This window comes from Meriones unguiculatus, chromosome 8 (assembly GCF_030254825.1).
Source record: "Meriones unguiculatus strain TT.TT164.6M chromosome 8, Bangor_MerUng_6.1, whole genome shotgun sequence".
Taxonomy (NCBI): Eukaryota; Metazoa; Chordata; class Mammalia; order Rodentia; family Muridae; genus Meriones; species Meriones unguiculatus.
In genome coordinates this window covers 84368326-84656683 of record NC_083356.1, presented here as the reverse complement: position 1 = coordinate 84656683, position 288358 = coordinate 84368326, and the positions used below count along the sequence as shown (strand labels likewise).

Here is a 288358-nt window from a genome sequence, read left to right as displayed (position 1 = left end):
GCACTTCTATGCCAGAATTTAATGTCAGCAGTCTTCCACGCTTGTGCTTCACTCTTTCTTTCGAGACAGGGTCTCTCTTTGAGCCTGGAGTTCAGATCTTAGCTGCCCTGGCTGACCAATGAGCTAAGTAAGCCACTTGTTGATCTCTGTTTGCTGCAAGCAGGTTACATGTGTGTGTCATCATGCTTAGCCTTTACCCGGGTGCCAGAGAACTGAGCTGAGCTCTACATGCTTATGGAGCAGGCACACTGAACCAAGCCATCTCTCTTGCCCTTTTAATCACGTTTAAAACATGCATGGCATGCCTGACAAAAATATCACGATATATTCTCCCCAAACAATGTCATTTTTAACCAAGTGTGCGTTTTCTACACATATATATCTAGCTGTGATATAGCCATTTGCTTCCATTGGGAACGGCTGGGCTAAGCAGAGTTTTTTGGTTATGTAGAATGATTCTGACCCATCATATTTTAGACTTGGGGAAAATAAAAACAATGAAGATGTGAAATGGCAGGATGTCACATGCATCCTAAGAGTAATGGTTTTAACTTCTGCAAACAATTCTGTTTTCCTGTCTATTAGACAGAGGCCTCAGTAGCTTCGCTCTGGGACACCTTGCAAGCACTTTCTCTGGACAACAGCCTTGGAGGAAATAGTGTCTGACTCTGCAGCAGAGGAGAAGTTTCTTCCCATCTCAGGATGATGAAGATGATGCCACCATTGCATTAGAGCTTTGCTTGGAGGCTTTACCTGCATACACTACTGAAGTTTTGCAATTTCAAGTTGTCTCGCCTGTTCATAGAAATTCACTAGGACAAACAGTTCCTTATAACCGCATCCCTGGTGTCTTCCGGAGACTGGGGAACAAGTGAACTGAAGGTGAGCATAAGGCCCCTACACTCAGGACTTTATGGTTTTCTTCTGCTGCTCCATGTCTGAAGCCTTGACAGACATTTTAACTTGTAAACACCGCAAAACGTCAGGTTCTGATCCTTCCCATTTGCCGTCCTCGCAATCTGAGCTTTTGACCCTCACTCATTTCGTCATGTCAGTCATAGGTCAGTGATCCTTTCTCCTTCGTCTCTACTTTGGGTCACTTTGCTCTGCTCCTGTTTTATTTTCTGATGACATGTGGGTGCACAGACCCCAGGCGACATAGACACCAGCGCACAGTGTGTATCTGGGAATGACCAAAGGTTCCGAGAAGCTTCTTCTCTAACGAACCTTTCCGGTTGTGCTTATTGTTGGCAACCTGAATGCCATGTGCATGGTAGCACGGTGCTGGGTTTGAATGACACATTTACTTCTCACTGGTAGAACAGAAAACTGGTCACAGTAGTTTCATGAACTAGAGTTTTTCAGGGTTTGTTCTCCCATTCCCCTCCTTCTGGGGATTTTATTTTATTTTTTTCTCTTTCTTTTTTTTTTTTTTTCTTTTTGATGTGCAAGGCCAGTTAAGTCCTCCATGCATTTCTGGAAAACTAAAACTCCATATCTAAGCCTGTTGAACCTCTTGTCACACAAGTATTTGAAAGAATGATACTTAAGGGAAATAGAAAATGACACTTTCCCCCTCATCTTTGAAGACGAAATGATCCACCCCCTTCAATTCTACCAAGAGATTCCCAGCTCATTTTCCCTAGCAAGAGCTTTAAAGTGTAAAAAAACTCATCAAACATCTTTCCCTCTGAGACAATGTCATCTGAGTTCAAAGGATGCAACAGCCCTGCAAACTGCTGTCTTGTTCCAGCGATAAGGGCTTGGCTTTCATTTTACGTTTGATTCCAAGAAAATCAAATCTGTTTTTATGTACACTATGACTATAACTAAATCAGGAAATTAGGAGAAATAATCTATTTTTGCAGACAGCTGTGGAGGGGGCTTCTTTTTTCATCTTACATTGACTCTTCAGCTCGGTTGTATTTCACTCTCTGGCAGGCTCAAATATTCAAAATGAAAACATACTTTTGCTTCCATGTAATGAAGGAAACCACTGCAGCTCTGGGAAATAACACTGTCTCTTTTCTATAGTGAGCTCTTTAAAAAAAAAAAAAAAAACTTCCCTGGCTAAGAAATCAAGAGCAACTCTTACTTGTTTGTACATCTTTCCTCGAATCTAGTCGAAACTCCCTCACCAAAGTGAGCAGAATTTAAACACACACACTAAAGTTCCAGCACCACTGACCTACTGAATGAGGATTCTTGTGGACTCATTATTTCAAAAAGATATCCTGGGATCAGCAGTTTTTGTCGATCATATGATACCTTATTAGCTATCCTAGGCAGATTCAGCCCAGTCAAAGGTACTCTTTGGGTTTTAGGCACTGAACTGCATGCAATGAAACTAGTCAACCCTTGTAATCAAGTTCATTAATGGTCGCTGAGGCATGGAAACTGGGTGGCTTCTCTTGCTTCCTCCAGAGTAAAGGTATGAAGTGACTGTCAACAGGTTTGCATGTTAAAATACTATTTTTTGTTTGTTTTGTTTTTTTATTTTGCCACATGACAAGATCCGTGGGACTGATGGAGGAAAGACTGAATGGGGCTTAGGATTTCTGGGGTGTTAGTGTGGGGTTGCAGAATCCTTGTCCAATGGTGAGGCAGAGAACCATGGAGGAGCCTATGGAAGACACAGCTCCTCGCATCCTGGTGTGTAGTAGATGGGAAAAGGGGGACTGAGGACAGACCTTGGCTTTGCAGTCACCATGTTCAAGCCTGAAAGTAGCTCCATGGCACTTCTACAAGCCCTCAAGTTTCAGCATTTCTCAGAAACCCGAGCCTGAACTCTTTTGAAATTGAAGGCAGCCTAGATTTTGAAGTGAAATGAAACCATGAGACTAATTTTAGACCTGCAAATAAAAACATTCACTAAGTTGATGTGTTAAAAAAATAAGTTCATATTTGATCAAGGATTTTCTAGATGTTTAACTTCAAATATCTTATTTTCATATTTAGAAGCATTTGTTCTGTGAATATCTTAGTTAAATATTAGTGGCACAGCTAGAAGGAAGAAACGTGACTCTCCCCATCTCTGGCATGCCTGCCTACCTCAATAAATTATATTACAAACCCCAGTTAGGGAGAGGCAGGACCACACAGGGAGGGCAGTGTAGACAATGGAGGCTTTTCCTTCTGCTGTGACTCATTGCCCTTCCAGCCTTTCAGCCTCCTGTACAGATGTCTCTAAGGCTGTAACAAACAAATTAAAGATACAAAGGGAAAATTAGCTCTAAAGACACAACGTTTCAGAATCTATCAGAATCATCACCTAGATCTCCCGGCGTTACCATGCCATTGGACTTTATTCTGTCATAAGAAGAGCATCACCAGGAAACAGTTACAGCTGAAGAATGGAAGTCAGGCTGCTCTTTTGTGGGGTATCCAAACCTCCCACCCCCATCCTCCTTCTGGGCTCCAGCCGTTTGCTTTCAGCAAATACTTCTAGAGTATTGACTTACAGCCCACCAAATCATAGTCTATCTGAGGTTCTCTCTTTGCAGCCAGTGGTTTCCGGCCCCTGGAGACCCTCATGCTCATGGAGGTCCCCTCAGCTTCGCCACACCTCTCCCTTCTCTGCAACTCTTCTGTTCAGTGTCCAGAGCCTCCGCTGACAAAGGCTCTCTCCCCCTTGTGTGAAGCTCAGGCTGTTCCATTTTCTGCTTAATTAGCCTCCGTTTCCCACGCTCTATATTATCTCGCCCATTTCTGTATTTATTTTGCCGTTCCATTCTGCTTGTTATGTGTGTCCGCAAGCACCCTTCACCCGGTGTGTGGTGAAACAATAGTGAGTGGATCGGTCCTAGTTTTGAGTTGCTCAAATGGAATCATGATTTAGAGCTCAGTGCAAGAAGAACAGAGAACACTGAAAAAATAGAAGCTCACTTTACCTTGACGACTCTTAATGGATATCAAATCTGGACAGAATTGTGGAAAAGTTCAAGAGAAGCATGAAAGTATGTTCCTCGGTTAGTCTCTACTGTCGTATGGTTATTCTACGTCTTCTTGTACAAAGGAAAACCCAAAATAAAGTGGCTTCATCATATGCATAGGGTTCTTTTGTATGTAAAGAGAAATATAAAGCTGGGCTATGGCTAACGCTGACTCATTGAAGTCAATGACTCAGAACAGCAAAGATCTAGGTAGCTAGGAAAATTTCATCTTGGCCCTCATGGTCACAAAGTGGTTGCATGCCTCCTGCCTTCATGTATGAGTTCCTCACAGAATACCAGGCACTTGAGCAAAAATAACTATTTCAAGTATCTGATGTTGACAGTTTTGCTTTTGTCTTTGGGAACCCAAAATGTGTCACTTCAGATGGGTCCATTGACAGCCCGAAATAAAACAGATCTTGTTACATAAGAAGAGAATAATGATGAAGTCACTGGCTGGGTGTTCCCAGAATAAAAGATTAGGCAAGATTTGACCTTTCTAAGGCATTCACGAACTTACATTACTCTTAGATAACGTAATAGTTTTACTTCACAGATCACAAAATCTAGGAAGATGAAATAAAAACTGTTCTCAACGACAGACAAGTAAAAACCTATATAATTAGTGAGACTCTCACTCTGAATGCCTGGTGTATACAAATGTATGCATATAGGCGTGGAGCTATAGTGATATGTGTGCATGAACTCACACCCAGACACGCGCAGACACACACACACACACACACACACACACACACACACACACAGAAGCACGCGAGTTGTGACAGTAGAGTGAAGTCAAAGTTTGTGTGAGCTCAGGCTGTCCCAGACACTAGATAGGCCCTCGTCGTTGACAGGTGTGTGCGGCAGTCTATGCTGACAAGTCCTAGTCCCTAGAAGGGACTTCTACTTGCAGGTCCCTTCACGGGGCCACCTAACCCATCGCCGTATCCCCAGAGTTCTGTTTCAGACAGCATAGCATCCTAAGGAGTGGTAGGACACCAGCCAGCCGCGCTGGAGTGCTCCAGAACAGCGAACTGCCGGCAGGTGTCGCCACACTGCGGGCCTCCTGCGGCCCGAACCCCACCAGGCTGTCTCCTCTCATCTCTTAAACTTCACTGTGTGGCTTTCGGATTATCTGAAGCCTCCAAAACCCTCCCTCGGTGTCATTGCTGTCTTGATGCCTAGAGGAAAATCCTTCAAAGATAAGGAAGATCGGGTGCAAACATTAACGCATCAGGGGAATAGAGGAAGGATGCCCATCGGGAGGCTAAAGAAATGGCCGGGCCACGGCAAGTCTGCGACCCAGCCCTAAGGCCTGCAAATCCACCAGAACCGGCACGCTCCTGCCAGTTTTCTTTGTGATTTGGCGCCACCTCGTGGCCTCTGTGGGAGTCAGCGTAAATGCTAATGGGGACCTTTCTGGGGTTTTCACCTAACTCTAACTTCCTATTCAGAGGCAGCGACTGTCTCAGAAGCCTCGGTCACGTGGCTCTGTAGACAGTTGGCACTTAGGGCACCTAGATCAGCCATATATGGTGATGTTTGAGCGGCTCGAGCACAGGAAGTGAAGACGTAGATACTGGGCTCAAGCAGCAGCTAAACCTAGCGACAGCCTAAGTGTGGGGACAGTCCCAGCACCAAACCTAGCTGCAGATTCACTGACAGAACACAGACAACACCTGGCTCTTTCCAAGTCACTCTTGTTGCATCACACGCTCCCCAAATTAAAGGGACTTTAAGAAGAGTGGTCACAGGTCGAGCAAATGTCACCAGGATGAGAAATAAAATAGCTTTCAAGCTTTACAGGAATTAGAGGACACGGAGAGACATCTGTGTTGTCTGTCCTTCAGTGTTTCGATGTGTAATTTAACTCCTCTGTGAATCAGCGCCTTCAAATGGATTTAAAATTGTCCTCAGTTGTGTTTCATGTTTAATCCCCAGTGCTGTGATGTTTAGAGATGTGGTTTGGGCGAAAGGATGGGAGGGTTGAGTCACTGAGAATCATCTTGTGGGCTATTGGCAGGGGTAGAAAATCAACAGGGAGGACCTGGTTTAAAATGGGCTGGAGATTACCCCATCACTGGACCATGCTCCGTATTCACTGTGTCTCCTGTAATTTGTTGGAAACACCCCCTCATACCTATGCTATCCTGTGGAGACTGATCGCTTTTCTCAAATTCGCTTATTCTACATTCCAGTTTCTCTCTGTCACACTCCCCTTTGGAGCATAGCCCTGAACCCTCAGTAACACAACGGCAGAAAAAAAGTGATTTAACATTCAAGAAATGAAAGTACTTTGTGCACAAATCAGTCAGCATCAAATACAACCAGATCTATTCATGAAAGTTTACATGCCAGATGTGTTTTGCTTCTAGCATTTGCTTACTGCTTACGTCGCTTGGCTGAAACTGAATGCAAAGACAAGGAGAACTTGAAATGCACACCTTGGAGCGTGTTAGCAAGTACTCAGCTCTTGATGTAAATGTCAGAGAAAACCACAATCTGATCTGCTCTCTACTGGTGAAATAACGAATTGTTATTACGTGATGCTGAGCTCACATTTTAGCCTGTTCTTAGCAATGCTGGGGAGTGAAGCCAGAGCCTTGTGCATGCCAGGCAAGCACTGTGCTGCTGAGCCACCTCTCAGCCCAAATCTTTCACTACTTAGTGTTCTAGTAATAATCACTGGGAAAAGTAGAGACTGCATGTAACTCTCTAGTTCAGTATTAGGTCACAGTGTCATAGGCTCCTGCTAGAAATAATATATTTCAGCCGCTAACATTTCCTTTTTTTTTTTTTGCCCCCCAGCAAATTATCACACCATAAGTTTCCATTTTCCCCAATGTCGCTTCTGCTGTAATAGTGGCTTGAGGATTTAAATCCTGTGATGTTATTGTGACTTCAAAGCCTTAAAACTGCAATTGAACGAGGCAGTTCATCTGTCATTATTCAAATATGAAGCAATTATGATGAAATAGAGATAAAATCCCATTGAGGAATACTCCAATCAATTTCCCCTTTATTTAACCAGAAACATAAAACAAAGCTTAGATGAGTAAGTTTAGGTGATAAAACTGAAGAATAAGAAAGCACAAATTACAGATCTATAACTGAGGCATAGGGATGGCTTCGGGGCATGTAAATAAAATATGTCACCAATATTGAGTGCAAGTTTGTTGGCTTCATAAAAATAAAACAAAGCCCTCAACACAGAACAAAAGCCACTCCTACCTGGTCAAAATAGTTCTCAAACTTATTAACTACTTGAAGTATTTCTGTAAAGAAAAAATCTGTGTTCACACGTGTATGACAGCTGGCCAAGGGAAACTGCAAGGGACTGACTTGAATTTTCTGTCTTCTCAGTAAGGATATTAAATGTCGAGAAAGACATACGCTATGTGAAAAGTTGAACTTTTTATGCTGGCTGAGAGCTTTGCATTTCCTCTTATGCCAACTCACGCTTTAGAACTTTTTATCTGTTATCCTCGACTTCGGCTTACCCTTCTCACTCTACATTTCAATATCCGTTTGTTTAAATCAATTCAGTTGACCCGAAATGCTATCCGATGGAGCATGAAAGCCCGGGAAGTAGCTAGAAACGGTAGAGTAAGATATGACATCGCATCACGTAAGAATTCCATAAATGTGATTTTTCACGCACTACTGCTCTTCCATTCATTTTGCGCAGTTTCATCACAAACATTTCTCATGAGTCATGTTGCTTTCTTATGATGGCCAAACTCACCTAGGCCTGATGTCATGCTTTTCGTTGTGATGATTCATTATTTGTTTGTATCTCCATTTCCATGGATGACTTCATACACAGAAAGAGACTATTTGCAATTGTGACTCAGCTCTCTGGGGTTTGCTACTTTAGGTGCCTGACACGAGCAATGACTGAGTTGGCTACTGCAGGTGCACCAATGTTCTAGGAACAGCGTGCCTGTTCCACACTCTGTCTAACACCTACTCGGTGGAGACTCCATGCATGAGTGAAGATGAAAGCAGAGCACGAAATTGCAAAGGAGACACAAATTAGGGGTCCTCGGTTTCGCTATGAGCACATTTCGGCATCTCCTGCGTGCCCTGTGAGTGGAGATGAAGTCTACACTCAACCGGAAGAGTCCAGTTGCAAGTGAGGACTTAGGTGAGACATGAGAGGATGACTAGAAGGTAACCAGGGGACCACGCGTGAGAGAGCTCGTGTAAGCAGAGCATGGCTAATGTTGCAAAGCAAGAGAAAAGTCTTGCTGAGCCTTGCTGAAGGACGGATGGGAGGGAGAAGTTGACCGTAAAGTATGAGGCTTCAGGAGGGATCAGAGCAGTTGTGTACTCTGTTCCCAGTGTCCTGGGAATAAGCGTAGTTACCAAAAGGAATCCACTGAGCGTAGCTGTCTTTTGAAGGTACTGAAAGGAACTCAGAGGATAGGAGACTACCCATAAAGAAACACACAAGGTGAACTTTTACCAGTCCACACACTTCCAAGAGCACCATGTTCTCCTGGGGGGAGCCAGCTGATTGGCTCTTCTTCTTCTTCTTCTTTTTTTTTTTTTTTCAATTGAAGAAAACTTAATTTGAACAATGGGAATGGAGAAAAATGAATAACATTTCAAGGCAATGTGAGATAAACAAAATCAGTGCAATGCACTAATTGGCTGGACGTGGGTTTTGTTAATGACTGGTTATATGGATTGGAGCGTGGATAAACGGTGGGGTAGAAGTTGAGAGCACCAAGGAGGAAGCGGGAGGATCTGTTTAGGGTGGTGAAAACACTGGGCTCTGGTTTTGAAACACGTGGGGAATAAGGAAGAAGCAGAGCTCCTCCACAGATCTGTTCAGGAAGGAGGTGAGTGGCATCCCAGGTCAGTCCAAAGCCTTCCTGGGTGACAGGTGTTCAGAGAGTGAGGCATACACCTAAAAGCGGGGTGCAGTGTGCTGAAATCAACACACATTTTAATTTTCTAACATCTTTGCTACCGTATGAGGATATTAGCCTTAAATCATCTTGGAGGAGGACTGTAGGGACTTTGTTAGCGAGGCCTACTGAAAATGCACAGCAGAGAGTAAGAAATCATTTCAATAACGAGTGGCTTTCAGTACTCCATGATCAAGGGCAAGACTCCTTTTATTAGTGAAATCAGACACACTAGGCTCCAAAGTCTGGCCCGGTACTGATTTGATCTTTTTTTCTTTGACAAGCCCTTTAACTTCTTTAGTGTTACAACAACAGTAATAGATGGTGGCAATATGGCCTCTCTTGGTGGGTTATTGAAAGGCTTGAATAAATAAAGTGGGCGAAGTCCTGCTGTATTAAAGAGCTGATGCCTGGTGCTAGATGGAACTTAAAAAAAATGTGTAGCAGAACTAAGATCAATCATTGCATACATTTTAAAGGTTCTATTTTTCTGTGCCACTGGGTGTAGGTACTAAATGGTACAAACCTGTTTTCCACATGAACTTACCAGTAACTTTGTTAATGGTAATTTTAGATGTGGAATGACACTGCATGTCTCCCAGAAGCCACAAACAATGCAAACACGGGCCCTATCTTCAAACAGTCTAGCAATATAAGCCTTGCAAGAGTGAAACAGCAAATAAAAGTGAAGGCTATTTGTGGGCATGAAAAATGTTTTTGAAGGGATGGGGAAACGAAGAGTGGACCACCTCGCCATGAGGATGTGGCTGCGGCAGTTTAGACTGATCACCGCTCTCCTGTTTGCCTGGAGCACTTAGGGGATAAGATTCTTTCTTTATTAAGCCATTGCTCATACAGAAGAGGTTAAGAGCCAGCCATGTGGCGCTGTAGAACGCCTTCGAATTTCAGCTCCATCCGTAGCTGCAGCACAGCCCTGGACAGAGATCACTTATGCTTCGGAACCCTGGCTGTGAAGTGAGATTTCTATTACCTGTCACACAGCGTTGGGTCGTGGTGTAAAGGATGACATCCCTTACACAGTCTCTGACCTACGACGAAACTCGATGGAGAGTAGCTGGCATGCTAAATAAAAATAACCCTCTTCTGCACACAATTTTTATAAACGTAGAGTTAAGGGTTCATGACAGAGTCGTGGGTTGGATAATATTTTGTGGTTAAAAAATATCTGATAGTGTTGTTTCCAGAGAATTAAAAAAAATATGATGAAACCTCAGAAAATGGTCCAAATGACACTGCTTTTTAAGTGAGGAGGTTCTGTTGTATCCTATGTACAGACTTAGGCTACTGCCGACTCTTGAAGATCCAAAAAGCTGAAAGGCAACCAGCATCTTGGGAATGAAACCAAGGAACTGTGTTTGAAGTCACAATTATCTTTTCATGTGTGACTTTCCTTTTTAACTGTTTGAAATTGTTAGATATGTGTCAAAATGCCGTGAGAATATGGGTGTGGTAGCTCACATATACAATCTCAGAATGGAGGCGGTTGATACAGGAGAAATCTGGGTTCAAGTTCGGAATGGGCTACCTAGTGAGACCATGATTCCAAAAAAAATGTTTAAGAGAATTAAAATCATATTATTAGCATACTAATATTCTTGTCTAGTAAACTGTGTGTGCTTATTGTTTTAAATATCTGATGTGTCTTCAGTACACTAGCATGTTAGGTCAGGGCCCCTTTATCTCAGAATGTACAGTTACATTGTCGCCTGAACATGAGATCGGAACCAAAATTTTAGTTTACATTAGAATTACAGCATTTGTTGATGCTGTTATAGTTCACATTTTAAATCAGTGCACTTTATAATAATTATGTAAGCACCCCAGAAAAATCTTTGTGGCAGTATAAATATTTAATAAGTTAATATGGGTTTTTAAAATTTATACATATATTTTTTAAATATTTAAAGGAGGTTTCTAAATATCTCCAAATACTTACAAACTACCCCCTACTTCAAAAGGTTCTTGTTTTGAGGAAACAACACTAGGTATACTGATCAAATTTTATTTTTAAACTTTTTCAAAAGAAAAGATCATAAATTGGACAATTTGAGTCTCTTACATAATATGCACGTATATAGGTCTATATAAATATCTACACACACACACACACACACACACACACACACACACGTTCATTCTCCATCCCTTAAAACTACAAACAGAAAGAGAGCTTCTGGCTAAAGGTCACTGGGTGCCACACTGTCACTAAACTGAGTGGGCTGACAACTGGCTTCCCAGAAGAGGTCTTAACACCATTAGAAGTTTATCTGCAAACTGCTGGGACAGTTTATCAGGAATGCTAATTTCTTCCCAGAAGGAGGTGGTGATTTAATAGCTCTGTCTTGGGCCAGGTTAAGGGCAATTTGCCTCTTTTCCACATCTTTAATTATTAAAATGTCCAGACTTACACATGAAGTTGTATGCATTATTTCTAACTTTAAAGGTTACTAAGGAACTAGTTTTTTGTCTTTATAAAATAAAAAGGCACTTCACATTAGGCTTTTAGATACCCCAAATCTTCTACTCACCCGCAAAGACCTCAAAAGAATTCTGACTCTGAATGAGCACTTTACAAAGATTTCTGTGGATGTGTTTTACATATTGAATGTCTGTGTTTACATGTATATGATGACTCTGTTATAATATTTCTATACAATGTGATAACATTGCATAAAAGACAGGCTCATGGGTACCATGTTCATCAGGCTAAAGTCAGGCCATCAGAAACCCCCGGGGAAGGGCAATTAGCAAGACGAGGTAATTGCCTCCCTTTCCAGGTGATTGGGTCTGAGATCTCACAAGACCTGTGTATAAATCAAGACATGTTGGGAAAGGAAACAGCATTCTATTCTCCCTTCATTGCTTTGTAAAGCCTTCATCTTATTTCCCTGGTCCCAGTCTTTTGCCTTTGACATTAATGGCTGCCTTCTTCTCCTTCACAACCAAAGCAACAACTCCTCCAAACGTGTAGTGCTGACGTTAGGGTTCTGAAGGCTGCCGGTAATTTTTTTTTAACCTGTCTTGTAGTCATGCCCACTTCCCTAAGAGTTTACTATAGAGAAGAAGTAGGCATCACCACACAAGAGACCTCAGGAGCTCTTTGTGGACCTGGCTTGCAAACTGCTATCCCTGCCTTAAAAATTATTTAGCAGCTGTCTGCACACAGATCTTTCTATCTGTTGAACTCCAGAGCAAATGTGGATGAAATGCGGAAGTTTGCCTCCCAAACAAAAACCTACCCTTGGTGAGTTATCAGGAATAGGAGATAGAATAGGAGATAGAAATGAAGTGTTTCATATGAAAATCAATCCAATATTCTGCAAGGAAGGTATGTAAAAGTAAGGGATAAGAAAGGGACCTTCCTCTGTCCACTAAGAGTCTTGTTTAGATTAACTTGTGTTCTTCAGTCTTCATGGCCTGTGCTGCTAGGAGTCTTAGCTAGTGTCTCCCTCATGCCCTCTCAGAGGCCTATTCCGATTTAGGTCTGTAACTTGTCACAGAGATGTCTCCACCCACCATTTCTCTTCTTTGCAGGCCTTCTGCCCCACCCCCACCTTGCCCCTACTCTCCCCAGGTCTGATCTCCACCCTTATTTCTCTCTACACTCCCTCTTCTACAAGACTTCTAGTGGACAAAGGAAATCACCAACCCATCCACAAAAACCTTAATCCAAAACTTACCCTACCTACAAGACCTGCATGGACAAAGATAGAACAGAACAGAGCAGAGATTGAGGGAATGTCCAACCAATGACAGGCCCAACCAGAAGACCCACCCTATGGAAGAAAGCCAGCCCCTATCACTATTCACGATACTCTGATGTGCTTGCGGACAGGAGCCAACCAGAGTTGTCCTCTTAGAGGCTCCACCCAGCGACAGCTTGAAACAGATTCTGAGACTCACAGCCAAACATTTGTCAAAGTTTAGGGAGTCTACTGGAAAGGAGTAGGGAAGGATAAATGGACTTATCGATGACAAAAGCTCCACAAGAATACAACCAGAGATAATCAACCAGGGTCCAGGGCCTATGGAACCTGAAGCACCAACCAAGGACAAGTCATGGTCTAGACCTAGGTCCTTGACTTATAAGTAGCCAATGGGCATCTTTAGGCTTCATGTGGGCCCACTAGGGAGGGGAGTGGGGGATATCTCTGACATGGACTATGTTGCCTGCTTTTTGATCACTTTCCCCTCATGTGGCCCTACCAGGCCACAGGGAAACAAGACAAACTCAATCCTCATGTGAATAAATGAGCTGGAGTGCCTGGGTAGGGGCTCCCTAGTTCTGAGGAATAGGGGCAGGGGATGTGGAAGGGAGGGTGGGATCAATCCGGAGGGGAGGAGGGAGGGGCCTATGACCAAGATGTAAATTAAATTAATTAATAGAAATATGGAAAAGAAAGAAAGGAAGGAAAAAAGGAAGGAAGGAAAAAAGGAAAGAAGGAAAAAAGAAGGAAGGAAGAAAGGAAGGAAGGAAAGAAGGAAAGAAAGAAAGAAAAAAGAAAGGAAGAAAGGAAGAAAGAAAAAAAAAGGGCCTTCCAGTAGGTGACACACAGGTAATACAATGAACCTCAAAGCGGCTCATACTTTAATTGTATAAGGTCCAAATATGCTGCTTTATTAGGTAAGGGAGACTTCACAGGAGTCACTTGGAAGACTTGATAAGTCTTGGGCTGGATTATCTAACATAATTATAGAAGGCCGACCTAATTATATAAGTCCTTAAAAGCTGAGAACTTTCCCAGCTTTAACCGGAGTCTTTGGAGCAATGGTCATCCAAATACAATGTTGTTGATGCCAAAGACTGTAAAGTTGCCAGGAGAAAGGAATTTGGATAGGCTTTGGAACCTGGAAAAATCCGGAAAGGCAGTTCTTTCCAGAAATGAACGCAGACATCTTTGCCTCCTGATAGTGCACCCAAGAGACGAGTTGAGATTCACTCTACAGAGCTGTGAGGTAAGTGTGTGCTCTTTTATGCCAATCAGCTTGTAGTGATTTGTCATAACAGCAGTAGTAAACCAATACTCCAAACTGGGAAGAGGTTGAGAAAATGTAAGGTTGATGGAGTAGGTGGTGAGCCATTAGCAGAAGTAGGTAACAGCCAGGAGGAAGAAGAAAGTCTGTAGGGAAGGGGCAGATGGAAGCTCTTGGGAAAGCTCTGCCCCAGAGGGTGAGGAATACAGTGGCTGCTAGAATACAGTAATTGGTAGCATTTTTCTCCCATCTGTGCTATTCCTTATGATGATTTTAAGATTCTCCCACATTTCTGTTTCAGGCAAGGTACTAAGATATATTCCAAATGCCCATTGTTGCCATTGGTACAGCAGGCCCGTTAACCTAAGCTGTTCAATAATGAGCATGTGAAAAACATGGTTTCAGGCTAAGAGGAACAAATGGTCCTAGGCCATTAAAGAGATGGCTAATGTGTGTCATTTTCATGTATGTGTGCCAGTGCATATGTATGCATGTACCTATAGAGTTCAGAGGTCAGTGTTGAGTGTCTTTGTTTTTATCCACCTGATGCGTTGAGACATTTTTTTTTCACTATATCCCTGAAGCACACTGTTTCAGGTTGGCTAAAGAGCTCCAGGAATCCACCTGCTTATACTTTCCCAGAGCTGGGATTACAGGCACATGCTACGACCCTTAGCTTTTTATTTGGTGCTGGTGAAACCAAACCCAACCAGTTTTTCATTCTTCTGCACCAAGTACTTTACTGACTGAGCATTTCCCAGCCTGAGATGACTGTTTAAAAGCAGTTATTCCCAACTGGTACAGGAAATACTGGGGTAGAGATAACTTAAATTATTTCATTATTAACTATGTGATATTTAAATTATAACAGTTTTAGTATATAGTCATATTCCAGTGGTTGTTGGCGACTTACTCCTGTGGGACTCTTGCGTAGGGCTTGGTTACGAGAGGAGGATTTTACATTTTAATGTTAGCTAAATGTATTAGTTCTTTTTGTGGTGTAGATTGAAGATTTATGTAGAAAAGTTACTATGACCTCCACTTTCTCGTCTAAACATCATTTTTAAAAGTTACTGACCTACCCCCTGGAGGAGGGAGGGGACTATGATTGGGATATATTAAATGACTTAATTAATTACTTTTTAATAGTGACTAGCAGGTAAAAAGGAAAAAAAACTAAATTAAAAGTGTAAAAAACAATCTATCTTTTGTATTCTCTGGGATGTAAAACTTTCGGCTTGGCTGAGATGGAGTGCCAAGTCTGTCTCCCATTTCCTGTGGTTTGGGGAGGTGAACTTTGGCTAGTGCCACAAATCTCAAATGGCAGTATGCCTGTGTTATCACTTTGTTATCTTCAAGGTTAACATGTTTATCTGGTTTGGGCCATTTCTTCTCCTTGCTGGGATTGATGCTGGCCTGTGACTTGCAAGTGGCGAGCTTCTTATTTGCTGTTTGAGCACCAGTGGCTCATTCCTTCTCTCAGTGCTCAATCTCTGGTGTCTTAGACGAGTGTTTAGTGCTCTCCGGGGGTCTGCCCTATTTTCTGACAGAATAGAAGCGGGTTTTATGAAGACACTCAGGCAGCTAAATAAGATAATGACTGCAGGAATTGCCTGCAATTTTGTCATTTCTATTGAGAGTGATGGCAGAGCAACTGAGAACTGTGGGATGTCACAAAAGCATAGTTTGGAGAGGGATAGAAAACTGTCAGTAAGAATGCGAAGGGACCTGAGCTAGACTGTCCCTTAACTTCAGTCTCCAGAAGAGACGGGGCAGGAATTTCCTGGTCCCAGTGAACCAAGCACAATGGACATCTTCAGTGGTGGAAATCTTGAATATCAGCACTACTTCGCCCGCCTATTTTAAAAATGGGTTCAGCGCAGGCAGCTCTCTTACTTTATTGTAAAAGAGGTGAGATTCTCCTGCTCAGTGAGAACCAACAACCTTTGGCCACTTTGAATGCACCTCACATTGTCAGAAGCAGGACAAAGTCAGTGATGAGACTTTTATCAATTACATTTCCAACCTTAATTTTTCCATTCTTACTATAGTCCTTAGGCATCAGATTGAGTTTTGTATTAAGTATTGAGCATTCATATGCATTATGTATGTTTCTATAAATGTGTAGTCTATTTATGGGCTCTCCCCTTAACTTTATTTGGGTGTTTATGTCTACTTCCTGACTTATTAGGATTGAATGTACTTTATTACTTTTAGGAATCCTCTTCCCTTTTGATTATATATTCTTAAAACAAAATAGTTAAATATTAGGTAAGTTAAGACTTACTGTTTTTTGAGATAGGGAAACGTGGGATACTATTTCTCACTTAATCTCTGATTCCTTGGCAAATTATTCTAATCCTGGTAGTACAAACCAACAGAAAAGACCTTTGAGACTTGTCCAATACTACATACTTACAAGATTATTGTATGTGATTAATAAAATCTAACATTAACAAAGCTAACATTTTAAAAATACAATTTTAGAGGCATGGTGGGAGGGGTTAGTCTCCCAAAGTATGGTTTTTCCTCAACACTCTAAGGGCTTCTCTTCTTACACAGGCTCTACTCGATTAGTCATGGGCATAGCACAGCCTTTATGGAACTGGGTGGTGATGGGCAGTGCTTCCAGGATTCACAAGATCCAGTCCTGACCTTGTAAAAGCTTCTGTTTCTTGAAAGCTATATACTGAGTATTTGTCATAAGAGATTTATTCACAATAATTTCGTGATAAAGGATAACTAGGACATAGCAGGACAGAGGTGCTAACATGTATGCACATGTTACAAATAGATATCTCTCCAGCACCATGCCTGCCTGTTTGCCCCCATGTTTCCTGCAGGGAGGATAATGGACTAAACCTCTGAAACTGTAAGCCAGCCCTAATAAAATGTATTTTTTTAAAGAGTTAACTTGGTCATGATGTCTCTTGACAACAATGGAAATCTTAAGACACTGCCCATCACACAAATTAGAAAATTAAAGCAATGAAAAGCTTAAGGAAGTTATAGGGTTGGTGGAGATTTTTTTCCCCAGTCTATAGGCTGTCATTTTGTTCTGATGACAGTGTCCTTTGCTTTACAGAAGCTTTTCAGTTTCATGAGGTCCTATTTATTGATTGTTGATCTCAGAGCCTTTGCTGTTGGTGTTCTGCTCAGGAAGTTGTCTCCTGTGCCAATGAGTTCTAGGCTCTTCCCCACTTTTTCTTCTAACAGGTTTAGTATGTCTACCTTTATGATGAGGTCTTTGATTCACTTGGACATTACTTTTGTGTGGGGTAATAAATATGGATCTATTTGCATTTTTCTACATGTAGACATCCAGTTAGACCAGCACCATTTGTTGAAGCTGCTGTCTATTTTTCCATTGTATGGTTTTGGCTTCTTTTTCAAAAATCAGGTGTCCATAGGTGTGTGGGTTTATTTTGATTCAACTCCATCGATGCACTAGTCTGTTTCTATTCCAGTACCATGGCATTTGTATTACTGTTGATAGAGGGATAATATACAGAATATATAAAGAACACAAGAAATAAAAGTCAGCAATGAAAAATAAGGAAATCATGAAATTTGCAGGTAAATGGTGGGACCTGGAAAGGATCATCCTGAGTGAGTTGTCCCAGAAGCAAAAAGACACACACGGTATATACTCACTCATATAAACATACAACATAGAATAAACCCACTAAAATCTGTACATCTAAACATACTAAGCAAAAGAGAGGATCCTAACTAAAGTGTTCAATCCCCATCCTGAAAGGCAAAGAGGATCGACATCAGAAGAAGAAGAAAACAGGAAACAACCTAGGAACCTGCCGCAGAGGGACTCTGAAAGCCTCTGCCCTGCATACTGTCAAAGCAGATGCTGAGCCTGATGGCCAACTGACAGGCAGAGTGAATGGAATTTTATGTAAGAAGTGGGAAATAGTAAGAGCTGGAGAGGACAGGAACTCCACAAGGAGAGCAACAGAACAAGAAAATTTGAACACAGGGAACTTCCCAGAGACTCATACTCCAACCAAGGACTCTTCATGGAGATAACCTAGAACCCTGACAATGCAGCCATTTCTGATGAGAACTGATAGACTAAGATCAGAAAGAAGGAGAGGAGGACCTCCCCTATCAGTGGACTTGGGGAGGGGCATGCATGCAGAAAGGGGGGGGGTGGGAGGGGAGGAGGGAGGGGCTTATGGGGGGATACAAAATGAATAAAGTGTATATATATATATATATATATATATATATATATATAAAGAAATAAAACACCCCCCAAAAAACCCAAATAATCCAATTTGAAAATGGGATACAGAACTAAACAGAGAATTATTAACAGAGGAATATAGAATAGCAGTGAAACACTTAAGGAAAAACTCAAGTCGTTTGTAATCTGGGAAATGCAAATAAAAATGACACTGAGATTCCATCTTTTACCCATCAGAATGGCTAAGATCAAAAATTCAAGTGACAACACGTGCTGGAGAGGATATAGAGAAAGGGAAACACTCCTCCATTGCTGGTGGGAGTGCAAACTTGTACAACCACTTTGGAAATCAATCTAGTGCTTTCTCATAAAATTGGGAATAGTGCTACAGATATACCACTTTTGGCTATATATCTGGAATATGCTTAACCTTACAACAAGGACATTTGTTCAACCATGTTCATAGGAGCTCTATATGTAATATTCAGAATGGAAACAACCAAAGAATGGATACTGAAATTGTGGTACATTTAAAGAATGGAATATTACTCAGCTATACAAAACAAGGAAATCATGAAATTTGCAAGTGGATGGAACTAGAAAAAGTGGAGTGAGGTAACCCAAAAACAGAAAGACACACATGGTGTATACTCAGTTGTAAGTGGATATTATCCATATAACATAGAATAAATGTAGTAAAATGTACAGATCTAAAGAAGCTGAACAACAAGGAGGACCCTAGGGAAGATGCTTAAATCTCATTCAGCAGGGCAAACAGTATCCTCTTCTATCAGAAGTGGTAGAAGACAAGGAACAGGATGGGAGCATACCACAGGTGTCCTCTGAGAAACTCCACCCAGCGGGGGATCAAAGCAGATGTAGAGACTCACAGCCAAACTTTGGGCAGAACATAGGGATTATTGTGGAAGAAGCAGGAGATAGGATGACCTGGAGGGGACAGAAGCCCGACAAGGAGGCCAACAGACCCTGCATAGGGGGCCTGCAGAGACTGGTGCATCAACCAAGGACCATGCATGGACAGGCCTTAGACCCCGGCTCAGATGTAGCCCAAAAGCAGCTCAGTCTTCATGTGGGTTCCCTACAAATAGGAACAGAGGCACCAGTCTCTGACATGAACCCCATTGCTTCCTATTTGATCACCTCCCTGTGGCAGGGTGACCTTACTAGGCCACAGAGAAAGAGGATCCAGATAGTCCTGATGAGACCTGATAGGCTAGGGTCGGCTAGTAGGGGAAGAAGGCTTCCCCAATCAGTGGACTAGGGGAGGGAAATGGGGGGAGGGAGAGGAAGGGAGGTAGGAGGAGATGAGAGAGGGGAATGCAATCAGGATACAAAGTGAAAAAATTGTAAACAAACAAACAAACAAAAAGATTATGAAAGTTACCCTGAATCAGAGAGCTGTTAAGCCTTGGGAAAGGAGTTCTAATTCAGGGTCTTTTCTACTTTAGTATAACATGTTACTGCTATTTTCAGCTCAGAACCACCTACTAAATCTATCTACTGGTTGGGCTGGAAATAAGGCTCAGCCATCAGATGGTCTCTGTTTTGAAGCTTCATTCATATGGAAACCACTTGAAAGTTCTCGTTAGTACTCTCTTAAGTTCTGTTCTTGCATATGTATATGGCAAAACATATGGTCACAAATATTGTAAAATGATGAAGTTTCATTCTTTAGAAAATGTAGATGACATTTTAATAATGTACCCAAATATGGTACCCAAAATATGGCAGAGCAAGCAGTGTGGTGAGTTGAAATTTTCCCATGAAACTTCTGTCTTCAATAATTATATCTTCACTGATGTACACATAAAATATTGACATCTAGTGTTAACTTTTTATTTTGAGACAGAGTTTGTCTGTGTAGACCTGGCTGTCCTGGGCTCGCTTTGTAGACCAGGCTGGCTTTAACTCATAGAAATCTGCCTGCCTCTGCCTCTCTTAGTGCTATGATTACAGGCATGCTACTGCATCTGGCCGTGCTAATTTTTTAAATTATAATTTAGAGGGCTTTCTAACATCTTAAAACAATATTGAGGAAGTGTTAAAATATCAGAGTATAAATAGTTATGTGCTCTTATAAAATTAAATTGTTCCACATAGCAAAGAAAAGAATATTCTTAAATATTAAAAGTAGAAGAATGATTTGGGTACACAATTGAATATTACCAAATGACTACATTATTTATAGTCCCTTAATAAACTAAGCTTTCAATTCAGGGGCTAGCATCCTTTTTGACGAAAGAGCAGAAGGTGTATTATTTAGGCATTGTGGGTAATGAAGTATGTCATACTGTAGGACTCTGGTGTAACAGTATAGAAGCTGCCATAGGCAGTACAGGGATGGATGACCCTGGCTGAATTCCAATGAATAATAAATAACTGAATTATGGAAGGTTCTTAGAGTTTTCTGAGTAATCATTTGAACATGTGAAAAACATTATTGGGCTGGGATTATGACTCAGTAGTCAGCTTAGCACATGAGAAGCCCCTAGTTCAATGCCTGGACTAAGTAAAATACTCTTAAGCTGGAAGCTAAGCATGAACCGTAGTATATCTCAGGGTTCACAGTTTGCTGACCCCATTGTAGTGAATTTTGGTTAAACAGTCAGTACATAGCTAAGTAGAGGAGAACTTCTCTGCCCTCTGGTTAAGAATATGTTAAATTTAAAATATTCAAAGATCAGATATTTTTGGTTGATGATTATTTCTGCCCTTTCTGGTATTACTCTCAAGGATTCAGTTTGTTAGCTGGATCAGCTAGAAAAACTGATTTTATGTCTTTTAAAACCATACCAAATACGTCTTGGTATTTGACAGAGTGTAGTAGCTGACTAAGGAAGATCATTCAAAAGGTTAAAAGTTGAAGCTACACATTTCTTTAACATAAAGCTTTGAGGTTACAGAATGCCATTTCTGCCATGTTCCATTGATCAAAGTAGGCTAAGGGTTCAGAAACCCTCTGCATGGAAAGGAACTATGCAGAGAGCCCTAATCACCTGCAAACATGATTCATGAGGGAATAGAGTTGTAGTCTGGTTCTTTCAAAAATTTATTACCTGTGCTCTAAAATTGTGGCTCAGAAAAAGATGATAATGAAAGTAGAGAAAATGGGAATCCATCAGTTTATCATGGGCAAATTTTTTAATTATTTATTTATTTATTATTTATTACAATTTATTGACTTTGTATCCCCTTGTAACCTCCTCCATCATCTCCTCCCTCGTCTCCTACCAGTCCCACCCTTCCTCCCCCCTTTTTCCCTATTCCCCACCCTCCCCCTTCTTCCCCTATTTCCTTTCCCTAGTCCATTGATAGGGGAGATCCTCTTCCCCTACCATCTGACCCTAGCCTATCAGGTTTCATCAAGGCTGGCTGCATTGTCTTATTCTGTGGCTTCACCCTTGGATCACCTTACTAGAGAGAGGTGATCAAAGAGCATCAGAGAGAGTCTCTGCTCCCCTTACACAGGGAACCCACTTGGAAACTGAGCTACTTATAGGCTACATCTGAGCAGGGGGTCTAGGTTCTCTCCTATCAAAAGCAATCTACAGATTCAATGTAATTCCCATCAAAATACCAACACAATTCTTTACAGAACTTGAAAGAGCAATTCTCAATTTTATATGGGAAAACAAAAAACCCAGAATTGATAAATGTATTATATACATCCTTATATAATAACAAAGTTTCTGGAGGTATCTCTACCACTGATCTCAAGCTGTACTATAGAGCAACAGCAATAAAAACAGTATAGAAAAAGATGGGTGGATCAATGGAATCAAATAGAAGACCCAGAATTAAACCCACACACCTACAGATACTTGATTTTTGACAAAGAAATTTTAATAGACCAAATGAAGTTATGTCCATGTGTTTAGAGCAAGAACAGACAAAAAAATGCATTATGAATGCATCCATAGATTTAGGCTTTGAAGGAAGTTAAAGAACACTGGGATAATTTGAAAATATTAGTAGTGAATATTTTTAAGTACAGTGGCTGCATTTAACACATAGGGTGTGAAAATATTTATTGAGAGCCTTAAACCAACCTAACCTTTTCTCTTGAAACTCATAATGATAGAACTTTAGATGAGATTACTGACGAGACTCAGGCAAATGCATATGCTGACCTCTCACCTAAAATATAGAGGTGGCCAACATGAAGCAAGCTACCGGTAGTTTTGTTCATGAATCATTCTGTTCTTGTATTGCTAGCTGTCCAATTTTCAGGACACTCGAACAGTGAGATCACGGTCCTGTCATTACTCACATCTGTCTAGTTGTGATCACTTTCAGACTCAAAAAATATCACAGTAAATGGTGGCCACTGGCAAATGTTTAGGTACCAGTAATCTAAATAGGCTTCCTCAGTGATTATTGGTTGATTATTTCTGAACAATAATGCGCCAGCGGAAAATGAAATAATAATAAATGAGGCGATATTTTACAAGCAAATAATAATGTTTAACAGGAGAATATGTCAACTTTATTTTGCTATTCGGATAAGGCATTTTGATGTTCTACCTAAAGTTTTAATAGTTAAAGAATCTTTAGTTAAAGAATCACCAGAGCAATGAATCGGTGCCTGCTCTGTAGTGTTTACCAGTTTCCACAGGTAAGTGCTTCTATTCTGTCTTTCAAGAGCTTGGTTATAGCATTCACTGGAATGCTTACCTAGCATATACAAGATTCTGGGTTCAGCTCAGCACCAATTAGACGTAATTATAGATTCAAAAATCACCAAAAAACATAAAGAGAGATTAGGTGGTGTCCCCTTAATGCTATTTAGTCCAATAACATATAGTACAATAACAAAATTATAATTGACATTGGTATACTAAGTTGGCTTTTTCATACCCCAACAGTTTATAATGTTCTTGTTTTATGCCTTTGTGTAATCCTGTGCAGTTATTTGTTTAATATCATATAAAGATCAAAATAGGGTATATAAATCTTACCACAGGGTTACTTCACATTATCTTTTCCAACTATTTCTCCCTTAATCCCTAATTTTTAGCCACTGGTAATCACATAGCTGCTACACAGACTTTAAAATACAGTTCTTAAAATGTTATAACTTTGAGCTGCACGACACAGCACCTTATAATATAAGTATTCTCCTTACTGAAATTCCTCTGAGTTCTAAGTGGCTAAAAGTATTAAAAGTCTGTTCCATTATATGTGGAGGTAGGATTTTATGATGTGGATGTAGCAGATTTTAGTTACCCATCCCCCAAACTACATTCTGTTGCCCTTAATTTGTGCATAGTATAAACGGGGCTGCTAAGTGCATTTGTAAATATTTTTGCATTGACATGGGTTTTCGTTTCTTTGGCATAAATCCCCAAGAGGACAGTTGGTAACTGCAGATAAAAACATATTTTGATTTCAGAGAAAGTTCCCAAAGTACCTGGCAGATTTTTCTGGTCATTTTCTACTGTAGCCACCAGTGTGTTAGTGATACACTTCTCTGCATCATCACAAACAGTTGATGTAATTATTATTTTTAGAAACATGCATTCCCTCTACCAGCACCTCCCACATCCACTCCTCTTCCCTACAAACCCAATATTGTGTCCTTTTTTTTGTTTTGTTTTGTTTCGTTTCTTTATTCACCCACCAAACCTAATACATGCTTTCCAAATACTCTTGGCCTTTCAGTGGATCACAGTCAACTCACTTAGACAAGACCCTTAAAGAAACGTGACACTCCCTGTCCCAGAAGTTAACAATTGCAAAAAGCTCATTAGCAAGGAATAGGATTTCATATTTTCTTCCCCTCTCCATGCTGGAGTTTGTTCTGGTTTGAGCATCCATGGGGCTTGGACATGTTGTCATAGCTGCCGAGAATTCATAGGAGTAGCTGCCAACTTGTGTTCAGAAGAAGCCATTTTACTTGTATTCATTCTCCATCTCTGGCTCTTATAATCTCCCATCCTGCTTCCAAAATGATCCTTGAGCCCCAGGAGGAGGGACATGAGAGAGATGTCGCATTTATGGCTGAGCATTCCACAGGCTCTTATTCTCTGCACCTAGGCCTGTTGTGGGTCTCTGTGTCAATCACCATCTGTTTCAAATAGAAGCTTCCTTGATGAGGGTTGTGCTACAACTACTGATGGGACTGAAATTCAAAGGCAGTCTACAGCACTACATGGATGAGTCTGGACCTCGTCTGTATGAGCGATGGCTTACTAAAGAGGAAAACTTACACCCTAAGTGCCACAGGCCAACAGGAGAGCAGCGATCAGGGTAAACTGCCACATCCATGTCCCCATGGAGAGGAGGTCCACTATTCATTTCCCCATCCCTTTATAAACAGCCTTGCCAGGCCACAGAGGAAGATGAGGCAGCCAGCCCTGATGAGACCTGATAGGGTAGGGTCAGATGGAAGGGGAGGAGGACCTCCCCTATCAGTGGACTAGGGAAGGGACATAGGGGGAGAAGAGGGAGGGTGGGTGGGACTAGGAGGAGACGAGGGGGGGTTACAGCAGGGATAAAAAGTGAATGAACTGTAATAAAAAGTAAAATAAAAAACATTCCCTATACCCACAAATAGCCTTTTATTTTTAATTCATGTTTCACCCTTGTAGGACTTATATTACCAGACTATTTGAAGGTAGGGCATTTGTTCATATTGTTTGTGGGCTCTGGAAGACATCCAATGACACTCCATACATGAGATTTGCATTATGAAAATAAGGGAGGCCCGGCATGGTGGTGCACACCTTTGATCCCAGCACTAGGGGAGGCAGAGGCAGGCAGAGCTCTGTGAGTTCGAGGCCAGCGTGGTATACAAAGCAAGATTAAGATAGCCAAGGCTACAAAGAGAAACCCTGTCTTAACGTCCCCCAACCCCTCCCCCCAAAGGTGCAGAAATTTTCACTGGCCTGGCAAGATATGACCACTTAGTGCAGTAGGAGTGTGAACACGGGACTAACTCTCTGATTATTGTAGCTCATGGATGTCCAGCTGGAGAAGGCTGATGATTTCTTTTCTCTCCTGGTAGCACGCATAGCAACTTCTAGCACTACGAAAGCTAGTGAGAAGGGATGAAACCGTCAGGTCGGTTCTATTTTGATGCCTCCTCCTACGGCTCAAGCACATGGTGTCTTCTGTGATAGGATCTCATCCCCTAGTTCTGGAGGGGTAACCTGCAGTGTTGACAACAGCCTGAAATTCTTGGGGGAACCTCAGTAGCCAACAATTCCAAGTGAGACAACACACTGGTGACTCTCAGCTTGGTTTTTGTTAGCATGTGGGTTTTAGTAGGAGCAGTGTCATGCTTCTATAGTTTAACTCCATTTTAAATCTTATAATGTGTGCCTGTCTGTGATATCAGAAGGTCTTTAGTGGTATTTAACTCCTCCTATAGTCCCTCTTTACCCTTCCCCTCACTCTCTTCCCACATTAAACTTTTCCTGAACTATTATCCCTCTTTAAACCTCTATACCACTCCATTCTGTCTTTTCTCCTTTGAAAGATCCTACCCATGGCCCCTTACACGTTTTTGACCTCTATGGGTATTTCAAATGAATATATGTATCTGAAGATTCAAAGCTAACATCCCCAAATTAGAGGAAATTGTGATATTTGTCTTCCATTTTTTAGAAATGATACTGTTTCAAGCTTCATCCATTTGCCTGCTAATTTTATAACTATGTTTTTCCTAAGAGTTGAATAGTATTTCCTGTGTAATGTACATCATTTCCTTATAAATAGTTGATAGACGGTTTTTATTTTCTGGATATTGTGAACAAACCAGCAATGAACAAGGGCAAGCAGGTATCTGTGTAGTAAGATATAAAGACTTTTAGGTATATGCACAAAAGTGGTGTAGATTGATCATGGGGTAGATCTACATTTAATTTTTGTGAGGAATCTCCACAATGATTTCCATAGTGGATGTATAAGTTTGCACTTCCACTAGCCATGAATAACTGTTCTCATTTCTTAACTGGATTAGAAGGATTAGAAGGATTAGGAGTTGTAGCCTTGTGGATTAGGTCTAGCCTTGTTGGAGGAACTTTGTTATTGGAGGTGTGGTCTTTGAGGTTTCCAAAGCCCATTCCCAGGCCCAGACTCTCTTTCTTCTCTCTCTCTTTCTGTCTGCCTATGGTTAAGGTTGTGGCTTCAATACTTCCTTAGCTCCATGCCTGCCATGACTGCTACCATGCTCCCTGCCATGATGATAATGGACTAAGCCTTTGAAACTTTAAATAAGTTCCCAATTAAATGCTTTTTCTTAGAGAGAGAGAATATTATTTAGTTTCATGCCTTATTTGTTCACTGATGTCAGATTTTGGAGTTCTTTGCATATTGTAGATATTAACTATGTGTCAAATATGAAGCTGAAAAAGTTTTCCCCCCATACTGTAGGCTGCCTTTTCACTAAAATAATAATGATCTTTGCTTTGCTGAAGTGTTTGGCTTCTTCAAATCCTAGCTGTAAATTGTTGGTCTCAATAATTACGGTATCTTTTCCTGTGCTTTCAAGGGCACCCCCTGCTTTCTAGACTAGCTGGTCTTATGTTGAGCTCCCTCACCCATTTGGAATTGAGTTTTGCATAAGGTGAGGGATAAATGTAGTTTCTTTTCTTTCTTTTCTTTTTTTTATTTTCTATCTGGTTTGGTCAACACCATTTGTTGAAGATGTTGTCTTTTCTCTAATGTGTATTCTTGGTCTCTGCCAAAATCAGGTGGATGTACAAGTGTAGGATTATATGTGGATTTTCGGTTCTTTTTTATTGATCAATTTGTGCTTTCATGCCCATGTCACACTGTATTTATTACCACAACATAAGTATAAGTTGAAATCTGGGATAATAATAGCTTCAGACCATGTTTTTTGTTGTTCAAGGTCATTTTACCTACCCTGGATTGGTTTTGTTTCCATATAAAATTTAAGATTATTTTTTCCAATTCCTGTAAAGAATTGTGTTGGAATTTCAATGAGGATTACATTGTCTCTGTGTATTGCTTTTGGTAGGATGGCCAACTTCACAATATTAATCCAGCCTGCCCATGAGCATAAGTCCCTCCATATTCTGGAATCTCCTCCATTTTTTAAAAATATCTTAAAATTTCTATGGTGTAAGTCTTTTACTTGCTTGTCTAAATTTATTCCAAGGTATTTTTGAAGCTATTTTTTCATAGCATTATTTTTCTGATTTCTTTCTTGGTGCATTTGTCATTTGATTGTAAGAAGAGTACTGATTTTTATGTGTTAATTTTGTATCCTGCTATCTTTACAGTTACTATATTTATTAACTGTAGGTATTTTCTGGTGGCATCTTCAGTCTTTTATGTAAAGAGTCATGTCATCTGGAATAGGGGTACAATGATTCCATTTATATTTGTATTCCTTTATCTCCTTTACCGGTCTCATTGCTTTAGCTAAGACTTCAAGGACTGTGTTGAGCATGTATGAAGAGAGTGTACATCCTTCTCTTCTTGGTTTTAGAGTAAATGCTTTGAGTCTTTCTCTGCTTGTGGTGATGTTTGATGTGGGTTTGTTGTATATCACACTTATTATCTTGAGAGAGGCTCCCTATATCCCTATTGTCTTCAGGACTATTATCATAAAGGGATTTGGGAGATTGTCAAAGGCATTTTCTGCATATAATGAATGATCAGATGGTTTTTACCCTTGCATAAAGTATGAAAGAGGTAAACTATGTTTATTGCTTTATTATTATTGTTTATTATTTAAACTATGTTTCATACTATAAAGTATGAAAGAGGTAAACTATGTTTATTGATTTATTTATGTTCTTTGGGCTGAAGCTAATTTTATCACAGTATATACTTTTTTTTTTTACATAGTTTTTCATTCATTTTTCAAGTATACTTAGAAGTTTTGCTACTATGTTCATCAAGATACTGGCCTATAGTTTTCTTTCCTTTTGGGAGGACAAGATCATTGTCTGGTTTTATTATTAAGGTAATAGTGACTTCATAAAAAGAATTTGAAAGTTTGAGAGAATTTTGTGCTAAATCCATATGACAAAGCTTATTTTAGTTGAGATATTCTGTCTAGGTTTTAGAGATAAGGTTTCTCTGTGTATCTCTGGCTGTTCTAGAACTTGTTCTATAGACTAGGCTGGCATCAAATTCAGTCAGAAGAACAGAGATGCCTGCTGTACCAAAGGCCAAACAAGTTCTCAGAAGTGAAGTCACCAGTGTGGTCAGAGATACTCTAGTAATTGAGAGGTCAAGCAGGCCACCAGAAATCCAGGCCACCAAGCCAAGAAAACCAACAAGGAAATGAAAACCAAGAAACAAAACACCCATCCAACAAAGCTTGGAAATCAGCAACTAGAACTATAATCATCCAAAACTTAGATACCTAAATGTCAGTGTAAGAACACAATCAACAATAGATAGACAAATATGGCAGCACTAGAGCCAAGCTATCCTATAACAATAAGACCTGGATGTTCCAATGCCACTGAAGCAGAAGAAAATGAGCTTAAACCCAATTTTATAAGTATGATAGAAGTCCTTAGAAAAGAAATTTAAAACTCTCTTAAGTAAATCAAGGAAAAGACAAACAAAAAAATTGGAGGAAATTAATACATCTCTTAAAGAATGCCAAGAAAGGAACAAACAGGTTAAGGAAACTCTTCAGACATGAAATTGGAAATAGAAGCATAAAGAAAACACAAATTGAGAAAATTCTGGAAATCGAAAATCTAAATAAGTAAAAAGAAATCGAAGATGCAAGCATCACTAACAGAAAAAGAGAAAGAAGGAAGAATCTCAGAGGTTGACGATATGATAGAAGAAATAGATTCACTGGTCAATGAAAATGTTAAATCTAAAAAGGTACTGACACAAAACATCCAGAAAATCTGGGACAGTATGAAAGAGCAAAAGTAAGAATACTAGTAATAGAAGATGGAGAAGATTCCCAGCTTAAAGTCCCAGAAAACATTTTCAACAGAACACACACACACACACACACAAATCCCTAATCTAAAAAAGAAATACTTATAAACATACAAGAAACTTATAGAACAGCAAATTGATTGGAGTGGAAGAAGTTCCCCCACTACTTATAATAATCAAAACACCAAATGTATAGAACCACTTATAATAATAAAAACACTAAATGTGTAGAACAAAGAAAAAATATTAAGGGCTGCAAAGAAAAAAGGCAAATAACATATAAATGCAGACCTATTAGAATGATACCTGACTTCTCAACAAAGACTCTAAAATCTAGAAGGGCTTGCTTGGACAGATGATGTCTTGCAGACTCTAAAAGATCACATAACCAGCCCAGACTATTATATCCAGCAAAATGTTCAATCACGATAGATAGAGGAAACAAGATATACCATGACAAAACCAAATTTTTGGTTTTGGTTAAGGCTGTATACAATATAGCCCTACAGAATATATTAGAATGAATATGTTCTATATATATTCAGAATATATTCAGCCTTACAGAATATATTAGAATGAATAATCCAACTTAAGGAAGTTCCTATACCCACAAAAACCTAGGAAATAAGTAATTTCACTACATCAAAATCGAAAGAAGGAAATACACACACACACATCACCACCACAACCATCATCATTATCATCATCACCACCACCACAACTAACACTACCACAATCACCACCACGACAAACACCTACAACAAAATAACATTAGAAATTATTAACAATTATTAATCATAGGAAAAATTAACAATTATAAATTTACAAAAATTAACAATCATAGGAAATTGAAAAGATCTCATATGAGCAACTTTACAGCACACCTTAAAACTTTAGAACAAAAAGATGCAAACACATCCAAGAGGAGTAGATGGCAGGAAATAATCAAACTGAGGACTGAAATCAATAAAATAGAAACAAAGAGAACAATAAAAAAAATCAATGAAACAGAGTTGTTTCTTTGAGGAAATCAACAAGATAGACAAACCATTATCCAAACTAACTAAAAGGTAGAGAGAGAACATCCAAATTAACAAAATCAGAAATGAAAAGGGGTACATAATTACAGACACTGAGGAAATCTGAAGAATCATTAGGTCATACTTCAACAACCTGTACTCCACAAAATTGAAAAATCTAGAAGAAATCAGCAATTTTCTCAATAAAAACACTTACCAAATTTAAATCAAAATCAGATAAACAATTTAAATAGACCTATAAGCTGTAATAAAATAAAAGAGATTTTAAAAATTCTCTCAACTAAAAATATCCCAGGGCCAGATGGTTGTAGCACAGAATTCTACCAGACTTTTGAAGAGATCATACCAATACTTCTCAAATTACTCCATAAAATAGAAACAGAAGGAACATTGCCAAATTCATCTTATGGGGCTACAGTCACATTTACACCCAAACCATACAAAGATTTACTAAATTACTCAACAAAATACTTGCAAGCATAATCCAAGAACACACAAAAACCATCATCCATCATGATTAAGTAGGCTGCATCCCAGAGATGCAGGGATGGTTCAAAACACAAAAATCTGTCAATGTAATCTACCCTATAAACAAACTGAAAAGAAACATAATCATGAATGAAACCAAACGTTAACCAAAGAGAAAAAAAAAGTCAGTGAAATGATTACTAATGAGTCTTCTATGCTCATAGATTGGTGCTTTGCCCAATTATCAGAGAGGCTTCACCCAGCAACTGATGGAAACAGATGCAGAAACTTGCAGGCAACTGTTAGGAGGATCTTGAGGAATCCTCAAGAAAGAGTGGGGGTGGGGGGAAGAAAACAGAGGGGTCAAGGACACCATAAGGAAACCCACAGAATCAACCAAGATGAGCCCATAGGAGCTCATAGAGACTAAACCACCAGCCAGGGAGCCTGCATAGGACTAGCCTTAGCACTCCACACATACATCTCTATACAGATATATAATGAAGTGATGCAAGCTGGACAAAGAGAAATAGAGAATGTATAATTTAAGGAGAAAAGGAGCACCAGGAAGTGTAACGGAGCTAAATTCAATGCTCAAGAAGATAAAAAGTTTAAAGATAAAAGTTTAAAGTTTAAAGCCTGATGCTAAAATAAAATAAAGGGGGTGGTAACCCCAGGGAAAGACCTCATCCAGCTAAGTTTACAACTTGTGAAGAGAAATTAAAGAACAGATTAAGCAACAGAAAGCTCAGGCAAATGTAATTTACAGAGGCGCCAAAGTTCTGGCCACCATCAAGCACTTGGCAGCTTCATCACTTGATTCAGGTTTTCATGTCAAGGATACAAGAAAGGAACTTAGGAAAGCTGCTGAGGCCAGGTCTGTGTCAGGGATGTCCTAAGCATGAAGGCACAGAGAGGCCAGTGTGTGAACCTGTGAAGTACAAGCCTAAATTGTGTTGGAGGCACCAAGATGTCAGAGATGCCAGAGTCAGCCCAAGAGAGAGAAGTGTTGCAGTAAACAATGCTCAAAGCAGTTGGGTATCTGAAGAGCACTTGGCATCAAAAAACGGAGATGAAGATTTTAGAGTTTGCCCAGCTGCTTTTCAGTCTTGCTTTGATTCCATGTTTCCTCACTGTGCTCCATTTCCTGCCTTTTGGAATGGTAATCTGTATTCTGGATTAGTGAATATTGGAAGTATGTGATATGCTTTTGGAGTTTGATTTTATAAGTGTTACAGTTAAGAGATTTCTGTGAGTCTCAGAGGAAAGTGAGCTTTGAAACAGTCTTGAGGGTGTGATAGACTATTGAGACTTTTGAAGTTGAAAGATACGAATTTTGCATTAAGATGAGTCTATAACCATTTAGGGACCAGCAAGTGAGATGTGGTGGTTTGAATAAGACTGCCCCCCCCCCCCCGCTTTCCGCACACATACGTTTGAATGCTTACTCACCAGGGAGTGGCACTATTTGAGAAGGATTAGGAGCTGTGGCTTTGCTGAAGGAAGTATGTCACCACAGGTGGGCTTTGAAGTTTCAAAAGTCCATGATAGGCCCATCTCTATTTTCCTCCTCCTGCTGCCTGGAAATCAAGATGTAGGCTCTCAGCCACTGCTCGACCACCTGCCTGCGTGCTACCATGTTCCCCACCATGATGATAATGGATTAAGCCTCTGAAAATGTAAATAATCTCCTATTGTAAATGTCTGTGTGTGTGTGTGTGTGTGTGTGTGTGTCTGTGTGTGTTTTATAAGAGTTGCCTTGGTCATGGAGACTCTTCACAGCAATAGAACACCAACTAAGATAGTCTGGATACAAAAATACACATGGCTTTTGTGCCATCCATAGTTTCAGATATCTGCTGAGGATTGTGAATGAGACGAGATGGACTAACTGGCTATTGTGGATACAGCAATGGAATTGTAATACGTTGACAAAACAAGGCTATGTTTTATATTTTTAACCTTGAAGTTAATTTGTGAAGCTCTAACTTGACGTGACAGATAAAATCTTCAGAATAATTTATAATAATGTATTGTTTTCGTTTTTAGTATTTTCAACATCAGATGTGCTATAAATTGTTTGACTGAATGGCTTCAGGTTTTAGACATCTCACTGATAAGTAATTAAACTGAATATAGATTTGTGAGCTGATGAAGGCAGGTGATCAACCCTCGCAGCATTCCTTCTGCACTGATATATTTTTTTACCCCGGTTACCTTGTCCCTCAGTGTTGCATGCAGTCAGCAGGAGGTCTTGAAGCATAGAATTGGCCCGTGTGTGGAGGAGCAGGTGTCTGTTTATACGGCACCATTCTTCTCAGCTCACTCAGCCTGGGCTGCAGTATGTTGTCTAGCTTCTCCACAAATCTTCCTTGTGCGTTTACAATAATAAAAATTCATTTTTTTTGCCCACATGTTTAAAATGTTTTGAAGCTGCCATTCTCTAACAGCCTTAGTTTGGTTACACACAAACTGTCTGAATGCCATCAGAACTTCTGAAGTTGCAGCTTTTTCCCTAATTACGAGCCATACATTATTGTCTATATCATCTGTTGAATAAACAGCTTTTGTGCCTGCCAAAAGAATATCTGGAGGTGTTCTTATTTACATTGTATTTTGAAAATACAAACAAAAACACAAACATGGCTCACTGTATGTTATATTAATAAAACTACCATCATCAAAACATTGCCTGATTTTTCCCTTGTTTAGCATCATTTTTTTAAATAGAGTTCATATCTGAAAAAAATACTATACCCAACACCTAGTGAAGAAAAATAAACATTCGATATCAGTTTTGTCTTAATGAAGGATTAGAGATGTGTTAAAACATATTAAAAATTTAGGCTTTTGTTGATATCAAACTGAAATCAGAGCATACCTGCTACCACATACAGATGCAGTGTTAACTTTCATCCAAAGAAACGTTAACGTGGGTGTTAAAGGGCCTCTGACAACTCATTATTAACTTGACACCTGTTGTTTGGGCTTATAGCTTTCACAGATGAGATTTCTGTTTTCACAAAGACATTTAAAATTCATTTCATAGGTGCTCCATACTGTTTGTAACAATGCACACTAATTTTTCCATAATTAGGAAGAATTAACAAATTATTTAAATATTAGATAATAAAATTATATTTATATATTATATATACTATTATATATATATTATATAGTTCAATTAATATTAAATTATATTTAAAGCAACTATATTCCAATATTGATTATTTATAAACTTTCAGCCTCTATGATGAAAGTCTAAATATAATGACCCGTGGTGTCATATTACTTCTTGTTTTCCTTTCATTTTTTTAATTAATTAATTTATTTATCACAGTTTATTCACTTTGTATCCCTGCTGTATTTCCTTTCATTTTTATATCTAAGCAGCTTATGTAGCTACTTAGCAGCTGCATGTAATTAATAACATTAAAATATTATAATCTATTTACAATAACAAAATATTAATAAACAAGTTTTAAATAGTTTCTTATATTAACTCAATCTTTAGACTAACCCTACGAAGCTGTACTGTTTGTACTGTTATTCAATTTTCCAAGCAGGGAAATGAATGCAATAACTATTAAAACCAAGAAGTATAAGTACGAAGTGGTAGGTACACCATTTGAATGCTGTGTTTTGGGCTCAGGATCCATTTGCTTAATCTTTAAGGAGTATTTCTTTATACTCTTTCATTCTGTCAAAATCTGTGTGTTAGGCCTAGCAGGGGCCTAATTTCCAGAAAGACAGATGAAGGGAACTCAGGAGATCAGATAGATGCAATTGCAAGAGGTTTATTCAAGCCATCGCACCCCCAAACCAGCGAGGAACAGCACCAGGAGACAGAAGCCTGGGGTTTTTAAAGGAAAAAACACGGGAAAGGCAGGAGTTGCAAGCTTGGCAATATTGGATTGGGCAGGGTAGTTGACTTTTAAAATGATTGGTCTATTTTAGGCGCCAAGTCCGTCAGCCCTGTCCTTCCCCCGCCCCCCCCCCCCCGTTGCCAGGCAACGTTATCTCCTACTGCAGATCTGGACACTCCTCTGCAGTGGGGTGGAGACCTTTGGCATTCCTTTGCAACAGGTTGGGTCTTGTCTCAATTCATCCACTCCTTTCATCCTGCTTTCTGCAAGAGTACTGGGAGAACTTAATTTAATATGGGGCATAAAATTTATAAAGAAACCTGTAAAGTTAACTTGTTCCTTTCATGTGTTTTGTCTGTTTTTAATCAGATCTATATTGCTCCTTCGGTTCGTTTTGCAAAGCAAGATAAATTCCACTGGGTAGCTTTACTGGCTACTTATTTTATGTCAACTTAACACAAGCTAAAGTCATCAGAGAGCAGAGAGCCTCGGTATAGAAAATGCCTCCACAAGATCCAACTGTAAGCAAGCCAGTAGGGCATTTTCTTAATTAGTGTTGGATGGGCAAGGGCCCAGTTTGTTACTAATGGTGCCAACCTTGGGCTGGTGGGTTGTGTGAGAAAGCAGGATGAGCAAGCCATGAAGAGCAAGCCAGGAAACAGCACTCTTCCATTTTCTCTGCATCAGCTCCTGCTTCCGGTTTCTGGCCTGCTTGAGCTCTTTCCTTGATGATGAACATGAATTGGTCAGTGTTTCACCACAGCAATAGTCACCCTAATAAAGACAGTTTCCCAGGCAGGCCAGAACTTGCAATCCTCCTGCTTCTGCCTCTAATGTTCATCTGTTACGGGTATGTTTCACTACATCTTACTTTCATATTTTAAACATATTTTATTCAATATTAATAGGTACAAGTAATACGTTTGGATCAAACCCACCACCACTTCCTCCATCCAGTTTCTCTCCCATCCCACCTGCACTTCTTCTCCCGGCTTCACTAGCAGTCCTTCATTTTATTTGAAACCTGTTGAGTTCAGTTAGTGCTGCCTGTATGTGACTGTGAAGTACCATCTATTAGAGCAATGATATTCTTCCAGAACCATGAAGAAAGATGACTCTGTCTCCGTCTCTGTCGCCCCCTTAGTAGCACTCAGTTACTAACAGCTCCTTAGCTGCAAGTGGGACTTCATGTTGCCATTTTGGCTGCACTGATCTTGTATAAGTCTTGTGTGTGTAGTCCCCACCATTGAGTTTATGTGTGCATGCAGATGTGCTGTCATGTCCAGAATATACTGTTTCCCAGGAGATACCTACTGCCTCTGGCTCTTCCGGTCTTTCTGCCTCTTCTATGAATTGAATAATAATGATCCTTCTCTATGTTTTACTTATTTATTTTAGATTTATCTTATTATCTTATATTATTATGTGTTTGAGTTTTTGCCTTCATGTATATCCATCACATGCATACCTCGTGCTTTCAGAGGTCAGAAAGAAGTCATCTTATGTTTGGAACTGGATTTACACATGATCATAAGCCACCATATTGATGGTGGGAACTGAACTCAGGTCCTCAAGAAGAGCAACAAGTGCTCTTAACCACCAATAAAACTCTCTGGTCCCCACTCTCATATTTTAAAATAATATAAATTCTTCCTATTTCATATAAAGACTTTTGAACTATTATTGGTTTTCTGCTCATGGAAACTGTGCCTTCAGCTATTATGGATAACCCTTCTCATGAAGTGCATATGTGCAATCATACATATACATGTGTTCTCCCGCATCATCCAAACACAGACTGTGATTTTTATTACATCCATATTCATGGCTTTTATGTTTGTGGCAAAACGGACACATATAAATGAAAGAATAGAGAAGGTCTAAAAATTTGCTGAGAACTTAGCATTCTCAAATAGTAACTGGGCACAGTTCACACTGTATTGCTTATTCTTGATGTTTCCTTAATCTATAGTCTATATCTCTTTGTTTTACAGATGATAGTTGTCCTCTGTCTTAGTTTTCTCATTATTGTTTATATTCATTTATTTGTATCTTCAAGTTAGTTTTGACAGAACTTAAAATTCTTCTCACAGTAGCCAAATACGGCAGGCATTGAGGATCTCATGGTTTTGTGGTAGATGAATGGGAGGTTGGGTAAGGGAATTGGGAAGCAACAAATACAGAATCTACACCCAGAGTCTTCTGATCACCTGCTTCCAGCTGGACTGAATCCTCTCTAGAACTTATGAACAACTGTTATCATTGGATTTGTCTTCATGCTACATTTGGTATTTGGTATTTGCCTACAAAGGTTTAGTTTTGAAGTAGCTCTCTGAGAAGTACAAAACAGAGCTGAAACTTTCTGAGATCTTGTTCATCTGTGTCTTAGGCACTTTCACAGTCACTGATAGCTTTGCTCATCATAGGAATGCTTTCACAATTATTTTTGTGTATTTGCGTGTGCATACATGTTTGTCTGGTGGCATACTTGTGGAAGTCAGTTCTTTTCTTTCACTCTGTGGATCCTGGAATTTGAACTCTGATCCTCAGTTTGGGCAGCAAGGGCCATTTCCCACTGCGTTATCTCTTTGGCTCTCATCATTGAATTTTAACTTGAAAATAATTTCTTATTATGGACTTCTTATACTGATCCTTTAATCAAATTGTGTTTTCATTTTTTTTGAGAGATTTTTCTCAACTTTGTATTCCAAAATTTTCTTGTTATTTTAAAAACCATTTCTTATTACAGTCTTAATTTCCAAGCATTCCCCCCCCCACGTTTTCTCTGTGCATATTAATTTAAGATTTTTTTGTTTTTCTGTGCTTCCTCTTGACTGTTTTCATTAAATTGTTTATTTTCAGCTTGTTCCTTGGACCCAGTCCTGCATTTTAAATATTTCAACTAATGATCTGTTGATACTTTATGTCCATTTGTTTTTAAAAGTAGAACTCAGAGAAACAGAGGCAGTTATTTATATAGGGCTATATTTCAATGGAACTGGGTAGTTTTCCCAGAGAAAAGTGTATATTCGCTTCTCGGGGGTGTAAAATGGTGGATGTGAACCTGAACATACATCAAGTCTCAGGATCCAAGTGGGAAACTTGGTGGGAACTTTCATCATTTAGAGTGAAAAATTTTTATTGAATCCCCATTTTTCAGCCAAAACCACTTCTCTCTTGGGGACACTTGTGTCCCTGAACCCAAAAACTACCCAAGTTCCTTTTCTCTGGGCAGCATTCTCCTGTCACTTCAAGTGTTTTGGCTGCACCAACTGGAGAAAGGGATCTGGGCTGTGTCTGCTAATTCCAGCTTTTCCACCATCTGTCTCTCATTGTGCCTGCAGTCTGGCCTTCTGAAATGACAGGCTACATTCAGAATAACTCAGACCTAAACTTGTCAATGGTTCTTTGACTTGAATCAGGTTTCTATGTGTTGATTTCCACCCTAGGCAATTACATTGTTTCAACCTTCTTCAGTGTTGATTTCATATTTTTCAGCATTCAGTATGATCTCCAACCTCCTTTCCCGTCCTCACCATTTGGAGGGACTTTCTGTGTTTGTTTCTGCTTTATTTACTCACTATGATTTTCCTATGAGTTAGATGACCAATATGTCTTATTACTTGGAGAGATAGATTATTATTATCCAAAAATATTTCTCTCTCTTTAAGTGATTATATAAATTACCAACTTCACCGGAGAAATTATTTTAAAACATTATTTTTCCTATTGCCTTATTTCATTTTTACTTCGACAGAGGTGAGCTTATGTGTTAAATATGTAGTGACACAGATTTCACATATTAAAGTACACAAACATGCCTGCATAAATCACACTGAACATTCCACATTTGGCTGGACAGAAAGCCACTCAAAAGTCAAATTTCTTAATTTTTAAGTACTTTTGCTTCAACCATACTGAGTATTATTGGGACAAAGAAATGTAGGAACGACAACAAATATACACAAAACTACACACAATACATTTATATGAAAGAAGCTAACATAGTCTTCAATATAACCAACTCATGGTTATAAAATTGCAATATTATTTAGCATTCAGTGAAAAATGAGACATTTGGAGTGATTTACCAGTTTCAAGCAGTCTGGATCTGTTGTTGTCACCTAAAAAAAGACTGTCTGTGATTCTCTCTCTCTCTCTCTCTCTCTCTCTCTCTCTCTCTCTCTGTCTCTCTCTCTCTCTGTTCTTTTTATTCCCTCTTAATTGCCATTTTTCCCCAGACCAGCTGTAGCATCTATGTCCTGACTTTGATCCAACTACTTACTTTAGCCCACAGAAAATGTGTCCCATAGACACATGCATCACTACAATGCCTCAAATCTTGACAAGATGGCTGTTTAACATGATGGAATGCAGGGAGACCAGCATGGAGGTATGCCCTTACACATGGGGAGAGAGAATGTAAGACCGCTTCATAACAAATACTGGCATAAGAATACATTTCTTTTCACCTAAAAGTATATGTAAATATGATACTGAAATTTCAGTTGAGGCCAAGGAAGGAGTGAAATGTCAGGTCATTTGCCTTTTCTCAGAGTCTTGCATTAAAACAGTCTCAGTTTAAAAATTATTTCATGTTAAGATCTTATTGTGATTATATTTTTATGCATGTGGGATTGAGTTGGTAAATGCCCATGAGCACAGGTGCCCACTAAGTCCAGACACATTGAATTCCCTGGAGCTGGATATAGAGCCCTTCATGAGCCTTCTGACATGGGTGCTGGAAACTGAACTCAGGTCCTTTGCAAACACAATGCACCCTCCGAAGTGCTGAGCCATCCTTTCAGCTCTCATTTTTCCTAATGTAATTGAGTCACCTCAACTTTCATTGCAGGTGGATCTCTAAAGGAGGGTATTTGTAAGGAGCAATATTTCAATAAGCAGCACATTAAATGCCCGTGGCTGTAGAAACTTTGCATCGTAACTGAATGACTATAAAATTTAACTCGTCCATTTGGAAAGCTGCAAGTTATTTCTGAAGTTGATCTTTTAAATGTTGAATACTTCTGAAATAGTCTGAAGCAGATTCGATACAAGGTGTTGCTATCAGCTGTGCTTCTGAGACAACCCCTTTGCCTACTGAGGCAGGGTGATGTGGGCTTCTGTGGTTCAGCTTCTGGCTAACTGTTCTTGATAACTGCGGTGTGTCAACACAGGTTATTATTCTTTGTGTTTAAAAACCCATCCTGAGAAATGCTGGTGACTGCTCTGGTTTCCCAAAAACCCAGTGTAATTGCCAGCCAGCTAATACAGGATTTCTATTGGCTTGATTCTGTGTCTGAGTGGCCTTCTCTGGTGGATACCTCACAACAGTGGATAATGTCTAAGACTGACCAAGGTAAATGAGCCTGTAGGACCCACTGCATAGTATTATCAACTGAAGGAAATATGCAAGGTAAGAGTGAGAAACTGTATCTCCTCATAGTCTCTAAGGACAGACACATTTACCCTCACACAGAGAATTATTCAGTTTTGTTGTCCATGCAGTTTGGTAAACTTGAAAGGAATATTTTAACATGTTGTTAGTAACTCTGAGAAATTGGCAGAAGCAAAGTAGATGAAAAAGATTTGAGCAATCCTTAAGAACAGAATTCAGGAAGCTCCCTTGCTCCCCTCAGTCATTCCCCATAGGGACTTCCAGAACCCACCACTACTGTCCTCATACCGATTTCCAGCTGCCAAGGAGGCCCAGCAAGTGTCTGTCCTTGCCTCTCTTAGCACTTTTTCTTCAGGACCCTAATGGCCCCCACACTACTCTCCTGTGACTCTACAGGTACCACAGGGACTCTGTGAGTGCCTTTGTTCCTTTCCTCTAGTGACAGAAAAAAAAATACCCACACCACTTGTTTGGCTCTTCTTGACTGCTGCAGGATTGGTGACCACCTCTCATTGGTTCTTTCCACTCAGAATTCCCAAAAGTCCTCCCTGCTACTCTCATGTGACTTCCAGACGCTGCATAAAGCGTTGGGAGTTTCATCACTACTGTTCCTCTTGGCCCTAGTTTCCAACCTCCCAGGATCCTTTAGCTATTGCTCCTAGGCCAGTAGGATTGTACAAAACCACTGTGTGAGCTAAAATCTCCTATCAAAGATATGTATAACCTAAGTGCCGACACCCAGGTCCAATTACAAAGCCACAAGCAGTAAAAAATCAGGACAATTAGTCCCTTGTCAAGAATCACTTATGCCACTGCATTTGCCCCCAAAGAGAACAACAGAGATAAAATGTAAAACATTGAATTCAAAAGCGCAATGATAAACACATTGAAAGAGTTCAAAGAATTCAGAGATTGTGTGATGTAAATAAAAGTTTCAATGAAACCACAGGAGGGAGGTATACTCTGATGAAATCTAAGAAAAAACAAACTGACTGAAATACACAGGCCAATCCAGGATATGAAAATAGAATTTAATAAAAAAATTGTTGAAAATATCCAAGCTGAAATGAAAAAAAGTTATAAAAGTCTACATGAAAAGCCTCACCAACAGAATGTATTGTGTATACAACAGATTATTAGGGCTTGAAGATAGAGCACAGGAATTAGAACATGCAATTAAAAAAAACAATAAACTAAGAAAAAAACATATAGAATACACATGATCTTTAGAACACCTTGAAAATATGAAATCTATTAGTTATCAGAAAAAATGAAGGTCTCAGATAAAAGGCATAAAAATATTTTCAGTAGAGTCATAAAAGAAAATTTTCTGTATCTAGGCAAAGAGATGCCCACCCAGTTTCAAGAGGCGGAGAGAATACCAAACTGGCAGAAACAGGGAAAGACTTCCCTGAGCCACATTACAGTTAACGTACAAATTGTGCAGAACAAATAAATGGTATGGTGTTAAAAGCTATAAGACAAGCTCCAAGTCACACATAAGGACATGCACCTAAGAATCCCAGATGGTTCCACAGTGGAAATATTAAATGCCAGAAGAGGTTGGAACAATATGACTCAAGTTTAGGACTAACACCAATGACAACCCAGACTACTCTACCCAGCAGAACTACTCATCAAGATTGAAGTATTATGAAAGAAAAACTTTCCATGCTAAAAGTAGGCTGAAGAAATTTATGAGCACAGAACCAGCTAGCAGTACAGGGAAAAATAAGTAATGCTGGAATAGTGGTTATTCAAATAGAACCGAGAAAACAAATACCAGGAAATCAACAAAATGACAGAAATTAATACACAGCTTTCAAAAACCACCTTGAGTATTAATGATCTCAACAGCCAATTAGAATACAAAGACTAATAAATTGTATTTAATTAGAAAAAAAAAAGAGGCAATATAGTTTTGTCTATAAGAAACACACTTAAATCCAAAGATAGGCATGACTTAGTGAAAAGATAGGAAAAAAAATTCCAAGCAAATAAAAGCAGAAAACATGGGACCATTACTAATCTAATATCAGACAAATTATAGACTTTGAGCCAAAACTAATTTGAAGAGATAAAGACAGTCACTTCATTCTGATCGAGGGAACAACACAGTAAGAAGCCATTATAATTCTAAACATTTGCACATCAAACTCTCTCCTTTGCCTCTCCTTTGCTGGCAGTCCATGGTTGTATATGAAAGCAAGCTGAGCAAGCCATGGAAAACAAGCCAATAAATCTCCTCCAAGACCTCTGCATCAGCTTCTGCCTCCAGGTTCCTGCCCTGCTCCTGTCCTGACTTTTTTTTTTGGTAATGGAATACAATACGGATTTTTTTTTTTTTTCCAGTGAAAACTGCTAGCTCAGAGAGGCAGAGAAAGCACCCAGCTGACCTTCTTTCTCCCCTCAGGTCTGGATGGAAAAAAACCCAAAAGGCTCACTAGCTCAGCTGACAGTCCAGGAGCAAAATGTCCCAAAACCCAAGGCCAAAGGCTTGCTAGCTCAAAGCCAGGGAGCTGAGTATCTGAAGCCTAAGTTAAAGCCAGAACTTGTGCTAAAAAAAATTCTTTTCTCCACAGTCTTAACTACCCCTCAACTCAGAGTCCCTCCTACTCTTTAATCCCTGTCAGCTGGTCTCTTGCTCCACCTCTTGACCTCTGGTTAATTTACTAAATCCTGTGTATAAAAATCTCTTGTATTAAAGGTGTGTGCAGGTCTGGGGGAATCACACCATAATCACCAGTTTACAGTAAACAAAGTTCTTGGATTAAAGGCGTGTGATAGGGCTCAACCACACAAAGCAAGAAACAGGGTTTTACATTTCACAATTTTGGGGGTCACAATGGGATCAAATACCCTGAAACATTTTACATTTGTTATTCAGTTTCCATTATTATTACTATTGTCATTGTTACATACATACATACATATATATGTAGTATATGAAGGGGATGCACAAATCCATTGGCCGACATGGTGGCATATGCCTCAAATCCCAGCACTGGTAGGAAGAAGCAGGTAGATCCCTGCTAGGTCTACTGAATCCCAAGCTACCTAGAGCTACACATGAGACCCTTTCTTTAAAAGATGCACTATATTTCCTATACTATAAGAATGGTAACCTGTTTTTTCAGATAAGGAAATGTCCTTTAATTCACCACTTCTTTTTCTAAACTTTTTTTTTTTTAATACTAGGGTCAGATGGAAGGAGAGGAGGACTTCCCCTATCAGTGGACTGGGGGAGGGGCATGGGAGGAGAAGAGGGCTAGAGGGTGGAATTGGGAGGGGACAAGGGAGGGGGCTATAGCTAGGATACAAAGTGAATAAACTGTAATTAATAATAAATAAGTAAATTTTAAAAAATTAAATTTCATTTCTTTATGAGTGGTCTGTCTGCATGTACACCTACATGCCAGAAGAGGGCATCAGATCCCAGTGTAGATGGTTGTGAGTCACCATGTGGTTACTGGGAATTGAACTCAGGACCTCTGGAAGAGCAGACAGTGCTCTTAATCATTGAGCTATCTCTCCAGCCCCCTTTGTCTAAACTTTGTCATGGTCAAAAACATAAAGGTAGTTCCTGTGGTGGTGGAGGGCAGGACACACCCTTAGCCCCAGCATACTGGAGGCAGAGGCAGGTAGGTGGATCTTTTGAGTGCAAGGCCAGCCTGCTCTACAGAGCAAGTCCCAGGCTAGCCAGGGCTACACAAAGAAACCCTGTCTCAAAAACAAACAAACAAAAACCCAATATTTTATTACATTATATAGTTTATATATATGTATACAATACAGAATTTAAACTAAATAAACACTTTCCTCGCAGAGTTGCTTTGGTCGTGGTGTGTCATCAGAGCAATCGTAACCCTAACTAGGACATGATTAAGACACTGACCCAGCAGAAATGAAACAGCTAGAGTTGTGAGCAGTCTCCATACAGGATAGCTGGTAAGGAGAACTGAGATGGTATTCCAGAGGGCCCAGGGTCAACCACAAAGCATTAACAGATCAAGAATGTCCAAGCAGATTTGAAAATAAAATCCAAACTATGCTTGAAAAGTTGTAATCCGGGGGCTTCCATTGTGAAGAGCACTGGACTGTATTCCATAGGACCTGAGTTTGAGTTCCTTTACCCACTTGGTAATCACAACCAGTAGTAACTCCAGACCCAGGGCCTAGGACAGCGCACAAATGTCCTAGACATTTACAGGGAAAAATCTCAAACACATTTTTTTTTAAAGTTGTAATAAAAAAATGTTATTACAAACTCAAGCAGAAAACAAGGGAATTGTTTTAGTGAGAAAAACTGAGTATGCAATAACTTCACAGAGTTTCAAAAAAAAAAATGGAGAAAAATAATGTTGGACGAATGATACCAGAGGCACAGGGTAGTCATCCAAGACCTAAAAGAGTCATTCCCAGATCTTAGCTATACCATCAGTAAAACCAAAATCTCATACAAATGTTGCCTGGATTTTAGGAATAAAATTACAGATTATTACAGTAATAAAAAAAAAAGAAAGAAAGAAAGTAAGTTGTGGCTGGATGTTAAGACAGTGAGTTAAGAGTGTCTATTTCTTAAGAGAAAATATTGTCAATATAGAATTGTATAGCAAAGAAAACCATTTCTTATAGGGTTGTGGAAAAAAAAAAACATTATTTTTTTTTTCTGGAGTCTAATAGAAAATTCCTACTGAATAAAATCAAATGAACCTTATATGCAATCCCTTGGTGAAATTTAAATTAGAAGTGTGAGCAGACAGCCCTGTGTGTGCTTCTGCTGATGAGAAGCAGTCCAAGAATGTGTACCAAATGACCAGTGTGGAAGCCAAGGCTCAGGACACAGGTGGAAGGTGAAAGGGCAATGGCTGATTTAACATTGTGTCAAGCACATGCATTCAAATCTGCAGGGTTAAAGGGGTGTAGCAGGGCATCCAGCCGAGGCAATGGATGTGCAGGGCCAATGAGGCCAGTCTGACCTGTACAGTGAGACCCTATGACCAAATCCAAGTGCTGGCTACAGCTCAGTGCTGAAGGACCAATAGGGACAAAGCCCTCAAAGCAAAATCCAGCACCAGAGTGGAGGAGCTAGAGTCAATTAACGACTTCTGTATAAAGGAAAGGATAAAACAGATTGGACACACATGTATATGCATAGTGGATTAATAATCACTTGTTTCATTGCTGTGATCGAATACCCAAAAAGAAGCAACAGAAGGAAGGATCTGGGGAGTAGCTATTACCAGGAGGTTTCTTCCTCGGAGCCCCACGTCCCCGTGGTCTTACATCTGTCAGTTAAGCCTCATATCCAAAAGTCTCTATGACCTTCCACGTCCTGAAAACCATGTATTCAAATCTCTTAACCCTTAATCATTAAAATACATTTTAATCCAAACAAGAGAAACAAGAAAAACAAATAAATCTCCCAAATTAGAAATGGAGCTTCTTTGCAGATAATGTTGCAGATATGGAAGATCCCACTGCTAAGTAAGCATTGAAGAGGTAGGTTTTTTAAATAAAAATTTGAAGTTTACCTATCAATTGGACATCTGTGCAGTGTCAGCTGTCAGAGAAACATTTACGAAAGGGATCGTATGATGCAACTGTGCATTAGAGGAGTTCAAAAGTGTGCTGATCTCTAATTGTGCAGTGACCTAATACAGAAAATAAAACTTTTCAAAAAACATTAAGGAAGTAAATAAATGGACAGAAATGTTAAGTTCTTGAGCAAGAAAGATCAGCACTGAAATGAGTTAAGTCTTCCAAAACAGAACTAAAATTTAATTGCCATTTAATTGAAATCCCAGCAGGAGTTTTTATGGAGCTCAACACACTTATTCTAAATTTATTTAGATATATTCTAAATTTATAAGTAAAATTAAGGAGGCCTATGACACCCAAGGCAAACTTTAGGGAAAAAAAATTAGAGATTTCATCTAGCAGATGTCAAGTCCTACTATGTTGTAGTGATTAAGACAGTGTGGAATTGATGAAAGAAAACAGAGATTAGCCAGATAGGAACACAAAAGATAACCTACATTCCTATCTTTCTCTTTCCAAATATTTCACACACACACACATACACACACACAAACACACACACACACACAGACACACACACACGTATGCACGCATGCACACACATGCATACCTACATACAGAAAGAACTGGAATTAAAAAAGAAAAAAAATTATTGTTTATATAAAGATATCTATGGGAAAAATACAACAAAATTACCACTTGAAAACACTCAGAAAAATATTCTTGATTGTATTAAAACTTAAAAGTGATTTATCAATTGTCTTTAAATGTTCATAAAATCTTACCAAAATAGAATACTGTATAGCAATGATAAGTAAAACATATAAGGAAATTTAAAAAGAAAACAAAAGATTTTGTTCAAAAGTAGTTGAGTAGATTCAGTGCTATTAATTTAAACAAAGTTATAATACAGTAAAATCAACACAGTTTCATAGGTAAAAAAGACCGTAAAACTCTTGAAAACAGGAAAATTATTTACAACAGTGATATCAGGAGAGAGGGAAGAGAATAGGATTGTAATATACTATTTCATTGTGGGCTATTAGCATATGGTAAATATCTACCATGGTTTCTGCTTTAATTTAATAAAATGTTAGTATGATTACAATGAAATAATTTTAATATAATCTTACAAGCATCTTCATAAGCATCCTGCCCAACCAGGTAGGTTATGAAAGGAAGCACACACCAAGACCAAGTTCTCAGCACAAAGAGGATTTATTGCCCTCCACCCCCCACCCCCCCAAGAGAAACAAAGGACAGGGAATATGAGACAAAGATGGGAGATGCAGAATGAGAGAGAAGGGAAAAGGAACAAGGGAGAGGGGGAAAAGGGATATTTGTCCCAGAGGGACAAAGTACTTCCTCTGGATAGAGAGGCAACAGATGTGGCCCATAGGAAAATGGGGATCTGTAAAGGGAAAGAGGAAGACCCCACATTGGCTTGCTTTCATTGGGCATGTAAATTCAGGTAGTCAAAATTGGCTTTTTATTGCTGGACTTCAATACTCTTGCTGGTAGGCCCCACGTAGAGGAAGTGGCTGGATAGGGAATAAACCTTGATGGCTAGCCTTAGGGATGTAATCCAACAGTTTAGCAAGGCAGAAGGCTTGAGGGGAGGGTAAGGTCCGCCAGAGCCATGCTTGCTATGTTCTTGTCTGCTAGAGCCCTACAGGTTAAGTTTTCCAATTCGTAGTGCCGTCTATTTATCATCTATTCTACATAGTGTCACCTGTCAACTTGAGGAGCCCAGATTTATCTGAGAGCGTTTCATTTGGAATTTTACCTCTAGCAGATTGGCCTGTGGGCATGTCTGTAGGTGTTGGCTGGATTGCTAGTTGATGTCTGAGAACCAGGCACTGTGGGTCACCTCATGCCTGGGTAGATTGGGTTCTCTACCAGAGAGGTGGCTGAACAGAAGCCTGGGCCTGCCAGAAAGCAGAGTGCCTGCATGGTTTCAGCTTAAAATTCCTGTCCCGCTGGAGTTCCTGCCCTGATTATTTAAACCACCCCCTTCCTAAGTCATTTTTGGTCATGACATTTGTCTTAAGTAGGTTTCATTTGCTCTGATAAAAAACACTGTGACCAAAAGCAACCTGGAAAGGAAATGGTTTATTTCGTTGTATAGCCTGTGGCCCATCATCCGAAGAAGTCAGGACAGAAACCTGGAGGCAGAGACTGAAATACAAGCCATGGAGGAACGATGTTTACTGGCTTTTTTTTTTTTTTTTCCTCATAGCTTTCTCAGACAGCTTCATAGCACCCAGGCCCACCTGTCAAGGAGCATGAGCCCCAGAGAGATGGGCCCTTCCACTTCAAGTACAGGTCAGTCTGGTGGAGACATTTTTCTCAGTTGAGGTTCTCTCTTCCCAAATGACTCTAGCCTGTGTTGAGCTGACAAAACACTAGCCAGCACAATGTTTATCCCAACAACACAGAGCCAGCTAAGGCATCATCAAAAGAAGCCACTGTTTGTGAGACCCCCAAAGACTATCAGAAATGGATTCCACTGTAAATTCATGAGGGTTTATTGATTGTGTACGTCTTTGAACAAGGGACCCAAGTCTCCCTGACAAAGCAGTAGATAACTGGGACCAGGGTTTTTAAAGGGGAAGAAGTGGTGAGCAGGGTTTTTTTTTAAATAATTTTTATTGTTTAATATTAATTACAGGTTATTTACTTTGTATCCCAGCTATAGTCCCCTCCCTCATTCCCTCCCAATCCCACCCTCCCTCCTTCACCTCTTCCCTGCGCCTCTCTAAGTCCACTGATAGGGGAGGTCCTCCTCCCTTTTTATCTGACCCTAGTTTATCAGGGTTCTTCAGAACTAGCTGCAGTGTCCTCCTCTGTGGCCTAGCAAGGATTTTCCTCCCAGAGGTGGGGTGGTCAAAGAACCAGCCACTGAGTTCATGTCAGAGACAGTCCCTGTTCCCCTTACTAGAGTACCCACTTGGATGCTGAGCTGCCATGGGCTACGTCCGAGCAGGGGTTCTACGTTAGATCCATGCATGGTCCTTGGTTGGAGAATCAGTCTCAGAAAAGATCCCTGTGCCCAGATATATTTGGTCCTTGTAGAGCTCCCATCCTCTCCAGGTCTTACTAACTCCCCCTTCTTTCATAAAATTTTCAGGCAAATGGTGGGATCTAGAAAAGACATTCCTGAGTGAGGTATCCCAGAAGCAGAAAGACACACATGGTATATACTCACTTATATGTGGGTATTAGACCCATAAGATAGGATAAACATACTAAAATCTGTACACCTGAAGAAGCTAAACAAGAAGGAGGTCCCGAGGTAAGATGATCAATCCTCACTTAGAAAGGCAAATAGAATGGACATTGGAAGAAGGAGAAAACAAGTAACAGGACAGGAGCCTACCACAGAGGGCCTCTGAAAGACTCTACCTAGCAGTGTATCAGAGCAGATGCTGAGACTCATAACCAAACGTTGGGCAGTGAAAAGGGGTTTCCATGCCTTGACATTATAGGATTGGGTAAAAGTCATAGGGGTATGGTGACCCTTAGCTGAAGCTTAACTACAATGGCTATTCTTCTAAACTACACTGGAATGTTGGGGATAAATTTCCCACCTGATTCTGATTGGTTGTTGCAGGGGAATTATCTCTATTTTCTACCAAGTGTTTAGTCTGTGATATTTCCTGGAAGTTGTTGCTAGGAGAGCTAACTGCCACTTGTACATTCTGTGATATTTCCTGGTACTAAGTTCATCCCCCTGATCACAGATGTGCACAAGATGGCTTCTCAAAATGGAGTCACCCAAGCTCACTTAAGCTTTTCACTACCATTTGTAGTTAAGCACTTGTTTTATTTTTTTTCCATGAGTAATGGCTGAGTACCATGGTCCTATGGTCCTTGAAAATTGGGAATTGTTCCTGTTTTGTTGACCACTGTGAGACTCAAAAACAAGCTCATATAGGAATCAATGTTTGTATGTGGTTCAAGTTCCTGAGAGCCATTCCATCAATGAAGGTAAGTTAAAACAGTGGAGAGCTTTAACCAAGATATGCATGGAACACCTGGACTTGAACTGCTAGGTAAACAATAGTGTGGTATGTGTTGTTAGCTTTTGCCTCAGTTTCCCATCTTGTTAGTTGTTGCACCAAAAGTAGCTGTCTGAGCTCCTGTATTTCATTCAGGTTTATGAAATTAGTATCACCAATCATGTTGTAATCAATATATCTTGTCCTTCATACATACAATTTTAAAATACTTTGCCAATAGTAGTGGCATCAAAAAGTGATGGCTGGGGAATGGCTTGGTGGATGAAGTGGTTGCTCCACAAACATAAGGACTGTGTTCAGATCCCAGCGCCCACGTAAAATCTATGTGTAGCCCTGTACATCTGTGACCTGACACTCCTGGGAGAGGCCAGAGACAGAGAAACTCTGAAGATTCACTGGTCAGCCACACTAGCAGAAGGAGTGAGCTCCAGGTTTGGTGAGCGATCCTAAATCAAAATATGAGGCAGAAGGGCTGGAACAATGTTTTAGAGGGTAAGAGCCCCGGCTACTCTTCAATAGGACCTGGGTTTGAGTCTCAACACTCACGTAGTGTCTCACAACTGACTGTAACTCCAGTCCTAGGTGATCTGATGCCATCTTCTAGCTTCTGTAGACGCAATGTGCACATGCAGGCAAAACAGCCATACACATAAAAATAAATAAAAAAATAAAAATTTACAATTTGAGGTGGACAGGGATTGAGGAAGAACCCCAGTGTTGACCTCTGGCTTCACATGAGCATTTAGGCCCAAGTACCCTCCTTACCTTTTATGCATGTGCACTTACATAGGTACACACACACATACACACACACACACACACAACACATGCATGCACACACACAAATGCAAGATTGTAATAGCATAGGGAGTATGTTTTCTTTTTCTAGAATTGGATGAAGCATCACAATATCAAACATATTTCAGATGGTTCAGTTACAAGTATTAAGAGTAAAACTCTTTAATACACCAAAATTAATTTAATACTTCCAACATTTATACAAGACGTCCACATACATTATAATGTTTTCAGTTCAGTCACCAATTAAGCAGAAAACCTTTCAGTGACCGTGGAATGTGACAGCTGATAAAGACAGTGACTTAGAGGTTGGAGTCATATAAAGTATGACTCCACAGTCCCCAAGACACTACATTCCCCAGCAACACACAAATGAAAACATGTATCAAGTTTTAGCTAAGTTCTATAATTATTACCAGTTCTAAGCAATTAATTTCTAGGTACTTTTTAATGACTAAAATTCAGTAGTAGTGAAAACCACAACACCTGTCAGCTTACTTGAGTTTATTCTAGAAAATGTGGCTAGTTTCTGTAGAGTCAAGAATGGAAGTGAGCACTCTGATGAACTTATAAACATCATGGAAAGAATTATAGAGAGGAACGGGGGCCACGCGGATGCCATCTGGTTCTCGCTTGTCACACTAGAGAGAGGAAAAAAATAAAACAACCATCTTAGTGATGTTCACACTTGGAAATTCTTTCATGAGAAAATTCCATAGATCATGACTTCCCCAAAACTTAATACATGAGCAACTTTTTGTTATTGTAAAATGCTATGTCTCTGTTAACCTAACTTCCCTCATGATAATGACACTGGCAGTGGGTTCCCACATGAATGCCCAAATTGTGTTTCTGAAGTCACTGGGAGCTATCTTTGAGAGGTGGATCCTATAATCAGCTTTCCCGAGGGTAAGCTCCAGGGTGGATGGAACCATGAGCCTCACTGAGATTTTAGGAGCTTTAGAAACCACCATTTCTCTAATCCCTGACCGACCATAAAGATGGGAGTTGTCTATATGTTCTAGGGACCGCTGATGGGTTTGAAAGTAGCATCTCATAACTTTGCCCGGCCTACTCATCACCACTGTTAGCATTAAGAAATGTCCATTACAGATATTAGTAAATGTAGTTTGAATATGGTATTTTTTAAAATTCCTGTAATGACTCTTAGAAGTGTTACTAAACTCAAAATATAGATGAGGAGTCTCAAGCCAAAGGATCATGGATTTTCTGAGAGCACAAGCATTGGGAGGGGCTCAGTTTGGCTAATAGTGTGATACTATAGCATGAGCGCTTGAGCAAGGTAACCTGTCTAAAGCTGTGAGTGCTAATGACTGGAATGCAGCCCAATTCATGTACCTCTTTCCCTACAGGTCCGTTCTCCAAAAATCACCGTGAAGGCTACATAAGCTTATCAAAATGATGTGCAATAAAAAGTAAGCTGAGTAAACTAAGACTCGTCCCAGCCTGGAAGCCAAAGAGAAGCTGTTCTGCAAAGCAAGACATAAGATTAGCATATACATACAACGACTCCTCTTTTTTCTAGTTCCTTAAAAATGCTTTTCTTGGAAATGGAAAAGGTCAGTGTTAGTTGGCAGCCACGCTCTTCGGCCCTGGGCGGGGTGATTATGTTCACAACTGGCCCCCTGTTTTCTTTACTGCGGTACTGCTTGAGCATGTATTCCAGATACCCTGTCAGCAGAATGGATTTTCTCCTCAGTGCTGGCACAGTTGCTTGCTGAAAGACCTGAGAACAACAATCAGATTAGCAGTGGCTACTAACTTACAGAGAAGCAAACTAAAATGTAAATGATACAGAAAAACGGAAATTCCTACTTTGGATGTATTAAGAAACATCAATCTTTAGAAAATCTTTTTTTTTTTCTAGTGAAATTATTATTTTTTTTTCAATGCTTTACCATTAAAGAGAGAAGGTAGTTTTCATGGTAGAAAAATAGATGTGGATGTCATTTAAACAATATTTGCCCGAGAAGAAAATCATCTTGTTTAGGAATATTCAACTGTCTTCTGTAAAATGGTCCACAGAAGGTTCAAAGCAAGACAGATGCATGTGTAAATATGGTTGCTGGTATTGTCCACAATGTCTTGCTGAACACTACATTTTTCTCAACTCAGTAGTTCTTTCCTTTACCTTCCTTCCTTCCTTCCTTCATTCCTTCCTTCCTTCCTTCCTTCCTTTCTTTTTCTTTCTTTCTCTTTCTCTCTCTCTTTCTTTCTTTCCCCCCCTTTCTTTCTTAATAATGTTTTTCTGTACCTGGCTGTCCTGGAACTCACTATGTAGACCAGGCTGATCTGAAACTCAGAGATCCACCTGCCTCTGCCTCCCAAGTGATGCTATTAAAGGTATGGGCCACCTGGCTTGTATTTTCTTAAGTTAAATTATAGAGCTGTTTTTTTCCCCCCAGGAAGTTAATATGTTGCATAAATAATTATTGTTGCTGATTCCACTTCGCCTTTCCTTGAAAAACTCTAGCAAAATATTTCCATTTGCTGCCTGAGGGACAGATCACAATGAGTGACAAGGGTCTACAGTATTCTGTAATGTTAAGGGACAGAACAGACATGATGTTCTGTCTTGTTTAAAAATGTATCCTCCATATAAGAACTGCCAGAAGTGTTAACAGCATGATGTATATAGCATGCCATTTAATGTCCTTTGCTATAACATAAGCCAAAATATCAAGACAAATATGGGTGATGTCATTTAGTGGTATCTGGCTTTTATCAAGACATGAAACAGTATGTGTGAGAAGGCATTTTAATAAGATTTGAAAGAATAAGCAAAGATTTCTCTGTATGTTCAGTGTGTAAGCTATGGATTTGCTGAAAGTTAGGACTGTCTGATCAGTTAAGGTCCAGCTGAAGGCACAGGCTAGTATCTGTTCTGGAACTTCAATGCGTAGAGCTGTGAAATTCCTGAAGGTAAGTTCTGTTTGAGACAAGTGAATGCATCTGTTTCAGACAGAGGCAGCTGCAGGCAGAGGCAGCTGCAGGGAGACAGCTGCAAGCAAAGGCAGGTGCAGGTGTCTTTGCTGAGGTCTGAGTGCCAACACCACCAGCTTCAGGATGTTGGGTTCAAGCTACTGGGAGTTTCATTTCCTGTGCAAAACAAGATGCTGGTGCAGTGGAGTGCATGGGAAGCCAGTCAGGCGTTCGATTAGCACATTCCCTGAAGCGCAGGAGCAGCCTGGCAAGGCGCGGCTTGCAAGGTTTGAAACAAAGACTGTGAGATTCATTAGCACAAGTTTCTCTCTGGAGATTATCATTTCCTAAAAATATTTTTTTTTAAATAAATTATTCTATACAAATTTCTGGTTCAGAAAATGGCCCCCAAATACGCCCCACAGGCTAATGTGTGAAATACACAGTTGCCCCTTTCCATCTGCAAGTACCTGAGTTCATTAAAGATAACCGCATCGGACTTTCGTGTGATGTTGACACATCCTCTCCCACGCTGTAATACGTGAGGATCCTACTTAGTGGTACCCAGCACAGCAAAACTGCTGTGTAGCTACTTGTAAACACTGTATCATCTGGGAAAAATAGGTCTGTATGAGGAGAATGCTTTCCCCTGGGCTTAGCGTCCATAAAGGAAAACCCCAGGCACGTGGAGGGCAAGGTGTCCACTTTTAATCATTCATTCGTGTCTGCAGGTGATGAAGCTACTGGAGATTTTTAGTTACCATTTACAGTGTCCTTAAAAGGATGAGACAGTTGCTTTTTCCAATTTCCTTTATAGCTAAAATGTCATATGTCAGTGTCTTCACTGTCAACCACTTTTGTTTTTTATATTACAAAATGGTTTCACTTTCAGAGGAAAACAAATAAATGTAAGATTATTTTCCACATCACAGCCACAGCAACTGTGGCTACTCTAGTCCTTTTGGACACAGTTTCTGTAGAACTATGATGAGCTACCTGACAGGAAGCAACCGTGAGGAAGGAAGGGTTTACACCTGCTGACAGTTTAAGAAGGGTTCTGCCTCTAGTCGCACCGTGCCCACATTCAGGAACAGGGCAGACAGGAAATGAGCATGCAACAGGAAGTTCCAAGGTCTGCCCTTAGGGCCAGCTTCCTCCAGCAGAAGTCCACTTTCTTTCTAAGACTGGTTCACCCGCTGGGGACCACACACTCGAATACCGGGGACCACATTCAAACTGCCTGGCCTGAACCTCTCTAAAGTGTCCTCACAGAGCAGAGAGGTTTTCTGAAGTCCCGCATGAAGCTATTAAGAGAGCTGGATGGGCTCAGTGCCCGAAAAGAGTTAAGGAAGAGTTAGTAAGAGTCAGAAGGGAACTCTATCAAGTGCCTATTTTCCCTGTTGCTTGTTTTTTTTTTTTAAATCAAAAATATGTATTTTTTTTATTATAGAAAGTTGAAAACCACAATTTCAAAATTCTATAGCTTTTCTTGGCAGGTTTCTTTACTTGCTTTATTTTGTTGTTATTGTATGAAATAATCACAAGACTAGGAAGGTTAGCTCCTCAAGCTTGCGGGGTTAGACCCGCAAGGTAGAAAGGTTAGACCCTCAGGATGGGAAGGCTATACACTCTTAAGCAGGAAAAGCATATAGAGTGTAGTTTTAAATTTTTCTCTTCAATTCATTTTTCTTTCCTTTTTATTTCTTCTTTTCTCTTTCTTTTCTTCTTCTTTTCTCTCTCCCCAGAGTCTTACTATGTATCCCTGGCTGTCCTGGAACTCACATATATCCACCTGTCTCTGCCTCTGCCTCCGGACTGCTGGGATATAGTATGTGAGCCACCATGCCTACCTGGGTTCTCTTAAATTTTTAAACTTAGGTCTGTATGCTTTGTGAAGAAACACCTTGTATTTGTCCTTGATGCTGTCTTGATCTTCATCACCATGCAATCAACCCGAACACTTAGCATGTATTTTTTGAAGAGTTTATACCATTACAAATTTACACACTGAGCAGGTGTGGAAAACGCATCCTTTTTGCTACGTAAAAATATGAGAACACATTAAATAGAAAGTACATAAAAATTCTACCTTAGCAATCAAAACACCAAGAAAATTTCTGGAATTCCCTGCTCCAGACAGCTTCAAAACACAAAGGAGCAAATGTAGTCACGAGCGAGCACTTTTGTTCCTTTGAGGGCATCCTTAATGTCTCATGGGGAGTGGAGTGCTGGCCCCTTCCCAGCATTATTCTCCTCCTCAGCCACAGTGTAATTTAAATGGCTGTAGGAATGACTTCAGTCCAGCAGTGTGAATGAAGTGACCGTTCAAAACTGACGACAGGAACTACTTGAATAGCAGCAGTTGAGGAAATGTGGTTCTAAACACACATATGGATACATTTTTCAATGTGTTGGCTGGGGGCATACATGCCATGGAGCACATGTGGAGGGCAGAAGACCCTGCTCTCTCCACCCTTGTTTACATGGGTTATCTGGCTTGTGCAGCTAGCACTTTACGTGCTGACCCATCTCTCCGGCCCTGTCCTGTTGAAGGAATCCTCCAGTTGTTTTTCGAGTATATTGAGTAGTTTTTAAAGGAAAATGGACAAGGCAGCAGGTCAAGTCATTTATTTCTTTCATTTAAATATCGGCCAAGTTTTAGTTCCCTTCCCCACTCTCTTCTTATTTCTTTGGTCCTTTATCTTTTCTTTCTTCCAGCTTGCCTTCGCCATCACCTTTCTCGCCTCACTACTCAGCTTTTCTCACTCTGCACCCACTTTCTAACATTCCTCTTCAGATTTCCTTCCCTGTGACATTCTCCTTCCACATCTCCACAGCATGGCTTTGCCCCAGTAATAAACGAACAAATCGTATAAACAAATAAAACCAAGGGGTTGAACTTGCGAAAGCTTATTGACAGGGCTCAGAAATACATGGAAATGAGGATAACAGAGAGTGGGAATGGGTAGTGTGTGTTGTTTTGTTGTTTTAAATCTTTGCAATTTAAAATGGGGAGGAAAAAAATTTCAAAACTACTTTAGCCAGGACAAAGATTGAGTAGTGTGTTCAACTGTAATGATCAAAGAAGAGGCTGTCAGTTGGGGAAGAGCATAAAATGAGTTGGAGGAAAGGACTAGGAAGAAAGGAAAGGAACATTATTTAAATAAAATATATATATACATACAACTAAAAAGTAAACAAAAAAAATGATTTGGCCAGAACAAAACCTTGATAATGAATGGCTGCAACAGGACTCAAGAAGCTGCTGAGAATTTGTGCCCTGCTTCAGGTGGCCTCTAAGGTTCTTTTGGTAAATTTAACTCCAGGTATTAAAGGGAAATGTGAGTCAGACCTCAAAGTCTTAGTGGGAAGTTGATGTAGGTGTCTCTAAGCTGTCATGGTAGGAGACTAGTAGTAGCCTGAAAGAGACTCTGCCTCCCTTCTGTGCAAATAGTTTGCTAAATGAGAGGAGCTGGCTGTGCCCCCACAGGCTGGAATCACCCCACTCCAAAGGTATAGGCAACTGAGTTGGAGGTCCTCTATCTTGAGAAAAAGAAACATCTGCATGTATACATGTGGGAGGTCAGAAGAAATGAACTGAATGCTAACGCGACCTAGCTCCCAAGGGTGTGTCTTAGCTGCTTTCATGCATAGCTCTTCTTCCTTTTTTATTTTTTATTTTTTTTTATTTTTGCCATAAAGTTTCTATAACTCTCAGGTTTTTCTAAAGGATATATTTTTAAAATTTTTATTAATTACCCTTTATTCACTTTGTATCCCCCCTGTAGCTCCCTCCCTTCTTCCCTCCCTAATCCTCCCTCCCTCCCCCTTCTCCACACATGCCCCTCCCCAAGTCCACTGATAGGGGAGGTCCTCCTTTCCTTCTAATTCTAGTCTATTAAGCCTCATCAGACCTGGAGAGGACAGGAGCTCCACAAGGAGAGCAACAGAACCAAAATATCTGGGCACAGGGGTCTTTTCTGAGACTGATACTCCAACCAAGGACCACTCACGGAGATAACCTAGAACCCCTGCACAGATGTAGCCCATGGCAGTTCAGTGTCCAAGTGGGTTCCATAGTAATGGGAACAGGGACTGTCTCTGACATGAACTGATTGGCCTGATCTTTGACCACCTTCCCCTGAGGGAGGAGAAGCCTTACCAGGCCACAGAGGAAGACAATGCACCCACTCCTGATTAGCTCTTCTTTTAAAAGCCTGCAAACTGATTTGACACTTGCTGTTTTTAAAATCATTACACACAGCATTTCTCATGGATACTAGTTATTAAATATTTTTGACAGTTACTAAATATCATTAGATAAAGTACTGAACAGACTTTTTCTCCCAAAAGAAAAACCTTTAAAAAGTTTTACACTAGATGAAAAATAATCTCACTTGCTCTATTTTTTTTAAATCAAAACAGTCCAAAAAGGTGAAAGTAGCGCATGCTCCATCTAGTGGCCAAACTGGGTAGGTGCTTTCTAAACTAGGATGGAATGGGAAAGGCAGTTATCACTATGTAGAGGTGAAGGTGTACAAAACCAGGCGCTTGTTAATGCCACCCAGTGGCCAGAATGATAAACTGCTCTATTTTGAGTTTAGAAGACATAATTTCTTTCTAATCATTCCATTCAAACTCAAATCCTGCACAACAGGATTTCCTAAAATATCAGGATTAGATGACTTTAGAAGGCATTGAGGAAATGAATTCAAATCTTAGTTGACATCTGTTTAAGGTGGTATGATTTTTTTAAAGTATGTTTTAGTCAAATTTACCCAATTAACATATGTATTGGTGTTAAATATGTAACTTTGGAGGTGTATTTTTATTTCATGCGTGTGGCATTTTGTCTGTAAGCATGCTTATGCACCACAAATGTGTCTGGTGCCCGCAGAGGCCAAAAGAGGGTATTGGATTCTCTAAGAGCTACAGACAACCGTGAGCTGCCATGTGGGTGCTGGAAAGCAAACCTAGATCCTCTGGAAGAGCAACCTCTATGCTTAAACCCTCTCTACCCCCTAACTATATAAATTCAATCACTTGATAAGTAAAATTAATATGTAACATATTTACTTGAATGAAATTAGAATACCACTAAATGATATTAAAGACATAACAGTTTGGGTTTCTAGGCATGTTCATATATCTATGTCTTTTTTTGTGTACATGCACATCTATAAGCCTAACTGGTTTTATAAATCTTAATACTGAGTGAAATTCAATTTAGACAAATGTGTGGATTGCTTTAAAAGAAAGCACTGATTAGAGATTATACTTGGATTCAGTGACATAGTCACCCCAATAAGAACAATATCTATCCTGTTGAATAAGGCCACCTTACTTCATGTATGGTTACTCTAATCTTTCACAGTTACCTTACAAACTTAGTCTCCTGTTACCTTTTGACAAGGCACTTTGGTAGTTTCTTGACTTGTAGAACCTGAGGTAACAGGGGCCTAGAAGTCACAATAATGCCTGGCAAGTCTTTCTCAATAAATACCAGCTACTTGAGTGAATGAAGTTAGAATGAAGTGTTATATGCCTATGTGGTTTATCAAAAGATGAACATTGACTCAGTCAAGTCCATACACATCTCAGTAGAACAGCAACAAACATGTCTTTCCCACATGAGGTCCAGGTAGCAAATGAAACAAAAGCAGGGTCACAGTCGTACTCATTGTCCCAATAGAAAATACTGCCCCTTTTCCATTGCTTACTCTAATTTAGGATCTTTCTGATTAGCAGGAAGCCCTTAGGGCTTGTGACAACTAGGAGATGCAAGCAGAACAGGATGTGGGAAGGCAAAAGCCCAGGTCTCTTACCTCTAAACTAGCATGCAAGGAACAGACCAACAGAATGGGAGGGTTGGAAATTCGGAATCCATTGGCTCCTGGGATTAATTGCAGTTCTGAAAAATTAATATGATGTTATTATTTAGAACATACTTTAAAAGAGGCTTTTAACTATTTTTAAAATAGTCAATAGTGAAAGAGTAAGACTTAAAGCCATTTTCCAGGCAGTTGTGGTGGTGCACACTTTTACTCCTAGCAGAGGCAGGCAGATCTTTGTGAGTTCTCATCTAGCCTAGTCTACCAATCCGGAACAGCCAAGGCTACAATGAGAAACCCCCTGTCTCAAAAAAATAAAACCATTTTCCCCTGGGTGGTATTTCTGAACTATTTTGGATAGAGGGGAAAATGCTGGCATGTTTCTCCTCTACGGTCAAGTCCCATGACGAAATCTCAACCTTCTCAGCTGATGTGACATGAGAACTCTTACACAGAAGATAAAAATGGTCTAAACCACACACTCTGTCTTTCTGGTTCCAAGCCAGTGTTTCAGTTTTACAGTGTGCTTTTAAAACTATTGTGAGTGTTTTGTCATCAGAGAGAATACGAAGCTGTGAAGACCTGTGATCCAGTGTCACCTGAAAGGAGAAAGACAAACAAAATGACCCATAGAGGTGGTTTCTTGCTCTAAGAATTGTATTAGGTCACATGGCTTTCTTAGGAAAAAAAGAGGCCATAAAAGATCTGCCTATGTATGGCAAGTTAGAAACTAAAGGCATAGCAGGTCGTCCCCTAACCTGATCACATACATTGAACTGAAGAATGTTAAACCTAGTAACATTAGGGTGACTAGAAATTAACTTAAAACTGAGACGATTGTGTTCAATGTCATGGGTCTTGAAAGTTATCAAGCCTTGGGCTAGTTGAAATAAGACCGATGGACAATGTTCAGTCTATTACATGGCCTTAAGTAGTTTTGTTTTAAGTAAAAGCTTATTGGGACAATGGTCTTAGTGACTTCTGCGTGCCTTGATGTGGGCTGCTTTATTGGCACAAATACAGAGCTGAGCAGAACAGCTTAAAATAGGTTCTGTCTCCTGTGTCACAGCAAGAGGGCCAGTTCTCTTCTTGGTATAATCAAATCTGTCATGACTGATAAGAAACCTTTCCTCAGTTAATTGAAGTGAGTGCCATCACCATTAACAGGTTAGCAGGCTGGATACATTACAGGCTTCTGATCTGGCTGGGATCATTCGTCTGAACCCTTGCTATCTGGCTGTTGCCAATTTAAAGACATATAAACAGTTCCTAAGTTACGCATGCATTCTACAACACTGAGTTTATGCTTAACCGGCAAATGCTCATGATGTCTCCTGTGTCCTGGAAGGCTGGAAGACAATCACAGGAAAAACGTGACCCTAGTGCATGACAGAGCTTCCTTACTACCATTGATGTACCTGCTTATAGGGATTCTTTTTCTCTGGTATGTGGCAAATACCCCAGCGAGGAGATATTTGGAACAAGAACAAACGTGAACATTTGTTAAAAGTGCTATAGTACGCCACCGGGTTTGTAGTTTTGGATTTAACTTACTCCTAAACCAAACGCTGAAGTCAACATTATTCACATCAAATATGTGGGACAGAACAAACAGTGTCTGGCACTAGCACAGAACCATTCAGCAGCAAAGTGGGATTGACACATGTTTCTCTGGCTCCGGCCTCAATCACCAAATTGTCCCCTGCCTTCACTGCTTGTGCTTTGGCCATTCCTACTTGGGAATCTGACCAAGCCACATGAGCCGCAGGCTAGATTTCATTTCCTTTAATCTCTCTTCAAAGGGATAAAATGCAAAATCATGCTAAATCTATAAACACTTAGCCTTACGTACTGAAATGTCATTTCTTATTTTGGAAAGCACAGTGACATTTTCAAAGTGCATTCTCCATGGGGCATGTCTATTGCATGTAATACAAAGGCAGTTGAAAATTAGAACAAAGTCAAAACGAAATCGCATATAATGAAGTGGAATGTACTTACTGTTGTCCATCTTAAATCTTGTACTGAGTTCATGGCCAAACCATCCCACTAACCTAAAATATAAGATAACAACAGGCATAAAATGTGGTGTGAGTTACCAAATCCTTAAGTATATAAATGCTACATAATAGAATAAAAAACTGTCATGGAGCAGGAACAGCTGGGAAAAGACGAGACGGCGAGGAATATGGGGCGCATGGTTGGGAAGTAGCCAGGATATATAGATGGGTTAGAACAGATCAATATCTGCCCAGCTGTGGTGCCCTAAAGCTCCTTAATAAATGTTCTAAAAAAAGAAACTACCAAAAATAAGGGAAATCAATTTCTCACATTCTTTGTTTCATTTTAGTACAATTAAATATAGTTACGATTAATATTTTCTTATTCAGTGATTTTTTTTTTAATCTTCAACTGATTTAGAAGAGCATCAATGGGGGTTTTGCTTTGAAATGACTAACTGAAGCTTAAAGGTCAGAGTCAACTGTCCCATGATATTTTACAATAGAACCCTAGAGACATGGCCTAGCAAGATTCAACAGAGTACCTAGAGTGTTTGAATAATTTCCTAAGGAAATATATTCCTCACATTTGAACTTAGTTTGCATTGAACTGTATTTTAATGGGCAAGACTGAAAATATAGATTATATATGAAAAAATTATGTTTGTCTCTATTAGAAGGAAGATAAAATAATGAAGAGTAAACCATCAGTCAATCAATCAATCAAACAAACCTTGAAAAAAATAGTGTTCCCAACCATGAGTTCTCTATTTTCAATAATTTTAAAATATTTTCTTTTAAAAATTAGCAAAATAAGAAAATACAAAGTAATCTACACCAGGTTTATAAACACTTAAAATAGTGTGTTAAAAAGGTAGACCAAATTACAGAGAAAATGACAAATAGGGAGAGAAATGATCTTGCTAATTTTGAGGGATTTTATTATGAGTGGTTTTGTTTGTTTGTTTTTCAAAGACAGAATAATGAAATGTTCCAGGAGCTATGCTTCCCTCAACAGGGCACAAATCTGACCAAAGAGGAAATGCAAATGTGCCTCCCCACCCCATTCAGCAAACAACACATCTTAATTTCACAAAGAAAAATTTCATCATATGAAAGAAGGGGGAGTTAGTAAGACTTGGAGAGGACAGGAGCTCCATAAGGACCAAATATATCTGGGCACAGGGGTCTTTTCTGAAACTGACTCTCCAGTCAAGGACCATGTAAGGATAGAACCTAGGACCCCTGCTCAGAAGTAGCCCATGGCAGCTCAGCATACAACTGGGTACCCTAGTAAGGGGAACTGGGACTGTCTCTGACATGAACTCAATGGCTGGCTCTTTGATTTTCTCCCCCACCCCCGAGGGAGGAGCAGCCTTGCTAGGCCACAGAGGAGGACATTGCAGCTGGTACCGATGATACCTGATAAACTAGGGTCAGATGGAAGAAGAGGAAGACTTCCCTACCAGTGGACTTAAAGAGGGGTAGGGAGGAGATGAGGGAGGGAGGGAGGGGTAGGGAGGAGATGAGGGAGAGGGTTACGGCTGGGATACAAAGTAAATAACCTGTGATTAAGATAAAAAGATAAAAATTATAAAAAAGAAAAATTTCAAATAACAAGAATTAAACCACATTTAAAGTACTGAATTGACAACGTGATATAAAAATTAGGATGCCTACTTTTGTCAAGCATTCAAAGAAAGGCAACATTTTCCCTTTGTTAAGTGATGTGGATTACCAGCACTTAAACCTTTCTAAAGAACACTATGACAAAATGAGTGGAAGTTATCGGAAGCAACAACATGAAGAGTCTTCATTAAACTCCCAAGAAAAGTAGCAACCCTGTGCACATATGAATATCACAAGCCACAAGGAGCTGCCAAAAAAGTAGCATAAAGTATACAGCAACTGAATAAATAAGTGAAAAGAAACTTTGTAACTAATATTCAATAATGATATGAAGATACCAAGGGAAAACATAGGAAAATGACAGATACAGTACTGTTTTTTTAAATTTAATTTAATTTAAATATTTGTTTATTACAATTTATTCACTTTGTAAACCAGCTGCAGTCCCCTCCCTTGTCTTCTCCCAGTCCCAAATGCCCTCCCTCTTCTTCCCCTATGCCCTTTCCCTAATCGATAGCAGAGGACCTCCTCCCCTTCTATCTGACCCTAGCTTATCAGGTTCCATCAAGGATGGCTGCATCATCTTCCCCTTTGGCCTGGCAAGGCTGTTCCCCTGAGGTGGAGGTGATCAAAGAGCCAGCCAGTGAGTTCATGTGAGACACAGCTCCTGTACCCCTTATTAGGGAACCTACTTGGAAACTGAGTAGCCAATGGGCTTCTTTTGAACAGGGGGTACAGTGCTGTTTTAGAAGCAAAAAATAACTACCATTGAGAACAGTGACCAGCCCCATGCTCAGAGGAGATGCTGGGACTTCCGTAGCTTCCTTCCAGTCAGTCATACAGAGAGCTTCTGGACTGTAGCTTTCATTAGTCAACATGAGTATTGGGGTGGCCATTTTGGTGACAGTACTGTTTTGAGTTATCTCTGCTTCTGTAAGAAACCCCTTTATACCCACATTCTTCTTAATAATCCCAACAAAGACTCTGTTTTACAAAGTTGACTTTGGTGCAAATGTAACTTTGTTCTATTGTGTTTCCTTTTTGAGGTGAATAGATGTGTGTGTGTGTGTGTGTGTGTGTGTGTGTGTGTGTGTGGTATCTTCCAAGGAAAAGTGTCACATACAAAAGAGTACAGGGACTCTGACGAAAGAAGGGGGAGATGAAACCCCTTGAGGGCTGTGCCACCATTAAGATGTATTTACAAAAGACAAAAAAAGGGGGAATTATGTCTTCCTCGTTCATCCAGAGCTCAATTAAATAATTTACTTTTTATTTTGAATTTTTTTTAACTCTGGACAAACATGGCAACTCTGCAGCTGAACGTTTTTGGCAACCTAGACCTAAAACCTCCATGGTTAAATGGATGGACCCCTTAAATAATACACGGCATGGACCTGACCCCATTTTAATTTGGGGACGAGGATATGTTTGTGTTTTTTCCTCAGGTTGAAGATGCTGTTCGATGGCTGCCAGAGAGACTGGTGGAACAAGTGGATTACATGTAGGTACAAGATCATTCCCCGAGTGACGATGTTGCTGATCCTGTTGCAGTGAAGGCTGAATTACACCTTTAGGCCTTAGTGCCCAGTCCCCCTCTTGTTCTCCCTGTACATGCTACCAAAGCTTTGTTTGGCTGGTTTAGTACTATTCATCTTTGTAATTGCCAGACATGTCTGCTTAGCTCCATAGCACCAAGCTAAATTTAATGACACCACACACAAAGTCCTTTTGGCCATTGAACAGCTGCATGCAGGAACTCCCTCGCCCCTGGCAGGGGCTTGGCTTGCCCAGCTCAAACATCAGCTTTCACCTCTCCTTTCCTGTGCGATGGCTGGTTAGTCCATGACGAGTGATCAATAAACGCTCACCTAAGACAAGGAAGTCCCTTTATAAGCAGGATTCTCCCGTGTAGGGTTGGGTATTTATTTGGAATCACTCTACCCAAGACAGGCACATTCAAAAGGGAGGAATTGTGGCAGCCTTTTTGGAGTTAATGGCAATTTGGAATGCGCATCTGAGCAGTGGAATTTGACCTCTAAATCTAAAGTCCAGTCTCTCATAGACTGACCCTGGCAATTCTTCAGCAGAGGGCTTTGACCCTGAGAACTAGAAGGTAAATTTCTTGTTGCCATAGTAACCAGACAGCAGACTGTATAACCTTGAGTGAGCTCTCCTAGGTTTTGACCAAGTAAAGCTCCTGTGTGAGAAACTGCTTGTACTTTTCTGCCTACTTAAGTCTTAACCTGACGTCCATTAAACTGACACCTCAATCAGCATTTAGACTTGGTGTTCTTCTTTGTGTCGCCTTGCTCTTTCTCTCTCTCCTAACCCTCTCTCAGATAGTATTCAGGTATCACTGCTGGCCAGTGACAGGAGGAGATACAAGGAGAGCAACAGAACCAAAATATCTGAGCAGAGGGGTCTTTACAGATACTCCAACCAAGGGTCATGCATGGAGATAACCTAGAACCGCTGCACAGATGTATCCATGGCAGCTCAGTCTCCTAGTGGGTTCCCTATTAATGGGAACAGGGGCTGTCTCTGACATGAACTCAGTGGCTGGCTCTTTGATCATCTCCTCCTGAGGGGGGAGTGGCCTTACCAGGCCACAGAGGAAGACAATGCAGCCAGTACTAATGAGATCTGATAGGCTAGGGTCAGATGGAAGGGGAGGGACCTCCTCTATCAATGGACTGGGAGAGGGGTATGGGAGAAGGGGGGGAGGGTGGAATTGGGAGGGAACTATGGAAAGGGCTACAGCTGGGATACAAAGTGAATAAACTGTAATTAATATAAAAAATAAAGTAAAAAATATATTTCACAATGTTTTCAGAAAAAAGATAAATGAATATGTAGAATTGAATTTGAAAAGAAAACGGGACACATAAAAGAACTAATGAAGGAATTGGAAGGAATGTGAGGAAGGCAGGATATGTTAGAGAAGAGAGGGGGAAAAAACAAAACAAAACAGGGAAGAACCATGGCAAACATGCAAGAGAAGAAAGGTAATTATTAGCCCCCAAAGAAGAAAATATTATCATCACTGTGAGTTTCTAAGAAGGAAAAAAATAAAGAACATTTGAACATTTTTGAAAATTGAATTATATCAAAAGAACTTTACTGAATAAAGATTGACTTGAATCTTTATATTGGAAAAAAAAAAATGTAACAGCGTCTGAGAGTCACTACCCACAGCACCTAACTTGCACATTAGAAGATTAGGTAATAAGGAGTTCAGAAAGGAAAGGAAGTCAGAGCAGAGGTGAAGGGTGGTGAGGCAGAAAGAAAAACATGCAAAATCCGTCAGTATTCAATGAAAGAAAACAACAGAATTGTAAAAAGAAAATTTTAAATAAAATCCTGATTCAGAAGAAGATTTTGCTTAAAAACATTGAACAGAAAAGCAAAGTATGCTAAAATGTTCCTTTTAAAGTGCTCAAACCAGAAGATACAACATTAAACAACACTGAATAAAGCCCAAACACATTTCTCAAAGCAACAAATGCCAACAGGTCCAGTGAGGTTATAATGAAGCAGAGATTACTTAAAGTATTTTAAAACCTAAATGAAATGAGCTCTTTTCTAAAAGGATGTGCTTCATTCCACTTAATTCTAGAAAGGGAAAAAGTATAAAACAAAGGACTTTATTGAACTAGAAAACAAGATAAAAACCTAAAGCCATAAAAGAAAATCCCATCTCATTACTGTTTCAGAGTAGATAGATCTCAAAATTAATTATTCCTGTATATCAAAAATTATTCACCCAAACAAAGCATTTGAAAAAAAAAGTATATTTTGTTAGAGCAATACAATATTAATGTAAACTTAACTTAGAATGACAAATATAAAACCAAACCAATCTTGAGTATACTAATACACAATCATAAAAAAATACATGTGAGACCAAACAAGAAAAATATACCTCGCAGGCTAGCTTTGCTGTTTGCAGCTAAGAATATATTCCTGTTTGGCCTTTATTTGACCGATCTGTACCAGGTGTGCTTGATCACATGTGGGTGGGAGGTCTGAGGGCTGGAAATATGTCAGGATAAATATTTGCCCTGATTGGACCTCTTGAAAAATGCAGTGAATTGTAGGTTTTGCCTTTTTCCTTCAAAAGGTGACGTGGGCCATTTTCCGGGAACCAAGTATTCCAGAAACTGGCCAGTATTTAATTAAAGCTTGCTTCAAATTTGGCTTTAACTTGTGGTAGTAGTCTTATTCTCGACCAGTGGGATCACCATATAAACTTTGCAGAGTTGCATCAAAGTTTCCAACATAAGCTGCAAGAGTTTACAGATGAAAGAATTAGTGGGAAGAGATGAATTATTATTATTTTCAAGTTATGTGATTTTATACTTGATAAGAACAAATTGATAAGTTAATATAATAGTGTGGTATGTAATTATTACAAAAATAAATTTTAAATACAAACTTGTATTATTACACAAATACATAACTAAGAAACATTTAAGGCCTACATTCCAAAACAATTACAAAACAACATTATTAGCAATCAATATGAAAAAAAGAACCAAATTATCCTCAACTTGATGTATAAGTTTAATGAGTCGCATAAAAATGCAAGCAGTCTTGTTTTTATTTGTGAGACAGGAAACTGACTCAAATGTCACATGGAAAACAAATAACACTAAAAAAATTCTCTTTGCAGAAAAAAATATGGTGAAAGGGAATATTTCTGAAAGATTTTGCTATCTGTGAAAGTTCCAATCAAAACAATATGCACTGTGTCAACAAGTGAATAAATACATAATTCATTGTGCAATAAAACCAGGACAAATCTTGAGATCGTTTCTGCAGAACAATCAACTTAAAAAGAAAGCTTGATTAAGTAACACTGTAAACAATAATTTTCAGTTTATATCACACAGGATTAGCTAATTTTCTAACAAAAAAAATACTTATTGCATATGTGTAGGTATTTTGTCTGCGCATATGTCTGTGCTCCACATGTATATAGAGCCTCCGGAGACCAGAAGAGGGCATGAGGTTCCCTGTAGCTGGAGTTTCAGACAGTCGTTAGCCACCATGTGGTTGATGGGAATTAAACCCAGGTCCTTTAGCAGAGCAACAAGTGTTCTTAACCCCTGAGCAATCTCTATAGCCTTTGCCTAATCTTAATATGTACCTAGACACATATGAACCATAGGGGAAGAAGGAAATAAGGACATTCATAGCAACATGATAGAAATGGTTAGTCAGATAAAACATTCGCAGAAAGATACGCATGAATAGGTCTAGTTTCAAATGCATTTAGAATGAAATGTTGATTAGCAGAGTTTGGAGAAGGCAAAGGAAGAGGCAGGGGAAAGATGATCAACTTGTAATAAGTTGAAATTAGAGAGGACTGAGAAATTCTGGTGTGACACTGCACCGTAGGTTGGTCATGCATTACAACTGAGCATGAATTATCTCAAAAAGATAGAAAGGGCGTATAAATTGCTTTTCCACAAAAATGATGTGTTTGAGACAGGTACAGCTAAACAGTTTAAAATGTACACATTCATCAAATCATTGTATAGTTTTAATATTGATAGTTGTTGTGCTTTGATGTATCAGTTGTTTAATTAAGTTACATTTAGCCTGACTTTTCTAAAATGTCATAACACAGGAGGTAGAGACACCTAAAGTCAGAGGCAGCCTCATATACCTAGTGAGTTTCAGGTCACCTGTGCTATAGGTGAAGGTCTTGTCTTAGAAAAAAAAAGCTTAAAAAAGAAAAAAGACAGAGATCAGAGAGAGAAAGAGAGGGAGAGAGAGAGAGAAAGAGAAAGAGAGAAAAATAAAACAAAACAGAAAAGCCAAAGTGTATAGAAATGTCAGTATTATTTAAAAAGTTGTCTTAAGTGTCAAAACACCAGCTTTCCATTTAGTGGTGACAATACTAATTATAGTTACAAGGACACATCATAACTCACCTCTCAGACAAAAAATAAATCAATCAAAAGAAAGTTTGATTATGCCCTCTACCAGTATAAATGTGACAAAAAAGGATAATCCCTACATATCATTGCATGAGTTGTATTTGATGTATACCAGTGGAAAGCAAAGAAATAATAGTTACAAAGTTATAAATACTTATACTATTGACTTGGCAAATTCACATCAGAGAGTTATTTTTTTTTTTTCTGGAAAAATACAGTGTGAAGAAAATTATAAGTATAGCCACAAGATCTTTTCAGTAATTGTTCAAGAGTGAAAGAAACACTTCTTTAATTGGGAGGCTGGTTTTGCAAAAAAATCTACATAATAAACTATGTGCAGCTAGTAAGCTAAAAGTAAATGGCAGAGAACTGGGTCTGCTAATAACGAGCGACTATAAGTTACACACAATGAAAAAAGAAAGATGAAGATGCCGCACAGTTTATATTTTGCTCATATTGAATAATTGTTCATTTGCTTTCATTTTCGCTCCAGCTAGATTAGACATTTGTGAGCCCAGAGGCTTGACTATGTTTGTAGGTCCAGATGATGTGTGACGGGTGAAGTGTCATGAATGGTCAATACACAAAGCTCAGATAGGACAACTGAACTACCTTTGGCTGGGAAGAGATTTGTCCTGGTGCTGGTCTGCAGAAAGATGGGTATATTTTAGGAGAAGAGGAAGAAAAGACTATCAGAGAGAAGCAGAGAAGCATGAACGAGGCACAGCTTCCTTGTTGTAGGACTCATAGCTGTGCCCATCGTTTGAAATATAATGAAATCAGCAAGCAAAGAAGAGGCATTTATGGAAATTTACTCAATATTTTTAAAGTTCGCTTTTATTTTAACTTTAAAATTCTGGAATGCTAGTAAATTTAGGTATGCCCTGGTTACTCGCATGCCTCACTGGGTGCCTGTGCCCGTTGATGCCCCTCACGCTATGACTCTCTTCAGACAGTAAAGGGATCTTGGAACTACAGCCACCATTGTTACTACCATCTCATTGGCGGCTGTTGGAGCTACCACCGGGGCATTAGCCATGAGTCATACTGGGCAGACTGCTCAGACCCTGAATAATCATTTAGCCAATGTAGCTCATGCCTTAGTTGTACATAAAGGAATTAATGCTCAACTAAAAGGAAGCTTGATGGTGTTCAATCAGAGGATTGACCTCGTGCAGGAGCAAATTGATACCCTATGGCAAATCGCTCAACTTGGCTGTCAATGAAAATATGCTGGACTTTGAGTCACTAGCATATAACATGAGAATTTTTCCTGTGCTGCAAATCTGTCTAAACAATTGTCGAGCTATATTTTAGGTAATTGGACTGGAGAATTCGATACTATGATGGAGCAGCTGAGAGTGGCCATTGTCACAGTAAATTCTACCAGAGTGGACGCAGGACTAGCCACAGGATTATCACCATGGATTGCTGCAGCCATGAATCATCTGAAGGAATGGGTGGGCATGGGAGCGTTAGCAGGCCTTCTGGTGTTGGTCTCCTTGGTTTGCCTGTGGTATATATGCAAGATTAGAGTCTCACAACAGTGTGATGCAGCCATGATCATTCAGGCCTTTACAGCCATTGAAGCAGGACATTCTCCCCAAGCATGGTTGGATACCATAAAAAGCTAAAATGTTACACTCAGGATGCGAGGCTAAGCACTGCACTCAGGGTCAGCCACTTTCGACCCAGAGAAGAGCATGTCTGATTGCATGCGGGTTGATACCCCAGGTCCCGCCTCTGAGAAAAAGGTATCGGACGGGTCTGATGCTCTTTGGGTGGATGACACCTAAATGAACATCGGTACAAAGTCCCAATTTATTTCTAATATCAGAGATCAGACCTCTACTCTTGCCTGATGCGTCTAAAACAAAAAGGGGGAACTGTAGAGAGCTGCGGGATGCTGTGCCTTAAAGATGGAGCTGGTTTCCGCCTTCCACCTTCCCGGTGAGTGCTCTCTGTCACGAACAATTCCACATTTGGCTAAGGCTGAGGATCTGGCTTGCTTCCATGTATGTGGACCTATCTGCATTGCCCATGTGGCACACCTGGGTTGGCTACCCAGAGGCTATTTAAGCTGTGGGCTGGCTTTCCCCAGGGTCAGATGATTGTTCAAGGTTCCTGAATAAACTGCATTGAAAAAAAAATTCTTTATTTAAACTGGAACTCAAAAGAAGGTATACTTATCAAAAGATTTATTATTTTTATTACATTTATTTATTTATTTATTATGGTGTGTGTGTGTGTGTGGACATGTATGCCACAGCATTCTTAGGAAGAAAACTTGAAGGATTCATTTTCTTTTTTTCTACCATGTGGGTCCCAGGGATTGAACTCAGCCCATTAAGTTTTGTACCAAGCACCTTTATCCATTATTGAGTCATTGCACTAGCCTTTAGAATACTTATTTTTTTCACATACTTAGAATAAAAGTCAGAACCTTAAGTGTACTGCGGAAATTATAGACATTTCATGTCACTATCTGAATGACACCAAGGGGTAAAATGAAAGAAGAAACACAATGAAATTATATATATAAGATGATCAAGTCAGTCCTAATGAATACATGGTTACTTAGCTTGAAAACAGTTAAGCTGACCTAAAATAGACACAGCACAGTTAAAAGGTACAACATAATCAGAGACATTTCTGTTAATGATTTATAAAATCCATGCCCACACAAAAGGAAAAAGAAAAAAGTATACATCTCATTCTAATTCAAAGAATCAATAACTCTATAAACACTTACAAGATAGATAAGAATTTATTACTTAATCTACATGATGGCCAGGTAAACCTGAGCCCCACAGAAAATATTTTATAAAAGTATTTCAGTAGAAGGTTGTTTTGAAATTTTTATTTGAGAATTGATTATTTTAGATTAATAGATTAAAACAGGATGGACACTGGAAGAAGGAGAAAACAGGAAACAGGACAGGAGCCTACCACAGAGAGCCTCTGAAAGAATCTACCCAGCAGTGTATCAAAGCAGATGCTGAGACTCATAACCAAACTTTGGGCAGAGTGAAGGGAATCTTATGAAAGAAGGAGGAGGTAGTAAGAGCTGGAGAGGACAGGAGCACCACAAGGACCAAATATATCTGGGCACAGGGGCTTGTCAGAGACTGATTCTCCAACCAAGGACCATGCATGGATATAACCTAGGACCCCTGCTCAGATGTAACCCATGGCAGCTCAGTCTCCAAGTGGGTGCCCTAGTAATGGGAACAGGGACTGTCTCTGACATGAACTCAGTGGCTGGCTCTTTGTCCACATCCCCCTGAGGGGGGAGCAGCCTTGCCAGGCCATAGAGGAAGACAGTACAGCCAGTCCTGATGAGATCTGATAAGCTAGGGTCAGATGGAAGGGGAGGAGGACCTCCCCTATCAGGGAACTTGGAGAGGGGTTTTGCAGGAGATGAGGGAAGAAGGGTGGAATTGGGAGGGAATATGGGAGGGGGCTACAGCTGGGATACAAAATGAATAAAGTGTAATTAATATAAAAAAGAAAAGAAAAAATATAGAAGAGATAAAATTTATTAAGCATGAATAAAATAGGTAAGTATTAGGCAAAAGCATGAACTTGGGGTTGTTTTTACTTTTTTACAGCTTAAAATGCAGAAAATAATGATTTATTAAGTAGAATTATTTCTTTACAGCTATATATCAAGATGGTATATAAGCCCTTATGCACACAATGATACCAGATTTACCTCTTGGCATTTTCTTGAAAAGACTGACTCTGAAACATAGTGGTGAAAAATACAGAAACATATTTCTTCATTTCATTTTTAGTGGGATTGAAATAAAGCTTGGGAGCAATACTTCAATCTTTTCTTATTTAGCAAGCTTTCTTTCATTTTTTTTTGTATTCACTGAACTGGGATACTTTTCATCTCTGTGTATGGGATGATATTAAAAATTCAAGAGTATAAGTTATGACGGTTTCAGTTTATGCTTAACAGGCATGTAAAAGATCTACTGTTTGACATAGTATCACAGGAGGAAATGATAACTTGTCATGAGTATGTACAATGACATGTTCATAACAGAAAAATGAGCAAAACAGAAGGCTATACCAAGGGGGACATGTGTTCTTCCTTATAGATAAACCCAGAGCTGATTCTACACCATCATCAGAAGAAAATTATAGTACTACACACGAGAACCTTTGGGATACATCGAACACCGAACTAAGATGAAAGGCTATAGCTGTAAGTGCTCACATAAAAAAAAAATCAGAGAAAGCTAATACATAATGGAGTGATGCATTTCAAAACTATAGGAAAACAAGACAAATCTTGTGAACTTGGTTTCTTAAAAAACTTGTTTCCTTCCCAGGTGTAGTGGATAGGAGTGGGTTTACTTCAGATTATTCATTACAACTGGTTATTGTTATTTGCTTATATGCCTCTATGGAAAAACAAGTTTTTGCCCCATTCAACCTGGCCACCAAATGTGACATGCTTTTGCTATTGTGAACTTTATTTTGTGAGTTTTTCCTCTCTCTTTTTTTATTACTATTAACATTTACTTTTTATAACTTATTCACTTTACATTTCCATTGTGGTCCCCTTCCTTTTCTCCTCCCAGTCACACCTTCCCACTCCAGTCCTCAGAAAGGGGGATTTCTCCTCTCCTGCCATATGACCCTGGCCTATCAAGTCTCATGAGGAATGCCTGCATCCTCTTCCTTTGTGGCCTGGCCTGCCCTGGCCACCCTGCCAGGGGGAAGTGATCAAAGAGCAGGCAACAGAGTCCATGTCAAAGATAGCCCCTGCTCCTCTTACTAGAAGACCCATATAGAGACTGAGCTGCCTATTGGCTATTGGCTGTATCTGAGCAGCTGGCCTAGGTCCTCTCCATGCATGGTCCTTGGTTGGTACATCAGACTCCACAGGCTCCCCTGGGCTTAGATTTGTGGGCTTTGTTGGTCTCCTCGTAGGGCTCCTGTTCCCTCTGGGTTCTTCTATTCCCCACTCTTCCATAAGATTCCCTGGGCTCTGCCCAAAGTTTGGCTGTAAGTCTTAGCATCTGCTTCAATCCCTTGTTGGGCAGAGTCTTTAAGAGGACATTTGTGGTAGGTAGGCTCCTGTCCTGTCTCCTCAGCTGTTAAAGGCTAGGCTCACAACCAAAAATATGTAACTCTTTTTAACCCTCATGGTATATTGTCTGAGGCTCTGAATAAAGTTAGTTATTGCATGAGATGTTAGTCTACCTCATTTACTGGCTACATTTTTTTTCAGGTCCCACCCCATCTAGAGCAGCAAGCAGTATAAGACCACTAAAATTAAAGCCAGAAGACTATAACATCCAGAAGAATATAACTGTATGGATATGTTTAAGTTGTTTAAACATCCCCGTAACAAACAATGAAACTGAAGCAATAGTTAAAAATCTATTAACAAAGAAAAATATAAGAGGGAGTTTATTCAAGATGAATTCAACCTACTGGTACTTCTAATACTTTTTAAAGTGTTCCACAAAATAGAGAGAGGCCAGCACCAATCCCATTCTACAAAGTCAACATTACTTCAATAGCAAAACTTGATATAGACACAAACGAAGAAGGAAACTCTAGAAGAATATCCTTGATTAATATAGGTGTATACATTCTTTACAAAAGTACTTGTAAACTTTATTCAAGATCACATTAATAAGCAGACATCACGATTAAGCTGGTTTAATCCCAGGGGTGCAAAGTTAGTTCAAGGCATGCAAATCAGAAAATATACCTCATAAATAGACTGAAGGGTAGAAATTACAGTACATCCAGAGAAGGTATTTGAAGAAGCAAAGCATGCCTTTTTAAAAATATTTATGCATTTTCATTTAGTGCACAAGTGTCTGCTTGTGCTAATAGATGTAAGGGCACCATGTGCTTTTGCAATGATCTTCTGGATGTCAAAAAAGGGCACTATATTCCCTGGAACTGAACTTACAGGTGATTGTGAGCTGACATTTGGGTTCTGGGACCCAAACCCAGGTCCTCTGTAAGTACAGTAAAGACTCTATTTTAATATATTTATTTATTACAAATACCATTTCTGTCTGCATGTAAACCTGCACACCAGAAGAAGGTACCAGATATCATTATAGATCATTGTGAGCCACCATGTGGTTGCTGGGAACTGAACTCAGCACCTCTGGAAGAGCAGCCAGTGCTCTTAACCTCCGAGCCATCTCTCCAGCCTCCAGTAAGCACTCTTATGCACAGAGACATCTCTTCATTCCGCCACATTTCTTTATGATTAAATTACTCCCCAGACTAGGAATAAAACCTCAACATAATAAAGGCTGAATACAACAAAACTATGAATAATGCTATACTAAATTGGAAAAAAAAAATCCAAGAGCATCTGTTGTGAAATCTGCGATGCAGAGAGGATGCACACTCTCTACACTCTTATTCATCACACTGCTCAATCCTAGCCAGAGCAATAAAAGAGAAATGTATGGGAGACACAAAGTTTGTAAGGAAAAAGTTGAACTATCTCTACTTGCAAATAATGTGATTATACATTAAAAGACCCATAAACCCACCAGAACACTTTCAGATTTCGTAAACACATTCAGACATGTACAGAATATAAAATGAGCATACAAAATTTATAGCTTCTAAAGATGTCAATCATGATCCTGCTGATAGGGAAGTTAGTAAAAAGATCTCATTTAAAACAGCTTTGAATGCACCTGGGAAGAGAGATAACCTGCACAAGGAAAGCTTTAAGACAATGAAAAAGAAATTGAAGAAGTTAGTAGATGGTGCTATAATTAGTATTATAAAATGGCCACATTAGCAAAAGTAATCTATAAATTCAATGGTACCTTCATCAAAATTACAATTCAAATTTTCACAGAACTAGTAAACATCCTAATATTCCTTTGAAAATGCAAAGAGTATGGATAACTGAAACAATCTTAAGTAGCAAGAACATAGCCAGGTGCATCACATTATCTGACTTCAGACTATACTCTACACCCATAGTGACAAGGACAGCATAGTGCTGGCACAAAAATAGACATGTAGGCCAATTTAATAAAATAGATGGTTTATAAAAAATCCCACACATCTACGGGCACCTACAGTTCAACAAAGAAATAAAACACATACTAGAAAAATGGTAACTCATTCAATAAATGGTGTTGGCAAAACTGGATATCCACCTGCAGAAGAGTGAACTAGGCGTATGGATCTCAGGCTGTACAAAATTCAATTCAAAGTGATCAAAGCCTTAAATTTAATACCCCAAACAGTGAAACTCCTGAGAGAAGGTAGAGAAAAAACGTTCTAGGATTGAGTTATAGACAAAAACTTTCTGAATGAATCCCAATGGCATAGCAATCCCCAATAATTTACAATAGGATCATATCAAATTAAAAATATTTTGTACATTAGAGTAAACTATCAACCAACTGGGCAGGCTTCAGAATGTGAGAAAATCTTTGCCAGTTATACTTCAGAAAAGAGTTTACTATCTAGAATATATTTTTAACTTGAAAAATGTAATGACCTTGAAAAATGTGATGAAATCTGCCAATAAATAAGTAGGCCAGTGATCCAGATAGATTTCAAAAGAAAAAAAATTCCAAAAGACCAACTAATATCCTGAACTATCTAAGAGATGCAAATTAAGACTACTTTGAAATTCCATTTTACTAAATTCAAAGTGGCTATCGCCTGGACAGCTAATGGCAACACATACTACTGAGACTGTAGAGAAGAGGAACCTTATTTACTATTGGTAGAGGGGTAAACTTATGCAGCCAGAGAAAATCAGTCTGGAATGATTTCAAACAACTATAAATACAACTATTATATACTATAGCAATACCATTACTGGGCATTTTACCAAAGGACTCTATACCTTACTATGTAGGTATTTGGAAACACATAGCTATTTGCTCTTCTACCTTACAATAGGAAAAATATCAAATAATCTCATTTGTCCATTTAAAGATGAACAAAAAATGAAAATATCGTACATATACATAATGGGGTACTATAAGCTATAAAGGAAAATGAAATTATAAAATGCTCAGGACAATGCATAGAACTGACAATATTAGAAAAGGTGAGGTAACCCAGGTTCTGAAAGATGAATACTGAATGTTTTACTCACATGCACACCATGCCTTCTAATGTTGGTGTGTGTGTGTGTGTATGTTTATATGAAAGTGAATGGGGTAAGAATGGGGATAATGAGAGGAGAAACGGGGACCGACAGGGAAAAGTTTGTGTGCTGATTAGTTTTGAGTCAACTTGAGACAAGCTAGAGTCGTGGAAACAGTTGAGAAAATGGACTCCACCGGTTCCCTGTGAGCAGGCCAGGAACTAACACTCCTCCATGCTTTCTTCTCCATTTCCTGCCTCTAGGTTGTTGCCCTGAGTTCCTGCTCTGATTTCCCTTCATAACAGACTGTGATTGGGACATGTAAATGAAAATACACCTTTTTTCCTTCCAAGTTGTTTTCGGTCATCATGTTTAATCACAGCGACAGAAAATGAACCCCCAAAGACTGAATTCAGGCCAAGGAGTAATTCTGTGACAGACCTGGTCATGTTTTTGGGGAGGTGTCTTAGGGTTTCTAGTGCTGTAATGAAACATCAGGAACAAAGAGCAAGTTTGAGGCTTATGCTTCTATATTACTGGTCATCATCAAATGAAGTTGAGGCAGGAACTCAAAGAGGTCAGGAATCTGGAGGCAGGAGCTGATGCACAGGATATGGAAGAGGGCTGCTTCCTGGCTTGCTCCTCATGGCTTGCTCAGCCTGCATTCTTACAGAACAGAGGACACCAGCTCAGGGATGGCACCATCCAGTATGGGCTAAACCTTTCCCCATCAAAAACTAACCAAAAAATGCCTTACAGATTTGCTTTTAACCTGATATTATGGAGGCATTTTCTTACTTGAGGTTCCCTCCTCTCAGATGACTTCGGTTTGTGTCAAGTTGACAAAACTATCAAGCACTGGAGGATTGTGAAAGGACTTTGGAAATTTGGGGTAGAAAACAATTCAGTGTAAAAACTCGGTGAGTTATGAGAACTTCTGAGAGCTAAGTAGAAGGAGGCCTCACTTGTGAAGCTTCTGAGGTAAGCAAGCACGCTTCCACAGCCCTTCATGTGATGTTTTGAATTAAGAGTGTGTGGTTCTGTTCATATGGAGCTGAAGAATCAGTTCTGATTATCAGGAGATGAATGCCACTGAAGTGAAATCTTTGCTGGGCAACTGATACTGGTTGGCTAGATCTGAGAAATTAGTGTTGATTGAGAACACACAAGCATCCTTGCCAGACTTCCTATTTGTTCATATCCTCTTTAGTCAGTTATTCTACTTCAAAAAGGCTAGAGCTAGCTGTGCGTAGCAGGATAAGCCTATAATTCCAACATTGAGAGGTCAGGGCAGGAGTGACCCGGGGTGCAAAACTAGCTTCAGCTACAAAGCATAAAATTTGAGGTCAAACATGACACTCTCTCAGAAAATAAAAAAATAAAATAAAAATTAAAAAAAGAGGCAGATGTTGAGATCTGAACTTGTATAAGTGAGCAGTTTCACTCATATGTTCTACCTTGAAGCTTTTACAAATGGATGCAGAGATATTTAAAGGTATTTAAAAACGAAGCAAAAATATAATTATTTAAAAGATATTCAAATTTGAAATATATCACACAGAACCCAGTGAAGCCCACCAATTAGAATTAGTTAAAATCGGGTCACTAAATAAACATAGTGGAGAGAAGGCTGAAAATAAACAGATGCAAAGCCAGTGAAGTCAAATCATCTTATATTAGTAATTAATTAACAACACAACATACAAACAATTCCTTAAAACTGACTTGAGGAATCATAATTAATACGTAATCTCACAATATTTTGAGCGGTCAGTCAAATTTTTTTCCCATGAAAAATTATAGACTAAACAGGGACTGTTTTTCTCTAAAGGACAGGGTTAAAGGAGATGAGGGAAATTAAAGCGGTTGGAAGAAAGTCAGCAAATTTTTGAACATCATAAATTAAAAAAAAAAAGAGCAGAAAATAAAAGTAAATCAACAGAAGCATGACTACTACTTTTAAGAGTGTTTCTAAGGCACAACTGTGTTCAGTAATAGAAAATTCTAAGAGTGTTCAAATGTGAACGCAGCAATGACAAAAGTGAGTCAAAACTCCTGGATTTCTTTTAACTGTGCATAGGCACACACAGGTTAGCAGAGGGCATGAGAGTGAGTTTATTGTTGTTTGCTGGATGCTTGGCTTGAGACCAGACACTGAAATCCAAACTGTGGCCCTCACAATGGTACAAAGAGCACTCTCAACTGCTATGCCATTATTTCATCCCTATTGTTGATCTCCTTAGGCAGACTGTAATGCTAGAATCCTCAGAATAAAAACTTAACAAATTAATACAAATATCTAACTTACTAAATTGAAATCCTTCACACCCATTACCTTGCCATCACCCCAAACCTCATTGAACCCAGGCAGAGCAGTTGCTCTTGGAACAAAGTCCAAAATATGATAAATTCAGATCCCAAAAAGTTTAAAGAACACACATCTTGAAAAATTACATTCATAATGATTTTTAACTTCTTTAACCATAACTTCTTACTTTTTTCCTCCTCAAAATCTAAAGCGAGGTACAATTATCTTACTGCTTTCATGGCAGTAAGATGTATTGATTTGAACAACAGTGTGATAGTATTGGAAAAACAAAACAAGAGCAACAAACTGAAACTACGAAGTGATGCACCATGTTTATTCTTAAAAAGAAATCAAATTTGTAAAAGCAGTAGGAGATATGTTAGAATGTCTCTCAGTCTAGAATTTTCTGTAGCTGTATGCAAACACACACACACACACACACACACACAAATCAAGTGTCATGGAGTCAAAAGTTTCACAAAGGTTATTTTGTTTGTCTAATACTCAGAAAAAAATTGACTGAAAAAATTTTTGTGTGTTCTTACTTTTGTAGAAAATATTTGGCAGCTTGACCTAATAACTACAAAGAGATTGTGGCATTACTGTCAGGCTAATTACAACAGCCAAAAGATACATAACTGAGATGCCTATTTGTGGATGAACGGACCAAGAGGCGTTGGTATGCATACACAATGGAATGGCCTCAGCTACATAAAAAGACAATGCTGTCATTGGTGATAACACTGGAGGATGCTACACAAAATAGAAACTCAAAGACTATGTGTCTTCCCTTCATATGTGTTGAAGAAGATGACTCATAGAGGTGAGGAGGCTAGGCTAAAGATCACTAGAGGCAGAAAAGCCACCCAGTGCAGGGGGATGGGAAGAAAGGTTTCAGTGCTCTGCAACACAGTATGTAACAATAATTGGCAAAATGTGTTGGTTATAGCAAAAAAAGGCAAGAGAGTCCTCTTGAATGACCATTGTAGTTACCAATGTCAGCAAAAGCCTTTATCCAGGTCCATTGTCTAGCCTAAGTCTGTTTCTGCGCTGGCATGATGTTCAAACTTTTTCTTAAAGGATGCAGCCAAGAGTAGGCCAATAATCTCAGACACTTTGATGGCAAGAAGAACAGGTAGATATCTTCCGGGAATTTGGTTTTTGTATGTTTGATTAGGCACCCCAGGTTAATAATGGGGACCCACTGCTCATCTTCAGTTTTTTCATGACAAGCTCCCCAGCCCTGACCCAGGACTGTGGTTCTGAAGATCACTGCAGAAGTCTGGACCAGGCTATTGCAGCTTCTTAAACTGTGGTCCCAGGTCTTTCAGGTCCTTTGCTCACCAGAGCCACTTGTCACCTGTTATTTGTTCTTTCTTTCTTTCTTTCTTTCTTTCTTTCTTTCTTTCTTTCTTTCTTTCTTTCTTTCTTTCTTTCTTTCTCTCTCTCTCTCTTTCTTTCTCTCTTTCCCTCTCTCTTTCTTTCTTTCTTTCTTTCTTTCTTTCTTTCTTTCTTTCTTTTCTTTTTCTTTTTTGAGGAAAACTGTTTTTATTCTTTAACCATTTATGAAAGCTTCCATCTGCCTGGGAGCATAGACTCAGAAATCTGGCACCTTTTTTGACCTCCTCTGCTAGCCTCCTCTTTGAATTATGACCATCTGCAGGCTGGTTACTGGGACAGCTTCTTAGGAGGACTTCCAAAGTCCACCCCTTAACTTCTTTCATCCTATCCGCAAGAGTCTACTTTGTTGATCATTTTAACACACAGTATTTTCTGTCAAAATTGGCAATTGATCCAAATCCTTAGAACAATGGGCTGAGAAATCTAGTCATCTTTACCTATCTAATTGCTTCAATTTGTTTTCAACTCATCCAATCTATTCAGACCATCTTTGCATTTCCACAATACCCAAGTTCTTGCTTCTACCTTGTAGCCTTAGGTAAAGTATTTCCTCTGCTTGCAAATCAGAAAAACTTCATCCACACTTGCATTCCTTTAGCTCTTTAGCCCTCCAGATGGGTTTTTATGAAGGCCTTTTCAAAACTGTATACACTGAAGTTCTCGTGAAATGTGTGTCCATAAACCTCTTCTTTTATACTTTTAACAACTCCTGTAAGATTTAGTGATTTCTAACATGCACGTAATTTCTCTATATTATGTGCATAGTCCATCCTTTAGCAGAAGCACAAGCTTGATGGAGATAAGCAAGATTGCTTCTTTGTCAGTACATTCCAAATACCTTAAATTTTACTTTGTATATAAAGTATTTATATATTTTTAAAAATTCCTTTAATGCAGACAATATTTATTTAAAATTGTAAGTTAACATTCTTTCGTGATGTTCAGTGAACATAACTTCTGTGCATGAACAACTACAGATAGTTTGAGTTAGATAGTTTAATTGCTCTAAGATTTATTCATCTATCATCAGCCATAGTGTTTCTTGCAGGTTCCCCTGTCAGTCTTTTATAGACAATCCAATTCGGATGAACAAATGCAAATAACCTCAGTATGAAAATCCTAGAACTCTGGGTTCTGGCATGTGAAGTTTCTTGGGTAACATTTGTGCATGCTCTGCTAAGTACATAAGTCATGTGGTCACGTTCTTTGGCCACACTGCCACTGCAAGGACATTGCATTGAGAACGCAAGAAGTAGAGCAAGAAGGGACATGGCGGTAAATGACATTCTTTTGGTTAGACTTCAAGCAGACAATGCATCTAAGCATTAACAGGAGTTCAGACACAGAGGGAGATCACAGAGGGATAAGGGCAGGCAACGGTGGAGAGAGCAAAGCAAGGAATACAAAATAACGAAACACAAATTAAACAACCAGAGAAAGAGCAAGGAATGTCTAAATCCAGCCGCTGGTTAATCAGCATATTGGCAAAAAAAAGTGAAAGCGTGGTTGTGTGACAAAAGCAGAAAGTCTGAAGACAAAGGCTTCCCTGTGAAGATGCAAATATGTTGTTTAAGCCTACAAATTTTAGTTCCTATTCTGGCACTAGCAGCCAGTCCCTAAGCAGTCTTGCTATCAGGCTTAATATGACATGGCATCGAGGTCTTCAAATTCTATCTTTTGAAATTATTTGCCTCCTCACCATTGTTGTGTTCAGTTCTATGTCAGCTGTCTAACACTTCTCTGCAAAGCAGTCTGTGGTGTTATTGCTGAGCTCAACTCATCTACTTCCTCTCATTTGCCCCTCCATGTGGGAATATGGGTGGTTTGCTTGGGTTTGTCACGTATTCAATTTACCTCTGCAAGTCTAATTATGTAAGAGACTTATTCAAATGTGTTTAGTGAGCTGGCAATATGGCAAACACATCCATACAAACAGCTCCTAAGTTTTAGTTAATGAAAATTATTGTTTAACAAGTTGCATCAGGACTGAACCTGTCTTCTACCCCTGTGGCCTGTCAAGGCAGTCCTGCGAGGGGGAAGTGATCTACAAGCTAGCAAGTGAGTCTATGTCCAATGAGGTCCCTACTTCCCTTACTAGAGTACCCACTTGAAGCCTAAGCTGCCCATCTTCTACATCTTTGTAGGGGGCCTAGGTCCAGTTCATGCATGATCCTTGGTTGATGCTTCAGTCTCAGCAAAGTCCTCTGGGGTCTGGTTAGTTGGCTCTGTTGTTTTTCTTGTGGAGCTCCTGTCACTTCTGGGTCCTTTTCTCTTTCCTCCCACTATTCCACAAGACTCCCTAAGTATTGACCATTGCTTGGCAGTGAGTCTCAGCATCTGTTTTGAAGTGCTGCCGGGTAGAGCCTCTCAGAGGACAACTTTTCCCTAGCAGGACTAACTTGAAAGACCACAGGGGAACAGGATATGCTCAGTCTTGATGCATCTTGATGCGCTGTGGTGGATGGGAAAGGGAGCGCCCCATTTCGAGAAAAAGGGGATGGGGGAAGGGAGGAAAAGAGGGTGGGACTGGGAGGGGAGGAGAGAAAGGGCTTCAAGGATGTAAAGTTTACTTTACATCCTTGTTACTGTCTACTGGAGTTTTAGAGTATTACGTTATTTTTATAAGAACTGAATCACTATTTTGGAATAAAACATTTGCAAAAAGTCTTTGAATTTTTTCTGAATATATTTTTGAAGTATTTCATTATCTTGAAGTATTGCTTTGTAATCCATTGAAATAATACTGATGTTCTGAGTACGAGAACAGGAAAAAGACGTCTCAGCCTGGGACTTTAAAAAGTATTCAAATTTTGGGCATCAGTGTTAAACCAAACTCATGAAGGATTTATGTAGATAGCTTTCACAGATACATTTGATCTTTTTTAGAAGCATATGGAAATGCATATTTAATTTGTCAGCATTTTGCAAATCACACCCCTCCAGAATAATTTGCAGAGTATAAATGCCTCCATATGCTAAACTCGGGTTTGTCTATTATGGTAGGAATAAAGGAAGAAAGAGTCATACATTAATTTTTTCCTGAGCACTCTGAATTATGAAGGGGAGACTATTAGCACAATGTCCCTTACTCAAATAGTTCATAAGGAAGAAGTTTTGATTTACAATCAATTTTTCAATTACATTGGAAGGACTATGATGAAATCTTAGGAACACAAATCCCTTATTACTCTTATTTAAAGTGTGTCATGTGGTTGCTTTCTGCCTAAATTGTTGTGGTAAGTCTTTTGAGACACCAACCACAGCTGACTGAACCAGAACATGATATGCAAACCAAACCATCTCTACGTAAGGCCATAAGAGTGGCAGGTAAATGCATAGTTTCCACCCAAGCAAATTCCTTCTTCTGACTAAACACAAACAGACAACGAGAAACTAGATAGAGCCTGTAGCTCAGCCATTTGTTTCCAGAGCTATATTCAGAGGGTTCTGAACATACCAGGATGTCCGGGGCCCATGAGTGAGTGATGAGACAATTTCCCAAGCTGCCCACACACCAGGTGTGTGTATCCTCACAGCAGACTTCCACCCCAGCTCTTTTGGCAATCCTAAAGAGCTGGAGAATATATGCAAATTCTAGATAAGGCTGTATCAAATTTTAGGAAAAATTCCCTGCAGATTTCAAAGGTCACTTTCTGTACAGAACTTGAAATAATTAACACCAGAGCTGAAGATCTTTGACAAGTTTTACTTTTTAAGTCTGAAAGGATCATTGACCTATGCACTTTCTGAGACCCTTGACTGCAGTTTTAGATGATAAAATAAAAAATGAGGTTTCAAAGGACTTCATCATTCCCAAATTAATGATTATGTCATCATTATCAGTTAAGACTGATATGCTAGCAAGAAGGCCCTTAAGGATCTTATATTGTAGATAATTACTATTTGGCTTCCTGTAACAGCTGGTATTATTTATTTCCTTAGTAGAAAGAAAACAAGATGATTAACCAAATTTATTTTTAATTGTGATCACACCTCAGCACAAATAAGTTATTTTTATGGTAACACCTTAAATTTACCATATGGGAAAGTTATTTGAAAATCTCACACAATAAACACTGATGGGGCTAGGAGAAGATTTAGTGGATAAAGTACTTGCTGAACAAGAATAATGAGCTAAGTTCAGATCCCTAATAGATATATAAGAGTCTGATGTGTTAGTATGTGGAAAACAATGGCTGATACTGGAAACCTAGCAACTACTCAGCGCTAATGAAATCATGGTCAGAGAATCTACAACCACTAATTTACTAAACTCGCATAAACTCTGACAGCAACCTTTTTGTCCACAGTTCAGTGTAGTCTTGATCCCTCATCAAGAAAACTTCTCTTTGCAACAGATGGAGACAACTACAGAAAACCACAGCCGATAAAACTGAAGCCAGCTCCAATGGAAACATCTATACAGAATTATCCTTTTTCCTAAAGCTCTTGGAATTGTGCCTCCTAATAATATCAGGAGCTATGGCTATAAAAATCTCATGACTATGGTTGCCCAAACAATGAGCTGAGCAAAGACAAGAACAATGAACATGTCAAACTGAATGAGAAAAAGCTCGTAAGGCCTCAATAAAAATAACTATAGGTACTGACTAAACTGATCATGGGAGAGGTGGTCCTCCCCAAACTTACATACTAATTGGTTGAACAGTGCTAAACATTCAGCATTAAAAACATGTACACAAGTAACATTATAAGGACTGAATGGGTTATATTTATGAATATGTACATGGAATATATGTATACATACATATATATATATATATATATATATATCAATAACAATTAGTGAATAAAGAGGCCATTTTGAAGGAAATTGGGAAGGGGTATATGGAAAGGTTTTGAGGGAGGAAAGGGAAAGGAAAATGGTGTGATTATATTATTATCTCAATAATATTAATAACCACCACCACAACAACAAAGCTAAGAAAGCTCAAATGATGGACAACTGTGCAACCATTAAAAATAAGGAAGACCTTAGGGAAGATGCTCAATCCTCATTCAGAAGGACAAATGCAATAGACATTGGAAGCAGGAGGAGACAGGGACCAGGACAGGAGTCTACCACAATTGGCCTCTGAAAGACTCTACTTGAAAGAGTCTTTCGAAGTAGAGGCTGAGACTCATAGCCAAACTGTGCAGAGTGAAGTAATCTTATGAAAGAAGGAGAAAATAGAAAGATCTGGAGGGGACAGGAGCTCCAAAAGGAGACCAACAGAACCATAAAAACTGTGCCCTGGGGACCATGAAGAGAATGATACCCCGACCAAGGGCAATGTGTGGAGAGGACCTAAAACCCCAGCTCAGATGTAGCCCATTGACCTGTCTTCACGTGGGTTTCTCTAGTAAGGGGAGCAGGGGCTTTCTCTGGCATGAACTCAGTGACAAGCTCTCTGACCACCTCCCCCTCGGGGGTGCAGCCTTGCCAGGCCACAGAGGAAGACAATGCAACCAGTCCTGATTAGACTTGACAGGCTAGGGTCAAACAGAAGGGGAGGAGGGTCTCACCTATCAGAGGACTAGGGGAGGAGCCTAGAGGAAGAAGAGGGAGGGAGGGAGGGAGAAGAGGGAGCCTAGATGGGAGGAGACAGGTACATCCCAGGGGAACCACTAGCCAACCATTCTAGTCAAACCAGGGAGCTCTAGGTTGAATAAAAGTCTCTCCACAACATGATGATACTGCTGTATCACTGAAGATACTACTTATGTCACTGAACATGGAGAACTCAGGTTTGTGCACAACTAGAAGCTTCGTACCTACTGACTATTATTCATGGTGTTGGAATGTGCTCTGTTTTCCAACAGAGGAGAAAATCAATAGTATCACCCAGCTATAAGTCCTATGGCATACAACAGTAATTTATCTAGAAGATATACGATATATTAGTGTCCTAGTGGCACAAATGTTAAGGGAGTAATCAATCACTTATGGTTGTATGTAAGGCCTCCTCCATGAGATATAATCCATGCCTGTCACTGGTAAAACAGTCAAGAACCTGCAATTAGATAGGTCATGACCCCTAATGTTAAACCTACTATTATTGTGATAAAGGAACATAGTAAAATAAAAATGATTCCTAATGACATATTACTGTACCTATAGATCAGAGTATCACTCAACCCTCATCAGAGAAGCTTCTTCTTACAGTAGATGGCAATTGATTCAAAGGCTCACAAATGGACAATGTACAACAAGTGAGTGTCTTGGAACATTAAGTCCTAGTTGGGATGTCATTATGGAAGCCCTCCCCTGGAAGATGGAGGATCTATGTAGAAGAAGTTGAAATACTGTAAAACTCAGAGGTGGCAGACAACACCAAGGGAACAGTGTTTTCCAGACACGATAGAACTGATGTAGTTATGAACTTACAACTTAAGGTCTAAGCATGAGTACAGATGTAACTAACTTGCTCAGTGTGGATTCAGAACTGAAAGCTTAAAATAATCCTGATTTTACTAGTGCTCATAATTTCAGGGATATTGTAGAATAGAGATAAAGGGCAATCTGGTGATATTTAGGCAGGTTTAAAATGTTAAGCCAATAACATTTCCATGAAAGTATCAGTGAAGGAAATGAAAAGAAAAGGATCTCTTGAAATAACCTTAAGAAATGCCATTTAAGCAATTCTTTCGTCTCTTTATACCTCCTTATCAATGGAATTTGTGGAGTGAATCTCTCTTATAGACAACAATTTCAGATTTCAAAGTGAAAGAATAAAGGCAATCACTTAGCTAATACTGCATTCCATTTGACAGATAAATTGCACCTGTAAGTTCTTCCTCCTCTGGTCTGAGCTTAAGGAAGCAGCTTCCAGTTAGTCACACGTTTTCACTTCTATGACAACTTCAACCGCTAACTGCAAGTTGCCTTGGGACGCAGATTCTAACTTGCTGTTGTCTGCCGTTTAAATCCATTATACGGTTATTTAAGTGGTGTCTCCCCAAATGAATTGTAACGTTTTCAAAATATCCATCAGAAGTAATTTTTATTGTCTCGAGGTTTCTTTACAGTAGTACACACCCGAATTGCTGGCATTTGGGAAGTTGAGGCGAAGGGTCACAAGTTCAGCGCCAGCCTAGACTATAGAGGAAGAACATTTTATATTTAAAAAGAGGTTTTTGCAGCACTCTAAAAATTCAATAAAATCCCCACAAAAAATTACAGCACAATTCTTTACAAATCTTAAAAGGACAATTTTCAGCTTCATATGAAAACACAAAAAAACCTAGGATAGCAAACAACAACAACAAAATTTTGAATAATAAAAGAACTATAGGGGGTATCAAAACCCCTGATTTCAAATTGTACTACAGAGCTATAGCAATAAAAGCACCATTGGACTGGCACAAAAACAGACACATCAATCAATGGAATGGAATCGAAGACTCAGACATGCACATGCTTGATTTTTGATAAAGAAGCCAGAAATACAAACTGGAAAAAAAAAAAAAGACAGCATCTTCCACAACTGGTGCTGGTTGAACTAGATGCAGAAGAATCCAAATAGATACATACTTATCACCCTGCACAAAACTCAATTCCAAATGGCTCAAAGACCTCAACTTAAATCCATATGCCCTGAAGCCAACGGAAGAGAACGTGACTAGAAACCAATAGAAAGAGAATGTTTCAGGGAATATCCTTGACCTCATGGCACAGGAGATGACTTTCTGAACAGAATTCTCACTATTAGCATAGTCACTAAGGTCAATAATTAGTAAATGAGACCTTAACAAAACTGAAACATTTCTATCCACCAAAGGACACTGTCATTTGGATAAAAAAGGCAGCCTGCAGAATGAGAAAAGATTTTTTTCATCAAGTACACATTTGATAGTGGGCTAATTTCTAAAATATATAAAGAACTCAAAAACCTTTGTATCAAAACCCAAACAACCGAATTAAAAATGGGGTAGAGACCTAAGTAGAGAACTCTTTTTTTTGGAATCAATTTTATTTTATTTTTTTTATTATTATTAGTTACATTTTATTAACTGTATCCCAGCTGTATCCAGCTCCCTTATTCCCTCCCAATCCTACCCTCCCTCCCTCCCTCAGCTCTTCCCTGCCCCTTTCCAAGTTACTCAAAAGAGGGGTTTCATGGGAGCCTTCTAAATAACCCATGCTGTTGACAAAACTATAGGCTCTTCACAAACTGAAGATGACACTTACACAACTCATTGAATATAGAAAAATGCATCTGGTGATTACATAGGGTCTTTACCTCTACATGCTAGAGTCTTTGGTGTCATAAGGTACTCTGTGCACCATCAAAACAGAAACATAAATACCAAGCCAGCCACAAACCCCTTGATCTATAATGGTGCACTACCTTCAAGATATGCTAATGCCATGGTAGCTGGCATAAAGCTTGTAGGAATAACCAACCAATACCTGCTTTGACTTACGGCCCACTTCATAAGATGTAACCCATACCCTATGCTGCTTGGGTTACCGAGAACCCGAGCCCAGGGACCTAAAAGGAAACCAAATAATATTGTTCTTTAAAAAAAATAAAGCAATAAAATTACTCTTAATGATATTCTACTGTACTCATAGATCAATGCCTTGTTCAGCCAAGCTTATCCCAGCAGCAGATGGGAACAAATACAGAGACCCACAGCCAGACACTATGCAGAGAGAACAAGAGACCTTGAAACACTCAGCCCTAAATGGGACAGGTCCATCAAATCCTTCCGTCAACTTTCCTGAATCCTTCCTGAAGAGAAGGCAGAAAGAGTGAAAGGGCAGAGGTGACAGAGGACACCAAGGAAACCTCTAAGTCGTCAATATTAATGCATATCTGCATTCACAGAGACTGAGGCAGCATGCACAACGCCTGCATGGGTCTGCAACAGATGGGGTCCTAGAACTGAAGAGAGCAGTGAAGGCATGCCCCATTCCTAGCCCATAAGCAACCTCCAGTTGATAACCACTTGCAAATGAAAATGTGGTTCCCTCCAAGGGAGTCTTGCCAAGAAACGAACTACTCTTTAGGATAAGGTGCAGGTCCATGAGTAGACAGCCAGCAGAAAGTGAACTCAGAAGCATCTTTGAAAGTTCCCTGTCTCATGATGTCATGTCAGAATTTTTCCTTTAAAATCATCTCACTTTATTTTATTTTTATATGTATTTTCTTCTCTTTTTACAGGACAGTTTCTTTGTGTATATATTATAGCTTTGAGTTTAGTGTTTTTATGGGATTCCTGTGAGTGGAAGCAAGTAGGTCTCTGTTTCTTGTGGCTTCTCTTGGGCTCTTTTCCTTTTATGTGTGTGTGTGTGTGTGTTTGTTTGTTTGTTTGATTTTTTTACTATTTCAATGTGTTAACATTTGTTTTATCTTATTATATTTTACTTTATTATAATTTGTTTTAGTGTTTTAGCATCCCTTAGAAACCTATCTGTTTCCTAATGAGAGACAGAAAAGGGTTGAATTTAGATCATGGCAGGGGGCAGGGGTGGAATGAACAGGAACTGGGAGAAGCAGAGTGAGGGTAAACTGAATTGAGAATATATTGTACAAGAAAAATCTATTTTTAATAACAAGAAAAGAGCATTTTTTGCATAAAAACATTTGCAAGTTCTATTTATACATCATTTTGACCCATTCAGGATTATCCCATTTACATGACAAAGCATGGAGAACTCAGCTGAACACACAGTCGGAAGAAGACATACAGTGAACTTTGCCATATTTAATTACTGAGCTGGAAATACAAACGTATATTTACACATATTTATACTTCTACAACACACATATGTATGTAAAGACATGCCAGAATTCTTCATCATTTGAAGACAAACTGTGAGATGTCTTCTGAAATACAATTTAAAGGTAGTGGAGAAAATAGGTTATTGAAGCATTACCTTAAAATATTAAGTCAAAAGACTGGAACCACAGCTGCTCCTGCAGGGCACTGACATTCGGGTCCCAGTACCCACATGGCAGGTCACAACCATCTATAACTCCAGCCCCAGGTGACCTGACACTGTCTTCTAGCCTGTGCAAGTACCAGGCACCCCTATTCCGCACAAACAAGCACTCATACACATGAAGCAAAAATAAATAAGCAAAAAATCCTATGAAGTTGAAAATAATAAACTACTTAAATTTGGAACGTGGTAAATTTGAAGTTAAAATGATAACATTTAAAAGGATTATTTTGTTTTTAACTTTTTTACACCAATATTGGTGTTTTTCCCACATGTCTGTCTCTGCACCCCATGTGTGCCTGGTGACCTCAGAGGTCAGAATAGGGTGGGGGAATCACCTAGGATTGGAGTTACAGACAAACACGAACCACTGTGTGTATGCTGGGATCGAATCTGGGTCCTCTAAAACAGTAGCCAGTGTTCTCTGGCGGCAAAGTCATTTCTCCAGCTACATAATATGATTTTTTCTTCTATTTAAATTTTATTTTTTTATATTAGTTACAGTTTATTTACTTTGAATCCCAGCTCCAGCCCCTCCCTCATTTCATCCCAAGCCCACCTTCCCTCCCTCATCTCCTCCCTGTCCCTGTCTAAGTCCATTGATAGGGGAGGTCCTCCTCCCCTTCCATCTGTCCCTAGCTTATCAGGCATCATCAGGACCTGCTGCAATGTCCTCCTCTGTGGCCTAGTTGGCTGCTCCTCCCGTGGGTGGTGGGAAGGCCAAAGAGCTAGCCACTGAGTGCATGTCAGAGACAGCCCCTGTACCCATTACTAGGTTACCCACTTGAATATTGAGTTACCATGGGCTATGTCTGATCAAGGGTTCTAGGTTATATCCATTCATGGTCCTTGGCTGGAGAATCAGTCTCAGACAAGCCCCTGTGCCCAGATATATTTGGTTCTTGTGGAGCTCCTATCCTCTCCAGGTCTTACTAACTCCCTCTTCTTTCATAAGATTCCCTGCAATCTGCCCAAAGTTTGGCCATGAGTCTCAGCATTTGCCTTAATACACTGTTAGGTAGAGTCTTTCAGAGGCCCTCTATGGTAGGCTCCTGTCCTGCTTCTTTTCTCCTGCTTCAAATGTCCTTCCCCTTTGTCTTTCTAAGAAAGGATTGATCATCTTACCCCAGGTCCTCTTTCTTGTTTAGCATCTTTAGGTGTACAGATTTTAGTTGTTTATCCTATGTTATAGGTCTAGTATCCACTTATAAGTGAGTATACACCGTGTGTGTCTTTCTGCTTGTGGGTTACCTCACTCAGGATGATCTTTTCTAGGTCCCACCATTTCCTGCAAATTTCATGATTTTCTCATTTTTAATTGCTGAGTAGTATTCCATTGTGTAAAAAATACCACAATTTCTGTATCCATTCCTCCTTTGAGAGATATATGGGCTGGTTCCAGATTCTGGCTATTATGAATGAAGTGGCTATGAACATAGTTGAACAAATGTCCTTGTGTACTTGGGCATATTTTGGATACATGTCTAGGAGTGGGATAGCTAAGTCCATTGATAGGGGAGGTCCTCCTCCCCTTCCATCTGTCCCTAGCTTATCAGGCATCATCAGGACCTGCTGAGGAAGCGCTATTCCTAGTTGTCTGAGAAAGCGCCAAATGGATTTCCAAAGTGGTTGTACAAGTTTACTCTCCACCAGCAATGAATGAGGGTTCCCCTTTCTCCACAACCTCTCCAGCATGTGTTGTCACTTGAGTTTTTGATCTTAGCCATTTTGAAGGGTATAAGGTGAAATCTCAGGGTCATTTTGATTTGCATCTCCCTGATGGCTAAGGACATTGAACATGTCTTTAAGTGTTTCTCTACCATTTGATATTCCTCTACAGAGAATTCTCTGTTTAGCTCTGTACCCATTTTTAATTGGATTACTTGATTTGTTGCTTCTTAACTTTTTTAGCAATTCCCATTAAAATACCAATGCAATTCTTTGCAGACCTTGAAAAAAATTTCTCAACTTTATAGGACAAACAAAAAACCCAGAATTTCCAAAATGATCCTGTACAACAACAAATCATCTAGAGGTATCTCCATCCCTGATCTCAAGCTATACAACAGAACAATAGTAATAAAACTACAAGTTATTGGCATAGAAACAGAATGGTGGATCAATGGAACCAAATAGAAGACCAGAAATAAACCCACACACCTATGGATACTTGATTTTTGACAGAGAAGCCAAAACCATTCAACGGAAAAAAGACAGCTTCTTCAACAAATGGTGCTAGTCCAACTTGATGTCTACATGCAGAAAAATGAAAATAGATCCCATATTTATCACCCTGCACAAAACTAAAGTCCAAGTGGATTAAAGACCTCAACATAAAACCAGACACATTAGATTGGTTAGAAGAAAAAGTGGGGAAGAGCCTAGAACTCACTGGCATAGGAGACAGCTTCCATGGGCTCTAAGAGCAACAATCAATAAATGGGATCTCATGAAACTGTAAAGCTTCTGTAAAGCAAAAGACTGTCATCAAAACAAAACAACAGCCTACACACTGGGAAAGGATCTTCACCAACCCTATATCTGACAGAAGACTAATATCCAGAATATATAAAGAACTAAAGAAGATAATTCGATTTTTTAAAGAACAAACAATAAGTCCACTGTTTATTTTGGGTCTGTATTTTGAGGCAATGTTATGGTAGCAAAATATAATCCACTTCATATAAGGTTTAACTTTTGCCAAATGATCTTGGAGATGTTTTTAAGAATTTACTTTTCTCTAAAATTCTTAATATTTCAGCTATTTGACTTTAAATTCTTATCATATTTCTTCAACTGTCTATTCTAACAGCACTAACTATGGCATGTTCTTGCCCATGATTCAACAGTTTTTCAACTTTACTTCTATCTTGATCTCTCTGGAAAGACCTTACTTTATAATGAATGTTCATTATGTTTCTGCTATATCAACTCTTTTTTATAATATGAGACTATACAAAGTAACTGATGAAATTGGATGCAATTTAGTTGCAGAAGGATGTTCATGTAAGAAATAATTTTATAAGTAGATGGTTGATCCATATACATTTTTCTTGTAGGAAAATCATTGTTTTCTTTCATCACTCTGCATTTTGATAGAGCCTGGATAAGGTTTAGATAATGTGGAACTCTGACAATTTGCCATTTGATGAAAATAGTGAGTAGCAATTGAACTTTCTTTTCTTCCACAAATATGTGATTAAAAACATCACCATAGTTGAGCTAGCTTGAGACAAGCACCTTTCTCCACAACCCATACTCTTTGTTCTAGGAGGATTTATACAAGGAGGCATGATGCAGAGAGACAGAAGGGATCACCAAGAAACTAAAAGAAAGTTTACATTTTAGATATGGCTTGGGCATGTCTTTACATGTATGTGAATACAGAAAATATCAAATAGGTGCTCCCCAGGAAAATGTGCATAAGCTGATCTCCCCAACTATCTATTGTTTGTCTAGGTGAAACATGGTATAAGATTATAATTTTAAGTCTTTTGGCAGGATATTTTGATGCGTGTTCTTATTCTTTGTTGGAGTTCCCTGAGAATTATTTTATGTGCTTAGTAAGTGCCAAAACAAGAATAATAGCCTGTGTTTCTGAGATCTAAAATTTGTTTTAAGCACTCACTAAAGTTAGGCAGGATCTTTTTAACTTGCAAACTACCTGTGACAATAAAAAAGCACAAAAGACTTTAATAAGGTTTTTAAAAATATCACCTCTATTTTAAACTTCAAGCACATGACTCTGATTATGAAAATGCGTTGGCATGAGTTAAAATTAAAGAACTTTCATCAAAATTATCAGTAAGTATCATTCTTGTCCACTTAAATTGCTCACAAACTATCCCAAGGGAAATAACCATTTCAGGAGATCAAACATAATGGGGGCATTTGAAGGCCTGCTAAACCTGTGTGCAAATGGATAAAAACAACATTGAGTAACATGTCTCACTGAATAGGGTTACGATTGTGATCAGAAATCATCCTTCTGTACATCCAATTCACTGCAATTTTCAAAGCAGAATGGCCATTTTTATAATAGCATGTTGGGGGTGAATATTAAATTACAGCCTATGGAGTCTTGCAGAAAAAAAAATCCCAGCTATCATTGAAATTCCTAAATCAAAATGGCAACCATTATACTGGACCACATGCAATATGAAGTGTGACATTTATAAAATGAACACAAAGTCAAGGTCATTTGAGTATTGGTGTTTGCCACACTCTTGCAATTGTTAAGGCTTTGCAATTAAACTTAATTATTTCATATTAGTTTATGTTTACTTAGAAAGACATATAAACATATATATATATATATATCTTATATGAAGTTACACTTGAAGTAACAGTGCTTCCACTTGAGAACCAGCCACAGGAAACCTCCCTTCCAAGTTTTCGGTCAGGGGAGTCCAGGAGAATTTCCAAACAATCTAGGCTACTGCTGTTGTCCTCAGTTGCTGCCCAGAACCTGAAGGTGAAGACCCATTGCTGAAGAAACTACTTGTGACACAGTACTTGAAGGACTGGAGCTGGGATGGACTTAACCCCCACCTGAGAACTGCCGCTCACAGTATCTAAAGCTGCTATGTCGGTTACCAAGATAGAAGTAACCAATAGTCCTACCCATCTGTAAAGCCTAAGAGCCACAACAATAACCAGAATGGCAAAATACCCTAACAGGTACAATATTGACACTTGCATTTTGGGGACAACCACCACTCGTCTCATTAGATTTAAAGCTTGCTTAGAAGGAGGGAAATCATACTTTAAACCTAGCCAACTGCGGGCAGCTAGTCAAGTTATGAATCTGGAAGGATGATATGCTACTGCCACCTTCCTAAACCGATGTAATTCCTAACTGCATTCTGGACACTTACTCTCCTTTAGCTTTGGATAAGGGTAAATCTTCATCTCTCATGGAAGAAGCTTCTCTTTGTAGTAAATGGAGATCATTATAGAAAGTCACAAGTGATCAAAATGTCAAGAACAACTGATATGGGGAGCAAAACCCCAATTCGATACATCACTAATGGAGCAAGATGTGCACAATGACAACCCAAATGTGGATGGTGGAGATTATCTCACAAGGTCCCATGTCTAGATAACTAATGGCTGCTGGAGGGAGAGAGAGAGAGAGAGAGAGAGAGAGAGAGAGAGAGAGAGAGAGAGAGAGAGAGAGAATCAGTCCTCTTGGGATAAGCCTTCTGATAAGTTATCTAGTCCTGAGTGAGTGGTCAGCCTTAAACACACATATGTATGAGCAACACTAAATAGACTCAGAAGGTTATATTTACATACATACATATGTGTATATATGTAGCAATAATAATGAAAGAAGAGGTTGTGAGCTTGGAAGAAAATAGGGAGACATGAGAAGAGTTAGAGGATTACAGGAAGGGGTGGCAGTGATGTAAATACAATACTTACGTTTGAAATTTAGAGAGAATTTAAATTGGAATATATCCCCACATTTTCAGGCAGTTATTAACTTTGTAGAGAAGCAGTTCATCTTAAGTATCTGTTGGGTGTCCGATATAAAATTTATTCCTCTCTAGCCTTAATATATCATATTTTTAAAGCGTGGCACTGCAAGGAGAAAGGCTGATGATGAACTAGAAGGTGAGATTGCTTGAGTCTGGATCTTTGCACAGTGGATTGCCTCTGCCCTCTAATATTCTCATTCTCCTCATGCACAAAAGGAACTCAGAAACCTCTTGTGTGATTAGCTATACATAATGTCCAACAAGCACCTTCTAACAAAAAGGAAGTAAAATTCTTGCTATAGCTATAACGCACCTGTTATTAATGGTAACATTACACAAAAAACTTTCTAGAATGCACTTTATTTCCTATGATTCACTCCACACCAGATGGCCCACCTATTTCTGAGAGACTGTTCTTCCCACATCTATGAGGAACATCTAAAATTTCTGTAAGCATACACCTGACATTACCCATACCTTTACTCCCACCCACATTCTGTTCTTATCTTTTTGAAAGCCTTGATTATCAGACTGCTGCAATGTACACTATTATAAAAAAAGATACATACATACATACATACATATGAAAGCATTTGTTAAAAGGTGAACAATGCCTTATTTATTGGAAATAACAAGTTTAACCACTAGATGTCATCCTTTTCAAGCAGCAAAGCCAACTTTGCCAAGTGTATCATGTTAACCTTTAGATCCATCCTTGCCTTTGAATTAAGGCTGCTCATATGGTTTCAGCTACAATAATGAATAAGTTAACAACAACAGCAACAACAATAAAATAAAACTTAACGCTGCAGTCATATAAAAGTGGGAAAGGATTAGGCACTAGAAGTTGTATTAACACAGTTAAATAATTGAAACCTCAGACCAAACAACTGAAATATAACTATTAGTTGACAATAGGATTAGCATGGATACTTTGAAATTCAAGTTATATGTGCTTTCTGCATAATAATTATTATTCACAAAAAGCATCCTTCCCTTTCAACGTAACTTCACTGAGCATCACTACTGTTTATTTCCACCTAATTCAGTGCCGTATATTGGCATTTTCAGTCTTTGCTCTTCCTCTAACATTGTCTCAGCGATGCTCTTTGATTTGCATATGTACACAGAAGGAAAACATACCACAGAACTACAGAACACAACGTGAAGCCTCAGCAGAGCAAAAGCTTCCCATCACAGACAAGATGCTCTTGTGCACGCCTGCAATGTCTTCTGCCTATAGAGCACTGAGTCCTTAACACAAATTAACACATGCTCCTGGGTTTGGAAGAGGGAATTAAGCCTAGAAACAGAAAGCCGTGGAGTTAGTTGTCCTGATATCACATTGAAAGAAGCTTTAAGAGTACGAAGAAATGAACAACAAACCAAAAAGCAAAATCCAGTCTTCTGTAATGCAGCTTTGCTGGTTAAGCCTGATTTAAGCCCATCCATATGCCAAGCTGACTAGCTAATTTCAGTACATCAAAACATAATCTTTCAAAAGCATGAAACCACAGCTTATACAAACACAAAGTAAGCATCAAAAGAGGGACTCCCTTTCCAGCATGGCCGACACATCTGTAATGAGTGAGGCACTCAGGAGGCTGAGGCAGAGTCCTCTGATTCCCAGAGGAGGCTACACAGTCTGCCTCAAAAATCTAGAGAAGAGGGAGGGAGGGTAGGTTCAGGAGGAGGTGAGGGAGGGGCCATAGCCGGGATGTAAATTGAATAAATTGTATAAATGATAAAACAATAAAAAAAGAAAATATAAATAAATCAAAACAAAAAAGCAAAGAAGGAAGGAGGAAGGGAAGAAGAGGAGGGAGGGAGAAACGGGAGGAGAGAAAGGGAGGAAAGAGTAAAGAGTTGGTGACAAGGCCAGTGGGAGAATTTAGGAAATGGAAATTCAGTCAACTCCTCAAAGGGCCACTGAAACTGGCTGATGACAGCTGAGGCTGATTAGATATCCTAGAAGGTCAGAAAGCATAAACTTTGGGTCATCTTTAGTGCTTGGGGAAGAATAGGTTTGATTGGGTCAAATGCTCCACGTTCACTGGGTGTCAAAGTATACACCCAAACGGTGAGGATAAAGGAATCTTCTAATGACGTTTTTAGAAGTGTCACCCGGCCTTATCCTTTCTAAAGTTTTGTATATATTTATGTACACTTATACAAGTAGATGACATGTAATAAAATTAAGTGGCAACATTTAGTGCCTCAGGATACAACAAATTATTTTCTCCTCAGAAAACTTGTCTGTGTAATAGAGGCAGACATGATTTCCTTTAGGGGAAGTGCATTGAAAGTGCAGGAATAGCCTTGAAGTTGCGCATCAGGAAGAGAGCTTGGTTTCGGGATTCCACAGAACAGAGCACAGCGGAGCACAGTCACGCCTGCCTCCTCCTCATGCATTGCAAAAGGAGTCAAGTGCAGCGCAGCTCTGCTGGGAGGCCAGAGCTTAACTCCTAGCATGGCCTAAAGCATCTATAAATTACTTCTTCTCTGTCCATCTGTAACCAGTTTGCCTTTCAGTTTGATATCACACATCAGATCTTTCTTATCCCAATTTGTATAACAGAGAATAAGAGATGGCTGACATGGTTACTCATCACACAAAAGTTAAAAAAAAACCAAAAAACAAAAAAACTTGTATATCATCTATGTAGAAAGCAACTAAGCTAGATGAAATGGTAGTAACATCTATTATGTGTATGCCTGTGTTTGTTGTATGTACATGTGTGCTGTATGTATGTGTGTGCGCCTATGGTGGGTGCTTGCATGTTTCTATGTATGGTTATAAGGGCATATGCCTTGGTATGCACTTGGGGAGGTCAGAGGATAACCTCGGAGATCTGTCTTCATTGTGCTGCATTGTGGTTCACTGTGACCTATGGCAGGCAGGCAAGCTGGCCTCTGAACCCCTGAAAATGCTCTTCTTTGTGCCTGTCACTATACCACAGGGAAGCTCATATTACAGTGTGTGTGCGACCACGTGTGGAGTTTTACAGATTCTGGGAGTACAAATGTTGGTCTTCCAAGTTTGGGAAAGTTCTGTATTCACTGAGCCATCTCCCTAGTCTGCAAGCATGAGGTGCTCAAATCCCGAACACCTATGTAAAAAGCTGGGGGTCATAGTGCACACCTGCAAACCTAGACTTGAAAGTGAGAAACAAGAGGATTCTGGGAACTTGCTCAGCATCCAGCCTTATCAGTGAGCTCTGGGTTCACTGAGAGAAACCGTGTCTCAAAATATAAGGTGGAGGGGAACAGAGGAAGAAACCCAAAATTAATATCTGGCCTTCATGTTTAGGTATACATACACATCCATATACCCCTATATACATATTCACACATTTCAAGACACACACACACACACACATAACAGGATGACTTAAAGTATGTACAGTATTTTTTCTTTCTCTGTTTCTCTCTTTGTTTTTCCAAGACATGGTTCCCCTGTGGAGGCCTTGGCTGTCCTACACTAGCTTTGTACACCAGGCTGGCCTCAAACTCACAGAGATCTACCTGCCTCTGAGTCCTTGAGCGCTGGAATTACAGTATTGTGCCGCCAGCCCGGCTGGAGTATTCTCTTAGTATGTACTTTATAGTCTTCTCTGAAGATTTGGGATATAGAGAACAATTTAATGTGCTGACAGTAATATATTCAAGGAAAAATACATGCCTGACTAAATAGCTGTCCAAAGAAAAAGCACTTTTTAATTTTAGAAGCTTGAAATCTTGAAGAGACTTCAGACATGATTAAGTAACACCCAGAAAATGATCTTAAATTTCTAGGATTAATATGCAGAGAATTGCAGAAATGGGAGGTGATCCAAAGTCTACTAATTCACCTGTAATTTCTTTCAAGGTTAAATCGTTGAGCCAGTGGCTAAGGGATGCAGAAAACTAACCAACAATAACTGTATAATGTACTGGCATTCCTCATGCGCCCATTGAACACATTCTAGAATAAACACAATTAAGATGCAGAATCTTTTTTTTTTTAAATCTCTATACCAGATTAAAAAAAAGAGGCACACAGTAAGTTACCCCATCAAATAAAAATAAACAGATATGTTGGTGTATTGCATTTGTATTTACATTTATTCTAAAGCATGAAGAGAATTGTCTAGAGCAGCCAAGTGTTGCTCTTGCATGGTCAGCCCATTGTTCAATGTTCAGTTTTATCTGGTTCTGTGGATAATAAAGTCTTACAGGATAGACAATCTTCCTTACAAGCTGTCCCATGACTCTGATAGCTTTAAAGGTACCACTTGAATAACAATGCACCTAGGCTTCTAGTAGGCTATCTGGCAGTCTTTCATTTATATTGACAAAGAATAAGAAATTTTCTAAAGTGTAACGTTTTCAATAAGTTTTTCCTTATTTCCAAGTTAGAATCAAAGAAAAAGAAAAGACAGTTCTGATATCCAAATGAAGGTGTAACGAATCCCCAGGCCAGAAACGGAGTGGAAGGACAAAGGGAAAAAAGGAGGAAAAAGGCCTCTTCTCACCCTCATGAAGGCCGAGGGTAGGAACATGGTGCTTCCCACGCCCAGTCTTCCCATGCTTAAATAAATGAAAACAAACAACCTCAAAACAGGGCCCTAAACAGTAAGCAGGGCAGCTATGGCTTTACATAGCCTTGTGCCAGGCCTTGGCCCTCTCCCACCCAGACCCTTGACACACCTCCATCATTCTGAAAGAGACTCTACCTCCAAGGGGTCTTTGCCAGTAGGCCTGGGGAATTTAATCTTAAATCTTATTTTGTTCATATCCCTCCTTCAATGAATGTTCCTGCCTTCCTCTCCCCTACACAGCCAGATTTCCTATGGAGGGATGTGAAATGATCAGTGTCACAACAGGGAGGAGGGTGGTGGGGTAGGGTGGCAAAGGAGTCTGGCCCTGCAGAGCCTTTCTACCTCATCTGTCCTTTTAGCATACCTGAGACAACATCACTGGCATAGAAAAAGGGGAAGGTGATGACGACAAGCTAAATCTGTAGCTGGGATTGCTGAGACACTGCTCCGGGCTGTACAGAGACTTTGTTTCACACTCTGTCTCGAGAGGATTTTTGGTGGAATTGAGCTGTCCACTGGCATCTTGTAATGGCTTCTCTAGCTGCTACTTCCCCAAGGCTAGCTTCTCCTTTGTCATTCATACAGGTTTCTTCCTTCCTTTCTTCTTCCCCTCCTTGTATATGTATATGGGCATGTGTGTGCATATGTGTATGCATGTGTTTGGGCTGACCATTTGGGTTGGCCAGTTGATGCATTCACCCCTTCCCATGGTTTAATAGCACACACTATTAAAAGCCGGACTCCCAACATCTTTCGTAGACAGGATAAAACATAGTGCTGAAGCTAAGTGTGTAGAGCTTGTGTGTTTCAAAATCAATCCCAACTGCTTCCGAATTTGAAACATAAAAAGGGCTCTTTAGGTTGATAATGTGTGTGGCTCAGCCCAACTTCTCCCCGGGTGATTTACTGATATCCACGCTCAATCTCCTCTTCTCACTGTACCTTATGGGCTTGCTCTTGGGCAGGACAGGTGGTTCTGTCTCTGTGGTCTACTTGGGTTGCTTGTGCTACTTGTCCCTGAAGGGCCAAAAGCTAGGGTGACCTAGAGTAGCGGCATTGCCACCACCTGCTTTCTTAGGTTTCTTGTGGTAAAGGTCAAGGTATCTGAGAACACTTGCTATCTTTGGAAATCCTCTCTCTATCAGTGGACTTAGAGAGGGGCAGGGAGGAGATGAGAGAGGGCGGGATTGGGAGGGAATAAAGGAGGGGGCTATAGCTGGGATACAAAGTAAATAAACTGCACTGAATATAAAAAAATTAATTAAAAAAAGGAAATCCCAACCTAGCCTTGATGTTTTTCTTCCTTCTTGTTTTTCCATTGTTTGTTTGTTTTTTCTCCTCAGCTTGAGCTCAGATACTGAGCCCTGGCCCCAGAGGAGAAGGAGCTCTCACTCTACCATTCTTACTCTGAGATGATTTGGCCACCTCAGTGGTTAAAGCAGTAGAAACTCGTAAAGGTCCTGTTCCAGTGGCTGATCTGGCACCATGGCAGCAGGGAACACAAACACAAACCACAACATTGTCGTTTGGGTCAGCGTATGTGGATTGTACTTACAGCAATTGGAAAGTATAAACAGCACTTTTAAAAATACAAATTTCAAAAGGGCTTTTGCATTAAACCATTGTCTCTCCATGTTGTAATAACTCATTTTATATTGAAGATTTTTTTTATTAAACTTCTCATTCAGCCAGTTAAACTCTTTGGAAAGCAATTATTTCTGAAAGCATACAACTGTTAATGGGAGTGGTAAAAATAATTATAATCTAATCTAGATCTTGTTTATGAGCAATTTTAAGAATGTCTGACATCCTTGGGATGCACACCAATTTATTCATAATGGAATAAAAGCTTGGAGACATTACTCACGCAGGCTTGATCGTATGAGCATGTTTCTCATGGACGAAGGCACCAGCCAGACCCCCGGCTCCCGAATTTAAATACTGGAAAAGAAATGAAATTGTATGGGTTTACTTGAATACATGAAGGAAATAGAAACACTTGTTTCATTTTTAAGCCCAGAACTTTTGACCGATTCAAAATGTGTGATTATTTAAGATTTTGTAGAAAAACAAAATATCGGGGCTTACTGTTAAAAGAAAAGCAAACAAAAAATATTACTAAGTTGAAAATATGTGACTATATTATTTTATTCAAATTATTGAAGTAGGAGAGGAGGGCAGAGCGGGGTTCTGGAGAGCCTTGTACATGTTAAAAACCTTGCTCTCTCATCCTCAACTGACTGGAGCATCAGCAAAAGGCTGGCATCTAAAAGTAACCCATGATTCATTAAAATGCCAGCATATACCTCTTGGGGAAGACATAGATACTCAAAACACGTGCATGCGATGCATGAAGTTGTATATAGAACTACCTTTAATAGACAGGATGTGCATAGAATGCTGGAAACAAAACAAAACAAATAATCCCAAAACTTCAGTCCCTGGGGCAGAGCACTGTTTGAACTACTAAGCTCTTTTTGTTCTTGTACCCTTCCTATCTATAAAAAATAACCTTTTTCTAACACTCAGTTTTGTTTCTGCTGCTTTTTATGTATCTGCGTCTTCATGTACCATGTCCTTCCTCCAGGACATGAGAATCTGAAAACCTCCACAGGTGTTCATGGAATGCCCAGTATCACTTGCAGGTAATAGTTAAGGTTTAACAGATTTCAAAGCCTTTGCTCAAATGCTCTGTGTCAAATACTCGCTGTCTAAGAAGTCCATTTATATATGTAGACGTATTATAACTTAGTTTTCATATACACAAAAACTAAAGGCATTAATCAGTATGCATTAAGCTCTAAGTGTGCAACCTGTTCTCTATACTTAATATGTTTTTATATTAGCCTAAGGTTTAATAAATTTTCTATAGTTGTAGGAATAATAGAAATAAATAATTTTTAATGTTACTCTTTCATCTGATGTCACTATTTCCTAATCAGAAAACACAGGATTGGCAGAATTAGGATGTAAGTTGTGGACCAAGCTTTTTATTTAGACTGAAACCAATGTGAAATAAAAGGACGTATTGCTTAGTTGCTTAGTTTCTACCTTGTAGGAACACCAGCAGGCAAAGTCAACACCCCAGTCATGTAGGTGGAGTTCAACATTTCCGACTGCATGTGCTAGATCAAAGCCAACAAAGCAGCCCTAGAGAAGAACATATAAAGCTTCAATTTGTTTAGTGATTGGGAACAGTAAGGACAAGTATCTCAAGCATTTTGCAATATGTTGAACAGTAACAGTTCCCTCTGTTGCCCCACCTCACAGCCCTGGATGCATGACTTCCACAAACCTTTAGGCAGCCCTCTAGACCAAAGCCATCTTCAAGATTTCCTTCTTCACTATGTTGACATTTACACTTTTCATGCAAAAATGGGGACAGGGATGACACGTCAGGTCCAGTAGGAGAAACAAAACACTTCCAAAATGGACTGCCTTTATTGCACTCAATACAGAGTTTTTGTGTGGGAGATGCAAAGGGGTTGTTTAAATTCTATTTGTTAAAAGTATTAGCAGGGTAATAGGAGGTTCCCAGCCCCAACAGACTCAGAGGTTTTCCAGAACACCCAGGCTGCAGATCCAATGACACTTTTCCTGCCATGCAGCACCATAATAGAACCTACCAGAAACAGAGAGGGATCTGAGATCTTCACCTTTCAACTCTGTGCGTCTGTGCTCACAATCAACCTATAAGCATTCTTTTTATTATGCACCCCCCATATTTTCCTTACATGCATGCACATATCTGTCATGATTGTCTTGCTTTTGTTTTTTCTGGTGCTCAGCTGCTCTTAGGCTGTTGTTTATTTTGATCCGTCCAGAATACTCTAAGTCATTTCAGTCTAGTCTATTCTAGTCTAGTCTTCTATTCTGTCACATTTCATATACCCTCCATTTCTCCCCTTATGTCTATTTTTCCTGTTCTCATTCTTTTGCCCCTATTTTAACATATTAATTATACACTCCCATCAGCATAATAATCTCTAAATTCTGTAGATCCTAACTGTATCTCAACAGTCCTTTCCTAGCAACTTTACCTACCTTAACTTCTTTTCTTCAAAATTGATCTAATACTTAATGCTTTTTACTTACTTACTTCACTTCTTTCCCTCTTTTAACCATTTTATCTAAAATCTAAGTATACTTCATGCTGTACTTGGTTGTTTATCTTCCAATAGACATTGAGGAATTACCACTATGTAATTTTTATGTTTATCTTCCAATAGACATTGTGGTATTACCACTATGTAATTTTCATACTGTCAAAATTACATAGTGGTAATACCAAAGAAGTCTGTCTGTTTATTTCCCCAGTTAATGTCCTACTGAGGGAACCATAGAGTTTATGCCAGATATTTGGAGCTCCAAATATGAAGAATTATTTTCTGAACTACACATTCTACACTTCTTTATGCAAATTCTGCCTGAACAGTACAAACCCTCCAACCAAGAGAATATAGTTGATAAAAAAATAAACCAAGTAAAGAAGTAATGCCAAATACATAATTCCCAAATGCACTAATGACAGAAACACAAAAAATCAAGACAACATGATTCTTTCAAAGGTTATTACTCATGTAGCAATGACATCTAGTAAGAATGAGTTAGATGAGAGCTTAGACAAAGTACTCAACATAATGATTATAAACACGTTCAAAGACACAAATAGCCAAACAAAATAATGAAGTGATAGATGGTATGAAAGAAGACTTCAACAAAAAGTAAGAAATACTGAAGAAAAACCAGTATGAAATACTGGATATAAAAATCATAGTAAGTAAAATAAAAAAGTAACTAAAGTAAGATTAAAAAGTGGTAAATAAAATAAAATTTTAACAATGTTTCAGCATTAGATTTGGCCAAGGAGAGGACAGATAGCTGAGTGTGAAGACAAGGGGAAGAGACTAGAAGTATCCAAGAAGGATCACAGTAAAACAGTAATAGTTAGCATCCCAAGATGTATGAGCCCCCGAAAAGACCAAAGTTACAAGTTGTAGGCATAGGAGTAGAAGAAGAAACCTATTCTAGAAGTACAGAAAACTTTTTCCTTAAGGTTATGATAGAAAAATTTCCAGTGTTAAGAAAAGAGACGCCAATCCAGACAGACAATCCATTTAAGGCAGAACAGAACTTCCTTTCATCATATTTTCATTAAAACATTTTATAAATAGGACAAAGAAAGTATACTGAAAGCAGCAAGAGAGAAACGTCAAGTCATACATACATATAAAGGCTCATCAGAATAACAGTAGATTACTCAACTAGAAATTTAAAACTTATAAGTGGATATTAGACATAATATAGGATAATCATACTAAAATCTGTATATCTAAAGAAGCTAAGTAAGAAGGAGGACCCTGGGTAAGATGATAAACCCTCATTCAGAAAGGCAAATGGAATAGACATCGGAAGAAGGTGAAAAATAAGGAACAAGACAGGAGCCTACCACAGAGGGCCTCTGAAAGACTCTATCCAGCAGGGTATCAAAGCAGATGCTGAGACTCATAGCCAAACTTTTGGCAGAGTACAGGGAATCTTATGAAAGAAGGGGGCAATAGAAAGACCTGGAAGAGTCTGGAGTTCCACAAGGAGAACAACAGAACCAAAAAATCTGGGCCTAGGGGTCTTTTTCTGAGACTGAGACTCCAACCAAGGAGCATTCATGGAGATAACCTGGACCCCCTGCACAGAGGGGGCCCAAGGCAGCTCAGTCTCCAAATGGGCTCCCTAATAAGGGGAGCAGGGGCTGTCTGTGACATGAACTCTGTGGCTGGCTCTTTGATCACTTTCTTCTGAGGGGGAGCAGCCTGACCAGGCAACAGAGGAATATTATGAAAGACAGTCCTGATGAGACCTGATAGGCTAGGGTCAGAAGGAAGGGAAGGAAGACCTCTACTATCAGTGGACTGGGGAAGGGACATAGGAGGAGATGAGGGAGGGAGGGCAGGTGGTATTGGGAGGGGATGATGGTGGGGCTACAGCTGGGATACAAAGTGAATAAATTGTAATAAATAAAAAATTATTTAAAAATACCTAGAAGTTTTTGGAATGATGTACTTTAAATTCTGAAAGATAACAATTGCCTATCTAGGGTACTCAATACAGCAAAGGTAATGGTGATCATAATTTAAGAAAAAAGTAAGAACTTTTGTGAGTGAATAAATTTATGGCCACTAAGCTAGCTCTACAGAGAATACTTAAAAAAAATCCTACAGACTAAAAAGAAACATAAATACCTCCATGAGGTTACAGAAAGGAATAAGCCATGAGAGAATGATACTAAGCAACAGAAGAAAAAAAAAAAAAACACTACAAAATCAGCACAATGGCTGGAATCAACACACAACTTTCAATAATCTTGACTATTAATGGTCTAAATTCCACAGTCTGAAGACACAGTCCAATAGATTGGATTAAAAATCATGTATCACTACGATGGAGCAGCTGAGAGTGGCCATTGTCACAGTAAATTCTACCAGAGTGGATGCAGGACTAGCCACAGGATTATCATCATGGATTGCTGCAGCCATGAATCATCTGAAGGAATGGGCGGGCATGGGAGCGTTAGCAGGCCTTCTGGTGTTGGTCTGCTTGGTTTGCCTGTGGTATATATGCAAGATTAGAGTCTCACAACAGTGTGATGCAGCCATGATCATTCAGGCCTTTACAGCCATTGAAGCAGGACATTCTCCCCAAGCATGGTTGCCTACCATAAAAAGCTAAAATGTTACGCTCAGGATGCGAGGCTAAGCACTGCACTCAGGTTCAGCCGCTTTGGACCCAGAGAAGAGCATGTCTGGTTGCATGCGGGTTGATGCCCCAGGTCCCGCCTCTGAGAAAAAGGTATCGGATGGGTCTGATGCTCTTTGGGTGGATGACACCTAAATGAACATCGGTACAAAGTCCCAATTTATTTCTAATATCAGAGATCAGACCTCTACTCTTGCCTGATGCGTCTAAAACAAAAAGGGGGAACTGTAGAGAGCTGTGGAATGCTATGCCTTAAAGATGGAGCTGGTTTCCGCCTTCCACCTTCCTGATGGTGAGTGCTCTCTGTCACGAACAACTCCACATTTGGCTAAGGCTGAGGATCTGGCTTGCTTCCATGTATGTGGACCTATCTGCATTGCCCACGTGGCACGCTGGGGTTGGCTACCCAGAGGCTATTTAAGCTGTGGGCTGGCTTTCCCCAGGGTCCGAGGATTGTTCAAGGTTCCTGAATAAACTGCATTGAAAAAAAAAAAAATCACGTATCATATATTTGTTGACTCCAAAAACAAAAATAACAACAACAAAAAGCCCCACACCGTCTCACCAAAGTACTGTCTTAGAATGAAAGAATGGAAAATGGTATTCCAAGCAAATGGGCCTAAAACCAAGAAGATAGTGTTGCTATGCTGTCTGGTAAAATATAATTTATACCAAACTACTGAGAAATATAAAAGCAACAACTTCATACTTATCAATGGAACAATCAGTTGAGAGGACATTACTGCTTTAAACATATATGGCCAGATATAGTCAATTTCATAAAATAAGTACTACCAGAGACAGTGTCACAGATTAAATCTAGCACAATAGTAGAGGTAACTTCAATACCCTACTCTCGTGACCTACGCTTAAAGGTCATTCCCCGCAAAAAATTAACTAAATAATAAATTCACGAGGGAATATCTGAATTAAATGAAAGCATAGATAATGGATATCTATAGGACATTCAGTCCAAAAGCTGCATAATATGTATCATATATTAGGGTACAAATCAAGTATAATAAATACAAGAAATTTTAAATAATTCCTTGTATTTCACCTGACTACAATGCAATAAGACTACAACAGCAAGAAAAACTCCAGAAGCCACAAAAGCATATATAGAGATCAGATATTATACTTTTTAACACTAAGTCCTTGAATAAATCAAGAAAAAATGAAATTATTACTAGAATTAAATAAAAATGAGAACACAATATATCAAAACTGATGGAGGTGAAGTTTGTAGCTCTATACGCCTACACTAGGAAATCAATTGTTTTTTGTTTTGTTTTGTTTTATTTTTAATCTTTTTTTCTTTTTTTTTGAATTTTATTTTTTTCTTATCAGTTACATTTTATTAACTCTGTATCCCAGCCGTGTCCCGATCCCTCATTCCCTCCCAGTCCCTCCCAGTCCCTCCCTCCCTCTTTTATCTCCTCTTTCATCAGTGCCCCTTTCCAAGTCCACTGATGGGGGAGACCTCCTCCCCATTCATCTGATCCTGTTTTAAAAGGAGAAAGAACATGAAGTTGGGTTGGCAGGTGGGGGAAATCTGGAAATGTCTATGGGAGAAAAATGTGATTAAATATATTTTAAAATTTAAAAAAAAGCAAATTAAAAAGTAAATAAAATGAAGTAAATGAAAGGTTAAGAAATAAGGGGGGAAAAAGGAAGGAAGAAAGAAAAAAAAAGGAAGGATGGAAGAATAAGAAGAGATATCAGAGAGGTCTCATACGAATAAATTAATGCTGCAGTTAAAGTTCTGGGAAAAGGAGAACAGCTCAAACCCCAATTAGCAGAGGAAGAGACGTCATTAAGACCAGGGCAGAGGTTTGAAAATGAAAAACAAAATAAATAACACAAAGAATCAATAAAGTGAAGAGGTAGCTCGTAGAGAGATAAACAAGATTTATGGGGACTCAGCCAAACTAACCAAACAGAAGAAAGAAAAGATCCAAATCAAGAAAATCAACAATGAAAGGAGAGCCATTACAGCAGGTACTAATGAAATTCAAAACTCATCTGATCTTATCTTGACATATATTCTAGTGAGTTGGAAAATCTAAAAGAAATTGCTAAATTTCTAGATGGAAACAAATTTCCACAGTTAAAACAAGATGAGATAAAATTTGAAATAGATGAATAATATGCTGTAAGATCAATCAAACAAACAACAAAACAGAAAAGTAAAACAAAAACAAACAAAAAACTTCAAACAAAGAAAAACATCACACCAGAAACATCAAATGTTCTCCAGCAAAGAAATGTTAAGGCTCCAGAGGTCCCGAGTTCAATTCCCAGCAACCACATGAGGGACCTTCAGGCCTTCTGACACCCTCCTCTGGGCCCCAATTTGCTGCAGAAATGTTAAGGCAAGTTTGTTGTAGAAAATAAAAATAAGTGTTGGACTATATAATGTTTATTATTAGCCCTAAGATCATCATGGTGACATTATCTAACCCACTATCACAAATAGTATGATACAGACACCTATTAGATTTTATAATTGCCTTATTTACTTTGGGCCGGGCAGATATTTCACCTACGCTGTCTCAATAACCTCACCATCCATGTCCCAGCCCCCATCTTATGCCATCCTCCTTAATCATCCTCATCTGAACTCTCTGCATCCGTAATCTTATAATTACTTGCTTGTACTCTTCATCTGGGCCTTTCCACGTCATTATTGGAGTCCTTTCTCCAGGCCCACACGATTCCTTCTCCACACTAACCCACCGTGGAGTCCTCTTTCTGCTCTCATCCCACCAGTCTCTTTCCCATGAGTCTCCTGTCCTCAAAAGCCCAGGAACCATAGCCACGCCTACCCCATTCTTCCCTGCCCATGTGTAGGCCGTTTAATCAGCCAATCAGGGTTTACACAAGACTAGGTATACCCAGGCACTAACCAGATCTTGATGGCCACTAATACACATCAGATCAACCTCCGACACAGGTATCTCCATTTTTTCCAAAGTTCAATTAACAAAAACATCAAAAATAAAATGAGGAAGAATACCAAATAAGAGTTTCTCTCCAAATATTTCCTCTTTCTTTTAATCTGTTTCCCATTTTCTCCTGAAAGTTACAAGCTTCTCTCTGCTGGCTAGGGACCTGTGGTTTGGGTGAACTCTGCATGACTTTTGACAGTAGCTCCCTCTGTAGCTCTCACACTGCCAGTGTCTTCCACTGTACCTAAGACTTGTCCTGGACCTTTACATTACATGTAATCTGTGGAGACTCAAGATACTTGGTTATCAGCTCTTCTGATTTCCAACTGAGCCAATAAATTTCCTTCAATCCCAAGGAAAAAAAAATGTGTTTTTCTGGACTTCCCTCTCAATTGGTTATGTATCATAGAGTATGTGATAGACAGGCCACAGTTAAGACACAGAAACAGATATTGGGGGGGAAAGAGCCCAATCCTAGAAAATTGACAAAGGATCTTAAAAAAAAAAAAAAAAGAAACAAACCAAATGTCTGTAACTGAATGTTCTAGAAACAAACTAAATTACTAACCTTGAACCAAATGCTTCAAAAACAATATACAAATAGAATCCAAACAGAATAGAATTTCAACTATCAACTCAAAACAAACTAATTGATCATAATACCAATGCAAGGAAAGGCCAACCTACAGAAAGAGCTCACCAACATCCACCCAGTGAGGCAATGAGAGATCCATGCTAGTACCTTACAGACATGCATGGTACTCCTGCTGTGAGGTGGGCTGTCCTTGGGCCTTGTGTTGTGTGCCCAGAACTGCTGCTACAGAAACATTGTTTTTGCCTCATAAGAATAAAAGATATTTTATGCCAGATCCAAATATGCATGCCATACCCAAGAACACAGATTTAGTATACCCCAAATATACCATGTCTAGAGTGGCAGCCATTTCATGAACTGTTTGTAGTAACAGAACAAAAGAAAGTCATAAATCACGTTACTTTCTCAAGTACTTTCCAGGTTCTTATAGCAAAATGGTATGGGCTCCAGTTGCTATCTAATAGCATTCTAAGTCCATGGGGTGGTGGAAGCAATTATTTTTGTTAGCATGTTCCCAAGTTACTCCACCTGTTAGTCACAAGGATGGCAAGTCATGCACAGAGGTGAACACGAATGGCTATTACAGAGACTACAGAGAGCCTAAGATAATTGTGCCCCAGATCTACCACATCCACGCACTCCACAATCTCAGACATCCTAATTAGTCATTAATCTATTCGGCTTTGTAGAATTCTTAACACAGGTGTGGCTTTTATTCTCGGAAATTCAAAACAAAATTTATTTTAGCATATTACAATATGGCTACGTCTATTATTACACAAAAGAACACCTTATCGGTAATCTGTTGCTGATTTTGTCGTTTTCTTCTAAGGCAGAGAGATGACGTTGTCCCAAATCGAGAGATCTATATTTCATATAAGCAATAAGTTTTTTTATGGTAATACACCTTTTGAGAATGACTGGGGAACAATACCAGCAATGCACACCAAGAAAACTTGAAGGTCATCAGAATCGGGGATTGCATACTCACGATTAGGTTTATTATATATGCACACTTTATTATATATGCACAGAGATACACATGTGACTGAAATCCGTGCGAAAAAACAAACAAATCAGAAATCCTGAAATTGAAGTCATGTCTCTACTCTACACTGCTAATTTTGGGAACAATTTTTTTAACGAAAGAGTTTTTCAAACTCATCTTTTCATACATTTTTGAGAGCTCAACTTTCTTAGAAAACTCAAAGAACAGAAAAAGTCTGTTCTTTATTTCATTATAAATTATTCATAAAGTATGGACTATGAAGAAGGTACCAAGTTCACCTACTGGATCCTGTTATTAATGCCCTGTGGTCACAGCTGTGGCATCATATCAGAAACCACTCCAGGCTTGCACAGTGCATTTTATTGAACGTACAATTTTTTTTGTATGAAAGGCAGAAGACATAAATTATTAAAGTAGGGACTGGAGCAAGACACAAGCTTGAATGAGATGGCCACGGTGTGATTTTACAGAAGTGTCGCTAGATGGCAGCATATTAAAACAAAGCATAAAACCGAGCCATCTCCCACTTAGCCTTGTCGTGGCTGTTTCTATTTTACAAATAGAAGTACATGCCTTGAGTGTCAAAGATGAGAAGAAGAAGAAGAGGAGGAGGAGGAAGAGGGGGAGGAGGAGGAGGAGGGGGAGGGGTAGGGGGAGGGGGAGGGGGAGGGGGAGGGGGAGGGGGAGGGGGAGGGGGAGGGGGAGGGGGAGGGGGAGGGGGAGGGGGAGGGGGAGGGGGAGGGGGAGGGGGAGGAAGAAGAAAAAGAAGAAGAAGAAGGAAGAAGATCTCAAAGTTTGCTTACTTTATACAATTTTAAAAATTCACAAATTTTTAACACAATTTTACTCAAATTTACCACAGATGGTTATTGCATAAGCATTTTGACATAACTGCATGAAATATAGTAGTGTTCAGCTAATACAATACCTGACTTTCTAGCTGTCCTTGAGTAAGTCTAGCCACGTATTTCTCAAACAGTGCGAATTCTTCCAGTCCACCTATTTTCAGTGAACTTTCGAAACCACAGATTTGAACAACACCCTGTGTTCCCTCTGAAAAACTACAGTTAATGTTAGGAAGCGCAGTGTAGTCCTTCCTGCTGTGACTCTTGAGCCTTAAGCTGATCTTTTCCAGTTGTCCTGTCTCAGAGGCCCTTTTGCTCCATTCCTTTAGCTCATACTTTCTTCTCCTCCTCATTTTGCTCCTGCTATGATCTTAGAGGTTCTCAAAGTTTAAGAGTTGTAAGTTTCACCCTGAGATTCATATGTCACTGATACTTGGAGGTGGTGTCTTTGAGTTAATACTAACTCGAGTCACAGTGTGCCACCAGGTGGCATTACTGAGTACGAATAAGGAAAGCAAAGGACCCCACAGTTTTGTCCTTGCTCTGCTTCCCAAGTGGGGTCCTCTGCCAGGATACGACAACTGCAGAAAGGCGGTTCCAAAGAACCCCAGAATTTGCTTTTGCACTTCTCAAACTTTAGAACCATGAGTTAAGTAAAACAACATTCCTTTAATAAATTATCCAACCTATACTACAGGAAACAGAGGGCCTGGATAGTTCAGATTATGTTCACAACATAACTTCTAAGGACAGGCTCTCTTCCCAATATTTTCTCCATATTTGTATATTCTTTCCAATGTTAGTATTTTATACACTGATACAATACATAAAAATACTGTTAAATAGCTAAGCAAAAGAATAAACAAATAAAACCATACAATAGATAGATAGATAGATAGATGCCAATAGATAGTGTCTCATCTGATGTCAGATTTTTTTTATTTCATTGTTCTTATTCACACTCATAAATTTAACATTGCAATTCAGCTAAATATGAGACCCAAAAACTGTTTTTCTAGATGCGGTAGTTTTATTATATGCTATTTTATCTGAGGACATCTTTTAAAATGGAGTAATTTAGGTAAAAATAGCAGTCCAAAATGTTCTAAATTACTGTAAAGTAAATAAGAAATACTACATGAGTATTTTCATTTTTAAAAACCTTCTTTAACAGAGCACTAAAATTTTTTCTGATCATTGGAGTTGAATGCAGCACAGGGTTAATGTTTACATCTCCAGGAGGAGGGAAACCACTGTCTCTCCAGAAGTTACTAAATGAAATATAGATAACTGAACGGGGCTTAAGAATACGCTAAGGTTTGGTAATTTTGGAATTTCTACAATATGCTGACTTTTTACTATTCCTTGGTTTTCTACTTTACTCAAGAAAGCCCTATGAATTATGCAGAACATGATAGAAGACAGGTGTTTACCTCAATACTTGGGGCTAGTATTCACCAGGTGTGTGCTGTATGCTCATAAGGATTGTCAAAATCACAAATGAGGTGGGATTCCAACTTTGAGAGGTGGCCTTCTGATCCCTGTGGTCACACATAAGGGTGACTCTATCCACTGCTAAAACCCACCTCTGAATGTTCACTGGCTGCTGGCCCAGACTCCATTGAAGAGGGAAGTCTAGCTCCATTGCCACGAAGACTGTATTAGGCGTGTTCTAAGTGTCCTTAGTTAGGCTAATTGTGGGCTTGACTTCTTATGAGACAGCTTCCAGAACAATAAAGTCTTTGAGAATTCTGAGCACATTCTTAGCTTGCCTCAAAAAATCCAGATAATACTGTACACTTAATTAGTACAATATTCTTGTAAGAAGAAAAATGTGTGATGGAAAAATTTGTTTTAAGATGTGTAAGAAAGTTTCTGTGTATATGCCTATGTGTGTCTGTAAACATACTGCTTAACTTTATAAAGAAATATAGACATATGGCATATTAGCAATAACAGGTTGGCAAGGTAACTCTGATGTCAGGTTTTTTATGAGGTTCACAATTAAAGATCTGCTGAATTGCTAGAGAGATAGGAATGGAGTAGAGGATGGAAGCCCCTATGTTTCTTGTCATAGTATTAGAACATTTAATTCCAAAATTCACTTCCTTGTTAAGAGTTACAGTCATTCACAGATATCAATTTAAAAACAAATCAAGACCTGGCTGGGTGTGGTTTAATCCAGGTGCTCAGGACACTCTGTACACTGGAAGCCAGCCTGTACCCATTGAGTTTCTGGTCAGCCAGTATTACATAGTGAAAATCTGTCTCAAAAATGAATAGATAGATACAGATAAATGATAGACAGACATACAGATAAAATAAAAGCAAGCAAGTAGTTCTATCAGAGGGGCTCCTGTTGCCCCCCCATCCTTTTCTAGTGTCTTGGCCTGGAAAATCACGGTCTTTCCTTTCATCCATACCAACTTTACCAAGCCTGTCATACATCTTCACTCTTTTTTGTTTTCATTTTCTTTCAGCTCTCTGGTTATGAGCACAAATTTGTACCAGTTTCTATGTTAAGCCTGTTTTTTCTTACCAAAGGTCAGTAATTCTGTGGGTCATAATTCTTCCCAAACAGGACCTAGGGTAATCTACTCTATTGTAACAGAGGGTGTAAGGCCTTCAGCTACAGTAACAGCTCAATGGGAACCGGAGCTTTTCAGCATTTCAGAAGTGAAAATGAGTATAAGGGATGTGACATAGTGTTTCTCATGCAACTACAGAAACACTTTTTATAAGTCAAGTTGCATTGCAAAATAACTCACGTGCAAGTTCTCTGTACACAGATCTTTGCTAGTCAAGGTTGTATTAGACCTTAGGCTCTTGTAAGTAATACAGAAGATGAAAACTACAAATAATGTGCATTATAGGAAATAAATCCCCAAATCTTTTATCCCAGAAGAGAGCTGCCTGATGATGAATTCTAAATGCTCACATTGAAGGTCAGTAGCAAACTGAAACAGAATGAAGGAAGCTGGGATTATATCCCAAATAGTTACTCTGAGATTGAAGCCTGATGATTTAAAAAGAAATATTTTAATACGTAAGTGCATAGTTACTGGATAACACTCACTCTACCCACTAAATTGATTCCACAGTTCCCTTTGTCCCAGATGTATCGATTGATGGCACTTAAGCAATGTATTTGCAGAGGAGACAACAGTTCCTGATAAAGTGAACATTGCTCTGTGACTTGCCTGTCCCAGAGAGCTTAATTTTAAAGATAAATCCAGTAAGAAATGTTTTGAATTTGAGAGAGAAAGACGGTTGGTCATGAAAAAGGAATATACAAAACTCAAAGAACTTATTGTAGTAGAAACAAATGCATCTGCCAGTGTGACGACACATGATTACAATGCCAGCGCTTGATGGAGTGAAATGGTATGGGTGGAATCATGGTGAGAAGGAGGTGGGCACCAGTCCACCAAGTGTTTGCTATTTGCTGAAATCCCTAGAAAACCAAAGTCTTGGTTGATTTCCTGAGATGCATTTGTTCTTTTCCTTGTCAGTACTCAATAGCCAAATGCTTCTTTGTCTCTACACCCTGTGTAAATGAGTTTTTCAAGGAGAGTAGAGTTTCCCCAATTGACCAAGTTTCTGAAGAGTGCTGTGTACCCCAGATCCAAGAGAAGTGTCGGGAGACTTCCTGCTGCAAATTTGTCCAGGGGTCTATAGTTCTCATCCAGTCCTGTAAAGGCTTGCCCCTCCCCCCCCCTTTTTAAGGTACTCTTTCAGGCACAACATAAAGCACTAAAGAAATGCAGGTAACAGGATGTAGAGGCCATCATCCAGAGCTGTTGCTAGTGAAGTGGCTACAAGACAGACCCACCAGGAGGGGTGGAGGAACCAGAGGAACCATGCTCTAAGGCCTTTCTACATGAGTCAGAGATTGTGTTTCTGAGGTTCTGAGAAGTAATTTCTGAATGCTGGCATTGATCAGATCCTTAACTGGAATAATCTCTATTTCCTATCTTTGACAGCGGGGAATAACCACAACTCAAGGAAAGAGATGGTAAGAAATGATAATTACTTATTGTTACCTTGCCTTTCATAAATGCTGAAACGTTTTTGCCAGGGCAGGATTAATTTCAATGACTAAAAAGAGATAGCCCAGTGGAAAGAGATGGTCCATGCCAGACACTGAAAACATAGCTTTGGTAATCTCTGTAAGTAGACTCCAACACCAGTCTTCATTATGTGCTTCAGTGGGCAGGGCAAGTGGCTTTGCAGAATCAATTCTCTCATCTGAGCCACGAGGAAAGGTCACTAATGTGTTTTCTGGGAAATCTGAAGCACTGTACGAGGCAGCAAGCACCTGAACCGTAGCATGCTACCGGAAGTAGCTGCTGTTACCCTATTCCCACTTACAGGATGCATAATTTCCCACAGATAGTCATCTTTTCAGTCTTATTGTTAAACAGCAAATGCTGAGTCTGGACTATCTCAGTGATAGAGCTTTTAGGAGGCATGAGCCCCTGGATTCAGTTCCCAGCATACTATGAACCTGGCAAATCTGGATATGAAAATGAATGGAAAGAGAAAATGGGCACCTTTCTAGAGATAGTTAATGAAATTTACTGTGTCTATTTTGAAGGAATAAAGCAAATAAATGCTGCTTGGAGAGTATGACTAACAGACTGGGGAGACTGGAAAAACAGATTAGTTCAGAGGATCTGAGGCATGCCATAATATTCTGGTGGAAACTTCTGTCTCACAGTTTTTATCACTTATGCTTTCTAATTAATGATCTCCCCAGCATTCTTCAGTGCTGGGCATAGAATCTTAGAACATGTGCATTCAAGACTAGAACTTTACCACTAGCTGCATTTCTGTTGAGCTCCCTTTAAAATTTAATCTCATAATTACATAACCAGGAAAGTAGACTCAGTAGCACCATCTTCTTGCACAATCTTAGGCCTGTCTGACAAAGGTACTAAAAAAATAAAAAATAAAAAAAAACAGCTTGATTGATTTCTTTCAGATATCTTAAGTGAGAAAATCACTGAAGGTAATTTTCATGCTTAATTTAGTTCATTTAATTTTTAATGACCTCATGGAGTGCCCATTTTTGAAAAGGATCACAAAATTAACAAAAGCATCCAGATTTTTAGGGTAACTAGCTAGAATAAGCAGTTCTCCAGGAAATGATTATATTCAAATTCTATTATTTTGGCAATACTGTGATCCATTACCTTTCCTGATCATTACTTTTACATTCTAATTCACAGACATACCACATATTCTAAAATAAATCATTCTGTGCAAAGCGCAGTCTGCAGCCTGTGAGGTTTGGGGAGTCAGTCGTTGATACTCTACTGATGTAAGCTCCTAAGCTTGGGAGTTAAAAATGGGTATAGAAATAAGTGCAAGGCAGATCAAAAGGAAACCGGTGATATGCTTCCCATCCTGCTCTGGAAACACAGAGAAGATAACATCATCCTGACAGAGGTGTAAAACTTTTCTTGATGATGGGCAAGAATTTCATATGCAGGATCCCTAAGGCAACAGTTCTTAACCTTTAATACAGTTCCTTATGTTGTGGTGACCCCAACCAAAAAGTGGTTTTCATTGCTACTTCATGACTGTATTTTTGCTACTGTTACGAATTGTAATGTAAATATCTGTGTTTTACGATGGTCTTAGGCGACCTCTGTGAGAGTGTTGTTCAATTGTCAAAGGGGTCAAGACCAACAGATTAAGAACATCTGCCTTAAAGTTAGGCAAGTAACATAAGAGCTGGGCTGGGGAGAAATATTTCACTTTCCCCTTGAATGCCCTAGAGTAAGCATGAATAGAAACATCAGCGGTGACTCGGCTTCAGCACCAAGGACAGCACAGAACCAAGGCTTGATAGTGGGGAGCTCTAAGGCACAGATGATGATGCCTTGTAATTGTTAGTATGTAATTAACATTCTAAAATGCATGTTTACTAATAGAATGAAGGCAACAAGGAAAATCTCTGGAGCAGGCTTTTCCCTGTTGAGCAGGTAGGGGAATGAAAACAAAGGACATTCACCTATAAAGATTCTGTCACAAGCCCAGTAAGGAGGCACATTCATGTAATCCCAGCACTCAGCGAGGCAGAAGCAGAAGGATCTCTGTGAGTTTCAGGTCAGCCTGGTTTACAAAACAAGTCCAGGACAGCCAGGGCTACACAGAGAAACCCTGACTCAATAAACAAAAACAAAACAACAAACATTCTGTTACAGGCAGAAAAAAAAAAAAACTTTAAAATTTTCCTTTACACAGTAATGGCAACTCTATCTGTACACAACCCCAGCTTGATGTAAAATCAAGAAACATTCTCTCAGAAGATAATTTTGGATGATTTCTGTTCCAATCTTTAGTTATAAAATCCCAAAACCAACTTTTCTTATTCTGTTTTTTAAAATTATACACTACATATGATGATATTGTATTAAAATCTATACATTAACCCTTTAAGAGACTTCTCTTAAGTTTGTTCTACCTTAGCCAAATTTTTAAGCTACCCATGGTGATGCATGCTTGCATTCCCAGGACTCCTGAAGAGGCTGGAGGGCAACAGGCTTGAGGTCAGATAGCTGCATATCAAGACGCTGTCAGGTCCTGAAGAAATGGTTCAGTTCTTAAGGGCACTTGCTGCTCTTGGAGAGAACATGAGTTCCATTTCCAGCACCCAAAGGGGAATGGGGGCCAAACGTCTGGAATTCCAGTTCCAGAAGATCCAAAGCCTGCCACTGACCTGTGTGTGTGCTAAGCACACATGTGGTATACAAGTTTACATGCAGAAAAAAAGCTTGCACACATAAAATTAAAAAGTGGGTTCCATATTCATAGGAACAGGGACTGTCTCTGACACGAACTGATTGGCCTGCTCTTTGATTACCTCCCCGTGAAGGGAGAGCAGCCTTACCAGGCCACAGAGGAAGACATTGCAGCCACTCCTAATGAGATTTAATTGACTAGGATCAGAAGGAAGGAAAAGAAGACCTTCCTTATCAATGGACTTGGGGAGGGGCATGCATGGAGAAGAGGGAGGAAGAGAGGGGTTGGGGGGAAGGAGGGAGGGAACTGGAGGGGGGATACACAGTAAATAAAATGTAATTAAAAATAAATAAAAAATGCAGAAGAAAAATATTAAATCTAAAAAAAACACACAGGAAACCAAAAGATAAAAGAGATTTGTTATAGATAAGTTAATGTTTTCTTTTCTTGGTCACCACCTCCCTTTAGGTAAACTATATGTGGATAAATTGAACTATCCGTAACTCAACTAACTTTGAAGGTAACAATACTAAACTTGTCTATATTAACAACTCACCTGAAAGAAAAAAAAATTGGAAAGAGAAAATGTCATGTGTGACTTCTGAATTCCCCAGTCTTTAGTAGTGAATAATTTAGAATGGATGTATACATGAGTATGTACAGTTTAGGTTGGATTAAATTTTTTTTGTCATAAAAAAGACAAGTCTTTTCTTGATTAGTAAAGAGGTAAGAAAAATGGAACATTCGAGGAACAACTGAGCCTTTGACAACTAATTATATAATTTGCATCATCTGAAAAGAAAACAAAAGCAAAAAATAAAAACAAAAAATCCTCTCTAACATCTCCCTTAGGTGGTTCTGGAATTAGCAGGTAAATGAGGTTTGATATCAGAAAATTAGCTTTCCCTCGTGCCTTTGATAAGAATGGCTGCGATATCACAAATCCTGATTGACAACTAGGAGGCTTGCTTTTCCCAGATCTATAATCCTAAAACAACATCTGGAGTCTAGAATACTCTTCCGCTGGGAATTAATTATTTTTATCTTATATAGTCTACTTAATCAAGTCTTAAATAAAACACCTGATAAAGATTGCTTAGAAATAGCTCTATAATTTTAGATCCCTGGGCACTGATCCTTCCCAATTTATTTTGACTTAGTAATTTCTGGATCTCAAATGGAAGGAGGATTTAAGAATATGGATAATTTTCTGAGTGTAGCACACCAATCTTCTACCATTCCAAAGACCAGAGTTTATTGGACACTCAGTTTAAATCTTACTTTTCTCCTTATTAAAAAAGACCGGTTCTTCTAGCAATCATTTCATATGCATCTGCAGCACTTTTTATTATCTTAAGCATGCATGTAAATGTCTACACGTGTGTATACACACATACACACATTTTCAATTTGCTTTTCCTTGGATTCCCTTGTTAGATTCAAGTATAGACTATACTTCAGGAATTCAATGTAAAAACAATCTCTAATGACTATTTAAAACCCATTTTTATTATAACAAAGGAAATAAAGATAAGAATGGTTTCTCAACAGATCAAAAATGCTCTAAAGTGCATTGCAATGATAGTCTTTATATTTTTGCAAAGATAATGATGTACTATTTTTGCCCACTTTCATTTCATTCCGGTCCATTTTCTCCCTTGCAGGTAAGATTTCAAAATTCAAAATAAGGCTGCCTTCTTAAACACCTAAAGACTTGCAATGGCTTCCATGGGTCTTCATCAAGTTTGCATGCCCTGAAAAGGTTGCCTCTGACTCTGCATCCCTCACAGACTGTCTTACTCTTTCTTTTCTGAAGTTCTAATATTAAATTATACTGAAATGTTGCTTTCTTGCAATCCTATTAATACTTTAAACTTCTGAGAATAGTTTTTAATATATATCCAGCCCTGACAGAAAAGGCCTTAGCTAGGTAATATCTACTCATCTTGCCAGAACTGGCTTAATCTCATCTTCTCCAAGGTTATCCTGCCAAAATACACTGTATTAGATGTTTCTTATTTGGGTTTTATTATTACAAAGCCCTATTAAAATATTTACTGATGAGTGAAAGACATAAATACATTCCACTTTACCATAGAGAGTACCATGACAAAAATTATTTTTATGTGCTAATGATAAGATCCTCTCAAGTGAACTAAAACTTTCAGTTTCTAGTAAAGATGGATTAATAATAAAATCATAATGTTAGATATTTGTGTAACAGGTTAATCTTTTACAGAGGAATTCTATAATTCAATGCATCATCAGGCAGGTGGGCATATGTTGGCTTGAGGCAGTACAATCATTAATGTAAGGCCAGACTGGGATACAAAAAATATTCACACACATCCTGCCAAACACACACACACACACACACACACACACACACACACACACATATTTAACTCAACATCAGTGAAAAATATAAGAACCTTACTTGCCTTGGATTTGCTACATAACCAACAACTACAACCTGAACTAATACATAGGTGTAATTTCAAATTATGTGCCCTTCCATCTGCTTACTCAAGATGAATGCATATATGTTTACACATGTGTTATGATAAACATTTGCTGAAAACAGAAAACAAAGGTGTAATGCATCCTTATTCAATGAATATCCATCATCAATCTGGTAAGCTAACCAAGATAAAAATATTGCTTTATAAACAACTGTATTTGTTATTTTGATCAGTTGAGGTTAGTAGGAATCAGTGACTAATCCTTTCTACAACTCTGATAAAGATTTGTTAAAAGCATCAAATTTCCCCCCTCGTGTGATGCTTTTTGTGCTCTTCAATGAAAGAGAGAGCTTAAGTCCTTAGTTTGGACAGACACATTCAGATTAACAGACACAAACACAAACACAGACATAGGGACAAGATCACAAGACTGCCTTCAGACAGGCACAGATTCATACTCATACGGTGTGGAAGACACCAGGAAAGCAAATTGAGAATTCAAATCTGGGATCTCTCCTTGGTTAAATGACAAAAGGAGAAATGCTTGAATTGTTTTTCCTTAATGTGACACCAATGCATTATTGGAAGCTTGGCTTATTATTAATGCATTCAAACTGACAGAAAGTCTTGATGCTCCACATAAGCATTATTGGTGTTATACTATCACAGTTCTTGGGAGTTGACTCTGAGCATTAGAGCCAAGGCTTCTGTTGAAAGCCTAGTCAATTATTTATTTGTGTCCTCACGGGAGGTAAAACTTTTAAAAGAAAATTTTGGATTTATTGTGAAGATAAAAGAATAGTTCTGGTGACTGTTCTGGATGCTGCTTTGGTATCACCGACTTTTTACTAATTGATTTTACCAATTAAATGGGTTTTTTTTGGGGGGGGTCTGCATTTTTCCTTATCACTCAGTATTCAGAATTAAATGTGTGTGTGAGACAGCAGAAGAGAAAGATGATAGATGAGATAGATAGATAGATAGATAGATAGATAGATAGATAGATAGATAGAAAATGAGAGAGAGAGAGAGAGAGATACAGTAAGAGGTCTGGTGTTCTACTCTATCACCTCCACCTTATTTTTAAGAGACAGTGTTGCTCTCTGAATCTGGGCTTGTCATTTTTTTTTCTTCCGGCTAGAATGGATGGACAGCAAGCCCCAGAAATCCTTCTGTCTCTTCCTCCTACAGTGACTGGGTGATAGGAGCACCTGTGGCTACGCCCAGCTTTTTATATTGGTACTGCTCCTTGAACTCTGATTCTCAGCTTACTCGGCTCCTGTTACCCCGGTCCCCTTTGGCCTTCATGCCCTCCTTCCCATGTCTCTTTCTCTGTATAGGTTTGAAGAAGTAGGGTCTTCTTTTTTTGCCCACAATGGCCCAAAGTTTCTGGACTTAAATGATTCTTCTGCTTCAGCTTCTCAAATAGTAGCTAGCACTACAGGTATGTACTACTGTGCATGGCTGAGAATTAATTCAACTTTATAAACCCTGATTGGACTATAATTGCTATAAATGTTTATTCATAATTGAAAGGGATTATGGTTGGGCCTGACTCTGAATTCACACAAAAATAAAAACTCTTCCATAATAAAGAGGTTGTTTTCAGAACTCTTTTCTTTTAATACACCATCTGCGTTTTAGTTTTAGTAGGGTACAAGAAATCAAATAACAATGCAGCCAGTCCTGATGAGACCTGAAAGGCTAGAGTCAGATGGAGGGGGAGGAAGACCTCCCCTATCACTGGACTTAGAGAAGGGCTTGGAAAGAGATGAGGGAGGGACGGTGGGATTGGGAAGGAATAAGGGAGGGGGCTACAGCTGGGATAAAAAGTGAATAAATTGCAATTAATTAAAAAATAAAATTAAAAAATACTAATTATAGACACACATGATGTAAAAATTCCTAATTATGCCATTATTTGAGAATTTAATGTTTTGTTTTTATGTTTTAAGCCGGTAAAGGACAGTTGAGATGTGATGTTTAGAAGAGTCATTCAGCAATTATATGTCGAAATTGTTAAAAGCTTATCCCTTTCGAAGCCAAGGAAAGTAAAAGTATGATGTATTTAATCTGAAAAAAAAAAAAGAAAGAAATCAAATATATGAGCACCCACACATGTATTCTACTGTAATGGGTAAAAGAGATGAGAGAATAAAGCAACTCATTTGTTCATCTACCTCTTCAGTGGGTAATGATTTGGCATTCACTCTCTGCCAGGAACCGTGTGTTACATGGCGTAAGCATGAGCAGACTGCACTGAAATTTGTGAGAATCAAGTTATTAAATAGTACATTAAATTGTCATTTAACTCTTGAAGCTTTAGCCTAGTCTCTTCCACGCTTAACAAGCTGCCCATGTTATCCTGCTTTCATGTACATTCTTATGTAGAAATACTCACTTACCAGTTAAAAATCCTCTTTCCTGAACTGTCATGTGCTACATCTAGGTTATCTCCATGCATAGTCCTTGGTTGGAGTATGAGTCTCTGGGAAGTTCGTTCAAATTTTCTCGTTCTGTTGCTCTCCTTGTGTGGTTCCTGTCCTCTCCAGCTCTTACTATTTCCCAGTGTCCAAGTGGGTTACATACTAATGGGAAGAGGGACTGCCTCTGACATAATCTGATTGGTCTGCTCTTTGATCACCTCCCCCTGAGGGGGGAGCAGCCTTACCAGGCCACAGAAGAAGACAATGCAGCCACTCCTGATGTGATCTGATAGACTAAGATCAGAAGGAAGGAAAAGAGGACCTCCCCTATCAGTGGACTTGGGGAGGGACATGCATGAAGAAGAGGGAGGGAGGTTGAGATCGGGAGGGGAGAAGGGAGGGGTTTATGGGGAGATACAAAGTGAATAAAGTGTAATTAATAATAATAATAATAATAATAATAATAATAATAATAATAAAGTCAATTTGAGACATAAAAAAAATCCTCTTTCCTCATTTATCTGAAAGTCTCATTTGTCCACTATTTCTTTTTCTAATGAAGATGTATGTGGCAATCTACATTTACTCTTTTGCATGTTTAATATTTATAAACATTGGTTGAGAATGTACCATATGCTAAGGATTAAACATTTTTAAGATTTCATTTGTGAAATACTAAAGCTTATGAGGTAAACATTCCTATCACCTTAATTTGCTGAGTAGAAAGTATGTTACACGAATAAGTGAATTCCATCAGTTAAATTATGCTAAAATACAATTTTTATAATTTGAAACTATATAACATACTCTAACACTATATGATATATTTTATCAGTTACTTATCATTACATTAACAAACATATAATTAATACACTATGGTACAATATGTAAGCATATGATTAATAAACCATTTATTTTTATATTTAATATTGAGAGCATTGTACAGTGGTAAGTGTAAGTGCACATACCATGGCACACATGTAGCGGTCAGAAAGCGAACATTTATGTGAGTCCTGGGAATCAAGTTCAGGTCCTTGGTCTTGCTCAAGCTGCTTTTGCCCTCTTGCCAGTCTTCATTTCTAAACTTGTTAGTGCACGTTCTCTACATCTCAAAAGCAATGTCCTACCTCTTGAGCATGTGAGGCCCCAAGTCTAGGGCAGCAAAGCTAATGTCCCTTCCCAGACACAGCTCAACTTCATTTCCCAGAAAATACACAGACTTTTAGTCAGTATCCTACGTGTGGAAGTGATCTCTCCACTTGAAGGTAAAGCAGTTGAGAAATTGTTGTGCTGTTTACACCTTTGAGTCCACTCCTTTGGCTGGACACACCAAAGCCTTAGGATATGAAATTCAACACGTTCAATCCTGAATCATGGGACCCTAATCTCTGCTTGGACAGAAGATAAAATACTGGGTATTGTGCAGGAGTTTGTGATTCTGGTTTTAATGAATAAGAGCTGGTCTGCCTAATTAACATATGAAGAGTTGTGCATACAAAATAATTCTCAGTGAACTTTTACCCATTAAGTTTTGTTCACGTGATTGCTTGTCAGTCTGGTTTTGAGAGGGCTGCCTCCCTAGCCACTTGTGCTAACCTGCAACTTTCAATTCTCCTGCCTCAGCCTCCACAATCCTGGAATTAAATGCATGTACTACATATTTCTTCTCATAATCTAAACTAATAAACTATAATTTGTGAGAACATGTATTTCTCTTATAAGTTTCTTATGAACTGTTGTCAGTGCTTGTGAAATGCGATGAAGGAAGGAGGAAAGAAGGAAGGAAAGAAAGGGGTTAATGGATCAGAAACAAAGGCAAGGATTAGAAAGCATTGGGTCATCTCCAGATGAAACTAGGAAATACTATGAGTGATTAATTTTACACCCACTCGGTGGCACTTTCTTCATAGTCTTTACTATAGGGCTGTAAAAGCAAACCCTTTACCCACACCCGTTTTGGCTGTCCCTTCAGAGGTACTGAGTCAGGAATAGGAGAATCTGCCGGGCCTTTCTAAAAATGATTTAGCACATCACAGAAAGTGGACACGTGAGACAGATAAACCTATCCTACCGTCCATTCCCGCTTCTTGGTGCCTTGAGTAGACGGGGATTTGGAACAACCATGTTGTGACTGCGATGTGGAAAGTCAGAGAACTCCATGTCTGTCATTCAGACATGCTTCTTCATCCAGCTCAGCAGCCTCAGGCCACTACTGGTCTACGGTTAGCAAAAGAAAGTGTTGTGTTTGGGCTTGTTCTTCATTGGTCTTCTGTTCATCATACCTGCAAACTTTTACATTTGGTCAAGGAATACTTAAGAAATGGCAGACAGTGAGAGAGTAGAATGTAGAAGTGTTTAGTTAAAATTTTAGTATGACCGGAAGGCTCAGCATGGCGTCACATGACTAAAGTTCAGTACTCAGGAGGAAGAGGTGTGAATCCTTGGGCTTCTCAAGCACCAGGAAGGAAGGAAGGAAGGAAGGAAGGAAGGAAGGAAGGAAGGAAGGAAGGAAGGAAGGAAGGAAGGAAGGAAGGAAAAAAGAATGAAAGAAAAAACTTTGATTAATACAGAAATCTAGAGCTGAACCCGAAGTCTTGCAGGATGGTGAAGCACAAGGTGATCTTGAGATACACACTGGATGTTAAAGTGTTGTGGACAGATTAGCATTACCTATTGATTTTTCATTGTGGCACCAGCCAGAGCTTTCAATTGGCAGCAACGGCTGAGTTGAGCCACAGTGTTAGAATCGCTGGAAATGGTAGAGGTTAAGGGGATCCATCTGTGTGTTGTTAGTACAGAAAATACGTGTTAGTAGAAACAGGCAGCAGACTAAGAAAATCAGAGATTATCATGGAAATTAGAGTTTCAGAAAGATAGGTTGTTCAGTAATATGAAGTCATGTGTTGTTAGTACAGAAAATACGTGTTAGTAGAAACAGGCAGCAGACTAAGAAAATCAGAGATTATCATGGAAATTAGAGTTTCAGAAAGATAGGTTGTTCAGTAATATGAAGTCATGTGTTGTTAGTACAGAAAATACGTGTTAGTAGAAACAGGCAGCAGACTAAGAAAATCAGAGATTATCATGGAAATTAGAGTTTCAGAAAGATAGGTTGTTCAGTAATATGAAGTCATGTAGCTCCAAGAACAGATGAAAATATACCTTCAAAATGATGTCTTCTGAGACTTCATGGCCTTCCCTGTGATATCTTATTTACTCTGTATCATTTTCCTCAACCTTGCCACCCAATTCTCGGCCCTTCCCCTTGCTAAGAAAAGCACTTCTGCATCTTCCACTCATCAGACAAATCAAAGTTGTGATAACAGCTGTTCTTCTATGAATTTGATTTCCTCCTTGATATCAATGGAAAAGTTAATATTCTACTTTTTTTTCACAATTAATTTTACACCACCTACAACCCAATCAGACAACTGTTTACTAACATTAGTAAATCGGGGGAAAACTTTAGAAAGCCTTTTCACAAAAGAAGATACCCAAGGACTACAATATGTTTGTGAAAGATTATGAACTCTTCAGGACTTGGGGCACTGAATAACTGATACTAAAATTGGCAAGAGCACTTGTTGGGGCTCAGGGCAACAGATGCTCTCATGCATACTTCTCAGAGTGTACAACAAATTTATATAAGTCTGCAGAAAGTGGGTAGTGGTAATTATGACCCAGGAAGCCTATGCCTAAGAAACAGACTTACCAACAACATGATGGAGGCTTACCCTACGTAATTCATTATAACAGCCAAAGTAGCATGCATAGTAACAGACATCAAAGAGAGGGAAAAAGCCAAATATCTACTCTGACACAAATGAAAAAAAAAAAGTGCTGTATTTCATGTCTGTTCATGTTTTCCTAAAATGGAAATGTGAACAAGCAAGACCTCTGCTAAATATTGAATGGGTGAATTAGTCTTAAAATACGGCGATAAGCCACGCACAAGATGTCTATCTATTCGCGCACTTGGTACTTCTGTCAAGTGCCAAATTGGACAAAGTGGCTTATGTTGGTAAAGGTAGGAGAAGTTTGGAATGGAAGTTCTATTCTCCAAGTAAGTGTATCTTTGAAATTCATAAGCTGTTAAGTAGTATTAGCCGTGAGAGCATTAAGAATGGAGGCAATAGGTGGCAATTGAGGTGCAAATGTCTCTCCCGTATATATGGAATTAGTGTGCATATTTGTGTGTAGGTGTGTATATCTACACACTGTAGGATCAATTTGTTTACTGTTTCTTTTATACATACAACTGCAGGACTCATCAACTAGAGGACTCATCTCTGATAATGAATATTTCTCCTGCTCTCAGCAGTTTTTAGTTGTCTGTAGCCCTTTGTCTATAGTAGGGCCCCCTTGGGAGTTCTTCCAGTTCAGCACAGCTCTTCAAAAGAAGGCAAGTGATGATATGGTGACTCGCCCGAGGTGATACACACAACTCTTACACCCAAGGCTCAGGGAACACTGTGTATGAAAGGGCACATGATTGTAAGAGCCAGAGGACCAGGAAATCTGCTGCGAGAAAGTGTCTCCTAGAAATGACAGGAAGGTACATCCATAATACCTCAGCAATATAGCCATATTGCTAACAAGACATGGAGAATTACGCACCATATTTAAATTAATTACTAGATACATCATAACCCATTAAGCCAGTTGTTTATGATTTGTGGTGTTGTTGGCATATGTGCAATTTTTTTAAAATACATTTTCAATTTTGTGTATCCACCCACTTCCCTACCACGTGACTTTGAAAGTTTTACCTCAGGATTTTGAAGTCTTTACTTCATAATCTACACATTGATACTTGTTGCTCTGTGCATGGTCCCTTCCAGCTGCTCTCATGCCTAATTTCTGGAAAGTTCTCTCTCTTTTGCCTCACTTATTCAGCCCTAATAGTGATAGTTTTAAGTCCCCCTCCGCCTTAGAACTGTCAATTTCCTTCTTGATTGACACCTTTAATTTTCTCCCTGTCTCTTTTTTCAGCTTTATATTCACAGGTCACCCAGGAGAGTTATGTAAGTCTAATTTTAAATTAGCTTAATTTTTCAACTCCATTTGAGAATGAGAGTAATTGTACAGCAAGAGGGTAAACATTTGTTAAAATAAATTTGATAATGGGTAAATCTAAGTCAACCATATCCCCAGTTCATTCCCAGGGCATCATTCCATTTTGATTGAAACTGCTCATTTTTCCATTCATTTGTTTGACTGAACGTGCCATGAGAATTTGACTCTATAGACATGTTAAATGAATGACAGACGGTGGCACATTTAGAGACTGCTTTCACCAACTTAATCCCTTAACAAGAATTAAATATAATAGCTTGCGAGCACATTTATTTTTCAAGATTTTAAAAATTTTTATTTATATTTTGAGTGTTTTTAAGTATTTTGCTTGCATATATGTATATGTATTCTGTTTATACCTGGTGCCTCAGAGGCTAAAAGAGGGCATTGCATCTCTGCAACAGGAGTTACAGATGGCTGTTAGCGGCCATGTGGATGCTGGGAACCAAGCTTGGGTCCTCTGCAGTATCAGTAAGTGCTCTTAAATGAGAAGCAATCTCTTTATATAAACCTTATTTTAATTTTTAATGGTAAATAAAGTCCATTCCTGAGACATTTCCCATAATTTCATATTCACTGAGTAGAGTAGAGGCAGGGAGGTTCGCTGCTTAACAGCAGAAGGTGGGGCAGCCATGTCATTCTTTACTCTGAGTGCATGAGGGAGATGCTGTTATTATGAACTAGCGCTTTTGAAACTGAAGCTCAGGGAAGCCAAGTCACTTGCTGGGGACACACACTCACCCAGCCAGTGTGTGAACCCCAACTGTATGATGACAAGCTCATGATCATTCTTCTCCATCCTTTGTCTCATTCCTGTGAAGGTTAATGGGACATGCTTGCATAGTGAGGGAACATGGTTGCTGATTACTTGCACAACATTTTAAAACACAAGTTTTATTGGCCTCCCTTTATTTTGGTGCTTAAGATTTAATATCTAAATTAAGAAGACATTATCTTTATATCTTTCGGAATGCACCACTTTCACAGTTATCCATCAAACCAGCTGGAAGTCCTGGTTCGGAAATTCCTAGAGACCACTGAAGACGGTGTTAAATTTCTTTTCATTAGTTCCATTCATTAGCTTCAATAACTGCATATATTAGCTGGATCTCACATATATAGTAATCCTATAACTTATTAATGCTTAGAATAAAATTCAATTGTCACCCTTTTTAATACAAGGCTTGATTGCATAATCAAACAGAACTGCTACTTAGGATTTTAAATACAACGTACAACTATTGAATTTTTCTCCCAATTGATTTTTTTCTTATAGGCCAAAATCATTTTTTTAAAAAAAAATTTAAAGTACTTGCTCATATACAAAGAGACATGATATTCAGATAAAATTATTTAATTTTGAGTTAATAATATATGGGGAGACAAACATTCCTGCTCTAGGCAGTATTATAAAGTTAGAAGATAGAAATAAAATAAGTCTCTTGGGATGGCTTAGTTGATAAAGGTACTTTCTGCTCAGCCTGATGACCTGAGTTTCAATCCCCAGGACCCATATGGTAAGAGAGCTCCCCGAGCTGTCCTGTCTCCTGCACAAGCACCACAGCACACGTCTGCACACACACACACACACACACACACACACACACACATACTAAGAAAGGGAGCAGAGGAAGCCCAGGTGAGTTAAGTTCCAGGTGGATGTGTTTGATTGGCATAGTTGTAGCCATGTCAAGGACTCCATGCCCTCTGACCCATGGAGAAAATGGCAAAGCCTTCTGCCTAAGGTCAGGCTCAAAGGGAAATTGCAAAGCTCTCACCTCTACTCTGTGTACATATATTGACAGCTCCTGCAGAAATGTCCACCCTAGTTTTCTTCCCCACCACAGTCAATCCCAGATACTCACAGCCTTATGTCGGCAACCCTACGCAGCCCGCTTCTACAGAGATTAGCTAAGCCTGTCTCCTCAATCCAGCTTTTCACGGTAAACCCTGTCTCCTTTATCTGCATATAACCACCCACTGTCTTCCTTAATTTAGCTGTATGCAATAGCCCCCCCCCCCCCATGTTCAACTTCAAATATTAAACATGCTGAGTTGGGCGAGGGAATTCTGTTTCTCCAGACAAGAAACCAGACCACCCAGTCCCAGCTTTTCTGTCTCTGTGTCTGCATTTTCTTCATTACCTTGTTCCACAACCAGGTCTGCCCGTGAAGCTGAAGCTGTGCTGCATGGAGCAACATACAAATTTTCTTTTAAAATGTAATTTTTTTGTAATTTAAAAAAAAAATAAGTCAAATGGGAAGAACTAATTTTACTGATAACTCTCCATGAGCTACTAGAGTCTATATTTCCTACCTAGAAGTACCTAGCTTTAAGGGAGAGTTGGTTTACATTTAGAATGACAATGTACTGACTGAAGTGGGATTTTTAAAAGTCCTTGCATGTCCTGAAGACCCTCAATATCTTATAGCCCTTCTGCTGTCTGAGAGCTGTATCATATGTGAAAAACTTGCTTATTCTGGACTCTAGAAACCCACACAAAGATGGCATTATTAGGAATGAGGTTGCTTGAACTACACCAATCATAATAATAGTAATAATAATAATGCTTTAAAATTTAAGACTTGTCCAGGTGGTGGTAGCACACACCTTTAATTCTGGCGCATGGGAGGCAGAGGTGGGAGGATCTTTAAGATCAAGGCCAGCCTGGTCTACAGAGTGAGTTCTAGAACAGCCAGGGCTACACAGAGAAACCCTGTCTTCAAACAAAGAAACAAACAAAACTATGTTTTAGACTTTCTGAAGAAAAAAAAATTCCCAGCTCACATCAAGTAATGAAGGTGGAGTACTGTTGGGCAGAGTGCTGCCTGGGAAGGTGGTAAGTGGGGGAAGAGTGTTCTACCTTAGCTTGGCCAGCTTTTGTAATGGCAGGCATGTCGAAGAGCTGTCCAGTGTAAAAATGCACTCCACTGAACAGGATCACGGCAATGGAGTCTCCTTCCTCCTCAATTACTTCAAGTATGTCCTCCATCCTTAAGGTCTCTTCCCCCTAAGTCAAATTCAGGGAAAGTTACACAGTAACAAATGTGTCACTCCATTTCCACAAGAATCTTTCCTACATAAGGCAATGAGAGGTAATTGTGCTTCTCCATGCCAATGATCTTCCAAAATCTGGCAAAAGAGTAGCATGGGGATGCCTTCTGTTACTAAGAAATAAAAAATAAAATGGTAACATGGTTTCACTTAGCTGCCAGTCTGCACAGTCATACTTGGGCCCTTCTAATTCAGTTTTCAATTAACTTCACTATTTACAAACCTGTTAATAGTTTTCCCATGATCTTTATCCAAGAAAAAAAAAAATCAAGAAGTCCATGCAATACTCGACAGCAAAGATGTAGATGCATGTTGGACTTACCAAGTTATCCAATGAAAAATCACACTTCTTTTGCCCAAGTGATGTTTCAATTAGTTTAAAATTTAATCTTTTCCACAATAATGTGAAGATAAAGACAAACGTGAAGAAAGCAGACCAAACTAAAAAATCAGGAACAAAGTCTAACCTCCTCACCTCAACTAATGATTTATAATTGTCAATGAAGTGAGATACGGTCTTGGAATGGTAATGAGCTGTAAGGGATCCTTCAAACAGGAAGTGTCTGCTTAAGGAGAGCAGGTCTAACGTACATACCACTTCCCACACGTCTTCTCTTGTAAATACGACACAAATTGGGAGCCCAGACATGCAATTTCCTTAAAGTTAAGGAACGCTCCTTAAAATAATCCTATGCAATCCTTCTGTTTAAGTTTTGAAATTTCTTTCTATTAGACAAGTTTCATGTAAGAGGACTTGTATGGATGAGTAGGGCTATGTGTGTCTGTGTGTGTGCAGTGCCTATCAAAAAAGTGCTATTTACCAAATGGGAAACACATTGATATAGAAATCTGTTTCATTGGAAATATACTTTTTACACACATAAAAAAAGAACTTAGTAATTATAAGAAAAATTCTACTTAGGGAAATGGCAACTTAAACCTCTGTTAAAATTCTAATACAGTTTGACAACTACAATTTAAAAATCGGATTAATAAGTGTATTACAGAAACTAACACATAATTTATCTAAAGAATCACCATGAATCAAATAAGAAATAAAGGTTTATTTTATTTTATTTATTTATTTTATGATAAATATCTTTTATGTTGACTTGAAGCTTTCCAGTAATGCAAAAGACTATCTAGAGTGGACCCAAAGAATAAAATGCTGGTCATCTATAACAGTGAATCTTGGGAACTAACCACTTATATAGCACATATGAAAATAGATACCTCTTACAGATGTGAGAATCTTTTATCATTAATCCTTCATGTTGATTACAAAACACATTGGGATCCCAGACTCTCCAACTTATTGGCTTTAAATACAACAAAATATTTGAGACTTTACAAAAGAACATGAAAGACAGTCTCTATACAATTCCCTATTGATCACTAGTCTTTGAATTTAATGGGACCCATCAGCAACTACATTTGAATTAAAAGTGTTATACTCAATTTGTAATCTTCTTTTCACCTGCTCGACCACTATAGAAACCATTGCTATAAAAAGAAAAGTATCTTGCCAAATATCAAGCTTTTGAAAATAAAAATAAACATACTTCCTATTTATTCTCTATCTAAACAAAAGAATCTAACAATAACAAATGCACTGGTCTCTTATGCTTTCTTGAAAGTTACATCAAACCATGAAGATAAATTTTTGAAAAATGGAGAGAAATAAATGGATATTAAGTAGAAGTATAACGAACATTTGTTTTCTCAGATACCTACCTCTCTTGGCTCTATCATCCGCATACTTTTCTCAACATCAAGCCCATGAAATTGAATCTGTGACTCAATGGCATACTGAAAAAGAAAATGTATTCATTAGCTTAAGCCCAAAGCATAGCAGTGCATTAAAGAATCCCCTCTGAAAATAAATTAAAAAGTAACAATAAAGCCATCACGTTATAGTAAACCACACGTCAAAGGTAGAGTGAATCACTACTTCAGAGAGTTCCTTCTTAATGGGACTGAGCAGGAACTGGGGCACTTACTGAAGTACGGCACGTTAAAGGCAATCGAAAGTGCAGAGTAGCTTTGAGAACTCAGGGAAGCTTTGCAGTAAAACCCAAGCAGTGTGAGGCACGGCTGGGCCTTGTAAAATAACCAAAGAGAGGAGTCTGAAGTGCTGGGCTTGAGTTAGAATACAAAGCCAGATCAGCACAGGAGGAACCAGGAAGCAACGAGGACCACACTTAAAGCTCCATGGAGAAAATAAGATACACATTAGATTCAATAAGTAAGAGGATCCGGAACTGTCATCAAGATAGCAAGATTTTAATCTTTTTTTTTTTTAAGAAAAATAACCATTTGTTGGCCTAATAGAATTACATGCTTTAAAATTACAGTATGTGTGTGGGCTGGAGAGATGGCTCTGTGGTTAACAGCACTGTCTGCTCTTTGAAAGGACCTAGGTTCAATTTCCAGTGCCCACATGGCAGCTCACAACTGTCTGTAAGTCCAGTTCCGTGGATTCTGACACTTTCATACCAATGCATAGAAAATAAAGATACTTTAAAAATTACAATATGTGGCATAGAATAATAAAAAAGATATGTGTCAAGTTTCTTTAAAATGAAACGAGAAGGTTTTTACCTGTGTATGGATCAGGAAGAATCATTATCTGAGAGAAACACACACATAAATATCCTCCAATCTTCGCTGTGCTAAGGAGTTTATGTGTGTGTACATTTTCCTATGTGTGTTCTCACAAAGACATAGAAGCCATTGGTCAATGTCTAGGGTCCTTCCTGATCATTCTATGCCTCATTTTTGAGACAGAGCCTCTCACTGGCACTGGGACTTACTGCCAAAAGAGACAGGCTGTCCAGTAAGCCATAAGCATCCGCTTGTCCCTCTGTCTCCCATGCTGGGACTCCAGGTCCACAAAGCAACACTCAGCTTTCTTTGTGGGTGGCAGATATTACAACTTAGGTCCTTATGACTGTTCGTCAAGCTCTTTCCTAGCTTAGCCATCTCCCTGCATTGGCATTTTGTAATCTTTAGTATTTCCTCATAAAAAGCAATCAATAAGTATTGCTGGCATACTACGACAAAGAGGTGCAGATACAAGTTCATATGAGAATTTAATGTTGCTAAAGGGTTAAACAGTGGAGTTTGTATTGATTTGATTTCATAAAATAATACAGCAACAGGAATTAATAAAACATTTCTAACCACACTTGATTTAGGCAGCGATTTGCTCGGTATCTTTAAAAAGACTAATAAATCAATGTCCCCATTCAGTCCTTTTCTCCCTGAACACATGTTTTGCTTGAACAAAAGAAATAAATCTACTATGAAGAAAAAAATACTTAAATCAAAAGCACTTGACAGATCTTTCTTAGTCAGTTTACTTGGAAATGACTAGCAAATAAACCTTCAAGTCAGGGAAATGATATGTCCCTCTAGGAAGAGTAGAAAGAACATAAATATAATTTGAAGAAATCCTTACATGATCAGAAGGGAAGGCCTTGGCTTCTAGAAGAATTTTGTGCCGCTTTGGTGTAGGCTTAAAGAATGATAACTACAACGAAACAGAGTTATTGAGCAGCATTAATGCAGAATTTACTCATTTGCTCCTTTATGCCACACTTTCACTTTATAAGCGCTAACATTTTAAAGACGTTAATTAATTAAACATGCGAGATAACTGACAGGGGTACCTTTTCAATTAGCCTAGTTTCCAGTGAATTATGAAGAGGGTGAAGATATTGGCTCATTACATTTATCAATGGAAAACAAACTCAGAGGAAAATGTGAAGCAGATAAAAACAAATTCTAAAGCTTTACCTAAATGTTAATTGAAAATTTATCTTCTCAAGCATTTAAAGGTAATTTCTCTAGAGTGAGAGTGAAATAGCTTGTTCTATGCATGTCTTATTTACATATCTTACATTGCCAACTTGGTTCCCTTTATCACTTTTCCCTCATCTTGTAGTTTGCTTTATGGCATTTTGGTTTAGGTCCAGCTAAATGTGCATAAAACCCCTTGAGAGGCACCAGCCAGAAGTATGCTACTGGTTCACTGGCCGCTTCATTTCTCCATGCAGCCCCTGGACAATACACTTCGCACCTCTTCCAATACAGATGACAACACCTGTCAACAGGATGCTCATCATTGGCCAGGGTGCTAAATTAATTTTCTCATATTACCTTATTGGGTCCTGCACATCTATGAGGAAGACACTGCAGTCCTCACTGTTACAAAGGGTAATTCCAATTCTCAGAGACACTGAAAGGTTTGATCAACATTAAAGAGACAATAAGTAACTTAGTTGGGAGTCACAACTGAGGATGTTTGAGCTTTTAGACATGATTCAAAACATAACTCTTGTATGTTTTCATTAGACTATAATATTTACTTTGTCTTTTTTCCCCCTCTGTGCATGACTAAACTTCAAAGGTACTTTATCTGTGGTGTTTTACCATGCAGCTCTTTTGTCTTAATAACTATGATCAACCACATCTTTATAAGACTGAAATATATTTGACAGGGTTGAGTTCTGCTACCAAGGGTACATTTTAGCTTAATGACAGAAACAACCAACTTTTTTTGTCAACATAAGGAAAATGTCCTTTCTGAGAGGTTCAGTGCTCGCTTGTAAGTGTTCTTGCTGAGCAATTTTCTATATCAAGTACCATTACTGTTTTCTTTCTGCTCTGTTATAATAACTCATTACTCTAAAGGTCTTTGTAAGAGGCAACTCTTCCATGTTTAAGAAGGACCATGAGATAATGGTCTAGCATTCTTGGCAAAAATAAATAATCTCACATGCCATCTTGGAATAAATAACCTACCAGAGGTTTATGAATTTAAGGTAGAAACACAGCAGACTATCAAATGAGAGAACTCAAAGCACAATGGGAAAAGAACCTTACCAGTAGAAGATGTAAATTTACAGTCAAAGCATTCATTAGAACTATTTCTTTCTCGTGGGCTCCTGTAAAATAATCATTAGAAAAAATACATCATACTTGAGGTTCTCTAGTTGGTTTGGAATGTAGTTGAAAAATAAGGCTGGGACTTTACTCAATCGTATCATTGTTATTAGAAATAAGGGCATACTGAGGTGTCATTATGAAAATGGAGGTTTCCCCACCTGATCCATTCATCAAATTATACCTGGACTTATGTACATGTAGACAGAGATAAAAATTGTATTCCTCTTCTGTTGTTATAAATAAGAAAGCCAAAATAATAATAATTTTCTATGACCTGAAATCTCAGGGGAATTTATCCTATTATCAGTTTGCAAAGTCACTAAAAAGTGCTTTTTTGTGTGTGTATCTTGAAAATGAACTTAAAATGATATTAAGATTAATCAGATCTTTAAAGCTAGTTGTTCCCAATATCAAACTAAAGTTCACTGTTAGTAAGAGAAGTCAGCGCTGCCAAACATATTTCGCTGTTCCCACAGTGAGATTGGCCATAGTGGTCAAGACAAAAGAGCTTCAAGGCAAAATATCACAGCTTAAACACCTTTATGATATACTCATTCACAGGGAGAAAGCAACAATATAAATGTGTACTGTCTGATATAAACATACTCAAAATTCACCATGGAACCTGATCCCCAAGGTTTGAGAACTGGAAGTAGATGGGAGACAGGGCCTACCCTTGGGACTTGACAACTCAGAGAGCTATCACACCTACTGTGATTCAAGTTTCCAGATGTTAAAAAACCAAACAAACAAACAAAGAAACAGAGACAGAAAAACAAAATTGGAACTATTTTAGGGGAATAATTTCCTCACCAAAGATGAGGAAAATATCGATCGGAAAGTTCATAATGTTACTAGAGAAAAAATGGTGGTTAGTACTCCATTGTTTACTTAAAGGCACACCTGTGATGGAGTTCAATTTAGAAGCGCAGAATCAATGGAGTAATAAGTTTAATGAACTCCAGTTTCTTTGGAGTGAGGTAGTTGGGAATGAGTGTTTAACTGATGGTTTCGTATATTCACACAGCAATTCTCCTGTACTTGAACAATTGGTGAAGAAGTGGTGGATGTTAGAAGACAACCCTGGTCATTTTGGGGGTCTGAAGTCAGGGTTCCAGGTAAACAAACTCCTTCTACATCTCTGCACATAAAGATGGCCACGATAAGCTTATATCACATATAGTGTCATATGCCTTCTCTCCCACAAAAGAACCCTTTGAACTATGGTATTAAAATGAATGTTATCAACTTTATCCTAGCTGTTTCTTTATACTGCGGCATTTTTGCTTTGCTGTTCCTTCTGAAGTAAAACTCTATCCTATGGCATCTGTCTTGATCAAGTGATTGAGTCTCTGTTATTTGCAAGTATTTATTGTGAAAACCACTCATTAAAAAATTTTAATGCAGAATGTAGAACAGAAAAAAAAGGAAGAAAAGAATATGGTAAGACAGCAGAATTAATGGGGGAAACATTTAAAAACAAAAAAAAATGTAAGAAAATTAAGTAGTTGTTAGATGAAAACAAAGAAATGGAAGAAATTAGTGGCAAGCTTTTATAGAGAAACTCAGACATTTATTTTTGCTTAAGCATTACATATTGTTTAAAACTACTGCTTTCTGTGAAATATTGGTCTGTCACATGATACACTATTCATTTTAGGGGACCTAAAATGTGATGGTAAAGTAATAGTAATGGTCTGAGTTACTCTCGTGGCATTTCTCCCTCCCTTCCTTTGCATTCTTGAAACAATTATTTGTCAGTAGTCTCTCACTGGTTTGGGTGATTATTAATGCCCAGCTCATTATCCCAACTTTGACCACTTCATATGAAATTCACCAGAGCACTTTACCAAATGCCATCCTAACCTACTGCTTAGCCCAGTCCAAAGACAGGATTCACCTATTTAACATTGTACACCCAGGTATATGCAAAAGCAATGCTAGTATTAAAGTCTTAAAACACTAAGATAAATGTTTACTGTTATTATAACTAGAGGCACTTAAGAGTAAATTATTCTTAACATCAGAGCAATACCAACTGAACTAGTCTATTTTCAAAAGAAAGCTTTCCTAATTGACCTCATGGGTTCAAGTTGTACCTCTGGAAAAAAAAAAGCACTGTTCTACAATATTTCAATATTGTCTAAGAGATTAGATTGTTCAAGTTAAATGAAACTCTTTCAAGTTGCCTCTCCTTGTTCCCTTTCTGGTCCTAAGAGCCTTCTTTGAATTAATGAAGAAACATCATGACCTAAAATTATTCAGAGCACAGCTTTTTTAAAGCTTCCTGAATGCTCAAGACTTGGAAGGCTCTTCCCCTTGAGCTGACCACTTGTGATTTTTTGTTTGTTTGTTTTGATAAATGTCAAAGTTGGAGTTGCTTCATCTGAAGTGGATGTTCCCTGCTTGTTTATCTTTGCAACTAAATGCAAGCACTGCCTTTTTGTGTTGAAGCCTGGCGAGGTAACATTTGGGGAGACTTTACTCTGCATCAATACTTTAACATTATAGAAATCTTTAAATGGCCACACCTGGAAACCTAAAGCTAGCGGAACCCTTACAGACTCAGGAGGGTCAGGAGGTGCACCGACACTTTGAAATCTGCAACTTGTATTATTTCACACAGCCCTTTTAGCAACCAGATGAGAAATCTACTGTGGGTTTTCTTCATTATATCAATTTGAAAACTGATATGAAAATAGAACTAGCCCAAAGTCTCACAGATAAGAATGATTTTTGTTCAGAATTACATTTGGAAGCACTGCTTTATAACAGTCCCCATAAATCAAATATGGGAGACCCAGGTTCATAAACAATTTCCTTCTTTGTCGCTCTAATCCCAATATAATTTCAAGGTTTTTGCAAGCTGAGAAGCACAAGTCCCCAAGCTCCTTCCCGTCTGGTAGGAGAGCCCGCCTGGACTGTCATATCATCTTCTTTCTACTTTATTAAGCAGGTGCAAATGCTATTGTGCATTTGATGTCAGCACTGTAATTAGGCAAAGTCCCAAGGAACTTTTTCAGTCGCAAATTTCTATGGTCTGTAGAGAGGACCAGTACATGGAGGAGGCTCTGGGGCAGTTGAGGCAGATCACCTGGGGATCATTGCTCCTCTGATGGTCAACCATAACTTTCAGAAAGCAAATATGTTCATATTGCATTGTTATAAGCTTAAACCCGTGCATCTAGCCCGTGGTGATTTTTATGTATCCAAGGGAAGTAGACTTAATAATAATCCTAATAATATTCTCTAGCACATCTATTTCTAGCATCTTGATAATATGACATTAATTATAAGGGAAAGTTACTCCATGTGCTATGTGTTGTAGAATTGTTGGCGCTATGTAAAATGTTTTATTCATAGTTTTTCTTCATATTCAAAATTGACATTTTTTTATGTCTGAATAAATATGGCTATTCACTGTCTCTTTCTCTTCCTATTGTCTCTAGGGCCATCAATGTATATGCATAACTGTCATTGCCCTAGTTTTATTTCTTTATGAAGAATTTTATACTAAGCTAAATACTATGACATTAAGTAACTCAATGATCCAACAATGGCCAGAATAAGACATGTCTGTCTGCTTATGATATATGTAGGTAACTTAACAAGTAATGAAAAGTAATTTGACTTTTTCTATACTTCACTGTTATTTTAATTATTTCATGATATTTAAACCATATCGTCTTCTGGAGACAGTTTAAGTTTCTTATGATACAATATAAGGAAGAATAACAAAAGTTTCAATTGAGCCGGAAGCATAGCATGATGATAGAGCATTTGTCTACTGCATACAAGGCCTTGGCTTCCATCTGAGAATATATATGCACAGACATGCACACACACACACTTACACAAGAGAGAGAGAGAGAGAACAATACAGTAAAATATATAGAGAAGAAACATCTTTGAAGTTAACAATTTTTATTATATTAAATTTGCATATATTTTCTCCCCCAGAACCTCTTTGTAGGAAAGATAAAAGGAAGTCCTGTATTTTGTTTGTTTGTTTGTTTGGTTTTTACAAACACAATGAACAAAACTTAAGTTAAAAACTATCGATTTGGGTAAAACTCCTACATTACATTTCCAATAAGCCAGACCTGAAATCGCATTCATGTTTCAAGTCATCCAGATGAAACCAATCTCTTATCTAAGCTTAGCAATTCAGATCTGAGAGATAGCCAGATTTCTAAACAGGTCACATTTTAATAACATTTTCTAGGCCTTAATTCTTTCACAGAGCAAGTAACCCACAGGAACTTGATATAACCAATTTCTTTTTCTGTCCTATGGAAGGAAACTAACTTTGAAATGAATTGAAATGAATAGTCTGTCTCACCTTTCTGTCTTGGTGTTTATTGTTATTGTTGTTCTTTTCTGTGGATAAAACCAAACTCCTCTACTTAATGTATGGAAATACTTTGCTGCTGTGTTAGAAATTTCTTTTGTTTGTTTCCAATGCTAGTTCCTGGACAGGCCTTGATCCTGCTAGACAAACACTCTTGTCGTTAAGTTTCCGAGTCCCTAGAGAAACTTCCTCGGAAATCAAACATTTCATTTCTGAGCAAGCACCTTCAAACTAAAGAAGTTGTAAAGGGAAGTTTGTTTAGACACAGTGAGAAAATTCATAAGTCTCAGAAATTCCCTAAAATTTACCAGATACACGAAGCTTTCTTTTCCCCAAAATTAATAGGCAGTAGGATTACTAAGGGCATACTTTCCAACCTGTTGAGCTACCTTTAAATTGTGCAAATAGCCCCAAGGTTTCAGCTTTAGTGAGTCATTGCCTCTGTTATGGTGGGTTATCAGTAATACAACTGCCTTTGTGTCACCCACATTCCTGTAAGTTATCCCAATAAACTAATTAGGTCATCAAATTGGACTTTGGTGAAATTATCACTTTTGTCTTTTGTACGTTCCTTTATGAGGGTGAGTAGACATTAGTTAGTGTCATATAACATTTGCTTTAGGAAAGTATTTACCAATTCTAAAGTGAAAATAAAACCAATCAAGACTTATAATTCTAATTTTGTGCTTTTACACATAATCAAAAAAAGTTAAAAAAAAGAGCTATTCCTACTAATGTAAGCACTGAATTGATTTTTTTAGGTTTATATTAAGAAATAAGTATTTCTCTTTTAGAAGTAGTTTAGGGTATAGTATTAATTTAAATCATAAAAGTTAATTTTTAAGAATATTGCTTATAATTCACTTTTGTACAAATCAGAAGTTTATATTGTGTAGACAGTGAAATAAACTAGGAATATTTCACTGGTCAAACAGAGTCACAGCACAAAACCAAGTATTTAAATTGATACTCATTTTTTTAATATACGATTTGAGGCTTTGAGAAATTATGTTTTGTTGAATTTTATGTATAGAAAATAGAATTTTGACAATTCAAGAATAATTACCTTTTATATGCCTTTTTACATTGGGATGTGAAACAGTTCTAATTTAATTAATACAAAATGCAACTAAAAAAAGTGCAAAGAAGGAAGAAATGTCTCATATATTTGGCTCTTTACTCCAAGGTTTTGGTACAGAGACCCAAAACTCATTGATCTCCCTAACGACAGCAAGGTCTTCTGTCATCCCTAATAAGGTGTGAGTTAAGTGAACTAAAAAAAGAGGTCATGTGACTAGATGGTCCGTATGTGTCATCTTACTCACGACTTCCTGTTTTGGCATAAACTGGACATTGAGTCCCAGAGAACCCAGATCCATGGGTTGTGAGCTGGAGAGCAGACCTGACACTGAGGACATAAGCGTGACAAGGCCCCATTGCACTGCTCCCACGTGTCCCCGAGCTGTCTTGCTGCTGTGCTGGGTTTTGTCCTTTAAAGTAAGCTGGTTAGAATACAGAAAGTGTGCTGTATGCTCTGGGACCTGCTGTCTTGTTATCACAACCAGTTGTAGAAATCCCAATATATGGACAGACCTACGGCAGGTGTCACAAGTTGGGGCAGCAGATGGGGATTGAACTCTTAACCTATGGGATGTGAACTAACTGGGAAGCTAGTGTCAGAATTTACTCAAATGATTGTTAACACAGTCTCGGTGTCAGAACTGGTTTCCATTGTGCGAAAGGCATCAAAACATGCATTACAGGGCACTGTACAGTATTTGCAAACTAGATATATTTTCCCAAAGCCGAAGTCAATTAACATAGATTCTTCAAATTTAAAAATATTCAGCCCCCCCTTTTTTTTTCTTTTCTAAACATACTGAATATCTACAGTCTTTTTTATTCTCCTTACTAACAACAGTGGAAGGTGACTGCTATGAAATTTTTGCTATCTTTATGTGACATGCATGTATTTATTGAGCAACAAAATACTTGTACATTTAATGAGCTGCAATAGCCCTATAAACTTTTAAATAGTCAAAGTAAAAGTATGCAGAGTTTATTAGCTTTATAAATAAATCTCACTAAATAATATCATATTACGTCTTTCCTGGCCTGTATATAAACATCCTAACTCCCCTTTTGAGAATGATAAATGCTAAACGCAAATTAACAGGTGTAGAATGAAGTTGTTACCTGACAAAAAAAATTCCAATACACACACTCCAGCTAAGGAAACATATATTCTCATTTTGAATTGATGTAAACATGTGTTCTTAAGTTTCCCTTTGTCGTCTGCTTGAAATGTAAACAACTACAAATAGTATTCAAAACCTGAAACTTCATAGATGCTCTATGAAACAGCTATTCAGTCCACCACCACCTATAATGCAGAGTGTTTTCATGTGTTTTTCCTCTTTTATCATGCACAGGGTATTCCTGTCAGCTGGATCAAGGGTGCTGGTTCCAGAGAGCCTCCCAGGATAGCAGGTCATGCTGTGCTTTTAGCCTTCCTGAGTTTGGGTGCTCTTTGGCATCCTGGACCATTGCATTCCAGATCCCAGAATCCAGGTTGCACACATACCCTACAGCTTCCTGTGAAGGCTCCTAATGCACATCCCACTCTGTGAGCCTTTCCTTGTGCTGCCCGAAAAGCAACACTTCAGATTTCTGAGCCTTTTCACAGCAGCTATACTTTTGGTCCGTGGAAACACATTTGCTTTACTGTTTCTTTCATCTTTCTTTGTCATAGGAGGTGGTATTTTCAGTGTATACCAGATATTCAGATTCCATAATACAGCCACGTTTAACCCATAGAAATCTGCACATTAGGAACAAAACTGAAAAGTAGTTAGTTTTTGCTTGCAAGTTTTTGATTCATAGTTTAATGTTTGTAATAGACAGCGTAGTAATTCAGTCAGTGTAAAACGTGATCCTTAAGCAGGTGATATGGCTTAGAGTAAGGTGCTCCTGCTGAGTTGCTGGGTGAAGGAATGGTCCCCTGTCTGAGCTGTTAGGTTCAGAGCACAGAAAAGGCACACAGTCTCCAGGTGAGATCTGGTTACCGTCAAGAGTGTGTTTACATTTATATGTTAGGAATCAAGTATGTCTTCTCAAGATCATGTGCTGAGGCCCTCATCCCCAGGGTTAGTTAAGGATAACTGGGGTCACAGCTGTGAGGTCTTAATCCCACTGGGAGAAAAAGTGAAATTGGCTTGTGCAAGCCAGGAAGAGAGCCTGGTGGGCATGCAGATAGATCATTATTGGCTGTTGGCATCAGAGAGAAAACACACGTCTTTTAAAAGTCGTCCGGTTTGGGGCACTTTGTTACGGCAGCCTAGCCTGGGCTGACTGGCATGCGTGCCATTCCTCTTTCTTGGTCTGTTTCCCTCTGTTTTCCAAACCTCTAGTCTTGTCTGGCAGTTTGATGTAGGGGGAGCCTGACAGCCACCTACAGGAGTTTATAGGAGTTGGCCATTTGGATACTGTGTACAGTCTTTCACTCTCTCTCTTTTATTCCTATCTTCATGCATACTCCCCATGTGATTGATTTGGTAATTTCCAAACCTTTAAAAGATGATTACCAGGGTAATGCAAGGGCTGCCATTTGTTTGTTTTTTTCATTAGAAGGTTAAAATTTGGTTTGTTGTGTATTTGTTTGTTTTTATTTATACAAAAGCAATTAGCAATTCTCCTCCTGCTAACAAACTCCCCAAATGGCATGGACATCATTTCTTTAGCTTTTCTATTTTTCCCATTGAGAGTTTACACAGTTTTTTCTAATTCCTTAAGGAATTTCTAAATGAGAATTCCGATAAAATGCATTTCCAAGCGTATGTCCGGTACTCGGTCAACTGAAAACTTCGTTTCTGTGGTAGCATGAGTCACAGTAACAAGTTTTGGGCTCCCCTGTGTTTTAGAGGCTGTGTGCATAGTAATTTCTGTTGTGCAGTCAGGATGAATCAGGGATTCTTTTCTGTTTTCATTCATTCCTCACTACAGTCTTTGGATTTTCAGCAAAGGATCAGTAATTATTTTTGAATAAACAATCCACTCCTTTCACTGTAATGGGTTGCCATAAGTCTTCCTGCATTTGAGTCTTGCTCCTCTACTCTAATTCTTCTTGTTGTCTGTGTTGATTAAATCTTCTGGTTATTTGCCCAGAATCAAATGAGAAAAAATAAGATAGTTTTATACTTTGTGATAAGGGAGTGAGATTTAAAAAACCATTTGAAAACTCAGAATGTCCTAAAGCACAGAAAATATTTTCAGATAGCATACAAAAATTGTAAAAGTATAATATACTTTAAATTAAATTTTAGAAAATGTTGAATATTTAAGCCAATGAAACAGATAGTTGATTCATTATCTAAAAGATCAAGAATTTCACCAATAGGTGAAATAGGATCCAAAATTTAATTTAGGAAACTTATTATATGCCACAAAATAGCACTAGTAATATTACAGTTAAAGTTTAAGGGATGGGTGGATGGCTCAGTGATTGAGGGCCCATATTTCTCTCACAAAGAGTTGTGCGTAGCTCACAACTTCCGGGAACTTCAGTTCCAGGAGATTCAAAGGCCTGTTCTAGCCTCTGCAGACACCTCCATTCATTTACACACACACACACACACACACACACACACACACACACACACACAGAGAGAGAGAGAGAGAGAGAGAGAGAGAGAGAGAGAGAGAGAGAGGGACAGAGAAAGAGACAGAGAGAGGGAGGAAGACTGAGTTCCTCTCTATTGCTTTGATGAAGCATGATATCATGGCCACTATTAAAAGAAAGCATTGAGTTGGGGGTCTTGCTTACAGTCTAGAAGGTGCATGATCATCATGATAGGATAATGGTGGCAGGCAGGCAGGCATGGTGTGGAACAGTAGCTGAAAGTCTACAGGCAAGAGTCAGAGAGAGAGATGGACCCTGGAATGTGCTTTGTGAACCTCAAAATCCACCCCCAGTGAGACACCAACTCCAACAAAACCAAACCTACTCTAACAGGCCACACCTCCTAATCCTTGTTAAACAGTCCACTAGCTGGGAAACAAACATTCAAATATATGAGTTTATGCAGACCATTCTAATTCTAACACACACACAAACTTAAAATAATAAACCTTTGTTCATATTTTTGAGTCAGACAAGTTTAGGATAGGGTCTCACTCTGCAGCCTCATTTGCCATGAACTCAGGAGCCCCACACCTCACCCTTGGTCTTACACACAGCTCCGCCTCAATTTAAATAGCTCACCAAGATTTAAATTGAAATGATTCTTTCAGTGCTTTACACACCAACCATATTGATAAAAATTAATGTTTATCATGCTATAGCATTACAGTATTCATTTATATTTCTTAAAATTATTTGATTATAAATTAAGGAAATGTGCTTTTCCTCATAAAAGGTGATAAGTAGGGTTTAAAAGTCTATAGGGGCTGAACATGCCTATAATCCCAGGACTCAAGAAACCAAGGCAGGACATCTGACATAGTCTGAGCGACAGAGAAAGACTGTGTTAAAAACACACAGATACCTAGCATGCCTGAGTACAACTTAGTGGAGAATACTTGCACATCTTGAGCGAAAAACTAGGGTTCATCCCTAGTACCACAAAGTAGAGAATTAAGTATACAAACAAATAATTGAGAGAGCTGAGAAGAACAGATTATCTTTGTACTATATATACTGATAATATATTCCCCATAAAAACCTTTGGATAACAACATTAAAGGTGTGTGTGTGTGTGTGCGTGTACTGGTTACTATATATATGTATGTATATATATATGTAGTATATATTTGTGTGTATATATATATAATTACTAATATATAATTAGTCAACAATATCTCTCACTTACTTTTTAACTAAACTACATCTTCACACTTGTTCTGAAAAAAGAATTCACTGTCTTTTGTACTTACCTACAATGTCCTTCATAAGGCCTACAACGCTCTCATCCCCTATAATCCAAGGCCGTTTCCCTACGTCGTGACCATAGCCTCCCCTGAAATTGAAAAGGGACATGAACATCTCTTAGTTGTGTGGTTCTGATGGTGGGGTGTGTATGTGTATGTATGTATGTATGTGATTTTGTTTTCAAATGTTATCAAGTAAAATACTTGTGTATGTGTTTACTGTTTCAGTCTAGAGGTTAAGATGCCTTCCATGGTTCAGTGTCTCAGAACATGTGTTCATAAGTTGGTGGCCCTGTTTCAGGAGGTAATAGGTCCTTTAAAAGGTGGAGCGTAGCTGAAGGAAGTGGGTAACTCAGGGTAAACCTGAGGTTCATAGGGCAGTGCCATGCCCTACTTTGCTTCCTAATCTACTAGGATAGGAGGAAACAGCTTCATGTTCCTGTCACGGGAGCAGAGAGCGGCAATCACTTTCACACTCTTCCTACCATGATAGACCATATCCTCAAACCATTACTCAAGATGAATCTTTGCTTCTTTAAGTTGACTCTTCTTAGGCAGTTGGTCACAGTGACGAGACAAGTAACCAGTATGCCTACCTTTGTACTGTTCGTGCAATAATACTAATGCATAACATTTTAAAATCAAGAAGTGATACCTGGATACCGTATGCTTAAGAGTCATCCTTCCTTTATTGCTTACCTTTTTAAAAATATTGTGGAGGTGAGATTATCCATGTGCTATTTTATTTTTTAAAACATTTTCCTGTCTAAGCTATGATATTTCTCTTTGTTTTGAAATTTTAGACTATTGGGGCACTCTACTTACATACTTGTAGCCTACAGTAGTGTCTTTACCTAAATAAATATACTGTATTGTTTGGGGGTCAAAAATTATCAATGAAATAAAAATATATAAATAATTATACTTATGATAGTATTTTACGCAAATAAAATGTAGAAACAATCATAATCAACAGTACATTTTTACTTATTTTCTAGCAATTGGATTATCATATCCCAGTTCAGTTTTATTTTTGCAGTAAATTTTCTAGCAGGATGGGGAGGTTGCAGAATAATAGAAAAGGGTACTTCAGTATCATGAAATTTCCATCAGATGAGGAAGAATAATCCACCTGAGAAAGCCAAGGAAACGGAATCAAACAAGGTGTGTGGAGGAGCTTGAAGTCTGCTGCTGTAGGCTCATGTCTTCCATAACTCTAAAATGGATTGGTCTTAGTCTGATACACTGTAGAGTAGGAAATAAGGCTTGTGCACATGCGTTTAATCTAAGGGAAGTCAAGGTTTATGTGCACCCATTGAAATTCTCATCTTCCTGTGTTGAGCTGAGATGCCTACACATTTGATGCCATGCTACCAAAAACACATTTCGAATGTTTCACAGTTGTATTTTATTTATAGTGTGAGTCAACTTCAGGTCTCTACTGAATGGAAACCACCTCTTTTAGGAGCTTACAGGAAGTTACTTTTTCACATCGGTAAAAGTAAATACATGAGTGATATGTTCTTTAAAGGATTAGCAGAAAAGTAAATGAGAGCATATAAAAGAGATGGACGCACAGTACTCCCTTGCTGACTCATCTCTCCTAATGTAAATCTAGTGCTAAAGCGCCTTTATCAACATGTGGTACATAACAAGAATTTTTCAGCTAATTTTCCATTACCACATAAGCTGAGATGAAGGAGGAGGACTTTATGTGAATAAACATAGGCTGCTAAGAACCAGGAGGAAGAAAAGGGCAATTCAATTGCTGGTTATTATTATTCATATTGTTATTGCATAGCCTGCAGCCTGCCTCTCTAGACTCCCAATATAAATGTTAAAGACAAAAATCATTATCATTAAATGGTAGTTAAAGGCAGATACTTGGATCCTTTTTTATTTTAATCACATAGAGCTCCCTGGCCTTTGCTGATAGCACAATATATCTTATTACATCTAGGTAGTAAAATTCTATGTTCTGCCTCAGAGAATTTATATCTCAGAATATTATGCCACCTACTTCTCACTCTGGTAGACACCATGGTAATAATCTTTAGGGATATGTTTCTCCCTGCAAGGTTTTTGGCATCTCCCTCTCTTTAAAATATTACACAGGGAGGCTACTTCCTCATTTTGTCAGCCCGCTAGCCTGGGGTAGTGAAATGTATTTAGAGCATTTTACCCAAATAAACCCAAAGTAAAGTGACCTGTCATTAGGAAGAATTGATGTAGATTAAAGTGCAGTTATAAAGATATGTGTTAGAGTTAAGAAAGATGCTAGATTGGTTTCATTCAAGGTTGCTTAAAATAAGCCTAGCATGGCTGCCATCCTTTACAAATGTTGGAAAATAACTATGAAGGGTTAATCCATTACCAGAACATTAATCATTGCCAGGAGTGGTGTGTTTTGTGAGGTGCCTATGAGCAATATTTGCTCATGAAATTAGATTTCAGGATATAACATCTAATTAGGAAGTTAATAGAAGCTTGGATTCTCTTTCAAATAGGACAGTATTTTACCCATCCTACAAAATGAGAAGTGGCCCTATTTTAGAAAGCTTTCCCAGTAAGTAAATCAATAAATTTTCGCAGCTTTTCTTAATGAAGCACAATTTTATCTGTGACCTAATTGATAACTAGCTAACAATGACTCTGAAATATGTATTTTTAACATTCATGTGCCCCCTTTTATTTAAAAGAAGAAATTCATAGTTAAATAAAAAATATTTAAGTGGTCTTCAGGTGAAAACCTTTCTGGTCTGCTTCATCATCACGCTGTCCACAATCACATTGCCATTTAAATCATTCCCTGTCTGCCAGGTGGAATGTTCCTGAAGAACAACACTGATCTAGCAGACTTGAGCATGCAGATGACTTAAACACCATGGTTCTAGGCTCTGTCTTTGGGGATATATGACTTTGTAATATATGCTATGTTTCTCAGTGTACAATATGCTCTTAGAATTGATGTTTTTTGCCTTCTCACTGAAGTTTACTGTTATGAGGTATTAATTCATGTTACTTTCTTTTAAATAATACAGGCCATTAGTAAATATTTAATATAAAACATTCCCTTAAATCTTATAAGCTGATAGCTTATCCTTTCTCACATATTATTTCTTATTATTGGAGGATATATTGTACAATATTCTTATATTGTAGGATAGTTATTTTCTTGAGACAAGATCTTGCTCTTTATCCGAGAGTGTTCTCAAACACACAATTCTCCTGTGTCAACCTCTTGAGTGCTGGGATAATCGGTTCATGATACCGTGTTCATGGTTATAGCAAAATTTCATTGATAATTATATAACAAATAAGTCTTTGTTATGCTCAACTTTCCTATTTCAAAATATTACAACTGTACAAATAATTTCATTTGGCAGAACACATATATTTAAAACATAATTTAAGTTGTTCAGATTAACCTTAGAAATCTCATGACTGAAAATCAAATTGCAAAATAACAATAATAAGTATTTTAAAACAAACAGGGGGTAAAAGCTCTTAGTAAACTTTGGGGAGAGTATAATTTTTTTTCTTAAATAAATAGAAATTGTATACTTTGTACAACTATAGTCTGATATTTTTCTTCAGAAGTAGTAAGTTAAGAAGTGTGTCATCAATGTTACTGTAATAAGAGCAGCAGCATTACCTCAAGACCCAGCTATACCACTCCTGGGCATATATCTAAAAGATGTTCAACCATACAACAAGAGCATTTGCTCAACTATGTTCGTAGCTGCTTTATTTGTAATACCCAGAATCTGGAAACAACCTACATGTCTCTCAACTGAGGAATGGATGCACAAATTGTGGTACATTTACACAATGGAATACTACTCTGCTATTAAAAACAAGGTAATCATGAAATTTTCAGGCAAATGGGTGGAAATAGAAAAGATCATCCTGAATGAGCTATCCCAGAAGCAGAAAGACATGCATGATATAAGTGGATATTAGCCACATAATATAGGATAAACACACATGAATCTACAGACCTAAAGAAGCTAAGCAATAAGAAGCACCCTAGGGAAGATGCTTAATCCTCATTTAGAAGGGAAAACCAGATAGCCACCGGAAGCAGTAGAAGAGAGAGAACAGAATGGGAGCCTACCATAGATGTCTCTAAAAGACTCCACCCAGCAGGTGATAGAAGCAGATGCAGAAACTCACAGCCAAACTTTGCACAGAGAGCAGGGAGTCTTACGGAAGGAGGGGAAGGAGGGGAAGGCAAAAGGACCCAGAGAAGACAGCAACCACACAAGGAGAACAACAAAGCTAAAAAAAAAAAAAAGCAATTCTCAGGGAGCACTGCAGAGACTGATGCATCAGCCAGCCAAAGACCATTCATAGAGAGGACCTAGACCTCCTGCTCAGATGTAGCCCATAGACAGCTAGGTCTCCATGTGGATTCCCTAATAAGGAGAGAAGAGACCAGTCTCTGACATGAACTAGGTTGCCTGCTCTTTGATCACTTCCCCTTGGTGGGGCAAGTTAGCCAGCCCCCAGAGGAAGAGGATCCAGATAAACCTGGTGGAACTTGATAGGCTAGGGTCAGACAGTAAGGGAGGAGGACCTCCCCTGTCAGTGGACTAGAGAAGGGGCATAAGGGAGGAAAAGGGAGGGAGGGTGGGAAAGGGAGGAGACAAGGAAGAGAGCTACAACTGGGATACAAAGTGAATAAATTGTAAAAATTAGCTATTAAAAAAAGAAGTACAGCATTTAATATAGTGGTTCTCAACCTTCCTAGTGCTGCAGCCAATACAGTTCATCATGTTGTGGTGACCTCCTACCTTAATTTTTTTTTTTTTTGCTACTTCATAACTGAAATCTGCTACTGTTGTGAATCATAATGGAAATATCTGTATTTTCTAATTGTTTTAGGCGACCCCTGTGAAAGGGTCATGAGACTCTTGAAGGGGTCGTGATTCACAGGTTGAGATCCACTGATTTAAACAGTGACTTGAGTCATGTGGATAGAGGCTTGAATAGGATTAAAAAAAAAAAAAGGTGTGATTAAGGCACAAGTACCATCCATCACCAGTGACGCGGTATGAAGCAGAATTTGGAAAGCAGAGAGCAGCCTTTAGGAGGTACCAAGTCTTCACATGCCTCAATTTTGCAGAATTGTGAGAAAATTCATTTCTCTTCCTTATAAAGTTTTCAGTCTCTGTTGTTTCATTATTTTAGAATTTTTATAAAGCCCAGCGCTAAAACATAGCTGTAAGTGTTTTGATCTTAATTTTTCTTTAGTATTAGTAATCAAGCATGGTGTTCATAGAGTATAAGATCAGTTACAGTCAAGAGGAGGTTAAGCTGTAGATAGATAGGCAGGATGCCTGCAGTGGAGTACAACAAAAAGAATAAGAAATTTCTTTCTTTGACATCCATAGCCCTTAGTGGCGTCTCACTTTGTCAAAGTATACTGATACTCTTAATGCTATTGTTAAGATTGTGTGTTTTAATATTGTCTTTACCAATGAGACAATAAACTGTAATTCATGTTAGACTATTCAGTAAATTTGAAGCTTTTATAGCAAAAGAAACTGTCAGCCATCAGAACAGACAGCATAACAAATGGGCAAAGATATTTACCAGTTTGTATTTTTGTCCTTGGTTTTGTTCTAGCTAAAAGTCAGAAAATCAAAGGAATTCTGGTTCCTGGTCTGGTTTCCCCTTAACCTCTCTTTCCTTAAATGAGCACCACTGCCTGGAAGCTGTTAGGAAGAGTAGGCTGAAACTGAGGGATTGATTCACTGAGCAGGGCATGCTCGCTCTCCTGCTCTCCTGCTACCTCATCCCGCCTTCTACTGTAAATCCTCTAAAAGCTCCCAGAGTAGTGGCTGGATGGTGAATTTATGCCTGCTGTGTAGGTTCTTGATTCTTCTGTTGGTAAACTCCTTACAATCAAACATGTATCTAAAAGTCACCCACTGGGCTCTGTGACTTCCACTTTTTAAATTTTTGAGCTACTGACTCAGCACACGTTTTGTGTGACCATGAGTTTCTGGCACTCTAACTTTTGAGTCAAAGTCTACCTGAGATGAGTGAGAAAGCTTCCACAGAATTCAAAGGTGCCCATTTCTCGAGGTCTCAGTACTATTTACGGACATATTCTAAAGGACTAAAGGCTATTCCATAGCATGTATAAAGAGAGTTGGATATCCATGTTGAATTCTGTGCCATAGAAAAGGAATTATGCTAGATTTCTTTCAAGAGGTATTGAAAATATGGTACATGCATACCATAAGAGTTTACTCTGCTTTTAAGAAAAGGAAATTTATGTTAAAATGGATGGGTCTAGAAATCATTATGTAACAGGAAACAACCCAGACTCAGAAAGAGATATTTCATGTTCTGTATTATGAGACCGTATATGAACATGGGTATGGATGTAGGTCAGGAAACTAGAAAAGGAACTGTATAGCGGATAACAGATGTTTGGAGGATGGGACTAGAGTAGCAGAGTACATAAGATAATGAGAGGTGAGAGGGAACTACTGAAAATGAAATGCTATAAGCGGGGAGTAGGAGGCCCAAGAAGAGGGAGGATGATCAACAAAAATAAATTTTGTATTAAAATACCACAGCGAAATTGGTCATTTTTATATTGTTATTTTTTAAAGGAAAAAAAAAAAAGCCCTATAGCTTGTAACTTTCCTTGACTAAGAATCTTCTATAGATCAAATGAGAGTGGTGTAGACCTGGCTTGTTTCAGCCTTGGAGCAAAAGTGCGCCCGAAGAGAATGATATCGCATCTGCAAGATACCACAACGCTGGGAAGTCAAAATCTAGACGCAAACAGCACAGGAGGAGATTAGTACAGAGATGAAATTGATAGTCAGAAATGGAACTGAAAGAACGGACAGCCCACCACAGCACCACCACTGTTTAAGTTTTCACTTAGAAAACATGCGTACACAGAGCAACTTTTCAAAGAGAAACGGTCTACACTTGACGTGAGGGCTCCTTAAGGTAAGGCGGCCCCAGACTCAAACCCAGAGGGAGAAAGTCGGTTTTCTTGTTTCTTCCCTGTACGTTTCCAGCCCAGGACACTGCTCTCTAACCTCAGCACGGTTGTGAGGCTCCCACGGAGACTCTGTGTTTCTCCCATGAGCCACTCAAGTTATTCTTCACACCCTGCTCTTTGGCCAGCCGCTCCATTAAGGAAACGTTTTCTGTCTGTTTGTACAACCTGCTTTCTCTCAATAATCTCTCTGCTCTCAAAAAGTTCACAGGCCCTCTCGTTATTTGTAGCTAAGTTGATAAGAAAGAGAGAGAGAGAGAAAAAAAAACTTCTTTCCAACAAAGTCTCATACAGAAAAGGCTAAGAGTGGGGTTTCAAATTACATATTTTGGGAGCAAAAAATAAATAAAAACTGTTTTTGGATCAGTGCTGTGCAGGCAAGGGAGGACGGAACAGAAGTGTATCTGTGCATCTGAAACCCTGCTGCTCTTTAGGAGCAGGCAGGGCCACAAGGTTCACTAGGTCCCCAGGGCTGAGGGAAGGCGGAAGTAAAACATTCAAAGTAAGAATGGGTGGATCTCTTTTGCCTAGAAAAGGCCTTTAATTCCATTTTCATTGCCTTCAGCCTTAAAGCATGCTCCTCTGTGAGTCATTTATCTAATGAGCACTAGGAAGATTTAACTAAGTCTCTGGCTTTGTCTCCGTTCACAAAGCAGAATATGAAAGTGAAATGCAACAATAGACGATGCTCTGAGATACAGGCACTTTACTGAAACCTAATTTTAACATTCCAACAATCATCAACCAGGCCTTCAGCGGTTTGAGGTATGATGTGGAATGAATGGAGCAGCAGGGCAGTATCTTTTAAATACTTAGAGCATGAAAATGCAAAGCCTGGCTGCCTGAGTATTCAAGGGGGGAAAGACACTTTCAAAAGTGCAAACTCATCCACTTTAACTCTGCTTTCAAACATTAAGGACCCAAAATGAATATCAACCATTTTTATTAACTGTGACCTTCATTTATTAAATACTAAACCCTTCTACTCCAAAATGCTTTCAAATGCGATGATGTGTATTTTGAAGCTTACACATAAAAGTCATGAAGATGAAATTATAACATGCTTAATAAATTATATAAGCTTTCATCGTTCTTGCATTAATTTTGCAAGCTCTCATTCTTAACCGTGGAAATTAAGAACTTTGCAGTGTTACCTGAGAGTCATGGTAGCAGTCCTCACACAGGCAGTATGAACCAAACTGCTCCAAGTGTGACGAAGCACAGAGAAGGAGGAAAGGTCATGAAACATGAGATTTTACGAGCAACAAATGGCCTGCTCCAGAATTCGTATTTAATGTGGCTTCATCTCTCTGAAATGTAGTCCCCTGACCTGCAGGTGAGACTCATTTCCATAATATGTTTTTTAAATAATCAGAGAAAACATTTTAAAAATATGTTGGGCTTTTAAAAATACTTTAAGTGTTTACAGTTCAGAAATGAGACAAAAATTAAATATTTAGCAAATATATCTCATTTCAGTTTTATAAGTAATAACTGTGGAAAGAGAAAAGATACATAAAACCAGATTATTTTCCTAACAACAAGAAAGTAATGAAAATAGATATTTCTAAGCTGTCTACTCAAGGGGAAATTGTAGAGGGTTAAAAATGAGCATCTGAATTCAATTAGACAGAAGTAATAACTTCTAGTGTTTTATAAAACTGATAGGATCATAATTCAGAGTAAGCTATTATGTTTGTTATAAAAACTAAACGAAAAGACCTTGAAAGGTTCAAAAAGTAATGATAACTAGATGGGAGCCTCAATTACCTTGAGCGGATCGGTACATATCATAAATGTACATCAAAATATCACCCTGATATACTCATCAATACGTACAACTGTTGTGTGCTAATGAAAACGTGACATCTGGGTAAGATATGACAGAGAAGGATAGTTTACAGGAGCTGAGGGCTCAGGAAGGGTGGGAAGGAGACGTGTTAGCCATTAGATGACTACATGGAAACACAGGGCACAGGAGGGAAAAGGGTGCTCATACAAGAAGTCCTATGTAGCAAGCCTGGAAATAGATGTCTTTTCACTGTCCACTCAGGAGGAAACCGGAGGAGGTGAAAACTGCTAACATCAGATGATACACCTCACTCAGGACACACGTAACCATGGGTGTCACCCAGCCTTTTGTTTTCTAACAAGCCTGGATTCCATGCTTTGGATGGAATTGCTTGCTTAGTCATGAGTTAATCACAAAACACTGAAAGCTGTAAATTAATTTCTTTTGGTGATCGTTAACCATGTGAAAGTAAATGGCTACACTGATTTAGATGTGGAAAAGAGGATTAAATGTTTATTAAATATATTGTTTTACTCTACCTCTATCACAAACTTGCCATTTAGCCTTATTCTGATCCTAAATTATTCCATCAAAATCTTATAGTATTAATAATTATGGTCAATAAGGTTTTCCTCAGTGCTAAAATACTAAAGGTGTAACTTGCCCAAATCAGACACCTTTTATAATTTTCAAAATTCTCCTGTCAGATGTAGAATTATACCTTTTCTCATGGTACTTACATTTTGGCCCACTTATCAAGCTCTTCCTCCAGGTATGTTTTAACCATTTTTGGTTGAAGGCCAAGGGAATTTCCCAAGAAATAGATGGCATTGTCATCCTTGTTCACTAAAGATAAATCAACTGAAACACAAGAAAATACACACAAAAATGTGCTTATTAAATTAATTAACATTCTTCCACATGACATTGAGTTAATCCAGCACAATTAACATAATTAACTAGAGGAAGGATAATAAATAACTTGCAGATATTCCCACAGAAGCATCAGGCTATGAACAGTAATTAACCTTTTGTATTTTACATTAAAACATAACTTAAACCCACAGAGATGACATGGAGATCTCTCACAGTTTTTGTGCTACAGGAAGGAATATAAATTAGCAGCCACTTCGAATCATAAATATCCAGAGGCTATAGGAAACCTTAAAACAGTTTTTTTTTTTTAAATAGAATATATGATAGCCTATTCAATTGTGTTAGATTACCAGAATTTAGACAAAGTACACTCTGAATTAATTTCGGTGTCCTGGAAACGTTTAGAAGTTAAACATCATAACACTTTTGGAGTTACATGCCTTATGTGTTTTTATATACACATGTGTAGTACAAACACTATAAAGATTGCTGTCTACATCTTTTCCTCCTTCAGATAGTTCCGAACATTGCTGTGTTCTCCATCTTAGGTCTTAGCCTTGACTACATCAGATAAAAAGTTCTTAAAGATGCTGCTAAGTATTAGAGACTGCTTAGAGACAACCCAAACACCTTACTCATTGTGATCAGCTACTGCACCTCCTTGTAGCATCTCTCAAACCTGACACAACAAAACAGGTGTTAATGCCACTAGACATTCAAGCTGAAAGCTGTTGTCAGTGGGTGAGTGGGGCAATTTGGAACTCTGGATGGAACACAAAGATTGTTGGCTGCGTTTAACGGATTTATTATGAGAATTTTGAACCCAAAGCAGAAAGAATGGAGATGTTGGAAAAGCCCAGAGTTCTTCCAGAGCAGAGCATACAAAATTAGAGCCACAGGAAGTGTTAAGGACATCAGCATCATTAAAAAGAAGGCCATACAATGGACTGGAGTAACCTGAAGGTTCAGAAAAAAGCACATTGGCCAGAGGAGTGAGCACATAAACACATATGGAAGTCCTTCTCTTGAGAGAACACTGCTCAGGGTGGATAGCCCTTAGACAGTGTTTTCCCAGAACCAGCTTTGAGGCTACTCTGAAGTAACTGTAGCCATTGTTTAAATGAGGTGGGGGTGGGGCTCAAAGGGAAGCTACTGCTGGAGCTGGGGCTGGTTTTGATATCACCCATGAGATGTTATTTTGCAGGCATGTAAAATGCAAGAATTGCAGAGTTATGTAGGCTTCCATCAAACTTTAAGGGAAAACCTAGGAGGCCAGGCAATGCCTATGAGAGAGCTGGGATCTCTGTGGGAAATCTTTGACAAGGATTTGAAGCTACAGGCACAATGGAGACCCCAGGAAGTTAGAGATTCTGGAAGAGTAGAGCGTTTGCTAAGAAAAGCTATTTTTTTTTTTGGATCCAGCTGAGACAAAAGTCAAGTAGAGTCCCGCTTGCAGGTCATGTCCAGAGGAACAAGGCCACCCATGATCTGAGTTTCACATTACTGAAACTATTTGTCCTAAACACTGCCTGGGGAAGAGGTGAAGAGGGGAGTCTAACTGCAGCCCAGGTTGATCTCTAAAGTCCAGTTCTTCTGCTTCAACTTCCACAGTGCTGGAATTATAGGTGTGCATAACCATGTCTCCCAACAACTATGGTTTTTACTGCTTTCCCTGCTGAGTTTTGGTTGTTGGTCAGTCCCTCCTCTCTACTCTTTATTTCCCTTTCAGAATGGAATATTCACTCTACACTGTTCTATCTTGGAGGAAGACAGCTTCCTTTTTTTTTTTTTTTTTCATTTTACAGGAGTTTGCTGCTGAGAATTTGCCTTTAGTTTCAGGAGACTTTAGATTTGAACTTTAGAGCAATGTTGCAACAGTGGAGAATTTAAAGACTCCTAGAGGGAGACTAAATGGATCTTGCCTTATAAGATGGACATGTGCCTTGGGGACTAGGGGTAAGACTTTAAGGTTGGTGTAGCAAATGTCCCTGGGCTCATGTGTTGAAGCCTTTGACCCCTGCTAGTGGCGCTATGTTTTGGAGGTTACACCTTGTTCCAATTCTCCCTGTCTCTTTGTCTGTGTCCCAGCATCATTAGGTCAGCACCTCTATTTCTTCATGCCCTTTTGTCATGATGTTCTACCCCATCATGGTCCAAGCAAGATCAACTGGTTGATCATGAACTGAACCCATTAATATGTGGCCCTAAAATGAATATTCACTTCTTGGAGTTACTTTTCTCAAACATTTTGTCACTGTGAAGAAAACTTTAAGTTGTACGGCTTCAGGCATTAAGAAGACACCTACCTCCCCTGCGTGTGTTTGGGGACTGGGTAGGAGACTGACAGGAGAAAGGGTCTACTGTCACTGAAGCCTATGACCCGTGGCATAGAATCCTAGACAAGAATAAAGAGGAAAGAAGAGTTTCTTATAGAATCAAGCAGTTGAGAGCACTCTGAGAGGCCTCTCAAAGCTTATAGACCCACAGGAAGAGGGGAAGAAAATTGCAAACAAGGGTGCCAAATTTGCTATTAAATCTTGAGCTAGTGAATTTGATCCTGCCTTAAAAATGAAATTATATTCATTTCTATGATTTGACCATAAGTAGGATATTAACGACTTTTGAATAGTACAAAATAAAATAATCCTTTTTCTCAAATTGAACTTCCTTCCTTCCTTCCTTCCTTCCTTCCTTCCTTCCTTCCTTCCTTCCTTCCTTCCTTCCTTGTTTTTGTCCTGAGAATTGAATCCAAAGCCTTATACAAACTAGTCAGGCACTGTACTACCAAGCAGCACTTCCAACATGAACTTCTATTCCTTAACTCTAATTCACTTGATAGTCACATTATACAGAAAAATCATAAATGAGTTTCATTTTATTTTATCACATTACTGCCCTTTAAACACATTTCATCAGTGAGTCATTTTTTCACCTACGTCATATTTCCTGCAGGTTTCACCCTAATAGTATTAACAGTGTCCCTCCATTTGCTCTCACTGTCTCTTATCTCTCTTCCTCTTCTTTATATTTCCAGAAAGATTTATTTGCTTTGGGAAAGAGAGCATAAAGTCAGCAATTTGAGGAGAGTTGAGACATGAGTTGAGGAAGAAATGTATCGATGTTCACACATAACTTACTATGCAAAACCTCTCAAGAATTCATTGTGAGAAACAGCATCTGTGATAGCTGTGAAGGATGTGGCATCAAAGATTATCAACAAAATACTTTTATGGGTGTTCAAAATACTTTTATGGGTGTTCAGAGGATCTTCAAACATCACCACAACAGAATTCATCAAGTGCATTACTGTTCATGGTCATATGGACCAAAGATAATCTTTCTTTTCCTTCTTGTTCTAATCCTTGCTACAGCACAGCTACTCTTTCTGTATTAAATGAGAAGAAAGGCAAGTAGGTTAAACATAACATTTCTAAATTGCTTTGGAATCAGGATATTTATGTGTTCCTTGGTGTCTAGAGGTTATTCTGCATTCATGCAAGCCAGATCCTCTTGGTTAGAACATTAGCTGCTGGGCCTCAAGTCAGCCATGGCTCATTTTTTCTTATCCTCGAGACTGTAGTGCCAATTGTTACTGACATCACCTCAATCAATACTAATAATTATCTTCTCTTACATTATAGTTGGACTCTACATTTAGAACTTTCTAAAACACATTTATACTTTTCATATTCCCTGTGCTTCTTAGGAACAATCCTTGAGAATATAAGTGTGGGTATATATATATTTCCAAGTCCTTAGTGCCACCTCCCCAGTCTTTCTCACAACTTGATATCTTGTGAGTATATTAGAAAACTTGTTTAATGTTTCATATCCATGTACTAAAGAAAGAATTTCCCATGCACACAAACACACACTTTAAACACCCATGTGCACCTTTTTTTGAGGTAGATTTATTTTCTTCCAAATATAAAATTATTATCAATGCATATCAGTTGTTAATGTTCTTTAGAATGTTTTTATCTCATGACAATTTCTTTTATTTCAATACATGTTTAGTTTGATGCTCTGCAAAAACCAGTTATTGTAGAAATAATAGCATTGACATACTTCTTTTCTTGGAATTAAGGGTTTCCAATTACTTTAAGTGTTTCTCTGCCATTCGATATTCCTCTATTGAGAACTCTGTGTTTAGCTCTGTACCCCATTTTTAAATTTGATTACTTGATTTGTTACAGTTTAACTTCTTGAGTTCTTTATATATCCTGGATATTAGCCCTCTGTCAGATATAGGGTTATTGAAGATCCTTTCCCAATCTGTAGGCTGTCATTTTGTTTTGATGACAGTGAACTTTGCTTTACAGAAACTTTTTAGTTTCATGAGGTCCCATTTATTGATTTTTGCTTTAGAGCCTGTGCTGTTGGTTCAGGAAGCTGTCTCCTGTGTCAGTGAGGTCAAGCCTCTCCCCCACTTTTTCTTCTAATCTGTTTAGTGTGTCTGATTTTATGGTTTATGTTGAGGTCTTTGATCCACTTCAACTTTAATTTTGTGCAGGGTGATAAGTATGGATCTATTTGCATTTTTCTACATGTAGATATCCAGTTAAACCAGAACCACTTGAAGATGCTATCTTTTTCCCATTGTATGGTTTAGGCATCTTTGTCAAAGATCAGGTGTCCATAAGTGTGTGGCTTCACTTCAGGGTCTTCTATTTGATTCCACTGATCCACCAGCCTGTTTCTATGCCAGTGCCATGCAGTTTTTAGTACTGTTGCTCTATAGTGCAGCTTGAGATCAGGGATGAGATCCCTTCAGAAGATCTCTTTTTTGTAGAGGATTGTTTTAGTGTTTCTGGGTTTCTTGTTATTTCATATAAAGCTCAGAATTTTTCTTTCAAGGTCCTGCACAGAGGTAGCCCATGGTAGCTCAGTCTCCAAATGGGCTCCCTAATAAGGGGAGCAGGAGCTTTCTCTGACATCAACTCAGTTGCTGGCTCTTTGATCACCTCCCCGTGAAGTGGGGCCACAAAGGAAGACTATGAAAGACAGTCCTGATGAGACTTGATAGGCTAGGATCAGATGGAAGGGGAGGAGGTCCTCCACTATCCGTGAAATGGGGAAGGGGAATAGGAGGAGATCAGGGAGGGATGGTAGGACGTAGGGTGGGATTGGGAGGAAACAAGGGTGGGGCTACAGCTGGGATACAAACTGAATAAATTGTAATAAATAAAAAATTATATTAAAAAGAAAACAAATAAAAATGAGTTTCCAATTATGTTGCAGAGTTTTTGCCATTTCTATTTTTTTTGTTGTTGTTGTTGTTGTTTAGTTTGACCCTCACTTGAATGGGCCACTATAAACTACTTTTAAAGTGAACTATGACTTTATGATGAGGTTACTGATTCTTTAGACATCTTTTGCAATTCTCTTTAAAGTTTTTCCTTCTAGTCCATCAGAAGACTCTTTTCTTTGAAATGGCCTCACTCTTACTAAAAGGAGGAAGAAGTGAAGGAGATACCTCAGTCTTTTCCTTTTAGTTCAAACTGTTGAGATCTGCTTTGATGAAACATTAAATGGCTCCCTGATCTGGACCCCGGATGAACTGTGACCAGATTTGACCATTTGCTCCTTTTTTTCATTGTCAACCTCAAGTAGATAGGCTCCCAAGCAGTAGTCTTGTTCTAGACAAAATGAGACACTGCTTTTCATGAACCAGGCTTTGTTGATCATTTCATCTCTGATACAGTGATTTTTGTTTGTTTTTTTATCAGCATGGAAGCAACTACAGAGAACACATAAAAAATAAATATAGCCATGAGCTTAGAGAGGCTGCTCAAAAGGATAAAAGTGTCATTGAGTTTCTTCCTAGGTCACTCTAAAATTCTTGTATGTTCTTAATTTCTTTTTCTGCCAAGCATCTACAATATGTTTCAGCTGGAACACTTATATTAGTGTTATATGCCCTCTGGATTTGTTTCTAATTTAACAATTCCGAGTTTATCCAAGGGACAGTTCTTGTGTTAGAATGTCTCACAAATGAGGAGACTAAACGCTCAGTTTATTCTCTCAAGGTAATGGAGGCTAAAGGCCCAATATGAGATTATTATCTGGGTTAATTCCTTTAGCAGGCTATGAGGAAGGATCTCTTCTAAATCTCTATCCTAGTCTATCTATGGCTATCTCCCTGTGGAGTCTTCATTGTATCTCTGTAAATCTGTCTCCTGTTCCCTCTTTTCATTAAAAATACCATGTCTTTGTAGATTAGGGACAATTAATGATTAATGTTTAAAGTAATATTTATTCCACATGAGTTTTCATCTTTACATGCATTTGGAGGTCAGAGAACAACTTTCAGGGATCACCTTCTCTTTCTCCGATGTAGTATCCAGGGACTGACCTCAGTTCATCAGACTTCACACCCTCAGTCATCACATTGATCATCAGCGTGTATGCTCAGAGGACATCTTTCAACCCACAGTACTCTCTTCAAAGGTTGAATTCACTCAGAACTTAAGAACTTGCTGAAACTCTTAAGAACTTCAAGTATCTCTACATAATTTCATTAAGCTAAATTTAGGACACAAGTATGAATTTATCCTAGATGTCTCCTTACATGGTTATGGCTTTAGTTTGGTTATTTGGAGCATGAGGCTCTTTAAATTCATTTTATTACATCTGATTAACACACCAATTAATAAAAAAAATTACCAATCACTTTAGTTCTTATTTACTCCATCATTAGCTGGATATAATTTATTGTAGCACAAAATGACAACAACTTGTTTGAAAGATATTATTTGGCTTTATTTATAATCTTAGCAGCAAGCAATGTTTCATTCTATAACAGAATTTGTGTTCGAATGACCAAGCCCTAGATTTGCCTTTCAGAAAAAAAACTGAGAATTTAATACCAACCTGAGGCTATGAATGAGGTTCTAGATAAAAAAAAAAATAAAAATAAAAAGAACTAAAAAAAATTAATAACCAAAACAATAAAGTTGATTTCATAGGTACAGAAAGGTTGAAGGAAGGAGAAACAGAAGAACTAGGTGACTCATAATTCAAAATTACTCTCATGTAGACTGGGCAAAATAATAAAAACTAATGGCTTTTTAAAAACACGTCTTAAAGTTATTTTTAAAGGATTAAACATTACAGGCTGTAGAGGATTAAGGTAAATTTTTTTTTAAATTTTTTTTCACAGTGATTGAAGATGCCTGTTGGCACATTTGACTCTTATCTCTTGGTTTTCATAGAAGGTCAGATCTACAGCTTGGTTTCATTTTGTGGATACCAAATTCCATCAAACTTAAGTGCGGATGGGTGTAAATGAAATTTAGTCTAGGTCCAAGATAGGACCTCGTTTAAAAGAATGATCCTTATAACTATTAACAGTTCCAGATTTGGTCAAGTAAGCAGAGAAACTAAACAGAGAAAGACCAATACTACATGCTCTTTCCTATAGATGCTGAAAAAAAAATCAACTTGAGTGTCTAATAGTGATTACTAAAGGCTGAGAAACTTGAGAACAGAAAGAGTAAACACTGGTCTCTCACTGCACAGTGGAGACAACATGAGTGGTAATTGTTCAGCCTTTTATGGAGAATCAGGAAGAAGGAGCTTGATGGTTCCAAACATAAAGCTCGGACAAGGAAATATACCCATTCATCACCTTGACAGGATCAACTCATGCTGTATGCGCATATTAAAAATAAAATAGCTGGGCTTGGTGGCACACACCTGTAATCCCAGACCTCTGGGAGGCAGAGGCAAGTGGATCTCTGTGAGTTCAAGGTCAGTCAGTACAGGACAGCCAAGGCTACACAGAGAAACCCTGTCTTGAAAAACCAATAAAAAATAAGTAATAAATAAACAAAAATTCGGTGTCATAATGGCCGTGAAGTTGTATTTTATGTTTGACTTAAATTCAGAAAAACAAATTGTAGCTTGTTGCTGATGTGGCTTCTAATTCCTCCATCAGAGGAGAAAATTACAACAGAAACAAAACTAAGCTCAGCTGCACAGTACAGAAACAAAAGGCAGCCTCACTCTGGCCTTGGTGCATCTCTGTCGGCTCCTTCCCTTGTGAGTCAATTATCATATTCAGAAACTTCTCTCCACAAAGGACCACTAGACCCTCGCAGCAGCCACTACCCCCTTCAGCTGACATCTCACATCTGCAGCTCGGTCCTCTCACCTCTGGTGGCAAAGCCTGTTTCCAGACCTTCTGCCGAGGTTACCCAATCCGACAGGTGGATTTCCCAAAGCTGTCTGGAGTGATTTAAGTTCTGCTAGCTGTTCCTGGGTTGATTAACTCAAAGAAAACATACCCCTTTAGTAGTCACAGGCATACTAATGAAGCCATTTTAAGTTGTAATTATTTTAAGGTCTGAAAAGTAGAGTTTAATGTCTACTCTGTGTATGAATTTTCTGTTACACTGCTTTCCACACACACAAATGCACTTATTATATGTTTAAGCCCTTCACTGAGTAACATAATTTTCTCACACATGCTCTTAATTGAAAATACATTACATACCAGTTACAGGTATGTCGTGATTGAAAGAGATAAACTACTGCTTATTTTTAAATCATGTAGGTATATTTATATACTTATATATAATTATTTCTATATACTTATATAGTTGCAGCTGTTGAAAGTGATTATGACTCATTCATGAAATGATTACTCTAAAAATGCTGCCAATGATAAGCAAATCTTCATGTGCTTCCTTAGGTTTACTTTCTAGCCCATCACTTAAAAAACTGGAAAAAATAGCAGTGTCTGGGCTAGAATCAAAGATTCAGATTAACTTGCTCCCACAGAGTACGTCTCCATTAAGCATTTTTTTTCCATTAAGCATTTCTTAAAAATTCATCTAACAAATTTTTCAGGCTTACTTTAGGAAGTCTTTCCCTCAACCCAATTCACAAAAATCACCAAGTGAAACAGACAAACAAACAAAACACAGAGATTCCTTGGAATTAATGGAAGTACCAAGATCATAGAGGGTACTTTACCTTTTAATTAACACAACATGCAGTCACAGGGATGTAAGAATTGAGGAGCCCTATTTAAAATTATTGATATTCAATAATAAAATTCTTGTGAACAAATGCAAACTGTTCGGCATATTATGGTAAGTCAAGTGGGTCATGTTAGGATCCAGGTGAAAGGTTCTGCCCGACTCTCAAAGCTAGAGACTGCATTCTCAGTACAATTCTAATTCCTCACAAAAGATGCACACACTGAAGCAATACTATTTTCACGTTGAGAATCCAGCAGAAGTTCAATGGAGAAAATATGCCTTAGCTTTATTATTATTACTCTTATTTTAATTTACATTTACTTTTTTTTCATATGTGTTTCTCTGTGTCTGCCATGTATGTGCAGAGAGATAGTGAGCATCTGCCCACAGGGCCCAGAAGAGGGCATCAGATCCTCTGGTGATGGAGTTAAAGGGGGTGATGAGCTGCCTGATGTGGGTGCTGGGAACCAAACTCAGGTCCTCTGGATGATCATCAAGTGCTCTCAACTTCTGAGCCATCTGTCCAGCTGATTATTATCATCATTATTATTATTAACATCCTTCTTCGGTTTATGAAAGGAACTCGGAAGTGACCATGCAGTTTTGCATAAAGTCCAAAGATTTATACACGAGTATAGAATATTTTTAAAACAAAATGATTCTGAAATGAATTCGTATGTCAGTGACTGAGTTCACCAGGAGCCTGGTGTGAACTTTGGACATCTGAACACAGGCCTTATTGTGATTTATATATCAGCATTCAGTGTGACTAATGGCAGTTGTGCTCATTCAGTTTCAGAAAAGTGACATCTTTTAATTTCTCCCTATGCAACTGGTGTTTGCTATTAGAATGAAAGATTAACATTCTTTAATTGTTTTCAAGCATGTGTTCTTTTTAAAAAATATTGTCTAGGTTTTTTTTTGTTTTTTAATTTTTATCCATGAACAAGAAAACACCACTTTGTGCTTTGGAGATGTCAAAGTACTGAATGACACAAAAAAGCGAAGCTGTCAAAGCGGAGGTCCTGACTTAGGGAGCATTGCAGGCCTCAAAGCTGCTTTGACAACCTTGTCTTGGGACAGATTGCTGTGATCACTGTAAGAGAATTTTATGGTAATGTTTTTGCCTGAAGGCATGGTTGGGGGGCGGGTGAAAGAAAATGAAATACCTCAGTGAGACTTTACTCCCAGAAAACACATTGTTTGATTTGAAAGAATTCATATGTGACATGTCCACTCCCATATGGGGATGTGAAGACTTTAACACCAGTAATGAACAGCATATGACAGGTGAGTTTTGGTTGTTATGACAGAGCTGCTCAATTTGAAATTCTAGGCTAGAATTTCTTCTTTCTCTTCTTTCTTTCTTTCTTTCTTTCTTTCTTTCTTTCTTTCTTTCTTTCTTCCTTTCTTCCTTCCTTCCTTCCTTCCTTCCTCCCATCCTTCCACCCCTCCTTCCTTCCTTCCCTCCTTCCTTCCTTCCCTCCTTCCTGCCTTCCCTCTGAGACAACTCCCTATGTAGACTATGCTGGCCTTGAGTTCAAAGAGCCAGTCTCTCTCTCCCAAGTGCTGGGGTTTTAAAGGTGGGTGCCACTATACCTGGATCTAAGCTAGAATTTCAATTTTCAATGTACTATTGTACATACTGTAAGCTACAGTATATGCCCTAGGCTACAGTGACAAGTTTTTCATGGCAGAGCCTGACATAAAGTTCCAAGGTAATGTTAAATCGTATTATAAGGCCAGGCCACTGGGTGACCACCAGGACAATCTTAAGCCTTGTCTTTGTTTCCCTTTCTTATCTAACAAGCGCTGAGATTGCTATGAGCACATGAGGGTGGATTTTAGATCATTGCCCTCAGTTCTGCACAGTGTTACCTGGTTGTTAATAGTTATTCCTGTATTGAACACATTTTTCTTCTCATAGCCTTCTGCTTTCCTGCTGCTGACATGAGGCTCACTAAGTGCCTTCCATCAGTGCTGAGCAGTATCCTCAGAGGCTTATGGAAGGGAGGTACAAACAGGGTGCTGCACTCAGTTCTATTCTGGCCTGGTTTTGAAGTATCCCATGAGCCCCAGTTGCATCTTCCTGTGGTACAATCTTTCTACCTCCTGTTGCTCCCACAGAGGGGAAGACTCCAGAAGCCTGTGTGGTAGACAAAGGCTACTTGACCCCTCTGCCTTGCCTCCCCCAGGTGTTTGTGGACACCAGAGGACAAGGGAGTGGACAGCAAGACCACCATACAAAGTGAAACTAGAGACATTCCTTATTCAGAGAATCCCGAAACAGCATTTTACTCTTCTTAGTAATAGAGTCGGGCATGGGAGACTCCAGCATACAAAGTTTTAACACTAATATCTCATATGGCTATGTCCTGTTCCTGTGCCCATCTGCCTGTGCCCTCAGGGACTATAGGGACAAGAACTTTTCTATTGAACTTGTTGCTATTTGCTAACTCCCACAATTGTGTAATAAGCTACAAACACACACACACACACACACACACACACACACACACACACACACACCACAGCCCTTCCCTGCTTCAACCCTCATTCTCTTTTCCAGGAGTAGTCAGTCATGTGGCCCAGTCTGTTGAGAATCTTGTCACAGAGTTTTGTCTTATCACTGGGACACTTTAGTTTTTAGTTTAAGAGAACTGAAAAACAATGCTTTGTTTTTATTTCCAGTTTCGTCTAAATTGAGAATTTCTTTGCATGTTTAAAGACAAGGACAGAGAAAAAGTGTAGGGGACAAGCATAGGGAAGAGAAAGGAAATAAATAGGATATTCTGTTCTTCAGAGATACATAACACCTTTGCAAGTTAATGGACATAAAATGGTTGCCCGTTGTGTTCCAATCACTAGGTGGAAACACAGAGGGGCCAACTTTGCTTGTTCCCTTCATGTTTTGAGTATATGGAGCCCCTAATTACCAGGAAGAGCCAGGCATGTAATCTGAGTTCGTTGGGTATAAACTGCCTGACTGTAAAATTGTTCCAGTCTTAATAATTGTGATACTGAGGCAACCGGCTTGTTATTACAGTTGGCAACATTGAACCATATTTCAGCAGTGTGGAATAAGCTGGGATTTATGCTTGTGTCTGTAAATCTGAGATCACAGTCCTCTTAGGAATGAGGTCAAAACTTCAATTGAAGATGAAGATGCCTTAGAAGCAAAGCAATTGGTTGGGAGGGGGAAGCTTCCTTTGCTTTCATTATCTAGTACATACAATTCTGCAGGTCACACTTGCTAAGGAGCTGTTCTGTTCCTGGTCAGGAACATTTTGAAAGATGAGAGTGCTAACATATTCTGCCTTATAGTGCTTGAAGATAAGGCTTATTCTTTTTTATTCAGTTCAGGTACTGTGGATATTTACTTTTCTTTGAGCTTTGGAACCCTTGCTTGCAATTTGTACTTAGGTAGCCATCAGACACAACTTGACATGCTGGAGGACTTCCACTGTGACACTGGGATCTGTGGTGGTGTGTCTATCAGACCTCTGATGAGCCTGGAGAGGTGACAGCAGAGATGCAAGTTGGCTCCACTTAACAGGCTTAAGTGTTTTTACTTTCAAACTCATTTTCAACTTAGGATATTTTCAATTTGTTATTAGCTTATATAACCACTTGTTTAAGGGTCATCTGTAGATTAAGCTAGAGTCAAAACTAGAAATACAACTGAACTGTAAAGGAGTTTCAACTTTTCTTGCCATTCTTAGGGAATTTCCAGAACTGAAAACCCCAAATCATAGGTTTGGGGGTCTGTCAGAACTTTAAGATAACCCTTTTTCTTGTCAGAGCAGATTTCCCCTAAAGACTGTGAAGAAGGGGGCTGGAGAGGTGGCTCAGTGGTTAAGAGCATTGGCTGCTCTTCCAGAGGACCCAGCTTCCATTTCCAGCGCCCATGTGGCACCTCACAACTGTCTGTAAGTTTAGTTCCAGGAAAGGCAAAACACCAATGCATTAAAACAACAACAAAAACAAAAATACAACTGTGAAGAAGAAGGTATGAGATTTTGCAATTGTTGGTGCATTTTTTTGTCTATGCCATCTATTCATTTTTCCTATAGTACGTGTTAATCCAGCCTCAGGTTTCTGGGCCACAGTTCTGAGAAGGAAAGCAACATAGACACTTGCTAACTTTGTTCCCACTTTTCTTGCCACTGGTAACAGCAGGAGAACACATGACAAAATGAAGTCTCAGTTTTCTAGCACAGGTACATAAAGATGAGTACTGGGCTACGTACAGAAAAAGAGTTCCTTGCTGTAGCCTTGCATGCTCATCAAAACCAAAACTGAAGCAAAAATGATCCTCTCTCAGTAGCAAGCAGTTCCAGAAGATCAGAGAGAGTCACACATGAGCCTCTGAATTCATGCTGTGCATGAAGATCTGGCGCTAATCTGTAAAATGGAACTAACTGAGTACATATATCTAAGTCCACAGATTTACTCATATTGTAAACATCCATTAACCTGGCTTATATACTTTCCTGATTGGAAGCTGTGCTCATGTCTAGCTTACTGTTGTTTGGAATGAAATGGGTGCATTTCTTTGTGTCTTGCTGGGTGGCTGAATACTAACATTACAGAAAACATCTTATTAAGTACAGTTCAATATTATTAGATTTCTTGATGTTATCCCGTGGGAACACTGGCTTTCTTTATTTTTTAAATTGCTTCTTAGCCTTTAATTATTATTGTTACGTATGTATATGTAAGTTTTACAATGTCACCTGCTGAGTCCCTGTAGTGTTGCTTACATGTATATGTGTTAAGGGCTGCCCACTTGGAATTGGATAACCTAAGAGAAAAATGATCAGGACATCTAGTGGATAATAGTGTCTTCACCGTAAGATGGGGAAGTATACCCATGAAACTTAAAAAAAAATACAGTCACCTAAACAATACTTGAAAAATGACACCACTTGAATGGGGTAAATCTTACATGGCTTCACCTCTACATAAATTGCTACATGTAACTCATGGCTACTAAGAGAGGGTGGTTTTATTTCTATTTCATTTCATTATGTTTTGTTTTTATAAGGATGCAAGGCTGTGCCCACCTAGAGCCCTTGGGACTTGATCTTGAAGGAGGTAGATTAAGAAAATTATTGTTCACCACCAGGCTTATTGATATAATCGTGTATAATTTTTGAGTCTGTTAGTTCTCTATGTGGTCTGGAAATTGTGGGGTGGAAGACTCCCAAATAAAGGATGTGTTCTGAGGGTTTAAAAAGGATTTCCTCATACTCTTGAAAATCAGTTCTCCTTAGGAAAAACAGATATACAACTATGATCGTTTGAATGAGAACCCACATGAGCTCATACATTGAAAGCTGATCCAAAATTTGTGGAACTGTTTGAAAAGGATTAGGATGCTTGGTTTTGTTAAAGGAAGTGTGCCACTGGGGTAGGCTTTGGGTTTTTAAATTCTCATATGATTCTTACTGTTCCTTTTTGGTTTGTGGTTGTACATCAACATGCTAGCTCTCAGCTGTTTCTTTGGACTTCTATCTTGGACTCTAACCCTCTAAAACCATAAACCAAACTAAATGATTTCTTTTATAAGCTGCCTTAGCTATGATGCTTTATCACAGTAATAGAAAGGAAACTAGGACAGTTGAAGGAGAATATAGACCTTGTCCCCACACTTGGGAGAAACCCTGGACGCTTTTTTTTTTTCATAAAATGAAAGTATTTTATCGTAATACCATATAATAGAAACCATATTTTCATCTACATAACCTTACAGGAAATGAGTAAAAAAAAAAAGAGTGGTACAAATGATTCAAATATTCATTTTGACATAAGGAAAGATACTTTTGACGGAGTTTTCAAATATAAATTTGTTACTGAATAGAATTAGCATTTCTTTTACTCTTCTGCATTGAACCACACATAACTTCAGTATATTCACTCAAATTAGATCTGAAAAAAGCTTACAACCTTTCCATTCATTTCCTGCCTTTGCTGCTACATCTGCCTCATTCCATCACCTCACTAAATCCTCTTATTTTCCATATTTCCAGGAAATCTTGTGGGTAATGTCTGTGTCCTCTTGAAAGAATACAGACAATCCCAATTCCCCAAATTCCATTCTGTCCTTTTGAAATGTGAACCCTGGACTCTTGATAAACACATTTTTATGTTCAGTTCTTTGCCACAGTGAACAGTAAGGCATGGGCTGCATTCTCAGAAGGATTTTAAAATTAGATGTGGCCGTGAAAATTCTTCAGTAAACAGCCATCTGAATTGTTGAACTTGACAAATATGCCCATCTCTTGAGGGTTGAGAAGGACTGTTTTAGAAGTTCATATTATCTTGGGGTTGAGGGTTCCATGAGCTGAAAATATGAGGAAAAAAAACAAAGCTACTATAGTTTTTCCTTAGCTGAAAACACTTCCCTTTCTTTTTCACATTCTCCCCAGTTTCTTTTTCTTAAAGTGCATCCATAATCAAAGACATTTGTGGTTTTGTTTTCCTCCCTGTGATCACTGCTTTTCTTCTTTTCATGGGAAAGATTCTTGGGAAATGGCTGCAAACTTCAGTTTCCAATCTTTCAATTACATCTTCAAAAATATACATTCTGATGGCTTGATTAAAGTTAAGCCTATTAAATAACGCTTTCCTAACTGCTGGAATAGGAGGCTGGACTCAGTCTCTGTAATAGCAGAAGCTGGGAAGCACTCTAATGTCTTTGAATGCCTTCCTACACACATTATGTGTTCCCTGATTTCCCGCTTTCATTAACAGTTTGCTTTTCATGCTCATGCAACAGTTTCATTTCCAGAAATTTTGTTCCAGTGGCATGAATAGTTCCTAATGTTCAAGCCTAAATTTTCAAATGTTACCTAAATGTTGATAACTCTCAAATGTGCATTTTCACTGTAAACCCAGCTGTTGGCTGTTCCCTAATTCCACTCCCATTTTCCTTTATAGTAGTAGAATTGTTAGCTCAGCACATGACTGTTAAGAATGAAAACATGAGGCTGGAAAGACGGTGTGGAAATTGAGAGCGTTTACTGTTTATGCAGAGAACCTTGATGCTCAGCACCCGCATCAGGCAGCTCACAGCAGCCTGGAATCCCAGCTCCAGAGGATCTGATGCTCTCTACTCTGCAAAGGCACTTGTGTGGATGTAGCGTTCCTAAACTAAAGCAGCCTCACATATACACTTAAGTAAATCTTCTTTTTTTTTTAAATAAAGAAAAAGACATTTTATCAGTACTCTTTATATTCCAGTTAGGTGGGGGACATGTTAGGTAAAGTCTGAACCCCTCCTCAAAGAAGAGGACATACCCTGCTCTGTGTTCTGTTTGTCCTTATTTGCTTTCTACCACTGTGAATCCTAGCTGTCACCTTTCTGAACTTCAAATCAGTGCACACATAGCAGAGCAGCAAGAGTTTAGTTTTCTTATTTATTTAGTAATTAGTTGCCTAAAACAAGCTAATTACGTGAATTACGTGTCACTGGTATTTAATATATACTATAAAGCCAGGCTGGTGCAGTGTCTGCTAACATTAAATCTACTGTTTAATAAGTAGTTCACCTTTTTTTTTTATGCTCAGCCCCTTTCCTCACCACCTTCTTCTTCTTCTTCTTCTTCTTCTTCTTCTTCTTCTTCTTCTTCTTCTTCTTCTTCTTCTTCTTCTTCTTCTTCTTCTTCTTCTTCTTTTTGCTTCTTTGGTCTTATTGCCCCTTACTCACATTCACTATATAATACTCATTTATACTTTCTCCTTTCTTCTCATCCTCCTCTCCTTCTTCCTTCCCCATCCTTCATTAATTTCCTCCACCCTCCCTCTTTCCTCCTTCCTCCCTTCCTTTCTTCCTTTGTTCCTTCCTTCCTTCTTTTTGTCCTTCCTTCCATTTTTGGCTATCCCCTGCAGAACAAAGTCAAGCATTAAGAATATCACCAGCTTAGTATAAACACTCTCATCAATTCCATAACAGTATTTCAGAAAATGTTTATTAAGCTTATTTGCTTTGAACAATTACACTGGAAATCTATACTAAACATACATTTAATAATTAAAAAATAAAACTAAAAATCTGTAGGTTGTATATTTTTTCTTGAAGAACTTTAAATTTTAATTTTTATGTTAGCATGTAAGGTAATAGATTTCGTTGTAGCATTTCCACACTTAGATGCCAGTATCCTTTTTCTCATGGCTTTCTGCTTTGCTCTCCTCCTTGCTGTCTGCTTCCCTATGACTGGTTTTCTTCTTTCCCACACATAGTTCTCCTTCTGCTTTCTTGTATTCCATTACCTATTTTCTCTCCCTTATAAGCTCCCCCTCTCCTTTCTAGCTTTATGACCCTCCCCCCAATTCTGAATGCACAAAGAAGAGAAAGCATGTGATATTTGTGCTCAAATATTTAATTACTTTGCTTATTAGCACAATGAGCTAATCTCTTTCCTAGAAATGTGGCTTTTTTCATCTTTCTTTATGGTTGCATAACATTACATCCCATGTAGCATATTTCTCTATCCGTTCTTTTGTTGCTAGACATGAGATGCGGGTTCAGTTTCCTGGCCATTATAAATAGCATAGCAAACAAACACACAAAAATATTTAGAGATGCAAGCATTTCTGTGACATGCTGACTTAGAGTCCTTCAGATAGTTAAGAAAGAGTTAAGCAGAGCAGCATGGTAGCATGGTAATTCTGACTTTGATTTTGAACACCCTCCACACTCATTTTGACAGTTGCTGCATCTGCTTACATTCTTATAAGTGGGGAATGAGAGTTCCTCTTTACCTGCATCCTTGCCAGTATTTGTTGTTATTTGATTTTTCCCTTTTTCTTTCTTTCTTTCTTTCTTTCTTTCTTTCTTTCTTTCTTTCTTTCTTTCTTTTTTCTTTCTTTCTTTCTTTCTCTTTCTTTCTTTCTTTCCTTCTTCTGCTTTTGCTTTTTGTTTTTATATTATCATTCTGACTGGGGTGAGATGGAATCGCAAGGAACTTTTTATTTTCAATTCATAATGGCTAAGGATGTTGAACATCTTTCAAGTATCTGGTCCTTTGCATTTCTTCTTTTGAAAAATGTCTGTTCAGCTCATTAACCCAGAATACATCTATCATATTTTATATATTTAATATACTAGGCATTTTCATAATGTATGTATATAAAATATATACTTACATCTAATAAAAATACCTATTTAACAAAGGCAACCTGCTGAGTAAATGTAAGTGTTGTCATTCTTTACAGATTTGGAAAATACCATAAAAACCACGTGGAACACAAGACTCCAAACAGCAAAAGCAACTCTTACAAACTCTTATAAAGAGCAATACTGGAGGTATTCCAGAACCCAATCCCAAATTATATTACAGTACCACAGTAACAAAAACAGCATGGTACAGGAACATAAATAGGCAAGCAGACTATGCAGAAAGGAAGACCCAGGGAAAAAAAATCTACTACTTAATTTTTTGACAAGGGGTGTCATATATGTGGATGTATTTGATATATATATATATACATATATATATACCAAATATATATATGTATATATACATAAAAAACACATGTAGGTCATGATTCAAGAGGAGATATGGGGGTATAGGAAGAGTTGGAATGAGGAGAGGGGTGGAAATGGTATAAAAACAGAGGATTAAAATAGGAAACCCTCAATAAAAATACCAAAAAACAAAATTAAGAAAAGGCAGACTTTATCAAACTAGGCTGAACGAAATAGGATTTCTGTGTGCATTTCTATGTTTGTAGTCTTTAAAGCAGAAGACTTATCCCCCAACCTGCAGAGTAACCTATTCAAAATGTGTTGTAAAAGACTACCAACTTGAAAACTGTTAGAAGGAAAGCACAGGCAAAATGCTTCAAGGCAAGAACACAGTCTAGGAGTTGAAAAAAGAAAAAGGGAAAACCTTTGGCAGCTACATCTCAGTTGGGTATTAATGTCTAGGGTATATAAAGGATTGAAAAAACTAAGTGTGCTGTAAATCATTACTTATTTCCCCCAGTTATTCTAAAAAAAAAGTAAATCAAATGAAGAAAATGATGAAATTCTTTTTGAATGGGTGAATCCTTAGAGAAAAACACATATAGAAAGAATACGAGAATGGAGATTATTTTTACCTTCTCCAATATACTACCGGATTTCATCTAGAATAAGTGATAAATGGTCTAACCCCAAGGCTGTGATTAAATAATTCTGGGATTAGAATTTCTAAAAACGTCACTGTCTAACCCTCAGTCTGCTGATGAGGAAATCATGCTTTGTCTTGATGATCTAAAATTGTTTACCACCTGAAACTATTTATTAAAACAAATTTAAATTCTTTATTGAATCAATTTATTGTGCCTCTTTCTATTCTCTTTAAAAATCAGCAATGACTTGACCAAGCAAGTCTACTGGACAAAAAAAAAAAAAAAAAAAAAAAAGTCAAAGCAGATACTATTTGTACAGTCGGGACAATAGTATAATAGTATAAACTCTTAAATGATTATATATGTAATGCTGTTTTTAAAAGAAACCTTTATTTAAAAAATAAATGGTTTTCAGAATTATATGTATGACTTCTCTGTGTGGGTAAGTGCACAGAAATGCAGGTTCCATAGAGGCCAGAGGTGTTGAATTCTCCTAGAACTAGGATTATAGGCAGCTGTGAATTATCTGATATGGGTGCTGGGAATTGAACTCTGATCTTCTAGAAGAGCAGTATGTGCTCCTATTCACTCCAGTCCCAGAAACTTCTACTTGCAACACATAGGAAAGCAATATATTACAATGCACACAATAAAATTTAACGTCTCATCTATTTTTAAGTGTACAATTCTGAGGCAAGCATATTCATCCTATGATACCTGATTCGCACTTCTCTTTCATCTTTCCAAAATGATGTCTGGTGCTAAATATGATGGTCTCACATGACTTGCTCCCATAGGTGTCACGTTTCACAGGGGTGCTTATATAATGTAAGCCAAATGAGAGTATGTGACCCAACCTTGTCCTGAAATGATGTTCTTGAAGATTCTTTGATTCCAAGTGTTTGAAATTGTATCCACTTTGTTAAATTTGAAGGAAAAATCAAGGAAGTTAGACTGTACAAATCAAGCAAGGCAGTTTTCATGATTTCTTCCAGTCACACTTGTAGCCTTTTTACTGATGTAAAACAATGGAGCTCAACATAAGATGCCTCACAGTTTCTGTTCCTGTGCTACCTATGTTTAAAAACAGGATTTCCCCCCCCCCAAACATAAATATTCAGGTCCCTTTGTTATATCAGAGATGCAGTGTGGGTTTCTTGCAGCCCTTACACTTGCTGCCTTTGCTTAGAGCATGCGAAGATAGCTATTCACAGAATCAGCCTCCTAAGACTCACAGCCTCAAACGCATTAGCTCCCAGACAAGCACCATGCTATCATCAATGAGATGCTACAAAATAAGAGATGTTCTAATATCGCTTTGAAAAGAACCGCTTTGTGCTTTAAGTGCCGAGAACAAGCAAACGCCTCTGCCTATACTTTTCAATCAGCGGCCTCATTGTTCAGAGGAGTAGACGACAGCATAAGCACCCTGTCAGCATTATTTTCAGAGAAGGATAAAAAAAAAAACATAAAGCACATGAGGCTCAGGTAGGTGGATAAGTTGATAGAGTAGCACCAAGGGCCTGCTGTTTCCTCAGAAACAATTTTAACAGCTCTATTATGTAGTGGAACAATGATTCTCAAAGATTTATGACAGTCACATGCTTTAGCAGAAATAAATTAATTGCTAAATTGATTTATAAAGCCCCTTCCCGGTATGCTTACTTGAAGGCAGATCCCGCATTTTGGGAATATGAAAACAGTCCCTAAAATGCCTCAGTTTGTCTTCCTCATCCAAGCGGAGAGCAACCCTCTCATCTGTTGGGTGACATTTGAGCTCAGCTGCGATGCGCCTGACAGCATCAGCCGGCAGCTCGAGAGGCGAGGGCTCCATCATAAACTGTTACCTAAGAAGGAAGTAAAAGGGTGAAATGATGTAGCCATCATCATTTTTCTGCAGAATATTAGCTTTTTGTGGAGTGCATCATGATTTTAAACCGAGATTCCCACTTTTGCAATTCCACAAGCAATAGAATTACAGCCAGGAGTGGTGGTGCTCAGCTGCAATCCCAGAACCGGAAGGCTGAGGTCGGAGAACTGCTGAGAAACAGGCATCAGCTTAGGCTACATAGTGAGTGTCTCACCAGGATGATCTACATACTGAAACTCAATGCCAGGAGATAGGGCACCACGAGCAAAGGCCCTTGCTGCCAAGCCTGAAAACCTAAGTTCCATCCCTGAGACCCACACGGTGGAAGGAATAATGTAATTACTCGCCTTAAACGTCATCCTGAGATTTTGTCATATATAAAAAGAAGAAAATGGTAGTAACTTGGAGATGTTTGAAAATATTATGCTCGCTGTGGTGGCACAATAGGGATGCAGAGGCAAGCCTCTGTGAGTTTGAGGTCAACCTGGGTTACTTAGAGATTATCAGGCCAGCCAGGGAAACATAGAGATGCCTCATGTAAATAAACAAAATCAGTAAGTGCAAGGCTGATGAAGAGTTTTTGTTCTTAGTGTTGCTGTTTTTTGAGTGTGTGTGTTTGTGCTGTATGTATGTATGTATGTATGCATGTATGTCATTTGTTTCTGTGTGTATGTGCATGTGTGTGTGTGGGGGGGGACTCCAAATCTGTGTGTGTGCAGTCAGAGACTAAAGGTGTTGGCTTTATGCTCATACCCAGTTACATTCCTGACACAGGTGATCATACTGAAACTGGCGTTCACCAATAGCCTAGGGTGGCTTGCTGGTGAGCTCCAGGGATCTGTTAGTCTTCCCCTCCTACAGGGTTACAAATGCATGTCACCGCACCGATAGCCTTCTGTGGGTGCTGGAGATCTGAAATCCGGTCCTCATGCTTTTATGGCAAATACTTTCCTGACTGAAGCATATCTCTTACCTTCCTCATTCCATTACTTTTTAATGCTATACCAGGACTTATTTATTTTTACTTTGTGTATATGATTGTTTGCCGTCATGTATGTATATGCATCACATGTGTCCAGTGTCCACGGAGGTCAGAGAAGGGCATCAGATCCCTGGAACTAAAGTTACAGTTAGCCACATTGGTGCTGGGATCCCAAAGCCAGGTTCTGTGAGAAAAACAAAACAAAACAAAAAAAAAAACAAGTACTTGAAATCTCTGTATCATGTCTCCAGCCCTCATTCCATGCTTATCTGAAAAAACTGACCACAAATTTATCTTCATCCAATTCTATCTAGTTTGCTGGGTTGTGACAAGGAAGATACTTTTTCTTTTAAATGCAGGCACCTAATTATCCATGTAAACATTTTAAAATGATGGATGACTTAAACCTTAACAAGAGTCTTTAGCATATGTGCAAATGATATTGATAGAAAGACAAGTTCTCGATGAATATCATCTTTCCCTTCCTGTGATACCTGAGCAATTCAGCCTCCTGATCCTTCTTGACCACCTCTGGGCGAGAATGACCTCCTGGTGTTTCTTGAAATCACATTCCACTCCATTTCATAATCATCTGGAACTCTGTAGAGTTTCAGGAATGTGGCTTAACCTTTTTGGAGGACGACCGGAGGTTTATTATTTATTTAAATTTTAAATTTTACTTCATTAGTCAATGTAGTATGTGTATAACGTGTATGGAGGCATCTACATACCACTACACATGCATGGACGTCAGAGGGAAACTGCTAGTAATCAGTTCTCTCTTTGCACTATGGGTCTGGGTATGAATTTGGGTAACCAGGCTGTGCAGCAAGCAATGCTACCAGCTGAGCCAGCTCACGCGTGTAATCATATTTTTAACTTCATTCATCTGTCGGTTTACTCACTTACATTTCCCCTACACTTGGAGTTTTGGAAATGGAGTAGGAATGGTTTTAAAGACAGCCAACTGCTCCTTAGACTTACTTGATTTACACACGTGGTAGTTCTGTTGTCTTCAACTACGTGTTCCCCCACTTAGCCCCTTAAGACAGACATATACTCGTCAGTCTCCCTTCATGTGGCTCCTGGTGCTGGTGGAAGGGCAGGGCCTAAGGTTATCAGTTTCAGTTCTTGCACAGCTTACATTTCGTGGGGGAAAATGGAGAGTGAATGCTGTAGTACATATTGTAGATCATTTTAAGAGCTGAGGGGACAGAATAATGGAACGCAGCTGCGGTCCTTGTGGTCAGCCTCAGTGGGGCCACTTGCATTTGTCTCAATGAAGATCCAGATTTTGAAGGAAGTTGATAGTAACTGAAAGTTCCAGGGCAGGAGATGACCTTGGGCCTAGTCAACCAATACCCTGGAGTGTTGAGGGGGAAAGAGATTAAGTAGACAGGGGCAGATGTTAGTTATGGAGGACTTCTGTGACTGAGACGCTTTGTGATGCTTGAATAGAAAAGGTGCTTATTCAGCACAACACTGGAGAGTTTTGAGCAAAGAAATGACATTACATAAATTTGTATAAAATGAAAATCACTATGTACTGTGAAGAATTATAAGACTTTAACAGAGAGCTAGAGAGATGGCTAAGCAAGGGAAAGAATTGCTACATAAGTCTTTCAGCCATGAGTTTGTGTTGGTATAATGTTTTTTTGAAATGTATATACCTTACCCTTGTTCACTCAAATGCTGATTTCTCCCCCCTGCCCCCCACTCTCTGGTTTCAATCCAGATATTGCATTGAGATACTTGTTCTAAATGTCCTGTATCAGCTTTGTGTAAACAGGCCAAAATAAAGCAACTAGCTACAGTGTTGTGCAATGGGAGGAGCCAGAGGGCAGGAAATGAGTGGAAGGAGAAGGGGCAAGAGAGAGCTGGGAGAGCAGAGCTGGAGGAGAGATCTTGGAACTACGTGGAGAGATGGAATGGACCTAAGATATCACTAAAAGCAAGTATAATGTGGGAAATCTAAATGTAGGGAAACTATGAGGGCTTGGAGGTTTAGGATGGAGTAACTATTGCTGAGCATTGTGTTCTAGGTTAACTAAATAAACCCAGTCTCTGTGTGGTGATTTGGTTATACAGCTGTTTAGGACTAACAGCAGAATTACCAGAAGATATATCAAGAGTAAATATCAATAGTCACCTACAACAAATTTGGTTTTCAGAACCCTAGAATAAAGCAAGGTATGAAAAGAAAAGCTAGGTGTGTAGAGCCTCTTGAGGACAACTCTGTCAGTCTCCTGTCTGCAAGGTTAGCAGAGTATAGTTCATCGTGTCAGGGGTTGGCACTCTCCCATAAGGTAGGTCTTTGGTTGAGCCAGGCATTGGTTGGGCATTTCCTCAGTCTCTGCTTTATCTGCTCTATCTTTATCCCTGCATATCTTGTAGGCAAGGTCAATTTTGGGTTGAAGATTTTTTTTGTGGGTGGGTTGTTGTTCCACTCCCTCTACTAGGAGGCTAGCCTAGTCAGAAGGTGTTCTCATGTTCTCTTCTAGTAGCCTGTACTACTAGAAGTCACTGCTTGAATCTGCCAGACAATATGCTCAGTCCTGATGCAACTTGATGAGGAGCTGGGTTCGATGGGAAAGGGCGCTCCCCTTTCCTGAGTAAGAGGTAAGGAAGGAAGAGAAGGGAGGGAGAGTTATAATGGGAGGGGAGAAGGGATGGGACTACAGCCAGGATGTAAAGTGAATAAAAATAAATTACATATATATATAAAATATATAATTTAATAATATACTAATAATTTATATATATGTGTGTGTGTATATATATATATATATATATGATAGGTGTGATGACACACATCTGTAATCCCACAGGTTTACAGTAAGATGGGAGGTGGAAGCCGGAGGACTACCCATAATTTCCTGAGGCAACTAGCCTAGAGTGTTAGCATGACAGAAACAAGAAAGCCCTTGACTCAACAACGTGAAAGGAGAGAAACAACTCTAAAAAGTTTTTCTTTATATGTGCCTGCACTGATGTACATAAGTCACACACACACACACACACACACACACACACTTCCTAATACTAGCAACAAAAGAAATGTTTTAAATGTTAAAGACTTAAGAGAAGAACGTGAGTCCATGATACATTCGATGACAACAGTTTCTCCTCAGCATGTGAATTCAGAGTTCTGTATAGCAAATATTCTATTTCATAAGTACTGGACTTATAAGGAGTTGATGTTACAGTGGTCACTGCCATCCGAGTCTGCGTGACATTTATTTTCACCACACAGTAAGCTGAATCTAGAATGGGTGGTACTCAAACCTGTCATGGGAGAAGCTTTAAAACTGCACTTTATCTTCTTCCTCCTCTCTTCAATCCCAACAGGAACACAGTGTTACAGGACAGACGAGATGATGATGCTTTCAGTGTCTATTCATACTGTTGCCCCGTGTCTCTCTCACAAGACTATCTATCTCTGGGAATTTTCTCAGTCTATATTCTGTCCCTGAAACATGCTGCTTTTATCCCAATATGTTCAGATCTTGGGAACTCCTCAACGTTCTAAATCAAATGCTACATTTTTGTTTAAGTCTGTCATGTTGTCTCTGCTAAAGTAGTCTTTCTTCCTCTAAGCATCAGAAACCCTTATAAGCATACATTTTGTAATAATGGATATCTTCTGTCTGGTACAATGTTTACTTAGGTACATGTGTGGCTGAAAAAATGATAGAACATGCTTGCTGTGCCTGCAACTCGATTTTAAATTTGCTCCTACTGGAGTAAGCTCTGGTGAAGGAAACTTGAATGGAGATGACTTTGTCTCTCCCTTGACCTGACCAGTTGCCTGGGCACATTTGCTTAGACCTTGCCTGAACACTTTGCCATGCATTGCTGTATGTGAGTGATTTGCTGCAACTCTGTTGAGGCAGTGGGCCTAGCATGTAGCTGAGCACACCACCAAATTCTCTCAGGATTTTTAACTGTGCTAGGCACTAATTCATTCAGGAAGAAAAAGGATCACAGATTTCAAAGGAATCAGAAAGAAGCTATGAAATACCGGGGCTCGAGAGCATATGGTCACAACAGACTCGTTTTTACTTTTGCACTAAATCAGAAGTATTGGTCATTAAAGCATGGAGAGTGTGCAGTGATTTCAAGAGCAAATCAGGTCAGTGAGCTGAACAATTGTTGGGTCTGGATATAGAAGAGTCCTAACAAATACAGGCTGGTCCTGTGTTAAGAGTCAAAGAACCCTGCCATGCAGAGAGCTCTGTGCAAAACTCTGATAACCTGTTGATGGCTGTCCCTAAATGTCCTGGGGTGTTCTTTGATCTTGCTGTGAGGCACGTCCTTATCACAGACCTGTTGCAGTGAGTTCTTGACGGCTCTGTTAAAGTCTATTCTATGGGCACTACACCATGTTTAATTTCTCGTGGCAGTTACCACATTGCTAAGGGGCATTGTTTTTCCAGGTTTTTCCTTAAAACAAAATGACAGCTGAATAGGGGAAGCCAAACAGCTCAGTGAATTGTGTGACATGAGCAATAACCTGCTCCGAGGAAAACGTGCCCCCTCTCTTTCTGGTCGTAGCCAGAGCAATTAGAGAAACACTTTTAGTGAAACCGAAAGTCAAGAGTTTGCCTTACATTTGGGATTTCAGTTGTCGAGCTGGCACTTTTACATTCCTTTGGGGACAAGTAAATTCTGGGAGAGATTACTTCAAGTCTGAGATTAGTTCACTGTCATATTCCAAGCAGCAGTCCATCATCCTCACAGGGAGCATTTGTTAGCTGCTGTGGCCACATTTTCACATTGCTATCACTCCTTCAATCTGTGACAGACTGGTGCAACACCCGCTAATGAAACAGGAAGTGTTTGCTCAAGCTTGTAATCTCAGCGGTAGGGAGGCTGCGTCAAGAGGATTGCCTTGATTTCAACATCGCCGTATGTCATACAGTGAGTTCCAGGCCAGCTTGTACTACTACGTCATAAGACCCTGTCTTAAACAACAGCAGCAGCAAAAACAACCTAAAAACAGTCTTCCTGGACACTCACACATTTTTTGTTGTAAAACAAATCAATATGAGAAAACAATGGGCAATAGTTTATGTGAGCAAACGTAGAGACCTTCTAAATGTGAAAAGAATGGTAGTTATTCAACTGCCAATTCAAGAAATGTTTAATCGGGCATCTACTATGACATATAGCGCTGAAAAAGTACAGTAATGCTTCTGACCTCATCACAAAGCACATGAGCAATATACAAAGCAAACCATGTTGGGCATGGCGGTATACATCTGTTATCACAGTAATCTTACTGGGGAAGAGATCGTGAAAGATCATGAGTTCAGGGAGAGCCTTGACTACATAGTCAGACCCTGTTCCAAAACAGACAAGAAAAGTGTTAGTATGTTGTATCAACATCCACTTAGTTCTAGCAATAATACTGAGGAGTTAGAGTTACTTACCTTGGAGGCTAACGACAGTCCAACAGATTCAGAAGTGGGCTCTGACAACAATGCAGCGCTTATTGTCAAGTATGTCTGACAGCTTAGGGCAAATGAGGCCTCTCCTCTGAAGACTTGCAGTCAGACCCACAAAGAAAACCCCAGCTAGGACGGAAAAATCCCCTTGCTAAGAGCAGCTTCCCACTTCCTTGTGTCCTGTTGCCTGAGTTTTAAAATCAACGACTTCAGTTTATTTCTCTTTTTCCCTATTTTCTATTTTCAGTTCCATATAAAATCTACATAGCAGCGTGGTCTATATGTGAATTTATTTCCTTTTAAAAAGTACTTGGAGACTGAGCATCAGGATGCAGCCTGGACTCCTCTGGAGCCCATGACTCTCCTACTGCCCGAACGCTGGGGTTACAGGCACATGCCTTTATGCCTTTATTTCAAAATCTAATCCCTTCAGGCAAAACTGCAGCTGTTTCCACTTCTGGGCTTATTATTTCTGAGGTGGGAAGACATACTGGACAGGGGTGTCTTCTCTGAAATAGTGTCTGCCTCTGGGTTACTCCTCTGTGCAAAGCTCCAACAGGCTGCAATGCTCATTCAAGGCCTTTGCCCCAAGAAAGAGCATTGATTAGCTTCTCCTAATTGCTGCTTTATTCTGTACTCATACCACCAGCTAACACAATTAGTGCTTCAAAACATCATTTTATGCCTTGTTTAGGCTTATCATTTGCAAGTAAATTGACATGATTTGTTTGAAAGTGAAGACATTAACTCCTAGTTTATAATGACTGTCAAATTTTGTATTTCATGTATTTAGCATGGCTTAATCTTACAAAGGTAGGCAAACATGTCATGTGCTGGCATGAAAGTCATGTGAACACTTTGCTCATTATTGTATAAACTAAAGTTCAGTTTAACCTTTTCTAGGATACTGTGGTTATTAGCATAGGTCACACTTATAGGTCACATACCAGCTTTAAATAGCAATATGTTTTGATTGAAATTGATTTTGTCCTCTGTTAAACACTTGAAATTTTGAAAATTATATCTTCATGGTTTTATTTATGTAGCTAAATTTTCACAGTTGAAAGCTTGTACTTAGTAAAAAAATCACAGATTTAAGATCTCCTGAGCCTGCTGGCCTAAGGTTAACCAGTTAAATAAATGACCCAATGCTCAATAGTTAATCTTTCACAGCAAAGCGTCATTCCCAAGTGAGGAAATTGGATACCAAGTTCAAAGTTTAGTAGCTGGTAAAGATACATTCATAAAAAGTCATACTTCACTGGCAAAGTAAAAAGCTTATGTACACGTGCAGAAAGCAGGCTCCTGTAGCACTGTCATTGAGAATTATGTGACATCACAGTACAACCAGCTGAGCCAGAGCTGAGCAGTAGAAGATCCTTGAGTTTGTTCCAACATGCCTTAAAGGAGTGAACGCAGGAAACAAAAAACTCTTTACCAAACACACAGAAAAAAGAAAATGACTTTCTGACTTTCTATTCTTACGCAAATTCTCCAGAAAATAAAAGGGGAAGAAACTCCCCTCCAGAACTAACACTTTCACTTCTCTAAACGTTGTACATTCAACTAACAGCAGCGCAGGACAGAAGCCATAAAGCTTACTTAAACGTGGCTTTTCTTCACCTAGTTTTGTCTGACCGTTCAAGACTGGAATAGGTTCAGGGCTAACCTGAGGCGACACGAACCTCACCTGACCTGGAGATGAACTGCAGTATGTTGTCTCACTGTGCTTTTTAACATTTTTTTCTTTATTGTGCGTGGGCTTAAGGGAGACCATACCAGTTTTGTTTAGGAAGATAAATTACACAAAAAAGAAGAAACCAGGAAAAGAAAGCTCCCAAAGACTGTGCCATATCAGCAGAGCGAAGTTCCATTTGGAAAAGAACAAGAGAAGTCAATGTACGTGTGTGCAGAGAAGCAAGTCATGGCCTCTGCTTACCTGCTCAAATCCTGACAGGGCTCTCAGCTTGCCGTACCTTCTCAGAGGATGCTAGCCTGATAGTTCCCCGTCCCAAGCCAGAGAGACTCTAAGAACCTCTCAGACTCCACCCCGTGTGGGGAATTTGCATGTCGATTTTAGTTCCTCCCACCCTGTTTCATCAGGTTGCAAATTTCTAGCCACTGACAAGAACTCAGCACAAGGCTGCCTCTTGCCCCTCCCCCACCCCAGGCTGCCAAACATCTGGCTCTGTTGAAGAAGCAGTGACAGCTTCTTCAAATTCTTCCATGTGGATTCTAGACACCTGCAGAGACTTCCTTGACCTCTACAGAACTGTGCTGTGGCTGCTGTGTCAGAGAACTGAACTCCAAGATCCTCATTTATTTTCACCTTGTACTCTGAACTATTCTAAACCCCAGAGAAATGCTCTCTTTGAACTCTGGACACATTTCTCTTGGATTTCCAGCCAGTGAACCACTGCTCAATTTGATTGCAGGGCTTTTGACTTATAATGGATACAGCTTTTATTCAAACGTTTAAAATAAACTGGGTATGAAAGTACTCAAGCACCCTACCCTAAATACCCTAAATCTTGCAGAAAAAGAAAAAAGAATAATAATATAGGCTATTAATTCCTCAAAATACTTTATTGCCTAATAAATGGAATTTTAAATTTTTCAAGGTCATAAATCTTGATAGTAAGACAACCATAGAAAGAAGAGACTTGGAAATCTTAGTGAAAAGAATCTGGGAAACTTCATTAATGCAAATTATTTCTTTGAGCTGTTCTCTTTAAGCTGTATCTGGCCTAGATTACCTCTCCCTGCCTTACCTGAGCTTCAGTCTTTTGAGAAACACCTACTAGGCATAAAAACTAAGAGCCAACACTCTCTCTTGGGCCCTCTTTGTTACTTAGCTTTGAGTCTGTGGATTGTAGTATGGTTATCCTGTACTATTGGTCTAATATCTGCTTATAAGTGAGTATATACCATGTGCATCTTTCTGGGTCTGGGTTATCTCACTCTGGGTGATCTTTTCTAGTTCCATCCATTTGTCTGCAAATTTCATGATTTCTTTGTTTTTAATAGCTGAGTAGTATTCCATTGTGTAAATGTAAATTTTCTGTATCTAGTCTTTTGCTGAGAGACATCTAGGTTGTTTCTAGTTTCTGGCTATTACAAATAAAGCTGCTATGTCACTCAGAATGGAAAATAGAATAGGCAGCAGAAGTGGATGAAGAGAGGGAACTGGGCAGGGGATGGAATGGGAAGGGAAGCAAATGTGGGGATCAAATGTGGGGAGAACTGAGATGGGAGGTGAGACGGTTGGGAACAAGAAAGGAAACTGAGGGGAGACATCTATTTGCCAAGCTGGAGGCCTGTGACAAGGTAGATTCCTGGGAGGATATAGGTATGACTCTGTCTGAGACTCCTTAACAGGGTGAAGACTGAAGTGACCTCCTCCTAGCCAGTCAGGACTAGTGGAAGGAGGGGACAACAACCCATCAACAAAACTTGTCATCTAGAAATTACTCTGTCTACTAGAAGTGCAGGGGTAAAGAGGGAACAAAGATTGACGAAATGTCCAACCAATGATTGACCCAACCTGAGACCCACCCCATGGTAGAGAGCCAACCCCTGACACTCTCAGTGATACTCTGTTCTGCTTGCAACAGAAGCCTAACTTGACTCTTATCTGGGAGGAGCCAGTCAGCAGCAGATAGAGACAGATGCTGGGACTTGCAGCCAAGCATGGGGCAGAGCTCCACCCCTCCCCCGGGGTTCTGTGGAAGTGTTGGGGGAAAGATGAAAGGACTTGAGGAAACAGAAACCTCACAAGAAGATCAACCCAGAGACAATTAATCCAGTCCCATAGGGGCTTTCAGAGACTGAGACATCAATTAAGGACCTTGCATGGTCTGGACATAGGCCCCTTCCACATACGTGGCTGACGGGCTGCTTGGTCTTCTTATGGGTTGCCTGTCAAATGGAGAGGGAGGGGGGTGTTCTAACATGGGTTCTATTGCCTGCTTTTGGATCACTTCTCCCTGGCAGGGCTGCCTTAGCTGGCTGGTGGGGATGAGGATATATGCCCAGTCCTGATGTGACTTGATATGCTAGGGAGGGTTGATATGGTGGGGGTGGGGGAACTCCTCTTTTCTCCAGGAAAGGGAGATGGGAAGGAGAAAGGAAGGGAAGGAGAGATGGGAAGAGAGGAGGGAGGGACACCTTTGGGGTGTCAAGTAAATAAATGGAAATAAAAACAAACAAAAACCCCAAAAACCCAAAAAACCCAAGAGCCAAGGTTTTCAGAATGGTGACACCAGAGTCTGACTGGCTTCCTGCTCGTTTACTCCTTTACCTTGCAGAGGCCCAGAGACATTGTCCTCTGCAAGGACTTCTTCAGTCTATTCCATGTGTCTTCCCTGTAATCCTGGACAGTTCACTGAACTGTGGCTCAGTCTCAGGCTCCTATCTACCTGAGGAGCAGAAAACACATCTTCCTTACAAGATTATTGAGACAGAAAAACAATACAAGGAAAAAGCCATTGTACCATGACACATAAATCCATTTGACACATTTTTTTCTTTCCTCAAATTACCCAGACAAAGTATACTGTCCCCCAGTCTGTAAAAGAGGGTGATAAAGGACATGAAGTTACTTCAAGAAAATTTACTGAGTGTTGTTAAACCCGTGAAATAAAGAAACCTCACTTGATTCAATAGGAATTATAAAAATTTGAGTCTACTCAAGAAATCTAAAAGCTTGTAGTATATTTGTTTATTTTCTAGCATCTAGTGTCTTGTGCTGTTAGAATTTTGGAAGATTTGTTCTATTATGCAAGAGAGAAAGCATACTCCCTTGTTGGCCAGGTAAGGAGAAAGAGATAAAAACAGATAGGTCAAAGTAGCTGTCATGTACTTTGGTAAATCTTTGAGTAATAACAGCAGTGTATGTGGACGGAGATGCTGAGCCCAGCTCCATTCATCACTCCTAATGTTCTTTCACATCCAGACCATAGTTTCTTGTATTTTGTCCTTTCACTGTACCTAACTGGTCATATTTAATAATTTAAATTATTTCCCAATTCCCTTAAATGATCAGTATTAGGAATTCTCATTGTATTTAATTTTTTAAAGTCTCTTTATGATATACACAAGCTACTTTGATATGGACAGTTATTGCAGGAAAAATATGTTGCCCTGACAGGTAGCTTTGGTTTTCCATTCCACAACACAGAATCAGAAAGGTTTAGCCTCTTTGCCACAGCAAAATAATGGAGCTATAGCTAATATGCCTCATGGTAATCTTGTGACATCTAGGTGGGCCCTAAACAAGTCATAGCTCCGGTTATATCTTGTTTTCCTTAATAATATCAGGCAGACAGAGAGAAAGACAGCAGGAAGTAGGGCAGTACAGCAAAACCTTTCCCCAGTGTTATATTTCTGCCTGTAAGGCTGCACATCATAAAGGCCCCATAACCTTTCCAAACCGTGTGACCAATTAGAAACTAAGTGTTCAAATAAAGGAGCCTATGTGGGACATTTTTCATTCAAACCATGGGGGTTGGTGATCTTTAATATTTGCACCCTATGATGTAGACTAGTGTCTATGTAAAGTTGAAGACAAGAGACTGGGCCTATGCAATAACAAAGCGGCACTGACATTCAACACAGCCTGACCCAATAGAGGGAAAGAGCAGTCACTGATGACAGTCTTCATGATGAAATAACATTGTGAGTGCTGAAATTCATACATAAGGAGAGGTTGTGCATTATACCTCTCTATTCATACACCTTGGTGACCATGAGCCCGAAAAGAGACGTTGAAAATGGGAAATTCAGTGAGCTGGGTCTCCTCCATGAAATTCCGTTTTATCTGTAGTAGCTAACACACTTACAGCACATGGCTTTTTGGTTCCATGACTTTGGCTCTTAGAGAATTTAATTTCTATGGTGTAACTGGGCCATGAAAAGGCAGCAAAGGCAAAGATTTCACTCTTGATGAGCACCAATTCAGAATAGCTTTTTAAAATCTGTCTTTGTGTTGGTCTGTTTCTTTTCTTCCTGTTTTTGGAATTTTGAGACAATGTCTTGTTATAGTGTCCCAGCTGGGCCCAAAACTGTAATCATCCTGCCTCAGACTTCTGGACGCTGGAGTTATAAGCGTATGCTGCTACACCCACTACAAAGCATGAGTTTTTTAGTGGTGAAGACACAGGAGAAACAGCTCTCAAATATCAGAATTTCACAGAATTGGGTCTTCATTTGCTTTTGCTGCTAGAGGCAGGCATCAAGTTTTCACTCATATTTAGCAACCTTATTGATCATACAATTCTCTGTGTCAAAGCACTGTTTTTTTAAATGATTCTTTGTATGGATGTCATTTTGATGCATATAATTTCCTTTTGTCGTCTCTGGTGCTGAGACTTAAATCTGTGGCCTTGCATGTGTTAGGAAAGCACCTGACCAGTGAGCCTAGGCTCCATCTCTCATTTTCTCTGGCACTTGAGTCCTTCTTCATAACCTATTTACTATTCTCTTTGATTCAATATCATGTACTTGGAGTATGTACTTCACACTTCCATTGCAATGTTCTTGGTCAGAGGAAGAGCTCAAAATGCAGGTCTGCCTCCAGGCATCCCTAGCTAGCCTAGCAGCCATAGGAAGAGACTTTTGGGTCTTGATTCTTGCTGTGTCATACAAACAGAGCAGTCTAGCTCCTTTAATGTCCTGTTTTCATAGGGTTTTCTTCTAAAGTGGCCATTTACATACTCTATGCTTCATTTCTTTCAAAATGTGTTTTATTTTCTAGTTTATCTAACAAATTATTTGTGGTTCGTCCCCTTACCTGAGACCTCTAATTATCCCTGCTTGAAAGAATGGACCTTTGAATTCATTGCTCTGAGATACAATTGGTTGATGTTTTCCTTATACTAATAAGTAGCTAGGCACGGTGCTCCAGATATTTAATTAATAAATGAACATGAATGCAGAACAAAAATATCGCCAGGAAATGTATTCAGCAGGATTTGTTTCTAATTTCTCACCTGTAATTCTTGGCAAAGTTCACAGAATCAGCATCAGAATCTACTTTATGGCAAATGTGAAGCTTTTACTGTGCTGTGAGCCTTACACTGCTGGCTGGGCATGTCACAGATAGTCACAGAAGAAAACAATCTATTTGTTTCATGCTTGTTGTATAACTTAGCTACGTCCCTTTAGGCCTGTGGTAAGGTAGAGCACCATGGTGGAACACATGGCAAAAGAATGAGTATTAGATGCATGGTGATTTAAGAGCGGGGAAAAAAAAGACAGAGCCGGCATCCTGATAGATACTAATGCACATGCTCCAAACGACCTATTCCTTCAAATTATGTCCCATGTGAAGGAGTTTCCACCTTTTCCTGGTAACACCAAATGACACACTGGCCTGGGACAGAGTTAAGATCTAGACCACACACTTACTTTGACCACGGGTTTTGCATTTATTTCTATTCCATTTCCACTCTCTCTTTTTTTTTTAATTTTCTTTAAACAATGTCCTAGTATAATTTCAAGTGTCTGTAATTTCTCTAACAATCTCTGTGATCCATATATTAACTTTTCTTAAACCCAAAATGGAGTTATGTATAAGGAGAAATGGGAGCTTTGTACAGTCATATTTGAATAAGATGAAGTTCTTGACATGACAGGCAGGCACTTAGGTTTTGACCTGTGCTGAGCTCTGGGTCCCATTTTCTGTCCCTTTTCCCTGTGGGTGAGATGAATTCCATTAGCTTCTCTTCCAGAATTTGACTCTCAAACTCTCTGTCAAGGCTCTGCCTTTCCTAACGTGTGGGTGACTTCCCCGTCTGTGCTATTCTTTTCTCTCTTTACTCTTCTGAAAAAAATAAAAATAAATAAATAAATAAAATAAATAAGACCACTTCAATCTCAGTTTTAACTCCGAGGTCTTCCCTTGTACTATAGTCAGAGGTGTCTTTTTCCTCTTTTATAATGCTCTTCACAATGTTTTATTTAACTGTCTTCTTTTGTTTGGAGAGAGGTTAGATATCCAGGAGCCATGAAAGGATTTATCTTCCCAGTATGGCCCAATCCTTTTTGTTATTGTTAAAGTAGAAAATCAATAAGGTTCAAGATTAGCACCAGGTGACCCAGTTTTTTCTGTTGTGAGAGATGAGTTAGCTAACTCGGATCACTGTGTATAAAGCAAATTGCTGCTGTATTTACTCCATGGCCAAAGTGACTGCAGTTTCTTAGGCTAATACTTGATCTATGTAACTTCTTCTCCAGTCTTATGTCGTCTTTCAATATTCAAAGGGGAGTTGGAGCTAACTTTTTTCTTTTTCTATTTTTTATGTGTATGGTATGCATGCATGCCTAGAAGTAAGCGAATGGGCAAGTGTGAGGTATGTGGACGCTTGTGAACACGTGGAAGCTCAATTCATAGTTTGAATCTTCCTAGATCCTGCTTTCCTCTCATTGTTTGAGGTACGATCTGTCAATCAAACGTAGGGCTCTCCGATAAGGAGTGGTAGGCTGCCTAGCTAGGTAGCTCAAAGGGTCCTCTGCAAACCTTTCTGGACTGGAATTATGAGCAGGTCACCACACATACACAGCATTTAAATGGAGTCTGGGATCTTGGGCACTCTTGCTTGCACAGAAAATGTTTAAATGCTGAGCCATCTGCCCAGTCGCAGAAGGGAGTTTAGAGATTGCTCCTCAGCTTATTTAGTTTCCAAGAAACTCCTGTTGAGACAGGCTTCAATGCTTTGCCAAGGATCACCTCACCTGCCTTGGGAGAGTGTCTTCACTCACAGCAATTATCAGTGACTTCTCCAAACGCTCCCTTCCTCCATCTGTCTTCATGCTGTTCAGCAAATCTTACAGTTTGTGTTCACAATTAGGGCTGTGGCTTGTTTTTATTTATTTAATACTACATTTGGAAGAGCTGGGCAGGTACTCCACCAGTTGACATCTCCAGAACTGTTGACAGTATTTAGAGACAGGACCTTGCACAGATTGTCCAGGCCAGACTGGAACTTGCTGCTTTCCCACCACCTTGGCCTCCTGAGCAGCTGTCCTCCGGGCTATTGCAATAAAGGGGATTTCCTTATGTGTTTTAAAAGAAGTTTCTGTGGTTTAAAGAGACGACCAATGTAAGATGTTTGATGTAACCCTATAACCAAAAGTTCCTATGAATCACTCACAGAACCTTTTCCTGGCCATACTGCAATGATTTTCTAGACAAATCCCAGCTGCTTTTTCTGCTGACATGCTCTATACCTGCTCTTAGTGTTTCCTTCACCATGCAAAGCTCAGGTCAATCTTTATTCTAATCCTGCTCTACCTCTTCTCTTATGATTTATGTCTATGCTCTTCTCTTGGATGAGCTACCAATGTGGGATATAGCTTCAGTTTTTGGAGCACTTTTTGTGTTATTCTTCACAGCACAGTCTCTCTCTCTCTCTCTCTCTCTCTCTCTCTCTCTCTCTCTCTCTCTATATATATATATATATATATATATAAATTGTATCCATGATGGTTTCTACTCTTTGAATGTACCCAAATTTTCTACCTTAAAACTTAATCTTCAAGATGATAATGCATTGAATTAGGTCCCTTAGAACAAGAATAGGCCTCAGGGACTTTGTGTCAGGACTCAGATGTATGTTCACATGAAGGGAGTTTCCGAGAGCAGCCTCTTCTTCCACTCTGATCTGTGATGTTGCAACAGTCTCCTCTTCCCTTCCAGACATTGTAGTCATGCAAGGGTAAGCTCTTACATACACTGAAGAAATTGGCACCTCAGCAGCCTCAACACCATATCTGTGAGAAAAAAAGACTCCTGGATTTGATTAGGTATTCTCTGTGGCAGACTGGATTGGACTATCTGATATATATGGGCTGAATAGGTTCTGTATATTTGAAAGAAAAAAGAAGCCATGGATTTAAAAAAAAAAGCAAGAGGCAGGGTATATCAGCATGGTTGGAGGGAGAAAAAAAGAAGAAGCTGAAATAAATGTATTTTAACTTAAAAAAATTTTTTAATGCCCTCAAATGTGTGATCAGCTTTGAGGTAGGCAATGGTAGAAGCTGGACTGTACAGGGATATTTGAGAAAGACAGAAACTTTGTGGAAATCCTCACTCTTCTTGAATATTGAATGAGAGATTGTAGTCACAATATTGAAAAAAAATAGACACAAGGAAAGCAGTTCTAAGATCTTAGATACAAATAAAAAGTACAGTACTGGAAACTGGCCAAGCAGCCATTTTTATTATTACATGACAAAAACAAACAAACAAAAAACTTGGCCAAATTGTGTCTGTGTTCTAGAGCTGAAGAGGGATGTATGAGCAATGAAATTTGAGTTTTTGGCAGAAGAAATGTCTAAGAAATTTTAAGTGTTCTCTCTGGCTTCCCTTGGCTGCTTACTGGAATCTGTGAGAGAAGAAAAATGACTTAAGGATGGAATTTATAGTAGAAAGGGATGCGGAACCCAAAGATTTAGAAATTGTTCAGGCTCATCAGGTGATAAATAATGAAGAGGAGTGTTCATGTGGGAGGAACAAAGGTATCAAGTGAGAATTTGACAAAGAAATTAGTATAGCCATAGGGAAGGCAGAAGCTGTTTATCAAGACAGTGGAAGAATGACTTCCAAAGCATATGCTATGCTGAAGACCACTGCTTCGTAGGACCTTGAGTACAGAACGGTTTAGGGAAGTTGTGAGGATGTAGGTTTGTTACCTAGCTCAACCTTTGACACACGATATTTGAATGTAGTGCTAATTGGTTGTCATAGTTATGACCTACGCTGTTTCTAGAACAACCCCTTTGGAACACGGAAACCGTAATCGCGGTCCATGTCCAAGAGAAGTTCACTCAGTATTTATGAAAAAGGCATGGGCTCTCGGAACAATCTACTTCCACCTGACTTTAAAGGACGCTCCTAGAAGTTTTAGGAACTAGACGCAGAACTGCCACACAGGTAGGCCATTGCTGAGAGTCCCCGCAACTGCAGCGAATAATGAAGCCAAGGGAGCAGGTTCCGTACCTGCAGGGCCACTGTTTGCCGTGCCGCACTGGGAAAGCTGTAGCAGTTCAACCTCAAAGAAGAGGAATTCTGTGGAGGCTGTGCTTTCACAGAAGAAAAAATAGAGTCGGTTTCCATTTAGTTCATTAGCAATACACTATCTGCGCTCGTGCATACACAGGAGGCATAAACTCAGATTATACTTAAGCCCTACGTCTTAGTTTTGTAATTAATTGGTTGACTTTAATTAGTATACAAAGTATTGGTTCTCATTATAACCTTCTCAAATAAAATGTGTTCTAGTTGACTATCCCTTCCCTCTCATCTGCCGCAGCCCTCTTCTAGTCCTCCTTCCGCTTTCAGGTCACGTGGTGGTTTGAAGGAGACACATCCCCCAATAGGGTGGCACATTTGAACTGTTGCTCTCAGATTCTCGGTGTGACTGTGGAGGAGGTGCAGCCTTGCTAGAGGCTGGGATAGGATTTGGGAGATTTTTAACTTTGTTCTACTCCAGTTTACTTTCTCAGCCTTGTGTTTGCAGTTGAATATGTAATTTTTAAGCGGGGCTCCTGTTGCCATGTCCCCTATTCCAATTATGGGATTCCCCCTCTTGAATGCTAAGCACAAACCCTTTTATTCATGAGTTGATTTGGGCCATGGTGCTATATCACAGAAACAAAACGTATCTAATACAGGTCGGATATATGTTATTTGACCTCTGCTATCTCTCTTTTACCCCACTGTGGTCTTCTTTTTACCTTCAGATCACACACACACACACACACACACACACACACACACAGATGTACCTTAAAAGTTAGTATCTTTATAAAAGAGAAAATACATGATTTTTATCTTTCTTAGCCTCACTTAACATTAAGGAACATCCAGATTTTCCTTTTACTGCAAATTTCATAACTTTTCTTTTCCCTTACAGGAAAATTCCATTGTGTATATGTACCCGCATTTTTATCAACCGTTTAATTCTCAACAGACATCTAGACTAGTTCCATGTCCATGCTACTGTGCACTGAGTATCAGCAACATGGATGTAAAAGTGTCTCTGCAGTGGAGCAGTGAGCCATTGGGGTCTATATGCAGGAATGGTATAGCTGGGTTAGGTGGCAATTCTATTTTCAAGTTTTGGGAAAACCTCCATAGGGATTTCCATACCGGCTGAGCTAGATTACACTCCCAGCAGCCATGGATAAAGTTCACGTCCCACATCTTTATCCACATTTATTGTCATCCGTCTTTTCGAGGATCGCTATTTTGACTGTGATGACGTGAAGTCTCAAAATAGTTTTAATTTATATTTCCATAATGGCTTGGATTGAAAACTTTTAAAACCGCTTGATGATAATTTGACTTTCTTCCTTATTTTTTCTTCATATTATTATTATTATTATTTTACAATTTATTCACTTTGTAGCCCTCTCCCTCATGTCCTTCCGGTCCCACCCTTCTTCCCTCTACCTCCTCTATCCCTCTACCCTAGTTCACTGATTGGGGAAGTCCTCCTCCCCTACTGTCTGACCCTGGCCTATCAGGTCTCATCAGGACTACTTGGATCCTCTTCCTTTGTGGACTGTTAGGTCGCCCCACCAGGGAGAAGTGATCAAGGAGCAGGCAGCTGAGTTCCTGTCATAGACTGTCTGTTCTCTCCTTCCTAGGGAACCCACATGGAGACAGAGCTGTCTATGTACTATCTGAGCAGGGGTCTAGGTCCTCACTATGCTTGGTCTTTGGTTGGTGCATCAGTCTCTGCAGTCCTCCCTGGGCCCAGCTTTATTTTGGCTTTGTTGGTCTCATTGCAGATCCCTTGTCCCTGCCCGGTTCCTCTATATCCCCCGTCTTCCACGAGACTCCCTGTGCTCTGTGCAAAGTTTGGCTGTGAGTCTCTGCATCTGCATTGATCTGCTGGGTGGAGTCTTTTAGAAGACATCTGTAGTAGGCTCCCGTCCTGTTCCCTCTCTTCTACCACTTCCGGCATCTATCCTGTTTGCCCTTCTGAATGAGAATTAAACATCTTCCCTAGGATCCTCCTTGTTGTTTAGCTTCTTTAGGTCTGTAGATTTTAGTATGTTTATCCTATCATATAGGTCCAGTATCCACTTATAAGTGAGTATACACCATGCATGTCTTTCTGTTTCGGGGTTAACTCATTCAGGATAATCTTTTCTAGTTCCATCCATTTACCAGAAAATTTTAGGATTTCTTTGTTTTTAAAAGCTGAAACATATTCCATTGTATAAATGTACGAAAATTTCTCTATCTATTCTAGGTTGATTCCAGATTCTGGCTATTACGAATAAAGCTGTTATGAACAAAGTTGCATAAATACCCTTTTTGTATGGTTGAGCATCTTTTGGATATATGCTCAGGGATGGTATGGCTGGATCTTGAGGAAACACTATTCCTAATTTTCTGAGAAAAGCACCAAAGTGATTCCCAAAGTGATTGTACAAGTTTACATTCCCACCAGTAATGATGGAGGGTTCCCCTTTCTCTACATTCTCTCCAGCATGTGTTGTCACTTGTGTTTTTCATCTTGGCCTTTCAAGTTTCATACAGTTACACCTATTTTGATCCACCAGTACCTCCCTCAGACTCCTTCTAGGTCCACCTACCCTGTTTCCTCTCCAACTTTGTATCTTCTTTTTTCACTGTCACAGTTCGTTTAGTGCTGCATATATGTTTGTGGTTATGTGCCCACTGAGAAGAGTGTGAGAAATCTATCCATGGCACTCCTTTAAAGAAGAGTTACCAAAACTCAGCAGCTGCAAATGCAAATGGCTCCTCTGCCATGGGTAGGGCCTTAGGGAGTCTTCCTGGTCTGTGGAAGAATTGTGGCTGGATTGATCTTGTGCAGGTAACCACAGCTGCTGTGATTTTAAGTATTTAATAGCCATCATGTCCCAAAGTCAGCATGTCATGAAGGTCTCTTCCCTACAGACTGCCTCTTCCATTCCTTCTTTCCCCTCTTCTGAAGTTTCTTGAGCATTCTCTGGTGGGAGGTTGACACAGGTGGTCCATGTACAACCAAACCCTCATTGTTATTTATACTTGGCATTTTGATGAGTCTGAGTCTCTGTTTTTATCCACTGCGAAAGAAGCTTCCCAAATCCAAGTCGAGAGCTGCACAAATCTATAGCTAGACACATAAATATGTCAAGAGTGTAGCTTGACAGCATGGTCATTTAACAAAACAGCAGTTGGCTTCTCACGATGTTATCTTCAGAGTCATGGGTTTTATGCCAGGGTTATGTAACAGGCATGAAAGCCTCATATTCAATCAGAAAGTGGTTGGTTATCTCCATAAGCACCATGCCGTGATTTCATCAGTAGGTATATCTTACCATCAAACTACTATTATTTCATTTGGAGTCCACTGCTGGGTATCACCATCAATATTTTTCTCCTCCAGCAGAAAGTGGCATGTTTTGGCAGTACGCAAGCTAGTGAGCAGACAAGAAGTTCCTGGACAGTTTAAGGTTGATTCCTCTGTCTTGCACCCAAAATGAATGGTATCTTCAGCAATGGGATGTCACCATCTAGTTGCCAACCAAGAGCAGTGACAACAGCCTGTTTCATTTTGGGTGTCCCTGTGGACTTCATGGCCAGTAACATATAAGAGGTATTTCATGCATGTCACTAAAATCTTCATTCAACTACCTATTGTCTTCTTGGAGTCCAAACATGGAGGGTATTTCCGATCAAATTCCCTTAAAATTACACACACACACATAATGTAAGTATTATGTATGTATGTATGAATTTATGTACATATTCTACACACTGCTGGACTTCAAAAAAGCTTCTTCATATATCGTAAGCTTGGCTAACCTCAATCTAACCTTTTCCCATTCTCCCAATCTCCACATTCCACTTAAAGCTTTAATTCTTGAAAATCTTTGCCGGATATACATCTAATATAAAATTAATCTTTAGCACTTACCAAAAACTAAAACTAAAAAGAAAAAGTTCACGAAAACAAACACCCCAACTAAAAATCAGCTATGAAACAAACAAAATAACAACAAAGAACAGTTTTCAAAGCATGAAACACAAAAGCTGGTAAACATTTTAAAAAGTATACAATATCCTTAATTATGACTGAAAGGCAGATTAAATGACCTTTGAGATTTCATCTTACCCGAAGCAAAATGACCAAGATCAGAAATACAACCAACAACAAATGATGGTGTGGGTGTGGGAAAAAACAGACTCCTCATTCCTTTTAGTGGCATGATAAACTAGTTCAAACACAGTGGAAATCAGTCTGGAGGTTTCTAAAGAAAGAGAGAGAGAGAGAGAGAGACTGTGTCCTAGCAATATCACTCCTACATATACACCCAAAGGTTTTGTATCCTACTGCAAGGATGCTTGTACATCGATGGTCATAATGGTTCAATTCAAAATAGCTGAGAACTACAGTCAATCAGGAGATCAATCAAAAGCTGAATGTATTTTTAAAAGAACACAATACATGGAAAGCATGGAATATTACTCATTTGTAAAGAAAAATAAAATAACAAAACTTGCATGTAAATGAATGGAATTGCAAAAATTTGTACTGAGTGAGGCACAGTGGCACAGAAACACAAGTGCTGCCTGCTCTCTTTCATATGTACATCCAAGCTTAAAATCTCTTGTTTTGTATGTTCAACCTGGAGTACTTGTGGAAGCCATAGAAGTAGAAATGAGCCACTGGGAGCAGAGGTGTCTTAAGGGAGAATGGATAATAAAATAGAGATAAAATGGAAGAGATAGAGAAAACACTCTGGGTGGGAATATTAGAGTGCATAGAAGGGTAGGAGATAGAAAATGGAATATTGGCAGACAGTGTAACAGCTGGGGGTTGGTCTAGTGCTATGCACTCAGTGGTTAGATACTGGCCCCCAAGATCTGGCTACAGCCCAGACTAGCACATTCTCAGGTGCTCCAAGTGATGTTATGTAAACTTAGCTTGTCAATATTCTCTCACTGGTTAAATAAAGTTGCTGACAGCCTATAGCTGGGCAGAAGAGATGTTGGCAGAGCTTAGGTTCTCAGGCTTGGGGTCTCAGATGGGAACCATGAGACAGGAGAGAGAAACAGGAGAGGAGGCCTAGAAGAAGTCACCACAGCAGTATGGACCATGAACACATTGCCATGGTAGTTGGTCTGATGGAACAGAGGCATCCCAGGCAGGAACAATTATAGCAAGTCATTTGGGATGTATAGCTGAAAAATAGCAAAACAGCTTTAGAGGGCTGATACCTCCTCAGTTATGGTGCTATAAAGCTTATTCAAATCTAAAATGTCTCTTTCTTTTGTTTAGGAACTAAAAGATATTTATAAGAACTGGGGGTGTATTGAAACCCCTGAAAAATAATAATAATAATATGTAACAGGTAACCAAATTGAAGGGTGAATGAAAGAAACACAATGGAAACTTATACTCTTCAACTCAAGAAAAAATTCAATTATAGAGAATAATAGAGCACATCCACTGAGAAAAGTTTCATTAGCCCATTTGTTGATTGGTATCTCTTTTATTAAGTTTTATTATATTACGTGTGTGGCGAGGGGAGTTGCTTACTTATCTATTTGACTGTGTGCCATGTCTTATTCTCTAGCTAAGACTTTTGAGCACTATACTGAATAATGGTGGTGAAAATTGACACCCTTATCTCATTCTAGATTCTAGAGAAAATGTTTTTCTCATGCTAATATTTAAAGTTTGCCTTTGTGGGCTTCAGTCTTACTAGGGACTTTTTGTTGTTGTTGTTTGTTTGTTTTGTTTGTTGTTTCACACACCCTCCCTTGGCTGTGTCTGATTATTAGAGTATGAGTGTTTAGGCTAAGCTTGGAAGCACTTAATCTGTTCGAGTTTACAGGATTCCAGTTAGGGTGAGTTTGCTTTGGGATAGCTTACACCTTGGGTTTTATCCATATCTGATTTAGATGATGCAGAAGACAAATTTTAAAATGGAAGTGGAACAGAACAGATGGTGAGACCCACAGCCAAATGTTAGGCAGACCTAGGGGAGTCTTGTGGAGGGGTATGGGAAAGGATATAAGATCCTGGAGGGGACAAGAACTCCTCAAGAAGACCAACAGCATCAACTCACCAAGGCCCTTTGGGGCTTACAAAGACTGAAGCACTAAACAAAGAGCATGCATGGACTGGACCTAGGCTTATGACATACATGTTGCTGATGGGAAGCTTGGTCTTCCTGTGGATACCCTAGCAACAACGGGAGTGTTGGTTGTACCTGACATAGAATTAGTTGCCTGCTTTTGGATCACTTTTCCTAGCTGGTCTTTCTTGCTTGGCCTTAATAGAAGAGAATGTACTAAGTCCTGATGTGACTTGGTGAGCTGGGGTACGTTTGTAAAGGGGGGGGGCTTTCCTTTTCTGTGGTGAAGGGGAGGGGAAAGGATGAAGAGTGTGGGAGGGAGGGTGAGACAGGGAAGAGAGAAGGTAGGGGAGCCAAAATATTTGATGCTAGAAAAAATGAAAACTTTTGGAATTACTTGGATAGAGTGAATGTAGTTTATATGTGAGAAGAAAAATGGGCATTGTGAGGATCAAGGGCAGAATTGAGTTGTTTGAATCCTGGTACATTCTTGCATTCATGCATTGAAACTTTATCTAAAAGATAATGGTATCAGGAGGTGGCATGTTTAGGAGGTGAGTCAGTCATGGATGATACCCTTATGTATGAGCTTAGAGAGCCTTCCAACCTTTTTTCATTATGTGAGTACATTTGTGTGATGGCAGTCCACATAGGTTTAATCCTTTGTCTCCAATTCCCTTCTGTCACCATTCACCTTCCTCTTCAGGGGATGAGAAAACAAGGCATCGTCTATGTGCAGAATCTTCTGGTATCTGTCATAACTTTGGTCTTTGATAACTCATATGTGGGAAACTAATTTTTATTATTTATATATAATAAACTTCATTTTGTCATATCACCCTGAAACGACTAGGACAATCATGGCCCCTTCTAGATTATTTTTCACCTGTGCAGGAGATTTTATCTCTCTATTTCCTTTTAAGTAGAAAGTAATCAAATGGTTTGTGGTTTGGGTTACATTTTTAAGTTTAAAAATTAAAATTAAAATTTGAGTTATCTTTGTTCATAAGGGCTCATTATTAATTTATTATGTTTATTTGAATACATTAGGCTGTACACCCAACCTGGGGCACATGTAAGACCTCTACATGCCAGCCACCTGCCTGCACACAGGCTCCATCTACTGGACCTCACCCCTATGTGCACCCCTATATTGGTCCCTAGGGAGCTCCAGGTGAGAACCCCCCAGCCACATGTCCCAGCCTGTCCTGTCCTTCCAGCAAACCTAGCAGCAGAGAACTGCACTCTGTCCCCTGCACACCCTATTCCAACCAAGAACACATTCTATTCCCAGAGGCCATAGCAGCCACCCAGGACAAATAGTACTAGCCCACTCCCAGCACCCACCTCCTGTGAAAGCACAGCAACACTGAGTTATGCCCTTCCCCCCTTATCCATTCTTTCTCCTGGCTCACAGTCACATCTGTATTCCCAAAGGTCAAGGACTATTAGGATCACCAAGCCTGCCAATACCAGAGACAAACAGATGGCTAAAGGCCAGCATAAAAACACAAATAACAATGACTGTCCTTGCTCTGCTTACTAGGGAACCCACCTGGAAACTGAACTGTCCATGCCATACATCTGAGTAGGGGGTCTAGGTTTTTTCTATGCATGGTCTTTGGTTACCTGCTCTTTGATCACCTCTCCCTAGTGAAGTGGCCTTACTAGGCCACAGAGAAAGAAGATCCAGGCAGTCCTGATGAGACTTGATAGGCTAGGGTCAGATAGTAGAGGAGAAGGACCTCAGACCTCTCCTATCAGTGGACTAAGGGAGGGACATTGGGGAGGAGAAAGGAAGGAGGGTGGGACCAGTAAGAGATGAGGGAGGGGGCTACAAAATGAATATATTGTTAATAATAATAATGAAAAACAATTTAAAGAACACAAATAACAAGAGACTGGGCAATATGACAATACCAGGACCCAACTGTTAAACTACAACAAGCCCAGGATATCCTAACATAGCTCAAGAACAAGAAAACAGCCTTAAATATAGTCTCATGAAGATGATAGAGGCCTTTAGAAAAGAAATGAATAAATCCATTGAAGAAATACTGGAACACACTATTAAACAGGTGAAGGAAAAGAATAAAACTGTCCAAGATCTAAAAATCAAAGTAGAAGCAATAAAGAATACACATTCTGAAGGAATCCTGGAAATGCAAAACCTATGGAGGAGAACAGGGACAACAGATGCAAGCACCACCAACAGAATCTAAGACATGAAAGAGAGAATCTTGATAGGGGGCAAGATGGCGGCACCGGGAGGACTCTCATTCTGACCAGCAGCACAGCAGGATCGGCACAGTGACCAGCAGTCAGAACTCGTGGCCATAAAACACAGAAGATTGTGTTTCCCAGGTGAGAGGATACCCCACGGTGGGGGATTCAATCAGCTTTTAACTCACCATGCTAAACCTTGGAAGAGATCCCCTTTCCGCCAGATGCTTGACCGCCAGCCCCAGCCCAGAGCCACATGTGAGTGTCTCTGGTCACGGTCCCAGACTGAACTGTGTGCACCACACTATCAGAGACTGGATTTTTCAGTTGAGAGATAACCCAATGGTGCAGGAAATGATTGGGACAGACCTTAGGTCACCCAGACATCCCCTGGAAAAGACTCGGGTTCCGAGGGTGCCCCAGGAGCCAGCCTGGAACCAGAGCAGGGGACCCAGGTGCCTGCACAAAGCCCTGCCTGCGCGCCTGATTAGCTGCCTCAGATAGAACTGTGGGCCGCAGGGCACCAAAGACTGAGTTTCACTGTCAGGTGCAAACCCACAGGGAGGGAAATGGCTGGTCTGATCTCAGAGCACTCAGCTGACACTCCCACCCCGAAAAGGTCTCGGAAAAATTACCCAGCTTAGGCAGACGCCCAGGCTCCCAAAGGCCAGAAAGGCAGACACAGGCAGTTTCTGCACGCCAGCTAGCTGGCTGAGACTGAACGGTGCGCCCCAGGGCATAAAAGAGATTGGGAGTCCCTGTCACCAGAGAATCCACAAGGAAGGAAGGAAACTGTACTGACTTAAAAAACCCAATCCTTCCCTGGAAAAAGTCTCACAGACCTGCAGGGCCGAGCCGCCATCACTCAGCTGTGCTCCAGACACAGGCACAAACAGTTGCTGCGTACCAGATGTCCAACTGTGTCACAGCAGCTGATCATTAAATTTACAGCAAGAAATTCAGAAATAGGGCAGCTGTCTTCAGGACTTCCCTGGGTGAGAGGAGAACCCTCTCGACTAACAAAGACCACAGTTACCACTCAGGTCTCTATCCCTGAGGTGAGCAGCAGCAACTCCTGAAAAAATGCCAGCCATCCAGGGACTATACACAAAAAGCTGAGAAGAATTCCTTCAGGAAAAACCAGCTTTCTGCAAAGGGGTTTCTCCACACCACAGGATCCCCAGGAACCACCAGAAAATAACCCCAAACACCTAAGATAGCACAATGGGTAGAGGCCAGCATAAAAGCTCAAGCAACAAAAGACAGAGCAATATGTCATCTCCAGAACCCAGTTACCCAGGGGCAAGTAATCCTGGACACCCCAGCATAACTGAAATGCAAGAAGATGACCTAACAACTATGCTCATGAAGATGATAACAGAGGAAACAAATAAGATACGTAAAGACATAGAGGAAGATAAACTCAAACAGAATATTGCCATCCGTAAAGAAATAGAGGAAGTTGCAGCCAAACAGTTTATGGCCTTTAGAAAGAAAATGCTTAAAGCACTGAATGAAATAAAAGAAACAGAGTTGAAGGAACTGAAAGAAAAACAGGAAAGTACAATCAGACAGGTGAAGGAAGTAAACAAAACAACTCAAGACCTGAAGATAGAACTGGAAAAATTAAAGAAAACACAAATGGAAGAAATAATGGAGAGGAAGAATCTAGGGAAGAAAACAGGAACTACAGAGGTAAGCATAACCAACAGAATACAAGAGATGGAAGAAAGAATCTCAGGTGTAGAAGATACAATGGAAGAAATTGATGTATCTGTCAAAGAAAATGTTAAATCCAAAAAATTCCTGACACAGGCCATCCAAGAAATCCAAGACAATATGAAAAAAACAAAACCTAAGAATAATAGGTATAGAGGAAAAAGAAGACTCCCTTCTCCAAGGCCCAGAAAATATTTTCAACAAAATCATTGAAGAAAATTTCCCCAAGTTAAAGGAGAGGCCAATAAGAATACAAGAGGCCTACAGAACACCCAACAAATTTGACCAGAAAAGAAAATCCTCCTGCCACATAATAATCAAAACAGTAAGTATACAGAACAAAGAAAAAATACTAAAAGCTGCAAGGGAAAAAGGCCAAGTAACATATAATGGCAAACCCATTAGAATCACACCTGACTTTTCAACAGAGACTATGAAAGCCAGAAGGGCCTGGAAGGATATCATGCAGACCCTAAGAGAACACAGATGTCAGCCCAGGCTACTATACCCTGCAAAGCTCTCAGTCCTCATAGATGGAGGAAACAAGATATTCAATGACAAAAACAAATTTCAACAATACCTACACACACATCCAGCATTACAGAAGACACTGGAAGGGAAAATACAACCCAAAAAATTAGCTTCTTTCAAGAAAACACAGGAAATAATTAACCTTACTACAGTAAAACAAGAAGCAACCAAGCACACAACCTTATGACCACAGCCAACATCAAAATCAAGGGATATTACAGCCACTCGTCATTAATCTCTCTCAACACAAATGGACTCAACTCTCCAATAAAAAGACACAGTTTAACAGAATGGATACGTAAACAAAACCCAGCAATCTGTTGTATACAAGAAACACACCTAAGACACAAAGATAGACATTACCTGAGGGTAAAGAGTTGGAAGACGACTTTCCAAGCAAATGGACGCAAGAAGCAAGCAGGAGTAACCAATCTAATATCTGATAAAATAGACTTCAACCAAAATTAATAAAAAGAGATGGGGAAAGACACTTCATACTCGTCAAAGGAAAATTCCACCAGGAAGACATCACAATCCTGAACATATATGCCCCAAACACAAGAGCACCCACATTTGTTAAAGAAACATTGATAAAGCTTAAACCACATATACATCCCCACACATTAATAGTGGAAGACTTCAACACCCCACTCTCAACAAAGGAAAGGTCAACAAAACAGAAATTAAACAAAGAAACAATGTCTCTAACAGAGGTCATGAATCAAATGGACCTAACAGACATTTACAGAACTTTACACCCAAACACAAAAGAATTTACCTTCTTCTCAGCACCTCATGGAACCTTCTCCGAAATAGACCATATAGTTGGTCACAAAGCAAGCCTCAACATATACAAGAAGATTGAAATAATCCCTTGTATCTTGTCTGATCACCATGGAATAAAGCTGGACCTCAACGATAACAGAAATAGCAAAAAGGCTACACACACTTGGAAACTGAACAACTTGTTACTAAATGACAGCTGGGTCAGGGAAGAAATAAAGAAAGAAATTAAAGTCTTCCTAGAAATCAATGAAAATGAAGACACAACATACCCAAACTTGTGGGACACAATGAAAGCAGTGCTAAGAGGAAAGTTCATAGCACTAAGTGCCTTCAAGAAGAAATTGGAGACAGCTCATTCAAGCAACTTAATGGCTCACTTAAAAACCCTAGAAAAAGAGGAAGCAGACACACCAAGAAGGAGTAGACGGCTGGAAATAATCAAACTCAGGGCTGAAATCAATCAATTAGAAACAAATAAAACAATTCAAAGAATGAATGAAACCAAGAGCTGGTTCTTTGAGAAAATCAACAAGATCGACAAACTCTTAGCCAAACTAACTAAAAGGCAGAGAGACACCACCCAAATCAACAAAATCAGAAATGAAAAGGGGGACATAACTACAGACACTGAGGAAATCCAAGCAATCATTAGGACTTACTTCAAAAGTCTATATGCCACAAAATTTGAAAATCTAAATGAAATGGACAATTCTTTTGATCGATTTGACTTACCAAAGCTGAATCAGGACCAGGTAAATCAAGTAAATAGTCCTATATCCCCCAAAGAAATAGAAGCGGTCATCAAAAGTCTCCCATCTTAAAAAAGCCAAGGATCAGATGGCTTCAGCACAGAATTCTACCAGACCTCCAAAGAAAAGCTAACACCAATTCTCTTCAAACTATTCCACAAAATAGAAACAGAAGGAACATTACCAAACTTATTCTATGAAACCACAGTCACCTTGGTACCTAAACCTCACAAAGACTCAGCAAAGAAAGATAATTTCTGGCCAATCTCCCTTATGAACACAATAGCCACAAATGATGCAAAAATACTTAACAAAATACTTGCAAACTGAATCCAAGAACACATCAAAGATATCATCCACTATGACCAAGTAGGCTTCATCCCAGGTATGCAGGGGTGGTTCAATATATGGAAATCCGTCAATATGATCCACCATATTAACATACTGAAAGAAAAAAACCACATGATAATCTCCCTAGATGCTGAAAAAGCATTTGACAAAATCCAACATCCATTCATGTTTAAAGTATTGGAGAGATCAGGGATACAAGGCACATATCTAAACATACTAAAGGCGATATACAGCAAGCCTATAGCCAACATCAAACTGAATGGAGAGAAACTTTAAAGCAATCCCACTGAAATCAGGGACAAGACAAGGCTGCCCACTCTCTCCATATCTCTGCAACATAGTGCTGGAAGTCCTTGCTAGAGCAATAAGACAGTTGAGCGAGATCAAGGGGATACAGATTGGAAAGGAAGAAGTCAAAGTATCACTATTTGCAGATGATATGATAGTATACATGAGTGACCCCAAAAACTCTACCAGGGAACTTCTACAGCTGATAAACACCTTCAGCAAAGTGGCCAGATACAAAATTAACTCAAAAAAAAAAAATCAGTATCTCTCCTGTATACAGAAGACAAAAGGACTGAGAAAGAAATTAGAGAAACAACACCCTTCACAATAGCCACAAATGACATAAAGTACCTTGGTGTAACCCTAACCAAGCAAGTCAAGTCAAAGACTTGTATGAAAAAAATTTCAAGTCTCTGAAGAAAGAATTAGAAGAGGATAACAGAAGATGGAAAGATCTCCCATGCTCATGGCTTGGCAGGATTAACATAGTAAAAATGGCCATCTTACCAAAAGCAATCTACAGATTTAATGTGATTCCCATCAAATTGCCAGCACAATTCTTTATAGACCTGGAAAGAAAAATTCTCAACTTCGTATGGAATAACAAGAAACCCAGAATTGCTAAAACAATCCTCTACACTAAATGATCTTCTGGAGGTATCTCCATCCCTGATCTAAAGCTATACTATAGAACAACAGTTATAAAAACTGCATGGTACTGGCATAGAAACAGAATGGTGGATCAATGGAACCAAACAGAAGATGTAGCAATAAACCCACACACTTATGGACACCTGATTTTTGACAAAGATGCCAAAACCATACAATGGAAAAAAGATAGCATCTTCAACAAATGTTGCTGGTCTAACTGGATGTCTACATGTAGAAAAATGAAAATAGATCCATACTTATCACCCTGCACAAAACTGAAGTCCAAGTGGATCAAAGACCTCACATAAAACCATACACATTAAATCGGATAGAAGAAAAAGTGGGGAATACCCTAGAACTCATTGGTACAGGAGAGAACTTCCTGAACAGAACACCAACAGCACAGGCTCTAAGAGCAACAATCAATAAATGGGACCTCATGAAACTGAAATCTTCTGTAAAGCAAAGGACACTGTCATCAAAACAAAGCGACTGCCTACAGATTGGGAAAGAATCTTCACCAACCCTTTATCTGACAGAGGACTCATATCCAATATATATAAAGAACTAAAGAAGCTGAAAAGCAGCAAACCAAGTAATCCACTTAAAAAATGGGGAACAGAGCTAAACAGAGAACTCTCTGTAGAGGAATATCGAATGGCAGAGAAGCATTTAAATTAATGCTCAATCTCATTAGCCATTAGGGAAATGCAAATAAAAACAATCCTGAGATTTCACCTTACACCCATCAGAATGGCCAAGATCAAAAACTCAAGTGTGAACACATGCTGGAGAGGTTGTGGAGAAAGGAGAACCCTTCTCCACTGCTGGTGGGAATGTAAACTTGTACACCCACTCTGGAAATCGATCTGGTGCTTTCTCAGACAACTAGGAATAGTGCTTCCTCAAGATTCAGCCATACCACGCCTAGGCATATATCCAAAAGAGGCTCAAGTACACAAAAAGGACATTTGCTCAACCATGTTTGTAGTAGGTTTATTTGTAATAGCCAGAAGCTAGAAACAGCCCAGATGCCCCTCAACTGAAGAATCAATGCAGAACTTGTGGTACATCTATACAATGGAATATTACTCAGCAATAAAAAATAAGGAAATTATGAAATTTGCAGGTAAATGGTGGGATCTGGAAAGGATCATCCTGAGTGAGTTGTCCCAGAAGCAAAAAGACACACATGGTATATACTCACTCATATAAACATTCAACATATGATAAACCCACTAAAATGGGTACATCCAAACAAACTAATCAAAAGAGAGGACCCTAACTAAAACGCTCAATCCCCATCCTGAAAGGCAAAGAAGATGGACATCAGAAGAAGAAGAAAACAGGAAACAACCTAGGAACCTTCTACAGAGGGCCTCTGAAAGCCAGAAGAAGAAAACAGGAAACAATCTAGGAACCTGCCACAGAGAGCCTCTGAAAGCCTCTGCCCTGCAGACTATCAAAGCAGATGCTGAGCCTGATGGCCAACTGTTGGGCAGAGTGAATGGAATTTTATGTAAGAAGTGGTAAATAGCAAGAGCTGGAGAGGACAGGAACTCCACAAGGAGAGCAACAGAACAAGAAAATTTGAACACAGGGAACTTCGCCGAGACTCATACTCCCACCAAGGACTATTAATGGAGATAACCTAGAACCCCTGCACAGATGTAGCCCATGGCAGTTCAGTGTCCAAGTGGGTTACATAGTAATGGGAAGAGGGACTGCCTCTGATATAATCTGATTGGCCTGCTCTTTGATCACCTCCCCCTGAGGGGGGAGCAGCCTTACCAGGCCACAGAAGATGACAATGCAGCCACTTCTGATGAGAACTGATAGTCTAAGATCAGAAAGAAGGAGAGGAAGATCTCCCCTATCAGTGGACTTGGGGAGGGGAATGCATGCAGAAAGGGGAGGGAGGGTGGGATGGGGAGGGGAGGAGGGAGGGGCTTATGGGGGGATACAAAATGAATAAAGTGTAATTAATAATAATAATAATAAAGAAATTTAAAAAAAAGAAGTATAAAAAAAGAGAGAGAATCTCAGCCATGGAGGATATAATAGAAGATATTGATATATAAGTCAAAAAATGTTAAATCAAAAAATATCTGACACAAAACATCCAGGAATTCTGAGATACTCTGAAAAGGCCTTATCTACAAATAATAGGAATAGACGAAGGTGAAGAGTCCCCGCTCTAAGGACCAGAAAATATTTTCCACAAAATCTTAGAAGAAACTTTTGCCAGTCTAATAAAGAGATGCTTACAAACATGCAAGCAGCATACAGAACACTAAATAGATTGAACCAGAATAGCTACTCCAGCTTGCTTCTTGGGTCCATTTGCACATAATAACCAAAACATCAAATCTACAGAGCAAAGAAAGAAATCAAAAGTTGCAAAGGAAAAAGGCAGAGTAACACTTAAAGGCAGCCCTGTAAGAATTAACCTGACTTCTCAACAGAGACTCTAAAAGCCAGGAGGGCCAGGGCATATGTCTTACAAACCTTAAGTGACCACAGATATCAGCCCAAACTCTCAACAAAACTCTCCATCACCATAGATGGAAAAAGAAGATATTCCAAGATAAAACCAAATTTAAACAATACTTATCCATAAATCTACCTCTACAGAAAATTCCATGCAAGAAAATACATGCAAGAAAACACAAAAAATAAATAATCAACACCAGCCAAAAGAAAAGAAGGAAAACTCTCTCTCTCTCTCTCTCTCTCTCTCTCTCTCTCTCACACACACACACACAGACATGAACACCATCAACATCAAAATAACAGGGCTTAAAAATCTTTGGTCATAAATATATCTGGGCATAGGGGTTTTTTGGGAGATTGTATCTCCAACCAAGGACCATGTATGGATATAACCTAGAATCCCTGCTCGGTTGTAGTCCATGGTTGCTCAGTATCCAAGAGTGTTCTCTAGTAAGGGAAACAGGGACTATTTCTGACATGAACTCAATGGCTGGCTTGTTGACCTCCCCCCACCCGAGGGAGGAGCAGCCCTGCTAGGCCACAGAGGAGGACTTTGCAGCCAGGCCTGAAGATACCTGATAAGCTAGGGTAAGATGAAAGGGGAGGAGGTCCTCCCCTATCAGTGGACTTGGAAAGGGGTAGGGAGAAGATAAGGGAGGGAGGGTGGAATTGGGAGGGAATGAGGGAGTGGGATCCAGCTTGGATACAAAGTTAATAAACTGTAACTAATATTAAAAAATAAAAAAAATTAAGTAAAAAATCTTTAGTCATTAATATCTCTCAACATCAATGGTCTCAATTCACCAAAGAAAAGACACAGACTAACAGAATGGCTGGTAAACAGGATCATCACTCTACTGCATGCAAGAAAAGACACCTCAGCGACAAAGGTAAATATTACTTTGTAGTAAAGGGCCAGAAAAAGGTTTTTCAAGCAAATGGACCCAAGATGTAAGCTGGAGTAGCTATTCAAATATCTAATAAAAAAGAGTTTCAACCAAAATTAAACAGGAGAGATGGGGAAGGACACTTCATACTCACTAATTGACAGGTCATTGAGACAGAAACTAAACAGAGAGAGAGTGAAACTAACTGACATTATGAGTCAATTGGACCTAACAGATACCTACAGAATATCTCAAACACAAAATAATATACCTCTTCTCAGCACCTCAGAAACTTTCTCCAGAATTGACCACAAATTCAGACACCAAGAAAGCCTCAACAGATACGAAAAATATTGAAATAACACCTTGTTTTCTATCAGACCATCACGGATTAAAGCTAGACTTTAACAACAGAAACAACAGAAGGCCTACAAACTCATGGAAGCTGAACAACTCTCTACTCAATGACCACTGGGTCAGGAAGTAAATAAAGAAATTAGATTCTCTAGAATTTAATGAAAATTATAGTAAAACATGCCCAAACCTATAGGACACAATGAAAGCAGTGCTAAGAGGAAAGTTCATAGCACTATGTGCTTCATAAAGAAATTAGAGCTATATTATACTAGCAATTTAAAAGCACGCCTGAACGCTCTAGAACAAAAAGGAGCAAACACACCCAAGAGGAGTAGATGGAATGAAATAATTAAACTCAGGGCTGAAATCAATAAATAGAACAAAGAGAACAACTCAAAGAATCAACAATACAAAAAAACCAAGTGCTGAATCTTTGAGAAAATCAACAAGGTAGACAAACTCTAAGCCAAACTAACTAAAAGGCAGAGAGAGAGAGAGAGAGAGAGAGAGAGAGAGAGAGAGAGAGAATCCAAATTAACAAAATCATAAATAGAAAAGGGAAGTACAGTCACTGAGGAAATAAAAAAAGTCATTAGATCTTACTTCAAAAACTATGTCACAAAATTGGAAATGTAAACAAAATGGATGATTTTATTGATAGACACCGCTTACAATATTAAATCAAGATCAGGTAAACAATGTAAATAGATCAACAACCCCTAGCAAAATAGAAGTAGTCAATAAGGCCTCACAACAACAAAGAAACAAAGCCCAGGACCAGAAGGTTTCAGTGCAGAATTCCTTCAGGCTTCCAAAGAACGAATAGCAATATTCCTGAAACTATTCCAGAAAGTAGAAACAGAAGAAATATTGTCAGACTCATTTTATGAGGCCACTGTGATCCTGATACCTAAAACACTCAGAAAACAACAAAGAAAGAGAGTGTCAGACAAACTCCCTCATGAACATTGATGAAAAAAAAAAAAACACTCTCAAACTGAATCTAGGAACACATCAAAAATATCATCCACCATGATCAAATAGGCTTCATGCTAGGGATGCAGAGATGATTGAACATATGAAAATCCATCAACAAAATCTACCAAGCAAACAAATTGAAAGAAAGAAAAAGCACATGATCACCTCATTAGATGCTGACAAAATCCAACACCCTTTCATGTTTAATGTTTTGGAGAGATCAAGGAAACAAGGTGCATATGTAAGTAAGTATAATAAAGGCAATACACAGCAAGACAATAACCAACATTAAGTTAAATGGAGAGAAAATTAAAGCAATTCCACTGAAATCAGGGGCAAGGGTGCCCACTTTCTCCATATCTTTTCAATATAGTACTTGAATTTCTAGCTAGAGCAATAAGACAACTAAAGGAGATCAAGGAGGATACAAATTAGAAAGGTAGAAGTCAAAGTTTCCTATTTGTATATCATATGATAGTATACATAAGCAACCCCCAAAATTCTACCAGAGGACTCCTACCATGGATAAACACCTTCAGCAAAGTAGCTGGATACAAAACTAACTAAAAATAAAAATACTAGTACCCTCCTTTATACCAGTGATAAACAGGCTGAGAAAAATACTGAGGGAAACATCACCTTTCACAGTAGTCACAAATAATATCAAATATCTTGGTGTAATTCTTACCAAGCAAGGGAAAGACCTCTATGAAAAGAGTTTCAAGTCTTTGAATAAAGAAATTGAATAAGATTTTAGAAGATGGAAAGATATCCCATGCTGATGGATCAGTAGGATTAACATTGTAAAAGTTGCTATCTTTCCAAAAGCTACTTACAGATTCAATGAAATTCCCATCAAAATTCCAACACAATCCTTTACAGACCTTGAAAGAAAACTATCAACTTCATATGGAAAACTAAAAGACCCAGGATAGTTAAAACAGTTCTGTATAATAAAGGAACTTCAGGAAATACCACCATCCCTGATTTCAAGTTGTACTACAGAGCAATAGTGATAAAAACTGCATGGTATTGGCATAGAAACAGACAATTTGGTTAATGGAATTGAATTAAAGACCCAGAAATAAACCCATACACTTATGGACACTTGATTTTTGACAAAAAAGCCAAAACTATACACTGGGAAAAAAGTATCTTCAACAAATGGTGCTGGTTTAACTTGATATTTGCATGTGGAAAAACACAAATAGATCTATATTTATTATCCTGCACAAAACGCAAGTCCAAATGGATCAAAGACCTCAGTATGAAACCAGACACACAAAATCTATTAGAAAAGAAAGTAGGGAAAAGCCTGGAATTCATTGGCACAGGAGACAACTTTCTGAACAGAAGACCAACAGCTCAGGCTCCAAAATCAACAATTAATAAATGGGACCTCATGAAATTGAAAAGCTTCTCTAAGTCAAAGGACACTGTCAATAGAACAAAATGACAGCCTATAGATTGGGAAAATATCTTCACCAACCCTACATCAGAAAGAGGGCTAACATCCAAAATATATAAATAACTTAAGAAATTAAACACTAACAAACCAAATAATTCAATAAAAATGTGATACAGTGTTAAACATCAAATTCTGAACAGAAGAATCTGTGATGGCTGAGAAGCTCATAAAGAAATGTTCAAAGTTTTTAATCATCAGGGAAATGCAAATTAAAAAGACTCTGGGATTCCATCTTAAACTCACCAAGTGGCTAAGATGAAAAATTCAGGTGACAGCACATGCTGGTGAAGATTTGGAGAAAAGGGGAACACTCCTTCATTGCTGGTGGGAGTGCAAACTTGTACAATAACTTTGTAAATTAATCTGGCGCTATCTCAGAAAATTAGTAATAGTTCTACCTCAAGATGCAGCTATACCACTCCTGGGCATATACTTAAAGATGCTCCCCCATACTGCAAGGGCATTTGCTCAACTATGTTCAAAGCAGCTTTTTTCATAATAACCAGAAATGGGAAATAACCTAGATGTTTCTAAACTGAAGAATGGATAAAGAAAATGTGGCACATTTACACAATGGAATAATATCCAGCTATTCAAACAAGGAAATCATGAAATTTGCAGGCAAATGGATGGGACTTGAAAAGTTCATCCTGAGTGAGGTAAACCTGACCCAGAAAAACACATATGACATGTACTCACTTATAAGTGGATATTAGCCATATAGTACAGGATAACCATGCTACAATCCCCAGACTCAAAGAAGTTAAGCAACAATGAGGGCCCAACGGAGGTTGCTTGAATCTCACTCCCAAAGGGGACTAGAATGGATGGCAGAAGTGGATATAGAGATAACTGAGCAGGAGATGGTGCGGGAAGGAATACATGGGTGGGAATAGAATGTGTGGAGAGCATGACGGCTGGGGTTGGAGTTGGTGAGAGGTCTGGGAGAGAGAAGAGAAACCGAGGTAGTGAGTCTTGAGTCTGGAAACCTGCCACAGGGTAGGCTTCAGGGAAGATATGTGGGTGGCTCCAGCTGAGGCTCCTAGCAGAGGGCGACATGGGGACTGAACTGGCCACGTTCTAGCCAGGAAGGATTCCTAGTGGAGGGAGGTGAACACCAACCCACTCATAATACCTTCCACCCAACTTTTACCCTGCCTAAAAGAAGTACAGGGATAAAAACGGAGCAGAGATTGAGGGAATGTCCAACCAATGACCGACCCAACCTGAGACCCACCCCATGGCAGAGAGCTAACCCCTGACCCTCTTAATGATACTCTGCTATGCTTGTAGACAGGAGCCTAGTATAGCTGTCCTCTGACTGGCTCCAACTAACAGCAGGCTGAAACAGATGCTGAGACTCAAAGCCAAACACGGAGTGGAGCTAGGTGAGTATTGCAGAAGTGTGGAGAGAGGATATACGGACATTGAGGGGCAAGAACTCCAGAAGAATGCTAACAGAGAGAACTAACCTAGGACCATGGGGGCTTACCGAGACTGAAACACCAACCAAAGAGCATGCATGGTCTAGTCCTAGGCCCCATACCCATGTGTGGCCGATGGGCAGCTTGATCTTCAAGCTCGCCCCCTAGCAAGGAGAGCAGGGGTTGTTTCAGAAGTGGACTCTGTTGTCTGCTTTTGGATTGCTTCCCCCTAGAGGGGCTGCCTCTCTTGGACTCGGTAAGAGCTTGTCAAGCATACAAGCAGGCAAGCAAGCAAGCAAACAGATGGAAAGTACCGCAGAACCAAGAGGCTGTGTATCTGTGTATTATCTTGACTTGGAATGGAAAGTGAAAATGGATCCCCACAAAAGAAGTGTCAATAAATCAATTAGATAAAACATAAGAACATCATGACATATAAAATAATTAATCATTTTTAAAAGCTGATTTTAAAGTTTTTTTTATTAACCAAGGATTCAGATAAGTAAGTCTTAAAACAGACAATTATGTAAAAATATAATCATTGGTCTCAAAAGTTTATTTGATTTTAAAATTTCAGTATAATTTTTCATAAAAACATGTCAGAGATAATCTTATTTTGATTAATTTTTTTAATTCTATTTTTTTATTTTAATTTTTTATATTAATTACAGGTTTTTTTTGTATCCTAGCTGTAGCTCCCTCCCTTAATCCCTCCCAATCCCACTCTCTTTCCCTCTTCTCCTCCCATGCCCCTCTCTAAGTCCACTGATAGGGGAGGTCCTCCTCCCCTTCCATCAGACCTTAGCCTATCAGGTCTCATGAGGACTGGCTGCATTGTCCTCCTCTGTGGCCTGGTGAGCCTGCTCCCCCATCACGGGGGGTGGTGGTGGTCAAAGAGCCCGCCACTGAGTTCATGTCTGGGACAGCCTTTGTTCCCCTTACTAGAGGACCCACTTGAACACTGAGCTGCCATGGGCTACATCTGAACAGGGGTTCTAGGTTATCTCCATGCATGGTCCTTGGTTGGAGTATCAGTCTCAGAAAAGACCCCTGTGTCCAGATATTTTGGTTTTGTTGTTCTCCTTGTGGAGTTCCTGTCCTTTTTAAGTCCCACTATCTCCCCGTTCTTTTATAGGATTCTCTGCATTCTGCCCAAAGTTTGGTTGAGAGTCTCAGCGTCTGCTTTGATACACTGCTGGATAGAGTTTTTCAGAGGCCTTCTGTGGTAGGCTCCTGTCCTGTTTCCTGTTTCTCCTTCTTCCAATGTCCATCCATTTGTCTTTCTGAATGAGGATTGATCATCTTACCCAGGGCCCTCCTTCTTGCTTTCTTTAGGTATACAGATTTTAGTATGTTTATCCTATATTATAGGTCTACTATCCACTTGAGTGAGTATATACCATGTGTGTCTTTCTGCTTCTGGGATACCTCACTCAGGATGATCTTTCATTTTTATGATTTTTTATTAATTACACTTTATTCATTTTGTATCCCCCCATAAGCCCTTCCCTCCTCCCCTGCCAATTCCACTCTCCCTCCCCTTTCTGCATGCATGCCCCTCCCCAAGTCCACTGATAGGGGAGGTTCTCCTCTAAAACAAAGAAAAATTCCCTCAAGAAAACACTGTCTTGAGGAGACCATCAGATTTATAAAAATTCCAATGAAGGTTTTATTCAGGCTGCAGAATCACTGTGAGGAATACGCTTTATTTCTACTTTCATTTTATCATTATATATACAGCCTGTGCTTTCAGAACCAAAGTTGTCCCTATTACAAGCAATCATGGCACTGGGGAAACATGCACACTTACTCACAGAAAACCAGTTCTTCCTGTCACAGGCTCACACAAAAGATTGTGCTTGTATTTTTCAGCTAAAGCTGAAAAAAAGCTTATTCTTTTTCACTCTGCCTTTATCTATTTTTTGCTACCTCTTTATCTATTTTTGCTCTGTAACTTGATTATGGTGTAATTATAGCTCAGAGCAATGAAGGAAAGACTTTTACTCTGTTTGTGAGACTTGAGCCTATTGACATATGGTTTATAAAACAGTGGGCTATTTTAACGTGACTTTCTTAATAACCCCAAACCATATGAGCATACATGTAATACTCATCTGATTAGATCAAAGGGTTAGCTCCATTTGGAAAGCCCCAATTATGCACAGCTCCTAAGTACCTAATACCTACTAAGCTACTTGATTAATGAATTGAAATTATTGATTAATGTTGTGAGTGTCCAGAGTGAATCTTAAAGCTTCCAAAAGAAGAACTCTGTATTTACCTTTGATCTATTAGAACTCTAGAGTACATGATTAGAATTGAGTCATTCATAGTATTTGAATTACATTGCTACAGAATTGCCAAGAGGCAATGATTATTCTCTTTGAGGAAGTGAGAATGTTCCAGAAAAGAGGAGGTGATATACTTTATACTATTCTCTTCTTAACATCTGTATGCACTCACACCATGTTTTATTCTGTGCCCAGAAGTTACCTGTCACTCTTTCAACAGCGTATGCAGACACTAATTTTAAGGAATGAAATGTGGGAAAGCATTAATATTAGATTAACTTGGAGAGACAAATGAACATAAAATGCTTTCCAGGACTCCTTGCTTGTACAAAATTTGAATCCATATCTTGAGAATGGATACTGTAGTGGACAGTTAGCATAAAGTAAGCAATTTGTTTTAATACTCAAGTCTTAGGAACTTCTGAAATACCCTCAATGACTACAAAATTTATTTAATAACTGAAGGCAAAACTTATACAAACCCCATTTTCCACATTTTTCTTTATTGTCTAACATCTATAGTAGACTTTTAAGAAAAGCATTTGCTTCATGAATTTATGAATGATTCTATTCACTTTTATGACATCTGTAGGACTTTCTCTTTTCTTGCTTTTCTTCAGAAAGGGAATCACATACAAAGTAGGCCTTGTGTTTTGTAGTATCTGCTTCAAATTATTTTAAAGTGCTGGGTGATAAATCATATAGTAGGTACAAGAATGATCAATATGAAAGTGTCCTTGTTTTAAAAATATAGTTACATAGATTCAGTAGGTACCATCGTAGATCCCTCCATCACCAGCAGTTCAGTTGAGCAGTGCAGAAATTCAGGTCAACTCTAAAAGAGGGTCTCTATCTCACACAGAGGAGAGCATCAGATTAATGGTGAGTTAAAAGCTTTTCATTTCCCAGAAGTATCCCCTCATATATAATTTCAGCTTAAACTCTTTTTTATTTTTTTATTTGTTTTTTTAATTTAAAATTTATTTATATATTTATTTAGTACAATTTATTCACTTTGTATCCCCATTGTAGCCCCCTTTCTCGTTGCCTCCCAGTCCCACCCATCCAACTGCAGATATCTAATCTGAGACTTTGATCTGAGAGGAAATAGACATAACAATCCATTTAAATCAAGGTCCATGAATGGAGAGGAACTAGACCCCCTGCTCAGATGAAGGCCATAGGCTGCTCAGTTCCAAGCGTGTTTCCTAGTAAGGGGATCAGGGTTTCTCTCTGACATGAACTCAGTGGCTGAATCTTTGATGACCTCTTCCTGAGGGGTACAGCCTTGCCAGTCCACAGAGGAAGAAAATGCAATCAGTTCTGATGAGACCTGATAGGCAGGGGTCAAATAGAAGGAGTGGAGGACCTCACCTATTAGTGGACTAGGGGAGGGGCATAGGAGGAGAAGAGGGAGGGAGGGAGGGATTGGGAGGAGACAAGGGAGGGGACCACAGTCAGGATACAAATTGAATAAATTGTAATAAATGATAATAATTTTAAAAAGGAAAAAATATATACTTAGTATGTACTGACTATTCTCTAAGACAGCCATATCAACTGTCCTGATAAACTGGCTGTAACTAAATATGTACACGAATTTAGAAAAAAATTGCCTTTTCATTTTCCCTCTTTTTATTTCGTCAGGACACAGTCACCAGGTTGTGGGATAGTGGCCGTCACAGTCTGTATATTGAGTCCCATTATTTAATCCCACCTGAAAATGTATCATAGATGTACCCAAAGAAGTGCCTCATTAATACCCTAGGAAATTCTGCAACTTGACAACCAAAACTCACCACGACCACCACAGACATATATACTAAGAATAGAAACAACTGACATACCCATTAATTTATGAATGGAAGAATAAGACGTAATATATATGTATTATAAATATGTTAGGATATTGCACATCAATATAAAACAGTGAAGTAATGGTACACGCTACAGCATGTATGAAGCGTCAGTCCTTATGGTGAGTGAAAGAAGCCAGTCATAAAAGGCCATGTGTTGCATAGTCTCACTTGTATTTATTGTCCAGAATGGGACATTCCATATACTTAGATCAACTTATTAGAGAAAGGTTTATTTTCTCTAATGCACACACACACACACACACACACACACACACATACACACACACACACTAGTGCATGGCCTATCAGCACTGTGGCTTTTGAGCATGAAGCGTAAAGCATAAGACAGTGCTTACCAAAGTGAAGAGGAAAAAGAAGGAACTGGAGCTCCTTTGAGGACAAGACTTAACCTGTTCTTAGTAGACCTCACCTGTCCTTTCACATCCCAGTAGCACCATGGAGTGGGGAGCAAGCCTTGACACATAGGCTCTTGGGTTGTGAAGACATTTAGGATACAAGATATATGGCCAGTGGGATGGCTGTGCGGTTAAGACTACTTACTGCTTCTGCAGAGGAAAGAGATTCGGTTCCTAGCATCCACATGACAGCTCACAACCAGTTCAGGAGATCTGATATCCTTCAGTTCAGTTCAGTTCAGTTCAGCAACTCCAGTTCAGGAGATCTGATATCCTTCGGTTTTCACACACATGATATAGATAAGCACCTCCCCCCCATATACACTTTGAAAATCCAAAATCCAAACACTATTTCTCTCTCCACACACATATATTAATATGTGTGTATATATGAACATAACATTAAAGTTTGTGACTGTTTACATATATTATGAAATTATGAATATATACACATAAATATACACAAAACATAATTCTATATTAACTACAGCAGACATGCTGAAAAAATAGCACATGGAAGTATTACCCAATGTGCCAGGCTTGGATTTCTTTTGTTGAGAAATCACTCATTTAAATGCTCATGTACAGACATCTAAGCTATGTTCATGTTGCCTAGTTCAAGGACAGTCTCTTGAACATGCTGTAAGTATGGTATCCCCACTTCAGGGACTGTGATAACTGTAGAGAGTGCTACAGAAAACTCATCACCACTACTAGTCCACAACCTAAGCTATTCACGCATTAGACTTATAGTCTTTATAGACTAAAGACTTACCAGGTAACTTTTTCTAATATTTAAAACTCAGTACTTAAGATATTTTTGTCTTGGTAACTCACCTTGTTCACTTCCAAATTTTCATTTTTTCCCTGTATTCAAAGTACATTTAAATGCAACTATAGATAAAGTAATAATAAGCCTGCACAAAATGTCATAAAGAACAAAACTGTGTAGAGATAGAGAGAAATCCTTGTTTTCGTTTATGTAAATCTGCTTTTTTAAAAGCCAGATTTGTTACAAACACTGTAATATTTTATAAAATTCTCATTACTGGCAGAAAATGAGTTTTACAACACAAGAAAATGAAACACAAATGTATAACCCCTTCGCATCCATATTCAAATATAATATTTTTTTCCTAAAAGAAAACAATTTCCATTTAAAATGTATAAGCATTGGCTACACATGCAGAGATGCAGCAGCACCTGCTTTGCACCCTGAAGAGAGGCATTGCAATTTTTTTTTCTAATCTGTCCTCCTAGCTATTATCTTGTGCTTGCATGAAAACTATGTTACCAAAGTTATTTTAAAAATTAAATGATCATAATATAGCTCAAGCACATGTTAGATCTCAAACTCAGTATCATAAGTATGTCTCTCTACCTCTGAAAGACGTTTATAATTTTAAAGCACAGACAAAAAGTACTTTCAGGAGATGGAGAGAAGTCTTTTTTCAGTTTTAAGGTGTTTTTTTTTTTTCTTTTTTCCTCAGAGGGCAATTCTGTAGCATTAAGACCCCCACTGCACACAGATAACAGCAGACTATCATCAAGAAACACCATTTTAAACGCACTTAAATTTTAAACATCTCTTGCTCTTTGCCTCCTGAACTGTTTTCCTACTTTCTACACCACAGGACTATCTGTGAATCCCACTGCAAGACTGATGGTTTTCTATGTCAGGCTGTCTTAAAGAACTTCTCTGAAAGAAAATACCACCATGACTCATTTGCCTGTTTTGATGGACTTCCCCTACCTTTTAAAACACCATCCATATTTTCTTGTTTCATTTTAAATCACACTCAGAAGTCCTAAGAAAGGGAACCTTTCCTAGCCATTTAGTCAAAATATTCCACATAACATTTATATTTTACTCTTCTAATGCCAGTATTTCTTTTTAAATCTTAATTGTTTAAGGCATATCAGAAGTTAGAATATTGGAATAACTATTTGAAAATATTGGTACTGTGGGAAAAGATGATATCTGTGCATCAGAAGCTGGGCAAGGTCTGCCCAGCTCTTGCTCTGAAGCTTAGTGGGGCCCCAGTGTAAGCCTGTGCTTCTACTGAGCAATGGCTACATTGTCACTGCATTCTGTCACGTTGATCATCATCCTCATTTGATTCTCTGTGTCAATGTCCCAATGTTTGTGATGGCCCTCTCTCCATCTTTATAGTGCTCCATGCTGTGAGTTGATTGTATCTAGAAGCTTACGAAACTCTTTAGACACAAACATTTGTAAAGAGATCTACAGAATTCAGAAATTAAGGGCATAAGCAGTTTCATCAGCTTACAAGGAAATCTTTACCCTAGTCTCTAAGGTTGAGGTAATTAAAACATTTTAAATTTTTTCACTTCTGTTATATTATTTCTTTTTTAGAATAACTCTATTCAATTCTGGCTAAGAGAAATGAAAAATGTATAAGCTCAGAAAGTACTGGTAACAGGAATGGTTTACACACAGAGCGCAGATAATTTTAAGGGGCAAAACTGAAAGTTTAAGTTGATTAAATGAAATAACGAGGAACTATGAAGGCACATCTGATGATTCATTATACCCACAAGGAAATGGGGATGATTCCATCAGATCACTGGATGAATTCTGGCCAGCAGTAAGGGGAAGTAGTGAGGAGAAGAACTGAAGATGTAACAAAAACTTACAGAGTTGCTGCAATTCGTTTTGCATCACAAGCCACAGCAGCTGTTTCTGGGACCTTGTTACAAATATTTGGTTTAACCAGTCCTTGCATAGTCTTAATTTTATACTGCACTTGAAAAATGTTTTCAAGATTTTATTCTGTGCAAAGTTTGTTCTCAGTGGGCACTGGCCTTTAGTGTTTCATAATTTACTGTGAAGAGAGAAAGGCATGGAAGCCACAATGTCATGCCTTTTCCCTTTATGTGATGTCAGTGTTACTGTACAGACCTGTCAGTGTGACACGGATGTAAAGACAAGGTTTAGTATTCAATAATTACAGTGAAGCTCACAGTTATAGAATCATCACCTACTTATTTACATAAATGTACTGGTTAGAGTGAGTAACTCTTTAATAGTGAAATAGTTCCTTCTTTCTTGTCTCTCACAGGTACACACACACACACACACACACACACACACACACACACAGATGCCACATTCTCATGTTCCTTCTGCTTTTTCTGTCCCCCTCCCTTTCCCTGGATAGCTTCTTCCTTCCTGTCAGCCCATCTGTATCCTGAGTACTCCTCAGAAGTCACTGGTCAGTTGACACTCCCTTGTCAATACTGAGACTTCTTCTTCTTTTTTTTCTTTTATTTTTCTTTATTAATTACACTTTACTCATTTTGTATCCCCTCCTGTTGTTCCCTCCCTCCTCCTCTTCCAATCCCTCCCTTCCTCCACCCTCTGCATGCATGCCCCTCCACAAGTCCACTGATAGGGGAAGACTTCTTTTCCTTCCTTCTGATCCTAGTCAATTAGGTCTCATCAGGAGTGGTTGCCTTGTCCTCTTCTGTGGCCTGGTAATGCTGCTTCCCCCTCAGGGGGAGGTAATTAAAGAGCAAGCCAATCAGTTCATGTCAGAGACAGTCCCTGTTCCTATCACAATGGAACCCACTTGGATACTGAACTGCCATGGGCTACATCTGTGCAGGGGTCTTAGGTTATCTCCATGCATAGTCCTTGGTTGGAATAGCAGTCTCAGGAAAGACCCCTGTGCTCAGATTTTTTGGTTCTGTTGCTCTCCTTGTGGAGTTCCTGTCCTCTGCAGATCTGTTTCCCACTTTTTTCCTAAGATTCCCTGCACTCTGCCCAAAGGTTGCCCCTAAGTCTCAGTATCTACATTGATAGTCTGCAGGACATAGCTTTTCAGAGGTCCTCTGTGTCAGGCTCCTGACTTGTTCCCTCTTTTCTCCTTCTTCTGATGACCAGCCTCTTTGCCTTTCTGGATAGGAATTGAGCATTTTAGCAAGAGTCCTCCCTTTTGATTAGTTTCTTTAGGTGTACAGATTTTAGTAAGTTTATCCTATATTATATGTTTATATGAGTGAGTATATACCGTGTACATCCCTCTGCTTCTGGGATAGCTCACTCAGGATGATCTTTTCCAGATCCCACCATTTACCTGCAAATTTCATGATTTCCTTGTTTTTTATTGCTGAGTAATATTCCATTGTGTAGATATACCACAATTTGTGCATCCATTCCTCCACTGAGGGGCATCTGGGCTGTTTCCAGCTTCTGGCTATTACAAATAAGGCTGCTACAAACATGGTGGAGCAAATATCCTTAGTGTGTACTTGAGAATCTTTTGGATATATGCCTAGGAAGGGTATAGCTGGATCTTGAGGAAGCGCTATTCCTACTTGTCTGAGAAAGCTCCAGATTGCTTTCCAGAGTGGTTGTACAAGTTTACATTCCCACCAGCAGTGGAAGATGGTTCCTCTTTCTTCACAACCTCTCCAGCATGTGTTGTCACTTGAGTTTTTGATCTTAGCCATTCTGATGGGTGTAAGGTGAAATCTTAGGGTTGTTTTGATTTGCATTTCCCTGATGGCTAATGAGGTTCAGCATTTCTTTATGTGTTTCTCTGCCATTCAATATTCCTCTACATAGAGTTCTCTGTTTAGCTCTGTTCCACATTTTTTAATTGGATTACTTGATTTTTTTGCTGTTTAACTTCTTTAGTTCTTTATATATACTGGATATTAGCCCTCTGTCAGATATAGGGTTGGTAAAGATCTTCTCCCAATCTGTAGACTGTCATTTTGTTCTGAGGACAGTATCCTTGCTTTACAGAAGCTTTTCAGTTTCATGAGGTCCCATTTATTGATTGTTGCTCTTAGAGCCTGTGCTGTTGGTGTTCTGTTTAGGAAGTTGTCTCCTGTGCCAATGAGTTCAAGAGTATTCCCCACTTTTTTTTTCTAAGCGGTTTAGTGTGTCTGGTTTTATATTGAGGTCTTTGATCCACTTGGACTTTAGATTTGTACAGGGTGATAAGTATGGATCTATTTGCATTTTTCTACATGTAGACTTCTAGTTAGACCAGCAATATTTGTTGAAGATGCTGTCTTTTTTCCATTGAATGGATTTGGCATCTTTCTCAAAAATCAGGTGTCCATAAGTGTGTGGATTTATTTCAGGGTCTTCTATTTGATTCCATTGATCCACCAGTCTGTTTCTATGCCAGTACCATGCAGTTTTTAGTATTGTTGTTCTATAGTACAGCTTGAGATCAGGGATGGAGATACCCCCTGAAGATCTTTTAGTGTAAAGAATTGTTTTAGCAATTCTGGGTTTCTTGTTCCATATGAAAGTGAGAATTTTTCTTTCAAGCTCTGTAAAGAAATGTATTGGTAATTTGATGGGAATTGCATTGAATCTGCAGTTTGCTTTTGGTAAGATGGCCATTTTTACTATGTTAATCCTGCCAAGCCATGAGCATGGGAGATTTTTCCATCATCTGATATCTTCTTCTAATTCTTTCTTCAGAGACTTGAAATTTTTTTCATACAAGTCTTTGACTTGCTTGGTTAGGTTCACACCAAGGTACTTTATGTCCTTTGTGGCTATTGTGAAGGGTATTGTTTCCCTAATTTCTTTCTCAGCCCTTTTGTCCTTTGTATACAGGAAGGCTACTGATTTTTTTTTTTTTTGTTAATTTTGTATCCAGCCACTTTGCTGAAGGTGTTAATCAGCTGTAGGAGTTCCTTGGTAGAGTTTTTGGGGTCACTCAGGTATACTATCATATCATCTGCAATTAGTGATAATTTGACTTCTTCCTTTCCAATTTGTATCCCCTTGATCTCCTTCAATTGTCTTATTGCTTTAGCTAGGACTTCAAGACCAATGTTGAAAAGATATGGAGAGAGTGGACAGCCTTGCCTTGTCCCTGATTTCAGTGGGAATGATTTAAGTTTCTCTCTATTGCGTTTGATGTTGGCTATAGGCTTGCTGTATATTGCCTTTACTATGTTCAGGTATGTGCCTTGTATCCCTGATCTCTCCAATACTTTAAACATGAATGGATGTTGGATTTTGTCAAATGCCTTTTCAGCATCTAAGGAGATGATCATGTGGTTTTTCTCCTTCAGTTTGTCTATGTGGTGGATCACATTGACGGATTTCCATATATTGAACCACCCCTGCATGCCTGGGATGAAGCCTACTTGGTCATAGTGGATGATGTCTTTGATGTATTCTTGGATTCGGTTTGCAAGTATTTTGTTGAGTATTTTTGCATCAATGTTCATGAGGGAGATTGGCCTAAAATTGTCTTTTTTTGTTGGGTCTTGGTGAGGTTTAGGTACCAAGGTGACTGTGGCTTCATAGAATGAGTTTGGTAGTGTTCCTTCTGTTTCTATCTTGTCAATAGTTTGAAGAGAATTGGTGTTAGCTCTTCTTTGATGGTTTGGTAAAATTCGGCACTGAAACCATCTGGCCCTGGGCTTTTTTTGCATGGTAGAATTTTAATGACAGCTTCTATTTCCTTAGGGGATATAGGACTATTTAATTGGTTTACCTGGTCTTGATTCAGCTTTGGTATGTAGAATCGGTCAAGAAAATTGTCCATTTCATTTAGATTTTCAAATTTTGTGGCATATAGATTTTGGAAGTAAGACCTAATTATTGTTTGGATTTCTTCAGTGTCTGTGGTTATATCCACCTTTTCGTTTCGGATTTTGTTGATTTGGATAGTTTCTCTCTGCCTTTTAGTTAGTTTGGCTAAGGGTTTGTCTATCTTGTTGATTTTCTCAAAGAACCAGCTCTTGGTTTCATTGATTCTTTGAATTGTTTTGTTTCTAATTTATTGATTTCAGCCCTGAGTTTGATTATTTCCAGCCATCTATTCCTCTTTGGTGTGTGTGCTTCTTCTTTTTTTTTTTTTCTAGGGTTCTTAAGTGAGCCATTAAGTTGCTTGCATGAGATGTTTCGAATTTCTTTTTGAAGGTACTTAGTGCTATGAACTTTCCTCTTAGCACTACTTTCATTGTGTTCCATAAGTTTGGGTATGTTGTGTCTTCATTTTCATTGAATTCTAGGAAGTCTTTAATTTCTTTCTTTATTTCTTCTCTGACCCAGCTGTCATTTAGAAGCAAGTTGTTCAGTTTCTAAGTGTGTGTAGGCCTTTTGCTATTTTTGTCATTGAGGTCCAGTTTTATTCCATGGTGATCAGATAGGATACAAGGGATTATTTCAATCTTCTTGTATTTGTTTAGGCTTGCTTAGTGACCAATTATATGGTCTATTTTAGAGAAGGTTCCATGAGGTGCTGAGAAGAAGGTAAATTCTTTTGAGTTTGGGTGAAAGGTTCTGTAGATGTCTGTGAGGTCCATTTGATTCATGACCTCTGTCAGAGTTATTGTTTCTTTGTTTAATTTCTGTTTTGTTGACCTGTCCTTTGTTGAGAGTGGGGTGTTGAAATCTCCCACTATTAATGTGTGGGGGTCTATGTGTGGTTTAAGTTTTATTAAAGCTTCTTTTACAAATGTGGGTGCCCTTGCATTTGGGGCATAGATGTTTAGGATTGTGATATCTTCCTGGTGGATTTTTCCCTTGATGGGTATGAAGTTTCCTTCTCTATCTCTTTTGATTGATTTTGGTTGAAAATTTACTTTATCAGATATTAGAATGGCTACTCCTGCTTGCTTCTTGGGTCCATTTCCTTGGAAAACCTTCTTCCAGCCCTTTACTCTCAGGTAATGTCTATCTTTGTGATTTAAGTGTGTTTCTTGTATGCAACAGATTGTTGGGTCTTGTTTATGCATCCATTTTGTTAGTTTGTGTCTTTTTATTGGAGAATTGAGTCCATTGATGTTGAGGGAGATTAATGACCAGTGACTGTTAGATCCTTTCATATTGATGTTGGCCATGGTAGTGTGTTTGTGTGTTTGGCTACTTTTGTTTTGCTGTAGTGAGGTTATTTATTTCCTATGATTTCTTGAAAGTAGTTAGTTTTCTTGGGTTGTATTTTTCCTTCTAGTATCTTCTGTAACACTGGATTTGTGTGTAGGTATTGTTGAAATTTATTTTTGTCTTTGAATATCTTGTTTTTTCCGTCTATGAGGACTGAGAATTTTGCTGGGTACAGTAGCCGAGGCTGACATCTGTGTTCTCTTAGGGTCTGCATGATATCCGTCCAGGCCCTTCTGGCTTTCATAGTCTCTGTTGAAAAGTCAGGTGTGATTCTGATGGGTTTGCCATTATAAGTTACTTGGCTTTTTCCCTTGTAGCTTTTAGTATTTTTTCTTTGTTCTGTACACTTACTGTTTTGATTATTATGTGACAGGAGGATTTTCTTTTCTGGTCTAATTTATTAGGTGTTCTGTAGGCCTCTTGTATTTTTATAGGCTTCCCCTTTAAGTTGGGGAAATTTTCTTCAATGATTTTGTTGAAAATATTTTCTGGGCCTTGGAGGAGGGAATCTTCTTTTTCCTCTCTTCCTATTATTCTTAGGTTTTGTCTTTTTATGTTGTCTTGGATTTCTTGGATGGTTTGTGTCATGAATTTTTTAGATTTATTATTTTCTTTGATGGATACATTTGATTTCTTCCATTGTATCTTCCACACCTGAGATTCTTTCTTCCATGTCTTGTAGTCTGTTGGTTATGCTTACCTCTGTAGTTCCTGTTTTATTTACTAGGTTCTCCCTCTCCATGATTTCCTCTGTTTGTGTTTTCTTTAATTCTTCCAATTTTGTCTTCAGATCTTGAACTGTTTTGTTGATTTCCTTCACCTGTCTGACTGTATTTTCCTGTTTTTCCTTCTATTCCTTCAGTTGTTTGTTTGAACGTTCCTCTGTTTCTTTTTATTTCTTTCAGTGACACAGACTGTTTGGCTGCATTTTCCTGTATTTCTTTACAGATGATCATAATCTGTTTTATTATATCTTCCCCTAATTCTTTATGCATTTTATTTGCTTCTTCCATTAACCTCTTCATTAGCATGGATGTAAGGTCATCTTCTTGAATTTCACTTATGTTAGGGTGTCCAGGGCTACTTGCCCCTGGATAACTAGGTTCTGAGGATGCCATGTTGTTTTGCCTTTGTTGGTTGTGCTTTTTTGCTGGCCTCTACCCATCTCTCTGTCTTAGGTGTTGTCTGTTAATTTTTGGTGCCCGCGGAGTCCTGGGAGAGGGAGAATCCACTTGGCGGGGTTCTGAAGTTGTCCTCTGCTTTTTGGGTATGTTCAACTGAATAGTGGTGCTTCTCAGGAATTGTCACAGTTCACTTCAGGTGTATGGACCTGTATGGTAACTGTGGTATTCAGGAAGGCTCTCCTTTTATCAGGAGAGGTCCTGGTGATGGCTGTCCTGCTGCTGAGTTTCTTGCTCTGAATTTAGTGAGCAGCAGCCGTTGCTCTTAAGGTGTAATTTTTGGGTGCAGCCCTCTTGAAGGATCAGGGATTCCCACAGTTTTGTCAGTCTAGCTAGGGATAACTGGTTGATCCTTGGCACAGTATCTGAGGGCTGCTGAAATGGCTCTCTGGCTTTTGTAGGTCTGAGGATGCAGCTGTGTGCCCCAGTGCCTTAGCGGTACTCAGTAATGGTGGATGAGCAAAAAACTCCTGCCTGCAGTACAAGGCTAGAGCCTAGAGTCTGCGTGAATCCAGAAAGTCTTTTGGTGCTGCATGTCCTGAGCGTTAGACCTGATGATCCCCCCCGCTGTTGGGTTTCCTTCTGACAGGGACACCCAGTCTTTGCTTTGGGGACTGCCGTTCTGTCTGGGATGGCAAGTAGAACCCGCAGGCACAGACATGCATGGCTCTGCCTTTCTGGCCTTTGGGAACCTGGGCGTCTGCCTAAACAGGGTAATTTTTCCTGAGACCTTTTCGGGGTGGTGGTATCAGCTGAGTGCTCTGAGATCAGACCAGCCATTTTCCTCCCTGTGGGTTTGCACCCAACAGAGAAACTCAGTCTCTGGTGCCCTGGGGCCCACAGTTCTATCTGTGGCAGCGAATCAGGTGTGCAGGCAGGGCTCTGTGCTGGTGCCTGGGTCCCCGGCTCTGGCTCTGGGCTGGCTCCTGGGGTGTCCACGGAACCCGAGTCTTTTCCAGGGAATGTCTGGGTGACCTAAGGTCAGTCCCAATCGTTTCCTGCACCGTGGGGTTATCTCTCGACTGGAAATTCTAGTCTGTGATGTTGTGGGCCCACATTTCAGTCTGGGACAGTGATCAGAGCACACTGGCGTGTGGCTCTAGGCTGGTGACCAAGCGCCTGGCAGAACCCAGATCTCTTCTGCGGTTTAGCCTGGTGAGTTAAAGCTGATTGAATCCCCCACTGTGGGGTATCCTCTCACCTGGGAAACACAATCACTTATGTTTTATGGCTGCGAGTTCTGACTGCTGGTCACTGTGCTGATCCTGCTGTGCTACTGGTCAGAATGAGAGTCATCCCGGCGCCACCATCTTCCCCAGAGTCCCTGAGACTTCTTCTAATAGCCTTTTGTTATCTGTCAATCCTATCAAGTACAGTCATGCAGGTGCACACAGGACGTAGATAACCAAGCTTGTGATGATTTGTCTATCATTCTACAGACGGAATCATAAAAGCAGAGTCCATGCATGTATGTCATATGCGTGATCTCTGTTCTCTAGGGTTGGTTGGACACTGCTCCTATCAGAATCCTGTCACTAGTAGAGCACGAAAGAAGGAGCAATGGGAAAAATCACCATACTGGGTATTGAGCTCACAGATTAAAAAAAAAAATTCAATTTAAAATGCTTTTTATTTCGTTGAAAACTTCTCTGGAATTTTCATCATACACTGAAGTGTGGTATTTACAATGCTATTTTTTTCTAACATTAACAGTTTATGAGCAAGGTTAAATATAATGTCAATCGTGAACAAAGAAGTGTGACAGTACAGTCTTCTTCACCTGAATACCAGTGATTACTTACAGTTGCCTCTCAGGTTATTGAAGAAAATGAGAGAAGTGACATTAATTTCAGATATTTACTTGTTCTGTACACCTCGACAGCTTGAAGTATCTTGCTGAGATGCATGGCATGACATAACACCCTAAAAGTGGTAGAGTCTAAAGGCTCTGAACACGGCTCACTGGGAATGTATTAAGATCTCTCGAATGTTTCACAATTTAAGGTACACACATGCTCATGTGTGCACACACACATACACATACTCTTTCTCTCTCTTTCTCTCTCTCACATACCCTCATACAGAGAGATACAGAAAGACAGGACGACGGAGAGGAGTCTCATTCTGTGGCATTTATATGTATGCTGGCCTGGACATTTCTATCCTTCTACCTCAGCCTCCAGAAACATTGAGTCATTGAGAAGAAAAATGTCTCTTCTAATAGCTATTTTCAGTATCCCAGAGCTTGTCAATGAAACCAACGAAGGATAGTGTAACAGAAATGAGAAACATGCAATTTAGTTACTATACTATATCTACAAGAGCTCACAGAAGAGAAAAATCAAGCAAGTGGTGAAACAAAAGATCTTTACAAACTTTGTTTCTTTTCTTCCTTTTTAATTTTTGTGGTACTGGCATGGAATAAAGTCCTATGAATCCATACACACAAATATGCATATATACACATGAATATATATACATACACATGGATATGAAAGATCATGTTTATTTCAGAAATATTTGTTTACATAAACTCATATTGATGTCAACTTTTTGTTTCAATGATGTGTTCTTGTCAGAGAGAGAAGCAGATAAATACATTTGTTAAGGAAAATTTATGACCTACTTTTAGCTTATTAAGAGAAGAACAGAAAATATTTTTGAAGACTTGTTAAATTTCAATCACCTTCAGCTCAAAAAAGTCTTTACTCCAATGTGACATATTTTGAGGTGACATGTTGTGACTACTTTGAACTATGTACTGTAATAGGTAAAAGACTGAATCTTAATTTTCTTTTTAAAAAGAATATTTATGATTTTTGAATTATTGAAAGTGGAGATGTGACTTATGATGGAGGGGATGATCAGGCTCAAAGTATTTAAGAAAATGGTATAGCAGAACTCACCCATGGTTGACCAGTGTGGTGCGTTGTAGTAGACAGAAAGGCAAATGCTGATTCAATATCTTCATTTTGTATAAGGAAATTACCTCAGTTTAGTATCTCTTTAAGCCCAACTTTCTTAATCTATTAAGTACAGCTAACAAGCCAAAATTGTAAGTACTAAAGTTCTGCATAATGCATAAAGATTTTAGTATTATTTCCTCTGCTAAAATAATTTTGTCCTGTATCTAATTTCTTTTTTTTAGACTGTTTTTTTTTATTTTAACTTCTTTTTTCTTCACAATTTATTCATTATATATCCTGATTGGAGCCTTCTCCCTCAACTCCCCCAGGTCCACCCTCCCTCCCTCCCTCTTCCCCTCATCCCCTTCCCCTAGTCCACTGAAAGGGGGAGTTCTCCACTATTGCCATCTGCCCATAGCTTATATCGAATGGCAGAGAAACACTTAAAGAAATGCCCAACATCCTTAGTCATCAGGGACATGCAAATCAAACAACTCTGAGATGAGAGTGGCTAAGATAAAAAACTCAAGTGACAACACATGGTGGAGAGGATATGGAGAAAAGGAAACCCTCCTCCATTGCTGGTAGGAGTGCAAACATGTACAAACACTTTGGAAAACAATCTGGTATTTTCTTAAAAAACTGGGAATAGACATACCTCAAGATCCAGCTATACCACTCCTGGGCATATACCCAAAATATTCCCCACCATTTAAAAAGGACATTTGCTCAACCATGTTCATAGCAGCTTTATTTGTAATAGCCAGAAGCTGGAAACAACCCAGATGTCCCTCAATGGAGGCATGGATACAGAAATTGTGGTACATATATACAATGGAATACTACTCAGCTATTAAAAACAAGGAAATTATGAAATTTGCAGGCAAAAGGATGAAACTAGAAGAGATCACCCTGTATCTTTCCTGAAAAATAATGTAGACATTTGAGATTCCCAGGCCTGTGACCCATTCACTGAATTCTACTAATATTGGCAAGTTGTGCTGAATATCTGCTTTTGGAGTTACAGTAATATGAATAATCAAACATAAACACAGAATTCAAAGTAATAAATCTGTCTCTTCCTAGTTTCGTAGTCACTGACAAATGACAATATTCAGTAGGTAACCTTTTCAAAATATTATGACATGTCTACTTCCCTCACAAAGCTGCTGGGCAAGCCAGGAAATATTACATGTGGGTGGTCTTTTCTACTAAAGGATACACTACATGAGTTCAGGAGACGGACATGCTCACGCATCTTCACACACCCATATGGTGCTTTCTCCGATATCTCATGTATCTCTCTCTAATATCTTCTGCAAATTCCAGTAGTTGAAATACCCAGCATAGTTAGAAAAATATGTATTTGGAAAAGATCCACTTTCTATGTCAATATTTTCAAAGTTATTTTTAACTAACAGAACATTTGTAAATGTTCCTGGAACTCGATGTGGCATTTTGACGTGTTTCTAATATAGAATATTTACATTAGACCAAGTCACAAAATTGTCAACTGACGTTCGCATTTTGAGTGTGTATGTTAAAAATATTTAAAAACTATTCTTTGTGCAAGTTTGAAATGTATAGCATATACTCCTACTTATTTTAATCACTTTCTACGAATCATACCACTACGAAAGACTTGTATGATCTGATCAACACGTACCTTTCCCCACCCACCCTTCTATTCTGATGTCCCATAGGTATTTCACTCTCTGCTTCCCTTAGATCAGCTTTTTAGATTCCTGTATAAATGAAATCATGTGGAATTTTTATTCATGTGCCTGATGATTTCTCATAGTGTATTATCTTTCCTATTCATCCATGTTATTGAAAATAATAGGATTTTTATTCTACAACCCCACCAGAATATTAGTCAACTGTAGACACATTGAATATCAATATTTTTTATTGTTGGTTTCACTGAGTTAAAAAGAAGTACACTTCTACATTTTAATGATATAAAAAAATGGCCTTGAGACAAGATAATGCTGTTTCAATGTCATGAGATTTTATATTCCTGATTACAGGTTGATGGACACTATCAGACTTTTCTTTTTATTTTTTTCGTTATAAAGAAGGGAAAATCTGCTAAAGTAATGCTCCCTGTGTCTGTTTCAACAGGGTCATGATAAAATGGAGCTACTTTTGGCATCCACTAGCTTTCTGGTACCTTCCTGTTCCCAGCCCAGCATCCTACATTCTGCCATATTTTTATCACACTTTCAGAGAGAGGAAATAGATGTTGTGAGATTCATAAACTATTGTGTAAAGCAACTCTGCACCTAAAGGTCCACTGAACAGGGAAAGCAAAGAACTTATGGCTTTGCTGATGTTGGTGAATAACCTTATCATCACAGTAGTGATCTGTAATAAAGATTAATAGCAAAATGAGCAAAACAGATGCATGTAGTTTATTAGTGTTGGTTGAGTAACAGTCTTTGCCTTGTCATTTTAACTCCAAAATTCTCTGATTACTGAAAGTATATATGTAACTACAGAAAAGAACACAGTGTATGAACATTGATTCATAAATATGACAGTAAATATTAAAGCACCGGCTGCTGAGGAGGTTGTAAAGAAACAGGAACCTTCCTTTACTGTTGGTGAGAGTTCAGTCATGCAGCCATTCAAGAAATCAATATGGAAAATTTTCACACAAACTGAAAGGCAATCTATCATATGACCATTGACGTATGTCCAAAGGACTTGATACCCTACTCCACAGATTTTTGCTCAGTGATTTTCATGATTCCCTACTCACAATGACTAGAAAATTGAGACCACCTGTAGCAAGTGAATGATTCATAAAAAATGTTGTTCATATACAAGTGGAATACTATTCACCTGTAACAACAACAACAAAAAAAGAAAAAAATTAAAATTTGCAGGTAAATGGATGGACTAAGAAAAGATTATATTGGATGAGGTAACCTAGATCCAGAAAGACAAATGGCTCTTTTTTTTTCTCTCTCTCTCTTTTGTGGCTCCTATCTTCAAACCTTCAGATGTGAGTATACAACATGGAGCAAATGCAGAAAACAAGGAAGTATAAAGCAATCATGGGTGGGGAGATGGCTTGACAGGTATGGAGGTGTTATGAAGTAGAAAATAGAATGAAGGAGAGGAAGCTACAATTGAGGAGAAAGGAGAGAGATCAATACAAAAGGAGGAGGGGTAAGATACAAATGACAGCAAGACTTTGATAAAGCCTCAAGGAATCACATTATTTTATATTTACTAAAATGATACTCAATGCCTCTAAGTGTATTAATACTCACACACATATACACATATATGTATACACATACATATATATAATCTTAAAGGAAGTTAAGCCATTTGAGTTGAAAATGCTCACAATAAAATCCACAGAGCATCAGAAACCTAGGACCAGTCACAAGAAACCTATTTTCTAATGGTTAGTCAGGGTAGTCCTAGTGACTCTCAAAAGAATATGGGTTATTGATGTCTTTCTTGATTCCCTATCAGGAAATGAGGGTAGGCTCCTATTATTGAAGAGATTGTGCACATAGTACATAGGACTCAGATGGTTTGGGCTGCATTTAATCTGCATTTACTCTGTCGTCTAACTCCCATGGTTCCAGAAAATATTATGTTAGTAAGTGGAGGAAATAATTCAATAGCTTACACAACTACAACACCTGTGAACTAGGATAATTACCAGCATATCAAGATATGTATAAAGGTAGGAAAGCAACCACAGATGGGTGCCAACTATAAGCTATCTAATTGGACTTAAGGTCTATTCAGTAGGATGTCATGCTTGATACTGGAAAATGAGCTCACCTTCCCAAGGCTAGTGATATTATGGAGCTTAGAAAAAGAATCTACCATTGTCACTTTGCTTGACTTGCTATACATCCTTACTATATTCTAATTCATATCTGTATACCCACAGAAAAGTATAGCCATAACCCCTCACCAAAGAATCCTCTTTTTACAGCAAATGGAAATCATCACAGAAAACTGCAAATGGACACAATGCAGTGATTAACATATTGTGGAAAGCCAATTACCACAGAATGCATCTACATCACAGCTCCTGAGTCTATGTTCCAGGGGTCATCTAGGAAGAGGGTGTAGAAAGATTGTAAGACTACCAAAAAGCCTGCAGTGAAACAGTTTCTCCTATTAACAGCTGCACAAATAAGACCTAAACAATGGTAATTTCAATGGAAATGAAAGGGGAAAATTTTCATGAACTCCCACCTCTACACAAAGAACTATAGGAAACTAATGACTATTGGAATTATGAGAATTAGTCTCTCTCAGGAATTCCTGACATTTTGGTTTTCCAATGGAGAAATGTCAGCCATGAAACCATGTACACACCACCAACAAATACAGATTCAATAGGTTGTTTGTATGTGTATACACATACATGAGTATGTATGTACACATACATACACAAACACACACACACACACACACACATACATTGTCCTATTCTTATAACTCTCCCATGACTGGTCAATCCATCTTTCTCTATGCTGGATAGTTTTACGTTAACTTGACACAGCAACAATCATCTGGAAGGAGCAAATATGCATTAAGAAAATGTCTCCTCTGATGAATCAGCCAAGGGCCATGCATGGAGAAGACCTACACCTCTCCTCAGATGTAGCCCATGGGCAGCTCAGTCTCCATGTGGGTTCCCTAGTTAGGAGAACAGGGGTTGTCTCTGAAATGGACTCAGTGGCTGAGTCTTTGATCACCTCTCCCAGGTGAGGTGGCCTGACTAGGCCACAAAGAAAAAGGATCCAGACGTTCCTGATGAGACCTGTTAGGCTAGGGTCAGGGGAGGAGGACCTCCTCTATCAGAAGACTAGGAGATGGACATATGGGTTGAAGACAGATGGATGATGAGACTGAAAGGAAATGAGGGAGGAGGCTACAGCCAGAATACAAAGTGAATAAATGGTAATAAATAATAAAGATTAATTAGAAAAGAATATTTCCCCATAAGACTGGATTGTAGGCAAGCTTTTAGGGTATTTTCTTAATTAGTGGTTGATAGGAGGGAGGCAAGGCAGTGTGGTTGGTGTCATTCCTGGAATGGTGGTCCTGGGTTCTATAAGAGAGCAGGCTGAACAAACCATAAGGAGCAAGCCAAGAAGCAACACCTCAACATGGCATCTGTAGCTGCTCCTGCTTCCAGCTTCCAGCTTCCCTGCTTGTGTTTACGTCCTTATTTTATTCAGTGATGACTGAGATGTGTAAGTATGAGCCAAATAAACCCTTTCCTCCCCAGTTTGTTTTGGCTCAAGGTGTTTTATATACTAACTTTAACTAAGACACCCTCCCAACTTGATGTTTTCTTTTATTTATTTATTTATTATTATTATTACTACTACTATAGGTCTCTTGACCTAATTAGCCTAATTAGTGCTGACCATATGTAAATAGGTACGGGATATCTAATGAGGTTTAGACAACCTACTACTTGTCACATTTCCAAAGGAAGATGGTTCCTCCTCCTTTAGCGGCAATCAGCAGCTAACAGCTCTTTAGCTAGGGCTGAGGCTTTAAGGATTCCTCTCTAACTCATATAAATTGTGACAGGCTTGATTTTGTTCAAGTAATCACAACTGCTGTGTGCATCAGATAGGCTGTCTTCTTATATCCAGAAAACAGCATTTTACTGCTCTCCTCTCCATCCTCTAGCTTTTGCATTCTTTGTGCTTACTCTTGAGATATTCCCTGAGCTGTGATGAGAGGAGGCTGATAGAGATGTCTTTCTTCTGTTATTGAACACTCATAGCCTCTTATTCTCACCAATTTCAACAGGTATTAGTCTCTGCGTTAACTACTATGCTCTGAAAATGAAACTGTTGCTTCCCCTCCTACAGGTGAAAGAGGCACAGGACTATTAATATAAGCATAAATATTAAGAAGGGGTTTAAGGACATATCTTAGTAGATCAAAACACTTGGTGATCTTGCAAAGCACGTGGATTGAGTTTCTTATAATCATCTGTAACTGCAGTTCCAGGGCATCCAACACACTCTTCTAGTCTCTGCTGGTTTCATGGTACACATACGTACATGTAGAAAAAAAATGTACATAAAACAAAACAATTTTTTTTTTAATTCAGGGAGATGACAACTTAATCATTTGGTAAACATTGAAAGTCAAAGTCAGTTTTCCCTTCAGGCCTATGATCTCCTCAGTAATGAACTTTTGACCGTGTTTCAGTACCATACATGAAACCCCTTATTTTGGCCAGGTTCAAATCCAGGAAGGAAGTGGGTAGTTATCCCAATAACTACCATGCCGTTATTGCAACAGTAGTTATAGCTTGCCTACTGCTTAGTACTGTAGCATGTAGAGTCAAAGACCACTGATGTCTTTTCTTTGGCAGCCTGCACGGCAGCTTCCAGCACCATGGGAGAGTTTCCTGGTCCATTGAGATTGGCTTCTCATTGTTCTATAAGCAAAGTGGATGGTGTCTTCACTTATGGACCCTTACCATTTAATTATAATAGTGAACCAATAGCAGCAACAATTTATTATGTTGTTTTGGTGATATCTGGGACTGAGGTGGCCAATAACTAGAAAAGTGTTTTGAGGCTAGCTCCATGATTCTCGTTAAATAACTCATTTCTTTAGGTGGCAATATCCTCTACTCATTCAGATGAGTCTTGCTCAAATATGATATTCTTTTAAAATGTTAGTTTACCAATAAAATGGGTTTTTATAAGGCTTCCTCACACACTCTTGGCTTGATTAAACCACTCCATACACACTTCTCTTCCTTGTCTTCCTTCCTCATTCCCATTTAAGTTAAAAAGATAAAAGTTGTGAGCCAATATATAAAAATTCTGATGAACTCTAAGAGTGATGTGGGAGTAACTTTAAGAAATGAATAATATATTAGCAGGTAGAAATTGAAGCTCAGTGATAAGCAGAAAGAAAATGTTAGAGTGACTGTGTACAAATGGAAAAGCTAGCACAGTAAAATGAAGAAATCAAAAGGAATTACCAGAAATGATCTGAGATCAATATAAAAAGCCTAACCAGAAAATTCATTTAAAAATGTAAATCCTGTAACAGAAAATATTTGAGCAATTGTTAATACATAAATAAGAAAATCAATATTGGTTAATACCTATTATGACAACTACATTTTGTCCTATTTTAGAAACCAAGTGTCGAATAGTTTTTATCAATTTTGATTTCCCAACTGAAGCCATTTGTGAAGTTATATGTCCTATTTGTTGACATGGTGAGACTAAGGGACCATTGTATTTTAAGTGACTTCACTGGAATTTCATTTGCAAGAAGGGCGATGTGCCTTACAAATTTGTATCATCCAGGCAGTTAAAATGTGGAAGAAAAACTAACCTGAGAACTGTTTCAGTATGTCATTTATTGTGCAGGTACTGGTTAAATTTACCCACAAAATGTGAATAGTTTTAAGAATACTTGTCAAGGAAACTCAGATACAGTGCAATTAGAAAACTCATGCCACACAGCCCAAGAACACCTGTTATCAACACACACACACACACAGAGAGAGAGAGAGAGAGAGAGAGAGAGAGAGAGAGAGGCATTACCACCCTTGTGAATCTGCTATTTGAAACTCACAGATGCCTGCTCCAGCTCTCGGGATAATTAATTAGGACACTTTTCCTATATCTTGTTGCTAATGCCATCTATTACCAGTGATGTCTCACTAAGATAAATGAGTTAGCCAATTGCAAATAAGTGTTTTCCATCAGAAGCAGCCTCTCACACTGCAATGGAGAGCAAGCGCAACATGACTTTATGAATGGTAAAAATTCCCTGGCCAGAACATACCGGTGAATGTCATTGTTAGTATCGATTTCTGTCCATACAAGAGCAACAATGTCAACAATATTGATCCTTACAGTCACATCTGTTGCGGATAAAACAGCATCTATTTCCTGCCACTGCTGAATGTGATACAACATCATGGTTTAGATTTCAAGTTTACTTTCACGCTTTAGACATTGTTTTTAGGTGGAGAAAAAAAAAAAGAAAATGCTGATGATTTGTACCGAGTGCAATCAGTGAGGGTAACATGCAATTTCACTTAGGACGGAAATAAACTGAAATTTAGGCCAAGTGCTATATAAAACAACAGCCTTGGACTGGAATGACTGACATTATTTCTCCTCACATACAAGAGGGTTAAGGTTAGTTCTAAAGAATTAGATAACTTAAAATGTGTCTGAAGACAAAAATAAGTAATAAAACAAAGAGTTTTGTATTTACAATGCACATGAGTAAGATTGTAGCAACTGTGGCTGTTAAAGAAGGGGACTCACAGCACTGTCGCAATATATCAAAGTGACCTTGATTTTTTTTAATTTTATTTTTAATTTGTCACTGAGGAACTTAATGGGAAGAAAAAAAAACCCACAAAAACCCTTACATGTGGTAAACACATTTTTTTCCCCAAAGTGCAGGACATTTCCTACAGATAGTAGAAAAGTATGCTTTGGTTTGTGTTTCCTCAAACAGGAAATGCTCCAGAAAATTACAAGTGAGTTTGAAAGGACACCTGACTTGGCCTTGATGACAAAGCCAGTCTTACCTGATTTCACTTCTGATACTACCCTGACTTTATCTTACGCCCTATAACTCATTTCTTAGGAATCTTCAGGCATCCTTCCCTCCATTCCAATCACCACAGGGGCCTATGTAGCTATGTGTAGTCTGTGACCCTCTTCCTGGGGTAGTCTTGTCTAGAATCATTTCACAACATGTTTAGTCTCTTTGTCCTGGGTTAGTTCGAAAGTTCTTACATTGGAAACTCTTCCTGGGTGTCTGAAGGAGATTTATGCTTCTGCCTCATATAATAGTCTCTGAAACGATTCTGTTTTCATTGTTAGTTGTTCTGTTTGTTGTTGTTATTGTTTTTTTAATTTTTAGATAAGGTCTCATGATGTATCTGAAGCTAGCCTTGAACTGGCTATGTGACCCACTGTGGTCTTGAATTTGAAAATTCTCTCTATTTCCTGAGTGCTGAAAATCTACGCATGCGCCTTCTTCCAGCCCAGCATGATTATTTTATACATGTATGTTTCTAGGAAGTCATAAACATGGTCTTCCTTTCTCAGATCTATGTGTAAGAGGCAGTATATGAAAAACATGCATTTTTAACTGAATTGAATGCTGAGGTCAACCATTTCATGAGCACATTAAATCCTCCCTACATCTGCTCACACAAATTACTTCCCTATTATTTTTCACATTGCTTTGTTGTAATTAAAAAATATACAAATAATTATAAAGGTCATTTTTTAAGTGTTCATCGGGCTCCTTTAGGTTAAAGGAGTAGCAAAGATTAAGTGAAGACATTCACCATCACAAGATTTCTTTGAACTGCGTCTCTAAACAGAAACCATTAGGTTAGTGTTGCTCCAAGACCTCATCAGAGAAGTGTCTTTGTACAGAGGACAGTGGTTAACACAGGCTCTTAACTGGTCAAAGTGCAGAGGCTAAGTGTCTGTTGCATCAACAGCTGTCAGCAGCCATAAGTGGGACATGCTTTTCACACCCTCTTTCCCCAAAGCTCAGGGAAATTGTGGAGGTTGTAGTGGAAAGACCGGAGTGGCTAGAGATGAGAAAAGACTGCTACAAAACAGTTTTTTCTGGTCAGGAGAAGACTGTTGTGCTTACAAATTCACAGCAGCAAGTTACTCTGGAGAACATACATACAGCTTTGTTCACATGATCTGAACTTCGCTATTTGTTCTTTGAAATTAATTTACTACTTTCAAAAGGCCCCTCCAAATACATATGTAACATTTATACTTTTCTTCATTTTGTTTTGACTTACTCTTTTTAGTTACATTGTAGTGACCATATTTTTACTAGTATTTTCAGCATTTTCCTAAGTTTGTTTTTCTATTTAGATATACTGGAACTTACTCTCCTTATCAGGAGACCAAACTAGAAAATAGCATGCTGGAGAGGCCATGGAAAAAGAGGAACGCTCCTCCATTGCTGGTGAGAATGTAAACTTGTACTACTGCTTTGGAAATCAATCTGACACTTTCTCAGAAAATTAGGAATAGTGCTTCCTCAAGACCCACCTATAACATTCCTGGGCATTTATCTGAAAGATGCTCAAACATATACAACATTTGCTCAACTATGTTTATAGCAGCTTTGTTCATGATAGCCAGAATCTGGAAACAACCTAGATGTCCCTCAACAGAGGGATGGATACAGAAATTGCGGTACATTTACACAATGGAATATTACTCATCTATTAAAAAAGGAAATCACAATATTTGCAGGCAAATGGATGGAAGTAGAAAAGATCATCCTGAGTGAGGCAACCCAGAATAAGAAAGACACACATGGTATATACTCACTTATACGTGCATATTAACCTTATAATATAGGATACACATACTAAAATCTATAGTCCTAAAGAAGCTAAACAATGATGGCCCCAGGGAAGAGGCTTACTCCTCATTCTGAAGGGCAAACAGGATAGACATCAGAAGTAGGAAAAGACATGGAACAGGACAGGAGCCTTCCACATGTGTCCTCTGTAAGACTCTACCCATGAGGGTATCGAAGGAGATGCTTAGACTCATTGCCAAACTTTGGGCAGAATGCAGGGAACTTTATCGAAGAACAGGGGAATAGAAAGACCTGGAGGGGACAGAAGCACCACAAAAAGACCAACAGAGCCAAAAATTCTGGACTCAGGGGGTCCTGCAGAGACTGATAATCGAACCGACCATGCATGGAAAGGACCTAGACCCAGGCTGCTCAGTTACTATGCAGATTCCCTAGTAAGGGGATCAGGGATTGTCTCTGACATGAGATTGGTGGCTGGCTCTTTGATGACCTCTTCCTGTGTGTGGGGGTGCAGCCTTGCTATGCCACAGAGGAAGATGATGCAGCCAGCCCTGATGAGACCTGATAAGCTAGGGTCAGATAGAAGGGGAGGAGATCCTCTCCTATCAGTGGACTAGGAAAGGTGCATAAGGGGAGAATAGGGAGGGTGGCCTGGGAGGGAATTAGGGTGGGATTAGAGTGGGGATACAAAGTGAATAAATTATAATAAATAATAATAGAAATTAAGGTAAGTAGTAAAGCAAAAAGAAAAAAAGAAAAAGAAAATAACATTGCTGAAAAAGCACACAGTGACTAAATGGATTGCATATCATTGTTCACGGCACTTCATACTACCCTGAAAAATTTCTGTCCATTGTTATAATAAAACAGAGATCTACAGTGATATTCCATTTTCACTTATTTATTTCTGTAAGCTGTACCTTAGCATATGCAGACAGTTTCTTAGTTCAGTTTAGAATGCTTTTTAAAAAGTGGCTAGAAGTTTAACCTTCACTTAGCATGGGCAGGACCCAGGGTTCAACACTTAGCATCAAGAAAGAAAACAAAAATGCATTTATTTTTATTTTAAAATGTCAATAATAGGCTACTGAAACAATTACTCATAATGTTCCATAGCACATCTCACATCACCTTTGTTCGATGCCAAGAAAGCATACATTTACTGGAACACCAAGATATAAGTGGAGAAACTAAACACAGCTGCAGTATTAAATCCAGTGCTTTTGGCAAATATCATAAACACCACCATGACCAAAACAAGCTGGGAAGAAAAGGGTTTAATTGGCTTACACTTACACATCAGCTCATCATCAAGGAAGTGAGGACTCCTACCAATATTCTGCTATTCCCCATAAATCAGTGCCTCACGTAGCCATTGCCAAAGAAGCATCTTTTTTTCAGTAGATGGTACTAAGACAGAGACCAACAAATGTACAATGTGAACAGAATTAGAGACGTTGGAACTCTCAGTCTTACATGGGATATCTCCATGAGATTTCTGCCTCCACTGCCAGGGCTCAGAGAGGTAAGCAAAAGAGGAAGCTGAAAGAGGTAACAGTCAATGGAGATGGACAACATTGAGGCAATTGTGCCTTCTAGAAACAACAGGACTGCTGTACACACGAATTCACAGAGACCATGGCATCAAGGACAGAACCTGTACAAGTCCAAGCAATACAGAGTTCTGGCTCTGAGAAGCGGAAGTGGTCCTGAGCTCTTATTCCTAACTAAGAAGTTATCTCCAATGTATAAGCACTCAAACATGAAAAATATAGTTTTCTCCATTTTAGGGTGTCACTGGGTATATAAAACCCATTTAAGGGTAGGCTGCATGCCTAGCAGTAGATGGTTAATACAAAATGAACTCATTGGTATTTTTGGATTTTTTTTTTTTTTTTTTTTTTTTTTTGTCTCATACTGCTTTGTTTGGGCTTTATTTTCCCCTTGCTGGTCTTTTGCGTATATATTTTGGATTCTGATTTTGCATTTTTATGTTTTGTGTGTTATTCTACATGTGTGTTTTCTTTTTCATTCTTTTTTTAATTAATTTTTTAAAAATTTATTACAATTTATTCACTTTGTATTCTCACTGTAACCCCCTCTCTCATCTCCTCATAATCCCATCCATCTTCCCTCTTCTCCCCCTATGCCTTTTCCCCAGTCCCCTGATATGGTCTCCTTCTATCTTACCCTAGCCTATCAGGTCTCATCAGGGCTGGTTGAATCATCTTCCTCTGTGGCCTGGTAAGGCTGCACCTCCCAGGGCGAGTTGATCAACGAGCCAGCCAGCCACTGTGTTCATGTCAGAGACAGCCCCTGATCTCCTTACTGGGGAACCCACTTGAAAACATCTATATGGCCTTCATGTGGGCAGGGGGTCTAGGTCCTCTCCATGCATGGTCCTTGGTTGGAGTGTCAGTCTCTGCAGGACTCCTGGGCCGAGGATTTTTGACTATGTGGTTCTCCTTGTATAGTTCCTGTCCCCTCCAGGTCTTTCTATCTCCCTCTTCTTCCATAAGGTTTCCTGCACTCTGCCCAAAGTTTGGCAATGAAATCTCAGCATCTCTTTGATACTCTCATAGGTAGAGTCTTTCAGAGGTTTCCAGTGGAAGGCTCCTGTCCTGTTCTTTGTCTTCTCCTGCTTCTGATGTCTATCCCGTTTTCCCTTCTGAGTGAGGTTTCAGCCTTTTCTCTAAGGTCATCCTTGTTGTTTAGCTTCTTTAGGAGTATAGATTTTAGCATGTTTATCCTATATTATATGGCTAATATCCACTTATAAGCGAATATATGCCATGCATGTCTTTCTGTTTCTGGGAATCCTCACTCAGGATGATCTTTTGTAGTTCTATCTGTTTGCTTGAAAATTTCATGACTTCCTTGTTTTAAATTGCTGAGTAGTATTTCATTGCGTAAATGTACAATTTCTGTATCCATTCCTCTGTTGAGGGACATCTAGGTTGTTTCCAGATTCTGGCTATTACAAATAAAGCTTCTATGAACATAGCAAAGGACACTGTCCTAAAAACAAAGCAACAGCCTAGGAACAGGTCTTCAGCAACCCTACATCTAACAGAGAGCTAATATTGAGAACATATAAAAACTGAAGAAATTAAACACCAACAAACTAAGTAGTCCGATTAAAAATGGGCACAGAGTTGAACAGAGAATTCCCAACAGATGAATATCGAATGGCAGAGAAACACTTGAAATGCTCAATGTTCTTAGTCATTTGGAAAATGCAAATCCAAAGGACCCTGAGATTCCACCTCACACCTTTCAGAATGGCTAAGACCAAAAACTCAAGGGATGATGCATGCTGGAGAAAGAGGAACCCTCCTCCATTGCTGGTGGGAATGTAACCTTGTACAATCACTTTGGAAATCAACATGGAGCTTTCTCAGACAATTAGGAATAGTGCTACCTCAAGATCCAGCTATACCTCTCCTAGGCATATATCCAAAAGACGCCCCACCATTATGTGTGTGTGTCATCTTAAGACAGAGAGAAAGAGAGAGAGATAGAGCTGAGTAGGTGGGGAGGTGGTAGAAGGATTTGGGAGGAGTTGGAGGAGGGAAAATCGTTATCAGAATACATTGTATGAAAAAATATTTCAAAGGGTAGGCAATCAAGTTCACAACAGCTATTTGGTCACTTTGCCCTGGCGATGCGGTCTTGCAAGTCCACAGGAAGAGGATCCAGGTAGTCCTGATAAGACTTGATAAGCTATGAGCAGATGGCAGAGGAGGAGAACTCCTCCTCTTTGAGGACTAGGCGAAGGGGATAGGGGGCAAGATGGAGGGAGGGTGGGACGGAGCGCAGTTGGGGAAGGGGGCTTCAATCGGAATATATATGGATAAATTGTGAAAAATAAAATTAAAGAATATAAAATACAAATAAAAAAGAACATATTTTCAATAAACCCCCCAAAATCTGCTAATTTTTTAGGATTTTGTAACCAATGAAAGTTTAGTTAAACGTTTTTTAGAAACTGTGATTTCTTCACAATACTATAGAGTAGAACTTAGGATGGATACTTATTTCACTATTTTGTTATATTTTGTTTTTGATACAGTCTTACTCTGTAGACTAGACTGCCCATGACCTCATACAATCATTGTTCCTTAGACTTCCAAGTGTTATGATTCTAAATGTAATCTGCCTGCTTGCCTCCTGTTTCACTTTTGTGTGTAGCTAATAGACACACACACACACACACACACAAGTACAGAAGATTAAAACTCCAGTATTTATTGAAAACTCCTGTCCTACTATGAAGTATACACTAAATTCTGTCAATTTTTTAAAACAGGACTTTTAATCACACATGCAAAGGTGGTCATGGTGATGCCCACCTTTAATTCCATATCTCAGTTAGCTTTGGCAGGAGAATCCAAGGTTAGAAGCCAGCTTGAACTTCATAGCAAGACTCTTATCTCAAAAATACAAACCAAATCAATAGAAAAGCCAACCAAAAAAAAAAATCCAAAATTACCGAACACACCATTCAGTGAAGGGATAGGATGAGTACATCAAATGCAGAGCTAAACTCTGAGCATGGCTCAGATCATTACTTTTATACTGATAGAAAAAGGTTTAAATTTATCTTTAACTATTTTTTCAAAATTATTACATTGCTCTATTAAACCTGTTTGTTTATAAGGCTTGTCCACAGGAAGAGTGAGCCCTGCCCCCACCAAAACAATGCAAGTAATTATCTACTCAAATTAGAAATTAGCTTTACACTTTATGAGTACAAAGGACTTTATATCTAACATCTTCTCTGGGAGTTTCTTTGAAAGCTTCTTGAAAAAATAACCACCAACATACATAAGTAGGACAAGTTATTACTTTGTTCACAAAACTTTGCTGATTATCAAATGATCTTGAGGACTAGTAGTGATTCTCATAGGGTAGATTCCCTCTTTCTTTAATTTTCAAGCTTTACTATTTGTTTAAACCAAGAAGTTGCAGATCAGACCTACTTGACCACCTTGACAGTGTCGGGGAAAGAAAGAGAATGCTTCACTTTCGTATTGCAACTCTAGTGTTGAAAGTAGGGTATATAATTTATGTCTTCTAAAATAGTTGTAGATAAAAAGTGTAAGGAAGGCTACAGAGCATATCAGAGAGCCATGGCATGCATGTAACCATGCCTATCCAAGCCAGACACCTGAGCTATTATCACATAGAACTGGAAGGATGATTTTGTCACTTTTACAACTGACAGCAACTTCTGTGATCAAATGGATTTAGCAGTGCTCTGTACTGATATTAGGGTAGCTTTACAAGCAAAATCTTCTAAGCCTCAGTGATTTTTGGTACACATCCATAAATCCATCTATTTATTTTCATTTTCTTGGTGTTTCGTCCTAAGGAAATATGGACATATTTTTCTTCACAAAGAAAACCAGTTTAACCCATTCATTAGGAAATTCACAACAAAAGCACTAGTTGCTGAAAGATATAAATTATCAGTCACAAGATGATAAAACGGAGAGTGTCCAGGGCTTTCAAAGGTTATGAGGTTGAGTCATAATGAATAAAGGAATTCATAAACATCCCTGGATAAAACATGAAGCTTGATGGTCAAGTTGGGGAGTCTGTCATGAAGGATTTTTTGTACTTAATTTTCCAAACCAACATCAAACATTTCAAGGGGCATAAGGCCAAGGGTTCCCGAACCAAACATCACCAAACACAATATACATTTTCATTACTGTGTCCACTGCTTTGTTTGGTCTTGCATGTGCTTTGTCCTGGTATGCCACAAACAAAATCCTTTGAAGAACCCACTTAACATATTTCTTTGAGGATATTCAATCATTGTATCTATACTGAATCACACAGTAATCATTAGGATATTTAATGTTTTTCTCTTTTTTTGTTAGCCTTTGCTATGTTTTAATAAAGTTATTATAGAATCAAAAAGAATATTTTTTTTATTTCTTGAGATTATAATGTAATTACAATTCTACCTTCGAGTATCTCCCTCCAAACCTTCTCGTATACTCTTTCTGGCTCTCTTTCAAATTAATGGATTCTTTTTTCATGAATTGTTATTGCAAGCATATTTGTTCATACATATATTCTTAACTATAAACTGTTCAGTAGGTATAATATTGTGTATATGTTTCTAAGGCTGATCACTTAGCACTAGACAACCAATTACTGTGCATTTTCCTGAGGAAGGCCACCTCTCTTGTTCTCAGCTTTCCTCAGTTGCCTATAATTGTATAGGAGTGAGATATTTTGGGCTTTTCCCCATCCATTTTGGTGTTTCCATTGGTGTTGACCTCATTCGGGTCACATTTAGACAGTGACGTTGGTGAGACTTTATGAACGTAACTTCTGACAATACTAGCAAACAATCTCAGTGTCAACTTCATGATCCTCTGGCTCTTACATTAAAAACATATTTACTCAGCAATAAAAAAACAAGAAAATCATGAAATTTGCATGTAAATGGTGGGATCTGGAAAATATCATCCTGAGTGAGCTATCCCAGAAGCAGAAAGATGCACAGGGTATATACCCACTCATATAGACATAAAATAGAGGCTAAACCTACTAAAATCTGTACACTTAAAGAAACTAATCAAGAGGGAGGACTTTTACTAAAATGCTCAATTCCTATCCAGAAAGGTAAAGAGGCTGGTCATCAGAAGAAGGAGAAAAAAGGGAACAAGTCAGGAGCCTGACACAGAGGACCTCTGAAAAGCTCTGCCCTGCAGACTATCAATGTAGATGCTGAGACTTATGGGCAACCTTTGGGCAGAGTGCAGGGAATCTTAGGAAAGAAGTGGGAAACAGTAAGATCTTGAGAGGACAGGAACTCCACAAGGAGAGTAAAAGAACCAAAAAATCTGAACACAGGGGTCTTTCCTGAGACTGATACTCCAACCAAGGACTATGCATGGAGATAACCTAAGACCCCTGCACAGATGTAGCCCATGGCAGTTCAGTATCCAAGTGGGTTCCATTGTAATAGGAACAGGGACTGTCTCTGACATGAACTGATTGGCTTGTTCTTTAATTACCGCCCCCCCCCGAGGGGGAAGCAGCATTACCAGGCTACAGAAGAAGACTGCAGCCACTTTTAATGAGACCTAAATGACTAGGATCAGAAGGAAAGAAAAGAAGTCCTCCCCTATCAGTGGACTTGGGGAGGGGCATGCATGCAGAGGGTAGAGGAAGGGAGGGATTGGGACAGGAGGAGGAAGGGAACCACAAGGGAGATACAAAGTGAATAAAGTGCAATTAATAAAGAGAAATGACTTTCAAATAACAAACAAACAAATAAAACATATTTACTAAATGGGTAATATAAACATTGTGGCTATGTTAAAAATTGCCAAATACCAAAATGAATACATATTTGATACTCCTCTCAATAACCCAAGCTTTTTGTACGAAAATACGATTTATTTATAAATGTAAACTTTGTGTGTGTGGCTGTGTGTATGTGTGTGAGCACACACACATGTGAGAATTCAATCTAAGTAAGTACACTAATATGGTATTATATCCTAAGCCTTAAGATTATTGTTATTTATTCATGTATCCATTTATTTATTACAAGTTATCCACTTTGTATCTTGGCTGTAGCCACTCCCTCATCCCTCCCAGTCTCACCCTCCCTTCCTGTTTTCTCCCTATATCCCTCCCCTAGCCCACTGATAGCAGAGGTCTGACCTCTCCTACTATCTGACCCTGACTTATCAGGTCTCATCAGGACTGGATGCATTGTTTTCCTCTGTGGCTGGCCTCCCCAGGGAAAGGTGATCAAAGAGCCACTGAGTACATGTCAGAAACAGCCCCTGCTCCCCTTACTATGGAGCCCACATGGAGACTGAGCTGCCTATGGGTTACAACTGAGCTGAGTAAGCTAGTCCAAAAGCAGGACACACATGGTATATACTCACTTATAAGTGGATATTAACAATATAATATAGGATAAACATACTCAAATCTATAGTCCTGAAGAAGCTAAACAACAAAGAGGACTCTAGAGAAGATACTTAATCCTAATTCAGAAAGGCAAACAGCATAGACATCAGAAGCAGAAGAAGACAGGGAACAGGACAGGAATCTACCACAGAGGGGCCTCTGAAAGAAGCTGCCTAGCAGGTATTGAAGCAGATGCTGAGACACATAGCCAAATCTTGGGCAAAGTGCAGGGAATCTAATGGAAGAAAGGGAGTTAGAAGACCTGGAGGGGACATGAGCTCCACAAGGAGTGCAACAGAGCCAAAAAACTGGGCACAGGGTCCTGCAGAGACCAATGCTCCAACCAAGAACCATGCATAGAGAGGACCTAAATATACTGTTGTTGTTGATTTTTTAAGAAAAGGTCACTCCCAGTGAAATAGTTTAAAACACCATGTTTTAGTTTTTCTAGTTGGATAAGTTTTTTGAAAGAATTCTATCCAAAATAATCAGCATGGTATCTATTTATTTATTGAAATTTCATGGGAACTGTTCATCTGAGTTGTTTGGGGATTGCTAGGTGTTAGGAAGGGCATTCTGCTGTATTGGCATTTCCTGCACCTTTTGTGCGAAGTACTGAGGGCAAGAGTGCATTAAGCTGTAACAAAAAGGTTAAGCAAGTACCTTGTGGACCTTATAAACCTCTCTTCTTGAAGTTCTAAGGGATCTCTTAATGCTTGAGTGTACATTTATCCTTTGACTGAAGACTCTTTCAGACAAAAGGCATTGCATTTTACAGTCTGCATGCCAGCAATCTACAAGGATTTCTAAAAGGAAGCAATAACAAGAATTAATTGGCAATTTAAACCGATTAAATACCATGTATCATAAACATTAAAAAAGGGTTAGTCTTTATCTGGGTATTTCTATTTGTACATCTTGAGCAAATAGCTCTCATTTTAAATGCCTTCAAATATGCTTTTTAACTGATCAATGAATATTTAGTGACAGATTTCTGTGTTCTCAGTGTAGTGTGGGATGAATTATAACAGGGCAGAACAAAGCTTTGAAATCCGCTCTCATCCCAGTTTCAGAGGAAACATTTCTCTCCATATTTATTCAAGTCTCCGGATGACTGCTTTTTTTCTTACATCAAAGGGGATTTTTTTCTAAACATAGTTTAAGATAATAATTTAACATTGTGTCATTTTTTTAAATAAATGGAAAGCAAAGCCTTTAGTATTTTTGAAAAGCATGCATGTCTTAAACATATTAAGGTCTGCATGTAAACTGTGATGTTTTATAGTATATTTTAAGTGTTTAATATTGTTGCTAAGTAAATATCAAGTAAACTTTAGTGATGAATATAATATATATACACTTTTTTATTATTAATTACACTTTATTCACTTTGTAGCCCCTCCCTCCTCCCCTCCTGATCCCACCTTCTTCACACATGCCACTCCCCAAGTCCACTGATAGGGGAGGTTCTCCTCTCCTTTCTGATCTTAGTCTAGCAGTTCACATCAAAAGTGGCTGCATTGTCCTCTACTGTGGCCTGGTAAGGCTGCTCCCCCTCAGGGGGAGGTGATCAAAGAGCAGGCCAATCAGATTATGTCAGAGGCAGTCCCTCTTCCCATTACTATGGAACCTACTTGGACACTGAACTGCCATGGGCTACATCTGGGCAAGGGTTCTAGGTTATCTCCATGAATAGTCCTTGGGTGGAGAATGAGTCTCTTGTTTTAAGAGATGAAGTCTTCCTGCCTCGCCACGTAGGCCTGATGCTAAGGGGTTCAAGTAGACCTCTTGCCACAGCCATGTGAAGAGCTGGCACTATAGGCGCCTGCCATGCCTTAGGGATATACAGATGTAATCTGATTCTAATTATTTAACAAGTGGCCACTTAGTATGCTATTCTGAAGGAACGGCAAGATTACTCAGTGGTTACGACCACTATCCCTTGCTTAGTTTTCTGTGTTAGCCTGTGATGTATGTTTATATGGTTATTATTGAGTTAAAACTATACTAAATATGTATCCTCAGTATTGGGGCACCCACAGGACAGCTTACAGTGACTGCCACTCCAGTTCCTGAGCATCCAATGTTCACTTCTGGACTATGAGGGCACATGTACTCACATGCTCACCCTGTGTGTGTTTAATACATACATACATACATGCATTTAAATACATATGCATATATACGAATATACATATATACATTATGTTAAAAATAAATCTTACAAATACTATCATATGATGTTTAAACATTTACCAAGGGAAAAATGAGTAATAGCCTTGGATATATAGTAAAAAGCATGGGCTACAGGGTAAACTCTGTCTTAAAAAGGCATCAGAGGAAGCTCTGTATCCTTATGCAAAATGGGTATGTTGGTAAAGAGTTTGTGACTGAGAACAAAAGAATATGTTAATTGTGCAAAAAATACATACAAACAAACATTCCATCAATTATCATAAAAGCAATGGTAAGGCACAAAAACAAATGTACTCAAAGTATTAGTAAAATAAAGTCACTTCAGTGTTTTTAATTGTGTATTTGTAACCACCAATAGAGAATTATTTTAAGTATGAGTATCTCCAGAGAAGAAATTCTAGTAAAATAATGTGTCTATTATTAGAAAAGTGGTCGAGATACACAAAATAACTCTAACTGGGAAAGCACATTTTATAATTACATGAAGGATGTTCATTTTTTTTTGCAATTAAAACTGAAAAATAGCTACAAAACTGTCAAAGATCATTATTCTAACCTTCGCTAGAAAGTATATAAGAAAACATGGCAACCTTCTATGACACTGGTTACTCAGAAATTTCAAGACTTAGGTTTAGAATATTTTGAAGATCGTAATATTAAGCCTTATTACTGTATCTGGCTATGTACTGGGCCAAAAATGATTAAAAGGCCCGAATCTTTCTTAAATCGTCAAGAACACTGAAGACATCGTATTCATGACTACTGCGAACTGTTCTGGCACGTTAATGTCAAATGCAGCTGTGAAACACGACATTGTCCATGCATTTTTAATGCAAGGAATGGTACGTTTTGGTTAGTGTGAAATCAAGATCAAAACTTTGTGGGCCACTTTATGATGACTTACACAGTAAAAATAGATTCATTTAGCTAGCAAAACATTGTAAGATGAGGTCTACCTCTAACCTCGCCCTTCAGTTTTCTCCTTTTCTCAACTTGTAGTGTTCGGTTTTATGTAGCTGCATCGATTTTATAGATGTTGTCATTACCCTCGCTCCTTGTCTGCAGGGTTAAATCTTACTTATTGTCATTTGCCTTTGTCAAATCTTTACACGTGACTTTGTAACTTATTACATTATGATATTGTTGGAACCAAAGCAAAATTAATATTGAATAAAACAAAATAATGTCAAAATATATACTATGGTCAAGAAGGAATGGGTGACTTAACCAACAAAGTTAAACAACAGAGAAAGAAAGCAGGGCAAACACAATGCAAGAAAACAGGAAAGGGCTTATGTTTGAAGTTCTCAGAGGAGTGGTTTGTAACTAACTAGTTTGTGGTATAATTAATGGGGCAATGGATGTCGGTGAGCTATGGAAAGGTAGGTGACAGGGAGTTTATCAGCCCTTCAGGTCACCACTAGTGTCTAAATTTTGATCAGTATGTGGTTGTATGCTGTTAAAGGTGCTTATGGTTGGATGATTTGCTTTGATTTGTTTTTTAATGGTGCTCTGGACGATGTGTGTGAAAGAGATTGTTAAATTACAGATTATTCAAGTAACTGCTAGAAGAAATGTGGCAGCAGAAGAGAGGCAGAATGGAAGCTCATAGGACCCTTTCTGTAGAAGAGAAATCATGGTGTTATTCATTTATACTAGTTATTTCCTTTGATGGTATTTTCTAGTTTTCAGTTCCCATGGGTATGGCCCAAGCAGAAAATAGGCAATTTTGATTTTGGTACTTGGAAAGTGGATGATACTTAAGGAGAAAAACCTTGAAGAAGGAGCTGCAGAAAGTGAAAATTTTCATCTGGCTGTAAATTGCAATCAATCAGTTGGTGATTGAACCCAGATCAAAAGTGCCTGCTGTTCTTTGTCTCGGGAAAGATAAGGCTTTGTATTCTGTTGTCAAGCATGCAGTAGAAAATGTAGGGAAAAAAGCCTACCATGTAAGAGGGCTTAAGAACTTGATATTGGGAAGGTTGATGCTGGTACCAGACCCTGCCAAGTTGGAGAGTGGAATTCCCAGAGCTTCCAGCTGAGATTGCAAATGGATATTGGGGTATTAAATGGATTAGGGTGACAGGGGTACAGTCACAAAGGTGATGGTCGAAGTGCAGGCCAATGTAAATATTTTCCGAGAAGTAGATGTGTGCAAACGAGAATAGTGACTTTGAAACTCTTGAAGAAGGCAGTGCGCTTACAAGTGGCCAATGGAAATCACCTCTATGAAGTGTTCAACTGGATTTTCCTAAAGTAAAAATATTCAAGTTTCATCAAGACAAATCAGCATCTTTGGCAATCTTTGAAGATTTCACTCTGAAAATTAACTAGGACTATAATCTATTGATTTGGACGTATTTCCTTACAGAATTTGCTAAGTAGTTCTTGGTAATTTGCTTCATGTCTTCTCCTCGTCCTCCTTGTCCTCCTCCTTCTTCTATATTTGCATTATACATTAGTCACATTCTATAGAAAAACAATAGATGCATGCATATTATCTCTGCTTTGTCTGTTTCTGACTATGGATAGATAGTTTGATACATAAACAGATGTGCAGACAGATACAGATAAACATATTTAGATGTATATTTCCTCCCATAATCGCATACACTGGCAAGGCTAAAATCTACAGCATCCACAGGAAAAACAATAATACATTTGCAATTCAAAGGTGGATACATTGGAACCTAAAGATCCATATAAGTTCTGAAAAAAGTTGAAGAATCCATGAGGTTGCCTGTCTTTTGCCCTCTTCAGGATTTCAAATGATTAGATGAGGCCCAACCTCATTCGGGAAGGCTATCTACTAAAAATTCACCAATTTGAATACTAATATCATTCAAAAAAACACCTCCATATTGATATACAGTTAACCATCTTAAGGCATAACTTGTATGAAATATTCCAGGAGTTCTGGGTGTAGAATACACAGGAGCATTCCTCTTACACATGCTTCCTCATGCTCCTGTGTGCTCTTTTTCTCTGAATGGCAGGAGCACATTGATCTTGTTTCTATTACTTGTCTTCTCTCCTCTGTAACTTGATATTAATGAGTTTTGAATAGCTGGCTCTTTATGCACAACCTACTTTCTCTGAGTTTCATCCAGACATTTGTATACACTGGTGAGACCTGCCTTTGTCCTATTGGCTAATAGCCCATTACAAAATTCCCACTGTTTGTTTATGCATTCACATTTTAATCTGTTTCAGGTTTTCAGCATGTTAAAAAAATAACACGGTTATGCAATTTGAAAAAGAGATGCAAACTTTGTTTCGGTTTTATGTGGAGGGGATGCCTATCAGTGAATTTGCTTCATCCCAAAGTAGGTAATTTTAACTTTATAGTGAATTACTAGTTTTCTACTGGATTACACTAACAATATATCTGTCCTTGTACCTCTATATATTTACCAACCCTTGTCACTACCACTCTTGTTTGATTTTTTAATTTAGTTTTTCCTTAATTTCTATACAATTGTATGTCTAAATAATACATGTCAAATTCTCTCACTTCCACACCTCCCTACAACCCCACCCACATTTATGTCTTTCTCATCTGTATATATTTGTGACTCACAGATATCAACCTATGTTACCGTGGGGTTTGGTGCTCTCTGTTGGAGCCTTGTAGGTTCAGCAAAGAATATGCAGCTAAAGGCAGTGGTCCCCCATTGCCCAGAATCTATCACTGGCAGATAGTTCAGAGGAAAGGGCCAAGTCACTCATAGCCCCATCCCCCACCTTGGCTACTCGCTGATAGGATCTGTGTCCTGTGGATCCAGGGCAGGTGTTTTTCACTCACAGTTGTTATTCATTCATGATTATAAAAAGTGATTTTTTTTTCAGGCCCTTTACAATGTCTTCTGGATCTTACATTTTCCCCCCTTTTTTCCTTCTGTATGGTTACCTGAGTCTTAGAGGAAGTGATTTCAGTCAATCCAGTTAAATTATTTCTTTTTTTTTATTAATTACACTTTATTCATTTTGTATCCCCCCATAAGCCCCTCTCTCCTCCCCTCCCGATCCCACCCTCCCTCCCCTTTCTGCATGCATGCCACTCCCCAAGTCCACTGATAGGGGAGGTTCTCCTCTCCTTTCTGATCTTAGTCCATCAGTTCTCATCAGAAGTGGCTGCATTGTCATCTTCTGTGGCCTGGTAAGGCTGCTCCCCCCTCAGGGGGAGGTGATCAAAAAGCAGGCCAATCAGATTATGTCAGAGGCAGTCCCTCTTCCCATTACTATGTAACCCACTTGGACACTGAACTGCCATGGGCTACATCTGTGCACGGGTTCTAGGTTATCTCCATGAATAGTCCTTGGTTGGAGTATGAGTCTCTGGGAAGTTCCCTGTGTTCAAATTTCCTTGTTCTGTTGCTCTCCTTGTGGAGACCCTGTCCTCTCCAGCTCTTACTATTTCCCACTTCTTACCTAAAATTCCATTCACTCTGCCCAACAGTTGCCCATCAGGCTCAGCATCTGCTTTGATAGTCTGTAGGGCAGAGGCTTTCAGAGGCCCTCTGTGGTAGGTTCCTAGTTTGTTTCCTGTTTTCTTCTTCTGGCTTTCAGAAGCCCTCTGTAGAAGGTTCCTAGGTTGTTTCCTGTTTTCTTCTTTTTCTGATTTCCATCCTCTTTGCCTTTTAGGATGGGGATTGACCGTTTTAGTTAGGGTCCTCTCTCTTGCTTAGTATCTTTAGATGCACAGATTTTAGTGGGTTTGTCCTATTTGTATGTCTATATTCTCACTGATTTTATTTTTTTGCATTTCAATGAGGACTGCTAAAACAGGGCTGTTTTACATATTGGTCTACGTTTTGGGAAACGTCCATCAAACCATACGCCTGTTTTGTTTTGTTTTTTACTTGATTTTTAAATGATATTTTTCAAATAGTTTATATTCATAGCCTTTAGAGATATTGAAAATGAAAACACTTGAAAGCTTGATACCTAAATGTATGGCATTACAAATGATTCCAAAAACCAAGTTCTATCTGAATATGACAAACATATTTTTCCTTGTATGTCTGATATATTTAACCTATAAAAAATTATACTGATATCTGGGTTTTAGCCAATCAGATAGCAGTTCTTAGCCCTAGCATTTGTTACTTTGGAGTGGAAATAATGGCTTTAAAGTACGAAAGTACTTGATACTTTTACATAAACACAATATTTGTTTTTTGGACAAATAGTTGTCCTCAGATAAAAATGATTCTGCTGTCAAAGGCTCCTGCATTAATGAATTGAATAGAGTAGAAGGTGCTAGTTAGAGAAATGTTTTCATCAGTTTTAGCTGATGAAATCATCACGTAGGCAGCGGCCATGGTGGTGTCTGCTTCTGCTGTGACATTTTAAGCAATCCTATTGATTTTATTCTATCCTTGCTGTATCTCCAAGAGATAGTGTTTGTTAATCCCACCTACTCTGGGTTTCGTTTTAGTTACTACAAAATAAAGGAGTGAGGGGAAAATGACAAAATGAGGGTGGATGCCTGTAATGTTTTGCATACTTGAAACTTATTTTTTTAAATTGTAATCCTTATGGCATCTGTATGAACAAAATATCTGTTGTGGAATTATACAGAAATAATAATTAATACTAACATATTTAATACTAACATAATTAATACTAACAATACTAACATAGTTTAACATAGCATAATAATACTAACATAATAACATAATACTAACATAAGTTTCCTTAATTTAGTAGCACAGTTGGATTTTGAATTTAAATGAATAGACTCAGAATCAGCACAGGTTTTAGATGAAAAATACACGATAAATTTTATGCTTATGTTTCAATTTTTATAACAATTAATTATGGTATTTGACAATGTTGTGTATGTATATGACATATTTTGATTACTCTCTTCCCTATACTCCTTTATGTCCCTCTTATCCCTGTCAGTACTATTTCCATGAGTCTCTTTACCAGACTTATGAAGTTTGGTTTGTGTGTGTGTGTGTGTGTGTGTGTGTGTGTGAACTCTTTAGTGTAACCAGGGCTATCTGTGTGAGCACCAGATTGAAATTTTCCACTGGGGGATTTAGAGTTATGTATGGATTCCCAACGAAAGGCAGTTCTTCCCCTTTGTCTGTCATTCCTGTTACATTAAGGTGTATCTCTGTATATTCGACTTAATTGTGGAACTGGCAGTGAGGTAAATGATAACAGATTCCGGTATTGTCATTACTCTTGAGGAGTCTCCTGTTGGATGTTGTGTAAAAATTTCTTTCCAGTTATCTCTGATTGGTTAATAAAGAAGTGAAGAGCCTATGACTGGGCAGAGGAGATCGTAGTTGGGGCTTCTGTTCTTAGTCTAGGGGTCCCAGGGGAAAGGAGGGAAGGAGGGAGAGAGAGAGAGAGGAGAAGAAGGTTGCCAGGCTAGAAGGAGACACCGTGAAGACAAAGATGGAGCACGGTGGGGGCAGCATGGGGCACATGGCTGGTCAGTAGGCCAGGCTAATATAAAAGGGGTTAGTATAGATGAACATCTACCCAGTTACGGTGCTTGAAGCATGTTAATAAATGTAGCAGGTCTACGTTGACTATTTGGGAGCCAGAGTGGGCACAGAAAGAAAACATAATTCCACATTTTCCCTGAATCCATTGGTATCAAATAGACCAGCGGTGAGGGTGGGGTCCCAGGATCACTTTCAATACATGCCTGGCTTTTGGTGGTCTTACTCTTGTCCAGTCTCAGTGTAGTAATCTCCAGGTATGAGAGATGTTTCACAGCCCCCTTCCTTGTTTTCCAGCTCTTCTCTTCTCCCCACTCCTTTCATTGCAATGTTCCTGAGCCTTAAAGGGGATTGCGTAAATGCGTTGTTCATGGCTAAGCACTCATCAATCATTCTTCACACTTTGTATAATGATGGATTATCTCTTCATTCACCACCATTCATTGGAAAGAGTGTCTTCTTTGATTAAAGTTGAGAGCAATGTTTGTCAGAGGGTATCAACAAAGATTTAGAGGGTAGCTTAATAGTATTTCAATTTACTATATATATTCAATTTCTCTGTAGGGCCTATGATCTTCCTAGCCATGGGCCCTGATCAGGTTATAGCATCAGACAAAATTTGTCTCTTTGGAGTAGGTCTTAAATCCAGTCAGAGATCAGTTGGTTACCCCCATGATAGTACTTTGTAGAAAGTAGTCCAGAGAGAGTGAAGTCTTGAGTGAATATACAGATTGACATGAGCTGGCTATGTCAAACACCCCAGAGCTGTAGACCCATGCTATGATGAAAAAGCCTTCACTCTGAAGGTAAAACTCAAACAGACATGACAAAACCTTTCTTTCTGGCCTGTCTATGGATGTTGATAGTGTGTACAGTAAAAGTCTTCCATAGTTTTCTCTTCAAGGAGGATCACACACAGACTGCTCCTAAGGAGATTAGCTGACCCTGTCCTCTTGCTCCAGCTGTATACCATAAATCCTGCCTCCTTTTATAAATCTGTGTGTAATAACCTGCCGCTTGAACACAGCTGTATACAACAACCTCACCTCTCTGTTCAACTCTATATGATACACAGGTTGCTGTGTTGTTTTCCAGTTAAGAACCCGGTCCACCGAAGCCTAGCTTTCTGTCTGTGTATTTGTCTGTGTTTGTCTTTTCTTCATTCCTTACCAATTCTGTTAGAGCTGTCTCTGGAGCCATGTGAAATGCCTCAGTAGTGACAAATTTGTATAAGTGAGTACATATATTTAAAAAGATTTATCTATTTTATGTGTATCGTGAATACCTATGCTATGTAAGTACACGCCATGCGTGCCTGGTGCCCTTGGGTGCCAGAAGAGAGTGTTAAAGTCACTAGATTTGGACTAACTGGAGGTTATGATTCACCACGTAGGTGAGGGGGATTGAACCCAGATCTTTTGCAAGAGTAACAATTTCTCTTAACCACTGACATCTCCTGCCAAGTGAAAATCCGTTGCTTGACACAGCTGGTCTTGTAGTTCATGGGGTTTACAGCTGGGTATGGCTCTTGATGCCTTTTCTCTGCCAATGGCATGCGTTTCACCTTCTGGGGCCATGAGCCTTGCCAGCAAGGAAGAGGCTTCCAGCTCAGCTCCAGTTTGGCTTGTCTAGATCATGCTCTGAAGGCATGTGGTGTCTTGAAAAACAGGTCTTTTGTCTAGTTTTGGTGAGCAATCAAGAAAAAGAGCAGAAGATTGGATTATTTGGGGGGGGGATGTTTAGACTCCGTGACTAACACCTCATAAGAAAGTATCCCGCTTCTCACACTGTTTTTATTTTTATTTTATTTTTTTTTAAATTGAGATTGGATATGTTTAGCATGGTATGGCCATATATAACTCTAAGGTTTTGGCTTTATAATCTATGTTTATTGGAAACAGCCTTTTCTACCCATCTAGAGCATTTCCCTTCCTTCAAATTTCTCTCTCTCTCTCTCTCTCTCTCTCTCTCTCTCTCTCTTTTCTCTCCACTACACACATATACACAAACACACACGTATACATACACACATACACACACACATCAGGGTTTTCTGGAGAAACAGCTCTGATGAAATGAATCTCTCATATATATTTGGTACAAGTACCTGTATGTATATATCAAATATATATGTTCAATATACATTATATATATTTCCCAAAGGGGGATTTATTTGACTAGCCTAGACCTATGGTCAGGTTTGTTTAAAAATGGCCTCATTTTAATGAAATGGTGCATAATCCAGTAGTTGGCCAGTCCACAAGGCCAAATGTGTCAGCTGCTCTTTAATGTACATTGGAATCCTGAAGAAATAAGTTCTCACATAGGTGAACTAATGCCTCAGCAGCAGAATAGATGAAGCTGCCAGAGAGAGTAAGACAAGTACGTAATTTTTTTTTTTTTTTGGTCCGTTACATGTGGCTGTGACTAGAAGGTGTGTTAGTTATTATGTCTATTTTGTCTATCAGGACTCAAGGTAAAGCAAAGCATCTAGACAAAAATGCAAAGAATATAATTAAAAAAAAAGCACAGGAAAGAGACATGCAGGAAATGTGGAATGTTAGCAAACGACCAATTCTCAAATTATAAGAATAGATTAGAGAGAACTCTAGGATCAGTGCCTTCTTTCAATTATGGAAAAACATAGCCATACAGAATGAGCACACAGAACAACTAAATAGACATATTCAGAAAGAAATGCCCATGTACTGTTACAGTTAAAATACTAGACAAACAGAAAAAATACAGAATATTGGAAGCTGCAAGAAAAAAATTACACAAGTTACGTATTAAAGAAACCCCACTAGAATAACATCTAATATCTCAATGGAAACTTTGAAAGTCAAAAGAGCCTGGTGCAATGTATTACAAATCTTTAAAGAATATGACTTCCAACTTAGACTAATGTTCACAATAAATCTATATGCTGCAGTTGAAGGATAAAGAAAAGCTGAGTAATATAAATAGCCCAAAAGGCTACCTGTCCATTTATCTGTTCTCTGTAAGAAACACGTCTTAACTTTAAAGATAGGCACCAACGTAATGTGAAAGAATGGATAAAAGTAATCCAATCAAATGGGACTGGGAAACAGGCATCGTTATCCTAATAACTGAAAAAAAAAGACTTTAATTTAAAACTATAAAGACGTAAAGAATGGCACCTCATTCTAATGAAGGGAAAAGTTAACCAAGAACGCATTACTATCCTAACTATATATACACTAAACTCTGGTGCACCCATTTTTTTTTTTAAAGTGTACTACTGAAATTAAAGACACAAATTCAAGTCAATCCAAAAAACTATAGGTGATTTCAATTACATAATTCTCCAATAGAGTAGTCATTTGGACAAAAAAATTAGTAGAGAAACATCAGACTTAAATGGAATTATACATCAAAAGGACATAATAAATAAGTACAAAATATTCAACCTAAACCCCTGAGAATGCACATTCTACTTAGAAGCACACAAAGGTCTTTTTAAGACAGACCATATCTGGAGACACAAAACAGATCTTAAATTCAGAAAGATAAATAATTCAATGGATCCCTTCTGACCACAATGCAACAAAGTTTAAAATCAGCAGCAAACAAATATCTGGTATGTACACAGCCTCATGGACATAAAACAACTCATTAACAAATGATAAATGGGTCAAAGAAGGAACATGAAAGAAATAAAAATTTTCATGGAACTAAGTGAAAGTAAAAACATAGCACAGGAAAACCTTTGGGACACATTGAAAGCAGTCATATGAAGGAAATTTATAGTTCTAAGTGTCCTCATGAAAAATTCAGAGCACAAGTAAATGACTTAATGATGCAGCTCAAAAATCTGGAAAACCAGAAAAACCATACTTAAATGTAACAGATGGCAAATAATAATAATAATAAACCAAAGAAGAAACTAATAAAACAGAAACAAAGAAAATAATGCAAAGAACTAATGAATCTAAGAGCTGGTTCTTTGAGATGATAAATAAGACAAACAGACCCTTGTTCTAACTAACCAAAAGAAAAACTCCTGAATTGACAGAAATTAAATATATATACACCACCAAAATTAAACCAAGAACTCAACAAACCATACCAATGCATAACCAAAGAGGAGAGTGTAATCATGTAAAAAGCCTTACAACTAAAAATAGACTGGACCCAGATTGATTCAGAACAGAATTCCACCAGACTTTGAAAAAAGATCCTGAGCCAATCCTTTTTTTTCACTATTTTTTTCTTTTTTCTTCTTCTTATTAGTTACATTTTATTAACTCTGTATCCCAGCTGTATCCTGCTCCCTCATTCCCACTCAATCCCACCATCCCTCCCTCATCTCCTCCCTGCCCCTTTCCAAGTCCACTGATTAGGGAGGAGCTCAGCCTTCTTAACCTGTTCAAACAATATTATCAGAAGAAACACTTCAAGACTTGCCGCATGAAGCCAGTGTCACTCTAGTAACAAAACCGGGTAAATACACAACAGCAAAAACTAAACTTACAGTATCCCTTATGTAAACAGATTTTAAAATCCTCAATAAAATACCTGCAAACTGAATGCAAAATAATTTAAAAGTCACCCACAGTAATGAAGTTTGCTTTTATCCGGGAGTTGCATGTGTGGCTCAACACAAGCAAGTCAATAAATACTATAAACCTCAGCAAATATAGAAAAAGCCTGTAATAACTTACAACATGCTTCATGGTAAAAATTCTACCAAGTTCAAAGAGCAATGGTTCTCAACCTTCCAAGTGATGGGATCCTTTAATACAATTATTCATGCCGTGGTAACCTCCAACCATTATTTTGTTGCTGCTTCATAACTGTAAATTTTCTGCTGATTTCGTGATGTCTGATATGCCCCCTCCATACACACTACGGGGTGGCAGCCCACAAAATGAGAATCACTGAACTAGCAGGAACATTTCTCAGTATCATAAACCTGTATGTGAGAAATCCAGAGCCAGCCTGATTCAAGATGGTGGCCACTGGTACGCTGGGGCTGAGGAGCTGCTCGAAGGTGTCTCAGAGAACCATGGAAACTTCTAAGGAAGATGGAGTGGGTAGGATGAGTCTGCAGAGCAAGCAAATCTCCAGAACAACTAAAAAAGGGCAAGATCTTATGCGAAGCAGCTTTCAAAAAATGGTCGCATGGAACTGGAGAACAGAGCCAAGATGGCAGAACAGAGCCAAGAGAAGCAACGCTATATACATGGTAGTGATGGGTATGGGAACGGAGACCCTGAATGCACCACCCGGCTGTAACATCCATCACCCTGGCTCTGAGCAAACCAAGATATCCAAGATGATGAATGGTTCATTTTCTGGATTAAGCCTCCTTGAAAGAGCTCCAAGGTCCGTGCGGCCACCAAACAACACGTTTATGTTCGTGATCCATGCTGCCACCAGGGAGCTTGCTGAGGCCCCTATTCTGTGCTGCTGCTTGAAACTATGTGGAAGTTCATGATCTGTGCAACCACCTGCTGCTCTGGGCAAGGAAACTTCTTTTGCAGTGGCACCCGTCCCTGAATTGAGAACGAGAGACATTTCAGGCTTCCATGATAACCTTCATCACCCCTAAAAACCAAAACCAAAACCAAACCAAAACAAAACAAACAAAAAACCCAGAAACAGTCTATACAGGAATCTGTTGAAGAGAGTCCTAAAACTTGTGACAAAGATACTGGTGTGAAGCTCTTCACAGTTGATGACTTCTGGCAGGCGGATGGGAAAGGCCTCAAATATTTTTCAGGAACTGGCCAATGGATATGGCCATTTGACCATATCCAATGAATATATGGCCAACATAAATTGGACATGCTGTATTTGGTGGGGAGGGGGCAGGGGTGAGAGTAGGAAGCACAAGAGTGGGATGGTGGATCTTGGAGGAATGAGAAGCAAGTGTGATTGGGGTGCATTGTATGAAATTTCCAAATAATCAATGGAGATATTATGTTGGGGAGAAAGAAAGAACAAACAAAGTAAGGAGGGAAAAAAAGGAAAGAAAGAAAGAAAGAAAGAAAGGAAGGAAGGAAGGAAGGAAGAAATTCAGAGTCAACACCAACTTAAATAGGAAAAAAAAAAAAGAAAGAAACAATCCCAGGGAAATCAGGAATGAAAAAAGGTTCTTATCACATCATGCTTGAAGTGCTAGCTGAAGCAATAAGCCAATGGAAAAAAGTTAGGGACAAACATAGAAAAAGGATGAATCAAATTGTCTATTTGCAAAACATTTCAAGTGAGAACAATGCTGAAAGGATTACCACTGTAGCCCTCAAGATTGTTTACAGAACAATAGGAACAAAAACCATATGGATGATACAAAAATAGTCATGAGGACCAGTGGAACAGAATTGAAGACACAAGCATGAGTGTGCACAATAGCCAACTAATATTCAACAGTGAGGCCAAAAACATACACAGAAGAAAAGGCAACATCTTCAACAAGCGATAGTAGGAAAATTGGTGTTATATACGCAGAAGAATGAAATTAAACCCATATATCACCTTGCATTAAACTCACTTCAAATGGATATTAACCATACAAAAGTTAGTATGGAACTTTCATACTAAGTTCTAACAGAGAACTTAGTATGAAAGATGAGGAGGAGTGGATCTGGGGAAAAGAGGATATGATTGGAGGTGCTGAGGGAGGGGAAACTGCAGTTGGGTTGTAATGTGTGATAGAAGAATAAAAGGAAAAAAAAAGAAAAAATGGTAATATGGCAGTCTGGTCAAGGAAAAAGGGATGTATGGAAGCCTGGGAGGAGGAGAGAGTTCTCCTAAGTAATATGGGCATATGTATATGTGATACAAGGGAAAGGCAGAAAGGGAGACAGGCATGTTGACGAGTTGAATTCAGTTTTAAAAAAATACGTGTGTATATGTTAACATGTATGTATGCATGTATGTATACATGTATGTAGTTACCTGCCTTTGTAGCCTACATTTATAGAGGTCAGAGTGTGTGGTTCCCTACATGTGTTATGGTCAGCGGCAAAATGATCCATGGAGAGGTGGGAATGAAAACTCACAGCCCAACTTAGCCACCCAGGATCAAACTTCAGGTGTCTGATGCCAGCATATTAGTTGCCAACATATCTAAACACAGAATAACCCGTTAAATAAAAATTTCATGTTGTAAAACAATGCCCATTGCACTTGGGGTATAATTCCATCAAAAGTCAACTCAAAGCACATGTCATTTTTTCCCAAGGAGATTAGTTGTAGAGATAAGGTTAATGTATTAGCTTAAGAGCCTACTGCAAAGTATCTGGCATGGTCTTGGCCATACAGCTAACATAGAACTCTAACAGCCATTGGGCTATTAGCCACCTCTGGTTCTGAAAGTAGGATCTTGACCTTACAGGTAATGCAGATCAGTATGTTGTTAATCACCTCCAACTCCCAGCCTTCTGTTTGGAAAAACAGGTTATATGTCTTTTCCTTTGAGAGGACAATCCTGCTTGTGTTTAAGATGCCTGGTTTCCCTGGTGATCTCTGGGTGCAAGGGTCTTCATGTTCCCGACATCAAAGATCAATGGAGGGTGTCTTCTAGTGCTCTCCACTTTAATTTTGAGACAGGGTATTTCATTGACACTGGGGCTCACTGGTTGGCCAGACAGTTTGGCCTATAAACCCCAGGATCCTCTTGCTTCTGTCTACCAGTGCTGGGATTATACCACCTGCTGGCAGAGATGGTTTTTTACCTGGGTGCTGATGGTTCATCCTCAGGTCCTCATGCATTTACAGCAAACTCTGTGCCAACTGAGACATCTCTGCAGTCTCAGTTTGGTGAGAATTGTGTATATTGTCAAAGTTTTTATCACTTAGGAGCATACCAAATATCTCTAAGGCTGTAGTTTTACCTTCCTTGCTTTCCTTGATGATTCTTTATAGTTGTTACACAATTTAATTTTTAATTATACAGTATTATGTATCATTGTAAATTAGCATTATACCCTTTACTATCAGAAACATTTGCTTAACATAATATTATAAATGTATTTTACCTTTTTACTCCAGAAGCTTTATATTTTTAGTGATATATTTTTGTCTCTTTCTATCTTGAATAATTTTCACTGCTTTATTAAAATTTAAGTGATACATTAAACTGTAAAATCCATAGTTGATGGATTTTGACATATATCTTCTCCATGAAACCATCACCACAATCAAGATAATGAACATACAAGTAAGCAAATATTCTTATCATTGAAAAAGTTATTCTTTTTTATTGGTTTTTCATTTTTATATTAATTACAGTTTATTCACTTTGTATCCCAGCTGTAGCCCCCTACCTCATTCCCTCCTAATCCCCCCTCCCTCCCTCATCTCCTCCCATGCCTCTCTTCAAGTCCACTAAATAAGGGAGGTCTCCTCCCCTTCCATCTGACCGTAGCCTCATCAGGACGGGCTGCATTGTCCTTCTCTGTGGTCTGGTAAGGCTGCTCCCTCCTCTGGGTGGGGGTTGGTCAGAAAGCCAGCCACTAAGTTCATGTCAGAGACAGTCTCTGTTCCCATTACTATGGAACCCACTTGGACACTGAGCTGCCATGGGCTACCTCTGAGCAGGGGTTCTAGGTTATATCCATGAATGATGCTTGGTTGGAGTATCAGTCTCAGAAAAGACTCCTGTGCCCTGATATTTTGGTTCTGTTGCTCTCCTTGTGGAGCTCCTGTCCTCTCCAGGTCCCACTATCTCCCCCTTCTTTCATTGGATTCCCTGCACTCTGCCCAAAAATATTCTTAACTGACCCAGATAAAATTGTTCATGGATCCAAGTGTGGTGTCTGTAAAGTGATGAGGGAATTACATTTTAATATAAGTTATGATATTTATTCTTCACAGTTATAAGCCCACCTTTTCTGTATATGCTTGTGATGCTTTTTTCCCCACTGCTAAGATATATATTTTCAAGTCCAAAACACATTTCTCTTAATTTAGACTCTTATTTTAAGCCATTTATTAAGTCTGGCAAGTTTTTTTCCCACACTACTTGATATGCCACACACTAATTAGGATTACAGGTTATTAGAAGTGCCAGCCTATTTTCATAACCTTCAATTTAAAACGTCTCATGCTGCTAAAACATAAGTAATATGAAATCTGTGATTTTAATATACATTTTAAAATCAATGAGTGATCAAACTCGAGCCTTGAGCGTGCTAGACGAATGTGACACCACTGAATTTATTTTATAAATTCCTTTAAAAAATACATGCAAAGGGCAATGATCCCTCTACAATCCACAGGTTATCAAACAAAAGCCCACTGCTGTATTGGGAAGACCCTTTAAAGTTTTTGGTTAGGGCAATGCAAAGATTCCTAAAAGAATGCATTGTTCTTTGTTGCCACCAGAACTTTATGGTAAGACCACATTATTGGAAAAAGAGAAACCATATACTTTGGTCACAGGTCAAGATAAGCAAAACTAGTATTTACATGGAAGCATGTATTCTTCTAGGTAGCTTTCATAGTTCTCGAAGATGCTATACAGGCTGATGAGGGAGAAAGGTTATAAAAAAGTCTTAATGTAGCTGTAAAACCTAGGAACTGCAATAATTACTCCACATGACTTTCAAAGATCTTCAGTGCTATTTATCCATCTCCCCACCCTCTTCTGTGGCCTACTTTCTTACTCTGACAACCAAATAAACTTTGTATTTTAAAGTAAGAGTAGGTGAAAAAAGGTCCACAAAGCCAATGTAGACAATACCTCAGTTCTATGTAATATTGAAAATTTGGAGTTCAATTGAACATAAGATCTTTTCCCACTATTTATGTGCCAGATTTTATTCAGTTAAAAGGCTTGGGATGATGAGTAGCAGGAAATTGCTGTTGTTGGCTTTTCATCTGTAGGTTTTCATGTCTTCTGCCTTTTTTTTTTTTTTTTTTTTTTTTTTTTTTAGTATGTGAGGAATGCAGAGAGAAAGATGGATGTGGGCAGAATGAAGAAAACAACAGGACTGGGATGGAGTGAGAGAGGCTGTGTGGATCAGGAACCAGGGGAGGGTGGGTGACTGGCAGCCCATGGAGAATCCCAGGAATCAGACTCTGCAGACAAGACTCAAAGGTGCAGATCCAGCTTTATTGTCCAGTTTAAAGGACTTTAAAGAATTGCAAGACCAATCAGACCATCTCATGCTGGTCTCAAGCACCAATGACAATCAATCGTGTTGGTGCAGCTCTAGGAATATATGGGGGAAAGGAGGGGGAAACGTAGGAGGCCTCCATGAGTAAGAGTCACCCCTCCAGCCTCGGATCCTTTTTGAGACTTCACTAGTTTTCTAGGAGTTCCTCACCCCCACTCATCAGTACTGTGTACAGTGGATCAGGATCTTTCCAGGAGTCGTAAAGTCACTGACACTTGACTCGCCATTATCAGCTTCCAGAATGCTTACCTCGACATTCCCCACAGGGTTGGGTGCTCTGCTTCGTTCATGAATTGACAGTTACTTCCTCTGTCTTCTGAGACCTTCTGTGTGTTGTCTGAGAATTCTGATCATCACGTCAAATCACCAGGTGGTGCTTGTCACTTGCTTCCCTTAACTGTAGCTCCTCAGCAGGTACCTCCAGGGTCTTAGTACATCACATTCCTTCTCCCATGAGCCTGTAACTGCTTCACACATAATATTCCCACCTTGGAAACTGGGAAACTTGGCTTAGATATAGCTTTAATGCCAATGCTGACAGCTCTTTCTCCATTTAGTCAAAGGGTAATGGATACCTCAGATTGCCCCAGTCAAGAAAAGACACCAGATCCCATATTCAGCTATAGGAGAATATTAAATATTTGACAAAAAACCTTTTGCAGTTTCTCGATACCGACTTCAAACAAAGGGACAAGTAGAAATTCCCATTGTGGAAATTATAGTAAATTCATAATTTACTCTCCAAATTACCGGTAACCTCTCAGTCTTTGACTTGCTCTCCCTTACGCATGAGATTTTTACAGTTTTTTCATTTCTTAGACACTGATTTCAAATATTCAGAGTGCGCATTGCCTTAATTAACAAAGTAAATAAAGTCTATTTAAACAGTTTTATTGAAGTTTAGCCATTACTTAGTGAAGTGTACATATGGTATACATAGGTGACTTGAAAGAGTGACCTGTGAAAATGCACGTGAAAACATTCCAGTCATAACTAAGGACTCACCTCAACCATCTCCTCATGCACAGGTGATTATTCCTGCATGGCAATATTACCTCACATTCCCCAGTATCTACTTCTGTCACTGCAGATAAGTTTGCACTTTATACATGGAATAATTCAGTAAGATTACTTTTATGTCTGGTTCTTTAATAAAGCATAATTCTTTTGATATTATCCATAATTGAGTGATTCATTTCTCTCATGCTAAGTGTTTATCCATTCAGCTTTGACAGACGTTGGGATTATTTCTAGCTCCTGGCTCTTACAGAACAGCTGTTATAAATACTCAAGCTCGGGACTTTCTGGACACACATGCTTTCACTCGCCTTGGAGTAATATCTAAGTGTAGAACAACTGTATCCTTTGGTGCATTTGTATTCAACCTTAAAGAATCTACCAGACCCTTTTCCAGAGTGGTCGCTAGAACTCCGGTACTTTAAAAAATATTTCTATTGATACTGATAGAAGTCAGCGTGGTATTTCACTCTGTTTGCAACAATTTATATAATGACTAATGATACATTAAGAGCATATCTTCCCATTAGTGTGCCTTCTTCAAAACTTTGCTCATTTCTTTAAGTTACATTTTAAGTTTTTATATTATATTATATTTATATTTTATTTATATATTTATTATATTATATTTATATTTTAACTTTTTATATTATAATAGAAATTTACCATTTCAATACATTTTGTTATATCTAGTATGCCTTATTCATTTTTTTCAAAGATCAGGATTTTAGGTTTAAGAAAGACTAATTTATCACTATTGTTTTTTTTTATTGGGCATGTTTGTGATGTCATATCATAAATCTGACATATTTTTCAATTTTAACTTTTTATATTAATTAGAGTTTTTTTGCTTTGTATCCCAGCTATAGCTCCCTCCCTCATTCCCTCTATCAGGGGGAGGTGATCAAAGAGCCAGCCACTGAGTTCATATCAGAGACAGCACCTGTTCCCCTTACTAGGGTATCTACTTGGACACTGAGCTGCCATGGGCTACATCTGTGCAGGACTTCTAGGTTATCTCCATACATGGTCCTTGGTTGGATATCAGTCTCAGAAAAGACCCCTGGGCCCAGATTTCTTGGTTCTGTTGCTCTCCTTGTGGAGCTCCTCTTCCCTCCAGATCTTTTTATCTCCTCCTTCTTTTATAAGATTCCCTGCACTCTGCCCAAAATTGGCTATGAGTCTCAGTATCTGCCTTGATACCCTATTGGATGGAGTCTTTCAGAGGCCCTCTGTGGTTGGCACCTGTCCTAGTCCCTGTTTTCTCCCTCTTCTGATGTCCATCCCTTTTGCCTTTCTGAGTGAGGACTGATCATCTTACCCAGGGTCCTCCTTCTTGCTTAGCTTCATTAGGTGTACAGATTTTAGTATGTTTATCCTATATCATATGTCTAATAACCACTTATAAGTAAGTATATACTATGTCTGTCTTTCTGCTTCATATGTTTTATTAGTAACATTTTATATTTTAACAACTTTGGGTTTAAATCCATTAATTAGTTTCAATTTTTTTCTTGTCTATAATTCACAATAGGAATTGGATAGTTACAAAGGAATAAACAATTATTTTCAACAGTTTCAAGACTCTTTTTTCTCTCTGGATTTGTATTTTAAATAGTTAATCTTTAGTTGAATATATACATGCCAGAATATTTCTAAGTTTGGTTCCATTTACCTGTTGGTTTGCTTTTATATCTAAAACACATTTACTTAATTGCATCAGGACTCTATGTTTTTCCAATTACCATTTGTTTTATAGAGGGTTTAACAATTTTGACAAAAAGTCTTTACATAGCCTGAGGTTTGGATGCCCCCAGAAAATTTGACTGAAATTGAATTGCATAAATTCAGGAATGTAGGACATTGGCAATATTTAGTCTTCTGAATTGTTTGCATGTAATAGCATTATATTTTATAGTTTTCCTTCAATTTCTTAAAGCAAAGTTTAAAATTTCTCTTGCATATCTCTTTTAAAAATTTTGGTTAGATCTATCTTTTGTATTTCATTTATTCAATGCTATTAGAAACAATATAAAAAAATTAAGTGAAAAATTCCCTGTATTTTCTAGTATAGAGAAGAGATAAAATTTACTGTTGTATTGATCTTGTATCCTACTGTCTGGCTTAGTTCATTTACTCGTTAGGTTGCTCTCCTCCAGATCCCATGGGATGTTCTAAGCCACTAGCTAGTCAAGTTTTGAACAAAGTCTTTTATTTGTTCTCTTCCCATCTGGAAACTTGTTAGTCCTTTACTCTGTCTAATGAGATTAGATATTATTCTTTCATTAATTTTCTTGTAAGATTTACTCATGGTGGCACAGAGATAGAAAAATTCACTTTAGGGTATGATTACACAAAAGAAAGAGGCAAATAAATGGATGGATAGATAACTAGGTAGATAGGTAGGTAGGTAGATAGATAGATAGATAGATAGATAGATAGATAGATAGATTTCTTCAAACATGGATGGCTAAGTAAGGAATTTTTACCTTTGGTGACTGTCTTCTCACTAATTTGTTCTTGGAGATTCATCTAGAGATGAATGAGTTATGTGAGTCAATAGTTTATTCATTCTATTATTAGGATATGAAGTGCCGCAGATTCTTTATTCTCATGGCTGCCTCTAGTTCGTATGTATATAAATAGTTTGTTTCAAAAACCTGTGTGGATAGACTTTAGAATGATTATCCTATATTATGTGTCTAATAACGACTTATAAGTGAGTATATACCATGTGTGTCTTTTTGCTTCTGTGATACCTCACTCCGGATGATCTTTTCTAGTTCCATCCATTTGCCTGCACATTTCATGACTTCCTTGTTTTAAGTTGCTGAGTAGTATTCTATTGTGTAAATGTATCACAATTTCTGTATCCATTCCTCAGTTGAGGAAATCTCAAGGTCATTTTGATTTGCATTTTCCTGATGACTAAGGATGTTAAGCTAAGCAAAAAGGAGGACCCTGGGTCATTGCTCAATCCTCATTCAGAAAGGCAAACAAGATAGACTTTGGAAGAGGAACAAGGAACAAAGCAAAGGGGATGGACTTAGGCAACCCAGTATATCCCCGGAAAAGGTCCCACAGACTGGCCCAACCCAGGGAACTGCTGTGCCCCAGATAGCAGTACACACCCGCCACAGATTACCTCTTGGGTTCTGGGGCACAGAGCCCCAACCTCAGACCTACAAAAGACCGGGAACCCTTAGATCAACCCCCAAATACTGCTCCAAGTTATCCCTAACAAAACTGACCAAACCATGGGACACACAGGTTACAGCAGCTGATCACTAAATTTACAGCAAGAAACCCAGAAGCAGGGCAGCTGTCTCCAGGACTTCCCCTGGTGAGAGGAGAGCCCTCTTGACTAATAAGCACCACAGTTACCACCCAGGTCTCTAAGCCTGAGGTGAGCTGTAGCAACTCCTGAAAAACACTGGCCATCCAGTGACTATACCCAAAAGATGAGAAGGCTTCCTTCAGGAAAAATCATCTTCCTGCCAAAGGGATTCTCTCTACCACAGGAGTCCAGGAATAACCGGAAACTAACTTCAAACACCTAAGATAGCCCAATAGGTAGAGGACAGTGTAAAAGTTCAACCAACAAAAGCCAGAGCAATATGACATCTCCAGAACCCAGTTATACAGGGGCAAATAGCCCTAGACACCCAGCATAATTGAAATTCAAGAAGATGACCTAATATCTATGCTCATGAAGAAGATAACAGAGGAAACAAATAAAATATGAAAAGGAATAGAGGAAGCTGCAGCCAAACAGTTTGTGGCCTTTAGAGAGAAAATGCTTAAATCACTGAATGAAATAAAAGAAACAGAGGATTGTTCAAGCAAACAGCTGAAGGAATTGAGGGAAAAACATGAAAATACAGTCAGACAGGTGAAGGAAACCAACAAAATGGCTCAAGATCTGAAGATAGAATTAGAAAAATTAAAGAAAACACAAATGGAAGAAATTGTGGAGAGAAAGAACTTAGGGAAGAAAGCAGGAACTACAGAGGTTAGCATAACCAATAGGCTACAATAAATGTTCATGGCTTGGCAGGATTAACATAGTAAAAACGGCCATCTTACCAAAAGCAATCTACAGATTCAATGCAATTTCCATCAAATTCCCAACACAATTCTTTACAGACCTGGAAAGAAAAATTCTCAACTTCATATGGAATAACAAGAAACCCAGAGACCAACACCAGAAGGCCTGCTAACACTCCCATGCCCGCCCATTCCTTCAGATGATTCATGGCTGCAGCAATCCATGTTGATAATCCTGTGGCTAGTCCTGCGTCCACTCTGGTAGAATTTACTGTGACAATGGCCACTCTCAGCGGCTCCATCGTAGTATCGAATTCTCCAGTCCAATTACCTAAAATATAGCTCAACAATTGTTTAGACAGATTTGCAGCACAGGAAAAATTCTCATGTTGTATGCTAGTGACACAAAGTCCAGCATACTTTCATTGACAGCCAGGTTGAGCGATTTGCCATAGGGTATCAATTTGCTCCTGCAAGAGGTCAATCCTCTGATTGAACACCATCAAGCTTCCTTTTAGTTGAGCATTAATTCCTTTATGTACAACTAAGGCATGAGCTACATTGGCTAAATGATTATTCAGGGTCTGAGCAGTCTGCCCAGTATGACTCATGGCTAATGCCCTGGTGGTAGCTCCAACAGCCATCAATGAGATGGTAGTAACAATGGTGGCTGTAGTTCCAAGATCCCTTTTCTGTCTGAAGAGAGTCATAGCGTGAAGGGCATCAATGGGCACAGGCACCCAGTGAGGTATGCGAGTAACCAGGGCATACCTAAATTTACTAGCATTCCAGCATTGGGCAAAAAAGCAAGTATCATTACCACAATTACTTGGCTCTATCTGGCTAATAATGAATAAAAATGGGGGATTTGGTTTGCCTGTGGTATATATGCAAGATTAGAGTCTCACAACAGTGTGATGCAGCCATGATCATTCAGGCCTTTACAGCCATTGAAGCAGGACATGCTCCCCAAGCATGGTTGGATACCATAAAAAGCTAAAATGATACGCTCAGGATGCGAGGCTAAGCACTGCACTCAGGGTCAGCCGCTTTGGACCCAGAGAAGAGCATGTCTGATTGCATGCGGGTTGATGCCCCAGGTCCCGCCTCTGAGAAAAAGGTATCGGACGGGTCTGATGCTCTTTGGGTGGATGACACCTAAATGAACATCTGTACAAAGTCCCAATTTATTTCTAATATCAGAGATCAGACCTCTACTCTTGCCTGATGCGTCTAAAACAAAAAGGGGGAACTGTAGAGAGCTGCGGAATGCTATGCCTTAAAGATGGAGCTGGTTTCCGCCTTCCACCTTCCTGATGGTGAGTGCTCTCTGTCACGAACAACTCCACATTTGGCTAAGGCCGAGGATCTGGCTTGCTTCCATGTATGTGGACCTATCTGCATTGCCCCCGTGGCACGCCTGGGTTGGCTACCCAGAGGCTATTTAAGCTGTGGGCTGGATTTCCCCGGGGTCCGAGGATTGTTCAATGTTCCTGAATAAACTGCATTGAAAAAAACAAAAACAAACAAACAAAAAAAAACAAGAAACCCAGAATTGCTAAAACAATCCTCTACAATAAAAGATCTTTTGAAGGTATCTCCATCCCCGATCTCAAGCTATACTACAGAGCAATAGTAATTAAACCTGCATGGTACTGGCATAGAAACAGAATGGTGGATCAATGGAACTGAAGAGAGGACCCAGAAATAAACCCACACACATATGGACACCTGATCTTTGACAAAGACGCCAAAACCATACAATGGAAAAAAAGATAGCATCTTCAACAAATGGTGCTGGTCCAACTGGATGTGTACATGTAGAAAAATGAAAATAAATCCATACTTATCACCCTGCACAAAACTGAAGTCCAAGTGGATCAAAGACCTCAACATAAAACCAGACACATTAAATCGGCTAGAAAAAACAGTGGGGAATACCCTAGAACTCATTGGTATAGGAGAAAACTTCCTGAACAGAACACCAACAGCACAGGCTCTAAGAGCAACAATCAATAAATGGGACCTCATGAAACTGAAAAGCTTCTTTAAAGCAAAGGACACTGTCATCAAAACAAAGCGACTGCCTACAAATTGGGAAAGAATCTTCACCAACCCTTTATCTGACAGAGGACTCATATCCAGTATATATAAAGAACTAAAGAAGCTGAAAAGCAGCATACCAAGTAATCCAGTTAAAAAATGGGGAAGAGAGTTAAACAGAGAATCCTCAATAGAAGAATATCGAATGGCAGAGAAACACTTAAAGAAATGCTCAACCTCATTAGCTATTAGGGAAATGCAAATCAAAACAACCCTAAGATTTCACCTTACAGCCATCAAAATGGCCAAGATCAAAAACTCAAGTGACAACACATGCTGGAGAGGTTGTGGAGAAAGGGGAACCCTTCTCCACTGCTGGTGGGAATATAAACTTGTACAACCACTCTGGAAATCAATCTGGCTCTTTCTCAGACAACTAGGAATAGCACTTCCTCAAGATCCAGCCATACCACTCCTAGGCATATATCCAAAAGAGGCTCAAGTACACAAAAAGGACATTTGCTCAACCATGTTTGTAGCAGCTTTATTTGTAATAGCCAGAAGCTGGAAACAACCCACATGCCCCTCAACTGAAGAATGGATGCAGAAATTGTGGTACATTTATACAATGGAGTATTACTCAGCAATGAAAAATAAGGAAATCATGGAATTTGCAGGTAAATGGTGGGACCTGGAAAGGATCATCCTGAGTGAGTTATCCCAGAAGCAAAAAGACATACACGGTATATACTCACTCATATAGACATACAACATAGGACAAACCCACTAAAATCTGTGCATCTAAAGAAACTAAGCAAGAGAGAGACCCTAACTAAAACGCTCAATCCCCATCCTGAAAGGCAAAGAGGATGGACATCAGAAGAAGAGGAAAACAGGAAACAACCTAGGAACCTGCTACAGAGGGCCTCTGAAAGCCAGAGAAGAAAGCAGGAAACAAACTAGGAACCTACCACAGAGGGCCTCTGAAAGCCTCTGCCCTGCAGACTATCAAAGCAGATGCTGATCCTGATGGTCAACTGTTGGGCAGAGTGAATGGAATTTTAGGTAAGAAGTGGGAAATAGTAAGAGCTGTAGAGGATAGGAACTCCACAAGGAGAGCAACAGAACAACAACAGCACAAGAAAATTTGAACACAGGGAACTTCCCAGAGACTCATACTCCAACCAAGGACTATTCATGGAGATAACCTAGAACCCCTGCACAGATGTAACCCATGGCAGTTCAGTGTCCAAGTGGGTTCCATAGTAATGGGAAGAGGGACTGCCTCTGACATAATCTGATTGGCCTGCTCTTTGATCACCTCCCCCTGAGGGGGGAGCAGCCTTACCAGGCCACAGAAGAGGACAATGTAGCCACTTTTGATGAGAACTGATAGACTAAGATCAGAAAGAAGAAGAGGAGAACCTCCCCTGTCAGTGGACTTGGGGAGGGGCATGTATGCAGAAAGGGGAAGGAGGGGGGATGCGGAGGGGAGGAGGGTGGGGCTTATGGAGGGATACAAAATGAATAAAGTGTAATTAATAAAAAATAAAAAAGTAAAAAAAAAAGAATACACACAAATCAATTTTTAAAAGAGGTTATTAATTTGAAAAAAGAATAAGGAGCATATCTGAAGAGCTTGGAGAAAGGAAAGGGAAGGAAAAATGATATAATTATATTATAATTTTAAAATATATAAAATACTTAAAATTATTATTTTTACTTATATGTATTGGTGTGTGATTTTTGTGTGGGTGTGTACATGTGAATTCGGGTGTTCTCAGAAGCCAGACGTTTGGGATCCCCCTGTGCTGGAATTACTGGTGTTTTTGTAATGACATGGAGGCTGGGAACCAAATTCTCCTGTCTGCTCTTCTGGAAACACACTGTGTTCTCCTGGTGCCATGTCTCCGGCCTAAATTCATATTTTTTGGATAAATACTTATCTGTTTATGTATATGTGTGACTGTCTGCATGAGGGTCTACACTTGTGTGCTGCTGCCCACAGAGGTCAGAAAACAACAGTGGATACCCTAGACCTGGAGCTCCACATGGTTATCAATCACCCAGTGTGGATGATGGGAAATGAACTCCTGTCCTCTGCTGTGACTCCAGCCTCTACTTGTTGTATTTAGGGAGATAAAGCGTTTCAGAATCTGGAAATTAAGTCAATGTATATTTGAAACTAACTTGTGATAATCTTGGCCCTTGACAAGATTAAGTTAATGTTTTTAATGAGCTGTTTTGGGCATCAGCTCTAGTAACTTTATTTTTATTTTTATTTATTTATTTTTTGCTTTATTCTAGATGTCAGATAGGTTCTTCTAGTTTTTCTTAAATATTTTATAGTTTCATGTTTAAATACACGACCCATTTTTAAGTTAATTTTTGTAAGAAAGTTTGCTCCTGCGTTCATTCATTATTTATGAATGTCCAATTGCTTCAGCAATATTTTGCAGAAACCCTGTTTTCCCCCACTGAGCTAGTCTCACGTATTTTCAGATATTGCAAAGGCTCCTTATATCACTGTGTCCGGAAGCAGGGAAAGGGGTACAGATAAGTGAGCACACAGCATAGCCTGAGGTGCCCTTAGTGAACAGTTTACTCCCAGTAGGCCCTGCCTCACCGTTTCTACAGCCCTCAAATAATGCCATCTGCTGGGGAGCAAGGGTCAATGTTGAAAATATGAGCCTGTGGAGTTTGCTGAATATTTGAAATCTAACGTTATGCCACCATTTCCTTGTAGCCAAGATATTCTACAGGTACTTCAGACGGGTACCTACATGTTTTATTAAATCCACATTGTAATCATTTCACACATGCTCCATTTTTAGCACATTCCTTGAGTCTTGAGTTTTACCCCAAGTTGACCAATTTCTCTTCGTACTTCTATATTCCGTCTATTGCTGTACTGGGTATATAGTTGCATAATTGTACCGTATCATGAAGGTAAATATGTAGGGGCCAGGAAACTCAGCATCTTCACTCCTGAGTGTTGATGTTAGCAAGGTAAGGATTAATACCTAGTTAGAAACATGGCATGAGTTTTTAGAAACTAAACACACAAAACTAGGAGTCAGATGTGTTTTTCAAAACTTTTCTCAATCTCCCAACTCCTTAAGACACTTCAGTTTTTTTTGTTTTGTTTTGTTTTGTTTTATATTCAGCTACATTCGAATTGATCAGTTTCTAGTTATCTTCATTTTCTTCCCTCTCTATGCTGGCAGTATATTTTGGATACATCTGTTTTCATATCTTTTCAAGATCACTTTATTTTCTTTTACAGTGTTCCAAGCTGCTGTTTAACTAAGTTTTTATCATACATACTGCTTTTTCGAATCTTTAAATTTGACTTACCGCTAAAACATTGATTCTATGTTAAATAGCATTTCAAGCATATTCAATAAAGTTATATTGGTTTCAAATACTCCACTGGTAACTTTAATATTAGTTTAAATTTGAACTAGATTTAATTGATTATTGCATTTTTGTATGCATGGGTACATTTATTTTGAAATTCAACTTGTATGTATATTTTTCATTTACGTAAATATTGAGTTAGGAGAATCATAACTTAAATGAAAAAGTTTGATGTTAGTTTTTAAGTATTTTTTTCATCTTTCAAAGTGTCTGAAATAATGTCCAGTTTATGTGTAATTCTTTTCAACTACCCATATGAATAATTTCCACACTATGGTGTTATTCTACTACAGGCATTATGGGCTTATTCAGTCTGTGTAGAGAAAGCAGATTCCATTTACAGTTGTTACTGTATTATGAAGCCTATTCACTCTCATGATGGGTATTTGGTTATTTCTCAACTTAAGTAGCTTTTCTCCCAGGCAGATACCATGAGTTCCAAGTCTGGGAAGCTGTTATGTATAAAAAGCTGTTCTGTTCTTTGAATTGTGCTGTGAAATGTTGCCCTTAGACTCTCTTCAGACTCTTTGTCTCAGTGTCAGCTCTGGAAATACACTAAGCTACACAGTTTCCACCTACCTGTATTGTGGCTTTCAGATGTTATTTCCAGGTAGTAATCTAGGAGTTTTGATGGACCCAATTGTTTCATGGCTGGCAAAGATGAATGTGCTTCAAAATTAAATGCCTTATATAATGAAAACTATCATAAATTTTCCCATTTCCAAGTTAGTTCTTTGCTTTTTTGCTCTTATGGTTTGGTTTGCTTATTTTGTGTTGTAGGCTTATATTTTTCACCAAACCTACTTTACTTAGGGTTCTTAAACACCTTTACCTCCCTTCCAATCCCACAACCCCACCTTAGGTAGGAGACTAGTAGAGAAAAAGGATGTAGACCTTTTTTATCTATTTCCTGCTGATCAGCATCCATGTCATTAGGGGACTACCCAACTCAGTTGTCAGGATACCAGCAGTCAGTCCAGTCCAAAGGCTAACACCAAGCAGCAACAGGAAGTCAGTGAAAGCCACAAGACTCAGTCGGATTGCCCCTGGTAGTTCTCTAGAATGTTTCTCTCTTTGAAGTCAATTGTCAAAGCACAAAAATCAACACAATGATGTCAATCCAAGAACCATCCTCCCTGTTCCTGGGCCTCTATATATAAACTCCCCTCAGAGTTTACTCACAGATATTCTCAGCTGGCCAAAATCACCCCCTCAAAAGGGAAAGCTCACAGCAAAACATCACGTAGCCTCTCACAAGTCAACTTGCCACAAAGCAACACAGGACAAAAGTGAGTCTTCAAGAAAACCAGAAACTTTCACTTCAATGTTTAATAGTAAATCTTGATGAAAATTGAAGTTCGAGAATTCCAGCTTACTACTACCAATAATGTATTATCTTCTTTTTACTGCTGTAATAAATTGTATAAGCAACCAAAGTATAGGCTTATATTTATAATTCTAAAGCTAAAACTATGGTGTTGGTAAAACTGATTCCATGATAGGCTGTGTGGGAGAATCCATTTTCTTCCCTTTGCTGTACTCAGGGTCTAGTGGCATCCATTAAATATCAGCCTCTTCTTTTGCTTTCAAAATACATCATTTCTTCAATTGTCTCCATTGTCTTGTATCCTTTGACATTTCTCTTTCTGTCTTACAAGGATCCATTATTACACTGTGTGTAGTTAGATAATTTAATATGATCTGCTTTTCTCACTGTATTTCCCTGCATCAACAACCCCTTTCCCTTCCTTGTGTAGTGTAATACATTTGTGGGGTCTGAGGATTCGGGCATCTGCATCACTCAGGGCATAATTTGTAGCTTATACATATTACAGATTTATTTTAAAATATATTCCAAACGAGCAATTAGGTGTTTTATAATTATGTATGCCATTTATCTCATTTTGGGGGAAACAATTACTTTGCTAATACTTGTTTTTAGTAAGATCCACCTATTTAAATATTTATTTATTATCTATTGTATGAGAAATATTATTGACAAGTAAAGATAGTCGTATGTTATATAGGTTATCTTGAATGAACATATTTAATATGTTTAGAAAGAATAATTATACAGCAAATGACTTTAGTAATTTAAAATGTCTGTAGTGCTAACAATAATCTTGTATGCTAAAAGTTTTCAGCCAAGTTCCAACATACTCCTGGCACCATATGTTATTTTACATAATCTAACTGAGGAGCGTTGATCTTATTTGATTCCAGATTTGCTACACACATACCTGCTATACCTCTGTGTTTTCTTAAATGCATGTTAGTTGGGATGTTCTCAGATGAGATATGTGAGACAAAGGGGAATTTATAATAACTATAGAAATAAATCTTACTCAAGTATTTACATTTCTACTGTGACAAAACTTTTAAAATAACTTACAATGTTATGTCTTTATTTTATAGCACCATGGTCAACATATAGGATAAAAGTTGAAAAAAAAACCCTATTTTTAAAGATCCTCAATCTTTAATTTATTCACCTCTGGATTTTAAAACATTGATTACTTCTTGATTGCTTTGAGATAAACTAGCAAGATAAATAGTCTTTACACTTGCAAGAGTGTCCAATCTGTTGACATTATGACATGATGTTCTCATCTACTAAGTACAAATCCAAGAACCACACAAACAAGTTCATACACACCACACACACACACACACACACCACAGGAGCTGAGGACAGGATATAGTAACATACCTGCTCTGCACATGTGATGATCATGATCTGAGTTCAGATCTCCTGGACTTCTTGAAAACTCCAGTCCTGGTGGTGAGAGCATATAGCCCCAGCATGTGAAGGTAAAGAAGGGTGCTTTCTTGGAAAATCGGTGACTCCAGGTTCACTGAGAGAAAAGATGGGACCTGATTAAGGAGGACACCAGACATCAAATTCTGGTCTCCACCTACAAAAATGTGTTCACACAGACTGAAATATATGCATGGACTGATAAGAATCTCATGTAATAAATATCTAGCTTACTTTAAGATATATCAGGATTTTTGCTAAACAGTGATTGTTTCTATGAAGTTAAAAAAAAAAGATATAGAATTATTTCCCAAGTGTTTGTCAGCACAGTGACAAGTGTAGAGCCGGCATTTTGACCATTGACCATAGTTAAGTGATACTGATACTCCTAAAGCTAGTCACACTAAAAGCTAAGATGATTTTCTTTGACAAAAGCTTTTATCTTTTTAAATTTTTAATTTTATGTTTATGAAAGTTTTGCATGCATGCATCTTATGTGCACTATCTGAATTCCTGGTGAAGGTAGAGGTCAAAAGAGGAAGGCTTCATCCCCTGAAACTGGCCTTATAGATGATTGCAATCGTCTATGGATGCTAGTAATTAAACCCATGTCCTTTGCAAGAGCATCAGGTGCTGTTAAGAGCTGAGCCATCCCTCTAGCCCACGGAAAAAGTTTTAACTTGAGGATTGATAGAGCTTTTGAAACAGGAAAAGATAACAAGCTGATCTGCTTGGTGTGGAAATTTAACAGAAAGCAGGATTCTGTATTTACTGACAGGGCTTCCTTGTGCTTCACTGTAGGAACCTTGTCAGAAGAAGGATGCATGGTGAACAATGCCTTGGTGAACCGTGAGAGAGGCTCCAGGCAGAAAGGCACAGGGCCTTTTATCTCAGGTGCATTTTATCTTTTTGATTGTTCTTGGGTGTGATGTCATGCCTCCTGAGACAAATATTTACATTCAATTCATAAGACATGCTTTTTCTTATTGCATGTCAGAACATAGCTATAGAATCCAATCTGGGAAAAGCATATGCTGAGTCCTGTCCTCAGGGTGCCCCAAATGTAGATATGTCCTTCTATCTTGCTTTTGTGCTTTTCCATATATAATTTTTAGTACATGTCAGCCAATTGTGTCTAAATTGTGTGTCCTGAGAATGTTCTGGGAAAGGACTACTCTGTTCATATTTAGTATGCGCTCTCTGGTGTTTATTTACATGTTTTTCTGAACTCAGCCTTCCTTTAATCATTACTCTTTTATTGCATTTGAGTATAAAAGTACACCGAAACAGAACTAAAGTTGTCTGAGCACTAGAAGGTATTCCACCTCATTATTTAAAGCTTCAAACCCCAGGTCTCACAGACCAGATCTGCATAGGTTGAGATATCTGCTAAGTCAATACTTCAGCCCATAGCGAGGACATGTGCAAGGCAGTCACCACGGCCACCATCCAGGTCAGACAGATGGTTCCCCTTGAGCTGATTCCTTCTTCAAGCTTATCAAATCTTAGTAAATAAATGCCCTTGGAAGGTTAAACCATGTGTGCTATGACTGATAAATTCTGAGCCATTTCAACATGGCACTCCCAGGTCATATAGACAAAATGGAAAGTACTTCAGGCCTAAGAACATGTAGAGAGAGCTGTCAAGAACCCACCTAATCCAAGCAGGTAGAGATGAGGGGAAAGAGGAAAAGAGCTACAGGGGCAGAGCACAGCCCCTGAGGAGAGTTCTTCAACAGCAGGGGAGAGTTAAGCATGAACACAAAGAAGTGTGGACATCTTGCTGTATCAGTTGTCATTAGTTCATAGTCAGGGACATAAATATAAGCTCTTGGGAAGAGCTTTATCTTGTGACAAGTCTTATCACCTTGTTCTGGATGGTACCCAGTCTGTTTTAGAGAAGTGAGTGCTGAAATTTCAGGAGAACATGAATTTACAAAATTTACAATATATCATCACTTTTCTCCTTTCTTTGCTGCATTAAAGAGTAGATTGGCACTGCTTTCATTGTGTCTCAGAAATTTGGGTAAGTTGTGCATTGATTTTCATTGAATTCTAGGAAGCCTTTCATTTCTTTCTTTCTTCCCTCCCTAGTAAGGGGAAAAGAGACAGTCTCTGACATGACTTTAGTTGCCTGCCCTTTGATCATTTCTCCCTGGTGGAGTGACCTAACCAGCCCACAGAGGAAGAAGATTCCAACATTCCTGATGGGACCTGATAGGCTAGGGACAGACAGTAGGGGAGAAGGACCTCCCTTATCAGTGCACTAGGGATGAGGGACAGGGGGAGAAGAAGGAGGGAGGGTGGGACCAGGAATAGATGAAGGAGGGAGCTACAACTGGAGAAATTTATCTTTTCACCCAAATCAAATCCTTACAGTGAACAAAATACCTTGTTTGATTTCTGTTAAAAAAAATCTTTTCATGCCAGATAGTGAAATCTTTTCACTACCTAAGTGAATAAAGTGAATAATTGTAAATAATAATAATAATAATAATGAAAAAAGAGTAGATTGGCTGCATCTCAGGCAGGTTTTCTTTTTTCTTTCTTTTTTTTTTTTTTTGACACTTGAAAAGTGGTAGGAAGCTCAAACATCCATTTCCTTAGGAAATATTGTACTGCAAAGTAGCTGATGCACTTCCAAGGCCCTCCTTTATATTTGTGACAATATCTCTGCATTCACAAACAGCACCTCACAGAGCAGAGGCACCATCACTCTCAGGAATAGCAATCATCTTCACTCACACATGCTGGGTGAGCACTGTACCACCCAGATGCATCTTTCTCACTTTTGATCTATTTGAGAGAAAGCAGAAAAACCTAGGTAGTGAAAAGATGTCACTATCTGGCATGAAAAGATTCTTTAACAGAAATCAAACAAGGTATTCTGTTCACTGTAAGTATTTGATTTGGGTGAAAAGCTCAATTTCTCCTACCCGTAGAGGTTTTGCACTTCTACCTCTGCACGATGACTTTATTTTGCTCCCATTTTGTTTAATTTGCTCATCAACTACCTGGGAACTCTACTTTGTGACTTCTATTCTGCAGTAGGTCTCATAAATAAGTTTCTTTAAGCAAAGTAAGTGGCCCAAGATTGTAAGTTCTTGAAGGACAAAAGGGACAACTAGTAATGTTCCTTGCTTGATGTCTTGGGAGGCATCATGGATGCAAGGATCCTCCTTGATTCTTATTTACTCAGAGTAAATAGGCATGATTAAATAATAAAAAATATGTCTTCTATTGCAGTGTACCAAGTAGCAGTGACTGTATAGTGCAGGAAATCATTCAGAACAAAGAATGATTTTAAATCACACTGCTGACTTCATGTATTTAATATTAACACAATATGTAAGGACGTCAGAGACAAGACTATGAACATCAAACAGCTTTATCCAGTATTTATTAAACATATTGTGTTGGGATTTCCATGGACTTATTTAGCTATCCAACTGCTCTAAAACAATATTTATACTATTTTAAAATCCCAAGACCAATAAAAGAGAAATCCAAGCACAACGCTTCTCACTAGAAGCCTTACATATAAAATATGCTTATAGCCTAGCATCTGATCCAACTGAAATGAATGCTTAGAGCCTCCACTTCCTGTGTTTTCAATTTATGTATTGACTCAAATATGAAAGAAAGCTTCTTCTGTTTAACACAGCAATTTTTATTAGTAAAATGTCAATCTTAGTTGGAAGGAAGGATGAGTATGATCATTTTCCTAGTCAAAAAATAATTTCAAGGCTGAGAGAATGCTCTTGCTGTGACTTGTTTTTAAAGTATTCCCCAAAGCCTTTTATTTTAAGGGTTTGGTTGCCAACTGATGGGCCTGGGAAAATGACGAGATTCTGATGTCTCTGAATTTAATCAAGAAGTTAATTTCTTGTCGGATCATAATTGTTAGGTAATGGGATTTGAAAAATGGGGCTTCACTGGAAAGAGTAAATGCTTGTCCTCAATGATATATCTTGATCCCAGGCTCTTCCTGATTGCTTCCTGTCCAGCATAAGGTGCCTCACTCTGCTTGGCCATTCTGTGCAGGGACCCAGAAGCAAAAGAACTAAGTAACTAGAATTACTACAGCTATGAGTCAAAATAAATTTTAACTTCCTTATGTTAATATGACTATTTTGTCACATTGATAAAAATAACTACATCCACTAATGAAATTGATATTTCTTCTTTTTTACATCATTTTTTTGTTACATCAAAGAAATTTCTTTAATACTCAGCCTCTTAGTCACTGCGTGGGTGGTATATGTAGTTTTGATGTATCAATCAAGCAGTCTACTTACACATATTTAATGAGTTCTAGAGACAGGACCTGTAACAGTGTTTCTCAAAGTCAATCAATCAAGCATCAGTTTCACTGAAATGTTTGTTACTACAGAGATTTCTCATCACTATTCTGGAAGTTCTGATCTAGAAGCTGTGATCTGGCCTGAAAGTTTGCATCTTTGACACATTCCCAGGTGATACTGTTCATGCTGGTACAAGACTATCCTTAGAAATTTCAGACCTCCGTAATCTCAAAGTCTCAAATAACATATTGTCTATTTGTTTATTTTTAGTCTATCTTCATCTCCAGGGAAATAGTGTATAAAATTTTACTGTTGTTTACTCCTATCAATCCAATATATTGTGAATTTTCTTTGATTGTCATTCTGGAGCCCAGGTCTTCCTCCTTCCCTTTGGGGTATCCAGGCACCAATGATTCCAGATGCTGAACTTGAAGGAATGAAGTTTAGCCAGGTGTGTTAGCAGGATCTTGGTTTGGCAGTGAGTGCCCAAGGGGGAGAATGTATTTTTTGATACAGAGCTTTCAGTGACAAAGCTCTTCTTTACTGGAGGGAATAGGAACTATATAAA

General features: G+C 38.9%; 1 protein-coding gene across 3 annotated transcripts; it reads right to left on the bottom strand.

The window, feature by feature from the left end:
* Nucleotides 1-50234: 50234 nt before the first annotated feature.
* Nucleotides 50235-186613, bottom strand: Kynu (kynureninase). 3 transcript variants are annotated; one of them, XM_021656130.2, is made up of 14 exons: nt 186466-186613; nt 177893-178074; nt 156986-157106; nt 147430-147512; nt 137085-137146; nt 135658-135729; nt 133932-134006; nt 132007-132153; nt 103328-103426; nt 102144-102217; nt 60864-60916; nt 58857-58942; nt 51614-51835; nt 50235-50729 (listed from the first exon to the last, which is right to left on the bottom strand). In XM_021656130.2, exons 2-14 carry the CDS (start codon nt 178062-178064, stop codon nt 50598-50600), a joined length of 1398 nt encoding a protein of 465 aa, XP_021511805.1. In that variant the 5' UTR covers nt 178065-178074; nt 186466-186613; the 3' UTR covers nt 50235-50597. The 3 variants fall into 3 exon arrangements, with proteins under 3 accessions (XP_021511805.1, XP_060246078.1, XP_021511808.1); XM_021656133.2 differs by lacking the exon at nt 51614-51835 and adding an exon at nt 51448-51578 and having other exon boundaries at nt 50578-50729; XM_060390095.1 differs by lacking the exon at nt 51614-51835.
* Nucleotides 186614-288358: the final 101745 nt, after the last annotated feature.

What these genes read in the sequence shown, in the direction of transcription:
- Kynu (XM_021656130.2), bottom strand. Translation starts at nt 178,064, where the DNA reads ATGATGGAGCCCTCGCCTCTCGAGCTGCCGGCTGATGCTGTCAGGCGC. An exon ending in GCTCATACGATCAAGCCTGC is followed by an intron (nt 60,917 to 102,143) that starts GTGAGTAATGTC and finishes CTTATATTTTAG; the next exon opens with GTTAGTGGGATGGTTTGGCC. An exon ending in TAGAAAAAAGAGGAGTCGTT is followed by an intron (nt 50,730 to 51,613) that starts GTATGTATATGC and finishes TCCTCTCTCTAG; the next exon opens with TGTGACAAGCGAGAACCAGA.